The sequence below is a fragment of the Bombina bombina genome, chromosome 2 (genome assembly GCF_027579735.1).
Source record: "Bombina bombina isolate aBomBom1 chromosome 2, aBomBom1.pri, whole genome shotgun sequence".
Taxonomy (NCBI): Eukaryota; Metazoa; Chordata; class Amphibia; order Anura; family Bombinatoridae; genus Bombina; species Bombina bombina.
In genome coordinates, this window is record NC_069500.1 from 999,533,173 (window position 1) to 999,773,368 (window position 240,196).

Consider the following 240,196-nt stretch of genomic DNA (forward strand, 5'->3'; position numbering starts at 1 on the left):
GTTCTTATACAAAACAGGTCTTTAAACATCCCTGAAAACAGCCCTGCCACATGTATTTTTTATATGTGTCCCTTTTTAAAGCAGCAATATGGTCACCCTACAGCTAAGGCAACTTGCTGGGATAATTCATTTAGGCACCTAAAGCAACTTGTCAGGGAGCAGTGTGAAGAGTACAAGTTTCAGCTGCCAACCAACTGCAAAGACTACTATGTAGCTGAGGTATTCATGTGCAGAAATAATAATCTACTACAAAGCAGGTCTGTCAGGGGCAGGGAGGCAGCTTCTGCTTAATTTTTGTGTTCCTGAACATAATTTACTTATTACCATTGCTTCCTAACCTGCACATCATCTCAGAGGTGGTGGATCAAAATCACCCCATATTGTCAGCCCTTGTTCATGCACAATAGATTGAGGAAGAATAATATTGTGCTGTCATAACCTCCACCAGTGATGGAAGCATTGCTGGTGGCAAGCTCAAGCAAATAGGTTTCTTGCTTGTGAACCTTGTCCAACTGCAGTTAATAAATGTGTCACTAAATTAGTTTGATGTAGAATAAGTAAGGATAGAAAGTTGGTGTTGAGAACAAACTCACCTTTAGACACTTTACTTTATTTATATGTAAATACACATAAGAAAATATTAATTTAAATAATCTGCAAACAGAGGATTTAACACAGAAAATTATAAAGTTATTCTTTCCCCCACTGATAAAATAAATGAACAAACAATCTGTACTTTATCACCAGGTGGTATATTAAATATTTTATTATTTTCTTTTATTTAGTCAACAGTAGTATTCTGGTTTTGATCCTTCACTTTTAGAGGTTGCTTGAGAATCCATACTTGACCTGGAACACAAAAGAAGTCTCTCTGATTCAGTTGTATCTCTTCTCGTCCATAGATCCCCTCCAGCATTTATTGATCGTGGTCTTAAGGACAAAGTCTCAAACTTGATATATGTTTCTTTTAAAAGGTCCTCTTCACATGGAGATGATTGCTTACGTTGCAGTTTAAAAACTTTGTAAAGTAAGAAAAAGATAATAGGTAATACAACAACACAGGCCACACTGCTAGCAATAACCAAAATGGACACCTGAGAACTGTTTTCTGTGTTAAGAAGTGTGTCAGTAGAGAAGACAATGCATTGATCTTTCTTAGGCTGAGCTCCTTTTGGGCAAACACATGCCATATATTTTGTGCCGGGCTGTAAACCATCGATTGTTACTTTATTTTTGCTGGGGTCTGTACTCAACCTTAGCATCTCCTCCTCACCATATTTTGAGTACAAAACAGTTAAGGCAGAGCTGTTTGTGGAATTGAGAGTTTTCCAAGTTAATGTGACTCGATCCTCTGTCTCACTGACCACTTTCAGATTCTTTACAACACTGTTCTTCTCAGAAACAGCTATTCCATTTGGACGGGCATCTTCCCTGCCTGAATATGTTTTTTTCTTAGTTGCTGCCTGTGGTGATTGCACTTTAGGAACTTTCTTTACATCTAGAACTGTCTCTTCCTGTTTCTTTTCTGGAATTTTAAGAGTTGTGGACATGCCAACTATAGGAGCAAATGTTGTTTCCACTCTTGTTGATGCTAGCAATAATGAAGGTGGTAAGGTTGATGAAGGCTGATATGTAAACAAGGTTGTACTTGGTTTCATTATTTCTTCATTGTCTTCTCGTTGTGTGTTAGTTGTCAACTCTATACCTAGTTTTCTTCCAAAACGTACCGGAGATTCTGTTGTGGTAATAACACCTACCACTATGACTGATATTGATGCCTCTGATATCCCTGCTAAATTCTTTGCCTTGCATCGATATTCCCCCGCATCTTTGTAGGAAATACCATTTATACTTAGGATCGACCACCTCACTCCATCTGTTGGAGTCTCTTGGATCACTATTAATTTTAAAAAAAATAGGGTCAATATCTTAAAATAGAAACACATGTTCTTGTACATTTGTCTTCACAATACAAAAATAAATAATGCTTGCCAGTCTGTTTTATAGAAACTGTAAACATTCTAGAAGCACAAAAATATTATATACCCTATAAAATGTAAAAATAAATAAATCTAGGATCAAAATTAACCTATTAAACAAGTTATTGGAATATAACTTTATTAAACGAAATACAACAGTTATTCAGAACAAAATTACTTTATAGAAATACTATTCTTTTTATAAGTGCACAATCTGGTATTACAAGTAAATGGTTAAAAAGAATTACCAGAGAATGTATAGCTACAGCATATTTTTAGCGTGCCCTATACTTTCAATGGATAGAGTGTCTGTGCTAAACATCACTCAAATTGTGAGTTATGTGTTGCGCTCAAACTCAACACATAGAGCTAAAAATTGAGCGTGACTGGACCCTGAAGATAAAGTGTTAAGGCTAGAATAAAACATAAATATATGTAACTCATATAAAAAATAAAATATTACATTTACAGTATATATATATATATATATATATATATATATATATATATATATATATATATATATATATATATATACAGGGAGTGCAGAATTATTAGGCAAATTAGTATTTTGACCACATCAACCTCTTTATGCATGTTGTCTTACTCCAAGCTGTATAGGCTCGAAAGCCTACTACCAATTAAGCATATTAGGTGATGTGCATCTCTGTAATGAGAAGGGGTGTGGTCTAATGACATCAAAACCCTATATCAGGTGTGCATAATTATTAGGCAACTTCCTTTCCTTTGGCAAAATGGGTCAAAAGAAGGACTTGACAGGCTCAGAAAAGTCAAAAATAGTGAGATATCTTGCAGAGGGATGCAGCACTCTTAAAATTGCAAAGCTTCTGAAGCGTGATCATCGAACAATCAAGCGTTTCATTCAAAATAGTCAACAGGGTCGCAAGAAGCATGTGGAAAAACCGAGGCGCAAAATAACTGCCCATGAACTGAGAAAAGTCAAGCGTGCAGCTGCCAAGATGCCACTTGCCACCAGTTTGGCCATATTTCAGAGCTGCAACATCACTGGAGTGCCCAAAAGCACAAGGTGTGCAATACTCAGAGACATGGCCAAGGTAAGAAAGGCTGAAAGACGACCACCACTGAACAAGACACACAAGCTGAAATGTCAAGACTGGGCCAAGAAATATCTCAAGACTGATTTTTCTAATGTTTTATGGACTGATGAAATGAGAGTGAGTCTTGATGGGCCAGATGGATGGGCCCGTGGCTGGATTGGTAAAGGGCAGAGAACTCCAGTCCGACTCAGACGCCAGCAAGGTGGAGGTAGAGTACTGGTTTGGGCTGGTATCATCAAAGATGAGCTTGTGGGGCCTTTTCGGGTTGAGGATGGAGTCAAGCTCAACTCCCAGTCCTACTGCCAGTTTCTGGAAGACACCTTCTTCAAGCAGTGGTACAGGAAGAAGTCTGCATCCTTCAAGAAAAACATGATTTTCATGCTGGACAATGCTCCATCACACACGTCCAAGTACTCCACAGTGTGGCTGGCAAGAAAGGGTATAAAAGAAGAAAATCTAATGACATGGCCTCCTTGTTCACCTGATCTGAACCCCATTGAGAACCTGTGGTCCATCATCAAATGTGAGATTTACAAGGAGGGAAAACAGTACACCTCTCTGAACAGTGTCTGGGAGGCTGTGGTTGCTGCTGCACGCAATGTTGATGGTGAACAGATAAAAACACTGACAGAATCCATGGATGGCAGGCTTTTGAGTGTCCTTGCAAAGAAAGGTGGCTATATTGGTCACTGATTTGTTTTTGTTTTGTTTTTGAATGTCAGAAATGTATATTTGTGAATGTTGAGATGTTATATTGGTTTCACTGGTAAAAATAAATAATTGAAATGGGTATATATTTGTTTTTTGTTAAGTTGCCTAATAATTATGCACAGTAATAGTCACCTGCACACACAGATATCCCCCTAAAATAGCTATAACTAAAAACAAACTAAAAACTACTTCCAAAACTATTCAGCTTTGATATTAATTAGTTTTTTGGGTTCATTGAGAACATGGTTGTTGTTCAATAATAAAATTAATCCTCAAAAATACAACTTGCCTAATAATTCTGCACTCCCTGTATATTTGAAATAGTATTTCTATAATGTTTTATTTAAATGTAATATTTGAATTATGCAATATTCGATTGAAATAGAAACATTCGAATTGATATATTTGTATCTATTATGTATCAATTTACTAGATTCCCTACCACATGAAATATTGAACTTCTGAATAGTATTTGCTAAATAGAATGTTAAATTTCGAAATTTCAAATGTGGACATTCGATCGAATTATAAACATTCAAATTCAAAAGTGACATTCGAAAACTGTAAATAGCATTCAATTATAGCATTTTTAAGAATATTCATTTGGATTTGTAATTCGAATTTCGGTAATAACATTCATTCTAACATTTGAATTCGGAAATGTACACATTCGCCCATTCCTAGCGGGAGCTGCCAGTACACAAGATGGCCACAAATAGGAATTGGGGGGAGGGTAAGAGAGCTCTTTGGGGGGGATCGTGGAGATTGGGGGGGAACCTACACTGCAGAAACTATTAATATATATTTAAAAAATGATTTTAAAAGAAGGCTTTTATTTTAGTACTAGAACAGTTAAGGGTCATTACAAATGCAATTTTAGTAATTGTATTGCTTGCTCATATGCACGTATAGGTTCATCTTTTCAGTCCAGAACTTCAAATAGAGTATATGAACATGAGTGTTGTAGTACCTGTCGCAATACCTATGTAGTCTATTTAATTGAATGTGTAGATTGTAAACTTCAATACACAGGATGTACAACTAGGGAGGCCAGGACACGTATCAGGGAACACTTAAATGATATTAAAAATGGTATTGAGTGTTCAGACCTGGCACGCCACTTTGCATAAATAAAAAGAGAGAAGCGCTCAACCTGGGAACGAACAAAAGCATAATAGCTTGCTCTATGGCTAGTTACCACCCAAGAAGCAGCCTCTTTTTGCTCAACATGTGCCTTTCACAGAGAAGAACTTTCCTGAAGCATATCAGTCTGATCCTGACTTCACAGTACAGTCCAGCCCCGAAATACCAGGAAATCCCTCTCTGAACGAGAGAAACAGCAAAACCCCAGATGTACGTTTCGGCCTATTGTGGGCCTCGTCAGTGAGGTGCAGCCATATCCCTCTAGGCACACTGAGCAACGGGCCCATGTCTGGATTCCCACATCACACTTAGGGAGACTTCCCAAAATGTCATTTTTGCATAAATAAAAAGAGAGAAACGTACGTCTGGGGTTTTGCTGTTTCTCTCGTTCAGAGAGGGATTGCCTGGTATTTCGGGGCTGGACTGTACTGTGAAGTCCGGATCAGACTGATATGCTTCAGGAAAGTTCTTCTCTGTGAAAGGCACATGTTGAGCAAAAAGAGGCTGCTTCTTGGGTGGTAACTAGCCATAGAGCAAGCTATTATGCTATTGTTTGTTCCCAGGTTGAACACTTCTCTCTTTTTATTTATGCAAATTATGACACTTAGGGAAGTCTCCCTAAGTGTGATGCAGTAATCCAGACGTGGACCCATTGCTCAGTGGGCCTAGAGGGATATGGCTGCACCTCACTGACAAGGCCCACAATAGACCGAAACGTACGTCTGGGGTTTTGCTGTTTCTCTCGCTCAGAGAGGGATTGCCTAGTATTTCTGGGCTGGACTGTACTGTGAAGTCCGGATCAGACTGATATGCTTCAGGAAAGTTCTTCTCTGTGAAAGGCACATGTTGAGCAAAAAGAGGCTGCTTCTTGGGTGGTAACTAGCCATAGAGCAAGCTATTATGCTATTGTATGTTCCCAGGTTGAACACTTCTCTCTTTTTATTTATGCAAATTATGACACTTAGGGAAGTCTCCCTAAGTGTGATGCGGTAATCCAGACGTGGACCCGTTGCTCAGTGTGCCTAGAGGGATATGGCTGCACCTCACTGACGAGGCCCACAATAGGCCAAAACGTACGTCTGGGGTTTTGCTGTTTCTCTCGTTCAGAGAGAGATTGCCTGGTATTTCGGGGCTGGACTGTACTGTGAAGTCAGGATCAGACTGACATGCTTCAGGAAAGTTCTTCTCTGTGAAAGGCACATGTTGAGCAAAAAGAGGCTACTTCGTGGGTGGTAACTAGCCATAGAGCAAGCTATTATGCTATTGTTTGTTCCCAGGTTGAACACTTCTCTCTTTTTATTCTGGCACGCCACTTTATTCACTGCCATAATCAAAATGTCTCTTCCTTGAGTTGGCAGGTTATTGAGATAGTGCGTCCCAAACAAAGTGGAGGTGATAGGAATATCCGGCTTCTTTACAGGGAAACTTTCTGGATTTTCCAGTTACAAACAAGGAGGCCACGGGGACTGAATATCGAGGGGGATGTAATCAATTTTTGGAAGCGCAATTAATGTGCAGGCCCTGATATGTTGGTCCCCGTGGGATGTCCCTGTTGAACTAGCTTTCCATACCCCTGTTTGGTGACACACACATTCTCTCTCTCACCTATACTACATGACTAGCAACCCTATAGATATTCTCATTTCTCTTAGAGACACAAATGTAATAATGGTTATCATTTATATTTTATATTGATCTTTTTATAATAAAGTAAAGGTCATTCAGTCCTATATACCTTTAGATTTAAATCCTAATTAGGTCTGTTAGAACCAATATAGTCATTGACATTATTATTATCAATTTTTTATTTATTTGTCATGAACAATCCTCAGACTGTCCAATCTGACTAGTTAAGGGTTTATAAGGTACAATTGTACAATTTCAAATACCATTATTTAGTATTCTAAATATAACACATAAGTTGGTTATAGTTTAATAAAGAATGTTCAAAGTTAATTCGGTGAGTTACTGGTATAGCTGGAATTCTAAAATGTTATTATAGTAAAACTAAACATAACTGCTATACCTTAAACTTTAAACAATTACGCATAACCAATATAGCTAGCAGTATGTGTTAAACCTCCACACCAGCAGTAATTAGTGCAATTAAGAAGCAATGAATAGCTATTCAGTATTGTCCATAGCCAATCAGGCAAGATTATATTTAAAGAAGGCAGCTAGAGCATTTTATTATGTCTATGAGTAAGGCCAGGGGGCTGAAAAGTTTAAGACAGGTTCATATGGATTAGCTGAATCCTTATTTTGCGCTGTTAAAGTATTTTAACCTTGTGTATTCTAAAATAATAAATTAACATTTTTTACTATTTATGGGCGCTTTTTGTTTGACTCGCTGGTGTTCCTTGGACTGCTTTTATTTTAGTACTGGCAGACTTTCTGCCAGTACTTTTAATTGTGAGGTGGGGGAGGGAAGAGAGCTGTTTGAGGGGGGTCAAGGAAGGAATCAGGTGGTGGGATATGTCAGGAGGGAGGCTGATCTCTACACTAAAGCTAAAATTAACCCTACAAGCTACCTAATTAACCCCATAACTGCTGGGCATAATACACGTGTGGTGCGCAGCGGCATTTAGCAGCCTTCTAATTACCAAAAAACAATGCCAAAGCCATGTATGTCTGCTATTTCTAAACAAAGGGGATCCCAGAGAAGCATTTACAACCATTTTTACCATAATTGCACACACTGTTTGTAAATAATTTCAGTGAGGATCCTAAAGTTTGTGAAAAAGTTTGTGAAAAAGTAAACTTTTTTTTATTTGATCGCATTTGGCGTTGAAATGGTGGCATGAAATATGCCAAAAAGGGCCTAGATCAATACTTTGGGTTGTCTACTAAAAAAAATATATACATGTCAAGGGATTCCAGACAGATATCAGTGTTCCAATGTAACTATCGCTAATTTTGAAAAAAAGCAAAGAACATGTAAACATTGGGTATCTCTAAACTCAGGACAAAATTTAGAAACTATTTAGCATGGGTCTTTTTTGGTGGTTGTAGATGTGTAACAGATTTTGGGGGTCAAAGTTAGAAAAAGTGTGGGTTTTTTTTCCATTTTTTCATCATATTTTTTTTTTTATAGTAAATTATAAGACATGATGAAAATATTAGTATTTTCAGAAAGTCCATTTAATTTGATATTTTTGTTCACTTTGTGTTGTTTTGGTGCATAATCCTGTTAAAGAAAGAGAGGAGGAAGGGGAAATACCTTCCATCTTTTAATACATCTATATTAGTCATTCACCAAGACTAGAATAATCACTATTTTTGTTTATGACAGGAAGTTTCATATTTTACCATTTTAAAGTTGACCCAAAATAAAGAAAACACTGGTTAACTGGTTTAGAGAAGAACTGGAAAATAGCAGAGGCACAAGAGCAGTCCATCACCAAAAGTATATTCTAAAGATGGCATCCTGCAGCAAAGAACCAATCAGCAACATAAGCCATCAGAGCTGTCAGGGTATGTTGAGAAAAGATTATTTTGAATGGACATATAAAGCAAATCAAAAGCAGGACTTTTAAAACAAGGCCATCGTTTGTTTTTTTATGTCCTGGTTAAGTATAATTCCATATTTGCATGAGTAAGGGGTTTACCCTGAAACATTTCTGTTGTTGGGCCTGTTCTCTCCAATAAATCATTGAAGCTTTCAAGAGTGCTGCTGATTTTTTTTGTATGTATGCGTTGGGCAGTGGCTCCTTTCAGCATGAAATATGAAGACTGATTCTTCTGCTGGGCCAGTGCAGTTAAAAATCATTCCCCTGTGAAGTGTATTTGTATGTACAACATTTTCCAATCCATACACTTTTATGTATGCTTTGTGGTTCGGTTACTATTGACCTCACTAATATTATGTTTTTAAGCTAATCTCATTATTTTGAGTAGTATAGAGTTTGTTTTTTTACAGACCATGCAAATTACTGTCATCTCAGATACCAAATTGTATCTTCAGTTACATGCAAACATGGATGGAACATCTATAAAAGTATTTTAGTACTTGCATCAACACGCATTGCTAGTTTCAATACACACTATCTATGTCAAGTTTAGATTTAACATACCTAGTTCACAAATAAAGAATCTAGAGCTTTATAATGCCTGTGGATGCTGTTTTCCTCTTTACAGTTATCTTTTATATGTGTGTTTTATTTTTTATTAAACAGGGTGTTTCTGATGCAAGGTTTTTCCTCAGCCCTCCTGTGCTTCAAGGACAAAGCAGAGGCTGCAAACCAGGATTCACAAACTCATTGCTAGTGTAGTGTTAGGTTTAATTGTAACTTAGGTTAGGATTTATTTTACTGGTAATTTTGTAATTATTTTAACTAGGTAGCTATTAAATAGTTATTAACTATTTAATAGCTATTGTACCTGGTTAAAATAAATACAAAGTTGCCTGTAAAATAAATATTTATCCTAATATAGCTACAATATAATTATTATTTATATTGTAGCTATATTAGGGTTTATTTTGCAGGTAAGTATTTAGCTTTAAATAGGAATAATTTATTTAATAAGAAATAATTTATTTTGTTAGATTAAAATTATATTTAATTTAGGGGGGTGTTAGGGTTAGGGTTAGACTTAGCTTTAGGGGTTAATACATTTATTAGAGTAGCGGTGAGGTCCGGTTGGCAGATTAGGGGTTAATAATTGTAGGTAAGGTAGCGGCGAAGTTGGGGGGGGCAGATTAGGGGTTAATAAATATTATGTAGGGGTCGGCGGTGTTAGGGGCAGCAGATTAGGGGTACATAGGGATAATGTAGGTTGCGGCGGTGTGCGGTCGGCAGATTAGGGGTTAAAAAAATTTTATTAGAGTGGCTGCGATGTGGGGGGACCTCGGTTTAGGGGTGCATAGGTAGTTTATGGGTGTTAGTGTACTTTAGAGCACAGTAGTTAAGAGCTTTATGAACCGGCATTCGCCCAGAAAGCTCTTAACTCCTGGCTTTTCTCTGCTGCTGGAGTTTTGTCTTTAGATTTCTAACGCTCACTTCAGCCAAGACTCTAACTACCAGCGTTAGGAGAAATAAAAAACAGAGGGGTGCCTCATGTGTCGTATAGTCTGATTGAAGACATAAGAAAAAGCAACAGAATAGCCAAATGAGTACTCACATACTCCACGAGCACACTCATGTGCTGGTAGGGGCAGGCTGTAGATTTAGATGGGTGTGACAGCTCACCCGTTCAAGGATACTTCCAATACTGTAGTTCTGCAACAGGTGTAAAACAAACAGAGAGCACTATATGTGCAGACCATTAAGGATGATACATAAAAATGTGCTTTATAGTATAAAGTGGGTACTCACATACTCCCAAAGCACACCAATGTGCTGGTAGATACAGGCTGCAGATTCAGGCAGGTGTGGCAGCTCACCCAAACAAACGATCTTTTGGTATTGATGCAGTGAAAACAAAGGCAGGTTTAATGCTTCTCAGTAGCTGTGCATCCTGATGAAACGGTTTGCCAACCGAGAAACGCGTTGCAATCATTGGGGCCAACTGGGTGACCCTGTAATCCACTTTGTATAACAACCCTGGTGTTGTTTTTAAATTTTTGTTTTTAATAAATATTTGCAAATTTTTACTTTTGGAGTGGATCTCATTTCCTACCGTCTGCCTGCAATCACTACTAAGTGCACAGCTACTGAGAAGCATTAAACCTGCCTTTGTTTTCACTGCATCAATACCAAAAGATCGTTTGTTTGGGCGAGCTGCCACACCTGCCTGAATCTGCAGCCTGTATCTACCAGCACATTGGTGTGCTTTGGGAGTATGTGAGTACCCACTTTATACTATAAAGCACATTTTTATGTATCATCCTTAATGGTCTGCACATATAGTGCTCTCTGTTTGTTTTACACCTGTTGCAGAACTACAGTATTGGAAGTATCCTTGAACGGGTGAGCTGTCACACCCATCTAAATCTACAGCCTGCCCCTACCAGCACATGAGTGTGCTCGTGGAGTATGTGAGTACTCATTTGGCTATTCTGTTGCTTTTTCTTATGTCTTCAATCAGACTATACCACACATGAGGCGCCCCTCTGTTTTTTATTTCTCCTAGTTCTTGCCTGGATCATCCGGTTGAGAGGAGGCAGCCACCGCTCAGCTATCAACTTATTTGTAAAAAGAGACATTTTCTTTCCTGTATACTCCAAAAGGGATTTATATAACTTTATATTGATATATTGTTCACCTCATAAGATAACATTAGTTTGTTTAAGTTTTAAATTGTCTTTAAGGGTTATCAATAACTACCATCTGAATTGTATACCATTCTGCGCCCCCTCCACTGTGATTTTATCATGTATTAAATACCAGCGTTAGAAAGATCCCATTGAAAAGATAGGCTACGCAATTGGCGTAGGGGGATCTGCAGTATGGAAAAGTCGTGGCTTAAAAGTGAGCGTTAGACCCTTTCCTGACTGACTCTAAATACCAGAGGGCGGTAAAAACCAGCGTTAGGACCCCCTAACGCTGGTTGTGACGGCTAACGCAGAACTCTAAATCTAGTCGTTTGTTTTCAGTGCTCACCTGGGCCATGGCACCATCTGGAGGTCTTGAGGGATACAAGAAGTTTGGTTCCCTCTGGAGGGGAGGTTATCACCCAATATTCTGGTACTACAAGCGTTTCTTAGAGCACTTCAGACCATGGTCCCTTCTCAGCCAAGACCCATCTCCATTTCTGATCAGACATAATTTCAGTGGTTGCTTAAATTAACTGTCAAGAGGGGACTCACATGCAAGAAGTGTCTCTCATCCTGTTATGAATAGAGAAGGAAAGCTTTTCTCTTTCATCTTCATATTCAAGGAGTGAACAATTGGAAAGCAGACTCCTTTAATCTGTTCAGTCAGGAGAATGGGTTCCTCATCAAGACATATTCACCAGGTTATTCTAAACTGGGTTCTTCCATGTATAGATCTATTTGTGTACAAGTTGAATCACAACTTCAAGCATATTGTGCCAGATATAGAGACTTCATTGTTCTATGATAGATGCCTCAGCTTGTCCCTGAATATTTCATTTAGCGTTCCTGTTTTCCCAATTTGTTCTTCTTTCAACATTTGATGCAAGACTCAAACAGGATTCAGCTTCAGTAATTCTCATAACTCTGGCATGGGCCTGCAGAAATTGGTATGCAGATTTAATTCAGATGCCTTATCTTCCTACTTGGACCATACCCCTAAGGAAGAATGTTCTGTCTCAAAGACCTCTGTTTCACCTGGATCTTAACTTGCTGAATTTGATGGTATGAAGGTTAAATGTTTAGACCTCAAGATCAGGAGTTTTTCAGACTCAGATTTCTATCATTTATCTTAACATCTGGAAAGCTTACTTTCTTTGGTGTTCTTCTTGAGGCTTTTTCTTGGAAATACTTTAAAACTCCCAGAATACTTAATTTCCTCCAGGTTGGACTAGATTTGGGGCTATCGGCTAGTTGTCTAAAAATTCATCCTGTTGTTAGACCAATTTCTCCTCCTTGGAATTTGAATTTAGTTCTCTCCGTTCTGCAAGGTGCTGCTTTTGAACCTATGCTTATTTTAGACCTTAAATGGTTGTGCTGAAAGTTTTTTTTTCTTCTAGCCATTTCTTTAGCTAGAAGATTTTCTGAATGATCAGCCCTATCTTGTGATCCTCCATTTCTGACTTTTCACGTAGATAAAGTGGTCTTTTGGACAAAATATGATTTTCTTCCGAAGGTGGTAACTTCAGAAAATATTAGTCAGGAAATAGTTGTTCCTTCTTTGTGTCCAAAGCCTTCTAATACAAAGGAAAGATTACTTCACAACCTAGGTGTTGTCAGAGCTTTAAAATTCTATATTCAGACTACTAAGGACTTTACTCTGGTCAGAAAGCTACGGCAGCGCCCCTGGCATCCTGGCTTAAGCAAATTATTCGTAAGACTAACTTGTTTGCTGTTAAACAGCCACCAAAAAGAATACCTGCACATTCTACAGGATCATTATCTACTTCTGGGGCTTTCAAGGATGATGCCTCCTTGGAAAAGATTTCCAAGGCGGCAACTTGGTTTTCCCTTCACAATTTTTTGAAATTTTATAATTTTTACATTAATGCTTCTTCTGATGCAGCTATTGGCAGGAAAGTCTTTCGGGCCACAGTGTCCAACAAATAGGAACTGCCTACTTTTTGTCCAACCGGTCCTTAACATGAACTCGCAGCTTGGACTCCAAGCTTGAATATATTGTGTCCCACATGTTATGATGCTATGGACTCTCATCGGCTAAGAAAGAAAACAGAATTTATACTTACCAATAAATTTATTTCCTTTGGGCTGATGAGAGTCCATAGCCCCCACCCTATTTTTATATATGGGCGACAGTTCTCATTTGCACCTCATTACCCTGATTTCTGTCTTTCCTGCCTTTTTTTGGTCTCTCTCCTCTGCTCAGTGGGAGGAACTAAAGCTCTGTGAGGGTTCTTGACCTCCTTCTGATTGTCTGGAATATATCCTACATGTAATTAAGCGATGGACTGTAATCAGCCCGAAGGAAATAAATTTATCATTAAGTATACATTATGGGAGGTTTTAATGGGCAAAATAGCTGAAATAACTTTTGGGCAAGACCCTATCAAATGCCCTTTTTAGGGCAATTTTTAGAGTAGGCATTTTAGATAGGCTTTTTTGGGGAGTGGGGGTTACTTTTATTGTAGACTAAGGTTGTTGATATTTTTAGAAAAAGAGCTAAATCGCTTTTGGGCAAATCCCTACAAAAAGTCCTTCTAAGGGCTATTGCTACAGTAACAGTTAGTGTTATCATAGGGTTTTAATTTTGGGGTGCTTTTTTAAAAGGAATATTAGCTATAGGATAGGCATAACGGGGGGTTTATTTTTGGTAGTGCTTTTTTTTGTAATGTGTTTTTTTATTTTTTGTAATGATAGTGTTTGTTATTTTGTGTAACTAATGGGGTTTTAGGTTAGGGGTCTTGGGATGTTAGCTGTTATGTAGTTAAGTAGTGTAAGCCTAGTTTGCGTTGGAAGGTTGTGGAGGTTTAGGAGTTAATAGGTTGGGGGGTGTTTGCAGTGCGGGTTGTGGTGGTGTTGGGGTTTAATAGGTTAGGGTGTGTTTGCATTGGGGATTTGTGGCTGTATAGGGGTTAATAGGTTAGGAAGTTTATTGCGGTGGGCTATTGGCGGAATATCGGTTAAGTAGTGTAGGGTTAGTTTGCAGTGGTAGGTTATGTCGGTTTAGTGGTGCCTTGGTATATTTATTAAGCTTGGTGCTATATATTTAAAAAGGATCCTTTACTTTACATCGCCAATGTCGGTCCCATTGCGATGTATAGTTAACCAGCCTCTTAGTGATGCTGCCTTTAAACAGTAATATCTGCACTTGAATATTTAGTCAGCATTCTTGACATTTAATTAGATTCCTTTTGAATAGATTGCCTCCTCACAGCACTTTCAATCATCGGGGCCTTAGTTATAGTCTGCTGTGGGAATCTTCAATACGTAACCTGCTATAGCCTCATCTGCTGCTTAAGAGCCTAATTTGCCAGCTGACTCCAGTAAACAGCAATTCCAGAGCCAATTCTACCACTACCAGAAATGTTTGGTGGGGATAGACAGCAGTTCTGTGCTTTCATTACAGCCTGTGAAATATTGTTTTCAGTGAAGCCTGGGATTTATTCTACAAACTATGTTAAAGTGCATTTTTGACAGTAAGAGCTGGTACATCAGAAAGTGTGCATATAAAAATTTGATAATAGAAGTAAATTTGTAAGTCTTATAAAACTAAATGCTCTATCTGAATCATTAATCTCCATTTCTGATCCGACATAATTTCAGTGGTTGCTTAAATTAACTGTCAAGGGAGGACTCACATGCAAGAAGTGTCTCTCACCCTGTTATGAATAGAGAAGGAAAGCTGTTCTCTTTCATCTTCATATTCAAGGAGTGAACAATTGGAAAGCAGACTCCTTTAATCTGTTCAGTCAGGAGAATGGGTTCCTCATCAAGACATATTCACCAGGTTATTCTAAACTGGGTTCTTCCATGTATAGATCTATTTGTGTACAAGTTGAATCACAACTTCAAGCATATTGTGCCAGATATAGAGACTTCATTGTTCTATGATAGATGCCTCAGTTTGCCCCTGAATATTTCATTTAGCGTTCCTATTTTCCCAATTTGTTCTTCTTTCAACATTCAATGCAAGAATCAAACAGGATTCAGCTTCAGTAATTCTCATAGCTCTGGCATGGGCCTGCAGAAATTGGTATGCAGATTTAATTCAGATGCCTTATCTTCCTACTTGGACCATACCCCTAAGGAAGAATGTTCTGTCTCAAAGACCTCTGTTTCACCTGGATCTTAACTTGCTGAATTTGATGATATGAAGGTTAAATGTTTAGACCTCAAGATCAGGAGTTTTTCAGACTCAGATTTCTATAATTTATCTTAACATCTGGTAAGCTTACTTTCTGTGGTGTTCTTCTTGAGGTTTTTTCTTGGAAATACTTTAGATTTGGGGCTATCGGCTAGTTGTCTAAAAATTAGACCTCAAGATCAGGAGTTTTTCAGACTCAGATTTCTATCATTTATCTTAACATCTGGAAAGCTTACTTTCTTTGGTGTTCTTCTTGAGGCTTTTTCTTGGAAATACTTTAAAACTCCCAGAATACTTAATTTCCTCCAGGTTGGACTAGATTTGGGGCTATCGGCTAGTTGTCTAAAAATTCATCCTGTTGTTAGACCAATTTCTCCTCCTTGGAATTTGAATTTAGTTCTCTCGGTTCTGCAAGGTGCTGCTTTTGAACCTATGCTTATTTTAGACCTTAAATGGTTGTGCTGAAAGTTTTTTTTTCTTCTAGCCATTTCTTTAGCTAGAAGATTTTCTGAATGATCAGCCCTATCTTGTGATCCTCCATTTCTGACTTTTCACATAGATAAAGTGGTCTTTTGGACAAAATATGATTTTCTTCCGAAGGTGGTAACTTCAGAAAATATTAGTCAGGAAATAGTTGTTCCTTCTTTGTGTCCAAAGCCTTCTAATACAAAGGAAAGATTACTTCACAACCTAGGTGTTGTCAGAGCTTTAAAATTCTATATTCAGACTACTAAGGACTTTACTCTGGTCAGAAAGCTACGGCAGCGCCCCTGGCATCCTGGCTTAAGCAAATTATTCGTAAGACTAACTTGTTTGCTGTTAAACAGCCACCAAAAAGAATACCTGCACATTCTACAGGATCATTATCTACTTCTGGGGCTTTCAAGGATGATGCCTCCTTGGAAAAGATTTCCAAGGCGGCAACTTGGTTTTCCCTTCACAATTTTTTGAAATTTTATAATTTTTACATTAATGCTTCTTCTGATGCAGCTATTGGCAGGAAAGTCTTTCGGGCCACAGTGTCCAACAAATAGGAACTGCCTACTTTTTGTCCAACCGGTCCTTAACATGGACTCGCAGCTTGGACTCCAAGCTTGAATATATTGTGTCCCACGTGTTATGATGCTATGGACTCTCATCGGCTAAGAAAGAAAACAGAATTTATACTTACCAATAAATTTATTTCCTTTGGGCTGATGAGAGTCCATAGCCCCCACCCTATTTTTATATATGGGCGACAGTTCTCATTTGCACCTCATTACCCTGATTTCTGTCTTTCCTGCCTTTTTTTGGTCTCTCTCCTCTGCTCAGTGGGAGGAACTAAAGCTCTGTGAGGGTTCTTGACCTCCTTCTGATTGTCTGGAATATATCATAAGCGATGGACTGTAATCAGCCCGAAGGAAATAAATTTATCATTAAGTATACATTATGGGAGGTTTTAATGGGCAAAATAGCTGAAATAACTTTTGGGCAAGACCCTATCAAATGCCCTTTTTAGGGCAATTTTTAGAGTAGGCATTTTAGATAGGCTTTTTTGGGGAGTGGGGGTTACTTTTATTGTAGACTAAGGTTGTTGATATTTTTAGAAAAAGAGCTAAATCGCTTTTGGGCAAATCCCTACAAAAAGTCCTTCTAAGGGCTATTGCTACAGTAACAGTTAGTGTTATCATAGGGTTTTAATTTTGAGGTGCTTTTTTAAAAGGAATATTAGCTATAGGATAGGCATAACGGGGGGTTTATTTTTGGTAGTGCTTTTTTTTGTAATGTGTTTTTTTATTTTTTGTAATGATAGTGTTTGTTATTTTGTGTAACTAATGGGGTTTTAGGTTAGGGGTCTTGGGATGTTAGCTGTTATGTAGTTAAGTAGTGTAAGCCTAGTTTGCGTTGGAAGGTTGTGGAGGTTTAGGAGTTAATAGGTTGGGGGGGGTTTGCAGTGCGGGTTGTGGTGGTGTTGGGGTTTAATAGGTTAGGGTGTGTTTGCATTGGGGATTTGTGGCTGTATAGGGGTTAATAGGTTAGGAAGTTTATTGCGGTGGGCTATTGGCGTGAATATCGGTTAAGTAGTGTAGGGTTAGTTTGCAGTGGTAGGTTATGTCGGTTTAGTGGTGCCTTGGTATATTTATTAAGCTTGGTGCTATATATTTAAAAAGGATCCTTTACTTTACATCGCCAAAGTCGGTCCCATTGCGATGTATAGTTAACCAGCCTCTTAGTGATGCTGCCTTTAAACAGTAATATCTGCACTTGAATATTTAGTCAGCATTCTTGACATTTAATTAGATTCCTTTTGAATAGATTGCCTCCTCACAGCACTTTCAATCATCGGGGCCTTAGTTACAGTCTGCTGTGGGAATCTTCAATACGTAACCTGCTATAGCCTCATCTGCTGCTTAAGAGCCTAATTTGCCAGCTGACTCCAGTAAACAGCAATTCCAGAGCCAATTCTACCACTACCAGAAATGTGTGGTAGGGATAGACAGCAGTTCTGTGCTTTCATTACAGCCTGTGAAATATTGTTTTCAGTGAAGCCTGGGATTTATTCTACAAACTATGTTAAAGTGCATTTTTGACAGTAAGAGCTGGTACATCAGAAAGTGTGCATATAAAAATTTGATAATAGAAGTAAATTTGTAAGTCTTATAAAACTAAATGCTCTATCTGAATCATTAATCTCCATTTCTGATCCGACATAATTTCAGTGGTTGCTTAAATTAACTGTCAAGGGAGGACTCACATGCAATAAGTGTCTCTCACCCTGTTATGAATAGAGAAGGAAAGCTGTTCTCTTTCATCTTCATATTCAAGGAGTGAACAATTGGAAAGCAGACTCCTTTAATCTGTTCAGTCAGGAGAATGGGTTCCTCATCAAGACATATTCACCAGGTTATTCTAAACTGGGTTCTTCCATGTATAGATCTATTTGTGTACAAGTTGAATCACAACTTCAAGCATATTGTGCCAGATATAGAGACTTCATTGTTCTATGATAGATGCCTCAGTTTGCCCCTGAATATTTCATTTAGCGTTCCTATTTTCCCAATTTGTTCTTCTTTCAACATTCAATGCAAGAATCAAACAGGATTCAGCTTCAGTAATTCTCATAGCTCTGGCATGGGCCTGCAGAAATTGGTATGCAGATTTAATTCAGATGCCTTATCTTCCTACTTGGACCATACCCCTAAGGAAGAATGTTCTGTCTCAAAGACCTCTGTTTCACCTGGATCTTAACTTGCTGAATTTGATGATATGAAGGTTAAATGTTTAGACCTCAAGATCAGGAGTTTTTCAGACTCAGATTTCTATAATTTATCTTAACATCTGGAAAGCTTACTTTCTGTGGTGTTCTTCTTGAGGTTTTTTCTTGGAAATACTTTAGATTTGGGGCTATCGGCCAGTTGTCTAAAAATTCGTCCTGTTGTTAGACCAATTTCTCCTCCTTGGAATTTGAATTTAGTTATCTCTGTTCTGCAAGGTTCTGCTTTTGAACCTATGCTTATTTTAGACCTTAAATGGTTGTGCTGAAAGTTTTTTTTTCTTCTAGGCATTTTAGATAGGCTTTTTTGGGGTTGTGGGGGTTACTTTTATTGTAGACTAAGGTTGTTGTTATTTTTAGAAAAAGAGCTAAATCGCTTTTGGGCAACTCCCTACAAAAAGTCCTTCTAAGGGCTATTGCTACAGTAACTTTTTGTGTTATCATAGGGTTTTAATTTTGGGGTGTTTTTTTAAAGGGAATATTAGCTTTAGGATAGGCATATTGGGGGGTTTATTTTTGGTAGTGCTTTTTTTGTAATGTGTTTTTTTATTTTTTGTAATGATAGTTTTTGTTATTTTGTGTAACTAATGGGGTGTTAGGTTAGTTGTCTTGGGATGTTAGCTGTTAAGTAGTTAAGTAGTGTAAGCCTAGTTTGCGTTGGAAGATTGTGGAGGTTTAGGAGTTAATAGGTTGGGGGGTGTTTGCAGTGGGGGTGTTGGGGTTTAATAGGTTAGGGTGTGTTTGCATTGGGGATTTGTGGCTGTATAGGGGTTAATAAGTTAGGAAGTTTATTGCGGTGGGCTATTGGCGGAATATCGGTTAAGTAGTGTAGGGTTAGTTTGCAGTGGTAGGTTATGTCGGTTTAGTGGTGCCTTGGTATATTTATTAAGCTCGGTGCTATATATTTAAAAAGGATCCTTTACTTTACATCGCCAATGTCGGTCCCATTGCGATGTATAGTTAACCAGCCTCTTAGCGATGCTGCCTTTAAACAGTAATGTCTGCACTTGAATATTTAGTCAGCATTCTTGACATTTAATTAGATTCCTTTTGAATAGATTGCTGCCTCACAGCACTTTCAATCATCGGGTCCTTAGTTACAGTCTGCTGTGAGAGTCTTCACCACGTAACCTGCTATAGCCTCATCTGTTGCTTAAGAGCCTAATTTGCCAGCTGACTCCAGTAAACAGCAATTCCAGAGCCAAATCTACCACTACCAGAAATGTTTGGTAGGGATAGACAGCAGTTCTGTACTTTCATTACAGCCTGTGAAATATTATTTTCCGTGAAGCCTGGGATTTATTCTACAAACTATGTTAAAGTGCATTTTTGACAGTAAGGGCTGGTACATCAGAAAGTGTGCATATAAAAATTTGATAATGGAAGTAAATTGGTAAGTCTTATAAAACTAAATGCTCTATCTGAATCATTAAATTTAAATTTTGACTTTATTGTCCCTTTAATGATATATTCAGAGAAATAATATACACTTTCATTGTTTTCTACTTAGATGATATCCTGGTCTTCTCTCCCTCTCAAGATGTGCATGTTAAGCATGTTTGGTCTGATTAAAAGTCAGTCGTCTGTTTGCCAAGCTGGAAAAGTATACATTTTCAGTTTCTTCTGTAGAATCTTGTCCTGTCATGCAATACTTGAGCTATGATGAAGTATTCTACTTTGTCTCTGGCTGGTCCTTTATTTCCTTTGCCGATTCCTGAAAGTCCTTTAATTATTATTATTTTCATCAGTTATTTGTAGAGCGCCAACAGATTCCACAGCGCTATAAACATAGGCGGAATACAAGGAAACATTTATAGGGATCAGATGGGTAGAGGGCCCTTCCAAAAGTCGCACTGTTGTAGACAGCTCTAAAGAAGGTGATCTACAAATAGCATGGCTCATAGGCTTACATGCTAAGGGGGTTCAAGGGGATAGCAATGGAGGAGAGGAAGCAGTATAAAGAAAGGTTAGTGTAGGTTGTATGCATCCCTGAACAGTAGAGTCTTTAGGAAGCGCTTGAAGTTTTCAAAACTAGGGGAGAGTTTTGTGGAGCGAGGCAGAGAGTTCCACAATATGGGAGCCAGTCTAGAGAAGTCCTGTAAGTGGTAGTGTGAGAAGGTAACAAGAGAGGAGGAGGTCATGAGACAAGGTCTGAGATATAGTGGGGAGCAGTGCAGTTGAGGGCTTTGAATGTCAGAGTGAGAATATTGTGTTTAATCCTGGAGGCAAGAGGAAGCCAGTGAAGGGATTGGCAGAGAGGTGCAGCAGATGAAGAGCGATGTGTAAGGAAGATGAGCCTGGAAGAGGCATTCATTATGGATTGTAAAGGAGCTAGGCGGCAGCTGGGGAGACCAGAGAGGACAGAGTTGCAGTAATCGAGGTGGGAAAGGATGAGAGAGTGGATTTAAATTCTTAGTTGTGTCTTGTGTAAGGAAATGTCTAATTTTAGAGATGTTTTTATGGTGGAAGCGGCAGGATTTAGCCAAGGACTGAATGTGAGGAGTGAAAGAAAGATCTGAGTCAAGTGTGACCCCAAGACATTGGGAATGCGGGATAGGGGTAATGATGGAATTGTTGACAGTTATAGAGAGATTGGGGTGGAGATTTTGATAGAAGGAGGGAAATAAGGAGCTCAGTTTTGGAGAGATTTAGCTTGACGTAGTGAGAGGACATCCAGGAAGAGATGTGAGAAAGACAGTTAGCAAGGAAGGAGATAGGTCTGGTGCAGAGAAGTAGATTTGGGTATCGTCTGCATACAAATGATATTGGAACCCGTGGGACTTTATTAGGGAACCTAATGATGACATGTAGATTGAGAAGAGAAGGGGACCGAGTACAGAGCCTTGCGGTACCCCAACAGAAAGTGGTGACGAGGCAGAGGTGGCCCCAGAGAAGGCTACACTAAAGGTACGGTTTGACAGATAGGAAGAGAACCACAAGAAGGCTGTGCCACAAATGCCAAAAGATTGGAGGGTTTGGAATAAATGAGGGTGGTCAACAGTATCAAAGGCTGAAGACAAATCAAGGAGGATAAGCAGAGAGAAGTGGCCTTTTGATTTTGCTGTAAGTAGGTCGTTGGTAACCTTAACAATTGCTGTCTCTGTGGAATGATGTGGACAAAATCCAGATTGCAGTGGGTGGAGGAGGGAGTTTAATGTAAGGAAATGGGATAGGCGTGCATATACTAGCTTTTCGAGAAGCTTTGAGGCAAGAAGGAGTAGGGAAATAGGGCGGTAGTTGGATGGGGAGGTTGGATCAAGAGAAGGGTTTTTGAGGATAGGTGTGACCAGTGCATGTTTCAGAAATGAGGGAAATATACTGGTGCTGATTGAGAGGTTGAAAATGTGTATGAGTATAGGGGTAAGTCTAGAAGAGAGGAAGGAGAGCAGCTTTTATGGGATAGGGTCAAGAGGACAGGTAGTGAGGTGAAAGCTCAGTATAAGTGCCAAAACTTCTTCCTCAGTAACAGTGGAGAAAGAGCTAAATTTGTGCTATGTGGGTTGTGGTTGATTGCGAGCATTTGAGGCGGTGAGAGAATGGAAGTATGTTGAGAGCTGATTTCGTTTCTGATGGAGTCGATTTTGTTATTGAAGTGGCTGGCAAAGTCTTGCTCCTGTGTGCCAATGGACTTTATTGTAGATCTCTCAACAGGGATTGACCCAATCTATAAACGTATTTCAATGTCATACAAGAGGAATACAATTTATATACATATATATATATATATATATATATATATATATATATACAAACAGTTCCCAGAACACAAACCTGGCCAAAGATATGCTGTGCAACTGGAAAAAAAGCAGGCAATTCAGGATGCTTCACAATAAGCCTTTTAATCAATATAAATGTGAAACAACAAGGGCCTTAACCCATAACCTTTCGGTTCTGCTTTGAACCTTTTTCAAATGTAGCCTTGTTGTTTCACATAGATAAAAATATTTTAAACCATTTTGTCCCTCAGTTGTCTAAAGTTAAAATATCTTGTACCTGTGTAATTGCTAGAAGAGCTGTTTATTCTGCTCCATATTAACTGAGGTGTGGGGTAACCAGAGGCATCACATCGCAGAAGTACGTTGCTTCCCAATGGGGATGTTATTTTGGTAGCTGATGTCATCACAGAGGGTTTAAGACATTGCTCCAATTCAGCCCTTTGAAACAAAATGGCTGCCAGAGACTCAGGTCCATTGCAGATCACCAGGGGATCCAGGAATATCACATGTGGGTCCACTATCTTTGAAAGTTCAATCAACTTTGAAATGCGGCAGTCACAGAACCACGGGTTGTCTTGTAAACCTTCAACACAAATATATTACAAGGGTTAGGACAGGAGGCATGATAACAGTGCTTTATATAAAACTACTCTGCTAAAATTGCAAGGATTTGTATAAAGAGTAATCACAAGTTTGTAAAGTTATAACTAAAACTTGGTTTATTGATCCATTAATATGCCCCATATCAGAATTTTGTCCTATATTCTCATGTTTATTTATAAGACTATGCTCATTATTAAAGAGATGTTCTGGGCAAAATTTAAGTGCACATAGATGAATTACATCTTTGAATAGAAAAATATTTGCTATATACATGTATTGGCATAATTGCTTCTAGTAAAAGTTATCACTGTTTTAGTGTTAACATTTTTCTCTGCAAGTGCATGTGAAGCATAGCTAGATATTCTCAGTGCACCAGCATTTTAAATACTGCAGCTGCTCAGAGCGCCAGTGTGGCTTGTTTCATGTCAGCAATTAACAAATTGAGTCACTACCTGATGATACAAGCACCTTAGCTTCTCTGAGCGAGTGCTGTGTTTAAAATGCTGGTACACGGTGCATTATTAAAAAATATATGAAACCCATATTATTTTTTTTCTGTGATTCAGAAAGAGCTTGGAATTTTAAGCAACTTTCTAATTTAATCCTATTATCAATTTTTTCTTCGTTCTCTTGTTATCTTTATTTTAAATGCAGGAATGTAAGCTTAGAAGCAGGCCTATTTTTGGTTCAGAACATGGTTAGCGCTTGCTGATTGGTAGTTACAATTAGCCACCAATCAGCAAGCGCTACCTAGGGTTCTAACCAAAAATGGGCCGGCTCCTAAGCTTACATTCCTGCTTTTTCAGAGAGTGGAGTGTTTTTTTCAGCTTTTTTTGATCTATGGACTTCTATGGGGGCTTTAAAGGGACTTTAAAGGGACACTGTACCCAAATTTTTTCTTTTGTGATTCAGATAGAGCATGACATTTTAAGCAACTTTCTAATTTACTCCTATTATCAAATGTTCTTTATTCTCTTGGTATCTTTATTTGAAATGTAAGGTTAAATGCCGGCCCATTTTTGGTGAACAACCTAGGTTGTTCTTGCTGATTGGTGGATAAATTCATCCACCAATCAAAAACTGCTGTCCAGAGTTCTGAACCAGGAAAAAAGCTTAGATGCCTTCTTTTTCATATAAAGATAGCAAGAGCAAGAAGAAACATTGCTAATAGGAGTAAATTAGACAGTTGCTTTAGATTGCATGCTCTATCTGAATCACAAAAGAATTTTTTTGGGTTCAGTGTCCCTTTAAGCGTGATTTGATTAACCGCTGGAGAAAAAAACAGTTTCATTTCAACTTGTAATAGCAGCGCAGTCCGACTAGCGCAAAAATGAAAATCCAAGCAGAGTTTTCTCTATAGTGAAAATGTAAAATACTGATCCACTTGTAATCTAGCCCTAAATGTTTATAGCCTAATTAGCACAATATTAATCCATAAGGTAATCATACATACCCAAGGGTTAGAAACAACAGTGAAATTGTAAACATTTGTTCTGCTTGCACACCTTTGTCCGCAAAGACATCTTCCTGCCTGCAAGAATCAAGAAAGTAATCCCTGTCTGGTGATTTCTGGATAATATCCCAGATACTAAAGTGTAAAGTTCTGCCCAGTTTATGCAGCCCTGGACTGAGCATAGGGCATACAGGGCAATATCACATAAAATTAATACAGCAGCTATATAAGGAACAGTAGATGTCGTTTTAGACAGGGGACTATTTCCCCTACTATTGCAGTCACAAATCCAACAATACAGCACCTTTATCTTAAAACCAAGCATTTATTCAATCATAGGTAAATAAAAAAACAGCAATAGCCTTGTGGGCTGAGAGTTAAGGTTGCCACCAAGGCGATATTTTACCAACATGGGCCCAAATTACAAGTGGAGCGCTAATGATAGAGCAGTGTGTGATAACAATATCGCTGGAACACACTAAACTTAACGCGCAAATTGAAAAAAAAAGTCCTTGAAATTGAAAAAGTCCTTGGTAAAAAAGATAATATTTCTTGAAGAATTAGCATGGCCTGAAGTTAAAGGGACAGTATATACCATTTTCATATAACTGCGTGTAATAGACACTACTATAAAGAATAATATGAACAGATACTGATCTAAAAATTCAGTATTAAACCATTTAAAAAGTTACTTAGAAGCTCCCAGTTTAGCTCTGTTAAAAAGGTAGCTGGAACACCTGCTGCAAGTGGGAAATATCAGACACTCCCCCTTCCTTTGCATATGAAAAGACCCTTTACACAAACAGGAGGAAGCTGGAGTAGGTATACGTCTGTATTTTCCTAAAACTTTGTCTGAAAATCAGAGCAATGTTATTTAAAAATAAGCAAAACTATACATTTTAAAAAAAACTGTATAGGCTATATATATGGATAATTTACAAAACATTTATGCAAAGAAAAATCTAGTGTATAATGTCACTTTAAGTGTATGGGCTAGAATTTTTTTTTTTTTTTAAAAAACACATGGAAAACATGTTAAAATAAAGTAGACATGTGCACAGCGGAAAAAATTGTTTCAGTTTGTTTCGGACCAATTCAGATTTTTTTCTAATTTTGTTTCGGATCAATTCGAATTCGGATACATTCGAATGTATTCATTTCGGATTCATTCGGATTCAAATAAATGTGGATGTATTCGGATGTATTTGTTTCGGATTCAATTCGTAAATTCGGAAGTTTGGTATGTGTTATGCTGATTTAGATGGTTCCAAGTTACACAAACGGAATTATTTCACTGCTCTATCTCCCTAAATGTAATTTTTATACTGAATTGTGATTAGTCCATGACAATTCAATTGTAACGAATAAATCCAAACTAATTTGGATTTATTTGTTACAAATGCATTTAGATTAGTTTAGTTTCGTTGCTAGAATAATTCGGAAATTCGAATTGATTCGAAGCTCTGAATTTGGCGAATTCGTCCAAATTTCGATTCGGAACGAAACGAAACGCACATGTCTAAAATAAAGTGTATGGTCTATGAATACAGCACATTTGTAAACCGAAACATGTAAGACCGGATCTTTTTTTGTTCACGCATCTATTTTACCAATAAAGAGTGATTATTTTTAAAGCTGGGATCTCCTCATCTTTGTTCTTGTTACAACACTTACAGTATGCGAGTGGAAGAGGAACTTGCTACTTACTTTGAGGCTCTGAAGCTTGGCTGCTGTTTGTTTGTTTGCAGCCGAAGTCGTTAGTAGCCAGAGGAGTGCAGACAGCAGATCTAGAGAGACGGCAAAGCAGCAGCAGTAACCGGAAGGTGGAAGAAGATGGGTGCCTGCGCTGCGTAAGTCCTCTGTAGTGCGTGGAAAAATTATCCAGCCCCAGGTAAGAGCCGTGAAAGGCTGTGGGAGAGAGTGCTAAGAGGCAGCCTGGTTTGGAAAGTAGCGCAAGGCATACCCGGTAAACCATACTGATGGCTGTTAGTGTTAGATGCTGCATAGTGATGTTTTATTTACACTCTGAAGCTGCTGGTCTCCTGGGAACAATTAGAGTCTTGCCGAGCTATAAGGTCCTAGGTACATGGGGATTGTGCATATATAGAGGACGTGTTGTTCTCTGAACTTTCGTGTGTCTAAAATAAAGTATTATACTCATATATAAACATATTTAATAAAAAAATATATGTTTAATATAAAAAAAAAAACATTTTTAAAAAGGTTAAAAATGAATATGGTATATAAAGGTGTTTCACTGGGAAGGGCTCCAAAATGTATATATATATGTTTATGTGCGTGTATATATATATATATATATATATATATATATATATATATATATATATGTGTGTGTATGTATATCTCTAAATATTTGTTTGTGTGTGTATACATGTATGCATATGTAAATAGTAAATACAGTATTTGCAAACATTGTTGATACGTCTCAGGAGTGTCCTCCAGTAATGTTGGTGTATTTATCAGCAGCAGTTGCCACCAATGTTTTACGCCTTGTAATTATGAATATTAATAATTAATAGCAGTATAAAATTATTGTCAGCGATATCTACAATTAATAAAGTAGAATTTTGTCAATACATTCCAGTAAGACAGAGCTTTCCAAACTTTTTATGTTGGTGATACACTTTTTAGACCTACAACATTTTGCGACACAGTAATTTAGTTGTACTAGCAAAAAGGAGATTAAACTAACTTGTTTTAAGAGATACGGACACATACAAGAATTATATAATAACAAAATGTATTTACAAGTAACAGTATGTATGTGCAAGAATTAAAAAAAAGTTTAATAACACCAATAGCTAATTGATATTTTAATGGGATGTATGAGGTTGATGGGATGAACACAATTTCTGAATATTTGGTGGAATATTAAATAAAGACACTCGCATTTCATCTTCAAGCATTTCTTAAGCTTCCACTTAGTATCCATATATCAAGAGCAGGAGCAGCTATGCACCACTGGGAGCCAGTTGCAAAAAAACCCCACTGACTTCAGTTCAGGATTTAAGCTGCCGCCCTCAGAGCTCAGTGAGTCCGATTGACTACTGCCCGCGCTGCAAACACACTGGTCTCCCACTCACTGACTACACATGCAGTCACGAGTTAATTAAGGAGACTACACGTGCAGTCAGGAGATAAATGTGCCGCCAATGGGAATAGTTTCAGTTCCCACTGAGCTGCGCCAATAGGTTAAGATGATCTGTGTCCCCCTAGGTATCAATCACGAGTCAACCATGTGATATGCATAGCAGGCAGGCGGAAAGTCAGAAACCAAAAAAAAAAATTAAAAAAAATTTGTGCTGAAGCAGGGACACACCTACACACTGCTGCCGACACACTAGTGTGTCCCGACACACAGTTTGGAAAGCACTGCAGTAAGATGTTAAATCTCTGTAGTGTAACCCAAAATATCCCTATTGACAACAATATTATTATTAAAAATTCATATTTAATCGCTATATAAAATATTCCTAAATTCTGGTCCGTTAATCTTTATATGCACCTTGATTATATTTATGTACTTATTGAATATCACCTATGACCAGTTATATCTATCAATTTATCAATACAATATTAAAATATAAAGCAGGCTATAGAGATATTTAGATTAATTACTATTCAATAGATATTGTCTATTATCCCATGTATGGACACAAATTTCTATAAATTAACCTTAACTCAAAATGAATTACTTAACAAATATCCCACATGAATTTTACAAGAACAACTTTTATTTAACCACCAACACTTACTTCAATACCAAAATATGGACTACTAACTTAACAATGCTTAGTTAAAGGGCCATGATACCCAAATGTTGAAACACTTGAAAGTGATGCAGCATAGCTGTAAAAAGCTGAATAGAAAATATCACATGAGCATCTCTATGTAAAAAAGAAAGATATTTGTCCTCAAAAGTTCTTCAGTAGCCACATCCCATTGTAAAGGACTTCTAAGCAGCAAATCAGTATGCCTATCCCGGTACATCTAAGGGGGTGAGCTTTCGTGCATACTCCTATTATTTCCCTACTTAGTTTAAGGAAGTTTACTATGAAATCTCATGAGAGTTAAGTGAAATCTCATGAGATCACAGTAAAAGAGTTCATGACCTCAGCACTTTTGAAGCTGATTGGCTGCTGTTCATTTTTTTTATTTTATTTTTTACTTGCAGCTGGGCAGCAGCTGAGTATAACTTTTTACACAGAACTTACTCTGCTGAGCAGGAGGAAATTGTGAGGTAAAATATCTTCCTTTTTTACATAGAGATGCTCAGGTGATATTTTCCTGTCAGCTTTTTACAGTTATACTGCATCAGTTTCAAGTGATTTAGCATATGAGTATTATGTCCCTTTAACAATATAACCAAATATTTCAACAGAAATCATACCAAATCTCAATAAATCTAATAGAACTTCCATAAAAATATAATAAAACTATTTGGCCCAAAATAGTCTTCTAATAAAAATAATAAACCAGAGTTTGTTATACAATTATCAATTCAACACAATAGCCAATTTATGTGCAATTCTTAAGAGAGTTCACAGTAAATAAAAATGAATTTATCAATATGGAATTCAAAACCTTTCCTCTCAACAGTAAATTGCTTGATGCTAGATATGATTATTTATAGACTACACAGAATGCTAAAATGTAAATTATAACTATAAATTACACTTACAAATTAGTTACAATTCAACTATAGCTATAGAATACGTTTGATTTAAAACATTAAAAATATAAAACAACCACTAATACATTACCAGTAACCAATATGATAATTCAGCTTTTTCAATCAGAGTTTTCCAAAGTCATACGTGAAGGTATTTTTGCAAACAGGGTATCACAAACACATAGTTATTCCAAACCAGGCTCCAAACCAAAGTGTGTTTTTGTGTGTCTCTTCCCTTCTTTGCATAGTCTTTTTGTCTGTGACATTTCTAAATCACCCAGTGGAAAATTCTCTGGGTACGCCCTTAGCTTCTCATTGGCTACTGGGAATTGCCACTTTGTAATTTAATTCTCCCTAATTGAATATTTTTGGCCGCAATACTTCATATCAGACACCGGGGGCAACAGGCAACTGAAATGTAGCTTTGTTTGGAAAATACTACAGAGAAATATATTTTCTTATATATTTTTAAAGTGTTCATTAATACACTTATATTTTCTAGCTTTATAAATTGTTTGGCCAATTTGATATGGTATTATTTAATTTAACTGAGCATGTGTATTTCAATACCAGACATGGGTGTATTCGGATATCTCTCAAATATAAATATATGTATAATACACGTAATAATGAATATACCTATGTGATTATGCTTCCATACAATTCTACTGATAATATTTTAAGAGATGTACTTAAAAAAATCATATTTCTATTAGGGTACTTAAAAGGATTTTAATTTAATACTTTTAGTATGATATTTATATTTTAGTTCATATATTGATATAATGTCGCCACCTTTTCCAGTTATCATCTTATATCATATACATACCCTGTGAGTCGCAGTCTGATGTGATTCTGTAGTAATTAATATCATTATAGATATACTGTATATATATATATTTGATTTTACACCATCTAATAGGAATACATTGCCTATCTGTGGATATCCCTTTAATATTGAGTGCATAAAGCTATATGATACAACTCATAGCACAAACTACACAGGCATTGTCCATTTCAGAATATAGACCCTTTTATACATTCTAAATAACATTTGTCAATCAGATGTCTGAAAAACAATGACAAATATTGTTGAGCATATATTTTAAATAGGGCAATACAGCTGTTTATTTAATATATTATATAAACATTAGAAACATTTCCCTCATCCATAGATATATATTATTTATACAATCTGAGTATAAATGAAATATTTGAAAATCAGACACAAGTAATTAAGTTTTAAAGTTTCAATCTTATATGCTTTTTACACAGGTTAAGATATTTATTTTCCATATTCAATAGAGATGCATTGTCTGGATTTTATATGTTTGAACTTAGCATGGGGTAATAAACTCTTACATGTAATGTGGTTACCTTTCCTGTAAGCCTGTTTCTTGGTTCAGACTCTTGGGCTCCCTCCCCCAGGGGTTCAGGTGATCTAATATGAAATCTGATTACACATTTCCAGGCAGTGATCAAAAGGTCCTTTGAAGTTATCTCATTTAATTTGACAACTGTCTTCTGTTTGATTGTGTTTTTAGATAATCTATGTATATTCAACTGGCAACTGGTTTGGGTTAAATTTTTAATTTTTTAATTTACTGCAACTTATATTAGCCAGATTTTTACATACAAATTAATTATTTCTCTACATCATATATGTATGTAAATATATATATTACATAATGTCAATAACTTATTCCCTGACATAAATCCCCCTTTCCATTTTAAGATATGTGGGGCACATGTATTGGAATGGACTGAAATCCAGTGGTAATTGGTGAGGGTATTTACAGTACACGTGTCATATACATTCTTACTAGAAGAGAGTTGGTTAATTTTGAATCCTCATATTTATGCTCTTTTAGCTAGATCTTAGTCATATTTTAGACATTTCATTCTCCCTGTATGATTTTAAGTTGGGACCTAGGATGTAACGCTTACAGCTGATTAATATGGACCCATATATCCATAAAAGTATACTTTTTAATGATCCCTATTTTATAGGCAACTGGAGATATTTTGTAAGTAATGACAAAAAGAACCTTTTAATGATGGAAGAAATTTCTTCTCCTTTAACTGATCCATTCCAAAGTTATAAAGATAAACTTTATCATTGACTTCCTAGTCCCTTTTGGAAGTCTTGACGTCATAATAAGTTTTAGCAGCAGTTGTGGCCTTCTCTATGTTCCTTTGAGCAAATGCAAAAGCATATTGCAGATGCTTCCTTAAGTTTTCCACATATTGATGTACAATAGCAGCATTTATTAAGTTCTGGTCTGATGTACGGTAGAGTAAATGTTGAGGTAGAACCATTCATCAGTTCAAAAGGTGATATATTAGTAGCACTACTTGGTGTTGCTCTTAATGCCATTAGGACTAGAGGTAATTTTACATCCCAGTCCTTACCTGTTTCACTCACAAACTTTTTGAGTATTTTCACAATGGACTGGTTGTAACGCTCTACACCACCACTAGAAGCAGCTCTATATGCTATATGGAGCTATCTTTTAACCCCTAGTATCTTCCACATTTTTGTCATCACTTTAATAGTGAAGTGGGTCCCCTAATCGGATTTGATTCCCTGAGGTAAGCCAAATCTGGAAAACACATGGTTAATGAGCAATGCTATGCTAGTTCCAGCACTATTATTAGGTGCACTGATGCACTCTACCCATTTGGTGAACAGGCATGTTACTGTCAACATGTATCTGTTACCTCTTGATGACCTAGTTACTGGACCAATAAAATCAATTTGTATATCTGACCATGGCATTACCATCCCCCTTTTCTGCAATGGCACTCTATGTGTTGGCGCAGTGGGTTGGAACTGTGGACAGATTAAACAACCTTGACAGTAGGTTTGAACATCCTTCAACATATGCAGCCAAAAGGCGTAGTCACGCAATATTTCATATGTTAATTTGGCACCACAATGGCTGGATGTGGGCGCATCATGGGCATGGGCATGTTGAAGCATGAGACCCCTGAACTGGGTAGGTACCACCTATTGTTGTTTACCTGTTTTGGAGGTTCTAATTAACAAACCATCCTGTAATTTGAATTGTGATTTGGACTTCATTAAGATTCTAAGATCTTCCTTATCAATACAGTCATTTTTTGAGATGGGGTTGTTTTCAGGGTCCTGTATGTGTTTATAGAAGATACCTATAATGAGGTCTTAGTGATCAGGTCCTCATTAGGAGAATCCTGACTCTATTGTACCAGTTTAGGCTCATTCTGTTTAGCCTGGTTTCTGGCTTCTACCTGAATTGTACCCATTAAGTGGTCGATATTAAGGAGTTCTCCAGTTACAGCTCCTTGTTTGGCCAATGAATCTGCACGATCGTTGTCTTCCTTATCAGGACCTTGAATTCTGGAATGAGCCTTGGTCTTTTTCCAGTGTACGGTTAACCCATTTTAAACCACTAATTTATCAATTTCACAGAACAATTTACCATGTTTGACTGGTTTGTTGTAAGTTTTCTGCATGTCATTTCTTTCCAAGTTGGCAAGTATTCAACAAAACTGTCACGCACATAATTTGAGACAGTAATGATCACAAATTCATGAATACATTGTTCAATAGCTATTTCAATGGTTTTTAAAATAACAGTGAGTTCTGATACTTAACTGGATCTTGGCCCAATGTTGAATCCTACAGAAATATTTGGGAATCTGTTTGCCCAAACTATACCAATACCAACGAATAATCTGCACTCAATATATAAATAGTGGCATGGTAAGAACACCCATCAACATATACCCAAGTTAATGTTTGACAATGGTCCTCATTGTATATTTTATATTGGGAAAGTAATTGTTCCTTCATGAAATCATGTTCTATTAACTCTTCCCCATGATCTTTAACAGTACAGTCGTGGAGCTCTGCAAGCCCCTGTGCGACTGGATTCTTTTTGTTTTGCTTATAGCGAATTTCTAAAGGCCAGCCTTGTAAGGAAAGAGTCCAAGCTGTTATGTGGCTATTGGACAGGTTCCCATCTCTTTTTCTCTTACTTTGCAAATATAGCAAAGGCTGGTGGGCTGTTTCTACAATAATTTTCTCGCCCTGTATGTAGCTGCGGAAATTTTGTACAGCCCATACAGTATATAAGAGGGCTTTTTCACGATCACTAAATTTTATTTCCACTGGAGATAATGTTTTGCTCGCATAAACAATGACTTTGCATAAATTATCATGCTTTTGGTATAAAACAGCATTCATGCTTACATCTGTGTAACCTGTCTCTAGGTAGAAAGGTTTACTGCCTTCAGGGTAAGCTAAGCAAGGTGCTTGAGTGGGTTTTCTCTTTAGCTCTCTTATGGCTGTTTCTTGAGCCTCACTCCAGTGCCATACTACATCCTTCTTTAGAAGATGTAGCAGTGGTTTAGCTAATTCTGCATAATTATCAATAAATTTGCAAGAATCATTTTTCATACCCAGGAATGATCTTAATTCCTTTAAATTAGTGGGGTTCTTAGAATTTTTTATGGCTTCAACCTTTTTCTTCTGAGGATTTAACCCTTAAGAAGTAACTTCATGTCCCAGAAAGTTGACATGAGTACGGCACCATTGGGATTTTTGTAGGGATAATTTGACACCTGCCCTTTTATGTTGGCTGAGGACATGTTTAAGTTCTGTGATGTGTTTTTCAAAGTCTGTGCTTTTGATTAACACATCATCAACATAGGATAACATCCCCCTTTCTAGTGCATCAGGCATAGCCTTATGCATGAATACAGCAAATTCATGTCCTGAATTTATGTATCCAAACAGAAGTCTTTGGAATGCATATTGGACCTTCTGGAAGAAAAACGCTAGCTTATACTGGTCTTCCTCATGTACCTTCATGGTCCCTATATCCCTGCACACAATCAATGGCAGTGAATATCGTAGATCCTTGCATCTGCGCTAGGCACTGGTGAATGTATGGCACAGGCCAGCCAGACATGTACACTTATTCGTTTAACTGTGTTAATTCAGCACACAAACGCCATTGTCCATTGGGCTTAAGAATACCTAGAATAGTATTATTATAAGAGCTGTGCACCTGTCTGATGATACCCCTTTTCTTATGATTTCGGCAAGTGAATCATATGAGGGTCATGGGAGTCTGTATTGAAAGTAGAAAAAGACAACCCAGCGCTGAGATCTAGTACACAAAGCTGCTGTAAAGTAGAAGGTTTCCCAACAAAACCTTAACAGTGCTATTACAGGAAAATTACAATGTCTGCAGATTAGTAATGGATTACAGCTGCGCTCCCCAAAGGTAGCTTAATGTGTAAAAAAATGTTTTTTTTTAAGACCCTATATAGGTAAAATATAATGTTTTAATTAAACTATTGATTAAAAAAATACAAAAATCACTGTGCACAGTGGTAGTAAATAACACAGCAAAAAAGTTTCACGTTAAAAGGGCATAAATAGCATAAATAGCACAAAGCACATATTCATATATAACAATATTAGAGTGTAGCCATATGTTTGCAGAGCAAAAATCCGTTTTTTGTAACAGAGAAGCAGTCAATGTTTAGCAGTCTTATTCAGCTGTTAAAAGTTTGTTGGTTAATTGTATGTGAAAGCCTTTTTAAGCAATTGCGTCTTAAACCAGTATTAGCTGCATTAGTTTGAAGTCATATAGCTGCAGACAATGGGCGAGAGAGAGGACAGGGAAATCCTTTAAAGCATATAAAAAATTCACAACGGCAAGGTGTACATTTATACTTACACCGGAGGCCGTATGTTATCCTCCTGGGATCGTGTGTTTCCCCTCTGGGTTTCTGTAATGTTAGCAGTTTGTGAAGTGCAGCTCCTGAACTGAGTTAAAATGAACTCCTGCGGTGTCTGTTTCCTGAAAACTGCAGATGGATCAATGTCTCTCAGATAGAGCAACGGATGCCTGGTAGTCTCACAAATAGAGCAAAGTGTTTCAGCTGCATACAGCCTTTGTCAAGTCTGTATTGCTTAACAAATACAGGTGGTGCATTGGGATCTGTTTGGATTCTTGCAATGTGTAGGTCTGTAGTCCCACAGTCATAAGAATCCCTAGCAAAAATATCCTGGTATTCCATCAGGAGTTCTCATAGCTGTTGGCATTCATCATCATTGGAACAGCCATTAGCAAAGGAGATTTGCTCTTCGACTATTTGCTGAAATCCTGGAAAGATTTCAGGCTGTCCTATCTCATAGGCTTCTTCAAGCCTAGATGTGAGGTCCCCTTAATTATAATTTACATTACCGCCATGATTCTGGATATTGGGATATATCTGTTGAATAAATACCAGGGAGGCTTCTTCAATTCTACAGATGCCTTCCTCTGAGCTGAAAGGGTAAATAGATTGAATTGTAAACATTCCCTCTGGCATTGATGCAAAGGATTGTTCTATTAACTGTTCTTCAGTCAAGTACCTTTTAGGTATTAGCCCGACTATATTATTCTGGAATCCGAAAGTATAATAACTGGATTCTAGAGCATATCCTATGGGGTCATGTTATGCACAATAACATGAATTGGAATAGTTCCAATATTTACCATAGGAGTATGGGTCATTGTTATACCCATATTTTGCATTGTCTGGGAGATGCAAATTATCTCTTCAGCAGTTTTTAACTTCTGACCCCTTTTTACCTGTAGGTAAGAGAAATTTATCAGCCCCAGCAGGGATTACATATTACTAGACACCTGCATATTCACAGCATATGGCATTTGCTGTTTTGATTTCAAGGCTGCATTTTCATCCTGAAATATTTCAGGGTCCCCTTTTAACCTGCTCCAGAGGCAATAATTTATCAAATCTATTTGTATAGCATATCTATGCAAGAGATCATTGCCAATATATATTTAATTATGGGGATTATTCAAAACTAAAAACAGGTGTTTTGCTGATTTATTACCTATGGAGATAGATAATAAACATTTAGCTATAATGTTATAGCTTATATAGGAATAAAATAAATCATCCTTAATTCTTTCAAGTCCTGCAAGGAATTGGGAGTGATTGCCACTTTAGGGGACTTGGGGTCCCCCTTGTGGAGAGATATTTTTAAGACGTCGTCATCTAGGGAGATACTGGCTATTTTCTGGGGTGGAAATTTGATAGTATGATCATCAGAGCCTCTTATGGGAGTTTGATCATCTATAAGCCTTCGCTTATGTAGCTAGCTTCCTGCTTTAAGTTTAATTTAGCATTCTTGGTTTTTCCAAGGTCATGCACTTGCATAGGAATAAATAAACCATCCTTAATTCTTTTAAGTCCTGCAAGGAATTGGGAGTGATTGCCCCCTTTAGGGGACTTGGGGTCCCCCTTGTGGAGAGATATTGTTAATACGTCGCTGTCTAGGGAGATATTGGCTATATTCCCGGGCGGAAATTTGATAGTATGATCATCAGAGCCTCTTATGGGAGTTTGATCATCTATCTGCAGGACAGTTATTTCAGGTACAGAGCTATTCCTGAAATGAATTTCAACAGCATCTGGCTTCTCTTCCACCACATTACAGTTATGTCTAGTGTGAGGTATGCTGGACTGTTCATAATTAATAGGTCTTTTGACTTGCGACCAAATAATATTATTTATGCAATCAATAACGGTACTTAATCGCTTAAGAAGGTCAATACCAATTATTAAACGATCATTTGGCAGATCCACTATAATGACAGAGTGTCTTATTACCCTGTTTCCCACTTTTAGCTTTAACCATGCAGTGTCTCCGACTTTGAGAGAGTCACCCCCAACACCTATTAATGAATCATCAAATTCCCTGAGTTTAGGCTTGTGGGGCATTAGTTCATTTAGCTGTGCGTAGTACCTGTAAGATAAAATAGTTGCTTGAGATCCAGATTAATTAATCCCATGATAGGGTTTGAAACTGAATCCTGGAGCTCAGCTAATACATAATATCTAGAGAATAGTGTAAGATAAAGGTGCGCTAGGGGAGTGTATGCCAAAATAGGGGTTAACTCTGTTCATATTATGATTTACACCACATTTTATGTCTTACAAGGAATATATATATTCTTTAATCTAAAAGAAATGGGGATACATCTAGTTAAGAGTTTAAACCTTTAGGGTTTAATGTATCATATAATGTATCATATTTAAATAATAGTTCAGCCTCCTTAATTAGATGTATCCCCATTTCTTTTAGATTAAAGAATATATATATTCCTTGTAAGAGATAAAATATGGTGTAAATCATAATATGAACAGAGTTAACCCCTATTTCATCATTTCACAAAACTTTTTAACCCCAAAAAACTGAAGCCTTTGAATATATAGAATTGTGTTTTAGTTAGGATTGTTTTGATGTATTTAGGATCCTTATATTATGAATTTTTATGAAATATATTACCAGAGATCAACTGATAGAGTGGTCAACAGATACAGTAAAATTTCTGTGGACACTTCCAATAAAGGAATATAAACCATAAGGAAAGAAACAAATTGTCACTAAAATAGTGAACATTACAAATCTTCCACCTTAAAATAGTAGAAGAAATAATATTGGAAATACAAAGAAAAATACCACCTTTAATACCTGTAAAAGACTGACCAATGAGAACAAAGTGGTCTCTTTAAAAGAAGGAGGAGGATGTGGGCTAGTCATTCTTGATAAAGCTCTGAAAGGAGTGAAACGCGTTGAAACAAAACTAGTACCATATACTATACTCTGAGAATCAACCATCAGTATACAGAAGAGTAATTATCAACCCGGGTTGTATTTTGACTTTTATATATCCCCTGGCGGATAGTAGGAAAGAGGTTGCGTGCACAGCACTAAGAGCAATCTCCAACTGTAACTGTGATTACTGAGAGCTGAATCGGACAACAGCGGAGTAACTGACAGGAATCCACAGTGGTTTCTGGTTGGTTGGATAGAGACGAGCCCCAGAGCCGGAAGTAGTGACGTCAGACACCAAAACCTTGAGGAACACACACGAAGGCTATCTGACACAGACCGGCTACCGGTAAAATTATATACCAGACATCTGAGATAAGGTACAGACGTATATTCCTATAACGGCAATATTCCAAGGAGTGAACTTTCTCTATTATACAGTATCTACCACTTTATTGAACTCTGGCATTTGGATTCAGAACTTTTCATGTTGAACTATATTTTTAGATTGTCCTTTTGATACAAGTGCACTTTCAATAGATATATAGGGAGATGTCCCAAATTTTAGAGTTATGTTTGTTTGATTTTAATATTTATCATTGTATTAAATATGTATATACATTTTATCTAATGTTCCTGGTCATCTTTATTTAAAATATTTGTCAGCTTATAAGAGGTATCTTAAGCTTTTTAGCGCCCTTACTTTCCCTCCTGTTTGTCTAAACGTTTTTTATTTAACAGAATGAAGGATCTGTTATCTAGTAAGGTGTTTGATACCCTTCACTTAGCGCACTACAACCTCACATCGCCCTATACCTTATTATCTGGGTATGCCCCCCATTTTGAGTATATTCCCTTCTATTAGCCTGTGTATTCTGCACCTCAGCCCTTGGTGGGGAGGGGCAGACTCAAAACTTTGTGGGGAAGGCCGGTTTTCTCTGGCCACTTTTGCATAAGTTTTCTTTTTGGATTCAAAATTTAGGGGGCTAGGTGACACCCTAGTTTCAGCCACTACTTTAGGGTTGGGCCTTTGCTCTCTTTTAACCCCCTGTTCCCTGGACTGCTGAATAGAATATAATGTTGTACTCTCTCTGATCAGCCAATCCAATGAACAGTTATCATCAAAGTCACTAGCAAGATTTACTTTGATGTGTGGAGGTAAAGCTTCATAAAATAAGTTTACAAATTCTGAGCTATTAAATTTGGAGTTGTTTTCGGCCATGCAGTACGCTCCTTTTAGTGTAGAAAGGAATTTGATTGAGCTTTGATTTGCTCCACATTTCAAACTGTATACAGTTGCTTTAGCAGCGGTGGCGGTATGATACTGCCTGAACTCCCTTTTGCACTGTTGTTTTATTTCACTCCAAGTATGAATATTCATATCTTTCAGTAAAATAAAAAACTTACGATATTTACCTTCAAATACCCATGGCAGAAATTCAATTTTAGACTGCTCACTATTTAATATAGACAAAGCATTTTCATAGGCCTCTAAGTGTTCGATAATAGAAGTGGTCCCCCTTTTGGAGAATACAGGTACTGCACTGCTTAAGAATTTAACTATCTTAGGGGTGTCATACACCTTATGAGGTACATTTTGGGTTCTCCTAGGGACCTCATTATATGGGCTGTAGCGCTTCCAATCTGTCCTATTTTTACTACGGGGAGACCCCTTATGTGTACTATTATTATATGGGCTATCTGGGTAACTGTCTCCGCCCTCTTACTCACTATGATAGCTGGCCTCTTCTTCTGAGGTGTAGAAATTCCTTGAATTTAAAACATGAGGTGACTGCCTATTTGGGAAGTTTACTTCTGCACCAATCGGGGTCCTATGTATAAATTCTTCCCTAATGCTTTGTAGTTCACCTCTCATAAAATCTTTTAGGGTTTTCATAATCTTATTATTATTCCCACTATTTTCATCACTAATGGAGGGGGGCTTATTATTGTTGAGTTGCTCATTTAAGCTTTTTATGTTAGCGATTCATTTTTGGTTATGTTTATCAAAGGCAGCCATGTCTTGTTTAAGTGTAACAATTTCATTTTGGGCTATTTCTAAATTTTCTTTGCATGTGCGTGTTGAGCGAATTTAATTTCTTAGCTGTTGTAATTGCAATTCCTTTTCTATAAGGTGAGTGGACATTTTGTCATTAATGCATATTATCAACGGCCAAGATTTGAGAATCATCTCAACCCAGTTTTTTAGAATTCTTGCATTGATTAATTTTTAATAATTCCTGGAATAATTCACTTGTTTCGTTCCACATTCTATTATCAATAGCAATATTTTTGGCCTTAGTGGTAAGCATATCAATATACTCATTTTAATTCACCTGAAATATTAAATATATTTTTGATGTGGCCGATAGCGTCCATTCTAAGGGAGTCTGCCTTAGTAGTACAGATTCATTTGATTAACTTCTAGTGATAGACATTGTGATTTTAGCTTAGTATTTAATTAACTTAAATCACCAATACAACTTGAAAAAATATTCTTTTTTTTAAATATCGCTAAAAAAAATATATCAATTCTATTTACTACAAAATATATTATATCAATTTGATAAAGAATAATGATCTACAGCTCAGTGCCTCCAATAATGTTGATACTTTTCAGGAGTGTCCTCCAGTAATGTTGGTGTATTTATCAGCAGCAGTTGCCACCAATGTGTTATGTATTGTAATTAGGAATATTAATAATTAATAGCAGTATAAAATTATTGTCAGCGATATCTACAATTAATATAGTAGAATTTTGACAATACATTCCAGTAAGATGTTAAATCTCTGTAGTGTACCCCAAAATATCACTATTGAGATATCTATAAATTTGACAACAATTTTATTATTTTAAATTAATATTTAATCTCAATATAAAATATCCCTAAATTCAGATCAGTTACTCTTTATATACACCTTGATTATATTTATGTAGTAGCTGAATATCACCTATGACCAGTTATATCTATCAATTTATCAATACAATATTAAAATATAAAGCAGGCTATAGAGATATTTAGATTAATTACTATTCAATAGATATTGTCTATTATTCCATGCATGGACTCAATATTTCTATAAATTAACCTTAGCTCAAAATGAATCACTTAACAAATATCCCACATGAATTTTACAAGAACAACTTGTGTTTAACCAGAAACACTTACTACAAAATATGCTTAATTAACAATATAGCAAAATATTTCAACATAAATCTAACCAAATCTCAATAAATCTAATAGAACGTCCAGAAAAATATCATTAAACTATTTTACCCAAAATAATCTTATAATACTTCAAATAATCAACCAGAGATTGTTATACATTTATCAACACAATAGCCAATTTATTTGCAATTCTTAAGAGAGTTCACAGTAAATAAAAATGAATTTATCAATGTGGAATGCAAAACCTTTCCTCTCAACAGTAAATTGCTTGATGCTAGACATGATTAATTATAGACTATACAGGTCTCTAAAGTGTAAACTATAAATTACACTTACAAATCACAGCTACAATTTAACTATAGCTATAGAATACCTTTAAAACATTAAAATGAAGGTAAACTTTGGTGAATGAAAGCCTGATTTAAAAAAAAATACTATTTAAAACAGGGGCACTTTCATTCATCAAAGTTTACAAAGCAGCCGTTTTGATTAAAAACTTACCTTTTTTTCTTTTCACAGCTACAGCAGCTTCCCCCTCCTGGAAATCCTCTCTTCACACGTCAGCAATGACTAATCCAGCTTCCTCCAATCATGGCTTTCCCCCCAGGGTGGTTATTGCCTGAGGCCTTGCTGTGATTGGAAGCCGGATTAGTCATCGCTGACGTGTGAAGAGAGGATTTTGAGGAGGAGGAAGCTGCTCTGGCTGTGAAAAGAAAAAAAGGTAAGTTTTTAATCAAAACGGCTGATTTTTAAACTTTGATGAATGAAAGTGCCCCTGTTTTTAATAGTAATTTTAAAAAATGCGCTTTCATTCATCAAAGTTTACTTTCACTTTAAAAATATAAAACAACCGCTAATACATTAACAGTTACTAATATTAGAGTTCAGCTTTTTCAATCAGAGTTTTCCAAAGTCATACGTGAAGGTATTTTTGCAAACAGGGTATCACAAACACAGAGAGTTATTCCAAACCAGGCCCCAAACCAAAGTGTGTTTGTGTGTGTCTCTTCCCTTCTTTGCATAGTCTTTTAATCTGTGACAAATTCCACCTTCATTTCTAAATCACTCAATGGAAAATTCTCTGGGTATGCCCCTTAGCTTCTCATTGGCTACTGGGAATTGCCACTTTGTAATTCAGTTCTCCCTAATAGATTATTTTTGGCTGCAATACCTCATATCGGACACTGGGGGCAACAGGCAACTGAAATGTAGCTTTGTTTGCAAAATACTACAGAGAAATATATTTTCTTATATATTTTTAAATTGTTCCTTAATACACTTATATTTTCTAGCTCAATAAACTATTTGGCCACTTTCATATGGTATTATTCAATTTAACTGAGCATGTGTATTTCAATACCACACATGGGGGTATTGGTATTTGGATAACTCTCAAATATATATATATATATATATATATATATATATATATATATATATGTATAATACACATAATAATGAATATACCTAAGTGATGTATGCTTCCATACAATTCTACTGATAATATTTTAAGAAATGTACTTAAAAAAATCATATTTCTATTAGGGTACTTAAACGGATTTTAATTTAATACTTTCAGTATGATATTAATTAATATTTTAGTTCATATTCTGATATAATATCGCCACCTTTTCCAGTTATCATCTTATATCATATACATACCCTGTGAGTAGCAGTCTGAAGTGATTCTGTAGTAATTAATATCATTATAGATATACTATATATATATATATATATATATATATATATATATATATATATATATAATTTTACTCCATCAAATAGGAATACATTGCCTATCTGTGGATATCCCTTTAATATTGAGTGCATAAAACTATATGAAACGACTCATAGCACAAACTACACAGGCATTGTCCATTTCATAATATAGAACCTTTTATATATAATTTGTCAATCAAATGTCTGAAAAACAAAGACAAATATTGTTGAGCATATATTTTAAATAGGGCAATACAACTGTTCATTTAATATATATTATATAAACCTTAGACACATTTCCCACATCCATAAATATATATTATTTATACAATCTGAGTATAAATGAATTATTTGAAAATCAGACACAAGTAATTAAGTTTTAAAGTTTCAGTTTTATATGCTTTCAAATTACACAGGTTAAGATATTTATTTGCCATATTCAATAGAGCCGCATTGTCTGAATTTTGTATGTTTGAACTTAGCATTGGGTAATTAACTCTTACATGCAAAGTGGTTACCTTTCCTGTAAGCCTGTTTCTTGGTTCAGACTCTTGGGCTCCCTCCCCCCAGGGGTTCAGGTGATCTAGTAGGAAATCTGATTACACATTTCCAGGCAGTGATCAAAAGGTCCTTTGAAGTGATCTCATTGTATTTGAGACAACTGTCTTCTCTTTGATTGTGTTTTCAGATAATCTATGTATATTCAACTGGCAACTGGTTTGGGTTAAATTTTGATTTTTGAATTTAATGCAACTTACATTACCTAGATTTTCACATACAAATTAATTATTTCTCTACATCATATATGTATGCAAATATAAATATTACATAATGTCACTCACCCCGGACAACATGAGTATTTATGTGTTTATAAGTGTAAATAAGTATGGGCGCATATACATACACATATATATATATATATACATACATACATACATACACTTTTGAGCCCTTCTCAGTCAAATACCTTTACATTTGCAATATCATTTTTAAACAAAAAAATTGGTAGGTTATTATACCTAGAAATGACAGAATAAATCTGGATTTTTAGCATGTTCTGTGACTTCTAGTTCCAGCACAGGCACACACACATACAAACACTCAGACACACTTAAAAACATACTCAGATGCACACACAAACACTCGGAAACACACTCAGACACACACACAAAAACACACACACAAAAACACTGACACACACACACACACAAAAACTCAGACACACACATACAAAATATGTAAACTGCACTGCATTAATTATAAAGCTCATGCCTAGAGCTGCTCCCTGGCTCAGCAGAGCATCAAATGAAAGATAAACAGAGCACTCTAAAATAAATCACTGAAGAAAAGGTTTAGGTGCGCAAACTATGAAAATTCTGCACCTCTGAACTCTGCCCACCCCCAGACCCCCACCCGCCCTCCTACCTGTTCAGAGTGCACTTAGTGTGCCGTAACCGTAAAGGTCTGGTGGGCATCATACGTGGCTCCTTCACTTTAGAAACAGTGTCAAAAGCTCATACGGTCAGGTGCCAGACATCCCCTCACGATTTCCCAGTTCCCTTTAGAGAGACAGCACAGCAGTGAGTGACTCCACTGCTCCACGTGTCACTGAGCAGTGAGCACAGATAGGCAGGCAGGTTTAGGCTAGCAGCGCAACTTTGCAAGCCCCACGGCATGCCCACAACATTCATAGAGAAATTGGGCAGGGGAGAAGCAAAGTACAAACAAGCAAAAGCAGCCAGGAAAACTATTTGTGGAAATTGCAGTGCTGGCTCAAGGGGCAACAAAATTGTGTGTCTACAACTTCCCCAGTCCCACCAATGTCCACAAATGCCAGCCCCTCTAATAAAAAAAAATCTATGCATCTCAACATTGTATTTTTTTTTTTGGTGTCACCCTCTGGAGGGTGTCACCCAGGTGCGGCCCGCACCCCCTTGTGACGCCACTGGTGTTAAGCCCCTGCTAAGCAAAGCCTCAGTTTATACATGGAGGAAACTAAACATGTTCCAAATTGTGCAACACTATTGAGCTGCCTTGCTTCATCACCCCTTGCCTCCTACCCTCCCTGGTATTATGTATCACATATAATGGCTTTCCCTTACTTGACACCTGACCTTACACTGCTAAACATCAGTATAACAGAAGACCACAGATAAAGAAAACTGCAGAAAAAAGCATACTGTAAACAATATGTCTATTGCCACAGTGACCTCTGTGGTGGGAGAACTGCACTGCGCAAAATATTCATAAACTATATACAGACTGAATGGAACAAGGGACAAGCTTAAAGGGACATTCCATCCAAAATTGCACTCCACATTGATGTGTTACAGTTTTGAAAAGAAACATTTTTGTAATATACATGTATTAGCTAAAATGCTTCTAATAAAAGCTATAGCTGTTTTTAAAGCATATTTAAGTATGCACCGTGCGCCAGCATTTTAAAGACATCACTTGCTCAGAGAGCCTAAGGTGCATGTACCATCTAATAATGACTCAGTTTGTTAATTGCTGACATAATGCAAGCCCCACTAGAGCTCGGAGCAGCTGCAGTATTTAAAATGCTAGTGCACTGAGAATATCTAGTTATGCTTCACATGCACGTGCAGAGAAAAATGTTAGCACTAAAACAGTGATAACTTTTACTAGAAGCATTTTTGTTTATGTATATTGCAAATATGTTTCTATTCAAAGATGTTAGTCTTCTATGTTCATTCAAATTTTGACTAGAATGTCCCTTTAAAAGGCAGGGACAGGAAGTCAAAAATGTGACTGTCCCAGGAAAAACAGGGCAGTTGGCAACTATATTAGAAGAAAATATTATTTTTATTTTTACATGCAATAAAAAAATCTAATGCACTACAGAAATAGAATAACCTCTAGAGGGCGCCAATAAACCAATACACAAATTAATATGAGAATCTCAGTATACAGATATGTGGAAGAAATAAATTCTAAATTCCAACTTTTACATACAATGTGTCCTTAATGAGTCCCAATTATTCTAATATCCACTAGGACCTTCTGCAGTAGGAAGCGCCCTTCTCTTTTATTTTATTTGCATATTTTAAAATACCTATAGTATATCTATATATATATCTGTATAAATAAAAATACAGATACAAGTCTATGGGGAAAGGGAGTTATCACGGTCAAGTTATCCGTGATAACTTTTTACTTTCAACTTGTAATACCATGGGAGCGCTATTGATTTACCAGGAGCGCAGAGCTAAAAAAAATATTGCTCCACTTGTAATCTAGGACATGGCCAGTATTTTTAAGGGTCAATGTAGAAAATAAAGAATAAATATACGGCTAGATTACCAGTTTTGCGTTATGAGTGTAAAAGCAGCATTATGGGTTATAACGCTGCTTTTTCACTACCGCTGTTATTACGAGTCTTGTCAAAAAAGCTGTACCGCACACTTTTTTGGCCGTAACGCAAATTAACTTACGCAATTTGCGTAAAGTCTTTTTTCAATGGGACTTCCATATCGCCGATATTACAAGCTTTTTCTGGGAGGCCAAAAAGTGAGCGGCACAGCCTATCCCGCAAGATTCGTAACGCAATCTAAAGTCAGTAGTTATGAGTTTTACGCTACAAAGCTATAGCATAAAACTCATAACTAAAGTGTTAAAAAGTACACTAACACCCATAAACTACATATTAACCCCTAACTAAAGCTTTTTTATTTTTATAGGGGTATTAGATTAAGTTTAATTTTTTTATTTGGGATAATTTCGCTGTTTTTTTTTTCTGTAATTTTAGATTTTGTTATTTTTTGCAATATTAGATTTTTTTATTTTAATTTAATCTTAGGGTTTTTTTAAAAAAAAAATAATGTTAGGATTTTTTATTTTAATTGTGTTTTATTTGTTTTTTTTTGTTTTTTTTAAATTAATTTATTAAGAAGATAGCTTTTTTAAAATTTTATGTTATTGGTTTTAACTTAGGGGGTGTTAGGTAAGGGGGCTTAGTGATTAGATTCATTCTTTGCATTGTGTGGGGTTGGTGGTTTAGGGGTTAATATTCTAATTGGGTAGTTGGCGTTGTGGAGAATTTTGCGGTTTAGCGGTTAATAGTGTAATTAGATAGTATGTGTTGTGGGGGTTTGGCCGTTTAAGGGTTAATATTTTAATTATGTTATTTGCTTTGTTGTTTAATTTGAAGATTTGGGTTTAATCACTTTATTATTTTGCGATGGGGGGGTTGGTGGTTTAGAGGTACATTTTGCGCATGTGTTAGGTGTTTGTTAATATTTCTTGCAGGCGGTTAGGTGTTTTTTTGTTTAATATTTAGAAAGGATACTAATGGCCCTACAGGCATAATTTTTAAACGTTACCTTTATATGTACATCCAAAAGTTATATAGTAAATTGGGGTAGGTGCTTGAAAGGGGCTGAAAAAAAAGAGTACATATATAGCACTCACAACGTTTAATGTGTTAGTTTAATTAAGCAAAGTGGAAAAATGTTAAAACTTAACTTTTATTAGGGTATAGAACAAAATAAAAATAAACAAAGAAATATTAAAAATTGCAGATGCTCCTCCTAATGACGAAGTATGATTACAAATCTTGTATAAAAAAAACCTTTTATGATTTTATGCGCTTATGCTCTGACTCAAAAGCAAATGTTCCTCAATGGGTTAAATATAAAAATTTCTAATGGTATGTGGTTTGTAATCTGTGGTCACCACATAAAAACAGTGTGTGATATAGAGGATTGAATTGCTGTTGCAAACAGTTAAAAAAAATTTGTGTGAATGATTAAAAATTGTCTAAAAATTCAGTATAACAAATCCGGTATGAATAAGTTGGTCACAAATTCAATATAAACGATTATAAAATAGTAGAATAATAATGATGACAACAATATCAACTATAAAAATAAGAATAAGAATAATATAAACAATAAAATTACATAAAACCCACTTATTCCTGTGTAGAATCAGTGTACAACATATATGTTTAAATGCACACCAAAGGACTTTTTTAGTCTTTGAGAGTTCTAGAATCCTGATATGCGATTTGAACAGGAAAACAATACCTTGTATATTAGAGGCAGAGAATGTTTCTATATTCCATGAATGTTCCTGAATTAGTGCAGGAAAATGTTCAGTTGAGCAAAAAATGAAACGATTAGATTTTGATTGCAGTGCCACTAAAGTGCCGCCTGATCGCAGCCAGCAATCCCACTGGTCTTGGCTCAGATGTGTTTACATGTAAAGGAAGAAAAGACAGGCGCACAGGGCACAATTCAAGTGTAGAGTTTTATTATACTGATGAGACACACAAATAAATAACACTTACTAGATAAAAATCAAAGTTCTGCATTGAGAGCATATGCTCATGGGATTTATGCAGCTCCTGTGGCACCAGGGAAATAGGTGGTCCCTCTCCTCTCTGTTCCAAACAAGGACTGTTGGGCAGCGGTGTTCCGGATCCTGTTGCCCAAGTCGTTGTCACACTGGTGCTGGACAGTATTTTTTAACTGCTTTCCCTTTAATCCTTTAGGCATCCGCTAAAGGATTCAAGGGAAAGCAGTTAAAAAATACTGTCCAGCACCAGTGTGACAACGACTTGGGCAACAGGATCCGGAACACCGCTGCCCAACAGTCCTTGTTTGGAACGGAGAGGAGAGGGACCACCTATTTCCCTGGTGCCACAGGAGCTGCATAAATCCCATGAGCATATGCTCTCAATGCAGAACTTTGATTTTTATCTAGTAAGTGTTATTTATTTGTGTGTCTCATCAGTATAATAAAACTCTACACTTGAATTGTGCCCTGTGCGCCTGTCTTTTCTTCCTTTACAAATCTTGTATCAAGAAGTTATTCATATTCTTTAAAATAATTCATATATTGTATTAGTCACCAAGCTGTGAGCAAAAAAGGTGATCAAAATTCATGAAGAATATGATAGAATCCCTAATTACCTCTTAATACCAAGTTAAATAATTTTACCTCTTAGTACAGATAAATTGTAATTACCTTTTAATACTGATTTATATAGTATAAGGAGCAAGCAATGGCTAAATGCTACTCCTAATAACAGAGTATAATAGTAAGTATTTTCAAGAAGTAATTATTATTATTTCAAAGGATTCCCGTATTATGTTTGCCACCTAGCTGAGAGCAAAAAAGGTGGTCAAAATTATTAGAATATACATTGGAATCACTGATTACCTCTAATACTGAGTGAAATAACTGATTACCTCCTAATACCGAGTGAAATAATTTTACCTCTTAATACCAAAAAAAGAAAAAAAATTCAAAAAAAATGTAATACCGATATATATAGTTTAAGGAGCGAGCATTGCTATTAAAAAGTTAGAGAGACAGAGAAGCCACTGACGCGTTTCGACGTTGTGGCTTTTTATTTTTTCTATACCCTAATAAAAGTTAAGTTTTAACATTTTCCACTTTGCGCTATTTAACTAAAACATTAAACATTGTGAGTGCTATATTTGTACTCTTTTTTTCAGCCCTTTCCAGCTGAATTAGTTGTATGTTTTTTTGTTTAATACCTCATCCGGTCGGTTAGTTGTTTTTTGTTAATACTTCGTGTGGGCGGTTAGGGTTTTTTTGTCAATACTTCGTACGGGCGTTTATGTTTTTTTGTTAATTTTTCGTGCGGGCGGTTAGATGTTTTTTTGTTAATGCTTCATTTGGCTGCGTGCTCAGCCTACATTCTTTTGGCTGCGTGCGCAACTGGCGACGCATTTAAAACATGATTATAGTATAGATGAGCATTTCAAAAATCCTAACAGCTTTAGATTCTGAGTTATGCTGTATAATTATTTGCAAATGTATGCTACTGAGTATGACTGGTATTTTTTTCAAGAAAGATGGTAACCCTAGCCAAAGGGCAGCTGTAGGCTGAGGCCTGTTGCCTTAGCTCTGCCCAGTCATCAGCATTATTATTTGTGCATGGTGCAGGGCCTCTCCTGTCTCTAACTACCTTGCTGTGTATGTGAACCAGGTTAGGGCCAGTACCACCCCACTCAGGTGCCTGACATTTTGAGTAATTGTGACTACACAGGATGATAATAAGTGGTTATTCTATATTTAAGTATGACCTTTAACAGGGCCTTTTTTTTTTTTATGCATATATTATGTTTCACTTTTTTACTATTTGATGACAACCAGTCTACAAAATACAGTGACAGAAGGGTGTTACAAACGTTAAATGTTTTTGTAAATCAAATTAATAAAGTATCAATATCCATATAGTACATTATATTTCTTAGGTTTGTAGTATGGTTAAATATCAAAAGGGCTGAGGAGTGGGCTACTCAACCTTAAAATACTCAGACCTATTTTTGGTCTCAGTCCGGCCCTGTTTGTATGAACCATACAATGATCCCTCGATGTGTCACTTGCCTCTGGTTGTGAGAGCAAATAATGCCAATACAAGCAAAATTAGAATGGGTAGTTTTCCCAGTGCCCAAAGCAGAAACAAAATCATTATATACCGCTGTACATGTATTTTATTTTTATTTGACTGAGCATGTATATGCTTAAGAATATTCTTTTTACATTGATGCATATATGTAGATTGTCCACTGTTTAAAGGGATAGTGTTCTGTAAAATGTTCTCCCCTTTAATGTGTTCCCATTTATAATGTGTTGTCATTTGTAATCGCTGCTTTTGCCTGTTGAAACCACCACTTATACTAATAACATGAAAACTGTTGTATCTGTGTTGAAAAGCTATGTAAACAAGACACAGCAGTCCTCCCAATGAGGAATGGAAGAGAGAGAGGTTTGTGTATCTAAAATAGCTGGTTTTGTTTAACAAAACCCGAGCCAGAACTAGTATTTCAATACATTATGGGAAACATTTTTATAGTATATACTATATATGGTATAGTATATAATTTCTTAATTCCAATTCCAAGGAGAGAAAACTCTTGTTTTTTTCCCCCTCCAATATAAACAGGTTTCTTTAAAGAGTGAAGTCTGTATGTTAAATCACTTAACATCAAGTGTTTAAATATATCTATTTAGCCAATCACAAGAGACAAATGTGTGCAGGCACCAATTAGCAGCAGCTCCCACTAGTGTATGATATGTGCATATTCATTTTTTTAAAAGGGATACTAAGAGAACGAAGCACATTTGAAAATAGAAGTGTCTTAAAATGGCATGCTCGCTCTATTTGAATCATGCAAGTTTAATTTTGACTTTCCTATCCCTTTAAACACGTAATGTATTTTGCTCTACCTTTAACTGTATATACAGCAGTGCAAAACTGTACTTTAGAAAGAAATAACTAATTAAAAGCTCTCAAATAGGGTGAAATAAGGATTGGGTATTAGTGCATGTAGCTTAAAGAAATGGTGGTTTTAGACACATGACTGGTGACTGGGATTAAATGATTTCTCAAGTATAAGGCTACTTATTGTAAAATCCATGGTAATCCTCCCGTTCATAAAATTCTATTAATTAACTATCACCTAGATTACAAGTTTTGCGCTATAGAGGGTGCAAAACGAACGCAAAAAAATTGTGTTTTTTCACCCTCATAGTACTGCCATTATAAGTTTTTGAAAAGCCGCCTTGTGCATGCGATATGGTTGCGATGAGCTCCATACCGCACAAAATCTAAGGATGATTTGAATAGCCAATAGAGGTAGTAAACTTTTTTTGGATGGGTTTTTATTTTTGATTAGGGTTTGGTCTATCTTAAAAGAGCTAAATGCCCTTTTCAGGGCAATGAAAAAGAGCTGAATGCCCTTTTAAGGGCAATGCCCATACAAATGCCCTTTTCAGGGCAATGGGTAGCTTAGGTTTTTGTTAGAGTTAGGTTTTTTATTTTGGGGGGTTGGTTGGGTGGTGGGTTTAACTGTTGGGGGGTCCTTGTATTTTTTTTCAGGGAAAAGAGCTGATTTCTTTAGGGCAATGTCCTACAAAAGGCCCTTTTAAGGGCTATTGGTAGTTTATTGTAGGGTAGGGTTTTTTTATTTTGGGGGGGCTTTTTTATTTTTATAGGGCTATTAGATTAGGTTTAATTGTTTTTATTTTGGATAATTTCGTAATTTAGTGTTTTTTATTTTTTGTAATTTAGTATTTTTTATTTTTTTGTAATTGTAAATTTAATTTTTTTTAGTAGTGTTAGGTTTTTTAATGTGTAATTTAGTTTATTTAGTTTGTAGTTATTTTAATTTTAGTATAATAGTAATGTTAGTTTAATATACTGTATAGTTTAAACTTAGATTTTTTTAATTTCACAGGTAAGTTTTTATTTATTTTAAGATAGGGATATTGTTATTTTAATATAAAGTTAGGGGGTTGTTAGGTTTAGGGGTTAATAGTTTAATTTATTTTTTTGGGATGTGGGGGGCTGTCGGTTTAGGAGTAATAGGTTTATTTAGTAGCGGTGATGTTGGGGAGCAGCGGAATAGGGGTTAATATCTTTATTATAGTGTGGGCAATTTTGGGGTGGGGGAATAGGGGTTAATAACTTTATTATAGTGGCGGCGATGTCGGGGAGCGGCGGAATAGGGGTTAATACATTTTTATTAGTGATGGCGATGTCGGGAGCGGCAGATTAGGGGTTAATAAGTTTAATTTAGTGTTTAGGGGTTAATAGGTAGTTTATGGGTGTTAGTGTACTTTGTAACACTTTAGTTATGAGTTTTGTGTAACAGTTTTGTTGCGCAAAACTCATAACTACTGGTCTCAGATTGCGGAACGGATCGTGTCGGTATAGGCTTGAACGCAAGCAATTTAGCCTCACCACACAAATTGTAATACCAGCGCTATAGAAATCCCATGCATTTTTTTGAGTGTGAGACTGACGTTGCGTTACAGGCTAAAATGCTTGCGGTACAGCTATACCGACAAGACTCGTAATGGCTGCGTTCCGGTTACTACGTTGAAATGGCCATTTTTTTAGCGTTAAAACCAGAATGCAAAACTTGTAATCTAGGTGTATATGAAGTATCACAGATGTAGTGTCAGTTCACCAGTCATACTACTGTCATTGGCCAACTGAAAGAAACTACTCTTTCAGCTAGTATTCCAATCATGCTAAAGTAATTTAGGAACTATAGATGAAAGGACACTCTAATACAGATTAGAATATTTTATTATAGCTTGAATGCTTGATTTTAACAATATAGTTAATTCCTTAAAAAAAGTAAAAATAAAATATTGCTATGATCCTAATAAAAACACCAAGTACCTTTAAGTCTATAAGGATAAATGTATAACACTATTAAATAATGAATGCTTTTGCAAAGTCTTAGAACAATATGATCTTGAAAGCAGTCTTGTATTTAAAAAACATTAGTTCCCAGGAGTAATTGATCACGGGTTCTCTCCACCTGCATGAAAGAAAACATAATTTATGGTTACCTGACAAATACATTCCTTTCATGGTGGTGAGAGTACACAATACATTACTCCTGGATATTACTCTTCCCTGCCAATAGGAGATTCTCAAACCGCAAGTGCTCTATAAATAAAATAGTAGCAGGAAAAAAAAGTTGTGTTAAAAAAATAAACCAACACCAAGAAAACACAGGGTGGTGTCTCATTGGTTCTCACCACATAAAATAAATTAATTTATCAGGTAAGCATAAATTATGTTTTCTTTCATACAGGTTGTGAGAGTCCATGATCAATTACTCCTGGGAACTAATCCACAAGCTGTGGAGTCTACGAATAATGAGACATAAATTGCATGAAATAAAGAACATCTTTTTTTCCACAGAAAAACTAAATCCACAACCTGAAAAGAACAACTGACAGTTAAAAACAAATTAACCTTAGAAAACAGCTTGAATGACTTTCCTTCCAAATGCTGCCTCAGAAGAAGCAAAAACATCAAAATGGTAGAATTTAGTAAAAAAATACAAAGAAGAGCAAATTTGTTCAATCAAAGCCTCATTCTTAAAAGCCCAAGAAATGGCAACTGATCTGGTAGAACACATTGACCAGGGAAGAGTGTTTTTATTTCAAGATTTTTCAGGAGAAACTTTAAATAAAATATGATAAATTATTCTTCTATGTAATAAGTTTATTGAAACAGGGTTTATTGTCACAAATGTATTTTGCCAAACTAAAGATATTTACTAAAGATGAGACATTAATTCTTGATAACTACAAATAATCTAAAGACTTCTTGGATAGAAATAAAAAGCTGACAGAGTAAAGCCCCAAAAGTAATCGTATTAGTTAGGTTTTATGATCTGATATAGCATAACCTGCCCCTAGAGCCTCTGGAATTGGGGATGCACCTTCATGCAGACTTGGATGAGGGAATAGATTTATTTGACAGTTTAGACTTGTTCAAGATTGAACTTGGCTTCCAGATGGAGCCAGAGGAATCTTGTTTCTGAGTGGAGGAATCAGATTTATGTGCCCTGTTCTGACGAAAGGAATGAAAACAATTAGGAGCTTTAATTTTACCTTTGGACTTCTTGTCCTGAGAAGAAAAAGCCCATTTACCACCAGTCACAGTAGAGATAATAGAATCCAAACCAGAACTAAAAAGCATGTTTCCCTGAAAAGAGAGAGATAAAAGCCTGGATTTATAAACCATATCAGCAGACCAAGATTTAAACCATAAAGTCCTTCTGGAAAGTACTGCCAAATACATAATTTTAGCATTAATCATAATGATGTCTAAAACAACAACACAAATGAAAGCATTGCCACATTTATGCAATTTCAAAAGGTTTAAAAAAATCTTCATTAGCAGATTCTTATGAAAACTGCCCAGAAAACAACTATTTAACCTAAAAGAAGCAGCAGCAGCCACATCAGCAAAAGGTATCCTGCTTGCTGAAAATTCCTCATATGGAAGGATTATAACTTCCTATCTTAAGTGTCTTTAAAGGAAGACCTATCTTCCAAAGCAATAGTAGCACATTTAGCCAAAGTAGTAATGGCTCCATCCACTTTGGAAACAGTTTCCCAAAGCTCAATGTTGATAAATGTTCTTAAACTTTGCAGAAGGGTTTAAAGGAATACCAGACTTTATCTGAAAACTATCTCAGAGACTGCATCAGAAATAGGAAACACTTTGGGAGATTTAACTATAGGTTTAAAAATAGTATTTAAATGAGGTTTATCCCCATCAACGTTATGAGCTTTGAACTCTAAAGTAAGCAAAATCTCTTTTAAACATGAATGAATATGTTTAACTTTAAACAAAAAAGATGATGATTCTGATTCATGATCAGGGGTAGACCCCTGATCATCAGAAAAAACTTCTCCCTCTGGGGACTCAGCAGCTTCACCACCACTAGAAACATTAACCTCAGCAGGCTTAGAGCTAGTAGAAGGTACATTCTGAACTGACATTTTACACTTACTTGAAGGAGGCATAGCCGCCAACTTTTCAGACACTGTAGATCAAATAATGTCCTTAACTCCAAAAGCAAAATCTAAAGAATTCTACTGTTACATTTATTGCATAAGTTTGCTGGAGATAAAACCTCAGCCTGTTTACAATATTAACATTTAACAATAAAGCCCGGGGCTAGATGGATTACCATCTGAGTTTTATAAAATTATTAAAACAGAGGTGGCAGAGACTCTTGACAAATTATTTAACTGTTATTATATCCAAAATAAAATGCGCTCACCTTATTTCGCTGATTCTATAATCTCACTTATACATAAAAAAGGTAAAGAACCAGAAGAGTTAGGGTCATATAGGCCCATATCGCTTCTGAATCAGGACTATAAGATCCTCATGTCAATCATAGCAGATAGACTCAAAAAAGTAATTGGGGATTTGATAAATAAAGATCAGACTGGCTTTATGCGAGGAAGAAATCTGGTACGGAATATGGGTGTCATTATTATATAAAAGTGGAAAAATCTAATAAAAAAAAGTAAAGGGGACATAGCTTTGCTCACGATCGATGCTAAGAAAGCATTTGATTCTATCATTTGAGATCATATGTTTACTGCACTTACAAATTTTGGTTTCTCTGGTAATTTGGTAGATTTAATCAAATTGATATATGATAAACGCAGATCTCAGTTACTTGTAAACAATGAATTATTACGATACATTACATTGCAAAAGGGGACACATCAGGGTTGCCTCCTATCACCGTTGTTATTTATTATTTCATTAGAGCCTTTAGCTGTTTATTTAAGACAAGAAATAAAGAAATTGAAGAGTATTAGTATATCAGAGTCTGCTACTGTAATCTGTAGTTGGAGGGAAGCACAACTGAAATTGATTAATAATTTCTATCTTACCCCTGTGTATTTAGTCTCCCTATGGGAAAAAGGGGAAACCAGACGTGGACTCCTTGCTCAGTGTGCTTAGAGGAATACTGCTACACCTCACTGACGAGGCCCAATGAAGGCCGAAACGATCGTCTGGGGTTGCTTTGTTCCTTGTTCAGAGAGGAATTGCCTGGTATTTCGGCGCTGGACTGACCGTAATAGGCGGGATCAGACTGATATACTACAGGAGAGTTCTATTCTGTGAAAAGCATTGCTGGGCTAAAAGGAGTTGCACCCAGGTGGTAAATCGCCATAGAACAGGCTTACAATGGTATTGAGCTGGTTGTTCGTTCCTGTGAGTGCATTTCTCTCTGTGTGTATTTAGTCTCCCTATGGGAAAAAGGGGAAACCAGACGTGGACTCCTTGCTCAGTGTGCTTAGAGGAATACTGCTACACCTCACTGACGAGGCCCAATGAAGGCCGAAATGATCGTCTGGGGTTGCTTTGTTCCTTGTTCAGAGAGGAATTGCCTGGTATTTCGGCGCTGGACTGACCGTAATAGGCGGGATCAGACTGATATACTACAGGAGAGTTCTACTCTGTGAAAAGCATTGCTGGGCTAAAAGAAGTTGCACCCAGGTGGTAAATCGCCATAGAACAGGCTTACAATGGTATTGAGCTGGTTGTTCGTTCCTGTGAGTGCATTTCTCTCTGTGTGTATTTAGTCTCCCTATGGGAAAAAGGGGAAACCAGACGTGGACTCCTTGCTCAGTGTGCTTAGAGGAATACTGCTACACCTCACTGACGAGGCCCAATGAAGGCCGAAATGATCGTCTGGGGTTGCTTTGTTCCTTGTTCAGAGAGGAATTGCCTGGTATTTCGGCGCTGGACTGACCGTAATAGGCGAGATCAGACTGATATACTACAGGAGAGTTCTACTCTGTGAAAAGCATTGCTGGGCTAAAAGAAGTTGCACCCAGGTGGTAAATCGCCATAGAACAGGCTTACAATGGTATTGAGCTGGTTGTTCGTTCCTGTGAGTGCATTTCTCTCTGTGTGTATTTAGTCTCCCTATGGGAAAAAGGGGAAACCAGACGTGGACTCCTTGCTGAGTGTGCTTAGAGGAATACTGCTACACCTCACTGACGAGGCCCAATGAAGGCACGAAACGATCGTCTGGGGTTGCTTTGTTCCTTGTTCAGAGAGGAATTGCCTGGTATTTCGGCGCTGGACTGACCGTAATAGGCGGGATCAGACTGATATACAGGGAGTGCAGAATTATTAGGCAAGTTGTATTTTTGAGCATTAATTTTATTATTGAACAACAACCATGTTCTCAATGAACCCAAAAAACTCATTAATATCAAAGCTGAATAGTTTTGGAAGTAGTTTTTAGTTTGTTTTTAGCTATAGCTATTTTAGGGGGATATCTGTGTGTGCAGGTGACTATTACTGTGCATAATTATTAGGCAACTTAACAAAAAACAAATATATACCCATTTCAATTATTTATTTTTACCAGTGAAACCAATATAACATCTCAACATTCACAAATATACATTTCTGACATTCAAAAACAAAACAAAAATAAATCAGTGACCAATATAGCCACCTTTCTTTGCAAGGACACTCAAAAGCCTGCCATCCATGGATTCTGTCAGTGTTTTGATCTGTTCACCATCAACATTGCGTGCAGCAGCAACCACAGCCTCCCAGACACTGTTCAGAGAGGTGTACTGTTTTCCCTCCTTGTAAATCTCACATTTGATGATGGACCACAGATTCTCAATGGGGTTCAGATCAGGTGAACAAGGAGGCCATGTCATTAGATTTTCTTCTTTTATACCCTTTCTTGACAGCCACGCTGTGGAGTACTTGGACGTGTGTGATGGAGCATTGTCCTGCATGAAAATCATGTTTTTCTTGAAGGATGCAGACTTCTTCCTGTACCACTGCTTGAAGAAGGTGTCTTCCAGAAACTGGCAGTAGGACTGGGAGTTGAGCTTGACTCCATCCTCAACCCGAAAAGGCCCCACAAGCTCATCTTTGATGATACCAGCCCAAACCAGTACTCCACCTCCACCTTGCTGGCGTCTGAGTCGGACTGGAACTCTCTGCCCTTTACCAATCCAGCCACGGGCCCATCCATCTGGCCCATCAAGACTCACTCTCATTTCATCAGTCCATAAAACCTTAGAAAAATCAGTCTTGAGATATTTCTTGGCCCAGTCTTGACGTTTCAGCTTGTGTGTCTTGTTCAGTGGTGGTCGTCTTTCAGCCTTTCTTACCTTGGCCATGTCTCTGAATATTGCACACCTTGTGCTTTTGGGCACTCCAGTGATGTTGCAGCTCTGAAATATGGCCAAACTGGTGGCAAGTGGCATCTTGGCAGCTGCACGCTTGACTTTTCTCAGTTCATGGGCAGTTATTTTGCGCCTTGGTTTTTCCAGACGCTTCTTGCGACCCTGTTGACTATTTTGAATGAAACGCTTGATTGTTCGATGATCACGCTTCAGAAGCTTTGCAATTTTAAGAGTGCTGCATCCCTCTGCAAGATATCTCACTATTTTTGACTTTTCTGAGCCTGTCAAGTCCTTCTTTTGACTCATTTTGCCAAAGGAAAGGAAGTTGCCTAATAATTATGCACACCTGATATAGGGTGTTGATGTCATTAGACCACACTCCTTCTCATTACAGAGATGCACATCACCTAATATGCTTAATTGGTAGTAGGCTTTTGAGCCTATACAGCTTGGAGTAAGACAACATGCATAAAGAGGATGATGTGGTCAAAATACTCATTTGCCTAATAATTCTGCACTCCCTGTACTACAGGAGAGTTCTACTCTGTGAAAAGCATTGCTGGGCTAAAAGAAGTTGCACCCAGGTGGTAAATCGCCATAGAACAGGCTTACAATAGTATTGAGCTGGTTGTTCGTTCCTGTGAGTGCATTTCTCTCTGTAGAATTAATAAATGGACACAAGATAATCAACAGTGTAAATGTTTTAAATGTAAGACAGAGATTGCTGATATTCTTCATTATCTTGGGACATGTCCTAAGATCAGACAGTATTGGGGAAAGGTAATTTTTTTGGTTGGATACATACCTGACGTCATATAATGTAAAAAGTGCACCAAAACTAAGTGCGATACCAGACCAGCGCATGCATGCTTGAAAGCCGATGTGTGTTAAAAAATGTACACTCCCAAAAAACCTGATGTGCGTCCAAAAACGTACACGTGTTAAAAAAATACACAGTGTTAAAAAATTTACATATTTTTTATATATATATATATATATATATATATATATATATATATATATATATATATATATACTGTATATATAACTGTCTTACGGCTATATACATATTTAACAAATATATAATAAAATAACCTCGGAGGCTTATAGAGTACCAAATAACAAAAAATAAAGTACTACCAATAGGCACCCCACTACTAGAGAAAACCAGTAGGAAGCCCAAACCAGTGCTGAAACGTAACAGCAGAGGGTCTGGAATAGGTGTATATCAATGATCCAACAGGAAAAGGCAAAGAACAAGTGCCTGCGACACCTGTGGAAGGCTTGTGACTAAATGCCAACAGTAGAAAAATATGCCACTACCCATACTCCAAATACATCCCTCCATCAAGAACTGCACTTTGAGGGGAAAATGGCTTCAACTCAATCTCAATGCTCCATACCGCAGAAAACCCAAGGAGGCCTGACTTGACGTGCTCATGCATGCTTTCCCCCATAGACATCAATGGAAAATAGGAAAAAATATATTTTAAAACAATAAAATTAACGAAAAATAAAAAAATCTAAATTACAAATTAAAAAAATCCTAACACTACGAAAAAATAAAATAAATTACATTACAAAAAAATAAAAACTCTAAAATTAGAAAAAAATAAAAAAACTCTAAGATTACAAAAAATAAACAAAATTATCCAAAATAATAACAATTAAACCTAATCTAATACCCCTATAAATTAGATTATGTTTAAAAATAGTAATGTTAGGTTACTTTATAGTTTAAACTTAGGTTTTTTTTAATTTCACAGATAAGTTTTTATTTATTTAAAGATAGTTATATTGTAAATTTAATGTAAAATTAGGGGGGTGTTAGGTTTGGGGGTTAATAGTTTAATTTAGTGATTTGCGATGTGGGGGGCCGGAGGTTTAAGGGTTAATAGGTTTAGTTTAGTAGTTGTGATGTGGGGGGCCGCCAGTTTAAGGGTTAATAGGTTTATTATAGTAGTAGCGATGTGGGGGGTAGCACTTTAGGGGTTAATAGGTTTATTATAGTAGTAGCGATGTGGGGGCGGCGGGTTAGGGGTTAAAAGCTTTATATAGTGTTGGCTATGTTTGTGGGCGGAGGATTAGGAGCTAATAAATTTAATATAGTATTCAGACAGTATTGGGGAGGCAGGAGGGTGGCAGTTTAGGGGTTAATAGGTAGTTTAAGTGTGTTAGTGTACTTTGTAGCATTATAAGTTTTGTGAAACTTTTTTTTTCCGCAATATCCATAACTACTGGTCTCAGATCGCGGTATGGATCACGGTGGTATAATTTATAATGAAGCATTTTAGCCGGACCGCACAACCTGTAATACAGCTGTATAGAAATCCTGCATTAAAACATAATTTTTTGAGTACGGAATGGATCGTTACGTTACAGGCAAAAATGCTTGCGGTATAGCTATACCGCCGCGACTTGTAATATGGGAGACCTGCCATTCCACGCGCAATGGCCAATTTTTCAGCGGTATAGCCGTACAGCACCATACCGCAAAACTTGTAATCTTGCTGTGAGTTAGCATTAAAGTGGGAGGGGTTTTATAGACTTCTTGGGATTTGAGAATCTTTGCCTCTTCCTAGTGGCAGGGAAGAGTAATTCCCAAGAATAATGGATCGTGGACTCTCACCACATGTATGAAAAAAATAAAGTTTTTATCATTTGCAGTTTTCTCTAGATATTAGCAATGTGGGGTGTTCTTTAGGCTTACATTATACTTTTTCATGTAGTAGCATTTTTATGCTGGTCAGCATTTGTATTAATATGTAAGCAAAATAAAGCTATAAAACATGCCCCACACCTGTCTATTTCATATGTCTTCTCGTTAATTCTGTAGCAGGTGAAAGTTTGATAAATACTTATTGCATAGACATCAGATAAGTTGATTTACACAATTTAGTGGTAGCCATGCAGGACATGTTATAGCACTCACAAACTTTATCACCCTTAGGTAACAAAATCACAAAAGCTATACTGTGTGTGTGTGTGTGTGTGTGTGTGTGTGTATATACACTGTGTGCAGAATTATTAGGCAAATGAGTATTTTGACCACATCATCCTCTTTATGCATGTTGTCTTACTCCAAGCTGTATAGGCTCGAAAGCCTACTACCAATTAAGCATATTAGGTGATGTGCATCTCTGTAATGAGAAGGGGTGTGGTCTAATGACATCAACACCCTATATCAGGTGTGCATAATTATTAGGCAACTTCCTTTCCTTTGGCAAAATGGGTCAAAAGAAGGACTTGACAGGCTCAGAAAAGTAAAAAATAGTGAGATATCTTGCAGAGGGATGCAGCACTCTTAAAATTGCAAAGCTTCTGAAGCGTGATCATCGAACAATCAAGCGTTTCATTCAAAATAGTCAACAGGGTCGCAAGAAGCGTGTGGAAAAACCAAGGCGCAAAATAACTGCCCATGAACTGAGAAAAGTCAAGCGTGCAGCTGCCAAGATGCCACTTGCCACCAGTTTGGCCATATTTCAGAGCTGCAACATCACTGGAGTGCCCAAAAGCACAAGGTGTGCAATACTCAGAGACATGGCCAAGGTAAGAAAGGCTGAAAGACGACCACCACTGAACAAGACACACAAGCTGAAACGTCAAGACTGGGCCAAGAAATGTCTCAAGACTGATTTTTCTAAGGTTTTATGGACTGATGAAATGAGAGTGAGTCTTGATGGGCCAGATGGATGGGCCCGTGGCTGGATTGGTAAAGGGCAGAGAGCTCCAGTCCGACTCCCGCCAGCAAGGTGGAGGTGGAGTACTGGTTTGGGCTGGTATCATCAAAGATGAGCTTGTGGGGCCTTTTCGGGTTGAGGATGGAGTCAAGCTCAACTCCCAGTCCTACTGCCAGTTTCTGGAAGACACCTTCTTCAAGCAGTGGTACAGGAAGAAGCCTGCATCCTTCAAGAAAAACATGATTTTCATGCAGGACAATGCTCCATCACACGCGTCCAAGTACTCCACAGCGTGGCTGGCAAGAAAGGGTATAAAAGAAGAAAATCTAATGACATGGCCTCCTTGTTCACCTGATCTGAACCCCATTGAGAACCTGTGGTCCATCATCAAATGTGAGATTTACAAGGAGGGAAAACAGTACACCTCTCTGAACAGTGTCTGGGAGGCTGTGGTTGCTGCTGCACGCAATGTTGATGGTGAACAGATCAAAACACTGACAGAATCCATGGATGGCAGGCTTTTGAGTGTCCTTGCAAAGAAAGGTGGCTATATTGGTCACTGATTTGTTTTTGTTTTGTTTTTGAATGTCAGAAATGTATATTTGTGAATGTTGAGATGTTATATTGGTTTCACTAGTAAAAATAAATAATTGAAATGGGTATATATTTGTTTTTTGTTAAGATGCCTAATAATTATGCACAGTAATAGTCACCTGCACACACAGATATCCCCCTAAAATAGCTATAACTAAAAACAAACTAAAAACTACTTCCAAAACTATTCAGCTTTGATATTAATGAGTTTTTTGGGTTCATTGAGAACATGGTTGTTGTTCAATAATAAAATTAATCCTCAAAAATACAACTTGCCTAATAATTCTGCACTCCCTGTATATATATATATATATATATATATAACAGTCAGATAGCTGTATCCAGATGTGTATTGGCAATATCCCCTTGGAGCCTATGCCCCTAACATTTATGAGGGTAAAAACATGACCTGTAAAAATGAAGACACTATATTTTAAATATATTGGGCACTTTTAATATTTGGAGTATATATAGACCCCAAAGAACCCCCTGCAACTGCCATCAGTGGTATTAACTGTTTCCCTATATTGTAATGTTTGGAAGCACCCTGAGAAGAAGCACAGAAGTGATTAACTAGGAAATAGTGAGCTACATGATAATCCGTTAAATGTATTATACCATGATTATCAGTTTCTCTAACTGTATCTCACAGATCCCATGATTACTAACCCCTTAACTGCCAGAAATGCACACAATAGTGCTATTTAGCCTCTTGCTTGCCAGAAGTGTACAAAACACACAGTTCTTAGTGAGTTACACACAAAACACAGGACTTATAATTCGCTTGGTTATAAGAAACACAATGTAGTGGTTATTAACCCCTTGCTAGCTAGCAAAATACAATAGCTTATTAGCCCTTTAAACACCAATAGGAGCTGGTCAGTAACTCCCTGCTTGCCAATAATTCCCAATACACAGTGCTTATTAATATCCCTGAATTTGAAGCTCCTTAGTTATCCACATACACTTTTTAGATGAGACTCCTTGTCCTACTGGGTTGAAAAATATAAAATCAATATAACTTCCAAATTTACTTATATTTTTGATATAGAAAGATATTTCATTATTGACATGGATCCTGTATAGAAAAGGACAACTATGCTTTCTCACAATACTATTTCGTACACTTTCCTAATTCACAAGCATGCACAGAAGCACAATTTTTCCCACTTATGTTTTTTTTTTATTATTATTAATATCTCAAAAAGTACTGAACAGAGTTACTTTAAATTTTCAGGTCTGTTATAGAAGTCTAAGGTAAAATTAATGTCAAGGTTATTTGAAAAGCAGAATTGAGCATAAAACACTTAATTGGACTTGACAAGTTTACTGAGGATTCAGCAGCCAGAAACAAATAAATCATTTTTATTTGTATATGTGGTAGGCAAATAGTAATTTCATTATAGAATCTCAAATAATTTATACTGATGCATATACAAAAATTTGGCAAACGTAAAAAAATACTAATATTTATTACGTATTGAAGTTTTGTGACAACCCTGTATCAAGTAAGTCTTTCAGCACCATTTTTCCAGCATATACACACACACTAGATAGATAGATAGATAGATAGATAGATAGATAGATAGATAGATAGATAGATACACCACCAGCCAAAAGGATTACGACTTACTGAAGGCTCAGATGAAGGTTGGAATTTTTTTAGCAATAAAGTAATTTTTAATTAAGGTATGTACATTGGTTTTTAGACATAACACTATTGCACTAAATAGACTACAGTATAGCGTCAACATAACTTTTATATGCACTGGAAAATGAAAACATTAGTGTGACTCGCTTTATTGCAATCTTTGCATTATTGTGGTGGTCTGGAACCCACAATATCTCTGATGTAAGCCTGTATAAAAAATAAATGAAGAAAGAGCAAACCGTTTCCAGAAAATGTTCATGTTAAGCAAAAAAACTAGTCAAAGCAACAGCCATTGTAAATTATGATTACTGCAAAACCAATTAATATATCACAAAGTATAAACATTTATTGAAAGACTTTAGTATCAAAAATATGAGCAATAAAAATGCCTGTGATAAGAGTAAAAGTACAAGCTAGACTTCATTAGAATCCCAATACACAGTCCATATTCTTATCCGGACATGTATTAAACTACTATCCTGGTCATGTCACATGTATTGCCAATACATTTGGCTATGACCAATTGTGGATCTTCTATAGCTCTAGAGATGGGCTATTTAACACTACAGTTTGAACTGTCTCTGTTTGGCTAAAAAAGACAACTGAAAAGCTTTAAAGGGGGGTTAAAGGAGGGTTAGATCACTGAGCATTATAGATTCAAAGATATAGGAATAAATTGCTGTGGAAAGTACAGCTGCTTTCTGACCAGTTAAAGGGACACTGAACCCAATTTGTTTCTTTCATGATTCAGATAGAGCATGATATTTTAAGCAACTTTCTAATTTACTCCTATAATAAACTTTTCTTCGTTCTATTGCTATCTTTATTTAAAAAGTAGGAATGTGATGCATAGAAGCCGGCCCATTTTTTGTTGAGAACCTGGGTTATGCTTGCTTATTGTTGGGTAGATGTAAGCCTCCAATAAGCAGGCGCTATCCATGGTGCTGAACTAAAATGGGCTGGCTGCCTAGATTTACATTCCTGCTTTTAAAATAAAGATAGCAAGATAACAAAGAAAAATTGATAATAGGAGTAAATTAGAAAGTTGCTTAAAATGTCATGCTCTATCTGAATCATGAAAGAAAAAAAAATGGGTTAAGTGCCCCTTTAAATCTTACAAAGATCAGCTCTTAAAGTACAAAATCAGTATAGAAAGAGAAAAGACAAACCAGACCTACCAAGCTACACTTGGTACAAATGGTACTTTCTAAAAAGAGGAGGGCTTGAAGACTGAAATTTGAAGCCACATTCCTGGTTACTAGACCAGGCAAGGATAGTGGATGTATCCGTTTATTGACCTCATTCATCTCAGAAACACCACTGTATAAGAAGTATTCTGAGTAAACATCATTGGTTTGCAGATGAGTCAACTATCAGCATATGAGCTGACACCCTTATCGTGGGATGGAATGGATGTTGACCCACATTGGTCCACTCTTGTAAAATTATTGTCCTATTCCTGTTAATTGTGGCCTGCTGGGCCTATGTAAAAGTGTGATACCAAGGTTGAGAACGTGCCTACAGGTGGGCACAGAAGAGATCAATATCTGTAACTCTATATATGATTATTACTACTGCTGCTGCAGTCTGACGCACATGTTCTGAGATCAAACAGTAGTCAGTTGAGAAGGGCACCAGAAACTAGCAGTGTCAACACCCAACTAGACATATATGAAGAAACAGAGTGCTGTATTGTTGTGTATTGGTAGATAACTATTCAAGGGTTAACAAAGAATATAACAAAAAGGCTTATCAAGAAACAACCTTGAAGGGGTAAAAAGAGACTCGATCACTGGTCTTGGGCTTAGATGTTACTTTTTATATGCCTTGCCACCTTGATGCAGCTTGTCTTGTAGCACTTTGCAATGGTTTACTAAAGGAGCAAATCAGAAAACTACCCAAAGCATACATCTTGAGAGAGTGAGACTTAGCATTAGGGTAGTAGACTGAAACACTATTTCATTGAACAAAAGTACTAACAACTGTTCTACATGAAACATGAAAGATTATTTGGGAAATTGTATATTGTTTTGAAAAATAACACAAAAGGGAAGGCTGGCTTGAATATTGGGGACCCCAGGGTTATTAACTACCACTAATCCAAAAAATTTCTACTGAAGGACCATCTATTGGGAGATAAAATAATTCCTATTCCCAGATAGCACTAGCTTGCTGTTAGTAAAGAGATAAGCTTAACATACTGTCTTCTTACTGTACCTCATTTTATGTCTCAACGGATTCATGATGTATGATGTTATCTTCTACAGTCACTTTCCTTTGGAACAGGTAGACCCAGAGCCGACACTGTGTTGGAGGCCCCGTGCGTGTTTGAGGAACGTACAATAACAAACGGCCGTTTGTGGTATTGCACCTCTACCTATATATGGGTATCGAACTCCACAAATTATAAGCAATACTTCTTAGTGTTCCTTATAATAAATATGGAAAATAGACAATAGGTTAGCAGCAGCAGAATTTTGATGCGTTTCACCCTGATAAGGGCTTTGTCAAGACATGGTCCTTTGTTTTGTTGGGGGCATTTAAATAGCCCTCCTAGTCATCTCATTGGTTGTTCCCATCAGGGTTGAATTCTGAATTAGACATTTCCCTATTCCTTATCTCCTAACTCCTCCCATTATAAAAATTATAAAAATATATGCACCTTAATACAAAAGTATATTTATATCACATGTACTATCCTTCAGATATAATGAGCTAATATATATTGTAATCCTATGAACAATGTGATGTTTGCAATATATGTATATTATTGGATATATACTAGGGTTACAATATAAATAATTATTATCTCAGCAGTAACCTCCAGTAATGTATTGGTGAACTTGTCTTAGCAGTTGCCAACCAATAAATGTTGTATTTCCTTTAATTTGAATATTAATAATCAATATTCAATCATTTGTTCTTGATTAGTTATCTTTATAGACACCTTAAATTATATGTATGTAAAAACTAGATTATGAATCAATTATACACACTTATTCAGTTACAATTTTCTATACAAAACAGACCATAAGATATATCTCTAAAAATTAACCTTACTCACAATGAATCGTTTATTAAAATTACCACAAATGAGAATACCAGAACAGTCTATAATTAGACAACAATTCTTAGTCCAATGCCAAAATATGGCCTGCTAACTTAACAGTACTTATTTAACAATATAACAAGACACTTCACATAAATCTAACTGAATCTCAATAAAACTAAGAGAACTTTCAGAAAAGTATAATTAAACTATTTAGCCCACAAATGGTTCTATATAACTTCAATTAAAACACCAGAAATAATATATTTATTAATGCAACCGCCAATATATATATGCCAATTCATCTAAGGGATTTCACAATAAGTAAGACTGACTTATAAATACCAAAATACAAATTATTTTTCTTAGCAATAAAATAACTTAGCATCAATATAATTATTTCTAAGCTACACAGGCCAATGGGACATACATTTAAAGTACAAAATACCCTTTTAAATCACAGCTACAATTTAATTAATGCTATAGAATACCTTTGATTTAAATATTAAAATATACGTAACAATCACTTATACTTTACCAGAAAACCAATGAAAGGTTCATCTTATTTTGGGATCTCTTGTTGGTCATATAAGAAGAATTATTCCACTATTTTGCAAGGATACAGGCCTCAATTATTTTCTTTCTTATCCTAAGACAAGGTCCCAACAAAAATGTAGAAAAGATAATAGCACAAATCTGTGTGTTTCTCTTTTAGTCAAAGTAAGTCTGTTCCTTTGTCTCAAGTGTGTGGGTGTTTTATCAAAGATATAACCCCTCCTTCTTTTCTAATCATTCCAGCAAGAATTTGGATATGCCCTTAATCGAAGCTTGGCTCTTAATTGGTTATTTGGATACGCCTCTTTGAACAACCAAATACCTTGGCTGCAATACCAGTTTTATTCCATTGGGGGCAGCAGACATAGAAAAACAGTCTCATTATCAATACTCGCTACAGACAATGCAGACATTCTCATATATTTTTAAATGTATATTTAATAAATTCACTATTTTTTGCATCAGCAATTAAATATGTCCAATATGTATGGGATCATTTAATATTATTTAATCTGAGTATTTCAAGACTAAATATGAGGTATTTCACTTATAATATTTTAAAAGATGCATTTTAAAGTCACATTTTCTATGAAAGGATTTAAAAGGATTATAATACTTTCAGCATGGATCCAACTACTTTCTTAGTTATCATCTTAATATCACATAGTACATACCTTGTGAGTAGCAGTCTGATATAATTTCATATAGCTATATTTACATTTAATTATTATCCCATATTAATATAAATATTTAATATCTGTGGATATTAATTTAATATTTAGTGTATACGCTATATGATATGATTCAGGGCACACATTATATAGGCATTTCTCCAAGATCCATTTATTTATACATATTATATGGACAGTCTGAGGCACATATTAAATATTTGAAAATCAGATACAATATATTTAAATCCGAAACCTACATTTTTATATGCATACAGCTTTCACAGGGTTAAAAAATGTTTCTCTTACTACTCTTCACAGGTACGTCACATCTGGAATTTGTGTATTGTAGCTCAGCATGCTAAGCATTTGCCTTTCTGGTAAGTCTTAGATTATTTGGGCTACCTCCCCCCCAGGGGGTCATTACCTGGTAACTTTTATTACATAGAAGAAAGATCCTCTTTAAAGTGACATCCCGAGTTCTCCAAATGTCCATGTCTTTGTTCTTGAAATCTGTGTTTCAGAACAAAGAGGGGTTAATACCACCCACTTTAGTGTCATTCACAGTGCAGCCAAATCAATTCATAGTAGATATTAGCTAAATGAGATATTAAATTATGTGATTTCCAATGCCACTCAGCCATACCCTGACAATATATGGCCATTTTTTGTTAAAAAGTCAATGTGGGGGGCGTGTCCTAGCAGCGATCCTGAGCGGTCGCACTCTCCATGAGCTCTGATAGATTAGACATAAATCCGCTGATTTTTGACTAAACTTTACAGTACCAAAGCTACCTTTGACTACCACATTAACGGAGAGCTCTGTTATGAGCATATCATAGCTTTGTGAGCTGTATCCGTGACATTGGAGCCCAGGATTGGACGTCACAGGCCTGTAGCGGCGGCTTATACCAGGCAGCGTTCCCCCCTCGGCAAGCCGAGGTACCTGACCATAGCTGGCTACGGCATATCAGCATTGATTGACACCCTTGGAGCTATTATTGAGCTACAGTAATAAAGCAGCACCTCACAGTGTTATATCAGTTGGCGCAAATGGATACCATGTGGCAGCGTCACGACACATGCTATCTGAGAATCGAGGCCCTCTTACAAAAAATGCTGGATAAAGCTCCATCGGAGCAACAGCTGCAAAGCTGGTGCCTTACAACACCCCCAATAGCGCCTAACGATGCAATCCAGGAATCTACAAAAACGGAGCCCTCCGCATTTACCGAGCAGCTGCAAACTGCGCACTACAAGAAACAGAAATTGGGCCCACCGGGTCATGCCTGCTCTGTATCTCTTGATCACCAACCCTTATCCTTGCGATCATCTAAAGGAAGTGGCAAGTTACTCACCCGCAGCACCCACACCTGCCCTCAGGAAAACCTCAGATGAAACCTCAGAAGACGGGGAACTCATTGAACCGCCCGGACTTTACCGGGGGAGTTGAAGCAGGTACCGGTAATGGGCGCGATCCGTTCTCTTGGACAACGGCTTTAACGAGATCAGAGAGAGTCATACAGGCTGTGCCTCCTCTGCAAGACCCTGGAGTATCGTGGATTGAGACGACCAAGCAAACACCTGAACTGGGACATGGCCCAGCTAGCATTTTGGCGCAGCACAAACAGAGAGCACTTCTGGGATCGAAGCTATCCTCCCTCCCATGGTTTCACAAAGAGACGGTCGGTGAGTCCTCTGTTCCTATACCCACAGGATGCAGCGAGGAGCTAATAACCTTTGTGCTGCCGACCCTTCTACCCCTCTTACACATTTTTATAGATGAGACTGAGCCTACTTATCACATACAGGGGAATGGATCTTTACTGGAACTGTCAGGAATTACTTAAAGCAAATGTCATACATAGCAATGTTGCACAATATTTTATAACCTGTAGCCACCCTGGTCCATATGGGTTATAGTGTTCTTGTTGGTTATTTTATGTACTGTTGTGAGGGGTCTGGATGGTTGTGCTGGGACACTATGGGAGGACAATAAAAAAAATTTTTTTTTTTTTTTTTAGGCACCTAAACTATATTATATCTGTTAACCACACCATGTTATGTTACAAAAAAAAAAAGGGTTCAGAGAGCTATGCTAGAGTGGGAGGGGTGATATTAATGTTTGTGAAAATCTGACAAATACTATGCAATTCTGCGACTGCAGGAATTTCCTACTCATACACATGTATAGATGCAGCAACACTTATGTACAGTTATTTTAAGCCCTCATATATACTGATATATTACCTTAGATGAGACCCAACAGCATAACTTCTAGATTGGCGCCCAACTTGCGGCTTGTGGCCAGAGCCGTAGATAAGGGTTGCATATTAATATAGGTCATAGACCCCTCCACACAATTGTTGAGATCTCCTTTCTTTTTTAATTGATACTGGCTTAAGGATGACCATCTGTTACCCGCATATATCCCACCCTCTATGTAACTATACATTGCTATGGTATTAATCCACTAAAATGACAATATACTAGTGAACCCCCAGATGGTTTATGGACCTACCATCAGGCCCTAACATCAGCGCCCCACGATAACGATTCTAGGTAATAAAAGAAACACCCTTACATTTATTTACACTCTATGTTGGTACTACTGTACGCTAGTAATTATACCAATTGTAACACCTGTGCTCAATTATATTTATATTAATAGCTGCTTATGCCGTTGGGTTGTCACTAACTTATAATATCATTTTCGTTGCTGTGCCCGGTTATGGTCTATGTTCCCTATTCTAGGGAGCAAGTTTTGTTTTGTTATTATTACTTTCATATTTCAAATTTACCTTGGTTAAATCCCCCTGAATAAATGTTTCAGTTATAAATCGGTGGTCCAAAAGTGGCCGCATAGCTTTTGAAGGGGGGGAATAAAATGGGACATCTACAGGCAGCATGGTTACTACAGTTAAACAGAAATGTAATGTATAAACTCACTGTCTCATGTTTATCTTTATATGTATATGTAACTAAGTGTCCATAATAAAAATTTAATAAAAAAAAAAAGTCAATGTGATTCTAAACATAATCTGTACTGATTTTAAATGATATGAAGACCGATTTTGGATAACATCAAGTGCTATAGATTATGAATGAAGAAAATACATTTTAATAAATATGTTAGAATACATATCAGAAAATGGAACAATAAAATTATAAAAGTGAAGGATCTTTTCTGTCTAATTCCACCTTAAAGATCCACCTTTAATGACTCCAAATGGAACAACCAATGAGATGACTAGGAGGGCTATTTAAATGCCCTGAACATAACAAAGGACCATGTCTTGACAAAGCCCTTATGAGGGCAAAACGCGTCGACATACTGCTCCCAACCTATTGTCTATTTTCCATATTGAAGCCCTTATGAGGGCGAATGAGTGACATGGGCCCTAAGAAAGACACCTCACAGCAAACGGACCCCCAGAGCAGAACGCTGTGAGACTAGCAGATCAGCATTTTTCAAGCTACCGGTAAGGTTGAATCTTCTGTGCTGACCGGCAGGAGCCGTCCTAGCTGTTTACAAATTGTATCTGGATATGACTAAGTGTTATATCATGGATATGTAGCCTTAACAATATCTACCACATGGAGTCTACACAGACAATACAGAGATAGTTCTCTAGGTGGAATCCTTTTCATTTTATTGTGTATTCTGTTGTTTTTTGAACTTGACAAAATAATTTATTTCATAACAGTCTTCATATGAGTAACACTATAACTATTTAAGTGTATTTTTGGAAAGGGAGACGTCCCTGTATGCTGCATAATTTGTTTTATCAATATAAGTTTTTAAAGGGACAGTCAACACCAGAATGTTTGTTGTTTAAAAAGATAGATAATCCCTTTATTACCCATTCCCCAGTTTTGCATAACCAACACTGTTATATTAATATACTTTTTACCTCTGTGATTAACTTGTATCTAAGCATCTTCTGACAGCCCCCTGATCACATGACATTTTATTTATTATCTATTGACTTTCATTTTAGCCAATTAGTGCAGTGTCTGCCACAAGCCATGGGCGTGATCACAATGTTATCTATATGGCTCACATGAACTAGCTCTCCCCTGTTGTGAAAAGCAATGACTTAGACATTATCATACTAGCCTTCCTAGGTTTAGCTTTCAACTTAGAATACCAAGAGAACAAAGCAAAATTTGTGATAAAAGTAAATTGGAAAGTTGTTTAAAATTACATGCCCTATTTGAAACATGAAAGTTTTTTTTGTACTTGACTGTGCCTTTAATATAGAGCTAGGGCCAGTGCTAAGAGTCTGCCTCTGATTTCAAGGAACATAGGGAAGAAGAAATATTTGAAAAAGCAGAAGATTGCAAAAAAAAAAAAAATAGTTATGGCAAGATTTTCATAATGTTAAATTATAGAATTAAAAATAAAAAACTCTATGTAAACATACATTAAAGTTGTTGGTTGTATCAATTTAAAGAGACTGTAAAGTAAAACATTAAATTTAAATAAATAAATATGCAGCAAAAAAAACTAACTATTGTTATACTTTATAAGCCAGTGATTTTTAACCTTTTTTTTGCCATGGCACACTTTTTTACATTAAAAAATCCCGTGGCACACCACCATCCCAAAATTTAAAAAAAATCACACATTGTAGCCTAATACAGCATATATATATACACACACACACACACACAAACTGTATGTATTGTGCTGTTATGCCATGCCTCCTACAAACTACCCCTGCACTGGGAGTGAAAAACAAGCAAAGTTTAAAAAATATGTCACACTGTTGTCAGTCTGCCGTGGCACACCTGAGGATCTCTCACGGCACACTAGTGTGCCACGGCACACTAGTGTGCCACGGCACACTGGTTGAAAAACACTGTTATAAGCTACCACAAGCTTAACTACCTTGTACGTTATAAGCTGTCACATGCTTAACTATCTTGACTGGACAAGATATAACGTTTCACACGGGGATGTCCAGAATTGTTAAACATGGATACCCAAGTATGCACCAATCACACTGACTTTTAAGTTAATGGTTTCTGTGCTTTATGCACCAACGTGCTTCACTCAACTAATAGCACTCCATGCTAACATGAGATTCTAGGTAATACTCAGATAATATTGGATATACAGTCTAAATTTGCAATTTATATATATGTTGAACACTAATCTTGCAAACCAACTACTGATATTGGTCCCCATAACAAAGGGCAACCAAGCTATTTTAGGTTTGCAGAGTTCTATCATATATTGCAGGTTTTACTGCTAAGACCTCAATAGCATTACAACCTTAAGCCGTTACATTCAGGCACTTACTAAGATATAAGAAATTTCTTATATCACATCCTAGGCAGCTATTGTTTTTAATTGCACATCCCTTTATTTTATCTCCTGTTTTATTGCGTACTTAATAAAAGTTATGTTTTAATTATTCTAGCGAACCCCCCTTACCATTTGGTACTCTATCTTTCTATAATGTATATACACATTTCGTGTCTACATAAGTACTAATTGTGTATTCTCTAATGGTCTCTCTTGCCCATGCTTCCTTTTGCAATTAAATTTAAATAGTTTGAATAGAGCATGAAATTATCTTTTCAATTTACATCTTTTAACAATTTTGCTCAGTTCTCTTGGTATTCTTTGTTAAAATTGTAATCCTACATGTGGGTTTAACAAACTAGCAGCAGCATTTGCAACAATGTTTATAGCAGTTATATGTAGTTGCAAACACTGCTGCCATAGAATGATAAAGACAAGTCCACACTCCAAACTCCTATCAGCCTATACAGGTTTCTCTTAACCAGAGGATACCAAGTGAACAAAGCAAATTTGATAATATAAATAAATTGAAAAACAGATAATGCAATAGTATCAGGTATTTGTAGAGTGCCAACAGATTCCGCAGCGCTGGATATAAGCACTTAGGGGTAGATTTATCATAGGTTGAGCGGATATGATTCACTGTATCATGTCTGCTCGACCTCGCTAAATGCCGACAGCATACGCTGTCGGCATTTAACATTACGCAAGCATTTCTAGTGAAATGCTTGTGCAATGCTGCCACCTGCTCATACGCAGTCAATCGGCCGCTAGCAGGGGCCGTCAATCATCCCGATCAGATGCTGTCAGTAGGTGGCGGAGAAGTTAAGGAGCAGCGATCTTACGACCGCTGATGGACGCGAAACAATGGGGCGTCGATGCAGCATCCGCTGCTTGTTAAATCGACCCCTTAGTCTGAACTTCAAATGAGTAACAATGTTATTTATATGGTTCACATGAACTAGCGCTGTCTAGCTTGTAAAAACTGTCAAAATGCACTGAAATAAGAGGCGGCCTTTAAGGACTTAGAAATTAATTTGATGATAAAAGTAAATTGGAAAGTTGTTTAAAATGACATGCCTTATCTGAATCATGAAAGCTTAACTTTGACTAGACTGTCCCTTTAACTTACCCAATATAATCCTTTGTGATATTTCATCAGTATTTTTTTTTGGCGATTCAGCTAATGGAGGCCAGATGTCCAACAGATCTGATGGTAAAGTAGTCAATTTGTTGCTAGATATATCAAGATAGGTGATATTCTTCAAGTACCGAGCAGCATCAGCTGGAATATTTGATATCTTGTTGTTATATAGGTCCAGAGTTCGTAGATTAGGCATCTCCAGCAAGGACTCCCATGGGAAAACAGATATCAGGTTTCCAGACAAGCGAAGCTCATGAAGTCGCTTCAGATTATAAAAGCTACTTGAGTCAATACTGGAGATACTGTTGTAGGTCACCCAAAGGTACCTTAGGTCAACCAGGTAATAAAATGCTTCAGTTGGAATTCTTCGTGTAACAGTCTTTTCAACTCTAAGCTTCACAGTGTCAACAGGAACATTAACAGGAATGTCAAACATATCAGGATCATTGCAGAGAACTGACCTAACATACAAGAATAGAATATGGTAGAAATAAATTAATGCTAATTTTATAGATAGATAGATAGATAGATAGATAGATAGATAGATAGATAGATAGATAGATAGATAGACAGACAGACAGACAGACAGAGAAAGACAAATATTTTTTTTAAAAAAACAAGTTAAAAATACATTTGCAACAAACATGCTAACTATAAAATACAATATTAATTATTATGGAAAGAAAGAAAGAATAGATAGTTTATATAAGTGGTTGTCATTTGGTTGCATGTAGATTATCTCTAACTATCAAATGTGATGAACAAACATGAAACTATTTACATATTAAATTATGAGAAAAAAATGCATGAAGTTGTTTACCTTTGTATTACAATATTATACGATTTAACAATTATAAGAATAGATGAATACGTATTTACATACATGTATTTGTATCGGTCCATATTGGATGAATATATAATATATGAGGTACATACCTTGTTCCTGAGCCATCACTTCTTCCATGGAATATACAGGTACATTGCGAAGGACAAAAGCTTTCTATCCTACCAAAAATTAGGACTGCAATATAAAGATAAAGAAGCAGACACATGGCTTCTACACATTTATAATTTAGTCAAACATGTTTTTAAAGCCTTCATTGTTCAGCATTTGTGAACCATGTTGAGTAGAAGTAAATTAGAATGGCACAGACTCATTTAGTAAGAGCAGATTATGTGAGATTAACTGGATCTGCAGTTACTTAACCTTGAAATGTATTCTTCAAAGGATCATGGGATCACAGTCTTGTTTACAGTCGATTGCTGGAAATGTGCAACTGCATTGTAGAGCAGAGCATTGTGCTCGAAGATACCTACTACACTGCTCAGTAACAAGATCTTACTGGATGGAATTAATTTACCATTCTTATGTTTCTTCTTTACCTTAAAGTATATAAATAAATATTGAAGTGCATTTCAGATTTGACAAAAGTATTTTTGTAATAAATGTTTTTCTTGAGAAAAAATTTCCTTTAAACGTTAACACATTCTCAAATGACTGCCACCAATATAGGTTCTAGTGATGACATGTTGCTTTACTTCTTTCAGACGGCATTTAAGAGCTCAAATCACTAAAGGCTCAATAATGTGCACTATAGAAACCTTTATACACTCATTAAAATCTACATATTCTATAAAAAAAAAATCCATACCAGTATCAATATCCTTATTACTAGATAAATGACTATCTATGTATTATATTGAATGACCGTGACTATGACTACTTTGACCTGTAGGTGGAGCCATATAGCAGGATTTAGATACTTTTTTGGACTTTTGCACAGAGAATTCTCTGCATTTTTGAATGTTGCATAACCTAAAGTAATTGTTTACTTTTCTCTTTATCCATATTTATATAACTGGGGTTTTTTAGGGGGGTGGGTTACTTAATATGAGCTAGGTTACAAGTGGCGTGCTAAATATATCGCTCGCATTAGATTGCAAATGTGTTACAAGTTGAAAGTAAACGCGTTCACTCGGGCGCAATCGGATTCAACAGACCTTGCATAAAGGGTTAAGGCTAAGATAAAAGTTGCACCAAACACAACATAAATACAATAAAATAAACTGATACATTCATATAAACACTATCTGATTATTATTTTATTTTTTAAATAGTTATATATATATATATATATATATGTGTGTGTATATGTATGTATGTATATATATATATATATATATATATATATATATATATATATATATATATGTGTGTGTGTGTGTGTGTCTAAATAATAATTCTATAATAATATTTAATAATGTGTTTTACTGTGTTTTTACTGTCAATATTTAACATTCCAATGTTTTTTATATAGGGGGAAATGTCCATTGTATTTTTAAATTGATATGCCTATATATATCTGTATATATCTATACCTGTATACACTCATATAGATATAGGTATAGATACATATATTTCATATTAACATTATCAGATATATATAGAAATAAATATTTAAAAATAAAAATAATTCATTTTTTTATGTGACGAGCATTGGAATATAAAATATGTGTAACTCGCTTCAGGTATTGCACTGTAAGTCTAACGTGTTGTTGGGTTACTTATTATTAATGGTAAGCAAGCTCAACACATTAAATATGTGGTGTTGGGTTAGCTTACATAAAGAATAAGTTATCTTAAGGAAGGTGCATTATGTAATTATTAATAATCGGCTAGATTACGAGTTTTGCGTTATGAGTGAAAAAGCAGCGTTAAGGCTAAAAGCGTTAACCCTGCTTTTTCACTACCGCTGGTATTACGAGTCTTGCAGGTTTAGGGGCACCGCACACTTTTTTGGCCTTAACGCAATGTAATTACCGCATCTTTCAAAAAGTCCTTTTTCAAAGGGACTTCCTTTGCACCGGTATTACGAGTCTGCCTGGGAGGCCAAAAAGTGAGCGGTACACCCTAAAACTTCAAGATCCATACCGTAAACTGAAAGTCAGTAGTTATGAGTTTTGCGCTACAAAGCTGTAGCATAAAACTCATAACTAAAGTGCTAAAAAGTACACTAACACCTATAAACTACCAATTAACCCCTAAACCGAGGCCCTCCCACATTGCAAACACTAAAATACATTTATTAACCCCTAATCTGCCGCTCCAGACATCCCCACCACTAGAATAAACATATTAACCCCTAAACCGCTGCACTCCCGCCTCGCAAACACTAGTTAAATATTATTAACCCCTAATCTGCTGTCCCCAACATCACCACCACTATACTAAAGTTATTAACCCCTAAACCTAAGTCTAAGCCTAACTCTAAAACCCCCTAACTTAAATATAATTAAAATAAATCTAAATAAATCCTTCTATCATTACCTAAATTTTTCCTATTTAAAACTATATACTTACCTATAAAATAAACCCTAAGATAGCTACAATATAACTAATAGTTACACTGTATCTAGTTTAGGGTTTATTTTTATTTTACAGGCAAGTTTGTATTTATTTTAACTAGGTAGAATAGTTAGTAAAATTTACCTGTAAAATAAAACAATAACCTGTCTTACACTAACACCTAACCTTACACTACAATTAAATAAATTACCTAAATTAAATAAAATTACCTAAATTACAAAAAAAACACTAAATTACACAAAATTAAAATAGACATTATCAGATATTTAAACTAATTACACCTAATCTAATATCCCTATCAAAATAAAAAAGTCCCCCATAATAAAAAAAAACCTAGCCTAAACTAAACTACCAATAGCCCTTAAAAGGGCCTTTTGCGGGGCATTGCCCAAAAGAAATCAGCTCTTTTTCCTGTAACAAAAAAATACAACAACCCCCCAACAGTAAAACCCACCACCCACACAACCAACCCCCCAAATAAAATCCTAACTAAAAAAACCTAAGCTCCTCATTGCCCTGAAAAGGGCATTTGGATGGGCATTGCCCTTAAAAGGGCATTTAGCTCTTTTTCAAGTGCCCAAACCCTAATCTAAAAATAAAATCCACCCAATAAACCCTTAAAAAAAACTAACACTAACCCCCGAAGATCCACTTACAGTTTTGAAGACCGGACATCCATCCTCAACGAAGCCGGGACAAGTCTTCATCCAATCGGCAAGAAGTCATCAACGAAGCCAGGAGAAGTCTTTATCCAAGCTGATCCAATCAGCCAATAGGATTGAGCTTGCATTCTATTGGCTGTTCCAATCAGCCAATAGAATGCGAGCTCAATCCTATTGGCTGATTGGATCAGCCAATAGGATTGAAGCTCAATCCTATTGGCTGATTGCATCAGCAAATAGGATTTATTTCACCTTTAATTCCGATTGGCTGATAGAATTCTATCAGCAAATCGGAATTCAAGGGACGCCATCTTGGATAACGTCACTTAAAGGAACCTTCATTCTGGAAGAAGACTTCGATTGAAGAGGATGCTCCGCGCCGGATGTCTTGAAGATGGATCTGCTCCGCGCCGGATGGATGAAGATAGAAGATGCCGTCTGGATGAAGACTTCTGCCCGTCTGGAGGACCACTTCTGCCAGCTTGGATGAAGACTTCTCCCGGCTTCGTTGAGGACTTCTTGCCGCTTGGATCAAGACTTCTTCCGGCTTCGTTGAGGATGGATGTCCGGTCTTCAAAACTGTAAGTGGATCTTCGGGAGTTAGTGTTAAGTTCTTTTAAGGGTTTATTGGGTGGGTTTTATTTTTAGATTAGGGTTTGGGCACTTGAAAAAGAGCTAAATGCCCTTTTAAGGACAATGCCCATCTAAATGCCCTTTTCAGGGCAATGGGGAGCTTAGGTTTTTTTAGTTATGATTTTATTTTTTTTAATTTTTGTTTTACAGGTAAAAGAGGCAATGCCCAGCAAAAGGTCCTTTTAAGGGCAATTGGTAGTTTAGTTAAGGGGGGACTTTTTTATTTTGATAGGGCTATTAGATTAGGTGTAATTAGTTTAAATATCTGATAATGTCTTTTTTTATTTTGTGTAATTTGGTGGGGGGGGGGTTGTAATTTGGGTAATTTATGTAATTTTATTTAATTTAGGTAATGTATTTATTTGTAGTGTAAGGTTAGGTGTTAATAACTATTTACTAACTATTCTACCTAGTTAAAATAAATACAAACTTGCCTGTAAAATAAAAATAAACCCTAAGCTAGATACAATGTAAATATTAGTTATATTGTAGCTAGCTTAGGGTTTATTTTACAGGTAAGTATTTAGTTTTAAATAGGAATTATTTATGTAATGATAGTAGGTTTTATTTAGATTTATTTTAATTATATTTAAGTTAGGGGGTGTTAGGGTTAGACTTAGGTTTAGGGGTTAATACATTTAGTATAGTGGCGGCGACGTTGGGGCAGCAGATTAGGGGTTAATTAATGTAGGTAGGTGGCGGCGATGTTAGGGGCAGCAGATTAGGGGTTAATAATATTTAACTAGTGTTTGTGATGTGTGAGTGCGGCGGTTTAGGGGTTAATATGTTTATTATAGTGACGGCGATGTCCGGAGTGGCAGATTAGGGGTTAATAAATATAATGTAGGTGTCAACGATGTTGGGGGCGGCAAATTAGGGGTTAATAAGTGTAAGATTAGGGGTGTTTAGACTCTGGGTTCATGTTAGGGTGTTAGGTGTAAACATAAATTTAGTTTCCACATAGGAATCAATGGGGCTGCGTTACTGAGCTTTACGCTGCTTTTTTGCAGGTGTTAGACTTTTTTCAGCCGGCTCTCCCCATTGATGTCTATGGGGAAATCGTGCACGAGCATGTAAAACCAGCTCACCGCAGCTTTCAGCAGTGCTGGTATTGGAGTGCGGTATGGAGCTCAATTTTGCTCTACGCTCACTTCTTGCCTGCTAACGCCGGGTTTTTGTAAACCTGTAATACTAGCACTGTAGGGAAGTGAGCGGTGCAAGAACTTGCAAGTTAGCTATGCACCCCTCATAACGCAAAACTCATAATCTAGCCGAACGATAGTTATTGTAAAATAAATATAGAATTAGTGTACTCCTGTCGGGTTTATGTGCGCAAAACCCAGCAGGAGTACACTAATTCTTCATATGCTCTACCCTGACATGAGTTATATTAAGGATGAGTATTAAATATAAAATACTGAAACAATATTAAAAATTAATGTAAATAATTATTATAGATGTACTAAATATTCTAAAAAATCAATAGACTGTATATGTGTATATATACAGTATATATATATATATATATATATATATATATATATAATAGATATTTTTCACAGTAATTATAAATAATCATGATTCATATTTTTTCAATATTTTATATTTATTAACGCACCTTAAAGGGACAGTATACACCAATTTTCCTATAACTGCATGTTATAGATACTACTATAATAGACACTACTAGAAGCTCCCAGTTTAGCATTATTGATGAGGTAGTCTGAGACACGTATTGAAAGGGGCTGGGTAAACAAAAAGAGTAGACACTCCCCACCTCCCCCCTTCCCTCCATTTGAACCTCCCCCTTTACCTGCATTATAAAAGACAGATAATATATACAGGAGCCTGCAGAAGTCTGTAAACACGTGTATACATCTGGCACTATGAGGCTTGGTTAGGAGTCTGAAAATCAGCACAATGTTTTTTAAAAATAACTAAAACTATACATTTTTACAAAAACATTCCCAGATGGACTATATAAATGGACCATATATTAAACATCTATGCATAGAAAAATCTAGTGTACAATGTCCTTTTAAGATAACTAATTCTTCTTGTGCACTAACCTGACACCACGTTAAACCTACAGCACGCAAACCGAAGCGTTACACATATTTTACATGTCACTGTTCTTCACATAGAGAAAAATGTTCTTTTTACTTTTAAATATATATTTCTATATATATCTGATAATGTTAATAAAAAATATATATTTATACCTATATATATATACAGGTGGCCCTCGTTTTACAACGGTTCAATTTACACTGTTTCAGAATAACAACCTTTTTTCCATGTCATGTGACTGCTATTGAAAAGCATTGAGAAGCAGTGGATTTATTAAAATAGCCAGTAGGTGGAGCTGTCCGCTTGTGTTGCAGCAAAGCAAAGCAAGCTGAAATTAATCAGTTTAACCAGACCTGAGCTATCGAGCAGATTTCAAAGGAACAAGATCTTCCTGTCTATAAATCAGTCCAGATTGTAATGCATAGAAAGAACTGTTTGCAGAAAAATGCAAGTGAAGTCTGTGTTGTGTGATTATTTTATTAGGTTTATAATGCTGTTTAGCAAATGTTTTTGTTCATTTAACTTAGTTTAATTATATATTCTGTGTTTTGTGCTTTTTTTATTAGGTTTATAATGCTGTTTAGCATTTAAAGTCTTCCTTTCAAAGCTTTAAAGGGACATTAAACACTAAATAAATGCTAGATAGAATGATGCATTCAAATAAAAGATTAGTTCATGACTAACATGTAGATGTATGTTTTAAAGATTCATTAGTTGTTTAAAAAGTGACAAAATAAGTGTAAAGTTTTAGTGTCTATAAAACACTGGGAGCTGCCATGTTATAACTTGTGTTACCTTCTCTGCTGTGGCCAGTTAGGGTCAGTTATAAATAGGTCACTAGAGTGTGCAGCCAATGGCTGTGCTGGATTTAGCAGTGTTCTGTACTTCCATTTCCAACAGGAACTGAAAAGCTCACAATTTCAGAATTAAATTACAGGAAAAGGGGACAAAATAAATAATGAAAGTATATTGCAGAGTTGTTTTATATATACAATTTATCATTTTATATTACCATCTCAAAGTGTTTAATGTCCCTTTAAAAATAATGTATTAGGTGTTACTTATGACAATTTTGAGAGGGGCCTGGAACCTAACTCCCTCACTTCCCATTGACTTACATTATAAACTGGGTTTCAATTTACAATTGTTTCGATTTACAACCATTCCTTCTGGAACCTAACCCCGGCGTAAACTGAGGGCTACCTGTATATATATATATATATATATATATATATATATATATATCGGTATAAGTATAAATAGATATATAGAAATATCTATTTAAAAATAACATTTTGCTGTATGTGAAGAACATTGGAATGTGAAATATTAGGCCTAGATTTGGAGTTTGGCGTTAGCCGTGAAAACCAGCGTTAGAGGCTCCTAACGCTGGTTTTAGGCTACCTCCGGTATTTGGAGTCACTCAAAATAGGGTCTAACGCTCACTTTTCAGCCACGACTTTTCCATACCGCAGATCCCCTTACGTAAATTGCATATCCTATCTTTTCAATGGGATCTTTCTAACTCCGGTATTTAGAGTCGTGTCTGAAGTGAGCGTTAGAATTCTAACGACAAAACTCCAGCCGCAGGAAAAAAGTCAGTAGTTAAGAGCTTTCTGGGCTAACGCCGGTTTATAAAGCTCTTAACTACTGTGCTCTAAAGTACACTAACACCCATAAACTACCTATGTACCCCTAAACCGAGGTCCCCCCACATTGCCGCCACTTGATTACATTTTTTTAACCCCTAATCTGCCGACCGCCACCTACGTTATCCTTATGCACCCCTAATCTGCTGCCCCTAACACCGCCGACCCCTATATTATATTTATTAACCCCTAATCTGCCCCTCACAACGTCGCCTCCACCTGCCCACACTTATTAACCCCTAATCTGCCGAGCGTACCTGAGCGCTACTATAATTAAGTTATTAACCCCTAATCCGCCTCACTAACCCTATAATAAATAGTATTAACCCCTAATCTGCCCTCCCTAACATCGCCGACACCTAACTTCAATTATTTACCCCTAATCTGCCGACCGGAGCTCACCGCTATTCTAATAAATGTATTAACCCCTAAAGCTAAGTCTAACCCTAACACTAACACCCCCCTAAATTAAATATAATTTACATCTAACGAAATTAATTAACTCTTATTAAATAAATTATTCCTATTTAAAGCTAAATACTTACCTGTAAAATAAATCCTAATATAGCTACAATATAAATTATAATTACATTGTAGCTATTTTAGGATTAATATTTATTTTACAGGCAACTTTGTAATTATTTTAACCAAGTACAATAGCTATTAAATAGTTAAGAACTATTTAATAGTTACCTAGTTAAAATAATTACAAAATTACCTGTCAAATAAATCCTAACCTAAGTTACAATTAAACCTAACACTATACTATCATTAAATTAATTAAATAAAATACTTACAATTACCTACAATTAAACCTAACACTACACTATAAATACATTAATTAAATACAATACCTACAAATAACTACAATGAAATAAACTAACTAAAGTACAAAAAATAAAAAAGAACTAAGTTACAAAAAATAAAAAAATATCTACAAACATAAGAAAAATATTACAACAATTTTAAACTAATTACACCTACTCTAAGCCCCCTAATAAAACAACAAAGCCCCCCAAAATAAAAAATGCCCTACCCTATTCTAAATTACTAAAGTTAAAAGCTCTTTTACCTTACCAGCCCTGAACAGGGCCCTTTGCGGGGCATGCCCCAAGAAGTTCAGCTCTTTTGCCTGTAAAAAAAAACATACAATACCCCCCGCCCAACATTACAACCCACCACCCACATACCCCTAATCTAACCCAAACCCCCCCTTAAATAAACCTAACACTAAGCCCCTGAAGATCTTCCTACCTTGTCTTCACCATACCAGGTTCACCGATCGGTCCTGAAGAGCTCCTCCGATGTCCTGATCCAAGCCCAAGCGGGGGGCTGAAGATGTCCATGATCCGGAACAGCCAATAGAATGCGAGCTCAATCTGATTGGCTGATTCCATCAGCCAATCAGAATATTCCTACCTTAATTCCGATTGCCTGATAGAATCCTATCAGCCAATCGGAATTCGAACCTGGTATGGTGAAGACAAGGTAGGAAGATCTTCAGGGGCTTAGTGTTAGAGCTGAACTTCTTGGGGCATGCCCCGCAAAGGGCCCTGTTCAGGGCTGGTAAGGTAAAAGAGCTTTTAACTTTAGTAATTTAGAATAGGGTAGGGCATTTTTTATTTTGGGGGGCTTTGTTGTTTTATTAGGGGGCTTAGAGTAGGTGTAATTAGTTTAAAATTGTTGTAATATTTTTCTTATGTTTGTAGATATTTTTTTATTTTTTGTAACTTAGTTCTTTTTAATTTTTGTACTTTAGTTAGTTTATTTCATTGTAGTTATTTGTAGGTATTGTATTTAATTAATGAATTGATAGTGTAGTGTTAGATTTAATTGTAGGTAATTGTAGGTATTTTATTTAATTAATTTAATGATAGTATAGTGTTAGGTTTAATTGTAACTTAGGTTAGGATTTATTTGACAGGTAATTTTGTAATTATTTTACCTAGGTAACTATTAAATAGTTCTTAACTATTTAATAGCTATTGTACCTGGTTAAAATAATTACAAAGTTGCCTGTAAAATAAATATTAATCCTAAAATAGCTACAATGTAATTATAATTTATATTGTAGCTATATTAGGATTTATTTTACAGGTAAGTATTTAGCTTTAAATAGGAATAATTTATTTAATGAGAGTTAATTAATTTCGTTAGATGTAAATTATATTTAATTTAGGGGGGTGTTAGTGTTAGGGTTAGACTTAGCTTTAGGGGTTAATACATTTATTAGAATAGCGGTGAGCTCCGGTCGGCAGATTAGGGGTTAATAATTGAAGTTAGGTGTCGGCGATGTTAGGGAGGGCAGATTAGGGGTTAATACTATTTATTATAGGGTTAGTGAGGCGGATTAGGGGTTAATAACTTTATTATAGTAGCTCTCAGGTCCGCTCGGCAGATTAGGGGTTAATAAGTGTAGGCAGGTGGAGGCGACATTGTGGGGGGCAGATTAGGGGTTAATAAATATAATATAGGGGTCGGCGATGTTAGGGCAGCAGATTAGGGGTACATAGGGATAATGTAAGTAGCGGCGGTTTACGGAGCGGCAGATTAGGGGTTAATAATAATATGCAGGGGTCAGCGATAGCGGGGGCGGCAGATTAGGGGTTAATAAGTGTAAGGTTAGGGGTGTTTAGTCTCGGGTACATGTTAGGGTGTTAGGTGCAGACGTAGGAAGTGTTTCCCCATAGCAAACAATGGGGCTGCGTTAGGAGCTGAACGCGGCTTTTTTGCAGGTGTTAGGTTTTTTTTCAGCTCAAACAGCCCCATTGTTTTCTATGGGAGAATCGTGCACGAGCACGTTTTTTAGGCTGGCCGCTTGCGTAAGCAACTCTGGTATCGAGAGTTGAAGCTGCGTTAAAAATGCTCTACGCTCCTTTTTTGGAGCCTAACGCAGCCTTTATGTGGACTCTCAATACCAGAGTTATTTTTATGGTGCGGCCAGAAAAAAGCCGGCGTTAGCTACGCGGGTCGTTACCGACAAAACTCCAAATCTAGGCCTAAATAACTCCTGTCGAGTTAGCAATAGCGATAAGTGTTAGGTTTTTTTCTTCTGTGCTCTCCATTGAAGGGGGAGAATAATTTAGCGAGGTCACCATATCCGGAGTCCTTTAGTTAGTACGCGTTGGATTTTGCTACTTGATAAAGTTTTAGTTCCAATGTGTACGTGCGCTAACCTTCTGGCAGTGTTATCGCTTAAGCTAAAGCGCTAAATAGCACACCACTTGTAATCTGGCCCTATATATGCTTTTATATATATTGAATTGCAAATAATAAAGGTCTAGATAATAAGTGGATCACAAAAATATTAGCAATATTGTGCATTAACATCACTCAAGCGCAGTCTATTCTATTTTTGCGCTAATATTTTTAGAAGTGTGCTAAAGCCCTCACATAACAGACTTCTTTGGGTAGTAATATTTAAAATCTTGCCCATAATATCTTATACTAATATATATTCCAGTCCATTAGAAGAGCCCTTTGAAGTGTATTGTATGATTTTTCACAATGTTTTCAATTACAAAGCCATTCCAAAAATTCCAAAACCATTAAAAACAAATTTATTGTGTGCTTTTCCAGCGGCTCTGCACTGTGTAAATGCGACCAGTTCTTTGTATTGAAAGAATTTGACAGTGACATTCCAGTCCATCAGAAAACCCTTTATTGCATAAAAAATGTTAAAGGGACAGCAAAAACCTAATTCATATCATATTCAATTCATAGTGAGATTAAAAGTAGGTTAACAGGATGCACACTGAACTGCTGCAGCCAATCAGGGTTAATACAATTTTATTTTATTTTTTCAATATACCATGCTTCCCAGTCCCACCAGTTTTTCAGTGGCTTGGCATCCAATAAGGATACCAACCCATGGGAGGGCACAATAACTGTAGCTTTAAATTACTCTCAAGCACGGCTGCAGCAGTACATACTACAGAACAAGTGCACATGCAGACTTGCACGTTTGCCTTATATAAATATGCTCTGTGATTGGCTCTTCTCAAATGGCACTCACACAGTTGAAATTACATGAAACCCAAATATTTTGTTCATGATTCAGATAGAGAATACGATTTTTAAAAATATTCCAATTTACTCCTATTAATAAATGTGCGATGTTCTCATGTTATTCTTTGTTAAAGAGACATCTAGATAGGTATTATGCACATTTCGCGAGCACTACATGACAGGAAATAGTGTTGCCATCTAGTGCTCTTGCTAATGTATAACATTGTTGCAAAACTTCTGCCATACAGTTCTGCAGGCACGTGCACGCTCCTGAACTTGCCTTCCTGCTTTTCAACAAAGGAAAACAAGAAAACAAAGACAATTTGATAAAAGAAGTAAATTGGAAAGTTGTTTAAAATCGTATGTTCTATCTGAATCATAAAAGAAAAATTCTGGGCTTTATGTTCCTTTAAACCAAGCCTCTCACTCATGGGAGGTCCAGGCAACGGTAGCTAATCCAATAAACTAATGAAGAAAGCTACAAAAATAAGGTTCATATTACAAATAAAAAAAAGTTGTTACTGCATTTTCTATGTGCCTTGTAACTGTACTTTCTATGCTGATTTTCGCATGTTTAGTTTACTGACCCTTTAAAAAAATGTCAGCATGCTCAGCACATACATTTATTACAATATATAGTACTGTTTATAAAAAAAAGTTGAATATATACCACAAATTTCCGTTATGAAACTTATGCAATAATCACAAAATAAATCTATGACTATAGTTGTTACAAATGTTTATTCATACATTTTCTTAAAGTGGTATAAAATTGTTAACTGTGCACACCATTAATTCATATACTATTAGTTACCTTAAAAACGTTATTTTTAACCTTCAATATTGAATTAATTTACTTTTGTATTTTTACTTTTGTATTAACAATATGGGTTCCATTTATCAAGCAAGGGAGGGCTGCTTGGGAGCACTGCTTACCTTAAGTTAAAGGGACAGTTAGGTCACAATTAAAGTTTCATGAATCAGATAGGGCTTGTCATTTTAAACATCAAACCAGAGAAAAGTATCTATGGCTGCAGGTCCCATACGTGAAAATAGACCCCAATTCAAGGTACACTCAGGCCGGGTGCCACCAAAAGCAGCAATCTCTCAGTGCTGAAGAGACACTATACAAGGAATACTGCCACATTTAAGTGCTGTTATAAAAGCCAAAAAGCTTTATTCCAAAATGCTTAAAAATGTAAATATACACACAGAGGTAACAAAGACATATACATATTACGTGTATATGAGAAAGCGCCGGCTATTGGTGAGAAACACGTACGATGTATATGTCTGTTACCTCTGTGTGTTTATTTACATTTTTAAGCATTTTGGAATAAAGCTTTTTGTTTTTATAACAGCACTTGAGTGCGTCAGTATTGTTTGTATCATGCAATTTTAAACCATCCAACTTACTATTATCATCAAATTTGCTTTTTTTATATTGGTATTCTTTGTTGAAAGCTAAACCTAGGTAAACTCATATGCTAATTTCTAGGCCCTCGAAGGCCGCCTCTTATCTCAGTGCATTTTTACAGTTTTTCACATCTAGACAGCACTAGTTCATGTGTGACATATAGTTAACATTTTGCTCACTCCCGTGGAGTTATTTCTGAGTCAGCACTGTTTGGATATAATGCAAGTCTGTCAAAAGAACTGAGATAAGGGATAGTCTGCAGAGGCTTAGATACAAGGTAATCACAGAGGTAAAAAGTGCATTATTATAACCATGTTGGTTATGCAAAACTGGGTAACAGGTGATGAAGGGATTATCTATCTTTTTAAACAACATTATTGTGTAGACTGTCCCTTTAAGAAGAGACTTAATTGCTTGAGGTGATTGGAAAACCTTGCTCCAATGCAATTGGTCGCACAAAAAAGCAGGGGGCAGGCTTCCTAGCTGGGAACCTTTTTTGTCTGCCTGTTGATAAATAGGGTTCTTAATATTTTGCCTCTTCCATTAAAGTTTGAAAACCCTTCAAAAAAACACTTGAATGTATTGTTCCTGTACCTTATAGTTGTTTTGTCTTTAATGGGATTACCCTAACATTTTGTATGCATGATTTTGGTAGAATTGAAATGACATAGAAAAGGAACCAATACTAACCTGAGCTTCACATAATGTTCTTGCATAACAAACAAATAATAGTTGCAATCGGAGCCATTAATAGTTAGCAAATAAATATTACTTTTTATAACTGATATAGCCCAGTAAACATAAGAAACAGGCGCAGTCGGAACATCCTATGATGTCAGGGTGCTTTGGGAGACACTCATTGGGAACTGGTTGCCTAGAGACATTTCCTGCCTTGACTTGCACTGCAGCATGGAGATGATTGCTCTTCTGAACCTACAAGTAGAAATACAGCAGTATGCACATGCTACTGGAATACAAACAATTTGTCAAAATGGTAACCTCACGTGTGAGTACAATTTGTATCTTTTTGTTGCATTGTGTGCGTGCATGTGAGTGGGTGTGTTTCTGTATTCATACTCACTATAGACAGTGAGGCCCATTTATCAAGCTCTGTATGGAACTTGAGGGCCCGTGTTTCTGGTGAGTCTTCAGACTCGCCAGAAACAGCAATTATGAAGCAACGGTCTAAAGACCGCTGCTCCATAACCCTTTTCGCCTGCTCTGATGAGGCTGACAGGAATCGTCACAATTCAACCCGATTGAGTACGATCGGGTTGATTGACATCTCCCTGCTGGCGGCCCATTGGCCGCGAGTCTGCAGGGGGTGGGATTGCTGCTGGTGCAATGCTGAATACGGAGAGCGTATTGCTCTCCGCATTCAGCGAGGTCTTGCGGACCTGATCCGCACTGTCGGATCAGGTCCGCAAGAGCGTTGTTAAATAGGCCTCCTTATGTATAACATAAATGACAATTAATATAAATAGATACATATTTATTTTGCTGTATTGATAGATGGAAAACTTCTGTACAAAGCAAATCTGTACAAAGCAATTTATACCAATAAAGATTTTTACAGAAGACAGTTGGTTCATATATGCATGATAAATATGCTGTATACTATGCAATGTAATATATACTGCATAGACCTAAATATAATCCAATTAAATTAGAAACATAATGAACATGGATAAGATTAAAAATGAATAACTGACATATTACAAGTGGAGCACAAGAATATTAGTTCATTTATATTACTCAAGCTCAGTCAATAGCACATCTATTTCTGTGCTAATATTACAAGTCAGAAGTCATTTTTATTGTTCGAACAATAGTCTAGGGCTCACTAACATCTGCATGTTGGGTCCCTTACATAATAAACTTCTATTTAGATGCGCAGGAAAAAATTTTGTTAGATATTAATTGAGCGCTAAGCCGATGGTGCACACAAAATACACTCAAGTAATGACGTTTTTTATTTAGTTGTGTGCTATACTATTTTAAATACATGCATACACACACGCACACATGTGCACATGCACACATACACACACATGTGCACATGCACACATGCACACACGCACACATGTGCACATGCACACATACACACACGCAGACATGTGCACATGCACACACACACGCACACATGTGCACATGCACACATACACGCAGACATGTGCACATGCACACACACACGCACACATGTGCACATGCACACACACACACGCACACATGTGCACATGCACACATACACACACGCACACATGTGCACATGCACACATACACACACGCACACATGTGCACATGCACACACACACGCACACTCGCACATGCACACATACACACGCAGAAACATGTGCACATGCACACATACACATGCACACATACACACATGCACACATACACACACGCACATATGTGCACATGCACACATACACACACGCACACATGTGCACATGCACACATACACACACGCACACATGTGCACATGCACACATACACACACGCACATATGTGCACATGCACACATACACACACGTGCACATGCACACATACACACACGCACACATGTGCACATGCACACATACACACACGCACATATGTGCACATGTACACATACACACGCACACATGTGCACATGCACACATACACACACGCACACATGTGCACATGCACACATACACACACGCACACATGTGCACATGCACACATACACACACGCACACATGTGCACATGCACACACACACGCACACATGTGCACATGCACACATACACACACGCACACATGTGAACATGCACACATACACACATGTGCACATGCACACATGTGCACATGCACCCATACACACACGCACACATGTGATTGTGCACATGCACACATACACACATGCACACATACACACATGCACACATACACACATGCACACATACACACATGCACACATGTGCGCATGCACACATAAACACATGTGCACATGCACACATACACACACGCACACATGTGCACATGCACACATACACACACGCACACATGCACACATACACACACGCACACATGTGCACATGCACACATACACACACGCACACATGTGCACATGCACACATACACACAATGTTACCATTTTATTAAAACATTGCTTGAAAGCAAAATAAAATAACAAATAGAAATGTGTAATTCATGTTGGCTTATTATAGATCATAATTTACTATTATACACAGTATATTAAAAATAATATTCAGTCAGTTAACAGTATGGCTATAGAATTTTCTTGGGTAGATAGCAGTTTTATGTAATTGTGATTTTGGTTTATAAGTATGATATTGATTAAAATAATTTTATTGTAGGACTAGATTAATATACCAGGCTTTGCAGAGTGTCCTTGACATTATATGAATTGCTGAGGCACTTTAAAGGGACATTCCGGTCAAAATATAAATGCACATAGATGAATTACATATTTGAAAAGAAGCACATTTGCAATATACATGGATTGGCAAAAATGCTTCTAGTAAAAGTTATCACTGGTTTAGTGTTAACATTTTTCACTGCACGTGCATGTGAAGCATAGTTAGATATTGTCACTGCACCCACAAACTGCAGCTACTCAGAGCATCAGTGGGGCTTGTATCATGTCAGCAATTAACAAATTGAGTCATTACCAGATGGTTAAAGCACCTTAGACTCTCTGAGCAAGTACTTTGTTTAAAATGCTGGTGCACGGTGCATACTTAAAGGGACAGGAAACCCAACTTTTTTCTTTCATCATTTAGAAAGAGCATGCAATTTTAAACAACTTTCCAATTTACTTCTATTATCTTATTAGCTTTATTCTCTTGATATTCTTCGCTGAAAAGCATATCTAGATAGGCTCAGTAGCTTCTGATTGGAGGCTGCACATATATGCCTTGTGTGATTGGCTCACCCATGTGCATTGCTATTTCTTCAACAAAGGATATTTAAAAAATGAAGCAAATTCGATAATAGAAGTAAATTGGAATGCGCTTTAAAATTGTATTCTCTATCTCAATCATGAAAGAAAATGTTTGAGTTTAGTGTCCCTTTAAATACACTTTTGAAACAGCTATAGCTTTTATTAGATGCATTTTTGCTAATACATGTATATTACAAAAATGCTTCTTTTCAATACCATGTGGTTTCCAATTTTGGCTGGAATATCCCTTTAAGCTCTCACAGTGTAATTGATTCATGGCGGGGTCTGTGCATTTCTTAGCCTCTGGGTATTTAGGTCAGAATGTTTTTTAGGGTCCTTGGATTGAAATGATCTAATGTTTGTAAATTATCCAATTGTCTACTTTGTTAGATTTTTTGTCAATCATCTTTCATCTCCTGCAATCCAAACAACACATCTTTTTGACTTATTATAAATGTACTGATTGAGAATGGAATAAACAAATAGTTAAAAAAAATATTTTCTTTTTGTCATATATATTATATTATTGGATTATGTTAGGAATCAGGATTCATTACATAGATGACCATTTTTTTATCAAGCAGCCAGAATAGGAGGTGCCAAATGGCATTTTAGAAAACAAGAAAGAGTAATTGTATACAATTGTATGCAGGATAATAAAAAAAAAGGATAGGAGACAGTAGCATTAGTCTAGAAGGTGTAGCTTACTAGCTTCTAGTATGCCTGGCCTCTGCAATGGATTGTATTGATAACAGCAGAAAGAGACTTACTTTTTATTCGCAATGACATAAATGCAGGGGTTGTAGAAGGTTGAAGACTTGGCAAAGAGAGGAGCTATAATAGCCATTGCTGGAGATATTTTTTTGGGATCACCAAAGGAGGACCATAAGCAGATGATGGAATAAGGAGACCAGGCCACCAGAAACATAACTATCATCACCACAGACATCTGCAAGATGACAAAAGCGCGTAAGACATTGACGTTTGCCTTTATCAAAAACGAGTATGACATAGAATTTAATTCATTATAAAATGAAATTATGTTGTACCAACAAGGCTTATGTAAAAATTCACGTTTTGAAAAATGTTTGTGAGAACAATGAAGATATTTTTCATACATAAAAGGCTAAAGGTTAATTTACTGAAGATGGGAATGTCAGATTACTTTTGTTGTTTAGCTCAGTGTTTCTCAACCGCAGTCCTCAAGTACCCCCAACAGGCCATGTTTTCATTATAACTGAACCAGTGCAGTGGTGATGAAGTAATCAGCTGATCTGTAACACCATGGTTACTAACCTGCTCTCACCCATCAGCTGATTATTTCACCTGTGCACTGGTTCAGCTTTAATGAAAACATGGCCTGTTGGGGGTACTTGAGGACCGCGGTTGAGAAACACTAGTTTAGCTGATAACACTGTGTCTGGACAATTATACTGGATTGTATCATTAAAGTAGGCAGAGGCTTAATTTGTATTTGCCATGACGTAACTGCTGGGTTGTAAAAAGTAATGTCTTGACAAACAATTCCTAATACAAAATCATAGTTGGCTAAACAGTCTCTCACTAGGGCAGTCTGAGGCATATTGTGAAATTACTTCTAGTAAATGATCCTTTGAGAATGCTTTCATACCAAGGGAATTTAGATGGCTTCACACTTTTTTAAAATTGGTATGACCCCTTTAAGTTCTGCTTTTACCCACCACTGTAGCATTTAAATTGGTTATCACTCTAAAAAGACTATAAGGTTCTGACAATTTTTAAGAAAAATTTTGTTAATTACCATAATTTGTATGGTAACCCACAAAAACAATTATACTTTTAGCTAGATTACGAGTTTTGCGGTATGGCTCATAACGCTGCTTTTTCACTACCGCTGCTATTATGAGTCTTGTAGGTATAGCTGTACCGCACACCTTTTTGGCCGTCACGCAACGTAACTACAGCACCTTTCAAAAAGTCCTTTTTCAATGGGACTTCCATAGCGCCGGTATTATGAGTTTGCCTGTCCGGCCAAAAAGTGAGCGGTACAGCCTATAACTACAAGATCTGTACCACCACCTGAAAGTCAGTAGTTATGAGTTTTACTCTACAAAGCTGTACCATTAAACTCATAACTAAAGTGTTAAAAAGTACACTTACACCCGTAAACTACCTATTAACCCCTAAACCGAGGCCCTCCCGCATCGCAAACACTAAAATAAAATTAGTAACCCCTAATCTGCCGCTCCGGACATCGCCGCCACTATAATAAATATATTAACCCCTAAACCGCCTGCATCGCAAACACTAGTTAAATATTATTAACCCTTAATCTGCTGCCCCAATGTCTTCGCCACCTACATACACTTATTAACCCCTAATCTGCTGTCCCTAACATCGCCGCAACCCACATTACTGTTATTAACCCCTAATCTGCTGCCCCCAAAATATCTGCTGCCCCCAATGTCGCCGCCACTATACTAAAGTTATTAACCCCTAAACCTAACCCTAAGTCTAACCCTAACACTCACTAACTTTAACCTAATTAAAATCAGCCAGTAGGATTTTTTACCTTTTAATTCCTATTGGCTGATAGAATTCTATCAGCGAATCGGAAATTTAAGGGACTCCATCTTGGATGACGTTCTGTTAAAGGGAACCTTCAATGTACGGTTGGGACAGTATGAAGAGGATGCTCCGCACTGGATGTCTTGAAGATGGAGCCGCTCCGCGTCGGAAGGATGAAGATAGAAGATGCCGTCTGGATGAAGACTTCTGCTCACCTGGAGGACAACTTCTTCCCGCTTGGATGAAGCCTTCTCCCGGCTTCGTTGAGGACTTCTTGCCGCTTGGATGAAGACTTCTCCCGGCTGGATGAGGATGGATGTCCGGTCTTCCAAAACTGTAAGTGGATCTTTGGGGGTTAGTGTTAGGATTTTTTAAGGGTTTATTGGGTGGGTTTTATTTTTAGCTTAGGGTTTTGGGCAATGTAAAATAGCTTAATGCCCTTTTAAGGGCAATGCCCATTCAAATGGCCTTTTCAGGGCAATGGAGAGCTTAGGTTTATTTAGATAGGATTTTATTTGGGGGGTTGGTTGTGTGGGTGGTGGGTTTTACTGTTGGGGGGTGTTTGTATTTTTTTTTACAGGTAAAAGAGCAATGCCCCGCAAAAGGCCCTTTTAAGGGCTATTGGCAGTTTAGTGTAGGCTAGGGGTTTTATTATTTTGGGGGGCTTTTTATTTTGATAGGGCTATTAGATTAGGTGTAATTAGTTTAAATATTTGATCATTTCTTTTTTATTTTGTGTAACTTAGTGGGGGGTTTTTGTATTTTAGTTAATTGTATTTCATTAATGTAATTTATTTAATTTTAGTGTAATGTTAGATTTAACTGTAAGACAGGTTAGGTTTTATTTCACAGGTAAATTTGTATTTATTTTTACTAGGTAGTTAGTAAATAGTTAATACAATAAATACAAACTTACCTGTGAAATAAAAATAAAACATAAGCTAGATACAATATAACTATTAGTCATATTGTAGCTAGCTTAGGTTTTATTTTACAGGTTTTATTTTTAATTTATGTAGGTGGCGGCGACATTGGGGGCGGCAGATTATGGGTTAATAACTGTATGTACTGTAGGTGGCGGTGATGTTAGGGGCAGCAGATTAGGGGTGTTTAGACTTGGGGTTTATGTTAGGGTGTTAGGTTTAAACATTTACGGCTAGATTTAGAGTTTTGTCGGTAACGACCCGCGTAGCTAACGCTGGCTTTTTTCTGGCCGCACCTTTAAAATAACTCTGGTATTGAGAGTCCACAGAATGGCTGCGTTAGGCTCCAAAAAAGGAGCGTACAGCATATTTAACGCAACTTCAACTCTCGATACCAGAGTTGCTTACGGACGCGGCCAGCCTCAAAAACGTGCTCGTGCACGATTCCCCCATAGGAAACAATGGGGCTGTTTGAGCTGAAAAAAAACCTAACACCTGCAAAAAAGCAGCGTTCAGCTCCTAACGCAGCCCCATTGTTTCCTATGGGGAAACACTTCCTACGTCTGCACCTAACACTCTAACATGTACCCCGAGTCTAAACACCCCTAACCTTATACTTATTAACCTCTATTCTGCCGCCCCCGCTATCGCTGACCCCTGCATATTATTATTAACCCCTAATCTGCCGCTCTGTAAACCCTCGCTACTTACATTATCCCTATGTACCCCTAATCTGCTGCCCCTAACACCGCCGACCCCTATATTATATTTATTAACCCCTAATCTGCCCCCCACAACGTCGCCTCCACCTGCCTACACTTATTAACCCCTAATCTGCCGAGCGGACCGCACCGCTATTATTATAAAGTTATTAACCCCTAATCTGCCGAGCGGACCGCACCGCTATTATTATAAAGTTATTAACCCCTAATCCGCCTCACTAACCCTATAATAAATAGTATTAACCCCTAATCTGCCCTCCCTAACATCGCCGACACCTAACTTCAATTATTAACCCCTAATCTGCCGACTGGAGCTCACCGCTATTCTAATAAATTTATTAACCCCTAAAGCTAAGTCTAACCCTAACACTAACACCCCCCTAAGTTAAATATAATTTTAATCTAACGAAATTAATTAACTCTTATTAAATAAATTATTCCTATTTAAAGCTAAATACTTACCTGTAAAATAAATCCTAATATAGCTACAATATAAATTATAATTATATTATAGCTATTTTAGGATTAATATTTATTTTACAGGTAACTTTGTATTTATTTCTATCAGCCAATCGGAATTAAGGTAGGAATATTCTGATTGGCTGATGGAATCAGCCAATCAGAATCAAGTTCAATCCGATTGGATGATTGGATAAGCCAATCGGATTGAACTTGATTCTGATTGGCTGATTCCATCAGTCAATCAGAATATTCCTACCTTAATTCCGATTGGCTGATAGAATCCTATCAGCCAATCGGAATTCGAGGGATGCCATCTTGGATGACGTCATTTAAAGGAACCGTCATTCGTCGTTCAGTCGTCGGCCAGGATGGATGTTCCGCATCGGAGGTCTTCAGGATGCTGCCGCTCCGCTCCGGATGGATGACGATAGAAGATGCCTCTTGGATGAAGACTTCAATCAGATGGAAGACCTCTTCTGCCCCGCTTGGATGAAGACTTCTAGCGGATGGAGGACCTCTTCTTGCTCCGCTTGGATGAAGATTTTTGCTCGGCTGGGTGAAGACGACTCAAGGTAGGGAGATCTTCAGGGGCTTAGTGTTAGGTTTATTTAAGGGGGGTTTGGGTTAGATTAGGGGTATGTGGGTGGTGGGTTGTAATGTTGGGGGGGGTATTGTATGGGTTTTTTTACAGGCAAAAGAGCTGAACTTCTTGGGGCATGCCCCGCAAAGGGCCCTGTTCAGGGCTGGTAAGGTAAAAGAGCTTTGAACTTTAGTAATTTAGAATAGGGTAGGGCATTTTTTTTATTTTGGGGGGCTTTGTTATTTTATTAGGGGGCTTAGAGTAGGTGTAATTAGTTTAAAATTGTTGTAATATATTTCTAATGTTTGTAAATATTTTTTTATTTTTTGTAACTTAGTTCTTTTTTATTTTTTGTACTTTAGTTAGTTTATTTCATTGTATTTATTTGTAGGAATTGTATTTAATTTATTTATTGATAGTGTAGTGTTAGGTTTAATTGTAGATAATTATAGGTATTTTATTTAATTAATTTATTGATAGTGTAGTGTTAGGTTTAATTGTAACTTAGGTTAGGATTTATTTTACAGGTAAATTTGTAATTATATTAACTATTTTAGCTATTAAATAGTTCTTAACTATTTAATAGCTATTGTACCTGGTTAAAATAAATACAAAGTTACCTGTAAAATAAATATTAATCCTAAAATAGCTATAATATAATTATAATTTATATTGTAGCTATATTAGGATTTATTTTACAGGTAAGTATTTAGCTTTAAATAGGAATAATTTATTTAATAAGAGTTAATTAATTTTGTTAGATTAAAATTATATTTAATTTAGGGGGGTGTTAGTGTTAGGGTTAGATTTAGCTTTAGGGGTTAATAAATTTATTAGAATAGCGGTGAGCTCCAGTCGGCAGATTAGGGGTTAATAATTGAAGTTAGGTGTCGGCGATGTTAGGGAGGGCAGATTAGGGGTTAATACTATTTATTATAGGGTTAGTGAGGCGGATTAGGGGTTAATAACTTTATAATAATAGCGGTGCGGTCCGCTCGGCAGATTAGGGGTTAATAACTTTATAATAATAGCGGTGCGGTCCGCTCGGCAGATTAGGGGTTAATAAGTGTAGGCAGGTGGAGGCGACGTTGTGGGGGGCAGATTAGGGGTTAATAAATATAATATAGGGGTCGGCGGTGTTAGGGGCAGCAGATTAGGGGTACATAGGGATAATGTAAGTAGCGAGGGTTTACAGAGCGGCAGATTAGGGGTTAATAATAATATGCAGGGGTCAGCGATAGCGGGGGCGGATTAGGGGTACATAGCTATAATGTAGGTGGCGGCTCTTTGCGGTCGGCAGATTAGGGGTTAATTATTGTAGGTAGCTGGCTGCGACGTTGTGGGGGGCAGGTTAGGGGTTGATAAATATAATATAGGGGTCGGCGGTGTTAGGGGCAGCAGATTAGGGGTACATAAGTATAACGTAGGTGGCGGTCGGCAGATTAGGGGTTAAAAAATGTATTCGAGTGTCGGCGATGTGGGGGGGCCTCGGTTTAGGGGTACATAGGTAGTTTATGGGTGTTAGTGTACTTTAGAGTACAGTAGTTAAGAGCTTTATGAAACGGCGTTAGCCCAGAAAGCTCTTAACTACTGACTTTTTTCTGCGGCTGGAGTTTTGTCGTTAGATTTCTAACGCTCACTTCAGACACGACTCTAAATACCGGAGTTAGAAAGATCCCATTGAAAAGATAGGATACGCAATTGACGTAAGGGGATCTGCGGTATGGAAAAGTCGCGGCTGAAAAGTGAGCGTTAGACCCTTTTATGAATGACTCCAAATACCGGCGGTAGCCTAAAACCAGCGTTAGGAGCCTCTAACGCTGGTTTTCACGGCTACCGCCAAACTCCAAATCTAGGCCATATTTTCTTTCCCTATAGACATCAATGGGGCCGCGTTACGGAGCTTTACGCTCCGTAATTGCAGGTGTTAGGCTTTTTTTTAGCTGGCTCTCCCCTTTGATGTCTATGGGGAAATCGTGCACAAGCACATAACAGCAGCTCAAAGCAGCGCTGGTATTTGCGTGCGGTATGGCGCTCAACACTGCCATATTGCCCGTTTTTTGCAAACCTGTAATAGCATCGCTATTAAAGGTGAGCGGTGGAAATAACTTGCAAGTTATTAGCGAGCCAGCCATAAGGCAAAACTCGCAATCTGGCTGTTTGTTTTTAAAGTGTGTATCTATGTATATATATAAGAAATTTGCATTTGTTTTAGGACAAGTGTGAAAATGTGACAAATGTTGCATATTTGTTGCCTTCATCCAAAAGCAATAAACATACAATGCTTTACCGAAAAACACAAATTAATAACTGTATGCGACAAAAAAGTAGTTAATTTGTTTGTGTGATTGAAACAGTTACTCTAGAGAAGCAGGGAATGCTTCAAAAATCTGAATTTACACAATTTAATAATGGTTTAGCAATGTCCTTTGTTAGTTCCTGTGTAATCCATTACATATGTGAATTTCAATCTTGTTTTTAGTCAGTCCTAGTCCAAAAAAAATAAAAAAAGTATGTTTTGTGCTACTGAAAGCTTGTAGAAGAAGCAATAACTACTACTTTATTTATACTTAAGACGCTCTCCCGCTGCTTCTATGCTGTATAGAAGATGTTCCCATAGAAAATAGTGAATAAATGAATTTTTGTTAACAAATTCCCACTGACTCCTAACAGACATTGGACAAAACAAACAAAGCATTGTATACATTAAGTATATAAACATATACATAGGGGCCGAATTTTCATGGTAAGAGCAGACATGATTCAATATTGCGGACCATGTCCGCTGCACATCGATAAATGCTGACAGCATACGCTCTCTGCATTTATCATTGCACTAGCAGTTCTTGTGAACTGCTGATGCAATGCCGCCCCCTGCAGATCTGCAGCCAATCGGCCGCTGGCAGGGGGTGTCAATCAACACGATCGTATTCTATCGTGTTGATTTCTGGCGATGTTTGTCCACCGCTTCAGAGCAGGCGGACAGGTTATGGAGCATCGGTCTTTAGACCGCTGCTTCCAAACTTGTGTTTCTGGCGAGCCTTGATAAATATGCCCCATACAGTGTATGTATATATATATATATATATATATGTTATGGGTAAAGTCAGATATTGGGTAATCCTAGGATTATCCAGGTAAAACGGACATTACCCAAGCCACTGTGGGTAAAGCCCAATGTAAGATCATAAATCCCCTCAGAGTGCGGAGTCACTACATCAAACATATATACAATGCACTGTAATTCCCCCATCTTCACTATTTTTTTTGCATCTGCCTGGGGGGTTCAAGGGGGGTGAAACCCAAGGTTCACTAGGGGTGGATGACAGAGGATCGGCGGGGCGCCCCCCTTCAACCCTCCAGGTGGAGCAAAAAAAAAAGTGTAGATGGGGGAATTACAGTTCATCGGCTTTACCCACAGCCGCTTGGGTAATGTTCGTTTTACCTGAATAATCCTAGGATTACCCGGATATCTTATTTTACCCATAACATACATATATAAACAAAACAATCTACAGTTTTCCATTTACTGATAAGTGACTATAAAGAATTGCAACCTACACATCTGAAATATATTTGCAAAAAAGCTCTGCATGCAAATGATGTATTTGGGCTTAAACCATATAAATTGTAAACTTAATTTTAGATCTGCTTATTCTCTAATTTGTAGATCCCCAGTTTTAAAGTAACAGTTTTTCATTAGCACACAAATACATTAGGTTCTGTCTCTAATGTGTTTCCATAAATGCAACAATTTTACAGCATATGCGGTGAAAAAACACGTTTTCATTATGAGAACCCTCCTTTTTCCATACCTTTGTTACATCGGCTTCATCTGACCAGTTGGCATTGCTGCCCTCAAGGCTTTTTCTGCTTTCGTAACCTTTCATGATGCGAGATATATTGTAATAGCAGTAAAACATCACAATCAGAGGTGCAACAAAATTTATGGCTACTACACTCATTGTATAAGAAACAAAGGACCTGCAAACAACAAAGAACATCATTTTATTGCCATGATGCATTTTTTAATTCCCAGATTTTTATTTTTTGTGTATTTTTTTTTCCTAAACTTTTTTGATTAAAGGGACACTGTACCCAAAATTTTTCTTTCGTGATTCAGATTGAGCATGAAATTTTAAACAACTTTCTAATTTACTCCTATTATCAAATTTTCTTCATTCTCTTGGTATCTTTATTTGAAATGCAAGAATGTAAGTTTAGATGCCGGCCCATTTTTGGTGAACAACCTGGGTTGTCCTTGCTGATTGGTGGATAAATTCATCCACCAATAAAAAAGTGCTGTCCAGAGTACTGAAACCAAAAAAAGCTTAGATGCCTTCTTTTTCAAATAAAGATAGCAAGAGAACGAAGAAAAATTGATAATAGGAGTAAATTAGAAAGTTGCTTAAAATTGCATGCTCTATCTGAATCACAAAAGAAATAATTTGGGTTCAGTGACCCTTTAAGTCAGATCCAGAGATCAGATTTACCATGAGCAGGATCGGCTCTATAATTGGTTATGGTGGCACCATGGTGCAGCATTTGAAGAGGCAGCACATAGGGAAAGGAGAAGGGCGGCCTTAAATATATAACTGATTAAACTCACATTAATGAACCTATATAACTAGATTGCTTTTATGATGATGTAATGCAGTGCTATGGCTGGGTTTTATATTTTAGCGGAGATGGGGGAGGAGTCATTTATTTACTCAGACCCAGGCAGCAGAGCATCAGCACAATGTTCTGAGCTGGCCCTGACCGAGAAATAACAAATACTTTTAAATATTGTAAACATATTTCAATAGAACCATGAAAAAAATAATACATTGCTAAATTATTGCCTAATGTTTTCTACATACACTACTAATAACTATAAAAAATAAAATAAAATGTAATATTACAATAATATTAAAGGGACATAAAACCCATATTTTTTCTTTCATGATTCAGAAAGAGAATGTGATTTTAAACAACTTTCTAATTTACTTCTATTATCTAATTTGCTTCATTCTCTTGATATCCTTTGCTGAAAAGCATATCTAGATAGCATCAGTAGTTGCTGATTGGTTGCTGCACATAGATGCTTTGTGTGATTGGCTCACCCATGTGCATTACTAAATCTTTAACAAAGGATATCTAAAGAATAAAGCAAATTAGATAATAGAAGTAAATTGGAATGTTGTTTAAAATTGTTTTCTCTACATGAATCATGACAGAAACATTTTGGGTTTAGTGTCCCTTTAACTAATACTTCACGGTATGCTTAGATAAATATATATATATTATATTAAAGGGACAGTCTACTCCATTGCTATTGTTTAAAAAGATAGATAACGCCTTTACTACCCATTCCCCAGCTTTGCACAATTAACATTGTTATATTATTATACTTTATAACCTTTAAACCTCTAAATGTCTGCCTGTTTCTAATCCACTATAGACAGCCTCTTATCTCAATGCATTTTTATAGTTTTTCACAGCAATAGACTGCTAGTTCATGGGTGCTATATAGATAAAAGATTATGCTCACTCCTGTGGAGTTATTCATGAGTCAGCACTAACTGTCTAAAATCCATGTCTGTAAATAGCACTGAGATAAGGTGAAGTCTGCATAGACTTAGATACAGAGGTTAAAAGTATATTAATATAAACGTAAAGAGATTTAAACAATTAAAATTTTGGAGTAGACTGTCCCTTTAAATATCTTAAATATTTAAATATATACAGTTTGATTGATTGATTGATAGATAGATAGATAGATAGATATTTTTGTTGTGATAAAGTTACATTTTAATAATGCACTATGTTTACACAGTTGCAAATAATCAATAGGTGTAAAAAGGTAAAATATTGGTTCAACAACTTCTGCATTGCTTTTTTCACACAGTTTACATACTTTTGCATTATGTTTTACCAGCTTGCAAAAAATCTTGCCCGGTTACAAGAGCAATACAGACCTTTCTGATCACAGTTGTATAGTCTGTCAGTATTGGGCAGGGCAGAAATGTACATATGTAATAAATAGCCATGTATGTGGTAGTAGTAACACTAACGAGATCTGTATGAAATGCAAGATAACAAAAATCACCAAAATATCCTGCTCTTATAATGCTACTTTTTTTTTTTTTAAAAAGCTTTATTGAACCAATACTAAACTTACAGACTTGGCTCTTATTACAAAGTGAGCCTCCCGCTGTTCCCACAGCAGGCAGATATATACACAATATAAACATATTAACAGTTTAGTTTACCAAGTCCTGAGCGATACATTGACTATATTGTGAAAATTTGGATTCGGGTGGTGTATTTGCGCACACCATTTAATAGAAACATATCCTGGAGTGGGCTGAATCCTCAGCGCACAGCAGTCAATTTGTTTAGAGTAAAAAGAGGGAAAAAGAAGGCAGAGAGGAAGAAGAAAAAAAAGAAAAAAAAAAAGGGGGGGGATAGGTACCGTGGGGCAAGGGTACAGACACTCAAAGGGATCCTCCATTTCGCTAGTGTGGTGCGTTATATTTATGTTTTTAAGTGTTAAGAGAGTTCCAGAGCTCCAGCATATATTCATGCACCTCTATCTTATCTTCTCTAAAATATCTATAGCGTTCTAGTTGCAAATATCTGTTTGTGTGGTATTTCCAGTCACCAAGGGTAGGTGTTATGATAGATTTCCAGTTTTTGGGAATAAGGGACTTAGCGCTATTAAGCATGATATATAGTAGCTGTTTTTTGGGTTTATCTCTAATTTTAGGGATATCATGGAAAAGTAATAGCCCAAACCCTCTGTTCAATTTGATTTGTAGTATAATGTCAATTTTGTCTAGAACTGCCTGCCAGAAAGTTTTAATTGAGTCGCAGCTCCCCCAGATATGCGAAAAAGTTCCCTTCTCCCCACAGCCTCCCCAACACTTTCCGTCAGTTTGTTTATAAATCTTTTGCAGCCTGTTGGGGGTGAGGTACCAACGGGAAAGGAGTTTATAGTTGGTCTCAAGAATTCTAGCAGAGACTGAGGCTTTTGTGTGTTTGAGAAATATTTTCTGCCAGTCTTTGTCTGTTGGGTGAGGAGTCAGCTCCCTATTCCATTGTTTAGTGAAGGATGGAAGTGGTGTATCCTTGTGTGTTAGGAGCGTGCAGTACATCAGTGATATCAAATGGCCTGGAGTCTTAGGAAGTAGACAGAGTGTTTCAAATGAGGTCAGTGGCCTAGTCAAGTTCTCAACATATTTGTGTGTAGTCAAAAAGTGTTGAAGTTGTAAGTGAAAATACCAGGAGACCTGGAGACCAGAGTCCCCCAGATCTTCCCTTTTCTTAAGTTTTTTGTTCGATAGTAATCTGTGAAAAGCTGTGTGATCTATTTGCAACTTATTCATTGTTAAGTTTTGTGTATTTTTAAAAGGAATATCTGGGTTGTGTATAAATGGGGTTAGAGGTGAGGGCCTCATGGAAACATGAGGGAACTCTACCAGGGTTTTATCCCATTGTGCGAAAAATTCCTTCAATATCGTATAAGGGTCAGCGATATTGGGCCTGGCTTTGGGAGAAATCCAACCCAGAGTACTCACATTGCTAGTTCCAAGTATTTCCCTCCCAATTTGAACCCAGGTCTTGTGGATATGATTATTGCTCCATTCAATTTGATGTTGTAGATTAATAGCACTCCTATACAGAAGGAAATTGGGAACCCCCAGTCCTCCCCCTTCCTTCATCTGGTATAATGTGTTTCTTGTTATGCGAGGTCTCGTACCCCCCCATATGAACTCCTCAATTATGCCTTGTAATCGTCGCAAGTAAGTAGTCGGGAAAGAGATCGGAAGAGTTTGAAAGTAATATAATACACAAGGGAGTATATTCATTTTAACTATCCCGATTCTTCCTAGCCACGAGACCTTTTTGTTTTTCCACGAGGATAAATCACATGTGACCGAGTGTAATAAATGTGTGTAGTTGGTCTCAAAAAGTGATGCAGGCGATGCTGTGATGTTGACCCCCAAATATTTAAGGCTATGAGTTTGTAAGCGTAGTGGACAGATGCTCGAAAGCTTGCATATCTCTGCTTGTGGGAGGTTTATATTTAAAATCTCCGACTTGGTTTGATTCAAGTGGAAATTGGACACTGCCCCGTATTCTCCGAACTCTCTCAGAGCTTCTGGGAGTGACACTAGTGGGTCAGTAAGTGACAGCAGCATGTCGTCCACATATAATGACAGTTTGTGTTCTTGTTGGCCTATTCGGATCCCAGATATCTTATTGTTTTCTCTAATTTTTTGGGCCAGCACTTCTATTGTCAATGCAAAAAGGAGGGGTGATAACGGGCAGCCCTCTCGGGTGCCGTTATTAATCCTAAAGGGTTCTGATAGTATATTATTTATTTTAATTTGTGCAGTAGGTGTAGAATAGAGAGAGAAAACTCTCTCTATAAAGTGGGTGCCGAAGTTCATCTTCAACAGGAAGAAAAGGCCAGCTCACCCTGTCGAAGGCCTTCTCGGGGGCAGTGGATACTAATATTGATGGTATGTTGTTATGATGTGCAAAATTTATTAGAAGGGCAGCTTTTATTGTATTGTCCCTAGCCTCACGGCCAGGAACAAATCCCACTTGATCCGGAGAGATTAATTTGGGTAAAAATTTGTTTAATCTTGTTGAAAGGACTTTAGCAAAAATTTTGAGGTCAACATTAAGAAGCAAGATTGGCCTAAAGTTCTCAGGACGGTTTGTGGGTTTGCCGGGTTTAGGGATGGTGGTGACATGGGCCAAAAGCATTGTAGGTGGAAATTCTTGCGTGTTCCCTATCTCATTAAACAAATTTGTCAAATGTGGTGCTAGGGTGTCTTTAAATAATTTGTAATATTTAGCGCTAAACCCGTCAGGGCCAGGACTTTTGCCTGCTGGGAGCTCTTCAATGGTGCAAGTTACTTCTTTTATGGTAAAAGGTGTTTCTAATTCCCCAGCCTCTTCTTGTGTTAGGGAGGGTAGTGTAAGGGAGTTTAAATAAGAGTCAATTGCCTGTTTGTTTGCTTCTTCATCCTCCCCAGTGTGCTCCTTTCCTGTATCATGTATATTATATAATTTATGGTAATATGTTCTAAGGACTTCAGCGATATCAGGGCTATCTGAACAGACTTGGTTACGTCTATCCAATATGGAGTGTATGTGTGTTTTCAGTTGTTTCCTTTTCAAAGACCTTGCAAGAAGGTTCCCTGGTTTGTCCCCAAATTCAAAGTACTTTTGCTAAAGTTTTAGAGCTGTTTTCTGATGCTCTATTTAGTGAAGATTTTGTATTTCCTCCCTCGTGTTTTGGAGTTCTAATTTAAGCAAACTGTCATTTGATGGAAACAAGAAATCAAAACAAAAGCAGTTCTTGATGGAGGTGCGCCTAAGGTGACGTAAACGAAAGTCAGTGCAAACAATCCGATGTGAGGCCGCTCTTCTTTATCGTATGTCAACGGTTAGAAAATCTGTAGTGGGAAAACAGGAAGGCGCCAATAGGGTGATAACGTTTGAGACCCTGACAGGTAAGTATGAGAAAAAAGGGTACTCACAAGTAGGGCGGCACTTAGACGTGCCAAACCAAGCAGACCGGGACCTCAGCGTCGCCCGGGAGACTCAAAAAGGCAACAACCAATCGTCAGGCCGGACCAAATTCCGTGTGGCCAGTCAGGAGCACTGGATGCTGCCACACCTCTCTCTTCGTATGCCGATTCCAAACACTGGCAAGAGGATAGGAGATAGGGATATCACGTGTGAAGCTCTCCCGATTACCGAGAGTTTAGTTAACACACGCCAACAAACTGGATAACGAACTGGATAGAGGAAGGAGCAAACTCCAGCAAAGTTACTTAAACAAATTTATTAAAAAGTTTAAAAACAATGCATAAAAGCAACGCGTTTCTCGGCTACACAGAGCCGTTTCATCAGGCTGTTATACATATTCTAAAATGCCTACTGCTTTAAACACTTCCTCTAACCAATCAAAACCTTTGAAATTTACACACCCCTCCCCACCTCAGCGTGCGTGTCAATCTCAGCTGATATGGAGAGTGTGTGGAATCATAAGCGTGCCACTTGATATTGGCGATTTTAATATCGTCTTACAGATAGTGTCTGTTCTAGTTAGACACTATATTAAAGGTCACATCACTATTATGAACACATACAATTAAAGCAATGTGAGTAAACATAATAAATAAGTAAATTTGGGCTTTCATTTCAGGTTTAGATACACGTTACACATTAGCTTTTTATCGAAACTGAACTGACATGAAATGTTACTCCTTATTACAGACTTGCAAATCAAACTGTTTGTGCAGTTCGCCAATATAATACACAATAATTACTCAATCATAACAAAAATTAATCTAAACCAAACAAATAAACAATAATAGATAAAAAAAATATATATATATATATATATATATACCCTATACACCATACATAACTGAAATTACACTATAGGAAAAAACTAATTAGCTATCAAAAGCTGCCAGATCAATATTGGCATTGAGACCTGATGGATTTAGAGTCTGAAGCCTATAGATCCAAAAAGTCTCTCTCTGTCTAAGTCTATAGAAACGATTGTAAAAGTCTGATCTTGGAATATGTTCAATAGGAGTTATTTGTAAACAATGTAGGTTACCACTATGTTTGGTGTTACAGTGTCGCGGTACACTATGTAATTTGTAGTTCTTTTTAATGTTTCTAAAATGTTCAGACCATCTGATGCTCAAACGTCTACAGGTGCGCCCTATGTATTGCAGCCCACAAATACAGGACAGTAAATAAATCACATAATTCGATGCGCATGTCATCCGATCGCTCATTTTATAAGTTTTAGAAGTCGTATTTGATTTAAAGGTATCTACGTTATGTGTTATATAGTGACACATTTTGCATTTCTTGTGATTACATTTGAAACTACCCTTTCTTTGTATTTTGCAAATGGTGTCATTAGTGATATTATTACTGATCAAGTTGGTCCTGTTTTTAACCACTTTACTAGGTGCCAAAATTCTTTTCAAATTGGGTGCTCTTTTGTAAATAATAGTGGGTTTATTGTCTAGTAGTGGGCCTAAAATAGGATCTTTTAGTAGAATTTTCCAGTGTTTCATAATACTCCTTTTAATTATGTTATGATTGCAATTGTATTCAGTGATGAACTTAGTCCTATTACCCATGCCTACCTGAGTATGTGTGTCTACTACCTTTTTCTCAAAATATTTTTTTCTGTCATCATTTTTTGCCCTATTAAAGGCACTGGTGATGATGTGTGCTGGATATTTTTTCTCTTCAAATCTATCTTTGAGGATTTTACTTTGCATCTCATAGTCTATTAGACTGCTACAGTTTCGGCGAACTCGCTTGAACTGCCCATATGGTACATTTCTTTTCCAAGGTAGGTGATGATTGCTTGTGAAGTCTAAATAGCTGTTGCAATCAACCTGCTTAAAGTGAGTACTAGTCGAAATCCTCCCCTCCGTGAAACTTAACTCTAAGTCTAGAAAAACCACAGTCTTAGAATCTATTGTGCTAGTGAATTTCAAGCCCTTGTTGTTACTATTCAAATGACTCACAAAGTCTTCTGCCAACAGTCTATCACCTTTCCATACCACAACCAGATCATCTATGTATCTGCCATAATACACCAGGTTCGCCCCAAACGCAGAGTTGTAAACATATTGTTGTTCAAATGATCCCATAAAAAGATTGGCGTAACTTGGGGCGAACCTGGTGCCCATGGCCGTCCCTTTTGTTTGGAGGTAGTAATCATCCTGATAGACGAAATAGTTGTGGTGTAGGATAAAAGAGATCAATGACAAGATGAAATCTTTCTGGGTATCTGGTAAATAAATGTCTGTTTCTAGATAGCTTGAAATCGCTTGTAGTCCGAGACTATGTGATATATTCGAATAGAGGGCTTGGACATCACAAGTGATCCAAGTGAGGTCTTGTGTAATATTAATCTGTTCAAGTTTGTTTATAAGGTCTGAAGAGTCTCGTATATAAGATTCAAGACCAACGACATATTTTTGCAGAAAGAAATCGACATATGAAGATGCATTGTCTGTCAGGCTGCCTATTCCCGATATTATCGGGCGGCCCGGAGGGCATTTTGGGTCTTTGTGCAGCTTCGGTAGATGATAGTAAAATGCACGATTTGGCTCTATTGGAATAAGATAATCTTTTTCTTTTTTGGTAACAATTCCTTCTTTAAAAGCACCTTCTACTAAATCCTTTAAAGTCGCTAAAAATTTGGAGGTCGGATCAAAAGTCATTTTGGTATAATAATTTTTGTCATTCAGGATCCTATCGGACTCAATAAGGTAGTCCTTAAGGTCCTGAATGACAATCCCTCCGCCTTTATCGGCTTGTCTAATCACTATGGATTTATTCTTTTTTAACATTTCTAGGGCACGTTTCTCATTCCCAAACAAATTCCCTTTACCATTGATACCCTTCGGTAATTGATCAAATTCATCACTCACCAGCTGCCTGAAAATCTCTATATGAGCATTATTGGCTAGTTTTGGGGTAAAATTGGATTTGTTCCTCAAACCTGTATGTACAAAGCCTTCACATAATTGATCAAGTAGAGAGTCAGGTTCATACACCGGAGTTATCTGATTATTAAGCCTAGAATCCATTGAATCTGTCAAAATTGGTCTATTCCCATCATCTTTATTTCTCTTTTCTGCAAAATATTTCTGCATCGAGAGTTTTTGTGTGAACCTATTCAGGTCAACAAAAAGTGAAAACATGTTATGTGCATTTGACGGGCTAAAGGAAAGCCCCTTACCTAGAACCCTAATCTCATCGTTGGTCAACGAATGGGAAGATAAATTATAGATCCCTTTACCTAGGGTCTGTAGTCGTGCCTTTTTGAGGGCTGTGTTTCTTCCTCTGCATCCTCGTTTATGTGAGGTCTTTTTCCTTTGTATGAGGGAGTCAGGCTGACTACAGGCTCTAGGTAGCTCGCGATCTTTTTTTGTTTCCAGACTGGTGGTCTGGGACGTTGATCTAAAAAAAGTTGTTGTGAAGTTGCAGATTGTGGTATGTTGTTAGCTTCACTGTTATCAAAAGATCTTGTGTCATATTCATGTGGATCTAAATTGTTGAAAGCTTGGAACCTATTAGAGGTGCTTGCTTCAATAAAATCATAATCTCTCCTGTCTTGAGGGGATTCAGAGTTATTCTCCGCTAATCTAGATCTTAGATGGATTTGTTGGTTTTTGGGAGTGAACTTCGTGTTATACAATTGTTCATTATCATGGGTTTTATACCGATTAGACTGTTCAAAAGGGTTATTTGCCCTATTAAATTGTTGTTGATGGTATCTTATATCCTTATTCTGCCCATATGGGGCAGAATAAGAAGGTCTATTCTGGGACCAATTTTGCTGGTATGTCTGATGAGAATAATCAGGGAATCTGTGTTGATAATGTTGGATGGGTCTATAGTCCCTATCCTGGTGGGGCATTGATTGTCTGTTGTTATTATGCCAATTATTAGAATTGTTTTGATAGTGATTTTTGTTTTTATTTCTATTCCTATTTTTGTGATGGTTCACTGTTATCCACCTATCTTCCTGTTGTGTATTGGGTGTAAAAGAGGCAGTGCCCATAGTACCTATATTAATCTTCTGTCCCTCATCTATATGGTTTATCACATTAGATGTTTCTATCTGTACTTTCTTTTTATTATATGTATATACTTCACCTTTCAGATAATCTTCAGTGTCTCTAGCTAGTTTCCGATTTTTAATCTCCATCAATTCTTTTTGATAGCTCTCAGTTTTTTGCAAAACTAAATAATTAAGTTCTTCGTATTGTTTTGTGTTTTTGAATTTCTCAAGGCTTTGTTGGACAATTTCTATTTCCTTAGAAATAGTGTCCACTAAAGACTTGCGATATGTAATCAAAATTTTCATTAAAGTCACGGAACACATGGTAAGTGTTTCATCCCACTTGGTATTAAGGGACTGATCATCCTTAAAGGAACAACTTTTAAAGACTCTGAGGCCTCTCGGAACTAAATTTGAATCTACGTATTTTTGGAGCATTTCTGCATCCAACCAGTGTCTACATTCATCATTAGTTAGATCCTCTAATTTAGCAAACAAAGTATGAATGGGCATATTTTCAATTGCAACATCTTCACTCGGGGCCACCCCAATGGAACCCACATGTGAAACTAATAATAACCTCTTATTTTGTCTTTCGTTAATAGACAACATAATGAGGCTATAGATAAAAGTAAATGTGTTGGTAATGTAAGAATATGTAAATCAAATCCTATGTGCTCAATCTCAAATAAACCAAAAATGTATATGATGTGATCTATCCAAAAATGTGGAAATCGTATAGGAAAATCTTAAATGATATAAAAAATAATAAATATCAAGTCACTTCTAGTGTTATCAAAAGGTATGAAAATAATGTGTATAGTGATAACTAAATAAACCAACTTAAAATATATGTGGGAGGTGTACCTCAAAACATTAAAAATAATACTAATCTGAGATATGCCTTAAATTATTTGAAATAGTCAGTGCTTACTATAATATAATCATAAATAATATAGCTATGTGATAAATTCAAAATAAACTAGCCCTCAAAATATTTGGCAGAATAGAACTACAATCATGACTCTATAACTGTGCACGTCTACTATATATTCCTACGCTAAGTGTACTATAACAATGGACACACGTCTAGGTTAAACGTTAGAAAGTCCAACTAAATCTACGTGATTCATAATAAGCCACAAAACATAATAGTGATAACAAAATTATAACTATATCATAATACACAGGGAAAATAGCCCCAAGTTGGTGCAAAGCCCTCCAACGGACCTAGGCCCAGATATGCTAATGGTTTAAAGCACACGATTTTAGGCAAATGGTTGATGATATTATTAAGCTATTTTTAAGGTAGATGAGTCCTTATCAAATATACAAATATACTTATCAAAAGTAAAGTCTTTAATAGGAGACCTGGCAGCAACCTCGAGCTGGAGACAGCGACACTTGATGGAAACAAGAAATCAAAACAAAAGCAGTTCTTGATGGAGGTGCGCCTAAGGTGACGTAAACGAAAGTCAGTGCAAACAATCCGATGTGAGGCCGCTCTTCTTTATCGTATGTCAACGGTTAGAAAATCTGTAGTGGGAAAACAGGAAGGCGCCAATAGGGTGATAACGTTTGAGACCCTGACAGGTAAGTATGACCCATCCAACATTATCAACACAGATTCCCTGATTATTCTCATCAGACATACCAGCAAAATTGGTCCCAGAATAGACCTTCTTATTCTGCCCCATATGGGCAGAATAAGGATATAAGATACCATCAACAACAATTTAATAGGGCAAATAACCCTTTTGAACAGTCTAATCGGTATAAAACCCATGATAATGAACAATTGTATAACACGAAGTTCACTCCCAAAAACCAACAAATCCATCTAAGATCTAGATTAGCGGAGAATAACTCTGAATCCCCTCAAGACAGGAGAGATTATGATTTTATTGAAGCAAGCACCTCTAATAGGTTCCAAGCTTTCAACAATTTAGATCCACATGAATATGACACAAGATCTTTTGATAACAGTGAAGCTAACAACATACCACAATCTGCAACTTCACAACAACTTTTTTTAGATCAACGTCCCAGACCACCAGTCTGGAAACAAAAAAAGATCGCGAGCTACCTAGAGCCTGTAGTCAGCCTGACTCCCTCATACAAAGGAAAAAGACCTCACATAAACGAGGATGCAGAGGAAGAAACACAGCCCTCAAAAAGGCACGACTACAGACCCTAGGTAAAGGGATCTATAATTTATCTTCCCATTCGTTGACCAACGATGAGATTAGGGTTCTAGGTAAGGGGCTTTCCTTTAGCCCGTCAAATGCACATAACATGTTTTCACTTTTTGTTGACCTGAATAGGTTCACACAAAAACTCTCGATGCAGAAATATTTTGCAGAAAAGAGAAATAAAGATGATGGGAATAGACCAATTTTGACAGATTCAATGGATTCTAGGCTTAATAATCAGATAACTCCGGTGTATGAACCTGACTCTCTACTTGATCAATTATGTGAAGGCTTTGTACATACAGGTTTGAGGAACAAATCCAATTTTACCCCAAAACTAGCCAATAATGCTCATATAGAGATTTTCAGGCAGCTGGTGAGTGATGAATTTGATCAATTACCGAAGGGTATCAATGGTAAAGGGAATTTGTTTGGGAATGAGAAACGTGCCCTAGAAATGTTAAAAAAGAATAAATCCATAGTGATTAGACAAGCCGATAAAGGCGGAGGGATTGTCATTCAGGACCTTAAGGACTACCTTATTGAGTCCGATAGGATCCTGAATGACAAAAATTATTATACCAAAATGACTTTTGATCCGACCTCCAAATTTTTAGCGACTTTAAAGGATTTAGTAGAAGGTGCTTTTAAAGAAGGAATTGTTACCAAAAAAGAAAAAGATTATCTTATTCCAATAGAGCCAAATCGTGCATTTTACTATCATCTACCGAAGCTGCACAAAGACCCAAAATGCCCTCCGGGCCGCCCGATAATATCGGGAATAGGCAGCCTGACAGACAATGCATCTTCATATGTCGATTTCTTTCTGCAAAAATATGTCGTTGGTCTTGAATCTTATATACGAGACTCTTCAGACCTTATAAACAAACTTGAACAGATTAATATTACACAAGACCTCACTTGGATCACTTGTGATGTCCAAGCCCTCTATTCGAATATATCACATAGTCTCGGACTACAAGCGATTTCAAGCTATCTAGAAACAGACATTTATTTACCAGATACCCAGAAAGATTTCATCTTGTCATTGATCTCTTTTATCCTACACCACAACTATTTCGTCTATCAGGATGATTACTACCTCCAAACAAAAGGGACGGCCATGGGCACCAGGTTCGCCCCAAGTTACGCCAATCTTTTTATGGGATCATTTGAACAACAATATGTTTACAACTCTGCGTTTGGGGCGAACCTGGTGTATTATGGCAGATACATAGATGATCTGGTTGTGGTATGGAAAGGTGATAGACTGTTGGCAGAAGACTTTGTGAGTCATTTGAATAGTAACAACAAGGGCTTGAAATTCACTAGCACAATAGATTCTAAGACTGTGGTTTTTCTAGACTTAGAGTTAAGTTTCACGGAGGGGAGGATTTCGACTAGTACTCACTTTAAGCAGGTTGATTGCAACAGCTATTTAGACTTCACAAGCAATCATCACCTACCTTGGAAAAGAAATGTACCATATGGGCAGTTCAAGCGAGTTCGCCGAAACTGTAGCAGTCTAATAGACTATGAGATGCAAAGTAAAATCCTCAAAGATAGATTTGAAGAGAAAAAATATCCAGCACACATCATCACCAGTGCCTTTAATAGGGCAAAAAATGATGACAGAAAAAAATATTTTGAGAAAAAGGTAGTAGACACACATACTCAGGTAGGCATGGGTAATAGGACTAAGTTCATCACTGAATACAATTGCAATCATAACATAATTAAAAGGAGTATTATGAAACACTGGAAAATTCTACTAAAAGATCCTATTTTAGGCCCACTACTAGACAATAAACCCACTATTATTTACAAAAGAGCACCCAATTTGAAAAGAATTTTGGCACCTAGTAAAGTGGTTAAAAACAGGACCAACTTGATCAGTAATAATATCACTAATGACACCATTTGCAAAATACAAAGAAAGGGTAGTTTCAAATGTAATCACAAGAAATGCAAAATGTGTCACTATATAACACATAACGTAGATACCTTTAAATCAAATACGACTTCTAAAACTTATAAAATGAGCGATCGGATGACATGCGCATCGAATTATGTGATTTATTTACTGTCCTGTATTTGTGGGCTGCAATACATAGGGCGCACCTGTAGACGTTTGAGCATCAGATGGTCTGAACATTTTAGAAACATTAAAAAGAACTACAAATTACATAGTGTACCGCGACACTGTAACACCAAACATAGTGGTAACCTACATTGTTTACAAATAACTCCTATTGAACATATTCCAAGATCAGACTTTTACAATCGTTTCTATAGACTTAGACAGAGAGAGACTTTTTGGATCTATAGGCTTCAGACTCTAAATCCATCAGGTCTCAATGCCAATATTGATCTGGCAGCTTTTGATAGCTAATTAGTTTTTTCCTATAGTGTAATTTCAGTTATGTATGGTGTATAGGGTATATATATATATATATATATATATTTTTTATCTATTATTGTTTATTTGTTTGGTTTAGATTAATTTTTGTTATGATTGAGTAATTATTGTGTATTATATTGGCGAACTGCACAAACAGTTTGATTTGCAAGTCTGTAATAAGGAGTAACATTTCATGTCAGTTCAGTTTCGATAAAAAGCTAATGTGTAACGTGTATCTAAACCTGAAATGAAAGCCCAAATTTACTTATTTATTATGTTTACTCACATTGCTTTAATTGTATGTGTTCATAATAGTGATGTGACCTTTAATATAGTGTCTAACTAGAACAGACACTATCTGTAAGACGATATTAAAATCGCCAATATCAAGTGGCACGCTTATGATTCCACACACTCTCCATATCAGCTGAGATTGACACGCACGCTGAGGTGGGGAGGGGTGTGTAAATTTCAAAGGTTTTGATTGGTTAGAGGAAGTGTTTAAAGCAGTAGGCATTTTAGAATATGTATAACAGCCTGATGAAACGGCTCTGTGTAGCCGAGAAACGCGTTGCTTTTATGCATTGTTTTTAAACTTTTTAATAAATTTGTTTAAGTAACTTTGCTGGAGTTTGCTCCTTCCTCTATCCAGTTCGTTATCCAGTTTGTTGGCGTGTGTTAACTAAACTCTCGGTAATCGGGAGAGCTTCACACGTGATATCCCTATCTCCTATCCTCTTGCCAGTGTTTGGAATCGGCATACGAAGAGAGAGGTGTGGCAGCATCCAGTGCTCCTGACTGGCCACACGGAATTTGGTCCGGCCTGACGATTGGTTGTTGCCTTTTTGAGTCTCCCGGGCGACGCTGAGGTCCCGGTCTGCTTGGTTTGGCACGTCTAAGTGCCGCCCTACTTGTGAGTACCCTTTTTTCTCATACTTACCTGTCAGGGTCTCAAACGTTATCACCCTATTGGCGCCTTCCTGTTTTCCCACTACAGAAACTGTCATTTGGTAGCCTTTTATGTTTTTTTTCGAATTCTTGTATTTTAATTAATAGCGATGAGTATTTTAGTCTAGTCTGCTTAGAGATTTGGGACTTTTGCTTGAGGAGTACTCCCCTAAGCATGCATTTGTGCGCTTCCCAAACAATATGGTTGGAAGAGTCGGGAGTATGGTTGTGCTGGAAGTATTCCTTAATTGTGCTTTCAACTTGGGTTTTTATTACCTGATTGCTAAGCATAAACTCATCAAATTTCCATATGAAAGGATGTGTAGGAATGGTAGGCCATCTGAACGTGCATATAACCGGGGCGTGGTCTGACCATGTCATAGGAAGTATATGTGTGTCCGTGACTAATACCAGAGTGGATTGGTCTGTAAATATGTAATCAATTCTGGTGAAGAGACTGTGGGGGTGTGAATAAAAAGTGTAATCTCGCTTTATCGGGTATAGTGTACGCCAGATGTCATGAACCGCCAATTCCTCTAGTCTATTGTTACACTGTTTAATCACTATCTTGGGGATAGAGGCTGTGGCTCTAGATGTATCAAGCTGGGGGTCTAATGGTATATTAAAGTCACCACTAATTATCAGCGCACCTTTGCATTGTTCTAAGATTTTGTTAGTGAGGGATGTCATAAATTTGTTCTGTTGTTGGTTTGGGAAATATGCATTCACCAGCGTGACCATTCTGTTATGCAAGTTGCCCACCACAATTAAAAATCTTCCCTCCGGGTCTCTTTCTATATGTGTACTTCAGAAAGGTAAGGAGTGTTTAATCAATATCCCAACCCCATTCTTCTTTTGACAGTTCGAGGCAAAATAAGAAGTGGGATACTTAGGATTGTGCCAATGCGGTTCTCTACCCTTTTTAAAATGAGTCTCTTGATTAAACAAGATGTCGCATTGTAGCCTATTTGCGTCTCTGAGTAAGTGGGATCTCTTTTCTGGAATGTTTAATCCTTTAGTGTTCAGTGTCATCACAGTCAAATTATGTGTCTTGTGTGGAGGCATTTTGATATAGGGGAGGGGCAGGTTGCAGTTTGGGGGAGGGGAAGAAGAAAGGGGAGGAAAGAAGAGAAAGAAAAAAAAAGCGGGGGGGGGGAGAAGAAGAAATGGAAAATTAAGCCCTAGTGAGCAGTAGGTGTTAAAAAGGCTCCAATATCTACGGCTTAGGTTGTGTAGTAATTTGTTAAGATATATTAGTAACAGGTAGAAAAAAAAAAGAGAGAAAAGTTCAGTGGTGTCCAAGAGTGGACGATCAAACCTGACAATGTGGCAAGTTAGAGAAAGAGTTTCAGGTAAGAGAAGTTGTGGAGTCAGTATCCCCACATCCGAACTAATAGTTAGTGTGTAACATGTTAGTCTGGGGTCCCATTTACCCAACCTTGTCAAGTAGAGAGGGGGACAATAAATTGAGGGTCCGGGCTTTTCAATATTTTCAGGAGTGAGTTATCAAAGACAAAGGGTTAAACAACACAATACGTATGAAACAATCATCCCCCATAACTAAGTAACAGTGTAAGCCTCCTTCAGCAAATTAAAGTAGCTGTTAGTAAACAGCCTCAAGTCCTTTTTAAGTAACTAATGTACCTTACTTTGAGGTAAACGTGAATTAACAGTTTTCGCTTTTTAAGTATTACTGAACACTTTTGTAACATAACAATTTTAAAACATAACATTTCTGGAGCATAACATCTGTAAAAAACAGGTCCCATCATAAAAATGTTTGTTCCCCACAAAAACAGAGCATAACAGTAGTAGAAAACAGTGTGAAAATAAGTTGCGACACAGAGACAAGAATCCCAGGTCCATGGGCGGCATAGCTGCCTGATGAGTCTTATATAAACATTAAAGAGAAGTTCTTCCCACTCTCTTTAGCTCGCTTGTGTACGAGCTTCAGTCTCTGTTTTCCTTGAAAGTTCTCAAAATATATTCTACATTTACACCTAAATATTTATATTTTAAATATTCAACAGGAATATCAGGCACACTCATGATTAACTGAAACATCACATAAGCATAAGAGAAGATAACATAAAAAATGGAAATAAACCATAAAAATATACTCATCTGGAGTTCTAGTTCAGGTCTAGCAGTTGTGACCAAAAATGCAACAGTTCTATTCATGAGTCACATTTGTTAAATAATGCTGATCCATTAAGTGTCCAGTTCCCCATGGGGTGCTGCCTCCTGTTCTGGAGGAGAGATGCTCAGTTCCAAAATTTTGCAGAATTCAGACAAATCCGCCGGTGTTGTGTATGTGGCTTGCTTCCCATTTCTGGTGGCTATGATGCAAACTGGGAAGCCCCATTTATATTGGACATTATGTTTCTGCAGGTCACTGGTTATAAACCTGAGATCCCTTCGTTTCTGTAGGGTGATTTGACTTAGGTCAGAGAAAATTTGTATTGGAATACCTGCATGAGTTACATTTCTGAGATTTCTTGCCTTCTGTGAAATGCAGTCTTTTATAATTCAGAAATTTAACTATAATATCCCTTGGGGGTGCTTTAGGTGAAGGTCTTGTTCGTAGGGCTCTGTGCGCCCTCTCCAAAGGGACTTCTGGTGAGCTTGGTGTATCCTTAATTGTTCGGAAGAGGTCTTGCAAATATCCTTCCAGGGCATTATTAGTTACTGTTTCAAGGACCCCTCTGATTCTCATATTATTTCGCCGTCCTCTATTGTCTAAATCCTCTATTCTGGTTAACAAGAACTGTATATCTTCCTCATGTCTCTGGGTATGGAGGATGTTAGTAGAGACTTGTTTCTGTAGGTTCTCGTGGTTGGTTTTAAGTGTTTGTACCTGCTGGTTAACACTGTGTAAATCTTTTTTCAGGTCTCCAAACAATGACCTCATCTCTGATAGAACCGCGTTGATGTCAGCTTTTGAGGAGATAGTGTTTAAATCCTCCCTTGTCAGTGGCTCCTGACTCGGCATATCCATGATGTCTCTCTCATCTGATGCAGAAGAGGCTATTGACAATGACTCTGTGTCTGCCATGTCTTTAGATGTAGCTGCCATTTTAAGATAGCTAGTTACACTAGTGGTTTTAGATCCCCTGTCGCCCTTATTATTTCTCTTGTTGGACATGTTTCATAAAAGCACAGAATGTGCCCTCTACTCGTTGATATTCTCCTATGTAGAAATGCTCAGTAGTTACAGTCAAGAGCATATATATGGCGATGCTGCAAAGTGTAAGCTTAAGCAATTATAGTATGCGCCTTTGAGCCTGAGTCATTCACACCATGCCAAACAGGGTTAATTATGTCCCTTAGCAGTGTCACTCTTTCTATAACTGTGTAAAAGGTGCAGTGACAATCAAGGTTATAACCCCTAGGCCTCGTGTTGAAATAGATGAGTTCCAGGTAGCTAAGTCTGTGGCTGCCCTGCTTCAGCAGTTGTGAAGCAGCAATTAATATGGTTGTTCCGAGGCCAGTTCTGTGAGTGCTCTGCCCTTTATGAGGGGGTTAATAATGAGCGTTTGCTCCTTCTGAAGGGTGTCTGCTCGGAGGGGTCCGCTATTATGAGGTTTGAGGTGTCACCTGTCTTAGGGCAGTTTGGGTTGTATCAGGGTGTTGCGCAGTTAGGATTTGACCCGCTCTCAACGTTAATGCGCACCTATATCAAGGGGATAATTAGCGGTTAACTATGGTCTAAGGCTTCACCCTGCCTGCCTTTTGTCTATATTTTGCCAGTCAGTGTCACCTTTATATCCTGTGCTGCTCACCGGGAACTTGTGGCGCGTGATGGTTGTGCACGGCCTCTTCGAGACCTTCTCCTCCTCCCGTTCTAGGCCGCGTCTAGTATTCCCAAGACTCCCTCACTGCCGTTAAGGTATTGCGTCCGGCTTAGCCTTGATGTTGAGGTGCTAAGTGTCTCTGGTATACACCGTTATTGAGGTGGCCTTGATAAGTGTCAGTAGTCCGGTGACTTTTAATGCTGCCTGCAGCGGCTCAGTGTGATGAAGTTCTTTCCGGTTTGTTTTTTCTTTCTTTTCCTTTTTTTTTTTCAGGCTCAGATGATAGTGTACCCTTATACTATTTATAATATCCCATTGAGGCTAAATATTGGGCAAATTGAGACCCTTATTAGATATAATTCGGATGTGGGGCTTAGGAGCCAAGGATCAAGCAGCCATCATCCTGCACGGCCCGGCTCCGCCCCCTATAATGCTACTTTTTATTTCATACTTGCATTTTCATGAGTGTAATTTCAAGTACTTCTGTCTGTTTAAAATGGTATTTATATCAGAAATTACATTGTCATGATCACGATTTAACCATTTCCCTTTCCATCTTTGGGACAGAAGAACCAAAAATTGTGTTTTGAATAATCATGATCCATAATATCTCGAACACTCTGCCACCGTCTTTTTATAGTAATAGCAATATTATTCAACAGAGATAAATCTTATTATGTATAGTGAGGTTTGGAGATTTTAGCAATATTTTAAACCACATAACTGTAAAAATTGCATGTGATATCAGTTGCGGCAACTCTCTTCTTACAAAAAAATTGTTTTACACATGTAAATTATTATTCCTTTTTGGCACCTTATAAATGGATCAATCCAGACACCACTATGTTTGTAATACTTTTTTCTGTGCAAATAATAATAGAAAAAAGTGTGCTGATCTATATAGTGTTGACCCTCAAAATACCCTATGAAAAGTACAATAAATTAAAAAAATACAGACTTTAATTTGCCCTATCAAATTACAATGTTAATAAATTAAGGGCTAGATTACGAGTGGAGGGCGATATTTGCGCTCCACTCGTAATAACAGTGCACGTAAATGTGCGCTGGTATTTGAAGTGTGCCGCAATGCGAGCAGGAACTTGTGGTAGCAATAACCTGCCACTTGTAATGGCTCTTTATTTCGCAAAAATTTGCCCGTTTGCTGGCACGTGATAAATTAGCACTCCACTTGTAATCTATCCCTAAGTAGTTTACAGTACATTATCAATATAATTTATCACAGTTGATGTTCAGATATTAAGATAAATGTATTCTATCAAACCTATAAAATATTTAATTCCCTGGTTACTGATAATTCATTATCAGCAACTATGTAAATGCAGCCCATTCTTAGAACCTCCCATAATTCTTCAATCTCTCATCACTTGATTCCTCTTAAATTTAGCCCTCTTCTTGGGACCATTATTACACTTCATCTCTGTAAACTTTACGAACTTCCTTCTCATATACCATCCTTCAGGATGACATGAAGCGTGATTGTTGAGAAGTGCTAGCGATCTTTGCTAACCTCAGCAGGGGTTTCCATAAATAAACATCTAAAATTAAGATTTCTTTTCATGTTACTTTTATATAAGCATGTGGTTCAATTTGGCACTATTGTTCCTTGTTTTTTGCTGATTAAGAATAAACCATTACGTTGACACTATACAGCTTGTCCAATTGGAGAGGTTTAATAACTTTAAATGCCTATTTGTTTTTGATAAATTTTACACTACTCTGTGGTTTTCATAGAATAAATAAGAATACAGAATTAGATAACCTACTACATTCCATTCCGTAACATTGCGACAAACAAAACCCAAATAGCCCTTCTTACGCATCATTTTTTCTCCAGTTAATTGTGCAAGTGGCTCCAGTAGGATCAGGTGCATAACTTGACCAGCCCACTATGGGCATTACAGACCAGAAGACCGCATTTATCCATGCAGCCAAAATCAGAGCTGTGTAGTGGTAACCTGTAATTCTTCTTCCTGTGGGGAAAGAAAATGAATTGGGACAATACACAAACAGTTTTTAAGTTAATTGAATTTCCTGTTCTAATTTTCTTTTGAAACTATTTTTCAATTACATAATAAAATCAGCATATGAAATTAAATAACATAAATAATTTTGCTCAGGGTAGATTATAAAACTGCCTGAGAAAATTACCTACACATTTGTAATAGAGAGATACAGTTTACATTGTCCAAAACATTACCTAATCCCTGTCTGCAGATAATGTCGACGCGCGCAAAAGTCAAAGTTAGAATATTGCGATCGTGTTAACATATTTCCCCATAGAAGTCAATGGAGTTTGAAAAGTGGGAAAAAAACACCCTTACTCACGTGCAAACACAATTTCATTTTCTCAAGTGCGCTAACCGGACATAAAAATATGAATATTTCACATTCCAATGTTCTTCACATTGTTCTATATATATCTTATAGTGTTTTGACAAAATGTATCTATACCTAGATAGATAGATAGATAGATAGATAGATAGATAGATAGATAGATAGATAGATAGATAGATAGATAGATAGATAGATAGATAGATAGATAGACAGATAGATAACTATATATAGATATAGATATAAATATACAGACATATATAGGTATATCTATTTTAAAATACAAATAACATATATGTGAAGAACATTGAAATGTGAAATATTTACAGTACAAACACAGTTAAACACTTTATTTAATATAAATATTGCATGAATATGATTTAACATGTTTTCAACTACTTGACTGAAAGGGCTCCAATGCTCTTATATATGTCTATATATGTATACATATGGATTTATGTTTTTATATGTATATATATATATATATATATATATATATATATGTGTCTGTAAATACATATATACACATATAAATACATAAATAGAAATGTTTACACACATTATATATATATATATATATATATATATATATATATATATATATATATATATATATATATATATATATATATATATATATATATATATATATATATATATATACAGTGGGGCAAAAAAGTATTTAGTCAGCCACCAATTGTGTTCTCCCACTTAAGAAGATGAGAGAGGCCTGTAATTTTCATCATAAGTATACCTCAACTATGAGAGACAAAATGTGGTAACAAATCCAGACAATCACATTGTCTGATTTGGAAATAATTTATTTGCAAATTATGGTGGAAAATAAGCATTTGGTCAATATCAAAAGTTCATCTCAATACTTTGTTATATATCCTTTGTTGGCAATGACAGAGGTCAAACGTTTTCTGTAAGTCTTCACAAGGTTGTCACACACTGTTGCTGGTATGTTGGCCCATTCCTGCATGCAGATCTCCTCTAGAGCAGTGATGTTTTGGGGCTGTCGCTGGGCAACACAGACTTTCAACTCCCTCCAAAGGTTTTCTATGGGGTTGAGATCTGGAGACTGGCTAGACCCCCATGGACCTTGAAATGCTTCTTATGAAGCTACTCCTTCATTGCCTGGGCGGTGTGTTTGGGATCATTGTCATGCTGAAAGACCCAGCCACATTTCATCTTCAATGCCCTTGCTGATGGAAGGAGGTTTGCACTCAAAATATCACGATACATGGCCCCATTCATTCTTTCATGTACACGAATCAGTCGTCCTGTTCCCTTTGCAGAGAAACAGCCCCAAAGCATGATATTGCCACCCCCATGCTTTACAGTAGGTATGGTGTTCTTTGGTTGCAACTTAGCATTCTCTCTCCTCCAAACACGATGAGTTGCGTTTCTACCAAACAGTTCTACTTTGGTTTCATTTGACCATATGACATTCTCCCAATCCACTTCTCGATCACCCAAATGCTCTCTAGCATACTTCAGATGGGCCCGGACATGTACTGGCTTAAGCAGGAGGACACGTCTGGCACTGCAGGATCTGAGTCCCTGGCAGCGTAGTGTGTTACTGATGGTAGCCTTTGTTATGTTGGTCCCAGCTATCTGCAGGTCATTCACTAGGTCCCCCTGTGTGGTTCTGGGATGTTTGCTCACCGTTCTTGTGATCATTTTGACCCCACGGGGTGAGATCTTGCGTGGAGCCCCAGATCGAGGGAGATTATCAGTAGTCTTGTATGTTATCCATTTTCTATTTATTGCTCCCACAGTTGATTTCTTCGCACCAAGCTGCTTGCTGCTTGCCTATTGCAGATTCAGTCTTCCCAGCCTGGTGCAGGTCTACAATTTTGTTTCTGGTGTCCTTCGACAGCTCTTTGGTCTTCACCATAGAGGAGTTTGGAGTGTGACTGTTTGAGGTTATGGACAGGTGTCTTTTATACTGATAACAAGTTCAAACAGGTGCCATTAATACAGGTAATGAGTGGAGGACAGAGGAGCCTCTTAAAGAAGAAGATACAGGTCTGTGAGAGCCAGAAATCTTGCTTGTTTTTAGGTGACCAAATACTTATTTTCCACCATAATATGCAAATAAATTCTTTCCAAATCAGACAATGTGATTGTCTGGATTTGTTTCCACATTTTGTCTCTCATAGTTGAGGTATACCTATGATGAAAATTACAGGCCTCTCTCATCTTCTTAAGTGGGAGAACTTGCACAATTGGTGGCTGACTAAATACTTTTTTGCCCCACTGTATATACAGGGAGTGCAGAATTATTAGGCAAATGAGTATTTTGACCACATCATCCTCTTTATGCATGTTGTCTTACTCCAAGCTGTATAGGCTCGAAAGCCTACTACCAATTAAGCATATTAGGTGATGTGCATCTCTGTAATGAGAAGGGGTGTGGTCTAATGACATCAACACCCTATATCAGGTGTGCATAATTATTAGGCAACTTCCTTTCCTTTGGCAAAGTGGGTCAAAAGAAGGACTTGACAGGCTCAGAAAAGTCAAAAATAGTGAGATATCTTGCAGAGGGATGCAGCACTCTTAAAATTGCAAAGCTTTTGAAGCGTGATCATCGAACAATCAAGCGTTTCATTCAAAATAGTCAACAGGGTCGCAAGAAGCGTGTGGAAAAACCAAGGCGCAAAATAACTGCCCATGAACTGAGAAAAGTCAAGCGTGCAGATGCCAAGATGCCACTTGCCACTAGTTTGGCCATATTTCAGAGCTGCAACATCACTGGAGTGCCCAAAAGCACAAGGTGTGCAATACTCAGAGACATGGCCAAGGTAAGAAAGGCTGAAAGACGACCACCACTGAACAAGACACACAAGCTGAAACGTCAAGACTGGGCCAAGAAATATCTCAAGACTGATTTTTCTAAGGTTTTATGGACTGATGAAATGAGAGTGAGTCTTGATGGGCCAGATGGATGGGCCCGTGGCTGGATTGGTAAAGGGCAGAGAGCTCCAGTCCGACTCAGACGCCAGCAAGGTGGAGGTGGAGTACTGGTTTGGGCTGGTATCATCAAAGATGAGCTTGTGGGGCCTTTTCGGGTTGAGGATGGAGTCAAGCTCAACTCCCAGTCCTACTGCCAGTTTCTGGAAGACACCTTCTTCAAGCAGTGGTACAGGAAGAAGTCTGCATCCTTCAAGAAAAACATGATTTTCATGCAGGACAATGCTCCATCACACGCGTCCAAGTACTCCACAGCGTGGCTGGCAAGAAAGGGTATAAAAGAAGAAAATCTAATGACATGGCCTCCTTGTTCACCTGATCTGAACCCCATTGAGAACCTGTGGTCCATCATCAAATGTGAGATTTACAAGGAGGGAAAACAGTACACCTCTCTGAACAGTGTCTGGGAGGCTGTGGTTGCTGCTGCACGCAATGTTGATGGTGAACAGATCAAAACACTGACAGAATCCATGGATGGCAGGCTTTTGAGTGTCCTTGCAAAGAAAGGTGGCTATATTGGTCACTGATTTGTTTTTGTTTTGTTTTTGAATGTCAGAAATGTATATTTGTGAATGTTGAGATGTTATATTGGTTTCACTGGTAAAAATAAATAATTGAAATGGGTATATATTTGTTTTTTGTTAAGTTGCCTAATAATTATGCACAGTAATAGTCACCTGCACACACAGATATCCCCCTAAAATAGCTATAACTAAAAACAAACTAAAAACTACTTCCAAAACTATTCAGCTTTGATATTAATTAGTTTTTTGGGTTCATTGAGAACATGGTTGTTGTTCAATAATAAAATTAATCCTCAAAAATACAACTTGCCTAATAATTCTGCACTCCCTGTATATATACTGTATATAGCGGTGACTGAATCTATGAACTAATAAAAGTACTTTTTGCTTATTAAGACCTGTGAGTGCCTCTTCCTTTTGAGAAACACTAACCGGGTGCATGTTAAATTCAATTGCGCTCGAGCAAACACGTTTACTTTAAACTTGTAATACGCACGCTACTTCCAACGCGCAAACACCCACAACATACCCCTTATCACTCGCATGCAACAGTTAGCGTGTCACTTGTAATCTAACAAGATGAACAGTATAGAGTTCTATACAATCTTTTGTTCAGTAAGTGGCAACAGACTACTACTTCCACAGTTCTCCCTAACCAGAAGTCAAGTGCAAAGTAAAGGGAATGCTACGGCACTACTGAGTCCCAGGAGACAGAGGAATTGAACAGACACCCAAGACACAGGATCTGGTAAGTGCAAGATGCATGGAAAAAGTGGATAAATTGATAAACTGATGCTCAAAAATGTCATAATGACAAATAATAATGAAGCAATAGCACTGGTATAATGATTCCACATCTTAAAAGGTAGATGCTTTTTGGATTGTAAAATGTATTGAAAGCTTTTTGACTCTTTTGAAACAAGAGTGAATAATTAAAAAAGACAATCAGTTTATGGTACTTTGTAGCTTCCAAATAATATTAAGAGCAATGAAACATCAGGATTGTGAAGCATAAAGTTTTATCTTAGTATACTTTGTTGATGGAGCAGCAATGCACTACAAAAAGCTAGCTGATCACGTCAGGTGAGCCAATGATATGTTCAGCCACCAATCAGCAGCTAGATCCCAGTAGTGCATTGCTGCTCCTGAACCTAACCTAGGTATTCTTTTCAACAAAGGATACAAGAAAAACAAAGCAAATTAGATGATAGATGTTAATTGGAACATTTTTTAAAGTAGCATGTTCTATCTGAATCATGAAAGTTTAATTTTGACTTTACTGTCCCTTTAAGGTCAAAATCAAAATAACTAGCTTTATGGGAACCCTTTTCATCCAAAAATATTATTTATATAGTGCTGGTTCAAATACATGATTCAGTTAGTAAGGAATTCATTGTACTTTTACAGAAGGTTACAGTAATTAGTCTGGTATCTTTTCATCATTAAAGGGACATAAAACAAGTTGGGTTAGAGCTTTAACTCCCCCCCCCCCCCCCCCCCCCCCCCACACACACACACACACACGCATTTTCTTCTATGGCTGTATCTATATCTATTCTTGCTTTGGTAGAATACAAAAATGCATAGGGATTATCTGCAGGAGCATGCCTAGAATCTGTGAACGCAGTTGAAATACAATGCCTGTGTCTAAACACTGATAAGGGGAGTGGAGTTGGCTGCTCCAGGCAGCTTAGCTATGTAATTAATTTTGCTTATTTTTGAAAATTATTTTAAAATACTTGCCAGCAATTTTTAAACAATTTTTTTATGCAAACTATTTTTAATGAATTAGCCCTTTTAGGATATGCACAGATCTCAAGCTGTTTTATGCCCCTTTACCTTTCATGAGACAGTCTTAAATGTTCAAGATTCAGACAGATCCTGCAATTTTACTCAACTTTCAAATTTACTTCTATTATCAAATTTCTTTTGATCTCTTGGTATCCTTTGCTGAAAACCATTCCTACATTGGATATAAAAAGTCTACTTACCCTTATGTATTTTTTTATTTTTTTTAATTATGCTAATAATTAACGATTTGTTTTTGTTTTCTCTGGATTTGTGTTTTTTGGAAGTTAACAGTACAGATGGAAAAAGTCAGACAGTTACATTGTTCCTAAAAAAACTGCAACTTCATAAGGGTGTGCAGACCTTTTATATACACTGTTGGTAGGCTCAAGTGCAACAAAGCACTACTGGGATTGGGGTCTGCCCATATATTCCTCTTATAATTGGCTCACCTGATCTTTTCAGCTACCCCCAGCAGTGAATGGTTGCACCTTCAATAAATGATACCAACAGAATGAAGTAAATTTCATAATAGAAGTAAATTGGAAAGTTGCTCCTGCACTCTTAATTATATGTGACACCGTTTATTAAGAATCACTGCTCTTGGCACTTCTGCTACTTCTGTCCCCTTAATAAAAGTACATTGCAAAAATATTTTTGATTAAATTTGGAATTCACTGATGAGCATTTTAATTCCTATTAGAATTTCCCTTTAATAAATAATATTATACATTGATATTTTGAAGTGGGATGGCCTACGATCTTAGGGGCCGATTTATCAAACTCCATATGGTGCTTGATGCCCCTTGTTTCCGGCGAGGCTTCAGGCTCACCGGAAACAGAAGTTATAAAGCAGGGGGTGTCAATCAACCCAAATATGATCGGGTTGATTGACACCCCCTGCTAGCGGACGATTGGCTGCGAATCTGCAGGGGCGGCATTGCACCATTGCTGATGCAATGATAAATGCCGACAGCGCATGCTGTCGGCATTTATCGATGTGCAGCAGACATTATACGCTACATCGTATCATGTCCGCTCGCACATCAATAAATATACCCCCTACAGTGAAAACTTAGTCAGAAGTTCCACTTTAGAGTGCTATATACCTAATGCATTCATTTCCATGAAAACAAATGTAAGATAAATAATGCATTAGTATACTGTACCTATGTCAGGTCTGCAGATCGTCAGATAGCGATCAATAGCAACAACCGTCAGTAGTCCTATGCTTGCCATTCCAAAAAATATATTTAAGCCAGCATAAATCTAAGGGTGAATAATAACAATATGATGTATTTATTACTGGATCTACAGCATCTGGAACTGTGGCACAACAGTATACAGTAATGATGTATTGTAATTATATAGATAATAAAATATAGAACAATCATTTTTACTGCATTCATATTGTTTTACTGAAATAACACAAATAAATCCTCCTCAGATTAAACCATTGAAATCAATCAGATTTAGTCAAGATGAATGAAAGGTAATATTAATGTAAATCCAAGCAGAAGGAAAAGACATACATTTAGACCAATAAGGAACCAGTTCCACAAGTTGCGAAACTGAAAGATTCCACTAATATGAATGTAACATAGGTACAAGTGTTATAGGAAAATGACTCAGAATTCAGTAAAGGATGTTTGCTATGAATAGCAGTCAGGACCTGCTACTGCAGGGAGCAGAAGTAGTGCATGGTCAGTTAATATTAGCAGCCCAAGTATGATCTGGTCAACTAAAATTGAGCTATTTTTGGTGTATTATACTTCATTCCATGGGATCTTCCCCTTAATATCTGTAAAACAATGGTGGCCCCATTATTATCACACATAACACAAGTTTCCATTCAATCAGAAACACTTTTATTGAGTTTGTTCTCTAGATTCGCATTATCAATTAAAAAACAAAAACGAAAAAAACATTCTATCTTACCTGACATCCTACATTTCCAAATTTCCAGCTTCCATGAAGATCAGATGCAGCAGACATTGGATAACCAATCCCGCTGACTCCAATATCGGTAAATGCCAGGTTAATAATAATGGCATTTGTTGCTGTTCTGAGTTCCTTATATTTCACAAAGATTCCCAGGACTATAATATTACTTAAAATACTTATGACCCCTAAGTGGAAAATTCATAGAATTAAAGATTATTATTCATGCAAATAACAAAAAACAGACAAGAGTAAATCCTTTAGAGTCAGCAATGATGAGTGATAAGAATTTTTTTAGAACCATATATCATAGAATCTCAAATGTGCCGTACAATAATTTTTAACCTATATTGACCAACATCAAATTGGTATGAATAATTTATTTTAATAATTTAAAATAAGTCTGACATCGATTTAAAAAGATTATATTTTAGAATATGAATGTTCAACCTTTTCAAAAGAGGTACCAAATTTGAACTTTTTGTCACTTGCATGGCTAGTCACTGAATTTTAGAAATGTATCAAAAACTCCAGTCAGTAATATTGCCATATAACATTAATAGTTGCTACCAAATACCACATAACCAATTGAATCAAGTGTCTGAGTATCTTAAATCACACTCAGCATTTGCCAGTTTCAACAAGTTTTTTTTAATTTGTTTAGTGTGTCTAAAGATTAGGACTGTTTGTATGAACATTATTAATTAATGTACATGTTTTCAACATTTTCTAATTCCAAGTTTCAATCATCTAGGTTCTGTCAAAGTAAAACAGAGAAAATATAAGCTGCGTAAGAGTGAAAGAGGACTATGCAATTTACTAACAGCTAGGTTTTGTGCTTATTTTAAGATACATTTTAATTTTAATTTTTTTTTTACTTTACATTTTGCTCTACATTTTTTTATGAAATCCATCATTCCCAAACTTCTTCTGCCAACAAAAACAAGAAACTCTTCCAAAAAGGGGATTACTCCATCAGTCTTCTGCATATAGTACCCATTGACGGTCTTTCGTGTAATTACTGACTGCACTCCATTTGTGCATAACTGAATATATGTTAAAGGGACACTGAACCCAAATGTATTTCTTTCGTGATTCAGATAGAGCATGACATTTTAAGAAACTTTCTAATTTACTCCTATTATCAATTTTTCTTCATTCTCTTGGTATCTTTATTTGAAATGCAAGAATGTAAGTTTAGATGCCGGTGTTCTGGTAAGAGGCCGAACTTTGAAAAGAGCGAACCATGTCACTTCCTGTGACGTTACATCAGCTGTTTTACACTTTCGGCCCTAATGCACATGTGTGCCAGCGTCATCACATACCTGGTAAACTATTTAGACCTGTGAAATTCATAAACCCTTTCTTTAGCGCATGCGTGGGATTTTGTATCACAAATGGGGGGTTTATGAAAAGCTGTTTATTCGTCTCCTTGGCAATATTCGGAACTCCGCCCCCCCCCCCCCCCCACTGCAACTACTCCCATTAAGCTGAGTCTCTGTGCGTGCATGACAACAGCCACTCGGCTATCGCCACTGCTTTTTCTGCTGATCCAATGCAGCTTTTCACAGGCTCCCTTCAATGTCATGGTTTAAACATTTGTTGCAGCAGTAAGCATTGGATCAGCAGAAGCAGCAGTGGTGATAGCCGAGTGGCTGTTTTTCATTACACGCACGGAGACTCAGCTTAATGGGAGTAATTGCAGTGTGGGGGGGCGGAGTTCATAATATTGCCGAGGAGATGAATAAACAGCTTTCCATAAACCCCCCATTTGTGATACAAAATCTCACGCATGCGCTATAGAAAGGGTTTCTGAATTTCACAGGTCTAAATAGTTTACCAGTGACGTATGCGGCCAGGTATGTGATGACGCTGGCACGCATGCGCATTAGGGCCAAAAAGTGTAAAACAGCTGATGTAACGTCATAGGAAGTGACATGGTTCGCTCTTTTCAAAAGTTCGGCCTCTTACCAGAACACCGGCCCATTTTTGGTGAACAACCTGGGTTGTCCTTGCTGATTGGTAGATAAATTCATCCACCAATAAAAAGTGCTGTCCAGGCTACTGAACCCAAAAAAAACCTTAGATGTCTTCCTTTTCAAATAAAGATAGCAAGAGAACGAATAAAAATTGATAATAGGAGTAAATTAGAAAGTTGCTTAAAATTACATGCTCTATCTGAATCACAAAAGAAAAAATTTGGGTTCAGTGTCCCTTTAACCCCTTAATGACTGAGGACGTGCAGGGTACGTCCTCAAAAAAAAGGCAGTTAATGCCTGAGGACGTACCCTGCACGTCCTCGGTGTGGAAAGCAGCTGGAAGCGATCCTGCTCGCTTCCAGCTGCTTTCCGGTTATTGCAGTGATGCCTCGATATGGAGGCATCCTGCAATAACTTTACATGGCCATCCGATGCAGAGAGAGCCACTCTGTGGCCCTCCCTGCACCGGACATCGATGGCCGGTATCGTTGGTGGGTGGGAGCCGACTTGGGAGGCGGGTGGGCGGCCATCGGTGTATCTTCTGCCATCAAGGGGGGCGGGATCGGAGGCGGGGGCCGTTAGGGGGCGCGCGCGGGGGCGCGCGGGAGCACGCACGTGCACGGAGGTTGGCGGGTGGGCGCGTGCACGGGGCGGGAGCGGGTGGGAACCGCTACACTACGGAAAATATTGCTATGAAAAAGGGCCAAATCTTGTTTGTGCAAAAGCACAAAAATAGATCGTGGAGGGGTGGGGGGTTGGTTTTGTGTGGGGGGAAGCTGCACTACAGAAAATTTTAATAAAAATAAAAAAAAAACATATTTTCTTCTAAACTGGGTACTGGCAGACAGCTGCCAGTACCCAAGATGGCGCATATTAAGTTAGATTGGGAGGGTTATAGAGCTGTTTGGGGGGGATCAGTGAGGTTGGGGGCTAAGGGGGGGATAGTACACAGCAGCATATGTAAATATGCTTTTTAAAAACACAAAAAAACAACAAATATAGCTTTTATTTTAGTACTGGCAGACTTTCTGCCAGTACTTAAGATGGCGGGGACAATTGTGGGGTGAGGGAGGGAAGAGAGCTGTTTGGGAGGGATCAGGGGGTCTGATGTTTCAGGTGGGAGGCTGAGCTCTACACTAAATGTGATATTAACCCTGCAAGCTCCCTACAAGCTACCTAATTAACCCCTTCACTGCTCGCCATAATACACGTGTGATGCGCAGCGGCATTTAGCGGCCTTCTAAATACCAAAAAGCAACGCCAAAGCCATATATGTCTGCTATTTCTGAACAAAGGGGATCCCAGAGAAGCATTTACAACCATTTGTGCCATAATTGCACAAGCTGTTTGTAAATGATTTCAGTGAGAAACCTAAAATTGTGAAAAATTTAACGTTTTTTTTTAATTTGATCGCATTTGGCGGTGAAATGGTGGCATGAAATATACCAAAATGGGCCTAGATCAATACTTGGGGTTGTCTACTACACTACACTAAAGCTAAAATTACCCCAAAAAGCTCCCTACATGCTCCCTAATTAACCCCTTCACTGCTGGGCATAATACACGTGTGGTGCGCAGTGGCATTTAGTGGCATTCTAATTACCAAAAAGCAACACCAAAGCCATATAAGTCTGCTATTTCTGAACAAAGGGGATCCCAGAGAAGAATTTACAACCATTTGTGCCATAATTGCATAAGCTGTTTGTAAATAATTTCAGTGAGAATCCTAAAGTTTGTGAAAAAATTTGTGAAAAAGTGAACAATTTTTTTTATTTGATCGCATTTGGAGGTGAAATGGTGGCATGAAATATACCAAAATTGGCCTAGATCAATATTTTGGGATGTCTACTAAAAAAAAATATATACATGTCAATGGATATTCAGAGATTCCTGAAAGATATTAGTGTTCTAATGTAACTAGCGCTAATTTTGAAAAAAAAAATGGTTTGGAAATAGCAAAGTGCTATTTGTATTTATGGCCCTATAACTTGCAAAAAAAGCAAAGAACATGTAAACATTGGGTATTTCTAAACTCAGGACAAAATTTAGAAACTATTTAGCATGGGTGTTTTTTGGTGGTTGTAGATGTGTAACAGATTTTGGGGGTCAAAGTTAGAAAAAGTGTATTTTTTTTCAATTTTTCCTCATATTTTATAATTTTTTTTATAGTAAATTATAAGATATGATGAAAATAATGGTATCTTTAGAAAGTCCATTTAATGGCGAGAAAAACGGTATATAATATGTGTGGGTACAGTAAATGAGTAAGAGGAAAATTACAGCTAAACACAAACACCGCAGAAATGTAACAATAGCCTTGGTCCCAAACGGACAGAAAATGGAAAAGTGCTGCGGTCATTAAGGGGTTAAGGAAGAATCTAATGGGTCATTGTTTTCCCATGATTTTGTGCAGGGAAGTATACATATGTGTCCAAAAGGCTTCAATTTTCGGGCAAAACCCACAGATATGTATCATTGACCATACTGATTTACAACATTGTAAGCACAAAATAAATATGTGTAACAATACATTTTTTAATCTTATAGGTGTATAGTACCACCTTTTGAGAATCTTAACATTCATTTCTAGGATTTTGGAAAAGTACAAGTGAATAACTGACCCTATGGTTTCTCTTTTCAGTGGAGTTATATGGAGTCCTATTTACCCATTTAGGGACAGATTACAAGTGGAGCAGTATTTAACACTCCCGCTCGCACGCTAACTCTGCTAAAAGTAAGCTTTTTGCGCGCATTGGGTAGTGATCGGATTACAAGTTGAAAGTAAACAGTTTTTGCTTGCGCTAACCCAATGCATGCAAAAAGCCAAACTTAGAATATGGCGAATGTGTTAACGTATACCCCCATAGATATCAATGGACTGTGTAAACCCGATCGCATATTCTCAAGTGCGCTAACTCGACATGAAAATATGAATATATCACATTCTGATGTTCTTCACATAGCACAATATGTTCTATTTATTCATAAATACATATTTCTACATATATCTGATGGAAGTTTGGTACAATATATATCTATACATATATTCTTTTAAAAAAATTGTTTAAGGGGCCTTTAGTAAATTATAAACCTTAATCAAATAAAGAAGAAATTTAAATTGAGACGAAACCTTAATTTAAAGAAACCTTGTCTTATTGCTCCAAGTTTCTCCAATCAATGGCAAAAGCTTTTAACGTGGAAGTAAAGTTAACACTTATATAAAGTGTCCTTTTTAAAGTCCTGCTATTTTATTAAAGATCGCTATTTATTTATTTTTAAGTAATAACCCAAAAGTTATAAAAATGTACTTATATTTCTAGTGTTGTTCTTTGCTTCCTCCACCCCCGTAACGCTTCCTGTTCTTCATGTTGGTGACATTAAGAGTGGTAACACCCACTCTCTACATCAGCATAATTGCATGATCCCGTGAACATTCACAGTATGCATGTGCAAGGGGTAGACCACTAATATAAAGTAAACAGTGCACAACTCGATACATTGTTTACTTGTATAGCAGCTAGCTGAAGATACCTTTCTGCTAATCCTGTCAACCTACTAATAGAGAGCAAACAAATGTGCATGTGTGTCTCATGCACACGCACAGAGTAAAATGTGACTGAGAGGAGGATGTAGGAATTAACGCCTGACCATAACTTGTAGTTTCTTTTTTTCCCACCGGTCTTTGCCAGATGGGGCGCAATTTTATTGGATAGCGTCAAAAAATTTAAAAAAATTTGACAGAGGATGCCGTAGCAGTTTATTAATATACAATTACAAAATTAAGAAAACGGCTTTATAAGGTATTTTTAGAGACATATCATGAATGAACCTGTATATAAATTTAAAGAAGATTGCAATTCCTTTGCCAGTTATCGTTAACTCTACTATCACTTTAATTAAAGGGACATTAAACTGCTATGTACAACTACCCTATAATAGTTACTACTCACTATCACCTAGATTACAAGTTTTGCGTTCATATTTTAATGCTGAAAAAATGGCCATTTCAGTGTTAAAACAGCAACGCAGCCATTACGAGTCTTGTCGGTATAGCTGTACCACAAGCCTTTTAGCCTGTAATGCAACATCAGTCCCGCACTCAAAAAAATTATGTTTTTGTGTGGGATTTCCATAGCGCTGCCATTACAAGTTTTGCGTTGAGGCTAAAAAACTTGCGTTACACCCTATACCGACACGATCCGTTCCACATTCTGAGACCAGTAGTTATGAGTTTTACGCAACAAAACTGTTACACAAAACTCATACCTAAAGTGTTACAAAGTACACTAACATAACCCTTAAATCAAGGCCCCCCTGCATCGCAAACACTATATTAAAGTTATTAACCCCTAATCTGCCACTCCTGACATCGCCACCACTAATAAAATGTATTAACCCCTATTCCGCCAGCCCCCCACATCGCCAAAAACTAAATTAAACTAACCCCTAAACCTAACAACCCACTAACTTTAAATTCAAATTACAAGATCCCTATCTTAAAATAAATAAAAACTTACCTGTGAAATTAAAAAAAACTAAGTTTAAACTATAAATTAACCTAACATTACTATTAGACTAAAATTAAAATAACTACAAACTAAATAAATTAAATTACTCATTAAAAAAACCTAACACTACTAAAAAAAATAAATCTACAGTTACAAAAAATACTAAATTACAAAAAATAAAAAAATACTAAAGTACAAAAAATAACAAACACTAAAGTATGAAAAATAACAAATGAAATTATCCAAAATAAAAACAATTACACCTAATCTAATAGCTCTATCAAAATAAAAAGCCCCCCCCAAAAAAAATAAAAAAACTCCTAGCCTACAATAAGCTACCAAAAGCCTTTAAAAGGGCCTTTTGTAGGGCATTGCCCTAAAGAAATCAGCTCTTTTTCCTGTAAAAAAAATACAAAACCCCCCCCAACAGTAAAACCCGCCACCCAACCAGCCCCCCAAAATAAAAAACCTAACTCTAAAAATAAACCTAAGCTACCCATTGCCCTGAAAAGGGCATTTGTATGGGCATTGCCCTTAAAAGGGCTTTCAGCTCGTTTTCATTGCCTTTGAAAGGGCATTTAGCTCTTTTAAGAAAGCCCAAAACCCTAATTTAAAATAAAAAAACACCCCAAAAAAGTTTTAAAAAACCTAACACTAACCCCCGACGATCCACTTACAGTTTTTGAAGTTCGGACATCCATCTTCATCCAGGAGGCGAGAAGTCTTCATCCAGGCGGCGAGATCTTCATCCATCCAGGGGGCGTCTTCTAGCTTCATCCAGGCGGCATCTTCTATCTTCATCCCAGCGGCGTGGAGCAGCTCCATCCTGAAGACATCCGGCGTGGAGCATCCTCTTCATACGGTCGCCGCTGTACACTGAATCTTCAATGCAAGGGAGCCTTTTCAAATGGTGTCCCTTGCATTCCTATTGGCTGATTTAATTTTGGAAATTCAAATCAGCCAATAGGATGAGAGCTACTGAAATCCTATTGGCTGTTCAAATCAGCCAATAGAATTTGGCTGATTTGAATAGCTAATAGAATTTCAGTAGCTCTCATCCTATTGGCTGATTTGAACAGCCAATAGGATTTCAGTAGCTGTCATCCTATTGGCTGATTTGAATTTCAAAAATCAAATCAGCCAATAGGAATGCAAGGGACACCATTTTGAAAAGGCTCCGTTGCATTGAAGATTCAGTGTACATCGGGGACCGTATGAAGAGGTTGCTCCGTGCCAGATGTCTTCAGGATGAAGCCGCTCCGTGCTGCTGGGATGAAGATAGAAGATGCCGCCTGGATGATGCTAGAAGATGCCCCCTGGATGGATGAAGACCTCGTTGCCTGTATGAAGACTTCTCGCCACCTGGAGGAGGATGGATGTCCGGACTTTATAAACTGTAAGTGGGGTGTTTTTTTTTTTAATATTATGGTTTTGGGCTTTCTTAAAATAACTAAATGGCCTTTTAAGGGCAATGCAAAAGAGCTGAATGCCCTTTTAAGGGCAATGCCCATACAAATGCCCTTTTCAGGGCAATGGTTAGCTTAGGTTTTTTTTAGAGTTAGGTCTTTTATTTTGGGGGGTTGGTTGGGTGGTGGGTTTTACTGTTGGGGGGTCTTTGTATTTGTTTACAGGAAAAAGAGCTGATTTCTTTAGGGCAATGCCCTACAAAAGGCCCTTTTAAGGGCTATTGGTAGTTTATTGTAGACTAGGGGGGGGTTTTATTTGGGGGGGCTTTTTTTATTTTGATAGGGCAATTAGATTAGGTGTAATTGTTTTTATTTTGGATAATTTCGTTTGTTATTTTTCGTAATTAAGTATTTTATTTTTTGTAATTTAGTATTTTTTATTTTTTGTAACTGTAGATTTATTTTTTTTTAGTAGTGAGGTTTTTAAATGAGTATTTTAATTTATTTAATTGATAGTTATTTTAATTTTAGTCTAATAGTTATGTTAGGTTAATTTAAAGTTTAAACCTAGGTTTTTTTAATTTCACAGGTAAGTTTTTATTTATTTTAAGATAGGGATCTTGTCATTTTAATTTAACGTTAGTGGGCTGTTAGGTTTAGGGGTTAATAGTTTAATTTAGTTTTAGATGTGGGGGCTGGCGGAATAGGGGTTAATACATTTTATTACTTTGTACTTTATTACTTTGTACTTTGTAACACTTTAGGTATGAGTTTTGTGTAACAGTTTTGTTGCGTAAAACTCATAACTACTGGTCTCAGATTGCGGAACGGATCGTGTCGGTATAGGGTGTAACGCAAGTTTTTTAGCCTCAACGCAAAACTTGTAATGGCAGCGCTATGGAAACCCCACACAAAAACATATTTTTTTTGAGTGCGGGACTGATGTTGCATTACAGGCTAAAAGGCTTGTGGTACAGCTATACCCAGCTGAGCTAAGACTCGTAATGGCTGCGTTGCTGTTTTAACACTGAAATGACCATTTTTTCAGCATTAAAACACGAACGCAAAACTCATAATCTAGGTGATAGTGAGTAGTAGTCATTTTAATTTAAAGTTAGGGGGTTGTTAGGTTTAGGGGTTAATAGTTTAATTTAGTTTTTGGAAATGTGGGGGCTGTCAGTTTAGGGGTTAATAGGTTTATTTAGTGGTAGTGATGTGAGAGGCCAGAGGTTTAGAGGTTAATAACTTTATTTAGTGGCAGCGATGTTGGGGATCAGCGGAATAGGGGTTAATATCTTTATTATAGTGGCGGCGATGTTGGGGTGCATGGGAATAGGGGTTAATAACTTTATTATAGTGGCGGCGATATCGGGAGCAGCAGATTACGGGTTAATAAATTTATTTTGGTGGCAGCGATGTCAGGAGCGGCAGATTACGGGTTAATAAATTTATTTTGGTGGCAGCGATGTCAGGAGCGGCAGATTACGGGTTAATAACTTTATGTAGGTATCGGCGATGTCTGGGGCAGCAGATTAGGGGTGTTTAGACGTGGGGTTTATGTTAGGGTGTTAGGTTTAAATGTAACTTTTTTCCCCATAGACATCAATGGGGTTGCGTTACTGAGCTTTTTATTCCGCAATCGCAGGTGTTAGTTTTTTTTTAACACTTTCTCCTATGGGGAAAGCGTGCACAAGCACATCAAAGCAGCGCTTGGATTTTGTGCGGTATGGAGCTCATCGCCACCATATCGCACGCACAAGGCGGCTTTTTCAAAACTCATAATGGCAGCACTATGGAGGGTGAAATAACGCAACTTTTGTTGCGTTCGTTTTGCACCCTTTATAGTGCAAAACTTGTAATCTAGGTGTATGTTATTGTATTTCATCTTGCTCCTGCAGCTCTTTTCAAATACGTTCTCCTGTTTTAGTAGCTTAAAGTGCCAGATACTGAAGCTCCGCCTTTTTGTGCTGGGGGCTGCCATTTTGGAGCTCAGGTATTCTCACAGCCTGTGACAGAAGCAGTGCACACTTTAAGCTATTAAAACAGGAGAACTGATTTGTAAAGAGCCGCAGGAACAGGATGAAATGCAGTTACATAGTAAGTAGTTACTATTCTTTTGTAGTTGGGCACAGCAGTTTAATGTCCCGTTAATTCAAATAAAGCATCCAAAAACTTCTACCCAAACACTTAATCTGATTATTCTCAAATGTTTTGTAATCAATACTCAACACATGAAAAATGTCCACTTCCTTATCCACACATCAAGATATACAGTATGTACTACTCATCATAAGTGCATTATATCCTCCAAAGGAGAAAAATGTGGCATTTGTCTTTAAAGATCTTTTTGACCATATATAAAATATTTCATGATCTCCACATAAAAATATAAAATGCAAAATCTCTCACTAACCAAAGAAATTGGCAACTTTTTTAATACTTAAAAACCTTAACAGTATTCTGAAACCATTTGCTTTAAATATATATAATACTTAAAATACGTATATTTAGTAAATAATATATAAAACATAATTTGTATAAGTATAACTCCCTAAAATTAATGAATAGATCATCTTATATATATGTATAAAATGACTGTGCTGAATCGGCATGCAAATGACATATAGACAACACCAAAATAATTTCAAATCAAGAAACAGCACCAAATAACCCCAACTCTAGTCTCTTCAAGTTACTATGAAACATTTCTGAATAAAAAGTGAAAAAAATCCCATACCTGCTGTAATCAGATAGGCTGCAACTATATTGTGTTCAGTCTGGGAAAACACAGAGTGGCCTTCTGTTGACGTGTCAGAGGTATTTACTGAACCAGTTCCAATAGGCAGTAATGTAAATGGTGTTTTATCCATGATGGGTGCTCAGTGCATATGCTAAAATTTTCAATGTTGCTATTACATATTTTTTTGTTATCTTATGGATTGTGAATGGTCGATAAACAAGTGAGCATCTTAAAAGATTTCCCATGCCAATCCGTGCTGAGCTTGTTAGCTAAACAAAGGCCGGTACAGAAATTCAGGAATTTACAATGAAATTCATTCAAAGATTCTTTTCTGAAGAGATTAAAACAATCACATGCCTTATTACTGAGCAGCTTCCGCACTGATTACATTTGATTTTCTTGAAAGTATTCAAAAGTGTTGCGCAACGTCTGGTTTGGAGGGTTCTGGTGCTGCCCGAACCTATTCTAAACTAAACCAGAAGGTTTTTATATTTATCTTTAGAACACTGTTCTACTATTTACCTCCTAAAAACTGTCTTTAGTCTGTTAAGTTTGCTATAAAGGGACATGAAACCCACATTTTTTTCTTTCATGATTCAGACAGAGAATGCAATTTTAAAAAGGTTTCCAATTTACTTTCTATCATCAATTTTGCTTTGTTCTCTTGTTATTCTTTGTTGAAGTGATATCTAGGTAGGTAGCCTGTACATCTGAAGCACAGCATCACAGGAAATAGTGCTGCCATCGAGTGCTCTTGCTGATGTATAACATTGTTGCAAAACTGCTGCAGACACATGCACACTTCTGAACTTACCGTCCTGCTTTTCAACAAAGGATAACAAGAAAACAAAGACAAGTTGATAATAGAAGAAAATTGGAAAGTTGTTTAGAATCAAATGCTCTATCTGCAAAAAATTGGGTTTTATGTCCCTTTAACTAATACAATCCCCTGACAAAGACAGATAATTGTAATACTTTTGCTCAGCTGATTGGCTATGGCTACCCCTGTGTTAATCCCTTGAACAGAACCAAGTTCTGTTCAAAAACACTTTGGGCTAGATTACAAGTTTAGCACAAAATATCGTTTCCGCAAAAGCAATATTTTCACTCAACTTAGTAATACTAATGTACGCAAATGTGCACTGGTATTACAAGTAAGGTGCAATGCAAAAGTTACCTTGCATTTGCATTGCACAGACGTATTGCGGTCACGAGAGCTCACTTCCATAGGCTCCAATGGGAGACTCGTTCTCATGGCTTGTGACACAGCAATAGATCTAGCAATACAAAAAGGAGAAGAGCGCAGACTCGATTCAAATCTACAGTAAGGACTTTTAATAGTATAACACACGCTAAATAGAGCAACTCACGGGATAAACGAATATACACAGCATATCACAGAAATGTGGCACAGGGTCTCAATCAATCTCATATATTCGGTCCTATCCCTTGCAAGGTGTACGGGTTTCGTTATTTGTAGTAAATTATACGGCTCTTTTGTAACAATGGAATTGCAAGCAATGGAAATTAATCCTGAGATGCTGAACAAAGTGATGGATAAGGTTGGTGTTTTAGATAGCTGGAAGTTTGTGGATGTACTAAGTTTGGAGGAAGGATTACTTTCATCTGTTCCCACTCCTGTCTGTGCAGTGCTGCTGCTTTTTCCTCCCACTAAACAGCATGAGAACTTCAGAGAAAAACAAATATCAGAGCTTAAGGATAAAGAAGTGAATTCTAAAGTGTATTTTTTGAAGCAGACTATTGGTAACTCATGTGGTACAGTTGGCCTCATTCATGCTGTTGCTAATAACAAAGAGAAACTGAGTTTTGCGGAAAAATCTGTTTTAAAAGACTTCTTAGAAGAATCTTCTGGCCTTAAACCTGATGAAAGGGCATCACTTCTTGAAAAAAATAAGGCTATACAGTCCGCTCATAACTCTGTGGCAGCCGAAGGACAATGTAGGGTAAACGATGAGCTGAACTTCCACTTCATATTATTTACTGCAGTAGATGGCTCTCTCTATGAGCTTGATGGTAAGCTTCCATTTCCTATCAGCCATGGCACTACATCTGAAGACTCTTTATTGAAGGATGTTGCAAAAATCTGCCGACAGTTTACAGAACGTGAGAAGGGAGAAGTCCGTTTCTCTGCTGTAGCTCTTAGCAAATCTGGATAAGTTTTTCATGATCAGTGTCATATAGTTGAAATTCTACTTAAGTACAGCTTTAAATTATTTAGTAAATATTTAGTTTCATTGTACATTGCTTGTACAAGATGTGTGCAGTCATCTGGATGTCTGGTTTTTTTTGAAGCAATTTGATTGAATGCTTTTCACTAATGCTTTGCTGCTGACAACTTTGAAGCACTTGTTCTGAGAATAAAGTTGGCCTTTTAGGCACAAAAAAAAAGAAATGTGGCACAGGTGCCCAATATCTAAAGCTTGACTCCCGGTTTGCCAGTTTAAAGCAGTTTCCGTGTTGTGGAAAAAGTTAAAGGTAATCCAATCAGATATCCCGATAGTTATCCACCGCCGCTAAGGAATCTAGTGAGTCTGCTACAAGTGTTCGAAAGTACACACACCCTTGGCTCCACCCAATAGATACCTGACTGAAGTGAGGATCTATGGAAGCCTCGCCGGGTCAAAAGAGACAACTCACAGGATAAAAGAAGATCTAGCGAAGCGAAGGGGGTAAGTCGCACAGGGATGGGCAGCAAAAATAAATATATATGTTTATGAATATAAATATAGAAAGAGGGAGTGCCAGCTATAGGCTAAAGTATCAGAATAACAGAATAATATTAAACTTAATTGAAAATAGGCTTACCCTATATGTAAACTCGAGCAGTGACTACTTATATCATGTGGGACTTTTAATACACATTTGTTTTGTGTTTATATCTTTTGGTATTCCCCTCTCTCCTGAGGGGCACTTACTCTATTGTTTTTAACTAATTTTTTAATTGTTTTCAATCAAACTGTTAAATGTACATATGGTACCCTAGTTTATGTGAATGTAATAAATGTATTTTAATATTATTCTGTTATTCTGATACTTTAGCCTATAGCTGGCGCTCCCTCTTTCTATATTATTATAATATATAATAAATAATATTTTTCTGAGTTTTTAGGGGTCTCACTTTGGGAGCTTGTATCTGTTCGGATGTTGGCGCTGTATATGCACTTTTAAACACTATGGCCTAGATTTAGAGTTCGGCGTTATCCGTAAAAACCAGCGTTAGAGGCTCCTAACGCGGGTTTCTTACGCACTCCGGTATTTAGAGTTTATTTACCGCCACTCAAAATACACCTAACGCTCACCTTTCTACCGCCACCTCAGACCCAGTAGTAAACATATACCGCCAAAAAAAACATCCACGAATCACAAAACAAATATTACACAAAGTACACTTACACTCATACAAACACAACACTATCTTTATTTTTCTTATTTTTTTTTTTTTTCGTTAAAATACAAAGGATTAAAGTTGCGAGATCTCGGGTGTTTGAAAAAAATCCACACAAATCCATTTTCCCATTGACTTACATGGACATACGGGAAAAGACCCTCATATACCTACATCTAACGAATAACATTATCACAAACATACACTCATCGATGCATACAAACAATATACACCACATGACATACACAAAATATTTATTTATTACAAAAAGAACACGATTTATTTACTTTTTCACACAAGATCATGACGTCACTCACTTTACGAGGAAAACCAGTCTTAGAAAAAAAAAATAGAAATCTTTGGAGCCTCCATTGACTTCTATTGGGAAGACGTGCTCGTGCACGCGAAACCCTCATTTCCCTAACGCACGCAAATAGCGTAGACTGAAAAACTCCAAATACCAGCGCTAGAAAATACATGATTTCATGCGTTAGACCCAGCTATGATAAATAGATCAAGAAATGACTATTTCCCTATGGTGGACTTATGGTTTTTAATATTAAATATTCACCACACCATAAATATTTTTAACACTTTTAGATTACATCAACTACAAATCCCCATCACTAGTAACACATTATTATTTCAATAAAATTACATTTACAATTAAAATAAAATTCAATACACATTTCTGGATTCACAAACACTACACAATGGGAAACATCTCTCATTTACCTTTATTATTGCATTTCAGTTATTCAACTCATATGCTTGCAGCAACTGCATATCTACATAGGCTTAACACATAATCACTCATGGATGCACATACATTACGTTTAACATTCACTCATACATGTGCATTCAAATGATGGGGGAAAAACACATTACATTCTCTCTAGGAAAACACAACATATGGATTTTACTGTACTTTTAACATCATGATTCCATCACCAGAAACCATTAGGAATTACGTACAACACGAACATCATTACACCAGATTACAGATGTCACTTTATGGGAAGGAACAACAATGCCAGACCGCTATATAGAAGTCAGCATATGTGGGACACAATCACAATATATACGTACTACATGTACATAACACGCATCACCCATCACGCAACCACAAAGCACACATTTAGATTTTATTCAGCACACAATAACAATGTAGCACAATACAACAACACAATGAGGATTTCACAACTACATAGGCAGGTTAATAATATCATGACGTCATTACAAGATTCAACCATACACATCACAGATTCACCACTGTACCGCCCCTTTAGGAACTTTAACACTCAATACTACAATACAACATATACGTAAACCACACTTTTGAACAGCATTATTATGGAGATTTCAATGGGACAATTAAGAAATATTGTCAGATCGCAAATCAATTATATATACAATACTACAGATGGCAGCCGGAAGTTATTCAGTATTCGTGCAATTTTTATGGGACGCATACAATATTGTCAGATATAAAATCACTTATATATACAATACTACAGATGACAGCCGGAAGTTATTCAGTATTAGTGCCATTTGAATGGGACGCATACAATATTGACAGCTCGGCAATCACTTATATATACAATACTACAGATGGCAGACGGGAAGTTCGGAATTATTATTGCGATTTTAAAGGGACGCATACAATATTGACAGCTCGGCAATCACTTATATATACAATACTACAGATGACAGCCGGAAGTTCTTCAGTATTAGTGCGATTTGAATTGGACGCATACAATATTGACATCTCGGCAATCACTTATATATACAATACTACAGATGGCAGACGGGAAGTTCGGAATTATTAGTGCGATTTGAAAGGGACGCATACAATATTGACAGCTCTGCAATCACTTATATATACAATACTACAGATGGCAGACGGGAAGTTCGGAATTATTATTGCGATTTGAAAGGGACGCATACAATATTGACAGCTCGGCAATCACTTATATATACAATACTACAGATGACAGCCGGAAGTTATTCAGTATTAGTGCGATTTGAAAGGGACGCATACAATATTGACAGCTCGGCAATCACTTATATATACAATACTACAGATGGCAGATGTTACTTTATCGTTTACAAACAATATTGCATCAACATTGATCGATCACATTCGATGCACATTATACACAACTATGCACTTTCATTCATGTTAGCCTGGACGTGTGCTTGTTACTATAAGATCGCGTTTAAGAAATATTGATTACGCATATGAACAAACATTACAAACATGCACTGTATGTGTGATATTTGACACTTTCACATTGAGATTCATTGGGGGAAAACAACATTTCAGCAAACAACAAAAAAACGCCCACTGTGAAAGCATTCGCGCCGCTCACATACAAACAAGTGAATACAATTAGCAATCATTACAAACTCACTACCATTGGACTAATTGTACTATAAATCCCCCAAACAACATGGCCAAAGCATCACTTGTGATCCACATCAGATCAAGTGCTTACCTTGTTACGCTGTTTTGAAAGATGGATGACGATGACATGGTAGACGCTGCTGGTGGTGCTATTGGCGAACTAGCTGTTGGTCGAATCAGGCAGCCTCGGCGGCTCAGACCGAGACGAAGGGGTCGTCTGGTTCGAGGTCCTCGTGTCTACAGGGTGAGACCCACCTTGGAAAACATGAGCGACTTTGAGGTTTTTGATAAGTATCGGCTCGATCGCGAACAGCTCATTGGCCTTTACGAGCTTCTTAAACCTCATTTGGAGCCACGTATACAAATAAGGACTGCTGTTCCCCCCATGAGTAAGATGCTAAGCTGTCTATACGTCCTGGCCTCCGGGAGTTTTCAATCCGGAGAACTGTACATGCATGGCCTGGCTCAAGGTACATTCTCTGGGGTGTTTGATAACTTTCTGAACGCCATGGTACGTATCAGTAAGCAATACATAGGATTCCCACAGAATGATGGTGATTGGAGGCGCCTGAAGCGGGAATTCTTTGATATTGCTCAATTGCCCAATGTCTTGGGAGCCATTGATTGTACCCACATTGCGCTGCGTGCTCCAATTGATGACTTGCCCTTCAGAAATCGCAAACATTTTCATAGCCTCAACGTGCAGTATGTTTGTGACGCACGGATGAGGATTATGCATGTGTATGCGAATTTTGGAGGGGCTTGTCATGATGCCCGCATCCTCTCTCTGTCGTCCCTGTGGAGACAGTTTGAGGAAAGACAAATGCCCCCTGGTTATCTCGTTGGTGAGTATTTGTGCTCAACATGGTTAATTATTTTGACAATTGCCCCTGTATTTTTTAACTGTTAGCGTCATGTTCAGCTATAGGATTAAATTTAACCATTTGTTATTTACCGACGCTAATGTCTAGTTTTATTGAAAAGCAGATATGTAGCATGTCTTACCTTAAGTGTTCAGATAGAGAATGCAATGTAACCATGTAGTTAGCATTTTACACAAGGTTTGGTTTAGGAGAAATACGCATATGTAGCATGTCTTAGATGAAATGGAAAGATATTATCTCATGCAATTTAACCCTGTCATTGTCTTTTTCCGCTAATGTCTAGTTTTATTGAAATGCAGATATGTAGCATGTCTTACCTTAAGTGTTCAGATAGAGAATGCAATGTAACCATGTAGTTAGCATTTTACACAAGGTTTGGTTTAGGAGAAATACGCATATGTAGCATGTCTTAGATGAAAAGGCAAGATATTATCTCATGCAATTTAACCCTGTCATTGTCTTTTTCCGCTAATGTCTAGTTTTATTGAAATGCAGATATGTAGCATGTCTTACCTTAAGTGTTCAGATAGAGAATGCAATGTAACCATGTAGTTAGCATTTTACACAAGGTTTGGTTTAGGAGAAATACGCATATGTAGCATGTCTTAGATGAAAAGGCAAGATATTATCTCATGCAATTTAACCCTGTCATTGTCTTTTTCCGCTAATGTCTAGTTTTATTGAAATGCAGATATGTAGCATGTCTTACCTTAAGTGTTCAGATAGAGAATGCAATGTAACCATGTAGTTAGCATTTTACACAAGGTTTGGTTTAGGAGAAATACGCATATGTAGCATGTCTTAGATGAAAAGGCAAGATATTATCTCATGCAATTTAACCCTGTCATTGTCTTTTTCTGCTAATGTCTAGTTTTATTGAAATGCAGATATGTAGCATGTCTTACCTTAAGTGTTCAGATAGAGAATGCAATGTAACCATGTAGTTAGCATTTTACACAAGGTTTGGTTTAGGAGAAATACGCATATGTAGCATGTCTTAGATGAAATGGCAAGATACAGAATTATATATAAATTTATTTATTTTCTTTTATGTTTCTGACAACTTTTAATATGGATTATGGTTTTAAAAAAATATATTTATACAACAATATACTAGTTTAAGTATTCTGTTTGAATTATGTTCTGTTCTAAATTTATAGGTGATTCTGGGTACATGAGCCGGCCTTGGCTCATTACCCCCTTGCGTAGCCCAACTGATGTGTCTGAGGAGCGCTACAATAGGGCTCATAAGAGAACCAGGGCGGTGGTTGAAAGGATGTTCGGGCTCCTGAAGATGAGATTCAGGTGCCTGGACCGTTCTGGAGGAGCACTCCAGTACAACCCAAAGAAGGTGGCTAAGATCGTTGTAGCCTGTAGCGTCCTGCATAATATTGCACAGCGGGCTGGGATGCTGCAGGCCGTCCCGGTGGACAGAGACCTCCTCAGAGATGAGGAGGATGATCCTGTTCTAGAGGGGGAATTCCAGGACGAGGGACTTGATGTCAGAGCAGACGTCATCAACCGCCACTTTAGACGGTAAATAATAGAAGTTACACTGGAGTATTTTCAATAGATGTGAACTCTAGGGAAATGACAAGTAGAGAATTGTGCAAACATGTTAGTATTGATCAAATGTTAGAATAATCTTTATTTCTCATAATATAGGTGATGCTCTGGGCATTGGGTCCTATAGCGAGTCTTTGCCACCTGGTTTTTAAAGAGGACATCAGATGGTAAGTAGAAATGTATGGACTGTTGCTGGCATGATTTGTACACAAATACATCATATGGCATACATTTTAAAAAATATAACTTTGTTTACACATTACTTAAAATGTACATAATCAGAAAGGGATACTCTAGAATGACTATGGTTCAATGTCACACAGAGGTTTGTTCTGCTCAATATGACTCATCTTCACACTTGATAGAAAATAACACAGGTTCATACACAGGCTTAGTAAGCTAGTGATAGATATTTATTATGAAATGGGGGGTGGGAGAGGGGTACATAACTGATTCACACACTTGTATGAAATCTTTATATATAATTTCTTACATTAGGGAGATGACTTAATCTAAAGACTGAAAGGGAACAATTTGAAGCCTGACAGTGAAGATTTCCAAGACTGACAGTGGGGAAAAAGCCAAGATTGAAATTGAAGTATACCAATGGGATCATGTCTGGCATTATATTTCAATTCTGCTGACCTTGAAAACCATACAAATACATGTTCACATGGTAAGTGCAAACTATTTGATAGAATAAGGCTGTGGAGACATCCTATTGGAGACACTTAGATGATTTTCTATTTTGTAGATGGTATTTCCCAGTCCTCTATTTAATGAACTGATGAATAATACACCTATTGAAGATCAACTGTTTACCCCTGAATTGACTTTCAAAGACCATGCATTGTCCAGGTTGGTGTACCAATGCATGCTAGTGAAGACTGTAGAATATTAGTAGCTTACATACATTAGTCATATTTAGTTCTTAATTAGATATTTAGGGATCACAATCAGACACTTAGATGATTGTACTTTTTTAGATGGTATTTCCCAGTCCTCTATTTAATGAACTGATGAATAAGACACCTATTGAAGATCAACTGTTTACCCCTGAATTGACTTTCAAAGACCATGCATTGTCCAGGTTGGTGTACCAATGCATGCTAGTGAAGACTGTAGAATATTAGTAGCTTACATACATTAGTCATATTTAGTTCTTAATGAGATATTTAGGGATCACAATCAGAAAAAGGAATACATATTATAGTTGATATAGAGGTATTTGAATGGACATGAAATATTACATTTATGTTCAGCATACATATATTGTTTACATGTGATATACATTATTATGTATAATTTTAATTTTTGATATTTAAATATAATTTTTAATCAACAATATAATGGTGTATGTATTTCATTAATTTAAAATCAATGTAATGATTATCTTTAAAAAATGTTGATCAAAGTTAGAGCATAGACACCATATGATTTTAAATGTATTTTATGAATATTTTACAACGTGTGTATTAACTTTGTTCCATTTTTATTATTTGTCATTTCAGATTGGCATCTGATGACTTCCTGGAATATTTAATTATTTTCTATTAAATATATGTTTATTTTTAACAGATTCTAATATATATCAATATAATCTGTAAATAAATAAAACTTGGACTCCCATGACTGGTAGTTGGCTATTTGACAAGCACATGCATAAGAGAAAATAATGCATTAATAGTAGAAAATAAAAATCTTCCGAGAATATTAAAATATATCTTTTAACATTAATTGGGGAGTCAGATTCTTCAATGCTTTTATATTGAAAAAGTATATATTAAAAATATTTAGGATATGTAGTAATATTATGATTGTTTTAACATTTAATAAGGTGAAGTGGTTCAATTACATGAAAGTGACAGTGTTGTTGAATGTAAAAAGAATTGTATAAGATCATGTATCTTCCTTAGGTATCTCAAAACATTATTAGAAAATATTTTACAATTATTACATTTATAAATGGTAGGTCATTTAACTTGATATTTTTAAAAAATTAGTTATTGGATGCCAGGTTAATCTATGTAATTTTCTAGTGGAGTCATTTAACTATACTTAGTAATATTATGTATTTATTACAATCTTACCTCTTGGGTTAGACATCAAATATCTATATAGAATGTAATTTCCCCTTTAGTTTATTTTGTCAATGTTAAATCAAAATACAATATGTTTGGGTCCTTAAAGGGGTCATTCAAAATGTATATTTTGTATAGATTGTTACAAATATCATACAAGAATTTAAACATATTTAGAATGTACTATAGAATTACATTCAGTCTTTAAATATACTTGTTAAAATAAAAATAAATGCACATATCTTAGTCAATGATATAAGGCATCTATATGCAAACAACAATCAGCATCAAAATAGCCTATGTAGAGATGTATTTAATCCACGAATATATATAATTACAATATAATGATTGAATAACAAAACATATTAAGTTGGTCAAATATAAGATTATTATACAAAATGCATACATAACATATAGCTTAATGTCCCTCTACGCTGAAGGCTAAAAAAGACCTCATTTAATAAATATATTTCAGTCAGTGTGTAAAACAATCTAGAAGTTAATCTAAATTTGCTTTACTCATATGTTAGACTCATTTAGCAAAAGGAAGGTGCCTAGGTTTATGATATATTAAGCATTATTGTGAAATGTTTATTTAAAGGGACATGAACTCAAAATATACTTAAAGGTAGCCAGTTAAAAAAACAATGATTTATACATTCTGAATGAGTATTCTATTTTAATCAACTTTAAAACTTGTCTCATATTATGAATGCTCATTGTGATGTTGCTATCATTACTTTAGAAATAAGGCAGTAAATAGCTAATTTATTTGCTTCAGTACTCTGGACAGAACTTGATTGTTTGGAATAATTGATGCAACAATCGTCAAGGACAACCCAGGTTTTTATTAAACAATTGTCCGTAATATAAAATATCATTATTGATTTGCAAAGAAACATAACAAGATAACTTAACATTTGATAATCGTATTAAATAATAAAGTTGATTAACATTTCATGCTCAATCACCAATGGTAAATTTGTTTGGACAGTGTCCCTTTAAGAGATTTAAAGAGTGTATTTACTTCTCTTCCTATCTTGACATACTTTGCTTGAAAAGCATATCGAGATAGGCTCAGTAGATGAAGATTGGTGGATGCACAGAGATGCCTTATGTGATTGTCTCAACCATGTGCATTTAAATTTCTTCTGTTGAGGATATATAAATACTAAGAGAAAATGATTTACAGTTTAAAGTCTAAACAATCTTCTATCTCTACAGATCATTTGATACAATTGTTTGTTTGTAATGTCTCTTTAAAACTAAAGACGCCATTGCACAATAACATATATGAGCACTTCAGAGAAGTACAAGCTCGAGGTTTATTTGCGAATAACAAAGCTGTAGTTTAACATTTATAAACAGATTATCCAAGTTACTGACATTCTAACCGGAATTTTAACATTAATAAATATTGCGTGGGAAACGCATCTTCAAACACCAGATTAGCATATTTAAACATTAGTGTAATGTCACGCAATAGCACACAATCAATGTGCATTATAAATACATTTAATAGAGCAATGTCAATACTTCACAATAAATTTATTTAAAGAACAATAAAGACATACAATATTAAATGTGTATTTGTATTAAAGAAACAGACCGTTATTAAACCGAGAAATGTCTACAACATTAATAATGTGACAGTATTAGATTTTAAAGAGTATTTAATCATTAATATTTCACGGATCCCAGATATAAAATCTGCGTCACACATATCCGCATGACAGGCCCATGAGTTACAAATAAGTCTACATGAAAAATGAAGTTACAGCACCACCAAGCGGTATGTGTAAGGAAGTTACTAAGATATGAAACATTAAGGAACGGCCAATCAGAGTTCATCACACAAACACAACTTGAGTCAGGATGGTCTCACAGACATTATAACAATATTTCAAACTTTTATCCAATCAGATGTACAGATAAATTGTCCCATGGTGCATCTCATGTTTACTTCACCATATAAAAGTCCATTACACGTTGCCATCTTTGTCAGTTCTCTAATGCCTGCAGGCAGTATATATTATAATATATTTTTTGCAAAACCCAGCAGGCATGTCAGTTCCCAGGTTCACCAAGGAGGAGAGCGCTGCACTGGTCCACGCCGTCAAGGACTTTTATCCCCAGCTGTTTGGGAACAAGAGGAGCTCGACAGATGCGCCTGTTAAGAAGGCCCTCTGGGAGTCTATCACCAATGCGGTTAGATTGGTGTGTGACGTCCAGAGGACCCAGGATCAGATCATGAGGAGATTCGGAGATATGAGGTTGCGTTTATCGAAAAAAGTCAACCTCATAAGGGACTGGGTACAAGCCCGTAAAAGAGGGGGCCAAAGAAAGGCCCCGCGGAAACTGTACCTACTCCCTTATGAGGTGACTTTATGCGAGCTCCTCAATCTCCGGGTCCCCAAAAGATTTAGATCCTCGCCATCCTCGGCCTCCTCTTCTTCCCTCCCAGCTGCGGGATCTGAAAGTCCTGACGCGGGGGACAGGGCAGATGCTTCTCCGTCCGGTGGCCTGGGAGGAGCCGATAGAGAATCTGAACCAGGTAATTATCCAACTTCATATAATATTTATAATTTTAAAAATCAAAAATGTGTATTTAGTCAGATACTAAACCTATACAGATCTCACAACATACACTACATATGATGTTTAGATATCTGATTTTAGATTATTGACACATGAAATAGGAATGATGTTTCTTGCGCTCTACAGAGTATGCGTCACAGAGCGGAAATGTAATTTCGCATCCACGTTAACATGGGTTTGCGGAAAGTGGCATTGCTTTATACATGTTGTTCAAATGACGGATGCGTAATTCCGCTTGGAATCATTGCGCAATGATCGCGAAAATGGCATTTCTCATCCACGTTAACATGGGTTTGCGGAAAGTGGCATTGCTTTATACATGTTGTTAAAAATTTAATGGAAATTCTTAGATTAGTGAAGAATACAGTATTCTTATTTTAAATATTATATCTAATAAAAAACGAATAATACTAATAAATTATAACATATGGCCATCAATTGATGATTATGTAATAACAAGCAGATATTCTTAAAGATACAGTAAACAACACAACTGATTGAAAATAAGAGTCCAGGATATATTTATCATTAATTTAATTGCGGAAACTATTAACTCATGGGACTACCAAAGGATTAATATTTTTCTATTGATTTGTTATTAATGTAAATATTTTAAACATGGCATGATTAGTATTAATGATATGCAATCCTCATTTAATATATTACAGATATGGATGTGGCTGCTGGATCCTCAAGCCAGGGCTTGTCACAGTATGGTATGTCTCATTTTAATTGACATTTGTCTTAGAAACATGGAATGAACATTACATACTAAATACACATTGTTCAATATTTATATGTAATGTCTATTTAATAGATGTAAATTATATAATTATTCGGATATCCTTAAATAACATATTTGATTTTAATTGCATGCTCAATACCATTCATTACATCAACATATGGAGTAGATAATTCATTAACAAACAACAACATTGTGGAATCTATTTAATTTTAGATTAAAGGGATACTGAGCTACAATTATTAATATTGTCTTTCACATACAGTATGCAATATTAATAAACATAAAATATAATACTATCATCATATGTGACATATTCTATTGCTAAATGTAGTTTAAAATAAAGAAAGTACGTTTATGTGCATCTAAATATTTGTTGACCAACCTGGGTTTATATTGATGATTGGTGGATACCTTCAACAAACAATATTTATTGAATCCAATATTCCTTATCTGCCTTTAAGATTAATATCGAGCAACATTCTAATTATAATAGGAGTCAATGTTAAATCATTTTTTACAGTTTGAACATAGAAATCAATTATTTAAATTAATCATGTCAGTGTCCCTTTAAGACAAAATAGATTCATTCATCTTTACATTATTTTTATTAAAAACTATTGATATATAAATCTAATTATCTGTTGGAGTTACTTTATAGATATCTGCATACTCTAACAGCACCATGATTACATATTTGTAATAATCAAGTTTGTTATGTATTGTGATAAATATGTGTTGTGTCCTAAACAAGATTACTGTACATTGAAAAAATGGGTCGATGTGACACATGTTTGTTTAGATTTGTCAACAGATGCTCCTCAATATGTGGTTTGTGTGTATTCTTGTAACTTCTTAAGGACATATGACGGAATTATTCCGTCATAAAACAATTGAGCTTAGTGAAAGCTGTGTCCTTAAAGGGTTAAGAACATTGATCATTGGGTATATTTAGATATGCAATAGCAGCATCTGAGATGAATTTGATGTCTAATGTAGTCTGACATTAAACATATGTTCAATACAGATATGTTTACAGAATCCCCTTGATTCAATCAAGCATTTTCTGGTGTAATGACTGCTCTATTCTTCACATTTTAAAGTTGATTAATGTAAAAATTCTAGACAGATGTGATTTAGTGATATCCAAAATGTGTTTAATAATATATATCTATATCATTCATAGAGAGAGTTGGTGTGGGAAGCCCACAGGAATCCAGCAGTGACATAGAGCCGCCTTTGCGGTCTCCTGGTAAGTCCATTGACTCATTTATATGTAATTGAAGGTGTATTGCTAATCAATATTATGATCATGATTCCGATGAAGCATAACATTATAAAAAATCATAGAATTTATCTTCTGATTATATATTTATTTTTTCTATTGAGCGATTAATAATTTCTACTTTATTAGTCTACACATTTGTTATTCATAAGATGTCTAACATATGTTTTTTTCAATTTGTTTTTTTGACAACAGTCATCAAGTGATACACACATGAGAAATCTTAAATGTTCTATGTACTATGCTTTTATGAATTTAACATTAAGACAAACAATACATTAATATTCTGATTTATTGACAATAACAAATCTATTGTCATTTGTATGCTCCATCAAAATGATGTAAATCATAACTTTGTGTGTGTATATCTTTAATGCAACATTGATGTGCGTATTTGAGCAACAGTAACATATGTTATAATATCTGATCTTAAGGTGTACACAACATGTTATGTTTTACAGAGATTGATGTCACATGTGGGATGGAGGAGGAAGAGGCTGCCTTGGAGTCTGATGGTATGTGAAATATATCTATCATGTTTCCAACATGTTTCTTTTTTTGAAATCATTTTATTGAAGACATTCAAAGTCTACAGCTTTTTCCCTTTAAAAAGGAATATTATTTGTCTGTTCAAATACACTACTGCCCCCTTTCTATATCAGGCAGCATGAAAATCTGCTTGTATATATTTTTTTAAGAATATATAATTCATGCCATCATTATGTCACATGCATATTCCATGCCAAAACACAATAATAAGTTTCAAATTGTACAGACAGTCATTGAGATTCATCTGAGTGCCTATATAGATACCATATCCTCATTTCAGAATAGTTTACAGATTCAAACACACTTCGAAGTATATTGAAAACATAATCAATTTGAAATGCGTTGATTTGATGTCAGGATGTATGAGATGTTAATATATTTCTTTTACATTTTCAGATGGATCCACCACTTCTGGTCATCTGGATTCCGCCCCTGCCCAGTCACAGACCCCTCCCCGTGCACACACCCCTGACCATGGCCACACCTCTGCACACACCCAGAGCCCTTCCCATCACCAAACTCATGACCATGCCCCGACCACTGCCAGCCCTTCCCATATTTCATATCCTGTCCCTCCCAAAAAACGCCCATACACCCCCCTTCGCCGCTCTCCCCGTATTCTGGCCCGTACAGCTGCCCAGACCCAAACTCCCCACTCCCCAGCTGTACGGCCTACCCTGGAGCGGCAGCTCACCACTCCCCAAGCCATTCCCATCCCTCCCCAAGCCAATCCCATCCCTCCCCCCTGTTTAAACCTTCATTGTCCTGGGTGTCAGATTGTCCTTCCCAGGCACAGCTGTAAGTATCATTCTAAATAAACTTTATAAGATACTTAAAGGTACAGTGAAGTTAAATTTGTTAAATTGTGATTCAAATCCAGCATGCAATGTTAAGCCAATGTATAATAGAATACTCTTATGAATTATTCGTCATTCTCTTGATATATTTATGGAAAACAACTTATTCCTATAATTAGTTTAAACAATAAAATAAATGTGGCCATCATTTCTTTATTGTTGGATGAATGTATCCATCAACCAGCATGCACAAACAAAGTTCATCAACAAATATTGGCTTCCATAAAAACCAACATTCTTGCATTCAAAATATAGCTTGACAATTAAAACATATAATGAATATGTGTAATTTCTAAAGATTTGTCATGTCATGCTCTATCTGAATCAGTCCATTAAATATTTAGGTTCAGTGTCCCTTTAATTGGATATCACTACATATACCAAACACCACTACTTGGATCCAAAATTTTATGTCCAAATGTGGATACATTATCTCTTGTCTAACCCAGTGGGAATGTAATTTCTTCTGGTTGCTATGTTTACACAGCTTGTCCTCAATGCCAAAATGTTTAAGGATAGGTGTGCCTACCACAGTCTAAATTGAATTTTTAAATTGCTGATGTAAGTACAATGTAAATCCTTTAACAAGATTTGATACACTCAAGCTGTATAAGTGGATCATCTAAAACCAATTAAAGGGGACAACATGTTTGAGTAACATGAGCCTTTAATGATTTCTGTCTGTCTGAATAACCTAATTCATGTGTAAAGAATATATGAAAAATAATTTATGTAAATAATTATTTGTCTTTATGATGACAATGTATGTATTAAAATCTTTTATTCTGTTGTGTAATTATCCTTAATATTTAATTTTATTTTATTTTAGGCTGTGACTCAGCATGGCTCATGCTAGAAGGGATAGCAAGAGTAGAGCAGGCCGTGTTGAGGAACGCAGCTGTCCTGAGAGGGATGAACGACACCATGCAGGCCCAGCTCCGGGTTCAGGACTTGACTCTGCGTGAAATTATGCAATTACGTTCAAGGCCTGAATCTGGAGCTGGACATGCACAGGACAATGAAGAGGATGACCAGTAAGTGGAGGATCTGGATATGCTCCATGGTGGCAGATAATAATCCTCCGTCCACATGTTGAATTTGTATTTATATTGTTGCCATTTGGCCTTTTTATCAGTTTATTGTTGTGCCTGTTGCACTCTTTTACCTTGTCATGTGTCTCCAATGAGGCTATGCTGGCCCTTGGCAACTCTCTTCATGGACTGTGATGCACTGTGTTACCTTGCCATGTGTCTCCAATGGGGCTATGCTGGCCCTTGGCAACTCTCTTCATGGACTGTGATGCACTGTGTTACCTTGCCATGTGTCTCCAATGGGGCTATGCTGGCCCTTGGCAACTCTCTTCATGGACTGTGATGCACTGTGTTACCTTGCCATGTGTCTCCAATGGGGCTATGCTGGCCCTTGGCAACTCTCTTCATGGACTGTGATGCACTGTGTTACCTTGTCATGTGTCTCCAATGGGGCTATGCTGGCCCTTGGCAACTCTCTTCATGGACTGTGATGCACTGTGTTACCTTGCCATGTGTCTCCAATGGGGCTATGCTGGCCCTTGGCAACTCTCTTCATGGACTGTGATGCACTGTGTTACCTTGTCATGTGTCTCCAATGGGGCTATGCTGGCCCTTGGCAACTCTCTTCATGGACTGTGATGCACTGTGTTACCTTGCCATGTGTCTCCAATGGGGCTATGCTGGCCCTTGGCAACTCTCTTCATGGACTGTGATGCACTGTGTTACCTTGCCATGTGTCTCCAATGGGGCTATGCTGGCCCTTGGCAACTCTCTTCATGGACTGTGATGCACTGTGTTACCTTGTCATATGGCTCATATATTCCTTATTTTTACAAGATTATTTATAAACGTTGTGTATGTTTTCTTACATACTAATAAAATACATTTTATTTCACAAATCTTTGTCCTCATTCTTCCTGTTATTTTTTGAAAGCTCTAGTTTATGTTGTTTATCCTTAAAGGGACCTAACAAATATATTTGTTATAATGAAATCATATATGTAAGACAATAGTAAATGACTTTAAGATTAACATCTCCAATGTAATCTTATTATTTGTGTTTATATTATTTTCTCTTAGCTCTATCATTGCCTGATTATGATTAGCAGAGTAATTTCTTTATATATGTATATATATATTTGTATTTGTGTATATATGTATATTTAAATGTTCAGATCCATGTGTGTATTTATAAACTCTGCATGAATTGATGCACCTTTACCAAATGATCTGAGTATTGATACAATGATATAATCCCTGTAAAGTGTTCATTTTATTTAAATAGTATTGACTATGTGTATGCTCTTTTTAAAAACAAAATAATGTCCCTTTAAGTGATGTTGATCACTATTGTAAATGAATGTATTTCCATTTGTAAAGCGTTTTTGTCCTTTTTACAAGAACAAGGACATATAGTTTTATTAATAAACAATCTTATTGTAATGTTGACAGCACCTGTATTTCATTTTCAAATCTATATTATTGTCAAAGTGTAACCAAATCAATCTCTGTGTGTAATGCAAATAATGTAGATGATGAATATTAGTTAACTAATATGTTAACAAAATACATCTCCTCCCATATATGGCTATAGGTAGGCTGACAATAATTAAACTTGAATAAATGACACGTTTAATCAATACATGTATAACTATTGTTATTCAACAACAATCCAAACATATCTTAAAACATCAATGGCATATGTATTTCTCATGTGTATCTTTTAAATGTTAAAGATATACACCATAGCTATAGTTCAAGGGACAGTCAAGTCCGAAAAGATGATTCATGATTTGGTGACATTCCTAGATAGCAATCTACACACATACTAGTTCCTAAAATATAAATACGTTTCTTAGTGATATGCCAAGATGTCACTGAGTCCTTGTATTGTCTGCGGTTTTTCAGCGATCTCGGATGCGCCATGTTGCTTAAGACGTCACCTGCCAGGCTGTCCAATGATTCCTTGTATTGACTGACGTTCTTACGTGATCAGGAATATGCCTTTTATTGGATTGCGTTTTGACGCGATCAAGGATGCGCCTTTTTTTTTGGGGCGTTCTTACGTGATCAATAATGTGCCTTTCATTGGATGGCGTTCTTACGTGATCAAGGAAGCGCCATGTTAAGACGGCACATGTAAAGGTAAAAAAACGTCTGATTGGATTGCGTAGTCCCGCAATATTTGTGCACGTTAAAAACGTTTGTGACTGCATGCAATTTTAAAAAGCTTGCGAATATGTATTATTTGCATCATGTTACATTGTTGACCCGTAGCTGATAAAGACCACCACATTCTCTTTTGCTGGATGTCTGGTTGAATCAACGAACGAAAGCAAAATGTTTTCATGCATAGGATATTTATAGGCAAGTGCAAATCTCTACAGTCCATGTTTAATATGTTTGTCAACAATGTTCCTTTTTCTGAAAAATTAATGTTGTGTTTAATGTTGAACATATCTAATTAATAAATATGCGCTATTGTGTTTGAATAAAGTAATCAATATGCATTTATCATATGCTAAATATATGATGCCGACTTCTTCTAAATGTAATTTCGTTGTATATTTTATGAAAGGTTCATTAGACACTCACATTATAAATAAAAATATTTGATTTTGTCTCTAGTTAGATAGTCCATTGTTTAACCAATAGGTTTATTTTGTCTTGTGTTGTAAGAAAATGTAAGTAATTTTTTTACTCCTCGCAAAGCCTCTGAGTTTCATGTGAGTACCATCTCCAGCTTTGTCCAGTTTGTGTAAAGGGTCTTTTCATATGTTAATGATGGTGTATTGTGTTGTTTTACGGTTGTAATGGTGGTTCATCTATATTTTCAATATAGCTAACCCTATTTTATTTGCAAGTGTTTGAAGCTTTTTAATATTGATATCAGTATATGTTAATCTTGTTGTTTGTAGTAGTGTCTATTACATACAGTTATGTAAAAAATATAGGATACTGTCCCTTGAATGCAAATGTTGTTTTTTGTATCATGTATGAGATCCACATAGTTTAATCTTCAAATATATTTTTGTTAGCATATTTCCCCCCCCCCCCACTCCTAAAAGGACTTTAAACCATATTCATTGTTAAAATAAAAATATTTACAATAAAATATTAACACAATAATGTCTCTTAAAGAAAATAGACTTTATTTAACACGTCAATATAAATGTGATTTTAAAATTTATTTTTTGACAAAGTACATGTAGATATACCAACAAGCTTAAAATATGTGTTAGCATATGTAATGTTGTTAAAGGGACAGTTTAGAAAAATTTTATTTTTTAAAATTATTCGAAAAGTCAATTCTGTAATATCAAGGATATCAAATGTTTCTCAACAATTGAACATTTGTCTGGGTTTATTTAAATTTGCTATCTAAACCTATGAGGTTGGTGTGCTCATTTCTTAAATCTTGAAGAGTGCTTGTAATCATTATACAATTTGAGCACTAGAGGGCATTTGGATAGCATTTGTATATGTAAAACCTTGTGCTCATACAGCATATTATTGACCATGTATTGATCATTGATATCTAAAATGTTGTTATGTCAGAACAACAAATAAGTGGTCATTTTTCATAGTCATAGATACAAGGGTAAGCACATAAGTCACACATGTATTTCTCCATGTTTTGTTGTTTCAAACTTTATAATGCGTAATACAGTGTTTTCTTTGTAATCAATAATTTTCTAACTGTCCCTTGAAGCTGTGTTATTGGCATTCAAACAGTAATATGCCATCATGGATAATTGTTATGGTAATTTAGTTAGCGATTCGGGAAACAGTTTGGACATCACATCACAGAAACCAATCAATATCATGAACAAGGATAGGTATGTGATGATGTGGTTTTCACACACTTATAACCCACACTCTGCAAAGAATCTTCCTCCATGGACCCGGTCCCATAGAAGTCGATTATATACAGAGTGTGGTCCACAAGTGTATGAAAACCACATCATCACATACCTATCCATTACACACAAAAAAAAATTGAAGATGGAAAAAAATACTTACTTCCTCTTCCTTCCCCTCTTCCCACGGGGCTGAGGCTCTGGGAGAGGCAACTGCCGACTCCGAAGAGTCCTCCTTGGAGCTGTTGTGGGAGGAGTGGAAGGAAGAGTACTGGGACGACCAAGGTGAGGAGTAGATGGCTGAGGAGGAGGAGAAGATGGATGAGGAGGAGAAGATGGCTGAGGAGGATGAGTAGATGGCTGAGGAGGAGGAGGAGTAGATGGCTGAGGAGGAGGAGGAGTAGATGGCTGAGGAGGAGGATGAGATGGGCCGGCAGGAGGAGATGGCCCAGCAGCAAGAGGCCCAGCAACAAGAGGCCCAGCAACAGGAGGTAGACCAGCATGCGCCTCCCGGAAAAATGTGAACATTTCCTGATGAAGATTAAACATTCTTGTTTGTCCTTCTTGTATTCTATTCAGTATACTGATTATTTCATTTTGGCCTTGAATTATTTGATTCTGGCCATCAAGTATTCTGCGTCGTCCTTCTATGTTTTCTATCCGGGAGGTACGCATCTGGTCTATGTACTCCAGTAGAACCCGCACCTCCGCTATCTCCTCTTGTTGTGCCTGTTGAACCCGTGCACGGCGGGGTGCCCGTGCACGGCGGAGTGCGGGTCTTTGAGGGACCTCGGGTTCCGCGGGTTCCGCGGGTTCAGCGGGATCCTCCTGTGCTTCCGGGGCCTCTTCATCATCTCCCGTGCGCTGTTCGTCACGGGGGGCCTCTTCCCTCCGAAGTGGGAATTCCTCACCACCACTCTCATCCCGGGGAGATGCAGGAGGCTGTGCTGCCTCGTCCCCAGACTCTGTATATAAATAAATAAAAAAAAATATATATATATATATATTAGCATATTTGCAAATCAAGGTTTAAATGACTTAGCTTACGATACAATTACAAATGCAGAATCATTAATCCACTTTGAAATCTAACAAACAATCAATACGATTTCCGCTTTTTCTAAACCGTGTTTGTGATATCTGGTCAATGTGAATTTTTTTGCGTTTGTTTTCAGTCTGTTTAAATGCACACCTAACCTATAGCCTAGATACTGATGTAACCGCAAAGTAATAGAATGCGTGTAAACAGCGTAATAGCATTAATCTGATCCTTAACACATGAAACCCAATGTTTTATCTTTCATGATTTAGAAGCATACATTTAGTATCAACTTTCGAATGTACTTTTCTTATCTAATTAGCTTCATTCTCTGGATATTCTTTGCTGAGAAGCATATCTAAATATGCTTATAAGATGCTGATTGTTAGCTGAATATAGCTGCCTCCTGTGATTGTTTCACCGTGTGCATGGCTATTTCTTCATTAAAATATATCTCAAGAATGAATCAAATTAGGTAATATAAGTACATTTGAATGTTTTGTCAAATTGTATTCGCTACCTCAATCATGAAAGTAAATGTTTGCGTATAGTGTCCATTGAAATACATTCGTATGTGAAATTATTGTTCAATGAGCTTACCGTCAGATGAGAGTGGCAGGTTCCCGGTATCGATTCCTCCGATACCGACTACTTCCACCTCGGAGATGCTGGGCCGCAACATTTCCTCCCATCTGCAGTACTCCATTTCAAGGGCAGGGCCGCCACCGGTCCCTGCGGCATGTCGGGCCTCCAGGCTTAACTTTTTTTTAAGTTCAAGTTTACAGTCCCGGTACCGATGTTTGATAGAATCCATATCCCGGTTCCGGCCACCCACTGCATTGACTGCATTCCTAATCTCGTTCCAGAGCCTCCTCTTGTCAGTCGGGGTAGTCTTCTGGTGCTGCAGCATCCTATGCCTGGCCATATAGGCCTCTACGAGGGCCTCCTTCTCCTCCATCGTAAACCTCGCCTCCCTAGTCGCCTTGGCCTTCCCCTGTGACGATGCCCTCTGTTTCCCGGACTGTGAAGCCCTACTCTGACCGCCACTGGGCCCAGCCACTTGGTCATCTTGAACCAAGTGGCTGGGTCCACCCACCGCTTCCACCCCCGCTTCCTGCCCCCCTTCCTGCCCCCCTTCCTGCCCTGTTCCTCTCCCCCTCCCTCTACTCCCCCCTCTACCTGTCCCCTGCCTGGCCTCCATCTCCTCCCTAAACTAAACCCCAAATAATCAAACAAAAAGTGAGTGTGATGAAATGAAAGGGGGTCAAAATAAAGAACTAAAAAGACAAAAAAGGTGCTTAAAGTGTGAGGGATGTAAAAAAAACAAAGAGGGTAAGGAGTATTTAAATAAACGAAAAGAATAAGACTAAAAGGAGGATATGTAAACTAAATGTAACTAGGGGATGGGTATGGGATGGGTATGGGGTATGGGATAAGAGTAAATGGGATGAAAGGGAATGGGACTACAAGGAATGGGGTATGGAGTGTAGTATGAGGGGGTAGGGGGTATGGAGTGTATGTAGTGTTATTGATAAGTGTATGTATGTATTGAATGTGTTTGCGTGTAAATGTGTTAAGTGTACAGATAAATCACTCGCTCGCTAACTCACACTACTTCTAATTCTCAATAACAAACACTCCCACTAACGCTCACTAACTACCACTAACTGACGCTCACACTAACAACTCTCACTAATAACTCCCACTAACTCACTCACGCTCCCACTCCCACTAACTCCCACTAACTCACTCACTCTCTCACGCTAACACTACCAACTGACTCTCTCCCACTCCCACTAACTCCCACTAACTCACTCACTCTCTCACGCTAACACTACCAACTGACTCTCTCACGCTAACACTACCAACTGACTCTCTCACGCTAACACTACCAACTGACTCTCTCACGCTAACACTAACTCACTCTCAAAAATTCTCAAACTCTCTATTCTTAAACCTCCAATCTCCAAAGACCCACCAGCAACACAGTCAAAGAAGCCATGCTTGTGTGGTGCTTATATACCCTGTGTAAATGTTTAATGATGTCCCAATTTCCATTGTAATTAGTGTTCAGGTGTGCTTTATTAGCAATTAATATTATTGCAATGTGTATTAGGTGTGTGAATTTGCGCATGCTCATTTAGAGTTGGTATTTGTGGAATGTGTAGAATGTGATGATGTCATAGTGTTCGTTTTAGCTTTCATTGTCCAAAAGTATTCTTTTTAAATGTGAATTTGCGATGGTGTGTTCTTCGTGAAGTGTTGTATATGTATGTTTTTCATAATATATAATGATATTGAATGCGATTTTGTTTCTAGTGTATGTATATATTTTTTAATCCTTGTTGTTATTGTGCGATTTTCCGCATCTTAAAGTATATGCGTATTCCCCGTATAAATAGTATTAAAACTTCCCCCGCTTGTGAATGTGTAATGCTTGTGTGCTTTGTTGATTGATTGTTGTTGTGACATTTGCGGCGTGTTATTGTTGTGCATGATGTGGTATGCGTCATATGACCGAGCTGTGCGTATTCTCGCGAGATCGAGTGTTAGGTGAAAAAAGGCAATTTATTTGCTTTCCCATTGATCTCTATGGGAGACTGTCTAACGCGGGCAGGATTACGCGTGTGACATACACGCGTTAGGAGCATCGTTAGATGGTCTTATATTAACTCTAAATACCGGAGTCAAACAATGACGTGCGTTAGACATAAACACGCGTGGCGTTAACAGCCCATCTACCGCCGAACTCTAAATCTAGCCGTATGTTTATGAATATATACATATATATTTATGTGTTTATATGTGTATATACCCACATATTAACATATAAATATATATGTATATAAGCATGTATATTTACTGGGAACATACAGTCCCCATAGAAAGCAAAGTAAAGGCACTTTTCAGTGCCTTTTTTTTAACACCCCACTCCCCACAATAAACTACACACCACTGTATTTTGCCAATTGGGGGAAATTTATAAAATTAACCTAAGATATTGTAATGGCTGGTTATCGCACACCCGTAAATATAGTGCTCCACTTGTAACACCCCTTGTTTATGTATTCATTTATTTTTTTACATACTAAATAAACACTTTTCCACTCGTAAAATATATAAAAAAAAATTAAGAAAAGCTTTAGTTCTAACCCTTTCACTGTTAAAGTGATGGTAAATTCGCCCCAACGGTTTCACATTTTATGAAAGGTCTTCTCCTAACTAGTAAATTGATATGTTTATTTAGCACAAAAGTCAACTGTACTTTAATTTAGCAGCGTTTTATTCATGCTACATTACCTTATCTAATGCAGCCTCTCGCTACGATTTTCGTTTAGGCTTACTTGACTGGCAGCTGTTGTAGCCAATCGTAGCCTCACCATGCGCCCCATGTAAATCAATTACTGCAAGCTCTCGTGCTTGGAACTCTGCCTGTAATTTAAAATGAGCGACCCTCTATGCTATTTGCGCAACATTGTCAAGGTATATGACATTGTCAAGGTATATGTCAAGATTAATATATATATATATTATTATATATTTGGCTAATCAGTACCAAATGATTCATTCATTCAGAAAAATTTACTTGAAACCCATATTCAGTCCTCCCCCATTCAGTATGCAAAGTTGAAAGGCATCCAAGTGAGGACAATAAAACATTTGGTTTACTTAACTTTAACAACCATTTCAAAAGGCCATGTGGTCACTACCTGGAAATATGTGATAAAATCTCCTATTCCTTACAAGGTTGCCTGGTAGTCTAGGTGACATATTTTGTGGGAAAGTAACCATTTACATTTCAATGCAAATTAATCCCTGCTGTGTAATTGAAGCAATGAAAGTTGACCAGCAAAGACACATGTTATAGTGTAACTACTTGAATTCCATTTTTTTTTTTATACAGCCTGAAAATTTAAATAACTATATAACAATCTATAATCTGCTGGATTTTTGTATCATTTTAAACACTGCATAGAAATGAATGTGTGTATGTTTATATATATTTTGGAAGCATAGAATGTTTTAGGATTTAAAATGAGCATTCTAACAACTATCTCTTTCATTCCAGGCATCTAAGAAGTACATATCTAATTGATATTTTAAATGATATCCTGTGTATTTTATCCTCTCAAAGAGAGATATACAGATATGAAATATTAATCTGTATGGAATAATAACCTCTGTGTCTCTATATTTTTCAGACATATAATAACAAGATGTCCTATGAATATGGACCATAGACAAGATTCATGCTTTCAGGATTTATTAGAAATATGAAATATATTATATCCATGTTGGGATGCAGTGCAGTACTGAATATGAAATACGCTATGGTTTTTATATAAATGCCAGAATACTGAAGACTATTTTTTTTTTTTTTTTGAAATAACATTTTTTTTTTGAGAATTCGGTTCATATATACTTCCAAACCTTGCCAAGAAATGACATAGTATATAAAATATTAAACATAAACATACAATCATCAAATCTGATTATAATCCCGGGTGGGTTATAGGAGAGAACCTAATATCTCAATAGGTTTTTTGATATCCAGTGAGAATTGAATGTAGTAAAAGCTGTGCATTGCTGAATCGGGCCAAGTGAGTGGGAGAAAGAAAGAAAAAGGAAATGTATATAGAAAGTATCAGGTGAAAGTTCAAGTAATAATGGTGTTTATAACTGGTAATAAGGGGAAAGGGAAGAGTGTAAGGAGGGGGTAATAGGACAAAGCGGAGAAAGGGAGAGAGAAGAGAGAAAAAAAGGGGTAAAGGGGGGGAAGGGGGAAGATCGGTAGGTATCTAGCTGACTGCAGACTATTTTAAATGGATTTTAAGCTAAGTTAGCAGTATAAATTACTCTAATGTAATATGATATTAAAAAGAATACTGATGTTTCCTATTAAAATAATTAGAAGGAATAATGTGACATAGTACAATACATTTGAACATGTAAATTATTAATGTAAAGAAATTATGGCATTTATTACACATTTTAAAGAAATATTTTTAAATGTTAGAAATGGTTAAATGAATCTGTTTGTTTGTCTGCTGCCCCCCCCCCCCTATGGCCAAAATCCAGTATTACAGCAAAAAAAACTTGACTGTTAAAAGATACTTCCCAGATTAACCAATCCATGTTCAGTTTCAAAGGGCCAATCCGAGACAAGCTTTCGTTGGGCGTTTCCAATCTCACCAATGATGGGTACTGATAAAAAAAGCGGAGGGGTGAGATCAGATGATTTAAACCCAAGCATAGAGAGGAAAAAGGAGGCTGCTGGCTAACTCTTGCTAACTTTGGCTGGTAAGCTGTTTTGCTGAAACCCTGGATGAATAACTGCTGCAGTTATTATAAGCAAACAGCTACTTTTATTCTCCATATGAGACAATACTCCAATTTTGGTATTCTGATGTGAGATTGAACCTGTTGAGAAATATTGGATATCGATTTGTTTATCTGGGTAAAGTATAAAAAGATTGCTAATTACAGATAATATTTTAAAACAAAATATATGCATAGTCACTGCAGTTAAACTACAACTGATAGATTTAAAGAGCATATTTATATTTTAGAATTATATTCATAGTCCTGTGTAGTTTTATGCTTGCCTTTTTATATGCAAAATATTTAAAATAAACATTCATTGTTGCTGTATGTAGCAGACTTAAAGAAATAAATTGTATTTTAACCTTGTATTCATAGCCTGTGTAGTTTAAACTAACTGTTCACATATAGAATATATATATATAATATCTGGTATTTCAATTAGAGTGTATATTGTCCTATAGTTTAACTAAGCACTGTTAAAATTGTACCAGTCTGGATGTTAGTAGGTAATATCTTGGAATCTCTTTGTGTTAATGGAATGAAATTATTATTATTCAATTGTGAATAAGGCAACTTTTATGATCTTTGCATAGCATATTTTAATCATTCAAACGTGTATAGTATTGATTCATATTCTTGTTCCTACCAATTTATTTCAATGTGTTTATAGATATTAACTAATAATAAAGAATTCAGGAATTTATATTAATTTTATGGTCTCTAGTATAAGCATATTTTATTGGGGTTCAGTTTAAAGGATAATTATTAAATATATTGTGTTATAACCCTGCCATATACTGACAACATAAACAGTGATGCTGCATACTGTTAACAGTAATATATATATATATATATATATATATATATATATATATATATATATATATATATATATATATATATATATATATATATATATATAAATAGAGAGACCAAGGTTAGCCCAATTACAAGGTGACTTGTAATTGGGCTGTTTTCACTGGCCGTGATATTCAAATGTTTTTACCTGCATTATCAATAAATGTTAAATTTTATCTTCACAAACCATTGTCAGCTGGACCCCCTTCACTAAATGTGATAATATGTTGATATCTACTGTTAACAGTAAGCAGCATCACTGTTTATGTTGCGCTAATAGCATAGAGGGTCGCGCATACACATTTTAAATTATTAGCAGAGTTCTAAGCATGGGATCATGCGGTAATTGATTTACATGGGGAGCATGGTGAGGCTTTGATTGGCTACAACAGCTGCCAGTCAAGTAAGCCTAAATGAAAATCGTAGTAAGAGGCTGCATTAGAAGAGGTAATGTAGCGTGAATAAAACGCTGCTAAATTAAAGTACAGTTATGTGCTAAATAAACATATCAATATGCTTGTTAGGAGAAGACCTTTCATAATATATGAAACTGTTGGGGTGAATTTAACACCACTTTAAGCCTTTTCACATTCCTGTGCTAAGCTGATTTTGTGCTTTGTTTGCTTGTTACTAGTGTAAATCATAGTTCCCTAAGTGACCGCACCGGCCTTTGGGGTGTGCGATCTGTGTGCGATCCTGGCTCCACACCAAGCCCTGCTCCTGTTTGATTCATGGGAACTGAGTGGCTAGTCAGCATGCTGTAGACCATAGAGTTGCACTTTTGTGAGTAGAGTATCTTCTCATACACTTCCGGTAGGCGAGAAACATGGCTGCGTACCGGAGAAAAAGTGGTTCGGCTAGGAAGCCTATTGTAGTTATCAAGAAGGTCAAGCCACAGCCAGAAGAGGGCGCTTCGGGAACCGGAGAGGAATATAGTATACCACTGCCTGTGTCTGAGTTATGCGGTGCGGGGAATGACAACCTGGGATATAGTGTGATCTGTGCACACAGACAGCCAACCTGTGTTGGCATACATTTGTCACTAAGCATTTTTTTTGGATGCCCCATGAATTCTGTAGATTTGTGAGCTTTACTACATCATTAATGTTTGGGAGAATTTGTCTATTACTTAATCTAATTTATATTGATTGCATTGCTGGTTTAGATATCCATCACCTTCTCTGAGCAGCAATATAAATCACAATTGTGTGATATGAACTGGTGCTTCAATCTTGTTATGCTTTAAATTATGTAAAGCATAACAAGATTGAAACACCAGTTCATATCACGCAATTGTGATTTCTATTGCTGCTCCGAGAAGGTAATGGGTATCTAAACCAGCAAAGCAATCAATATAAATTAGATTGAGTAAAAAGACAAATTCTCCCAAACATTAAAGCATATCTGACTTAGAATTGCATGCCAGGTAAAGGCTAGTTAGTACTACACTTACCAGAACTGGTAACCAGATGAAGGCTAGTTAGTATTATACCTAGCAGGAATAGTAGCCAGATGAAGGATAGTTAGCATTACATCTACCAGGATTGGTAGAAAAATGAAGGATAGATAGATAGTATTATACCTACTAGAATTTGGGGACTTATTAATATAGTAATATAGAGAGTGTCTTAAAACAGTAAATATGCCCAAATTCTTATAATTATCTATACACAAAAAATGTGATAGTGCACAAAAGGATATATTCAAAAAGTCCCAAAGAAGAAAACTGCTGTTGATCTTTCCAGAAAAACTTCAGGGAAAAAGAAGGAAAAAACACAAATAGTGAAGCCCTGCTGATAATAAATAGCTCATAAAGAGGCAGAAAGGGGTACGCACATACTCTAGAGCTTCAAAATCAAGGTCTAGAGTTTCAGGCACAGGAAGACTCCAAGTAGAAGACAAAAGGCAAAGATTGAGGTCCCAAATGGGTTAAAACTCTCCATGGAAGGACTCAGAAGTGGATAAAATATGACAATTTATTTGTAAAACAAGTGAGGTCACAAGGCATATAAACGAGACTGTCCAAATCAAACAACCACCGCAAACAAAGACCGTGTTTTCACAATGTCTAATAAATGCCATTATAGGTTCAGTATGGTACAAGACTCCGCCTCTTGTGTGACGTCACTCTGCTCCGAAGTACGTTTCGCCAACCACAGCTTGGTATTTTCGAGGATGTCCTTGACTGCTGCTTGTGTTCTTTTGTAGTTGTTAATCCACTTCTGGTTGGATTATGGATTTCTTTTCAGGTGTATTATCAATGTGAATTAGCTTAATAAGGGTTATGGAAAATAAATTTATCATACAAACGATAATTATATGCAGTAAGCCCTTGTGCTTGGATTAACACTTCAGAGCAAGCAAGCAGGGGGGGTGCCACGGGAGAAGCCCGCACAGGGTGCCTGAACACCTAAGGCAGGCCCTGAGTGACCCACACATATCATATATTGTTTTTTTCAGCAGGACCAGCAGATTCAGAATTTACAATTATTATATTTATATTTTATTGCAGGCGAGAAGGCTGCAACAAAAATAAAATTAAATAACATTGAAAATGGCCACGTGACCACTGCTTCTACTCTGATCAACTTAATAAATTGTTATCAATGATATTTAATGTTGCATGAGGGAATCATACAGGTTTTTCAGGGTTATAATAAAAAGTAAAGGGGCCCCTTGTGCAATAATAGAAATAAAAGCACTTTTTTGCCAGGTGTTTGCTGTCACCACAGTGATCACCTGGCTATAAAGTTAAAATGTATATCTTTTATGAGACCTGTCCACTATAAAATAAACTTTATTGTAGCTAGGGTTGCAAGCTGTGCTCCATAAAAGTACCGTATGACCTATAGGTGACTGAACACGGGACGTAGCTGGGTTCACACAATGTTCCCACAAAAGCTCAACCTTAGGCCCCACCCTTGATCCCACCACATATATTTTTCATCCCTTGTTTGCCAGTAACACATGTACGTAGTAGTGATGTGACCCCTTGGCTGCCAGAAGTAAACACCCAGCAATGATTGACCACCTCCATGGTTGCCTTTAACGCATATAATAGAAAATGCCAAGTGTAACTTTTTTGAGACATATTTCTAATGCATAAAGGCCTATAAGGCCCTTACATTTAGCTGACAGGGGTATTTGAGTGTCCAGTATTTTAGTACAGATTGTCCTGGACAGCGTGCTAAAATACTGGACACCCTATTTGTATGGTTCAGATCAACTATAATTAATATAAAATTGATACAGACACAAAGGCTTCTAAATGTGGAGAATCTACTATTAAATAATGCAAGAACTAACACCTGTAATTTCCTAGCTACACTGCACAATTACCATATGCTAATTAGTATGACTGGTAACCCCAGAGGTAATCACATAACATGATCCTGATCTCAGCCGTAGCTCTGTAGATATTACCAGACCAAAGCAGTTCATGTAATTTTAATAATCTATTCCCAACATATAAGCACTGGAAACTCATTATTTATAATGGGAGTTTTGTTAGAACTTAAAGGGACAGTAAACACCTTGTAATTACAAGACATTTATGTTACCATCCTACAGAATAACATATCAGCCAAGTGTAAACATTTGTTTAACAAAATAAAATCCTTGTTTACTGCAATTGGTTTTCAAAAACTGCACCCAACACTCGCTTTATTTAAAGGAGCCAAATAAGTTTGAGTCGGCAGACAACAAGGCTAATCTTGGCCATTAAATTAGTAAAAAATTGATTGATTTGCAGCTGTTATCTATTAAAGCCAATGAGGAAAAAAATTGATGCAGAGTTAGCTCTGAAAAGTCAGCAGAATGCAGTTCCAACTCAATATACAATTTTCAGAGCTAAAAAACATGAGCAAATAGGCAAAATAAATAATGAGTATATTACAAAATTGTTTTATTATACATAATTAAACATCTTATGTTAAAGCTACACTAATAACATAAATAAAGGCTAAACTGACAGTCATGGTATAATGTGATGCCTGGTTGTTATGGTGACAGCCTTATGTGAGTGGCTTATGTGATGCAGCAGTTATGTCACAAATCAAACTGACAACACAAAGGCACCACTCTCATAACTGCTGCTCACTTTACTAGAGTTGCCAGACTGATCCTGCTGAGCTTCAGTAATCACTGACATGAAAATATAAGTTATCTAATATCTTTATTTCACAGCTAGCACATTACAGAATAGCTAGTTCTTTACAACCACAGCTCTGTATATGTGTTGGTATGAAGAACAGTGACTACCTCCAACACAATGCAAATGGCCTCCAGTGGGAGCTGCAGGTATGAATACCAATTACTACAGGTAGTGTTACCATGATCACCCCAACTCAGTAACTGAATAATACTTAGTCACATTTATATATATATTGTAAATTAATACAGATACATGACAGAAGTAATAACTTAAACTTTGTAGCTTCCTATGGGCACCAATACTCTGAGACAAAACATAGCATACAAACCGTACATAATAATGATCAATATTATCTTCACACCTTTATTTAAAAATACACAAAATTTAATAAATATTTTTTAAATAATTATTTCAAACATATTATAGCATTATAAGTATTATAACCATAACTGTAGGACACACTAATTCCTTTCTGTGCTTCCTCTACATATCTTTATAAGACTTGTAACTAGCAGTAAAGGCTTTAACCCAGCTTTAATGATGGTAAGAATTACAGCATCATTAGTCTGCAAATACTTCTAGTAAAGGTCTAGAATATAAACCCCACAGCATGGGTCTGCAGTTTATACGCTGCAAACTCACTGGTGCTGAGACCCTCATTAAACACTGTACTGTAAGGTGCAGCATCTGATGCAGCTGTTTTTTCTGCTTCACACGGATGAAGAAAAGACAATTGGCAATCTGAAATAAATTCAGATCCGACTGATGCGCATCTGGCCTGCAGTATACACACTGATGGCAGATGTCCTTCAAGGATTTTTATATTACTAAACTGTAAGTATCTATGGTAAGATTTTCTGAGATTAACAAGTTTGTAAGCTCTTTGAGCAAGACATCTCATTATCACACTAGATTGTAAATACAGATCCTGCTCCAAGAGCCTACAGACATGTGCAGTGAGGTCAGATAATTTCTCTAATTTCTGTCGCTCTTTTCCTTTACTTTGCCATTTCATTAAATTTTTTAGCTTTAATTTGGTTCTGTATGTTTAAAGCTTTCTGCACTTTTCAAGGCTTATTGATATAAGATATACATATCATCTCTGTGACACTAGAACTTGAATCATAACACTAACAAAAAAGTGTGATTACACTTACACTGCTATAACTTTAATAAACTTATATTAAATCAAATTGACTGGTTTAAATCCACTCTCACTGCACATATCTGTCTAATGTTATAATGTTAAAGGGACAGTATACACCAAAAAAATATGGGCAAATTTAATAAAGCTTTAGGTTTAAATAAACATTGCAATTTACATGCATTACCTATTTTGCTTCAAAGTAGCTGGAAATGAGGAATATACTTGCAGCTCTTTCCCAGCATATAGAGATGATCATCCTACACACTAAGTAGATAGCTAGAGTTTTGTTCACACTCCCTAACAGTGTTTACAGACTGTAATATTCCTCTATCAGACCAAACTTGGCCAGTAGTCTTGTTATACCGGCGTCGAGCCGAAAACATAGGGAATATCCCAGAGCAGAAAAAGTTAGTAAAATGAGGAAGGCTGCACTAACCACAGGCAGGGCAATCCCCAGCGGTAATGGCAGAGCGGTCCAAGGACACACCACTAGAATGGTCAGGCAGGCAGGGTTTGGCAACAGCAAAACAGTCCAAGGGCACACCACTAGAATGGTCAGGCAGGCAGGATTTGGCAACAGTAAAGCAGTCCAAGGGCAAACCACTAGTATAGTCAGGCAGGCAGGATTCGGCAACAAAGAGGCAATCCAGAACAACAGGGGTTAATAAGCAGAGCAGTCAGACAGGCAGGGTTCAGCAGCAGTATATCAATCCAGCAATTTTAGGGGTTAAGAGGCAGAGTAGTCAGACAGGCAGGGTTCAGTAGCAGTATATCAATCCAGCAATTTAGGGGTTTAGAGGCAGAGTAGTCAGACAGGCAGAGTTCAGCAGTGGTATAACAATAAGGCAGTAAGAAAAGTATGATCTATCACACCCAGGAGCACACAAAGTAACATCTATACTTGGGCAGTGATAGATTGTACAAGGAACACTTACATAGGCGTAGAATTCGCACCACAAGCATCTGACCGTCATCAGAGAGGGAGAGGAGCGTGCGGTGTTGACGTCCAGACCCGACACAGCCCTAGGCAATGAGCAGGGAAGGAGACGCTGCGCCCCTAGCAACGGCTAGAGCGGTACGGCGTGACACAGACAGCCCTCCTGCTGGAGCGATCTGTGTATGTAATGTGCTTTGTGCAAAATGACAGTGAGAAACGATGCTGCCAGGAAAGAGCTGCAAGTTTATTCCTAATTTTTCACTACTTTGAACCAAAATAAGTAATGCATGTAAAATGCAAAGTTTATTTAAACCAAAAGCTTTAATAAATTATCCCTTTTTTTGTGTGTGTATACTGTCCCTTTAAGGATCTTAGCAAAGAGAATACGATATGATTAATATGTTTGCACTTATATCCTCAATGCAATGCCTTGACGTAGGGACACCAATAATACTACTAGCTTATAAGCACCTTGCAGCTGGTTTACAATTTTTCTGAGAACTGCAGCACCCTGGAACAAGGACTTACCATGTCTGTGATACTAAACTTGAATGTTTACAGTCACCGTGGGACAAGTACTACTGTTGGATTTTTTAAGCAGAGAGTCCTAGTGAAGCACAAGATTTAATACGTCATGGGATGGTCCTGTATTTTATACCTCAGATTAGAAACTACATTGTTAGCCTGCAAATGCTCTAAAGCAAGGACTTCTAGTAAAGGCCTGAAATATAAACCCCATGGCATTATAAGGCACACTGTGTCATGCACCTATGTTTTTTGCATTGGATGAAAAATCCTTACAGGATGTACATAGACAGATTCATATCTTGCAAGCAGTATACCAAAGACTGGAATACTCTATGGCAGAGGCAGGAAGATTGAAGATTTCAGAGGGACTAGTGTTATGTCACATGCTGAGTGCAGTCTTACATCAGGGATTTCTTTTATTTCTCAACACTGTAGGAACCCATAGGTAAGTTCTCCTTAAATTCAAAAAGTGAGCTATTTGAGCAAAGCACTGAAAAACTAGACTGTAAGCTCCTTGGAACAGGGTCTGCACTTACACCCATAGAAATCCTTTAGAGCAGGGATTCCCATTGTACCAAATAAATGTATTGTTGTTAATAGAGTGAGATAAACCCTCCATTTAATTAGTTCAGCAAGGAATAAATATACAGTGGATAGAATATACAAATTATACCACAGAGTGTATTACTAATTCAAAATGCATTTTTAATATGACACCCTTATGCTACTGTCAGTTTAAACCAGTAGTGTAGCAAACTGTGAAATACATGAGGCTTAAATAACACAGCATCAACCATAGGCATCCTGTTTTGCTACTTTGGGACTCTTTCTTACTCAAGTCATTATGGTTGATGCTGATGTCCTCGAGCATTCCACCCTTTGCTATAGGGCTGCCCATTATATTGAAATGGATTTTGAATTATAAGTGTTGCAATTTTGCACAGATAAGTATATTTGTTTTTAGCTAAGATTAATACAAGAGAGGGATGTGCCCCAAATGGGCCAAACAGGTTGTCTATGGTTGGTGCTGCTGTTCTGCCAAATCATTAATTTCACGCTTTGTAAGTGTGGTTAAGAAAATATATGTAGTCATCAGCAATACTGGCATATAGCCGTAAACCTAAAATCAATGCTTGAGTCCAATAACATAGCACCTACATCATACTGAAGAGCCCCAACGAGGGTGAAACAACCTGCTTATAGTTAAAAAAAAACACTTTACATTTGTTGTATTATGATATATTATTCCCCTGCAAGACACCACTCTTTTTGTACTGGGTTTGTATGTAAGCAGAACTACTATAGAATAATAAGGCTTCCATATATCATAAGATTCAAGATTTTGCCTGATTTCCAAGTGCCCTTGACATATTAATAGGGTTCCTACCTACAACTATTAAATGGTCAGATGTTCTGCACATATCTGCAATACATATGCTTGTATATTTATATATGAGGACGCAAAGAATATCTGTCAATGATAGCAGCAATTGGATCACCCGAAAACCCCTAGCAGTTATGTCCATGGTTATTTCAGTGCAGGACTCTATTTCCTAAGTTGCCTACTTGCCTCATTTGTCAGTGCCATAATGGTCTAGCTATCTATAATAGGACCACTACTTGGATAAACAGACAAGCCTCCCTTAGAAAATGTAACCCACACTGTATAAATGTAAACTTTAAAATCCTCACATTTTCATATATAATATAAAAAAACAAGCTCATCATACTGTAACACATCTAGTAAATAAGACTTAATTACAGTATACTGAGAACTTGAAAAACAGCCCTATTAATACTTAGAAATCAGCTATTTAGATATTTTAAATTGCATTTTTGATATCAAATATCTGGTATCAGATCAAAGTAATTGCCAAAGAAAGAGGATAACTACATTATTTGTTAACAAGCTGAATAATAAAGTATGCATTTTTGCACATCTAGTAAATTCTTTATGCTTTGATAAAAAATATAATGTTCTTCTTCTTGAGAGCATTTATTGTTAAATGTTTGCAGTACACTACAGGTTACATCCTATGGGATCTACTAAAGGGATATGAAACCCATTTTTGTTCTTTCAGGATTCAGATAGAACATTACAGGCAATTTTAAACGATTTTCCAATTTACTCCTATTATCAAATGTGCTTAAAGGGACACTGAACCAAAAAAAATTATTTTGTGATTCAGATAGAGCATGACATTTTAAGCAACTTGTTGTGAGGGTTAGATACATTTGATAACAAACATATGATATGATATGACATACAGGAATATGTAACTTACGGCTCAGTAATGCAGTTCTTAAATATTTGTATATGTCCCACTTCTTCACTGAACATTATATACTGATATAGATTGAAAAAAAGTTCAAGTTTATCAAGATCAACCTTTCATACATTCCTGTTACTACTGTTGACCTAAAAGGAAGCAAAATAAAATCAAATTGAAGATATGCCACAAAAGGGAAATAAACCCTTCTTGGTCCAAGAATCCAATCAGATTTTTTTCCTGGAACAACAAGCTACTATACTACCGATACTAACTGTATATGCTGTTTTGCTACTGAAAGGATATCTGCAAAACTGTAATTGATGAGAGTACTAGATTTGGAGGTCTTATTTACTACCTTTTGATTGGCCTCCCAGTACTAAATGTTTATGTAATATGCTTATAGGCATAATTCTTCTTATAGTGTGGATCAATCTCTGTTTTTACATACACTGTATCGCTGACTTAGTGACCATGTTAAAGAAATTCACAGACCTGCATATTTCAGCTGTCCCACTGCCCTCTGCAATCAGGTAGCCTCTGGAAGATAGTTATCTTATTATATTCTACCCTGTTATTACTAATGTGTGTGTTGTTGTAATATGTATATGCTATTATTTTTATTTTAAATGCATATTGGAGGACCATATATATTTCTTGTTCCTTGTTTAATGGTTTTATTTCCCTACATGGATACCTCTCTTATCTCTGTAATTGTGAACTTTCCCTGTGTTTTTTGCCTGAACGCCCCTAGCTCAAATGTCCATAGATACCCTCTCCCTTAACTTTTTTTGCAGGCCCATCTAACACTAATATATATATCTCAGCTGAATTTAAAATATATCTGCCACAGTCTAAAAAAATTCACAGACCTGCATATTTCAGCTGTCCCACTGCCCTCTGCAATCAGGTAGCCCTCTGAAAGATAGTTTCCCTCCCACCCCAAGCTCATTTATAGATAGTCTCCCCCACAACTTTCATTCTCCTAAACTGACAGCTGCAAACACTGATCAGCACAACCTTCCATTCACTTAACCCTATAGAATACATACCCTCTCTCCCTACAAATAGCTATATATCCCACATAGAAAGTATATACTTTTATTTCTTTTTTTAATGTTGTACTATTTTTGTTTTATTTTCATCTACACACCTTATACCACTAACATGAATCCAAATATGACCATACTGATATTCGTGATAACCCTTTTCTCACTCCAATTTTGTTCACATCATTACCTCCATCAGTATACACCTCAAACTGGAAAACAAATTATCATACACCATGGCCTGCTCTGTTGCTGTAACTTTTCTGCTGAGTGCTGGTTTATAAAAAAAAATAACCCTCCTACCCCCACCTCACAAAATTATAAAGTATCCCATTCACTATAAAGTCAAACAAAAACTATGTCCAAATTCCTATTCCTTATGTTACTTGCCCTTGCAAATGATGTAGAGCCTAACCCTGGTCCCCCAACAAATTCCATTCCTAGCCCTCCAGTTAAAAAAGGCCTCTCCTTTGTGCACAGTAATATCCGCAGCTTACTACCAAAAATCGATGCACTGCAAGCTTGGTGTTTACAATACAAGCCCAAAATCATTGTGATCTCTGAATTATGGCTAACTGAAAAAATACCCGACTCTGCCATTGCAATACATGGGTATTCATGCCATAGAAATGACAGAGCAAAGAGAGGTAATTTATGTTGACAATTCCACAAAGTACACCCCCTTACAAAAATCTAGCTCTCCTGCTACTTTTGATTTCCTTTCTGGCACAATTGAGATCCCGTGCAGTAAATCAATCATTGTTGCAGGAATCTATCGCCCACCTAGCTCCCCTGTGCATTCAATTTCTGACATAGCACATCTCCTTAGTGAAACCATAGCTCAAAACCCAAAAAGTTAAATTTTGTTTTTTGGAGATTTCAATATTGATTGGCTGAATCCAAAAAAATAATAGTTGTTGCTCGCTGTTTAAATCTTTGCAGCTAATGCAATTAATCTCCTCCCCAACTCGCATAAACATCAAAAGTCATAATCACACTCTGCTCGATTGGATTCTCTCCACTTCTCCCGACCAAATCCAGGAGGCAGGTGTTCTCCCTAACAATTTCAGTGACCACTGCTTAGTGTACTGCGTGCGCAAAATAAAGGCAACTAAAACTTCAAAAAATGTAATCTTCAATCATTTCTAAATGACATCAAGAACCTCCCCTGGCACAGATTATACCTAATCCCAGATCTAGACTCTGCAGTTGAATCCTTTCAGTCTGAACTCCTACAAGTTTGGAATTTACATGTCCCGCTGCGTAAGGAGCACACTTGAATTGGATCACAGCTGGCCTCATTCAAATGTACCAGTTTCGGGATTCATTGTGGTCAAAGTTCAAGCATACTGGTTCTATGAACGATCACTGTGTGTATAGACAACAGCGAAATATATGCTCTAAACAAACAAAATTGGCCAAGGCCCAATATTTCCGTGAAAATCTGACCAATAACATATCAAACCCTAGAAAGTTTTGGAAACTCATAAATAACTTACAAACTCCACCAACCCACTCCCAACCCTCCACTGTCAATGTGGATAACCATACCCTACAACTCCCCTTAGAAGTAGCAAATGCCTTTAACAATTATTTTGTCGGATGCTCTACCACCCTGATTGCCAAACTAATAAATGACACGCATCCTGAAACTACAAATGTGGATCAGGCCCCACTAAATCAGCAAAGACCCAATATAGAGAAGTTCAATTTTAGACCTGTACCCATCAATGTCATTAAGAAACACCTTAATAATCTAGAAATGAAAAACCAGTCTGGACCTGACCAAATCCCAGGAATGCTGTTGAATTAACGAATCCTTGGTGTCTGGATACATACCCAAACTTTGGAAGACTGCAAGAGTAGTGCCTATCCATAAAAGTGGGGAGTTAACCTTGGTTTCTTACTATCGTCCTATATCTTTGCTCCCAGTATTGTCAAAAATCTTAGAAAAATGCGTCCATATGCAATAATGTGAATATTGCCAACAATCTAACTATCTGACCCCTGATCAATCAGGTTTTCGCCCGAATCACTCAACTACAACTGCCCTCCTAAAAGTTTGCAACAACATCCAAACTGGCATGGAACAAGAAGACCTAACTGGAACTATTTTCCTTGATTTTGCAAATCACACACAGTAGACCACGACATACTGCTCAAACTAAAAAAACTCAGGTATAGCTGATCGTCCGTTAACCTGGTTTCGATCAAATGTATCGGATCGATCACAATATGTCTCCATTTCTGACAGCGACTCCCTCCCTCTCTCAGTCACGTGTGGTGTTCCCCAAGGTTCCATTCTTGGCCCCCTACTATTCACATTATTTATAAATGATCTGCCTAATGTCTGCAAATCCTCAACTGTACACATGTACGCAGATGACACAGTAATCTTATGCAAACAATTCCGATCTGCCGCAGCTTGAAGCAGTGGTCCAAGACCAGTCCACAGAGGTAGAAAAGTGGATCTAAAAAAAAACAAACTCTTCCTAAACACTGACAAAACTGTCACAATGATCTTTGGAACGGGACCTAAATTACACAAACTACAAAATTCCCATCTATGCATCAAAACAAAATCAAATTGCACACTGACCGCAGTCCACTCTTTCAAATACTTGGCCTCCACATAGAAACACTTGCATCTAAACTTTATCCAAAACTAGGTGCCCTGTACAGAAACAAATCCTGCCTCAGCCCTACAGTAAAGGAAAAGATTGTACAGCAAATGCTGATGCCTATCATGAATTATGGGGACATAGTATATGCACCTGCAACGCAAACTCACCTTAATAAACTTAATACATTGTATAACTTGTTCTGCCGCTTTGTGCTACAATGTAACTACAGGACCCACCATTGTGACATGCTAAAAGAACTAAACTGATTGTCGCTGGAATCCCGGTGCACCCTCCATCTTTCCAGCCTTGTGTTTAAGAGCCTTTCTGGGAAGCTCCCACCCTACCTGAGCAGAATGCTCTCCCCAGCTATTCCCACCTCCTATAACCTCCGATCCAGTACCAGCACATTATTTAGCTTGCCACAATAGAAAAAGAAAGCAGCTCAATCCTCCTTTTCCTACAGAGCACCACAATTATGGAACAACCTCCTGCACACTTTCAAACCTTCTCCAAGCCTAAAATCCTTTAAGAGATTCCTTCTCTACATATCTCAAAACAGAATGCACCTGTCATGGTTGATTATATATTTCCTACATGTTCTATGTTAAATTTTTGCATATATTGTGTATTATTATTGTTTTTGTATTTTATTGTACCCTATTGTATCACTGCAATGTTTTATGGACCCGGGGCATACTAGAAAATGAGAGAAATCTCAATGTAACCTTCCTGGTAAAATATTTTATAAATAAAATGTTTAAGGGCATTTTGAATTACATGCTAAAATCAGTAATTTGTTGTTATATTGTGGTTGATATCTTTCTGAGACAGCATTAGAGCTACAGATTGACTTGGATCCACCATCTGTGCGTCACAATATTTCCCTTCATTCTTTTTTTTTAACCCCTATGGATGCTCTTGAGCTATCTTATGGTAGGGAACCATCACCTACCTTGTTGGCCCAGCCCGTTGTAGCCCATAATTCCTATAACCTCTTTCCTTCGCTATTCCTCTGGTAACCAATAAATGTGAAAAGGAACATTTGAAAATTAGTTGTGAAGTATTCTATCTAGAAATGCACTGACTGAATTGTGTTTGTTTTCTGTGAAATTATTTTATAGCATTATGATTGACAGTGTTATATTACTTTGTATTCATACATTTTATACTCCCTAGGTGCAGAAGTTTCTTACCTCCCTATGGATCCAACTATCAGATTGCTTCTGAACCTACTACTGAACTATGTAAATGGCAGGAGTTCATGTTTTCTAAAAAAACTGGATGGGAGGGTTTTTCACTCTGTACCCTATATGTATGCAGTATTTACTTGTAGCTTAGTAGAGGCCTTAATCACATGACTCCACATTGTGGCCAGGAATACCAGTGAGGACTCATTACTTAGTAAACGTTTCTCATAAAGTATTTTAAAGAGAACGTTTAAAAGGGGGGGATGTTGTATATTTGTTATTAGCCTCTTGCTACTGTTTTATGAAACTGCATTTTCCTAAGATATGTTTATCTTAAATAAAATAGTTTAGCTAGAGAAATGAATCTCCCCTTTGCTATTTGTTTTTGTGCTACCTCTACTAGAGATGTAGTGTGGTGTGATTAACAATGACCAATTACATATGTTTTCTCGCATAGCAAGAGCTCACTTCTCTTGTTTTCTGGCAGTAATAGAAAATCATAAAAGATCAGCCTGTAAGTTGCCATTGTCTGAAACAGGGGCGTATGTAGGTTTTGTGCTGCCCTAGGCACTGAAAATTCTGCTGCCCCACCCCAGGTTTAAGGCCTTTTTTAGACATAATATTTTTGGGGCAGGGTGTAATATATATATATATATATATATATATATATATATATATATATATATATATATATATATATATATATATATATATATATATTAAGACATTATTTTGCAAGTCAGATGATTAAAGTGTTTATATCAGAAAAGAATATCCTTCACTGTATGATAGTTTGTCAGTAGGTAGTTGTTTAACCTTAAACATCTTCTTTGGTGATTGACAGTTATTTATAATATCTGCTTGGATAAATATGTAATGAATATACAAACTGACCTTTAAAAGTACTTAAAAAATACAACAGTAGTTATGATAGGTTTAGGAATTGTATCCTAGGGGATAAAGTCACATGATACAATCAAGTATATACTTGTATTGTTTCTGAATGTATTAAATGCATACAACATATTTTCAGTTGTGTTTTAAGTCACATAAGTGTATAGATTCAGCAAAAAATACTTATTCTTTGCTTGTATGACAGATAGACAAACAGTAAATGTACAAGTATTTAGTGACTAATCCGTTTAAGTATTTTAATTCCTAATGAAGATGTATTGAAGGGAGAAAGGCATATGCTGTTTCACAGTGGTCACGGTGTAGTGCACTCTGCACTGTGTAGTCTGTGTGAGTCTCAATCACGCGTTGGAGCCAGGAAGAATACCGCATTTCCTCTCAGTCCAGGCCAGGCTACGCAAGTGAGCTCCGCCTCCACTGTCACCACGTCATGCGCACCCACATACAATCCCATAGGATAGCAATAGCCGGGCCAGCCATTTAAGTCATTTGTAATTGGTTGATTTAGCCACCCGGCCCTGAGTTCAGTAGAGTGGCCCTAGGGACTCAAAATTCTGCTGCCCTAGGCACCGGCCTCGTTTGCCTATGCCTTAATACGCCCCTGGTCTGAAACATTCTGGTCTGGTCTACATGTTTCTCCATTTGGTTAGAACCTATTTTGGGCTAAATTTATATATATATAATTATGAAGCCCCAACATATTTCACAGCGCTGTCCATGGGTACAATTAATTTAAATAAAACAATTATATAAAACTTTTAAGAGACAGGAAAACAATTTGACTAATACATACAGGAGGAATTGAGGGCCCTATTCCCGTGGGAACTTACAATCTAGAAGGGTAGGAGGTTGGGAAACAGGAGGTGAGGACTGCAAGAGTGAGAAAGAAGTTAATACAGAGTTAGATGACAGAATATTAGGTAAGTGGAAGTAATTTATTACCAAGTATGGTGGTAGTCTTCTCTGAAAATTAAAAAGTCTTCAGGGAGCATTTAAAAGAAAGATTACGGGAAAGCCTGAAGGAGAGTGTTTCAGAGGGTAGGTGCTGCACAACAGAAGTCCTGCAGTCTAGCACGGGAAGAGCAAGCAAAGTCTGGTAGGCCTTGCAGTAGGGATGGTGATATTCAGGTCCAGTGTAGCTTTCATAGCTGGACAACATTTGAACACATATATTGGTATGGGACCATGTATCTTGCTGCACCTGAAAATTAAAGGACGACGACTAGGTTATGTTGTAATATTACTTTGGGTGCACATTCTCCTGAAAACAACATTTGAGGAGTTCTACCCAACATTTCCGCAATGAGTCACTTGTTTTCCGGGATCATACTGTCATTTATTTTACAACTAACATATTCCACTAACATCTTTCCCTAGGAAGGTTCATGAGAGGCCTTCTTGTTACATAACCCTCTCCCTAATCGTTTTTTGTTTTAAGGGTCCAAAGGTTGCCTCATTTGTTTTAGATTAAAAAACACAATTTATGCTTACCTGATAAATTTATTTCTCTTGTGGTGTATCCAGTCCACGGATCATCCATTAGTTGTGGGATATTCTCATTCCCAACAGGAAGTTGCAAGAGGAAACCCACAGCAGAGCTGCAATATAGCTCCTCCCCTAACTGTCATAGCCAGTCATTCGACCGAAAACAAGCCGAGAAAGGAGGAACCATAGGGTGTAGTGGTTACTGTAGTTTAAATTTAAAAATTACCTGCCTTAAAATGACAGGGCGGGCCGTGGACTGGATACACCACAAGAGAAATAAATTTATCAGGTAAGCATAAATTGTGTTTTCTCTTGTAAGGTGTATCCAGTCCACGGATCATCCATTACTTGTGGGATACCAATACCAAAGCTAAAGTACACGGATGAAGGGAGGGACAAGGCAGGAACTTAAATGGAAGGAAACACTGCCTGTAAAACCTCTCCCCCAAATATAGCCTCCGAAAAAGCAAAAGTATCAAATTTTGAAAAAGTATGAAGCGAAGACCAAGTCGCCGCCTTGCAAATCTGTTCAAAAGAAGCCTCATTTTTAAAGGCCCAAGTGGAAGCCACAGCTCTAGTGGAATGAGCTGTAATCCTTTCAGGAGGCTGCTGTCCAGCAGTCTCATAGGCTAAGCGGATTAAGCTTCTTAGCCAAAAAGAAGGAGAGGTTGCCGAAGCCTTTTGATCTCTCCTCTGTCCAGAGTAGACAACAAACCAAGCAGATGTTTGACGAAAATCTTTAGTAGCTTGTAAGTAAAAACTTTAAAGCATGGACCACGTCCAGATTGTTTAACACAAGGATGGAACAACAATCTCTTGATTGATATTCTTGTTAGATACCACCTTAGTAAAAACCCAGATTTGGTATGAAAAATCAGATAAGGAGAATCACATCGTAAGGCAGATAACTCGGAGACTCTACGAGCCGAGGAAATAGCTACCAAAAAAAGGACTTTCCAAGATAAAAGTTTGATATCTATGGAATGAAGAGGTTCAAACGGAACTTCTTGAAGAACCTTAAGAACGAAGTTTAAGCTCCATGGTGGAGCAACCGGTTTAAACACAGGCTTGATTCTAACTAAAGCCTGACAAAATGCCTGAACGTCTGGAACATCTGCCAGACGCTTAACTAGCTGACAATCCTTTTTCCAAACCTTCTTGGAGAAAAGATAATATCCTAGGAATCCTGACCTTACTCCATGAGTAACCCTTGGATTCACACCAATAAAGATATCTACGCCATACCTTATGGTAAATTTTCCTGGTGACAGCCTTTCGTGCCCGTATTATGGTATCAATAACTGACTCGGAGAAGCCACGCTTTGATAAAATCAAGCGTTCAATCTCTAGGCAGTCAGCCGCAGAGAAATTAGATTTGGATGGTTGGAAGGACCCTGAAGTAGAAGGTCCTGTCTCAGAGGCAGAGACCATGGTGGAAAGGATGACATGTCCATTAGATCTGCATACCAGGTCCTGCGTGGCCACGCAGGTGCTATCAGAATCACCAATGCTCTCTCCTGCTTGATCTTGGCAATCAGTCGAGGGAGCAGAGGAAACGGTGGAAACACATAAGCCAGGTTGAAAGACCAGGGCGCTGCTAGAGCATCTATCAGTGTCGCCTTGGGATCCCTGGACCTGGATCCGTAACACGGAAGCTTGGCGTTCTGGCGAGACGCCATGAGATCCAGTTCTGGTTTGCCCCAACGATGAATCAGTTGTGCAAATACCTCCGGATGGAGTTCCCACTCTCCTGGATGAAAAGTCTGACGACTTAGAAAATCCGCCTCCCAGTGCTCTACACCTGGGATATGGATAGCTAATAGGTGGCAAGAGTGAAACTCTGCCCAGCGAATTATTTTTGAAACTCCTAACATCTCTAGGGAACTTCTTGTTCCCCCTTGATGGTTGATGTAAGCTACAGTCGTGATGTTGTCCGACTGAAATCTGATGTACCTCAGAGTTGCTAACTGAGGCCAAGCCTGAAGAGCCTTGAATATCGCTCTTAGTTCCAGAATATTTATTGGAAGGAGAGACTCCTCCTGAGTCCACGATCCCTGAGCCTTCAGGGAGTTCCAGACTGCACCCCAACCTAGAAGGCTGGCATTTGTTGTTACAATTGTCCAATCTGGCCTGCGAAAGGTCATACCTTTGGACAGATGGACCCGAGATAGCTACCAAGGAAAAGAATCCCTGGTCTCTTGGTCCAGATTCAGTTGAGGGGACAAATCTGTGTAATCCCCGCTCCACTGACTGAGCATGCATAGTTGCAGCGGTCCGAGATGTAAGCGTGCAAACGGTACTATGTCCATTGCCGCTACCATTAAGCCGATTACTTCCATACACTGAGCCACCGAAGGGCGCGGAATGGAATGAAGAACCCGGCAGGAATTTAGAAGCTTTGAAAACCTGGACTCCGTCAGGTGAATTTTCATTTCTCTAGAATCTATCAGAGTCCCTAGAAAGGAAACTCTTGTGAGTGGGGATAGAGAACTCTTTTCCTCGTTCACTTTCCACCCATGCGACCTCAGAAATGCCAGTACCACGTCCGTATGAGACTTGGCAATTTGGAAGTTTGACGCCTGTATCAGGATGTCGTCTAAATAAGGGGCTACTGCTATGCCCCGCGGCCTTAGGACCGCCATAAGCGACCCTAGAACCTTTGTAAAGATTCTTGGGGCTGTAGCTAATCCAAAGGGAAGAGCTACAACTGGTAATGTGTGTCTTGAAAGGCAAACCTGAGAAACCAATGATGATCTTTGTGTATCGGAATGTGAAGATAAGCATCCTTTAGATCCACTGTAGTCATATATTGACCCTCCTGGATCAGTGGTAGGATGGTACAAATAGTTTCCATCTTGAACTACGGAACTTTGAGGAATTTGTTTAAGATCTTTAGATCCAAAATTGGTCTGAAGGTTCCCTCTTTTTTGAGAACCACAAACAGATTTGAGTAAAAATCCTGTTCCTGTTCACTCCCATAACTAGGAGGTCTCATACACAGTGTAAGAATGCCTCTCTCTTTATCTGGTGTGCAGATAATTGTGAAAGGTGAAATCTCCCTTTTGGGGGGGAAGCTTTGAAGTACAGAAGATATCCCTGGGATATAATTTCCAACGCCCAGGGATCCTGAACATCTCTTGCCCACGCCTGGGCGAAGAGTGAAAGTCTGCCCCCTACTAGATCCGTTACCGGATAGGGGGCCGTTCCTTCATGCTGTCTTAGAGGCAGCAGCAGGCTTTTTTGACCTGCTTACCTTTTTTCCAGGTCTGGTTTGGTCTCCAGACCGTCTTAGATTGAGCAAAAGTTCCCTCTTGTTTATTATTAGAGGAAGTTGATGCCGCACCTGCCTTGAAGTTTTGAAAGGCACGAAAATTAGACTGTTTGGCCCTAGATTTGGACCTGTCCTGAGTAAGGGCATGACCTTTTCCTCCAGTGATATCAGCAATAATCTCCTTCAAACCAGGCCCGAATAGGGTCTGCCCCTTGAAGGGAATGTTAAGTAGCTTAGATTTTGATGTCACGTCAGCTGACCATGATTTAAGCCATAGCGCTCTGCGCGCCTGTATAGCAAAACCAGAATTCTTAGCCGTTAGTTTAGTCAAATGAACAATGGCATCAGAAATAAAAGAATTGGCTAGCTTAAGTGCTCTAAGTTTGCCAAGTATGTCATCCAATGGAGTCGCTACCTGTAAAGCCTCTTCCAGAGACTCAAACCAGTACGCCGCAGTGACAGGGGCAATGCATGCAAGGGGCTGTAGGATAAAACCTTGTTGAATAAATATTTTCTTAAAGTAACCTAATTTTTTATCCATTGGATCTAAAAAAGCACAACTGTCCTCGACAGGGATAGTAGTACGCTTTGCTAGAGTAGAAACTGCTCCCTCCACCTTAGGGACTGTCTGCCATAAGTCCCGTGTGGTGGAGTCTATTGGAAACATTTTTCTAAAAATAGGAGGGGAAGAGAACGGCACACCTGGTCTATCCCATTCCTTAGTAATAATTTTTGTAAACCTTTTAGGTATTGGAAAAACATCAGTACACACCGGCACTGCAAGTATTTATCCAGTCTACACAATTTCTCTGGCACTGCAATGGAATCACAGTCATTCAGAGCAGCTAAAACCTCCCTAAGCAACACGCGGAGGTGTACAAGCTTAAATTTAAATGTAGAAATATTAGAATCAGGTATCTTCCCGAGTCATTAACATCACCCACTGACTGAAGCTCTCTTTCCTCAGCTTCTGCATATTGTGAGGCAGTATCAGACATGGTTCTTAAAGCGTCAGTATGCTCTGCATTTTGTCTCACCCCAGAGCTATCTCGCTTACCTCTAAGTTCAGGTAGTCTGGCTAATACCGCTGACAGTGTATTATCCATGACTGCCGCCATGTCTTGTAAAGTAAACGCTATGGGCGCCCTAGATGTACTTGGCGCCATTTGAGCGTGAGTCCCTTAAGCGGGAGTCAAAGGGTCTGACACGTGGGGAAAGTTAGTCGGCATAACTTCACCCTCGTCAGATTCCTCTGGTGATAAAAAATTTTAAAAGACAGAAAATGATCTTTATTGCCTAAAATGAAATCAGTACATTTGGTACACATTCTAAGAGGGGGTTCCACCATGGCTTTTAAACATAATGAACAAGGAGTTTCTTCTATGTCAGACATGTTTATACAGACTAGCAAGCTTGGAAAACACTTTAAATCAAGTTAACAAGCAAATATAAAAAACGGTACTGTGCCTTTAAGAGAAACAAATTGTCAGAATTTGAAAAACAGTGGAAAAAATGCAGTAAATCAAACGAAATGTTTAGTGTATGTAATAGACTAGCAGAGCATTGCACCCACTTGCAAATGGATGATTAACCCCATTGTTCAAAAAACGGATCAAAAAAACGAAATAGACGTTTTTTTAACAGTCACAACCAACTGCCACAGCAAGCTGTAGCCCTACCTTCCCCAATAAACGACTTTGGAAAGCCTTTGGGCCCTTTAGAGATGTCCTATAGCATTCAGAGGGCCTTTGAGGGAATCTGGATGTCTTAGTTTGTAATTTTAACTGCCCAAAAAAATGTTAAAATTGGCCCCTCCCACTCATATTACAACAGTGGAAAGCCTCAGGAAACTGTTTCTAGGCAAAATTTAAGCCAGCCATGTGGAAAAAACTAGGCCCCAATAAAGTTTTATCACCAAAGCATATATAAAAATGATTAAACATGCCAGCAAACGTTTTATATTGCAATATCATAAGGGTATTACCCCTGGGAGTAAGCATGATACCAGTCGTTATTAAATCACTGTATTTAGGCTTAACTTACATTAATCCGGTATCAGCAGCATTTTCTAGTGTTTTCGATCTCTAGAAAAAAATTATAACTGCACATACCTGATAGCAGAATAAACTGCACGCCATTCTCTCGCTGAAGTTTTACCTCATCTGTGTAATCCCCTCAGACATATGTGAGAACAGCAATGGATCTTAGTTACAACCTGCTAAGATCATAGAAACCTCAGGCAGATTCTTCTATTTACTGCCTGAGATAAAATAGCACAACTCCGGTACTATTTAAAAATAACAAAATTTTGATTGAAGAAAAACAAAATTTATGCTTACCTGATAAATTCCTTTCTCCTGTAGTGTAGTCAGTCCACGGGTCATCCATTACTTATGGGATTATATCTCCTCCCTAACAGGAAGTGCAAGAGGATCACCCAAGCAGAGCTGCTATATAGCTCCTCCCCTCTACGTCATACCCAGTCATTCGACCGAAAACCAAACGAGAAAGGAGAAACTATAGGGTGCAGTGGTGACTGGAGTATAATTTAAAATTTAGACCTGCCATAAAAAACAGGGCGGGCCGTGGACTGACTACACTACAGGAGAAAGGAATTTATCAGGTAAGCATAAATTTTGTTTTCTCCTGTTAAGTGTAGTCAGTCCACGGGTCATCCATTACTTATGGGATACCAATACCAAAGCTAAAAGTACACGGATGACGGGAGGGACAGGCAGGCTCTTTACACGGAAGGAACCACTGCCTGAAGAACCTTTCTCCCAAAAATAGCCTCCGAAAAAGCAAAAGTGTCAAATTTGTAAAAAGTGTGAAGTGAAGACCAAGTCGCAGCCTTGCAAATCTGTTCAACAGAGGCCTCATTCTTAAAGGCCCAAGTGGAAGCCACAGCTCTGGTAGAATGAGCTGTAATTCTTTCAGGAGGCTGCTGTCCAGCAGTCTCATAGGCTAAACGTATTATGCTACGAAGCCAAAAAGAGAGAGAGGTGGCCGAAGCCTTTTGACCTCTCCTCTGTCCAGAATACACGACAAACAGGGAAGAAGTTTGTCGAAAATCTTTAGTTGCCTGTAAATAAAATTTCAGGGCACGGACAATGTCCAGATTGTGCAGAAGTCATTCCTTCTTTGAAGAAGGATTAGGGCACAATGATGGAACAACAATCTCTTGATTGATATTCCTGTTGGAAACTACCTTAGGTAAGAACCCAGGTTTAGTACGCAGAACTACCTTATCTGAATGGAAAATCAGATAAGGCGAATCACAATGTAAGGCAGATAACTCAGAGACTCTTCGAGCCGAGGAAATAGCCATTAAAAACAGAACTTTCCAAGATAACAGTTTGATATCAATGGAATGAAGGGGTTCAAACGGAACACCCTGTAAAACGTTAAGAACTAAGTTTAAACTCCATGGCGGAGCAACCGTTTTAAACACAGGCTTAATCCTGGCCAAAGCCTGACAAAAAGCCTGAACGTCTGGAACTTCTGACAGACGTTTGTGTAAAAGAATGGACAAAGCTGAGATCTGTCCCTTTAACGAACTAGCGGATAAACCCTTTTCTAAACCTTCTAGAAGAAAGGACAATATCCTAGGAATCCTAACCTTACTCCATGAGTAACTCTTGGATTCGCACCAATGCAAGTATTTGCGCCATATTTTATGGTAAATTTTCCTGGTAACAGGCTTCCTAGCCTGTATCAAGGTATCAATCACTGACTCCGAGAATCCACGCTTTGATAGAATCAAGCGTTCAATCTCCATGCAGTCAGCCTCAGAGAAATTAGATTTGGATGTTTGAAAGGACCCTGCACCAGAAGGTCCTTTCTCAGAGGTAGAGACCATGGTGGACAGGATGACATGTCCACCAGGTCTGCATACCAGGTCCTGCATGGCCACGCAGGCGCTATTAGAATCACCGATGCTCTCTCCTGTTTGATCCTGGCAATCAATCGAGGAAGCATCGGGAAGGGTGGAAACACATAAGCCATGTTGAAGACCCAAGGTGCTGTCAGAGCATCTATCAGAACCGCTCCCGGGTCTCTGGACCTGGATCCGTAATAAGGAAGTTTGGCGTTCTGGCGAGACGCCATGAGATCCAGATCTGGTTTGCCCCAACGCCGAAGAATTTGGGCAAAGACCTCCGGATGAAGTTCCCACTCCCCCGGATGAAAAGTCTGGCGACTTAGACAATCCGCTTCCCAGTTCTCCACGCCTGGGATGTGGATCGCTGATAGGTGGCAAGAGTGAGACTCTGCCCAGTGAATTATCTTTGAGACTTCCATCATTGCTAGGGAACTCCTTGTCCCTCCCTGATGGTTGATGTAAGCGACAGTCGTGATGTTGTCCGACTGAAACCTGATGAACCTCAGAGTTGCTAACTGAGGCCAAGCCAGAAGGGCATTGAAAAGTGCTCTTAATTCCAGAATATTTATGGGAAGGAGACTCTCCTCCTGAGTCCAAGATCCCTGAGTCTTCAGGGAATTCCAGACAGCGCCCCAACCTATCAGGCTGGCGTCTGTTGTTACAATTGTCCAATCTGGCCTGCTGAAAGGCATCCCCTTGGATAGATGTGGCCGAGAGAGCCACCATAGAAGAGAATTTCTGGTCTCTTGATCCAGATTCAGCATAGGGGACAAATCTGAGTAGTCCCCATTCCACTGACTTAGCATGCACAATTGCAGTGGTCTGAGATGCAGACGTGCAAAGGGTACTATGTCCATTGCCGCTACCATTAAGCCGATTACCTCCATGCATTGAGCCACTGACGGGCGTGGAATGGAATGAAGGACCCGGCAAGCATTTAGAAGTTTTGTTAACCTGACCTCTGTCAGATAAATCTTCATTTCTACAGAATCTATAAGAATCCCTAAGAAGGGAACTCTTGTGAGTGGCAATAGAGAACTCTTTTCTTCGTTCACTTTCCACCCATGTGACCTTAGAAATGCCAGTACTAACTCTGTATGAGACTTGGCAGTTTGGAAACTTGACGCTTGTATCAGAATGTCGTCTAGGTACGGAGCTACCGATATTCCTCGCGGTCTTAGTACCGCCAGAAGAGACCCCAGAACCTTTGTAAAGATTCTTGGAGCAGTAGCTAACCCGAAGGGAAGAGCTACAAACTGGTAATGCCTGTCTAGAAAGGCAAACCTTAGGTACCGGTAATGATCTTTGTGAATCGGTATGTGAAGGTAGGCATCCTTTAAATCCACTGTGGTCATGTACTGACCCTTTTGGATCATGGGTAAGATTGTCCGAATAGTTTCCATTTTGAACGATGGAACTCTTAGGAATTTGTTTAGGATCTTTAAATCCAAGATTGGTCTGAAGGTTCCTTCTTTCTTGGGAACCACAAACAGATTTGAGTAAAACCCCTGTCCGTGTTCCGACCGCGGAACCGGGTGGATCACTCCCATTAGTAAAAGATCTTGTACACAGCGTAGAAACGCCTCTTTCTTTATCTGGTTTGTTGACAACCTTGAAAGATGAAATCTCCCTTTTGGAGGAGAAGCTTTGAAGTCCAGAAGATATCCCTGAGATATGATCTCTAACGCCCAGGGATCCTGGACATCTCTTGCCCAAGCCTGGGCGAAGAGAGAAAGTCTGCCCCCTACTAGATCCGTTTCCGGATTGGGGGCCCTCACTTCATGCTGTCTTAGGGGCAGCAGCAGGTTTTCTGGCCTGCTTGCCCTTGTTCCAGGTCTGGTTAGGTTTCCAGCCCTGTCTGTAGCGAGCAACAGTTCCTTCCTGTTTTGGAGCGGAGGAAGTTGATGCTGCTCCTGCCTTGAAGTTACGAAAGGCACGAAAATTAGATTGTCTAGCCCTTGGTTTGGCTCTGTCTTGAGGCAGGGCATGGCCCTTACCTCCAGTAATGTCAGCGATAATTTCTTTCAAACCGGGCCCGAATAATGTCTGCCCTTTGAAAGGTATGTTAAGCAATTTAGATTTAGAAGTCACATCGGCTGACCAGGATTTTAGCCACAGCGCTCTGCGCGCCTGAATGGCGAATCCGGAATTCTTAGCCGTAAGCTTAGTTAGATGTACTACGGCATCAGAAATAAATGAATTAGCTAGCTTAAGGGCTTTAAGCTTGTTTGTAATCTCATCCAATGGAGCTGTTTCAAGGGTCTCTTCCAGAGACTCAAACCAGAATGCCGCCGCCACCGCCGTGACCGGCACTATGCATGCAAGGGGTTGCAATATAAAACCTTGTTGAACAAACATTTTCTTAAGGTAACCCTCTAACTTTTTATCCATTGGATCTGAAAAGGCACAGCTATCCTCCACCGGGATAGTGGTACGCTTAGCTAAAGTAGAAACCTTAGGGACCGTCTGCCATAAGTCCCGTGTGGTGGCGTCTATTGGAAACATTTTTCTGAATATAGGAGGGGGTGAGAAAGGCACACCGGGTCTATCCCACTCCTTGTTGACAATTTCAGTAAGTCTTTTAGGTATAGGAAAAACGTCAGTACACGTTGGTACCGCAAAATATTTATCCAACCTACATATTTTCTCTGGGATTGCAACCGTGTTACAATCATTCAGAGCCGCTAACACCTCCCCTAGTAACACACGGAGGTTCTCAAGCTTAAATTTAAAATTTGAAATGTCTGAATCCAGTTTATTTGGATCAGATCCGTCACCCACAGAATGAAGCTCTCCGTCTTCATGTTCTGCAAATTGTGACGCAGTATCAGACATGGCCCTAGTATTATCAGCGCACTCTGTTCTCACCCCAGAGTGGTCTCGTTTACCCCTAAGTTCTGGCAATTTAGATAAAACTTCAGTCATAACATTAGCCATGTCTTGCAAAGTGATTTGTAATGGCCGCCCTGATGTGCTTGGCGTTACAATATCACGCACCTCCTGAGCGGGAGATGCAGGTACTGACACGTGAGGTAAGTTAGTCGGCATAACTTCCCCCTCGTTGTATGGTGAATTTTTATTAACATGTACAGATTGACTTTTATTTAAAGTAGCATCAATGCAATTAGTACATAAATTTCTATTGGGCTCCACATTGGCCTTTGAACATATTGCACAAAGAGATTCCTCTGTGTCAGACATGTTTAAACAAACTAGCAATTAGCCTAGCAAGCTTGGAAAATACTTTTCAAATAAATTTACAAGCAATATAAAAAACGTTACTGTGCCTTTAAGAAGCACACAAAAAACTGTCACAGTTGAAATAACAATGAACCGGATTAGTTATAGCAATCAGTTTTTCACATGAAATGCATAAATTTAGCAAAGGATTGCACCCATTAGCAAATGGGTTATTAACCCCTTAATACCAAAAAAACGGATAATAAAATATATAACGTTTTTTATCACAGTCAAAGCACAGTCTCACAGGTCTGCTGTGAGTGATTACCTCCCTCAAACTAGTTTTGGAGACCCCTGAGCTCTGTAGAGACGTCCTGGATCATGCAGGGAGAATAAGGAAGACTGTGACTGAATTTTTAATGCGTAGTAAAAGCGCCAAAATAGGCCCCTCCCACTCATAATACAACAGTGGGGAAGCTCAGTAAACTGATTTTATTCAAAATAAACAGCCAAGTGGAAAATAATGCCCATAAAATTTTTCACCAAGTACCTCAGAGAAAAAAACGATTAACCTGCCAGTAAACGTTTTAATATAAATATATGAAAAGATATTAAAAGCCTGTTGCTAGTCGCTCTCACTGCAGAAAGGCTATAAGTTATATGTATACAGTATTTTCTTAGTGAAGTGCCATTCCCCAGAAATACCTCAGTGCCAACATACATACATAACAGCCTGATACCAGTTGCTACTACTGCATTTAAGGCTGTACTTACATTATATCGGTATTAGCAGTATTTTCTCAGTCAATTCCATTCCTTAGAAAATAATATACTGCAACATACCTCTTTGCAGGTGAACCCTGCCCGCTGTCCCCTGTTCTGAAGTTACCTCACTCCTCAGAATGGCCGAGAACAGCAAATGGATCTTAGTTACGTCCGCTAAGATCATACACAAACTCAGGTAGATTCTTCTTCTAATACTGCCTGAGAAAAAACAACACACTCCGGTGCCGTTTAAAACAACAAACTTTTGATTGAAGGAATAAAAACTAAATTTAATAACCACACTCCTCTCACACATCCTATCTATTAGTTAGGTGCAAGAGAATGACTGGGTATGACGTAGAGGGGAGGAGCTATATAGCAGCTCTGCTTGGGTGATCCTCTTGCACTTCCTGTTAGGGAGGAGATATAATCCCATAAGTAATGGATGACCCGTGGACTGACTACACTTAACAGGAGAAATAAACTAGCTATATTTAACCACTCTCTCTTACGACCTCCTTGCTTGTTGAGAGTTGCAAGAGAATGACTGGCTATGACAGTTAGGGGAGGAGCTATATTGCAGCTCTGCTGTGGGTTTCCTCTTGCAACTTCCTGTTGGGAATGAGAATATCCCACAAGTAATGGATGATCCATGGACTGGATACACCTTACAAGAGAAAACTGTTTGGTCTGTAATTTCATATAATCATTATTACTTTACAAGTACAATATGGACTTTCAGTTTTGGGACTTCGTCTATCTTATTCATTAGAACTTTATGACCTTTTATTGCTAGATTCGGTTATATGCCCTAATGACTATATAATCTGTCTGAGTACCTCAAGGCTCTGTTCTGGGTCCTCTACTCTTCTCTATTTATACTTTCTCACTGGGTAAACTTATCAGTAGCTATGGCTTCAACTATCACCTCTATGCTGATTATACTCAGATATACCTATCCACCCCTTCACTCTCTCCTCCTGTCCTTTCTCACATCAGTGTCTGCTTATCTGGCATTTCTTCTTGGATGGCCTCTCACCACCTAAAACTCAATATGTCCAAGACCGAGCTCCTTCTAATCCCCCCCTCTAATTCTACCCCGGTTCCTAACTTTTCAATCACTGTTGGCGACACCACTGTCTCCCCATCACCACAAGTCCGCTGCCTAGGAGTTACACTTGACTCCAATCTGTCCTTCATACCCCACATCCAATTGCTCTCTTCCTCCTGTCGCAACCATCTACGCAATATCTCCAAAATTCGTCCGTTTCTTAATGCTGAAACTACTAAACAGCTAATACACTCCCTGGTAATCTCCCGACTTGACTACTGTAATAACCTACTAACTGGCCTCCCTCTCTCCCCTCTTCAATCCATACTAAATGCCTCTGCTAGGCTAATCCACCTCTCCCGACGCTCTGTATCTGCTGCACCTCTCTGCGAGTCCCTTCACTGGCTACCTATCCACAGTAGAATTAAATTCAAAATTCTGATCCTGACCAACAAAGCCCTTACCAACGTAGCCCTCCCCCCCCAACCTGTCCTCACTCATCAACAAATACACTCCAGCCCGCCCCCTAAGATCCAACAATGACCTGCTCCTTGCATCTTCTACATCACCTCCTCCCATGCTAGGCTACAGGACTTCTCTCGTGCGGCACCAATCATCTGGAATGCACTTCCTAGAGCTGTCAGACTCTCCCCTAACCTTTCCTCCTTTAAACGCTCCCTAAAGACCTTTCTGTTCAGGGAAGCTTATTACCCAACTCAGTAACAAATTAATTTCACTTGCCTAATTGCTGTCCCCATCTAACTCCACACTAACATCATTCTCACCCTTGCAGTCCCCAACACCTCATGTTTCTCACCCTCCTACCCATCTAGATTGTAAGTTACCACGGGAAAAGGGCCCTCAATTCTCCCTGTATTTGTTTGTTAAACTTTGTCTGGTGTCTTTTATATTGTATTGCACTTTTATTTTTGTACCCATGGACAGCGCTGCAGAATCTGTTGGCGCTTTATAAACAAATAATATTTATATATCTTGTACCTGTATACTTTTTTTTTATACTTTGCCCTCAATAAACGTATATTGAAATAACACAAACAAATCAGTTGCATAACTTTTTTTTTCCTTTGTGTGTAAATCAAAATAATAAAAAAAATGTTTATATAAATAAAAATCCCTTTCACAGCTTTGTAGATGAAAACATCTAAAATTGCACATATGTAGCTCTGCATCTCTATTTAACATTGCTGCATCCCACTAACCTAGGTAAGACTGCTATTAAAATTTAAATAAGTGATATATGGTAAAGCCATCATAAAAAAGGAGAGATATAAAATATTTTATTGGCATCTTCACATGGCACACCTCTGCACAGATCCTGAAAAATGTATCCATATTGAAAAGCAGATGCCTACACAATCACACCCTCCCAGCTCTGCTAAAACATCTGTATCAAAATGTAAACAATGAGTGACATACAATAAGCTCAGTTTACTGGCTACAGATGGGGCCTTCAGATATGAATATTCAAAATAAACGCAGATTCTGGTCCTCGTGTAAAGGTTTTGTTAAATATTGCTTCAACAGAAAAAAACGGAATTTTGTCCGGCTTATTAATCATATGGTACAGAAGGTTGCTCCATTAAGAGACACTAAAACACAAGTCCCATTTACAAAAGGCCACATTTCCGATTTTCATTCCTAAAAAATGTACGAAACAAACAGGCAGGAACAGTATCCAGGGTTTCACAGCTCAGAAGTTTCTCGCTTCATTACCGACCACCTTTAGAAAGAGAAGGGAAAAAGGTTAGAAACAAACAAAATAACTCTGCATTATTTAAAAAAAAAAAAAAAAAAAAAAGGATCTGTCTTGTATACAAAGAGCACTTATTTCTGCCAGACTACTGGTACATATGGCAGTTTTAATCTTCAGAGGGTTAAAGGCACTGTACTTAATTGAGAGCCATAGCCCCCTCCCGCAGCACGTCACATCTCCTGTGGTGAAACTTCCTAAAAACTGAATTACAAAATTAAAAAGGCAAAAAGGGCCTAAATCATGTTTAAGAATAATGTATGCACATAAGACAAAATTGTTTTTTTTCCCTCTCTTGCATTTATAGTCATCCCATTCTAAAGCGATCTGGGCATCAACGATGACAAATCTGTGCCTTAGAAAACTTAAATGGATATTAAACAAAGCTCCGTTAGCAAAAAATATGTTAGATCAAAGTAAAGTGTTAAACGGCAAACAACCTACTTGTTTTCTTGCAGAAAGAGCTTTTACAAATTCAGTGTACCCCTGCCCTCAGTGTGATAAGGGAGCAGACAAGCTGAAAACCTAAGTTGCATTCTGCCTTTTCTGAGCATGAGCAAAACCTGACTGCCTGCCTCTAACTTTCACTGATCAGTATGCCAACTCATTTTTCTCTAGGAGATTTATGACATAAAGCTAGATAAGTCATCCTGTAGAAAGCTCAGTCCCCTTGTAGGGCTGTGAAAGGAAGTAATGGACATTGCACAAATTAAGTAAGAAAAAGAAAAAGTAAAATCTTTTTAAAATGATGAGTAATACATAGGCTACAAATAAAATATATTTATGTGCACTTGTTCTAAAATAGGGGTTGAGAGAAACTATCATCAACCATAAAGGTTGCAAAGGTTTTCCCCCCATCATGATGTCAGGTGTGTTTGCTCCCCATCCAAACTCCATATTAAATGTGGCTAAAAAGAGAAGTATTTTAATGTACTATTCCAACACACATAGCACATGGTTGTGTTATTCCTAAACATATGCAAGACAAAATCATTTGCTTTAGTAGTCACTAGGCCTCTGCATTTGGATGTTTAGATGCTTCTGAATGTAGAAGAATTCAGATGCTTGTGGTGTTAGACTCTTCTGAGCCGGATTTCTACTTGTGAAAGTGCAACACAAGTACATTTATATTTGCACAGATCTTCGTGTGTTGTGCTTTCACAAGCAAAAATCCAGCTCTGAAAAGAGCCGAACGCTGTGACAGGCAGCCTTCTTCCACATTCTGAGGCATCTGAAACCTCTGCACAGCCCTTGTATTCCTTATTCACATTGTTCTCTTACAAACGTTATCTATACAGAGAAATTATAAATCATCAACAAATACTTTGTCACTCCCACACAAAAATGTATATTTTATTGTGATTATTGAATGTACTGTATGTTTTTAGGTTGTGCATGTTTATGAATTATTGTGTAGTTGACATCCCTATTTCTTGCTGCAGAGTTATAAACAATCCCTTTAGCTACTTTAGGCTTTGCTGTTTGCAGATTTATTAACTTTATATAATCAGCAAGAGTTTGTAGTGAGTAAAAAGTGGTTAAGGAAGAAGGAAAGGTTTAGAAAATAAAAACTTGCACTATATGGACTGTAGTCGCATTATTATTCAAATGTCTTGCACTTGTACCAGCAAAGACAGCAACTTATTCAGGAAGGCAGCGGATTCTATAACCTTGGTGTTTTGTTTTTTTTTAAGGGGGGGTTGCTTTATTTACCCATCTTTTATGTGCTATGCTTTCACCACAGTACACATTTAGCTAAATATCAACAATTTATACTAATAAATTAAGGGGGGAGAAAATAAACTAATCAAGTAAAAAGAAAGAAGGTTACAAAACAAGATAGTAACATAGTAGATGAGGTTGAAAAAAGACCAACGTCCATCTAGTTCAACCAATACAAATCTAATATACTTCTAACGCATTTGCATAGGACTAGAGATTTTGACATTGTCTGATTTACTGTGTATATAGCTTGCTTATCAACTACACTGTTTTAAACAGTTTGCCTTTTTAGTTGTGGCCACAACGTTTGAATATTAAGATTTTTATAATTATACACAGAACGTGATTTGATATGTTTTATCATATTTTATGCATTACATGTGAATTAAATAGTTATGGTTAACAACACTAGCTACTATCGTTTTCGAACCCTCTAGCTTTTTCTAGAGCGCCACTCGTAAACCTGTTTACCTAACCCTGACTTCCAACCGTGTAAGAGAGAATTACGGTCTATCTCCCTGAGTGAGCCAGAGGATAGGATAATATTCTAAGATATACCTGTTTTGTGTTTAAAAAGAAAGAGAGGAGAGTAAAGATATAAAGTTCTATTACATTTTTTCTCAAAACAAGGTAAAGTTTGGGACAGGAGCAAGATGGAAAAGGCAGAAGTCGCACTACCTTATTAGTGCCCTCAATGTTGACAACGCTATCTATCATGCAGTAATTAACAAAATATATGCAACAATGAATATTGTGAGGAAAAAACTAAATTTATAACCCAGTCGCCACAGGTTTTCTTTACTAATATACATAATGTAACAACCTATAAATGAATATATTGTTGATAAAATTTAAAAAACGAATCTTCACTTGCCTCGGAATCCACGGCCACCACCTCTGTTCCCTCTGAAGCCACCACCACCTCCTCCTCCCCGTCCTCCTCTGAAGCCACCTATAGAAAAAAAAAAAAAAAAAGGAGTAGCACTCAGTACAGAGAAAGATGTTGGTGTTATAGATATACTTATATAATACTACATTTATAAATATGTATTTAGATTATGATTTTCATGAGAATTTCTTTCAGAGAGCAGATGTAACCAAAATAAGTGAGAGAGGAAGAGAGCCCATCCCATCTGAATACAATGAGATCTTATCAGCTGCCTGTCTGAGCAAGTTTTCCCTTTAGAGAGACGGTAAAAACATTTCTGTTATGTTGCTATAGAATAATATATCAGCCAAGTCTTAAAGTTTTTAAACAAATTAACATTGTTTTTACTGCAATTATTTTTCAATAGCCAAACTCCACCCACCATTTGCATTATTTGGAGGAGCCCTAGTTTAATTTTAGTATAACATGCATTATTTTTCGGTTATCATCTGATAAATCCAATAAGGAACATATAAGTAGCAGGTTTAGCCTTTAAGAGTCAGCAGGGTGCATTTCAAGTTCTAGGAATTAGAATTGCTAAATTACATAAAAAGATGTATATTGCAAAGCGGTTTCAAATCCCAAAGTTTACTGTACCCTTGAGGTAGAAAGAATGAGGATACAATTTAGGTCAATCTAAGCTTATGGAAACATTGATACTTTTCTAGAAACATAGATTTTGCTGGCAGATAGAACCTGAGGCCCAACAATTTCCTAAAAGTTTAAGATGATTTAATTTGTAGGATAGATAGCATTATGCTTATACCAGGTATTCTTGAAGTTCCCACTGTTTTTGTACTTCTCACCTCTAATGGAAGTGCATTCCATGAACCTACTACTCTTTAGCTCATGACCCCTTGTTCTGAAATTGCTGTGGCGTTTTGTTAAAAAAAAAAAATTATATATATATATATATATATATATATATATATATATATATATATATATATATATATATATATATATATATATATATATATATATATATATATATATTATAACATGTAACATTTTAGTATCCCTCAATTGAACAGATTCCAATTTATTTATATATTTCTGGAGATATGTCCTCCAGAACTGCACACAATACTTATAGGACCTGTAAATACAGTAGATTTGCATAATCAACAAATGCGTGATAAAAAGACAATGCAATAGCACTTATTCTGAACGTTAAATAAATAGTAGATTTTTCTCTGACAAATTTCAAAGTTATATCTATCTATTTCCACTCCCTGCCATCTATCCTTAAAGGCAAAGTCTACTTAAAAATTGTTATTGTTTAGATAATCCCTTTATTACCCATTCCCCAGTTTTGCATAACCCACACTGTTACATTTACATTCTTTTAAAATCTATGATTACCTTGTATCTAATCCTCATGCAAATTGCCCCTTATCTCAGCGCTTTTTACAATTTTGCATTTTAGCCAATTAGTGCCGGTTCATGTATAACCATTATTATTCTCCACAGGAGTGAACACAATGTTATCTATATGGTACACATGAACAAGCAAGGTATGGATGACTTGAAAGATTATAAAAAGCACTGAGATAAGTGCAGGCTGCAGCGGCAAACAGAGATTATATAGTATATTAATATAACAATGTTGGTTATATAAACTAGGAGAATGGGTAATAAAGGGATTATCTAATTTTTTTAAATAACAATTTTCAAGTAGACTGTATAATTTTTTAGTCTAGAGTAGACCAAGGAAATAGTGTATGAATTTGTTTGTTGTGTGCTGAAATCTAGATATGCTGCATGTACTGCTTCACCCTGGTCTAATACTTTTAGTTACACAATCAAAGAAGTCAATCCGACGAGCTTCCTGAGGTAAACCCATGCTGTTTTCGGTCCTATGTTTCCATTCATTTTCCTACTACTGAAGTTAAACGGACTGGTTTGTAGTTACCAGAGTCTTCTCTACTTCCGTCTTTATGAAGGGGCACAACAGTCACTATTCTCTAATCATCTGGAATAGCAACTGTCAATAGTGATTAAACAGATCAGTTAAAATGGCAGCTAGCACAGATTTTCTTTAAAACCTCTGGATAAATAGTCAGGACTCACTGACTTTTTTACTTTTATTTTTGGTAATGCCAATCTGTAAAAAGATTAGTGTTAAATCCAGTTCCACTTGCAGTTGCACCCCTTAATGTAGTCCTTTTATGTTCACAATATTGTGTGAAGACAGAAGTAGTCAATGAGAAAGTCTGCAATTTGCTTATCTCCTACCACCATTCTACAGTCAACTGTTTCCAAGGTTACTATTCAACTCTTAGTTTTATTCCTTTTGCCGATATCTAAAGAAGGTTCTGTCCCCGTGTCTCACCGACTACGCTGTCCTCTCTAGTGCATGAGCCTTAGACTTTTTTTTTTTAATTGCATATCATCATCTGACTGTGATTGCTGGTATTTATTCTAAGCTATCTTTTTTTTGTGTTTACAGCATGTGCTACTTCTTTGGAGAACCATATTGGCTTCCTTATTTTACCTTTACAAACATGCCTAACACAGTGAGCAGTTACATCTAAAATGGCTACCTTCCAAAATGTCTACTGTTCTTGTGCCCTCGTAATAAGAGTTTGCCCTTTTAAAGAATAAGCATATAAACCGGCTTGCTTTGATAAATATTTTGTCTATCTACAGATTGATGACTTCCTGAAAGAAAAAGTAATGACTGTCTTTCAAAATTGCTAAAGCTGAATTTAATTTGAAGGTAGCAAAATTCTACAAACCTCCACCCCTACCGAAACCACCACCTCCTCCTCTTCCTCCTCCTCTGCCACGCCCAAACCCTCCTCCTCTTCCACCTCCACGACCTCTGGGGGGACCTTTTTCACCAGGAGGTCGTGGCAGGAACCTCTGTAGTGGGAGCAACTTCATTGGATCAATGTAAAACTGAAACAGAAACAGGAAAGTAAATCTGATGAAACTAAAAGTAAAAGTTTTGCAGGAAACACTATAATCATTCTTACAAAAAAAACGTGTGTGCAGCATATAAAGACTGTTTTAGTTCCTTCAGCCTGCACTGGTAAATATTTAAAATAATAAAAAAGCAGAGAGCATTAAAAAAACAATTTTAAATGTTTTATTACACAGGTGGTAGAAGAGGCAAAATTCTGATATAGTATATATTCACTGTCCTCCCCCACTCAAGTGAATAAATACATTATCTGATGTAGATTTTTCAAAAAAATAAGAAAAATTAGTACATTAGTCATGGAAGTGTGCTGACTAACATTTAAAGAAATGAAATATTTTAAATACAGTGCAAACATACAGGACACTTGTATATCACAAATTTGATAAATGCAGCAACATAAGAAATTAAAGCAAAAGTAAAATCATCTGCAACAACCAAACAATCTTACCTTTTGTAACTTTTTAAATGAAGATGCTTTCATGTTATCAGACAATTTAACAGAGAAATACTGAGAATTTGTTAAGGAAATATTGACATAGAAGTATTTTGTAAACATATTTTAACTTTTCTAAAACCCATAATTTGCATTACAGTAACCACACTGATACAGGGCCAGATTATAAGTGGAGCATTATTTAACGCTTGAGCATTAACTGGGCTAGAAATAAGCTTTTTGCAAGTGTCTGGTTGCGCTCTTACGAGTTGAAATTAAACCATTTTTGCTCATGTGCTAACACAACGAGCGTAAAAAGCCAAATATCGCACACACAATAACCTATTCCCCCCATAGAAGTCAATGCAGCAAAACAACAAAGTGAAAAAAAAAAACTAATACCCTACTCAGACGCAAACCTGATCCCATATTCTCAAGTGCACTAACCCAACATGAAAATATGAATATTTCACATTCCAATGTTTTTAACATAGAAGAATATATATATATATATATATATATATATATATATATATATATATATATATATATATATATATATATATATATATATATATATATATATATATATATAGTGTTTTTGGTACACTATATATATATTGATACGATTATATATAGGTATAGATATATATATAGATATATATAGGAATATCTATTTATAAATACTTAGAACATATTCTGCTATGTGCAGAACATAGGAATGTGAACCTGAATCTTCAGCTTCAACGAAATGATCCGTGTCAATCCAGCATGTTCTAATTTTGGGCATGCACAATGCGTGGTTTTCATCAAGGGGGTCATTTTAACTACAGAACCTTGACGAAAACTAAGCATTGCTCATGCGCAAAACACGGGAACGCGCAGGATCGACACAAATCACTTAGTTGGAGCTGAACATTCAGTTTGGGTGACGTCAGGGAAAGGAGAAGTCAGGAGGCATTTCAAAATAGCCGGACGACAAAAAAGTGTTTTTACACAAATGGGCTACAGTTTGATGTAAAAATCGTTAATTACAAAATCGAAATAAGTAATAATAATTACAAAGGGCTCCAATGTACATACATACATGCATAAGTTTTTGTGTTTATACGTGTATGTCTGTAAGTGCATGTATATACACGCATTCATTTATATATATATATTCATTTATATATATATATATATATATATATATATATATATATATATATATATATATATATATATATATATATATATATATATATATATATATATATATACACACACACATACACCTTTAGAGAGATGTATATGTATGTATGTATGTCAACGTTAAAGCCCATTGCCTGCCTTTTTTTTTTTTCTAAGACCACATATGTTTGAGCCCTTAAAACTTTTTTGTGCAACATTTTTTTTTAATATTTTTAATTAGATGGTATTATTATGTGTAAGTGTACTTTGCAATTTATTTTTGATGTGTTTTGTGTATTTTCGAGTAGAAAACCCGACACATGCAAAGACCCACAATATACCCCTTATCGCTTGCGCGTAACGGTTAGTTCTTCACTCTTAATCTGGCCCAGAAAAGGAGCATAAAATGACACTAAATTAAAACAAAAAATAACTAGAAATCAACATTTTCTTTTATGATGAAGATCTTGAACATAAAGCTAAGAGGTATTATACACGGTTTAATAATGAGAAAGGATACAAAGCCTCTGAGCTGTCCAAATATCTCATCCACTTTCCCGATCTGCTCCTTGTTGTTTAGATAGATGGGGGCATTGAAATAAGGCACTTTGTTTTCGTCTGTGGTGCATTTACAAACGACATCATCTTCACAGGGATGCATGAACTCTCCAACCTCTGCAATAATAGATACATACACAATTGCTACTTGAAAGATAAAGTAATGAGTGTAATCAAAGAAAAAAAAGAAAAGAAACAGGTGACTTCCAGTTGATCAGCCATTTTGGGTACACAGGTTCATGAGCTACCATGTATAGAAAATTCTTTAGGTTTCTCAATTCCAGCCCTCAAGGACCCCTAATAGGCCACATTCAAAGGGTTTCCTAACCTCAGCTAAGGTTAGACATTTAAAATGGTTAAGCTAATGGACAGCCTTAAAAAGCAAATACCTCAAATCTGGCCTGTTAGGATTTAAATTAAGAAACATGGATTTATATACTCAACAGAAGAGGTGATGACCAATTAATAGTTGAAATTTATTACAAATCCATTACCTCTTAAACCTGTCTGAATTAAAGTCTATGGGGTGTGAGGTACAGTGTCTGATTGGCGGTAATGCTTTCCTTGCCTGACTTTTAAAAAAAACTCCTCACATCAATAGATGGATGGCATCCACTAGAGTCTGTCCTGACAAGTAAATTACAATTGGTAATGTAGAAAGATTGCTATCAAATGTCTCAGTTGTGGCCTCTCATTTGAAGTCACAGAGTTTTTTTCATGTTTAGTGTCCCTATATACTTTCGTTATTTGCATATTTTCATGTAATTTAATAACGGACAATTGGAGGTTTTCAATTCTGAGATTTAGAAGTTCTCAATGCAGACTTCACAAGCCTAAACCCTGTTACATATTTGTCCATGATTGGCCTCAGCAGAGGTGACCCAATAAAAATAATAATAATAAAAATTTGAAGTTTTACTAACAAAATAACAGTGGCTAGAGCCTTGCCTACTTCAGTAACAAAAGTATGGGTTGTCTCCTCAAAATAAAGAAAAGTGAGACCACTGAAAAGCAATGAGCAGTGATCTGAAGAGGGCTGTGCATAGGAGATGCCCTCGCAATCTGACAAATTGGAGTGTTTTTGCAAAGAAAAGCGGGCAAATCTTGCCAAGTCAAAATGTGCCATGCTGATAGACTCATACCCAAAAAGACTGAGTGCTGTAATAAAATGAAACGTTGCTTCAACAAAGTATTAGTTTAAGGGTGTACACAATTATACAACCATATTTTATTTTTACTTCCCTTCACCTAAAAGATTTCAGGTTCTTTTTCAATTGAGTTGTACAGTTTATAGGTCACATTAAAGGTGGAAAAAGTTCTGAAATGATTTATCTTTGTCTCATAGGTGTGTAGACTTTTTATATAGACTTTTTATATCCACTGTATATGACCTTCTCACTTAACTCTCAAGAAGTCCCTAATTTAAAAGTGTGCGTTGGCCTCCTTCATATAAAGGGTCATGTGTGCATGCAATGTTGGCTGTAGTGACAAAAACTCCAGTCCCTCAACATTTGTTCAATAGACAAAAAGGAAACTCATCATTATGCAGAATGGCTCAGAAATGCCATCCACACGAGACAAGTAAAACAGAAGATGCTCCCAAGCAGTCCTTTATTACAAAATCTAAAAAGGTTTATTAAAGGGAAAGTCTAGTCAAAAATAAACTTGCAGGAGGCGGAGCTTGGCCAAGCAGGCAAATGGCCGCATAGTCACATCGCTCCGGCACAGCAGCAAGACCTGTCACCCTTAAAACAGTGTCTAGCTTTTTCAACCAGCTGCAAACAGTGGTTAAACAACCAAAGTCCCACATGTGAGCAAGCTCGAAACCGGGAGGGACCGGACCCGCATGCAATTTCACAGAAAGCAGGAGCAACGGAGCGCTCCGTCGCCATCTTTACACATTCGCAACTGCGACGGTAAAGGATCCCTCACGATACACGATGACCAGAGACCCGATGGGGTAAGAGCTCACACCAGTCTGTTCATAAAAGGCTCCACACAAGTCTCACACCAGAGAGAACACGGTACAATTAACTCCACTTAATGCATAATATGCCGTAAACACGGATCACAAAAATAACAATAAAATGATCAGCACAAAATTGGGAAATCCTCTAAGGAGATGAACAAAACAGTTATCAACGGATCAACAAGAGAACATACACTAAAACTGCCTCATAAAATATAAAAGGACAACACGAATCAGAAATTAACGCATAGCACTGCACATTGTGCATAAACCACAATATACGCCATCAGGCCTAAGCAGACTTCTGCAGATTGCTGCATCACAAGTTCTCACACTGAGTTTTCTAAATTACTCACCTGCAGCAACCATGACATCCAAGAACAAAGGCAAAGGGGACAAAAACCCTAAAGGACAGTTGCAGTCCAACACGCTGGTAAGCTCCTTTTTCCAATCCAATACATCAGATACACAAGAATCAAACTCCACAGACGGCACCTTCCAGAATGACCCAATATCATCTCCTGACTACATGATACAACTTAAACAGGACATAGCAAAACTACCATCCAAAGAAGATTTTGAATCTCTCAAATCTCTCATAACAAGAGAACTATCCACGCTGCGCAAAGATATAACAGAGATGGGAGAGAGGATAGTAACAGTTGAGGAAACGCAAGACATAACTACTGAAGCTGTCTGCTCATTATACAATCAAACCAGCACACATGAAAGCAAGTTAGAAGCCCTACAAGAAAAGATAGAGGACTTAGAGAATAGGGGACGGAGGAGTAACCTCCGCATCAGAGGCATACCCGAGATAATAAAGCCAACAGACCTGCTGGAATACTTACAAGGACTTTTTCGTCAAATACTGGGAAACCAACAGGCCCCACCGATAGAAATAGAAAGAGCCCATAGATCTCTCCGTCCCCCACCATCACCTAATGCTCCCCCTAGGGACATTATCCTCAAATTCCTCAGATTTAACGACAGAGAAACCATATGGCAGAAAGCTAGATCCTCCCACACAATCACATATTTGGACCATGAGCTACAGATTTATCCGGACCTGAGCCCCAGCACTATACAAAAAAGAAAGGAAACCCGTTTCATCACTTCTATACTCCAGGACAGAAACATCAAATATCGCTGGGGATTCCCCTTCAGCTTAATCGTACCCCATGAAGGAACTACCATCATTTACAAAGGTACACAAGACCTGGACAAACTCTCTAAAGGACTGGGAATCCCCTTGAAACTACCTGGCCCACCCTCCTCAGCCGAAGGCCCCCAACCCTCAGCTGCACATACTCCATTCTCAAGCTTGCAGAAAACAACTTGGAACAAAGTTCAGTCCCTTAAGAAACGAAAAGAAAATATGAACATTTCTCCTGTATCACTAAGAGACTGACCAAGACAATTGTCTTATTTGAACTGTTCATCCTGGGTAAGACCTTGAAATATAAAACTTGTCACCATTACTAGTCAGAAGATAGTACACTAACTGTTTAGCTACTTGATAGTTAAGTTAAGCAAAATGTTATTTCCTGTTGATCTGTTCTCTCCACCATAACCCTATAAGGGCCTTTCTAATTTAACAAGGTTTTGGTTGTTGACCATTAGCATAGATAATCACATTGTTATTCTTATATTTAATATTTACATTCTTGCTGCTGTAAACCTCAGATTGAAATGATAGGAATTTCAATCCTCCCTCTGGCTTCTGGCCATTCCCCCACCCCCCTAGTTAACTATCCTACCCCCATTGATGACCATTTAAGCATAATGAAACATACTGTAATGTTCATATTGTTCACTCTTATAAATGTACAATGTATACGCTCTTTTTATTTCACATTTCCATGTTGGTTCTTATACCGTCCAGGCCTGAGAAATAGCCCAACACTGTTTCCACATACCCGACACAGCGTAGTACCACCAAGGATAAATCACCATGAGTAAAAATAAAACTAATAAAAGACAATTATCTTTTCTAACGATTAATGCTAAGGGCCTAAATAACCCACACAAAAGAAACATCGTTATGCGAGATATCAAACATAAGAGAGGGGACCTGATATTCATACAAGAATCCCATTTCATAAAGGGACAAGAACCTAAAACTTTCTTCTATAAATTTGGCCCCTCATATTACTCCTCAAACAGTGCCAAGACTAATGGAGTTGGAATTTTAATAAAGAAGGGTATACCTTTTCAGTTACTCGATTCACATAAAGACATAGAAGGTAGATATATAATACTAGTGGGGAAACTATTTAACACTATTACCACCTTAGTAAGCGCCTATGCTCCAAACACTGGGCAAGACAAATTTATAACCTCCCTCACTGGGAAACTCTTAGAAGTGGCCAAGGGTATGTTAATAATGGGAGGAGACCTTAATGTATCCCTAGACCCGTACCGAGATAACTCGAATCACACTTCATCAACACCACATAGAGCACTGACGGTAATAAAGCAACGCTTAAGGGATTTGGCACTACATGATGTTTGGAGAATACATCACCCTGAGACAGATGATTTTACGTTCTTTTCTCATCCACATTCACGTTTCTCTCGCATAGATTACATACTAACTGATGTAACTACTCTCTCATTAACTACACAATCATCCATAATCCCAGCGACCTGGTCAGACCACTCTATAGTCTCATGCACAATACAATGGCCCTCAGCTTCCCCTTCTACTTACATATGGAAAATCAATGAGGAATTATTAGATCATCCACTATACAATGATAAAATTCAAAAAGCAATAAAAGAATTCTTCGACTTTAATATTAACTCTATACCCTCATTCCAGAACATCTGGGAGGCGCATAAGGGAACTATACGAGGTGAATTAATGAGCATGCACTCCCATTACAAAAAACAACAGAGACAACTGCTACATGACTCCTTGAATAAAGCAAATGATCTAGAATCACAACTTAAAAGAACACCTGACAACCCACAATTAGCTAAAACATTACAAGAGACAAAACAGACAGTGACCAACCTTCTAGATAAAGAGTGCAAAGCATTTGCCTTCAAACTCAAGCAGACACATTACGAAGGAGACAACAAATGCAGTAGACTATTTGCCCGCAAATTAAAACGCAAAACCCAACGCGACTACATTCTCTCAATAAAGTCCCACAACAAAACACATTATGACACTTCAAACATCGCTGAAGCCTTCCGTTCCTACTATGAAAAACTATACAACCTTACTACGAAACCCACAGACTCACATACACATAATTCAGAACCCAACGCATCCTTTATTGACAAATACTTATCAGACGTTAAACTTCCAGAACTGACAGAAGAACAACAAACTTTTCTACAAAACCCCTTTACCCTACTTGAAATTAAAAGAACCATAAAAGACCTCCCCACGGACAAAGCCCCAGGCCCTGATGGCTACACTAACTATTACTATAAAAAATACATAGATCTCCTTTCCCCGCACCTTCTATCTCTCTTTAACTCGATAACACCGGAGAACCCTTTCCCCACTAGGACACTGGAAGCTTTCATCTCCATTATACCAAAACCTGAAAAAAGCCCTGATTATGTAGAAAACTTCAGGCCAATCTCACTCCTAAATACAGACTTAAAAATATACGCTAAAATTCTCGCAGTAAGACTAAACACAGTACTACCGCAACTAATTGAAAAAGATCAGGTCGGCTTCGTACCAACCAGGGAAGCAAAAGACAATACTGTCCGGGTTACACAACTTATAGAATACGCTACACACAAAAAAATCCCGCTCTTAGTTCTGTCGACCGACGCGGAGAAGGCGTTCGACCGCGTTGGTTGGCAGTTTCTGAGAGCGGTATTACGAAAAATGGGTGTGGGTCAAGACTTTATTAATCGGGTGTTCGCCATGTACTCTACTCCAACAGCCAGGGTCCGCGTAAATGGTTCCCTTTCGGCCCCATTTCATATCACAAACGGTACACGACAGGGCTGCCCCCTCTCCCCGCTGCTATTCGCCTGCGTAATAGAAATACTAGCACATAAAATACGAAACCACCCCCTAATAACAGGTCTACAAATACACAACTCACATCACAAGATTATGTTATATGCCGATGATGTGCTGTTCTGCATCACTAACCCTCTAACCACTATACCACACATCATACATCAGTTAGACGAATTTAGCATTGTATCTAACTTTCTAATCAATAAAACGAAATCAGAAATTATGAACATTAATGTCCCAACGACGGAAATAGACTTAATCAAACACATATGCCCATTCCGCTGGCAAACAAGCTCACTAAAATACCTAGGTATCCAACTCACGCCATCCCCAGATCACCTTTTTACTTTAAATTACAAACCACTCCTTAAAGGAATTATCACAGATCTCTCCTCCTGGAAAAGGAAGCATATTTCATGGTTAGGGAGGATCAACGTAATTAAAATGAACGTCCTTCCAAGACTCCTCTACCTTTTTCAAACTCTACCCATCCCCCTTCCTACAAACTACCTCAACACCCTGCAATCAAACATCTTAAACTTCATTTGGCTCAACAATAGAGCGAGAATTAGCAAAAAAATAATGCTCCTTCCCATACAAATGGGAGGCCTCGGAGTCCCAGATCTCCATAGATACAGACAAGCTACATTTTTACAACGAATTATAGATTGGTGCTCGAACCTAAACGATAAATCATGGGTACAACTTGAACATGACATGACACACAACCAACACCTGGGCCAACTCTGCTGGTCGCCAAGGGACAGAGATAGATTTTTAAAAACCACCACACAAATTATATCAGAAACCTTCAGAGTCTGGGACAGAGTTTTGACTGAGTACCCCAATATATCGACAAAACTCTCACCTTTAACACCGTTAACACACAATAACGAATTCCAACCTGGCCTCTCAATGGCAGCTAGACTTGCGGGTAGCTCCATCAGATCCCTACAGATCCACCACTTGGGAAATGAACAACACTCCCCTACCGTGGAGGAGCTAGTCTCTGAGGGCCTCTCCGTCCTTGGAGACTGGTTCTTCTATAGACAGTGTCAATCATATATCACTTCACACCCACAATCCAATAACATGATTAGGACAATGACACCCTTCGAATCTATTTGCCATAAAAGCACCCCAACCAGACACGCTCTATCTCTTACACACTCCCTCCTATCACAACAACCGCACGGAGCTCTACCATATTACATAGACAGATGGAACACTGAATTGGGAATAGAAATTACTTACACAGATGCCTTGCAAATTTTCACAAATATTAAAAAAACCTCAATCTCCTGCAAATTCGTTGAGCTTAATTTAAAAATACTTCAAAGATGGTACCTAACACCAGAACGATGTAAAAAAATATATAAACTTAAATCAGCTCAATGCTGGAGATGTGGATCTGAAGAGTGCCACATGTCCCACATATGGTGGCAATGCAGTAAATTAATACCTATTTGGAACGAGGTAGCGCAGGAATCTAGTAAAATACTAGGAATACCCACTCCCTTAGACCCTTGCTTATGGCTCTTTAACAAGACCCCGGGAAAACTTTCTACTCCGTTAAAAAAACTATTTCATATCCTGAGCAATAGTTTTAAAATTCTGATTGCAAGAAACTGGAAATCAGATAAGACCCCCTCCCTGGCACACTGGCTTGCAGAGTGCCATCGCACTATATCTATGGAAGAATACTTTTACATGAAAAATAAAACTTTAGACTTATACGCCCAGATGCTCCTTGTGTGGGAAACCTACATACACTCCTCTTCTGAATGAAAAGGAGAAAAAAAAAAAAAAAAAAAAAAACTCAGAAAGCAAAGCTAGAAACACATGCAGGCCTGGACGGTACACTTTATTGTACAATGACTCCTCCTCTCAACATTGATAATTATTGTAACATTACCTGAACTTCCCTCCCCCTTCCCACCCCCCCTATCCACACCCCCTCAAAAGTAAGACGCAAAATGATTCAAGACTGTAATTGATTTTATTTTGGATGTTTATTTCTATGTAAAAATTTGAATCTCAATAAACTTTTGAAACAAAAAAAAAAAATAAACTTGCAGGATTCAGATAGGGCATGTAAATTTAACCAATTTACTTTTATCATCAATTTTGCTTTGTATTCTTGGCATACTTAGTTGAAAGCTGCACTTAGGTAGGCTCATGTGCTAATTTCTTAACCCTTGAAGACCGCCTCTTATCTGAAAGCATTTTGACATGTTTTTCACAACTATAGGGCATTAGTTCATGTGTGCCATATAGATAACATTGTGCTCACGCACGAGAAGTTACCTAGGAGTCAGCACTGATTGGATAAAATGCAAATCTGTTAAAAGAACTGACATAAGGGGGCAGTCTGTAGAGGCTTAGATACAAGATAATCACAGAGGTAAAAAGTGTATTAATATAACTGTGTTGGTTATGCAAAACTGGGGAATATGTAATAAAGAGATTATATATATTTTTAAACAATAACATTTCTGGTGTAGACTGTCCCTTTACATGACAGTCATAATTAAATAATTTTAAAAGTCAGACAGAGAATGCAATTATAAAACTTTTCAAATTACTTTTTAAAATTTACTTTGTACTTTGTCATCCTTTATTGAAAAGCATATCTAGATGAGCTAGCTACACATGCCTAATGTCATCAGATCGCTAGGTGCGCTCTAAATGTAGACACCAATCAGCAAGCACTACCCAGGGTGCTGAACCACAAATGGGTGGGCTCCTATGCTTAGATTTCTGCTTTTTTAAATAAAGATACCAAGAGAATGAAGAAAAATTGCTAATATTAGTAAATTAGAAAGTTGCTTAAAACTGCATGCTCTATCTGAATCATGAAAGAAAAAAAAATGGTATTTAGTATCCCATTAATGTAAAATGCAACATTCTGTGAAGTTATCCAAATTCCCCTCAACAGGCATAAATGTAGACTTACCTAACTGATATATCTATGTAAGTGAAGAGCAAACAGGTTTGAGTAAAGTAGGATATTATGGTATTTATTACAAGTGGAGCGCAAAAATATTAACACTGCTCAAGCTAAATCAATAGTGCTCTTATTCATGCTTTAATATTACAAGTTCAAAGTAAAATGGTAGTGCTCGAGTGAAAAGCCTTAGACGTGCTAACATCTGAAGGTCAGATAGGTGAGGGGTGTATTGTGGCCGCACTAATGGACTTCTATGGGGTGCACTACAAAACTCAGGTCCTGGCTTTCACTAGGTGCATTAAGAAATAGAAAGTATAGTTTTATTCCTCATTCAGAATAAAATTATCATTTTCATTTTATTATTAAAAAGATTATATATATATATATATATATATATATATATATATATATATATATATATATATATATATATATATATATATATATATTTTTAAGTTTTTTTTAAAAGTGCTTTTAAAGGATTTAGTATGTGACAAGGTGTTGAATTCGGAATGGCTGAAAAGTGTATATCTATGTGTATAAATGTGGGTGTACATATGCACACCTATACCTAATCTAGGAGGTTACATGGGGGGTGCTTGATGGCTATCTTTTTGCAGGTAACTAGAGGAGTGGGCAGTTATGTCCACACTCCATGGGAGAAGGGTTCTCTCTAAGAGTATTACAAGGAAGAGCCAAGGTAAGCTAATTTCTGTACCCTGTGTAAAGAGGTCAATTTTTGTATCCACTGCAGCCAAGGTGTTTGCTCTGCCTGTTATCACTGCCATTTTAAACCAGGTTTCTGTACATGTAACTCTACCTATGTGGTGTATGCCATTGTGGGCTTTTATATATTGGGGAGACGACTCAAGTAAAGGATAGAATTTGCAAACACAAGTCTACAATTAGAAACTAGGAAATGGCAGATTTGCCAGTATCGGCACATTTTGTGGAAAAAAGGCCAATCAGTTAAGGTTTATGGTAGTAGATAAGGCTAAGAAAAAAACAAGGAGGAGGAGACAGATTGAAATTGGATACTATGTATCCCAAAGGTCTAAATAGGGAATTCAATCTTACTTCCTTTATTTGATACAAATAAAATAGTAGAATATAAAAAAATAAATAAACATCTGTGCCATGGTAAAGTCATAATGTATATACACATAGAGAACATCTGTGCTCTTCTATCTTTTTCTTTATTTATATTTTTGTAGGTTATTAATAGCCCAACTTATTCAGGCTATTCTTCTTTATTGTTTATAATCTAAGGATGAATCTGGAGTAATGATGTAGGAAAGCAGCGATACTAAAGTGTGTATACTATGGGAAGCCACGACCACCAGATCTCATATGATTGGCCCTTATTTTAGTGGTTTGGTTTAAAAGAATGGTATGCACTGTGGTTTTTTTAGCTTGATAAAGGGAGAGGAGTCCCAAAAAGTTGCTGATGGTTAAGCTTCATTAAAGTTTCTCACTTTTCTAGAAACCTGTGGAGTGCAACTTTAATTTTCTTCTACATTGTATCTTGAGGACTGGGGAGACCTCAAACATTGGCACCCAGGAAAATACAGCTAAGTGTGATGAATTACCTATACGGAGTGCAGGCCCAAACTGCTTTGTACATGAGCCAATTTTATATATATATATATATATATATATATATATATATATATATATATATATATATATATATATATATATATATATATATATATATATATATATATATATATAATATGAATAGCCATACCTCAAGTAACAGTAACCCAGAATAATAAGGTAACAGAACTGTACAGGAAACAGGAAGGCCTTTAATGTTCTAAAGTTACAACCCATACTGAGAAAAACAGTTTCCTGCTGCACTTTACAGCAGGAAGTGCAGAAGATGCACTGAGGGCTCACAAATCAAGGAGTCAGGTCCACAAGTGGCCGTGGCAATCTGTATTTTTCATGCCCTATCATAACACATACACCAATAAAAAGTGAAGTAAATCAAGCAAACACACAACATACCAACAACAGTCTCAGGAGGTCCTTGGTCATATCCTCCTCTGTTAAAGCCTCCACGACCCCCTCCTCTTCCAAAACCACCTCTTCCTCCACCTTGTCCAAATCCACCGCGAAAACCACCTCCTCCTCCACGACCACCACCTCGACCACCACCACCTCTATTAAAGCCTCCCCTTCCACGGAATGACATTCTGAAAAATAAAGGGTAAAAGAACAAGGAAAATAAATCATAAGAAAATAAAAATCAAACAAAAACTGCAGTTTTAACTAACATGCTTATACTGTAAAGTTTATAAAATGTGTTCACAGGAGCATGAAATGATTATATCTTGCTTTGGGCCATCCAAATGCAAAAGTTATATGCTCTAATTTTTAACATTACTGACTCTAGTTTTCTACTTATTCAACATGTGCAAAGAGTGAGCTAATCAGGAGTAGCAATTGCATGACGCCACATTCTGCTCTGGAGCTGCAATGCTAGCTGTCCCTGAGTGGAACTTAAAGTGATGGTAAATCCTAGTGTGTAATACTTTATTTTAATATATTTATTATGTGTTTTCCGATTAGTTTTTTTAATACTTGGTTTTAAAGTAAAAAAATAAATAAATCGAGCGCAACCTATAACTTTCAACTTGTAATATGAGCGCTATTTAGCACGGTTGAGATATCCATTGAAAGTATAGGTTGCGCTAGAGTGACTGCACTAATCCTTCTCTGGTAAATGCAAACTACCAAGGACTTGTAATATCAAGTTGCACGCTAATGTTAGCGCAGTCCAGCCATATGGCTTACCGCGTCCCACTCTTTCGTTAGCATGCCACTTGTAATCTGGCCCATAGTAAGGTAGGTTCAACATTGTCCTATCTGCAAATGGATTTTTTTATTAGACTCTGTGAAGCCACATGGCTTAAAGGATAATATTTTTTTGTTTATTTGTAGAAAATATGTTGATATATAGTTACAATAAGTACACTGCACAAAGTTTAACCTGTTACAGCAGATTTATCACATAATTAAGTTCAACATCATTTTTTATCAGAAGTATATATTTTTCACACTCCAATACACCTTAATTCTATTTCACCAATTTTTATTTCACAAAATTTAATTTTGCATCCTTTTTCGACTATCATTCACATTACATGATTCTATTGATGTATTCTTCTCATTAACATTCTTTCACACTCACTTTAATTTATTTAATTTTTTCAGCACATTTGTGTCTTTTTTTTAAATTCTTTTTATTAAAGAAACACAGGTACAAGTAAATATATGTATGCATATACAGGATAGAGTTACAAATATATTACATTTCACATTCTGGAATAAAGTGCTACATATCTAGCATCAATATACAGGTGGCCCTCGTTTTACAACGGTTCAATTTACACCGTTTCAGAATAACAACCTTTTTTTCCAGTCATGTGACTGCTGTTGAAAAGCATTGAGAAGCAGTGCATTTATTAAAATAGCCAGTAGGTGGAGCTGTCTGCTTGTGTTGCAGCAAAGCCAAGCAAGCTGAAATTAATCAGTTTAACCAGACCTGAGCTATCGAGCAGATTTCAAAAGGAACAAGATCTTCCTGTCTATAAATCAGTCCAGATTGGAATGCATAGAAAGAACTGTTTGCATAAAAATGCAAGTGAAGTCTGTGTTGTGTGATTATTTTATTAGGTTTATAATGCTGTTTAGCAAATGTTTTTGTTCATTTAACTTAGTTTAATTATATATTCTGTGTTGTGTGATTATTTTATTAGGTTTATAATTCTGTTTAGCATTTAAAGTCTTCATTTCAAAGCTTTAAAAATAATGTATTAGGTGCTACTTATGACAATTTTGAGAGGGGCCTGGAACCTAACTCCCTCACTTCCCATTGACTTACATTATAAACTGGGTTTCAATTTACAACGGTTTCGATTTACAACCATTCCTTCTGGAACCTAACCCCGGCGTAAACTGAGGGCTACCTGTACTATCAAAGGTGGTACAGTTGTTATTGTTGATAAAGAAAGAAAATATGATAATCTCCATTCACAACATAGAAATTACCTATTATAATCCTTGCAGAGCCTTTTTAGCAGACCAAACAGATAAGAGGTTAACTAAGATATTACTCTTAAGTGTGTATGGGCTGCACAAGTTTGAGTACAGAACATTGTTACTATATAAAATAGATCCATGCATTGAAAGGTGTATCAACACTAGTCAAGTGCCATTTAAAGTTGAATCTCTGTTTCTTAATTTTAGAATAACACAAAAACAAAACAAACAAAACAAATGTAAAAATAGGAAACAAAACAAAAGCAAAACATTAGTCAAAATATTAACAAGTGGAGCGAAGTGGTGGAGTTCAACTCGGGAGACTTACAAGATCCATTAATAATTATATTAATATCTAGGCTATTGGGCATTATCTGAATATTAACATAAGATATGTATACCGTTGCCCTTGAATCTAAGCCTTAGGAAGTGAATGTTTTACAACGTTAAATGTGATAAACCAAATGGCTTCAAGCCATGAAATACACATTACTTCATACATAAAATAAGGTATACAAATATGTGTAATATAATGTGCATTGTGTAAAATAACTGTGACAGCACTGAGAAAAAGTTAACAGAATCTATGTTATTACGAGGTGCATATTTAAAAGATAATGCAGGCACATATTTGTGAAAACTGCAGGCAACATGACCCAGATAAAATGCTGGTGCTGTCTCTTTAGAGCTGCGGCTTGTGAAATTCCAAAACCTGAGGGGGGGTGGGTAGGATACCTTATTGCTGCAAAGGACATCTTCCAGCTCCTATACGAGTAGAGAAGACCACCATAAATAACATGATGATGATATATACATGTTACGGCAATCCTTGAAAGGAATTTGTTGAGCATTACATCTTTGATCAGGAGATTACCCCACACGCTAACGCCATTACACTGAATGGGCTCCATAGATTTATTACACCGGAGCTACAACGATCAGTATATTTAACTGTCAGTTCTCAGAAACATCCGAGGCACATTTGTGTCTTATGCAAAACAATTGTTAAAACTTATTTATTTTTATAAGATGTTTTACCTGAATCCATGTATTATTTAAGTTTAAATCTATTTGTCCTCCAGTAAACCAGGGATAATATTGTTGTAGAGAACAAGTATATACCGTGAACATCCAGTAAATCATGAATGGATCGATTTTTTTAATTAGTATGGCAAAGCTGTAACTTATACTACAGGATTGTATGCCTGTTAAAGTGAAGGTAAAGTTGCTATATTGCATTATTCAGGCCACCCTAAATAAATGGTACTTTCATTCATCAATTTTGTAAAATTTAATTCTAAACTCTGTTTTCGCCGTTTTTAATTACCTTTTTTTCAAGCTGTCAATTCAACCCGTGGATTTTTTTTTTTTTTTTTTTTTACTTGCCGGTCACGTTTTTCAAACGGCCAACCGAAATTCTGGCCGCTAGGTGGCCGTCATTTCTCTGTTTGACAATCTGCGCATGCGTTCCGATTCTTTTCTCCCCCTTGGAAGAGAAGCGATCTCCTGTTTCGCACGTGCCTATTTGCGATGGTTTGTTGTTTCCTATCAATACGTAGGCTTTGTCTAACATAAGATAAGATTAACGCATGCGCATTGGTGACCGCCGACGACTGTATGCTCATGCGCAGTTCATTTGATCCATGTAAATGCGCCTTTGAGAGACGTATAGAGCGGGTGGGACCGCTCTATACGTCAGACTGTCAGAAATCAGGAAATCGCTGATAGAGGATTCAGTAACGGCACGGTAGGGAAATATCTTTTTTATTAGATAAATCGATAATGCTATGTAGAAAAAAAAAGTTAGCGATTAGATGGTTTAGGATATGAATAATGCAATAATGTTTATAGATCGTTAAAACTTTACCTTCACTTTAACTTATTATAATTGATGATTTGATACTTGTAACTTTCTTTACAAATTCATCTGACAATCTTGTATGAGTAATTAAGTATCTAACTAAATAATACATACTTTGTCATTTTATACCTGATTTTCTATACGTGGAGCAAAATGTAAATAGAAACAATAATCAGTTAATAGTCATACATTAAAAAATATTCTGGTTTATGAAACTACCATGAGGTTACCTTGAATGTAATCAGATATTCCACATGGGTAGCATTATTAGATTGGATAATAGTATAAAGTGACAGTGACTTCTGAGTCAATCCTGTCGTGACATAATACAGGCAGATACCAATTGGAAAGTTTACATACTGACTCATGATTGAAGACAACATACTTGCAACTCGTCCTCATAACCTATTTGGCAATCTGATTCATGCAAATAAGAATGGGTAAAACATGACACTATATTACAGTTAGATCGCCACACGTGGAATTAAATAAAAATGTAAACAAAAAATCAGCCAATTGTGATGTATCAGGAAATAATCCAGTTTACTGACTAGCTGTGATATCATCTTGAAAGTAATGGAGTATCCCCATGTGGGCCGCAATATCAGATTGGACAAGGGATACAAGGAGTGACAGCTTTTTTCAACCAATTAAGTTGTGTGACGAAACAGATGGGTACCAATAGGCGTTAAGAGGAGGGATCTGTATACATATAAATATGGACAAAAAGCAGCGGTGCGCACCCCCTCTGAGGAAGTGTTATTCTGAAACGAGTGTCAGGTGTTCACAGGAGTGCTTCATCGCTCCTTTTTAATTAGCTTACCTAACCCAATATATGCTAAAATATATATATAACATCTTTATGGTTGTGAGACTTGGACTAGGATAAATTGGCAGCTACACATGCATTGTAATGCTAATGTTAAAGTGATGGTAAACTTTAAAGGGACACTGAACCCTAATTTTTTTTTTACGATTCAGATAGAGCATGTACTTTTAAGCAACTTTCTAATTTACTCCTATTATCAATGTTTCTTCGTTCTCTTGCTATCTTTATTTGAAAATCATGAATGTAAATCTTAGCAGCCAGCCCATTTTAGGTTCAGCACCATGGATAATGCTTGCTTATTGGAGGCTGACATTTACCCACCAATAAGCAAGCATAACCCAGGTTCTTAACCAAAAATGGACCGGCTTCCATGCATTACATTCCTAGCAAGAGAACAAAGAAAAAATGATAATGGAGTAAATTAGAAAGTTGTTAAAAATTGTATGCTCTATCTGAATGATTAAAGAAAAAAATTGCGTTAATGTCCCTTTTAACTTTTTTAGTTACAACATTTGTAATCATAAACTAAAAGAAGTGGACTTTAATTCATGAAAGGCTTTGGAAACGCTTTTTGTTTTATATTAATTACCCTTTCATGTTTTGCTATATGTCGCCCTTCCTCCACCCATAACTGATAGTCTATATCCTACCTACTTCACTGACTATTCAGGCTGTAGACAATCTTATCTCACCCCCTTTGCACAACGCCCATCTTTTAATTTATGATTACAAATATTGTAAATAAAAAAGTTAAAGTTCACCATCACTTTAAATACGGCTCCCGGATTTAGGAACCTAGTTTATAATAAATTAGAAGGTTGCTGCAGTAAAAAGGATATTTGCAATTTCCACTTTAGACAATTATTTTCTACATTAATATCACTATTTATAGAGCTGAGGTTTAAGGGGTCGATTTATCAAGCGGCAGAAGACAGGGGTGCACATACGCGACCCTGTCCGCTGCAGCTTGCCTCTGGCGGCCTGAATTCTGCTGCCGGAATTCAGCATTGCACACATGCGCTATTTTGTGCTCTTGTGCAATCCCGACCCCTGCCCACACACAGCCAATCACGTGTGGGCAGGAGCTGTCAATATCCCCGGTCTGATGACCGTTGCTTCATAAATATGAAGAGAACTTGCAGTCAGAGGCAAGCGAAGGAGTTGATAAATTGACCCCCTAGGTGTTTTTAAAACTGCGTGGCTGTGAGACTGTTTATTTAATAAATAATAAGTGTGCATGGGGATATGTAAGTTCTAAGGATCTTTTTTTCATATTTTTCAAAGGAATAATAATTATACAATACAGGGTTCAGCACTCTTAAGTTGTATGTTTATTTACAATTATTTAATGATTGTCCAGTCTGCACTGACATGTCCCTTCATTTACATATGAGTATATGGAATCCTAAGGATTTGTTTATTTGGATAAAATAAATGTAATTTATGACTATTTAGGACATTATTTTTTTTTAAAGTGTTATCAAAGTTGATTTGGAGTATATGTACTAGTGCTTACTTCAGGCATGTTATTGAATTTGGTCATTTTTAAATCATCCAGTATGGAAACATCTAAAAGCCTTGATACAAATGCCATGCTTGGTTTGCCAAAGCAATAATGTAAAGGATTATGTTTTAAAAAAAAATCAATCACAACTGAATTTAATAGCCATGTTCTTTAGGACCAATGTACAAGTCATATTTCACCCACTGATTGAATAACCCAGGGGTCAATAAAGCTATTTAAAATTTGGAAGCCAGTAAGAATATTTAGATGCCAGACATACTTTTAGGAGACACAGTAGTATTTGCATATAGATAAATGGAGATTAAACCAAAAAGTTAGGAGCCAGTGGCTTTCTGGCTAATGGGTTTGTGTTGAGCCCTGGACTAACCTGTGTTCAACAAACATAACAACCACGATTATCTCTGGGTCTTAAAGTTATGTTTTTGCAGTAGGAACAAAAGCAGAGCTCAAAACAAGTAGTAAGAGCTATATGTTACCGTTAGTAATAAGCTACTAGTATGTTCTAAATAGATTGTTTGCCATTGTAAATTATGCAAGTAATGCAATTGCATGCACTCTACAACACCATAAGCTTTTTCCTTTTTACTACAATTTTATTGCAATTACCACATTGTGCTTCAGTGTTAACACAGCTACCGGAGAAGTCAAAATATTCTTACAATAGTGTAGCTGGGTGAAAATGTGGGTTTCTCTTTTACATGATCAGAAAATAAAACTACAACTTTAGATATTTTTTTCATTGAATAGTCAACCAACAAATGATGAACAGTAAATATTTTCAATATGAAATTTACAGTATGTTAGTTTTGCAAACCATCCCGACAACCAGAAGGAATCTGTGTTGTTTAATTCAGACGATACACGCTAATAAATGAGTTACAACATCGACAAGAATGCAGTTCGGGTTACTAAAATGCAAACTACATGTGCCATTACATATGTAATAATCAGTAATTACCCTAAACTTGTACTATCGTTACCTCCTCCTCTCCGGACACGTGGGACCGTCTACACTTCAAGCAAAATGCAAGTGTCGCGCAACGTATACGTCATCACCCGCAGTTCTGGGAAAAAACTTTATTGAGACTAGGCAGACAAACTATTTACGTATTGATAAATAAGATTACGAAGTTCACGGCAAGGCAACTTCTTCGTCGATTATTAGTGGTTTGGATAGATTTTAGGTGTCTGTGTTTCTGTTAAAATTTTCTGTAATTACGTTATAAAATATCCTCAAAGTTTTAGCGAATGTTACCCACTAAAAATGCGAAGTTAGTTATGCAAACTTCTATTGTGTAAATATGAACAAAATGACGCTGGACCGTTAGTACTAAATAGTAAAACATGCCCCTTAGTTGTTTTTTTAACCCATTAGCTACTGAACCATTTCACAACCAAGTGTTGAGCTTACGGTTGCCACAACTTGCCAGCATTGCTCCATAAAAAATGCGTACTATTTATAGGTGACTGTCACTGGGCACGGGTGGTATGTGGGCTCACACAAATGTTCCCCTAAAACAGAGTCAGACATCCTAAAATTATTTGGCCCTCCAGAAGTTTTCGAACTACATCTCCCATGATGCTCAGCTAGCATATCAGCTGTATCACCGGAAATGAAGTTCCAAAACCTCTGGAGGGCCAAGTTTGAGGATGTCTGCCCTAAAAGCTGAACTTTAGGCCAACCCTTGATCCCACCATGACCATCTATATATTTTACAACTGAGCAGTTATTTTTAATCCCTTGGTTACCAGTAACATGTATGTAGTAGTGATTTGACCCACTTCTTAAAGGGATTGTAAAGTATAATGAATAAAGGCTGTGACACACTGCAAGCGATGCGGCGCGAGGCATCGCTTCTGAAGTTCAAATATTTAATCTCTGAGCGCTTAGCTACGCGACCTGACGCAGCAGAGTGCTCAGAGACACTGAGCGCGCACAGCTGCATCTACACGCTGCGCGTCGCTCTGCTTGCAGTGTGTCACAGCCTTAAGTGCACAGTAAAACTAATCTTAGAAACGGGCACTATATTTCAAAACATGGATGGAATGCTACGGCGGTGCCGGCAGAGGGGGGGTGGGGTCAACTCGGTACACAACACCAGACAACTTTTTTTTTTAATTATTCAAAACTTTTTTGTTGATTTGACTGCCTCCGTCCTATCACTGCACGTCACTGGCATATACATTTACTAAGAGCTGTGCGAGGTTCTGATGCCGTCTGTGACGATATCAGAACTAGGCTCCCATAGGAGCCTATGGAAGCGCGCTCTTGTGAGCACAATGTGAACGATAGCTTGCGTTCGCATTGTGTATACTTGTAATACCAGCGCAAATTAGCGTGCACTGGTATTATAAAGTGGAGCGCAAATATCGCTTTAGCAGAAACAATATTTTGCACTCCACTTGTAATCTAGACCAATGTTTGTAGAAACGCCAACTTCCTTCTGCTGTGCAGCGAAAGACTTTGGAGCAATTTTTAAACATATTTTTGGTGATTAATGTGATGGTAATGTTAGCTGATCTAATCAGATTCTTGAATAATAATTTATTAACTATGTTAAAAACTTTTTTTATTAACAATGACTTTAAATCTTTTAATTTTATTTGTTGTGTAGATTAATTTCATATAGTCCTGTCAGCACACTTTGTTTTAACTTTTTTTTTCCAAGTTGTAACTTTTGTCACTTGTAACCGTACTGCTGCTTAGCACACAGCTATTTTTTTGCTATGTGCAGCTGTCTGTTGAACTGGTGCCACCAATGGATCAGAAGCGTGCATTATCTACTACATAGTGAGTGGTAGAGAGGGAAAGGAAAGGGAATGGTGGTGGGAAGAGCAACGTTTTTGTAATAATGTTTAGTTTGCTTATTTTGTAATAATGTGCAGTGTCAGATGTAAATGCTCGTTTGCAGTCTAATGCTGGCTCTTGTTTGTCTAATCTGTCTTTTCATATGCAGGGGAGGGGGAGAGTGTCTGCTCCCATCTTAACCTCATCAACAGGGCTAAACTTGGAACTTCTAAGTAAGTTTTAAAAAAAGTTTTATACTAAATTTTTAGATCAGTATCTGTGCATACTCTTCTTTATAGTAGTATATATTACATTCAGTTATATGAAAATTGGTGTATACTGTCCCTTTAAGTGGGCATTACTCTAAAGCAGTGTTTCTCAACTCCAGTCCTCAGGACCCTTAACAGGCCAGAGTTTCATTATATTTTAACTAGAGCACAGGTGAAATAATGTTTACTAACTTGTTCTCACCCTTAAAGGGACATTAAACACTAAATACATGCTAGATAGAATGATGCATTCAAAGAAAATATTAGTCCATGAGTAACATGTAGATGTATTTTTTAAAGTTTCATTAGTTGTTTGAAAAGTGACAAAATACGTGTAAAGTTTTAGTGTCTATAAAACACTGGGAGCTGCCATGTTGTAACTTGTGTTACCTTCTCTGCAGTGGCCAATTAGGGACAGTTATACATAGGTCATTAGAGTGTGCAGCCAATGGTTGTGCTGGATTTAACAGTGTTCTGCACTTCCATTTCTAACAGGAACTGAAAAGCTCACAATTCCAGAATGGAATTACAGGCAAAGAGGACAAAATAAATAATGAAAGTATACTGCAGAGTTGTTTTTATATATACAGTTTATCATTTTATATTACCATCTCAAAGTGTTTAATGTCCCTTTAAGATGATTATTTCACCTGTGCTCTAGTTAAAGGGACAGTCAACACCAGATTTTTTGTTGTTTTAAAAGATAGATAAACCCTTTATTACCCATTCCCCAGTTTTGCACGGCCACCACGGTTATATTAATATACTTTTTAGCTCTGTGATTACCTTGTATTTAAGCATCTTCTGACAGCCCCCTGATCACATGACATTTTATTTATTATCTATTGACTTTCATTTTACACAATTAGTGCACTGTCTGCCACAATCCACGGGTGTGATCACAATGTTATCTGTATGGCTCACATGAACTAGCTTTCCCCTGTTGTGAAAAGCAAATACAAAAGCATGTGATTAGAGGCAGCCTTCAAGGACTTAGAAATAAGAACACGAGCCTTCCTAGGTTTAGCTTTCAACTAAGAATTCCAAGAGAACAAAGTAAAATTATTGATAAAAGTAAATTGGAAAGTTTTTTTAAAATTACATGCCCTATTTGAAACATTAAAGGTTTTTTTTGGACTTGACTGTACCTTTAAGATATAATGAAACTGTGGCCTGTTAAGGATCCTGAGGACTGGAGTTGAAAAACACTAATCTAAAGTTCAATATAATTTTTTTTACATACTAACTCAAAATGGCTAATGTCCACTGTTGCCACATAAAGTCACAATACCTTTCATAATTACATAGATGCAAGGCTGGTAGATTCATGGAATAGAAGAAAAGGTTATTTTAAGAGACTAACAAGACAATGCAGTTATTTACAAATGCATTGATAGTAGAACACATTACTGGAACAGGAAATTATGTGGGACTGTCAAGGGATCTTGGGAATTATAGTCCTTGTGACTACTACAAACACTTTCTTGTGAGTAATTTTAAATGTGTTGAACAGTTTTTTTAATAAAAGAAATACCCGTGATGTACGGTTGCACTGTCCTGGTTTATTGTATTATGTATATATCAAATGTATCCATACAATCAATTAACATATATATTCTCTTATCTGAAATACTACATACTGATTAAGATTTAAATGGATACTGAACCCATATTTTTTCTTTCGTGTTTCAGATAGAGCATGCAATTTTAAGCAACTTTCTAATTTACTCCTATTATCAATTTTTCTTCGTTCTCTTGCTATCTTTATTTTTTTTAAAAGAAATCTAAGCTTTTTTGGGTTCAGACTCTGGAGAGCACTTTTTGATTGGTGGATGAATTTATCCACCAATCAGCAAGGACAACCCAGGTTGTTCACAAAAAATGGGCTGGCATCTAAACTTAGATTTTTGCATTTCAAATAAAGATACAAAGAGAATAAAGAAAATTTGATAATAGGAGTAAATTAGAAAGTTGCTTAAAATTTCATGCTCTATCTGAATCACGAAAGAAAAAAATTGGGTTCAGTGTCCCTTTAAATACTCTATACCTGGGGGCGGAGCCTAGAGAGGCACAGGAATGGCCGCATAAGTGCCGAGCTCCGGGCAGATAGTAAGGTTTAAAGGCGAATATGGCTTGACAGTAGCTGTTACAAAGGGCTGAACGCATTGTGAGACTGACCGGACCGTCAGTGTGCCTTTCAAAGTAAAACAGCACGACAGATCAGCCGACACGGAGGAAAGGTTTGCAGAGCGCTAAGGAGCCGCAGGCCGGCGGCCATATTTGAAAAATCCCACGCGGCTTGCTTAAAAGGTCTCCTCTCCTGGGAGCTGGGTATCTGAGTGTGCGGTCACTCAACTAGCTCCGTAAGTGACACCGGAGCATGCAAGTGAGGAGTGAGAAACATTGAAAGGGAGACTGCGTGATGCTGGGAGGTGGCTGGCGACGGAACACAGGACAACCGGAGTAACTAACATAAAAACTGAGGAGAAAGAAGCAGGTATGGTGAACGGTTAAAAGATCGCTATGCAACATATTTAACGCCAATAGACTCTCCTAAAACCTGATTAAAGGGTCACGCTGAGGCACAATGTAAAAAAGATATAACAGATATTGTAAGCACGCAACATGCTGTGATAAATATAAAGTTTGCAGAAGATATATATGTAAAGGGATCTGGCAGATACACAGGAAAGGAAAAGTAAGACTATACACCAGAGTGGTTTTTAATGGTGAATACCTAGACTTTTAGGTGATCAGTGGGAGACAGCCCACAAGCAAGGCAGAAAAGGATAAAGGGTCACTATATTGTTTTCATAACGGCTGTGTCTGAGAAAGGGCTTAAACACATAGATGAAAGATTACATCATGGCAGCTAAAAGGAACACAAAGGCTACACCTTTAAGCAAACAAACTTCAACATCCATGTTCTTTAAAGCCTCAAGGGGTGAAAAATCCCCAGAACAGCATCCTCCACAGTCAGATGAAGAGAGAGACCTAGACATCAGACAACAAACTGAGGCAGAAAATCAAGCACCAATAACAAAAGCTGATCTCGAGCATTTAGTGTCAAAGCAAGACATCTCCGCTAATTTTTAGAAATTATTAGATAAAATGGAAACCCTGCAGAATACTGTAACTAACAGTCTAGCGGAGCTTAAGCAGGAAGTAGGTGATTTAGGCTCCAGAGTGAATTCGCTCGAAGAAAGCGGTGACGCACTGTCAGAGGGCCTGAATGATGTTACATCTCAAATGTCTTCGCAGCAGCAAGAAATTGAAAACATCTATGATAAGCTAGAAGATCTTGAGAACCGCAGCCAACGCTGTAATATACGCTTGAAAGGTGTGCCCGAATCTGTGGGCCCTAAAGATCTCAACACGTACCTACTCAACTTATTCCAGGGTATCACTGGCGCTGGCGGAGATGAAAAATTTCAGATGGAGAGGGCCCACAGGGCCATTAGGCCAAAGCCTAAAGGAGAAGATCCGCCAAGGGATATCATTGTTAGGATGCTCAGATATCAAGAGAAAGAGGAAATCCTGGCAGCAGCCCGCAGAAACCCCACATTTAAGCACCAGGGAAATATCATACAATTTTTTCAGGACTTATGCTTGAGGACACTACAGAGGAGGGGGGCCCTGAGGCCTCTCACATCTCTGCTGAGAAAGAATCAAATCCCGTACAGGTGGGGATTCCCGTTCGCCCTCCACATCTCATGGGAAAATAAGATATTCTCCATCAAGGATCCGGAGGAGATACTGGATACATGCAAGAGATTGAAGCTAGATCCTCCGACCCTTCAACCACAGAGGTCTACTATTGGAAGTGACACCCAGAACAAGCAGCCGTTCCAGAAAAAATGGGCTAAAGTCCCGGAAAAGAAAAGGAAAACGTGAGGACAAGGGAGCGGCTTTATATCAGCAATGTTGTGGCGAGTTCTGCAGAGCTCGCAGTAAGGACTATGGATCAACAGTTCCTTTTTCCAGCGGGCATAGGCTATGCCCATCCAGCGGTTCAACGGACAGATGAGTATAATATTTAGACGTTTTAACGTTTTTCGACTGTTACAGGTTATGGTCGGTCAAGGCCTTAGGGCCTTATATTAAAGAGGTGGACCCAAACAAAAGGCGGAAGGCCTGGGTTACCGGGAGACTTGCCTATAAGTATACCAAAAGGTGTAACCACCCGGAACTCTCTAACAAAACTTTGAAGGGTTCATCTCTCCCCCTGACGGGGGGCCCAGAGTAGGACAAGAATCCATGAACTTTCTACAGAAATAGAAACAGCTACTAGAGTTAAAGTTTTAGTGATTAAATACGCCAATGTTATGGTTTAAGACAGAAGAGGAAGTATTGTAACTGCCCTTTTATTTAGGATGCTATGTTGGTCAGCTATGACAGAAAATGTTATTGTTCATGTTCAAGGTTATTGTTTGTTATTGTTTTTTCTTTTAATTCATTCTTTTATTCAGGTGGTGCCGTATAATGGTAAGGACAGGGTCCATAGGACTCAGAGAAAGGTATGGAGGTTAGAGGTGACAGGGTGCATCAAGTTAAAAGGATACACTCATAAGACAGGCCGACTTTCCAGACAAGGGGAGATTAAGGGACTGGAAGAGAGGAGGGGAACTAAGTTTGGATGACAAATAGCTTAATCTTAATTTCTCACAATGCAAGGGGTCTCAATACAGATATAAAGCGCAGAACAGCTATGTCGCAATACCTGAAATTAAAGGCTAAAATAATATTCTTACAAGAGACGCATTTTGTAGAATCGGCCATCCCAAGATATTGGTCACATCATTTTCCACAACACTTTCACTCTACATCTGACTCCAAAAAAAGAGGGGTATCTATTTTGATACATAGATCTTTAGACTTTATAGTAGATAAAGTATGCAAGGATAAGGAAGGAAGATTTGTGATAGTTCAGGGCACGATGCAAGATACAAAAATAATGCTTTGTAACATATACGCCCCTAATGAAACTCAAAACGCCTTCTTTTCTCAACTGTCACAAAGACTCACACAGTGGTCACAAGCTAGAATAATTCTGGCGGGCGACTTTAATGTTAATATGGCTCCTTTAGGGGGGTCAGAAAGCGGGAAACTGACGAGTAAACAACACAGAACCAATAGCATAATAAAGTCCATTAAAAACTCACTGGCAGAACATAATTTGGTGGATTCGTGGGAGGCAGTGGGCAACTCAGGGCATGACTATACTTACTACTCTCCAGCGCATAAAACTTATACCACTCTTGATTACATATATGTTAGCCAGATCCTGGCTCCCAATTTAGTCAACTCAGGTACCCAGGCGTGTGCCTGGTCAGACCACTCACTGGTATACTCGGAACTCTCGGGGCTCTTAAATTTTTCTAGGCAGAGATCATGGACATATAACCCAACATTATTAAGGGACCCCGAGATTCATGGGAGAATTCAGAAAGCACTGGGGGAATACTGGGATATAAATGAAAGTTCAGTAAGAAACCCGTTAGTTAGTTGGGCTGCTCATAAACCTTTCCTAAGAGGACTTCTTATAAAGGAGAAGTCGATCAATAGCAAAAAGTCAATTAAATTAATAAACACACTTCAGGGGGAGGTGGAACAACTGGAACGGGAACACCAACGTACTCTGTCTGACAGGACATATAGAACACTGACTGCTAAACGAAGGGAACTGGCCAAAATACTAAACAACGCATCTATAAGAGCGGCCTTAAGGCTGAAAGCTCAATACTTTGTGTTTGCCAACAAACCGGACAGATACCTAGCACATAAATTAAGAGAGCGGAACAAGTTCTTCTCTATACCTAAATTATTCCAGAGTAATGGGGTTCTGACCTCGAATCCGCAGGAAATATCAGACAGCTTTGCTCGGTATTACGAGAACCTTTATGACGGGAAGAAAGTGGCCCCAGGGAATATAGCACAACAGACAACTAGATTCTTGGACAAGGCAGGACTAAAAGTGATAGAGGACAGTGACCTTAAGAGTCTTAATGCGAAAATCACGAGTGCAGAGGTATTAGGGGTGATTAGGGATCTAAAAGTAGGCAAGGCGGCAGGACCTGACGGCTTGACAGGGGAGTACTACAAACTCTTTAAAAAAGAACTGCTGCCTCATTTAGTCAGTTTTTGTAATGGGATCATGGAAGGGTGGGAGTTGCCACAAGAGTTGTTGCAAGCAAAGATCATAGTGATACCAAAAAATGGGAAAAATGCAAAATACTGCCATAACTACAGACTGATCTCCCTGATAAACCACGATATCAAAATATTCGCAAAAATGATGGCAAACAGACTAAAGGTGATTCTGCCCTCGCTGATCCATCAAGATCAGGTGGGGTTTGTTATGGGGAGGGAGGCCCCGGATAATGTAAGGAGAGTGGTGACCCTGACAGACTACTTGATGGCGTCTGAGAAACCAGCTCTACTCCTGTCGCTAGACGCGGAAAAAGCGTTCGACAGGGTAGACTGGGATTTTATGTTTCGAGTATTAAATACTATGGGTTTCAAAGGGGAGTTTATACAGGCACTTAAAGGCATTTATTCCAAGCGAACGGCGGTGGTGGTGGCGGCAGGACATCTGTCGAGACCAATCGATGTTTTGAATGGAACCCGTCAAGGGTGCCCGCTGTCGCCGTTGCTGTTTGCAATTTGTATAGAGCCTCTGGCTTCGTACATCAGGAATGAGAAAAATATTTCAGGGGTGCAGTTAGCCTCCTCTGAATATAAACTAATGTTGTTTGCGGATGATGTTCTGTTGACGCTCACTAAGCCACTGTATTCCCTGCCTAATCTTTATAGAGTCTTGAAGGAGTTCTCAGATATTTCAGGGTACAAGATCAACCGAGACAAATGCAAGGCTTTGCCGATTTGTCTACCCCCCCCCAGTAAGAAGGCTGTGGAGCTGAACTTTGCTCTTTCCTGGGCGAAAGCCAACATAACGTACTTAGGGGTTAAGTTGAGCGGTAAGATTGCAGATCTATATAGGTTAAATTATATCCCTATCTACAAAGCTATTAAGAAGGATTTGGGAAGGTTGAAAAAGGGTAACTTTTCGTGGTATGGGAGGCTCATGTCCGTTAAGATGAATGTCCTGCCAAGGCTAATGTACCTTTTTAGAGCCCTTCCAATCAAGATTCCAGTATCGGAATTAAGAGGTCTACAGGAAGACCTATTAAGATTTCTGAGAGGAGACGGGAAGGCGAGAATAGCTTCACAATTGTTGAAGCAACACAGGCAGGTGGGGGGAGTAGGAGCCCCTAACTTGGTGGAATACTACCAGGCCTCCAGGTTGGCACAGACGGTGGTATTGGGCAAATCTAATAACGACTTAGTTTGGCCAAAGATCGAGGCGGAATTGGTAGGCTGTAATAGTTCAGCAGATATTTTATGGGACCCGGAGATACACAAAATGTCGAGGGGATACAAATCCTCAGTTACAATGGATTCAGTCAGTTTGTGGAATAAGATTACAAGGGAATTAAAATTATGTAGGACAGAGTCTTTACTTATGCCAATTAAATTCTTATTGCCCGCAGAATTGAGAAAGTTAGTGAGTAAATGGGAAAATAAGGGCCTATATAGGGTGGCAGATTTTCTACATAGCTCAAGAAAACTCACGTTTATCCAGGCCAGAGAGAAAATAGAACCAGAACAGTTAAAGTGGTACATGTACTTACAGATTTCCTCTGCAATATCAAAATACATGACACACAAACAGGCGCAACCGACAACAGAACTTGAGAGATTGATTAGAGCCCCTACTAGGGGAAAACGATTGATTTCTCAAATCTACTTGTTAATTCAAGAGGCCAAATATAACACCAAGTCGCCCTTAATAGAGAGATGGGAAAGAGATACATTGGAAACATGGGAGAAGAGCGAGTGGGATGACTTGCTGTTAAATGCTAGCAAGGGTCTGATTAGTGCGGACATGAGGGAAAATTGCATTAAGGTTTCTTTTAGATGGTATTTGACACCTGAAATGACAGCACATTATACTACATCACATCAAGGCAACTGCTACAGAGGTTGCCAAGACAGGGGGACTTATAAACATATGTGGTGGGATTGCCCTGGGGTCCAGTCACTTTGGAGGAGACTTTCAGACTTGATAGGGTCTCTGCTAGACGAAAATGTAACCTTGACAATGCCACAAGCACTACTGCACGACAAGGTGAGGCCATTCAACACGTCTATTAATAAGTTTATTAAAATTCTTTGTACATGTTTGAGAATCTGTGTGGCTAGGCATTGGAAGGTAGGGACACCCTCATGGCAGGAGGTAGAGGATAAAATCTCGGACACATATAATATGTCAGAACTGGCGGCCTGGGCGCAGGGACACCCTGAACAGTTTCAGAAAGTATGGTATTATTGGATACTGAGGAAAGAGCAGCAGTAAGGGGTGGAAACACGGAGTAGGCAGTAGAAGCCAGAACAGGGGAAGTCATCCAATCTGACGAATGACAAAGGAACTTGATGCAGTTACATTCATATTAGGAGATTCTACTGAGTATTTTATTCAAAGCATACACAAACAGACAATCACTTCTAATTTAGGGGAAACGGCACCACCTGAGGGGGGAGGCTTGTTGGGAGGGGAGGGAGGGATATAGGACGGGTTTAGATAAGGTTCATGGTACAAGGTATGGGGCTCATTCTACGGGACCGTTGACATTTAAAGTAAGGAGTATTTAAGCAACAATGGTTTGGTAAGGTCTGCAATGAATGTTTGGCAAAATACCTCATATGTACTAGTTTTTGTACTGTTTGCTCAGTTTTCCTGTTTATACCTTGTAAAACCAATAAAAACTATTTCAACTAAATACTCTATACCTGAATATGTTCCCCATGACCTGCTGAAGCTTATAAAATGTATGAGAAATTGCTCAGTTATGCTTCTTTTTGCAAAAGAAATAGCTGGATTTGCTCTTTGAAACCACAGCCCATCAAAATATGCTAAGCTTGCAGACAGATCAGATCTCATTATATTATTACTCAAATGCTTCTCTTTGCTTCTCTGTCTCTGTAAAATACTTACTGCTGGCTGTGTTTACACAGTTTGTCAATAACCTATACCTACAGTAGGTATAGAACTTTCAGTATAGGTAGTGATATTACAGGCTAAATCGGCTATTTCAAATGCCAATATAAAGGCTAATATATTTGTAAACAATTTAATACACTCCAGCAGGTAAGATGGATCATTGGGAACAAATTAAAGGAGAGAAAATTTTGGGGTAAACTATCCCTTTAAGGTAAAATTGGTTTATGTAAAAAGAGTGGGGGGGGGGTACAGAAAAGCTAACGGAAGCAAAGATGGAAAAACTAGCGATCATTGTACTAATAAAGCTATCAGTTTTTCCTTTACATAAAATATTAATATTTCACATGGGGTTAATGGAAATTAAATGAACAGTCAAATAAGAATATTGTTTGTACCTCTATTTAATATAATAGAAATAATAAATTGGCTATGGGGTTTTTTTTTGTTTTTTTTTACGTTTTGTTCCACTAGCTCCAGATCTAATTCCAGTTGTAATATTGTTTCATTTTATAATATAAAGCTAGATATTTAGGTCACAGCTCAATGCACTGTAAAAATAGTTTCCAATTACTTGTTATACCAGCTGCATAGTTTAAAATCTATGGGAAATTGTAGGTGGCAGCGATGTTAGGGGCGGCAGATTAGGGGCTAATAATATTTAACTAGTGTTGCGAGGCGGGAGTGTGGCGGTTTAGGGGTTAATACATTTATTATAGTGGCGGCGAGGTCCGGTCGGCAGATTAGGGGTTAATAAGTGTAGTTAGGTGGCGGCGACGTTGGGGGGGGCAGATTAGGGGGTAATAAATATAATATAGGTGTCGGCGATGTTAGGGGCAGCAGATTAGGGGTTCATAGGGATAATGTAGGTGGCGGCGGTGTCCGGTCGGCAGATTAGGGGTTAAAAATTTTTATTAGAGGGTTGGCGATGTGGGGGGGGCTCGGTTTAGGGGTACATAGGTAATTTATGGGTGTTAGTGTACTTTATAGCACAGTAGTTAGGAGCTTTATATTCCGGCGTTAGCCCATAAAGCTCTTAACTACTGACTTTTTTTGGCGGTAGGAGTCTTGTCGGTAGAGGCTCTACCGCTCAGTTCTTCCAAGACTCCAAATACCAGCGTTAGGCAAATCCCATAGAAAAGATAGGATACGCAATTGACGTAAGGGGATCTGCAGTAGCCGGGAGTCGCGGAAAGAAAGTGAGCGGTAGACCCTTTCCTGGCTGACTCTAAATACCAGCGGGCGGTAAAAAGCTAACGCTTTGTATGTTAGGGAGTCCCATTCCCAAAAACTCTTTTTTAAGAACTAGTTTTTGATAACTAATTCTAGGCTTCTTATTCATCCAAATATATTCTTTAATAGCAGTATTTATTGTCTTAGTCTCGGGTTTCTTAATTAGCAGAGGTACATTCTGAAATATATATAGTAATCTTGGAAGTGCTATCATTTTGAGCAAGTTTATTTTACCATAGATGGATAATGGAAGAGAGGCCCACCTTTTAAGAGTTTCGCAAAATTGTCTAATCCCATTACTAACATTTAGGGAGTACCATTCAATTGGATCAACAGATATTTTAATCCCCAGGTATGTCAAATATTTACTCACCTCCCTAAAAATTTTGGTTTCCGATTCTTTATTTTTCTGAATCCACAGAACTTCCAACTTACTCCTATTAATGGGATACCCTGAAAAGGAGCCAAAATTTTCTATAATCTGGCAAAAAAATTTTACATTTTTACTAGAATTTTTAGAAAATACCAATAAGTCGTCAGCGTATACAGCCAACTGCACACTTTTGCTCCCTAATTAAATCCCTTGTATATTTCTCCTTAAAGTAATCAATAAGGGTTCTAAAGCAATGTTAAAAATTAAGGGTGACAGGGGACATCCCTGCCTTGTGCCTCGGAGTAGGGGGAAAGATATCGTTTTGTTATTATTTATAATTAATGTTGCCCTAGATTCTTTATATAACATCTCAATCATATTATAACAATTACCTAGATAGCCAAATTTAGATAGGGAGGTTAAAAGATGGTCCCATATGATTGAGTCAAAAGCTTTGCTTGCATCTAGTGATACTATTGAAATATCCTCTTTATTTATTTTATTGTTATATTTGTTATTATACCACTGATCCATAATTGTTAAAAAAAACCTTCCTCAAATTAATATTCGAGGACCTTCCTTTTATGAATCCTGTTTGGTCAGGATGTATTACCGTATCCAATGAAGCCTGTATTCTTTTAGCTAGTATACTTGTTAAAATCTTATAATCGATATTCAGAAGTGAAATCGGCCTGTAAGAATCAATTGACTGTGGGTCTTTTCCTGGTTTGGGGATTACAATTATTGTAGATTCGTTAAAATCTTCTAATGGTTTCAACTGACCATTCCAAAACTTATTTAGCAACATGGTTAATGTAAGTGTTATTTCATCAGTAAGAATTTTATAAAACTCAGATGGAAGGCCATCCGGGCCTGCCGCTTTGTTATTTGCCATTGTTTTGATTGTCTGGCTTATTTCCTTTTCTGTAATAGGTTCATTCATTCTAGCTAGATGATTACTTTCTAGCCTTGGATTTGTCATCAAGTCCCAAAATTTTTCTTTCTTATCTAAGTTTATAGATTGAGTTGAATAGAGTTCTGTGAAGTTCTCAAGAAAGACTTTTTGTACATCCCTTGTATTACTCCAGGTATTCCCTTTATCTTTAATTTTATTTATAAACTTTTGAGTTTTGTGATTTTTAACTATGCGTGCCAGGAAGCTGCCAAACTTATTCCCATATCTATAGTACTGTGTGTTTAACTTTATATTCTCTTTAATTTAATTTTGGATAAAATAATTATCCCTGTTTTTTTTTGCCTGGATATATTTCTTCCAATTATCTATAATTTTTTCATGGATATATTTGGAGTAGCTGTTAGTTAAGAAATGATTTACTTGTTGTCTATATAAATTCATCTTTTTCTTTAATCTTATTAAAAACGTCGTAATCCCTCCTCTAAGTACCGCTTTCACTGCGTTCCAGAATATATGAGTTTTATCAAGGGAGCCGATATTAAACCTATTATAATCTGCCCATTTCTCTTTTAAGAAATTTACGAACTTAACATTTTTTATCAGATATTTCGGGAAGAAAAACTGATTAGACTTCTTCTTCATTTGTTTAGGGTTCAATGTAATTGCAATAGGGGCATGATCTGATATTGTAATCATGTCAATATGAGCTTTTTGAGTACAATCAACTAACTTCTCTGAGATAAGAAAGAAGTCTATCCTGGATAGGGTTTTTTTAGCTTTCGAGAGGCATGTAAACTCCCTTTCATCTGGGTGCATAATCCTATAAATATCTAATATTTTTAAATCCTGTTGGAATCTTTTTATAATTTGACTTTATCTCTTTCTTCTTGCTACTGTAGTTTTATCCAGTGGCTTCTCCCTTACTAGTAACTCTGTACTCCTTCTACTTCTATCCAATATAGAATTTGGGGCAATATTAAAATCACCTCCTATTATAAGGGTGTTACCAGGATATTTGAGTAGTTTATCCCGAATATTCTGCCAGAATCCTATATTTCTCCTGTTAAGTGTGGTCAGTCCACGGGTCATCATTACTTCTGGGATATTAACTCCTCCCCAACAGGAAGTGCAAGAGGATCAC

General features: G+C 37.3%; 4 protein-coding genes across 7 annotated transcripts; 1 reads left to right on the forward strand and 3 right to left on the reverse strand.

Moving 5' to 3' along the window:
- Positions 1–785: 785 nt before the first annotated feature.
- On the reverse strand, positions 786–75,708 carry LRIT3 (leucine rich repeat, Ig-like and transmembrane domains 3). The gene is made up of 4 exons (XM_053700806.1): positions 75,593–75,708; positions 74,645–75,117; positions 22,517–22,822; positions 786–1,897 (listed from the first exon to the last, which is right to left on the reverse strand). The coding sequence occupies exons 1-4, from the start codon at positions 75,706–75,708 to the stop codon at positions 786–788; spliced, it is 2,007 nt and encodes a 668-aa protein (XP_053556781.1).
- Positions 75,709–89,289: 13,581 nt separating this feature from the next.
- On the reverse strand, positions 89,290–140,926 carry RRH (retinal pigment epithelium-derived rhodopsin homolog). Its single transcript, XM_053700187.1, has 7 exons — positions 140,794–140,926; positions 130,161–130,351; positions 129,392–129,491; positions 122,414–122,567; positions 101,442–101,610; positions 93,163–93,341; positions 89,290–89,395 (listed from the first exon to the last, which is right to left on the reverse strand). The coding sequence occupies exons 1-7, from the start codon at positions 140,924–140,926 to the stop codon at positions 89,290–89,292; spliced, it is 1,032 nt and encodes a 343-aa protein (XP_053556162.1).
- A 1,303-nt stretch (positions 140,927–142,229) lies between these two features.
- LOC128648146 (ubiquitin carboxyl-terminal hydrolase isozyme L1-like) lies at positions 142,230–143,209 on the forward strand. Its single transcript, XM_053700807.1, has one exon. It carries the CDS (start codon positions 142,302–142,304, stop codon positions 142,971–142,973), a length of 672 nt encoding a protein of 223 aa, XP_053556782.1. The 5' UTR covers positions 142,230–142,301; the 3' UTR covers positions 142,974–143,209.
- A 55,795-nt stretch (positions 143,210–199,004) lies between these two features.
- On the reverse strand, positions 199,005–225,968 carry GAR1 (GAR1 ribonucleoprotein). Of its 4 annotated transcripts, none has more exons than XM_053703544.1 (8): positions 225,830–225,963; positions 225,377–225,482; positions 218,167–218,354; positions 207,200–207,354; positions 205,522–205,581; positions 204,886–205,048; positions 202,091–202,168; positions 199,005–199,464 (listed from the first exon to the last, which is right to left on the reverse strand). In XM_053703544.1, exons 3-8 carry the CDS (start codon positions 218,351–218,353, stop codon positions 199,454–199,456), a joined length of 654 nt encoding a protein of 217 aa, XP_053559519.1. In that variant the 5' UTR covers position 218,354; positions 225,377–225,482; positions 225,830–225,963; the 3' UTR covers positions 199,005–199,453. The 4 variants fall into 4 exon arrangements, with proteins under 4 accessions (XP_053559519.1, XP_053559521.1, XP_053559522.1 ...); XM_053703546.1 differs by having other exon boundaries at positions 225,399–225,482; positions 225,830–225,958; XM_053703547.1 differs by lacking the exon at positions 225,377–225,482 and having other exon boundaries at positions 225,830–225,968.
- Positions 225,969–240,196: the final 14,228 nt, after the last annotated feature.

Bases quoted from the DNA above. Each gene is read 5' to 3' on its own strand.
- RRH (XM_053700187.1), bottom strand. From the start codon at position 140,926: ATGGATAAAACACCATTTACATTACTGCCTATTGGAACTGGTTCAGTA. The intron at 129,492-130,160 runs GTAAGATAGAAT...ATTCACCCTTAG, and splicing joins TTGGAAATGTAGGATGTCAG to ATTTATGCTGGCTTAAATAT. The intron at 93,342-101,441 runs GTATGGAAAAAG...GTCATCTTGCAG, and splicing joins ATGAAGCCGATGTAACAAAG to ATGTCTGTGGTGATGATAGT.
- LRIT3 (XM_053700806.1), bottom strand. From the start codon at position 75,708: ATGTGTCTGCTTCTTTATCTTTATATTGCAGTCCTAATTTTTGGTAGG. The intron at 75,118-75,592 runs GTATGTACCTCA...CTTGTATGTTAG, and splicing joins AGTGATGGCTCAGGAACAAG to GTCAGTTCTCTGCAATGATC. The intron at 1,898-22,516 runs GTACAAGATATT...TAAAATTAATAG, and splicing joins CTCTTCTAGCAATTACACAG to TGATCCAAGAGACTCCAACA.
- GAR1 (XM_053703547.1), bottom strand. From the start codon at position 218,353: ATGTCATTCCGTGGAAGGGGAGGCTTTAATAGAGGTGGTGGTGGTCGA. The intron at 205,582-207,199 runs GTATCCTTTCTC...ACAAATTCTCAG, and splicing joins TTGGACAGCTCAGAGGCTTT to TATTTCTCTGTTAAATTGTC. The intron at 202,169-204,885 runs GTTTGTAGAATT...TTTTTTCTATAG, and splicing joins TGGTTTCGGTAGGGGTGGAG to GTGGCTTCAGAGGAGGACGG.
- LOC128648146 (XM_053700807.1), top strand. From the start codon at position 142,302: ATGGAATTGCAAGCAATGGAAATTAATCCTGAGATGCTGAACAAAGTG.